General features: G+C 43.8%; 3 protein-coding genes across 6 annotated transcripts; all 3 read right to left on the bottom strand.

The window, feature by feature from the left end:
* Positions 1-34,523: 34,523 nt before the first annotated feature.
* On the bottom strand, positions 34,524-44,768 carry LOC137147226 (cytochrome P450 2H2-like). Its single transcript, XM_067539122.1, has 9 exons — positions 44,566-44,768; positions 42,209-42,371; positions 41,581-41,730; positions 40,444-40,604; positions 39,398-39,574; positions 38,028-38,169; positions 36,904-37,091; positions 35,925-36,066; positions 34,524-35,098 (listed from the first exon to the last, which is right to left on the bottom strand). Exons 1-9 carry the CDS (start codon positions 44,743-44,745, stop codon positions 34,917-34,919), a joined length of 1,485 nt encoding a protein of 494 aa, XP_067395223.1. The 5' UTR covers positions 44,746-44,768; the 3' UTR covers positions 34,524-34,916.
* Positions 44,769-65,940: 21,172 nt separating this feature from the next.
* Positions 65,941-225,847, bottom strand: MARCHF8 (membrane associated ring-CH-type finger 8). 3 transcript variants are annotated; one of them, XM_067539097.1, is made up of 9 exons: positions 225,407-225,847; positions 194,463-194,647; positions 133,004-133,081; positions 110,828-110,878; positions 85,115-85,194; positions 83,978-84,829; positions 81,983-82,163; positions 77,919-78,066; positions 65,941-71,306 (listed from the first exon to the last, which is right to left on the bottom strand). In XM_067539097.1, exons 2-9 carry the CDS (start codon positions 194,562-194,564, stop codon positions 71,002-71,004), a joined length of 1,797 nt encoding a protein of 598 aa, XP_067395198.1. In that variant the 5' UTR covers positions 194,565-194,647; positions 225,407-225,847; the 3' UTR covers positions 65,941-71,001. The 3 variants fall into 3 exon arrangements, with proteins under 3 accessions (XP_067395198.1, XP_067395206.1, XP_067395212.1); XM_067539105.1 differs by lacking the exon at positions 133,004-133,081; XM_067539111.1 differs by lacking the exons at positions 83,978-84,829; positions 133,004-133,081 and having other exon boundaries at positions 65,943-71,306.
* Positions 225,848-247,540: 21,693 nt separating this feature from the next.
* ZFAND4 (zinc finger AN1-type containing 4) lies at positions 247,541-281,882 on the bottom strand. Of its 2 annotated transcripts, none has more exons than XM_067539077.1 (10): positions 281,676-281,882; positions 280,805-281,119; positions 271,567-271,642; positions 271,396-271,463; positions 267,062-267,248; positions 259,399-259,546; positions 257,289-258,470; positions 256,627-256,681; positions 251,049-251,166; positions 247,541-248,451 (listed from the first exon to the last, which is right to left on the bottom strand). In XM_067539077.1, exons 2-10 carry the CDS (start codon positions 280,986-280,988, stop codon positions 248,316-248,318), a joined length of 2,154 nt encoding a protein of 717 aa, XP_067395178.1. In that variant the 5' UTR covers positions 280,989-281,119; positions 281,676-281,882; the 3' UTR covers positions 247,541-248,315. The 2 variants fall into 2 exon arrangements, with proteins under 2 accessions (XP_067395178.1, XP_067395187.1); XM_067539086.1 differs by having other exon boundaries at positions 251,049-251,163.
* Between the last annotated feature and the right edge of the window lie 6,476 nt (positions 281,883-288,358).

Genomic DNA, 288,358 nt, shown 5'->3' with positions numbered 1-288,358 from the left:
GGTGCCTTAGAAATGCACGTTGCATATTAGCTTCATAAATGTCAAACTGAGCCATCTGTTTGCTCTAACCAAGCAGGAAGAGAGCCCAATTCTTACAGAGCCTGAACTAGTGTAATGAGCAGAACTTTAGCTAGTGGGGCCCTGCTTTCTTTTGCACCTTCCTTCTGTGGGTGACCGATGTATGTTTCCTGGGGTACAGCTTGATGTCCTGTGGCAATCCCCAGTGGCCAGACTGCAGTGGCACATTAGGTTTTGTAAAATGCCTTTTAAAAACAATGATGGCTCTCAGGGAGCGCCTTCTGTTTTATATGCAGCTCTGAATAAATCCCTTCACTTTTTCCACTGTTGTGATTAGTCATTTCTGTCACTGCAGCATTTCATGGTGCTAGGAGTGAATGTTAGCAGGACAAGAGAAACCTGCAGATAGGGGAATAGCTGCAAAAAGCTATCTCATGAGCAAATGGTGCCCTGGGAAGCACCTAACTGACTGCAGTCTCGCATGAGGCAAAAGTTCTCATTGTACACTTGGAAACTGCCTGCAGCAGATACAGCTCTCTGTGGCTTTCTCCGCATACTAGCTGCTTCTGATAGGATGGGTTAGTAGACTAAAAATTGCTTGCTGTTTCCTCTTGCTGTGATACGACACTGCTGTGCCAATGAAATAGGAAGTTGAAGTTTAAGGTCAGATGTTAGGCCTCTATTTAGCCAGTCACCATCAAAAATGCATGATGGTGCTGGAGAAGATTAATCTTGTTGGTTAAGAAATGGTGAAGTGGATAGGCTATATGCGGTATAGGATTGTGGGATCAGCTGCTTTCTGTTGTACCTGTGCATTAGCGAACCTGTATGAAGTGAGTCAGGGCAGATGGAGAGGATGTTGAGAATTCTCAGTGGTGGTGCAATTTGCACCACCAATAACACTTCTGCACGGTTAGGAGCACTTTGTGACAGAGCGTGTCTTACAGCTGTTGTGACACATGGTTGCAATACTCTTCTGGGATAGCATAGCTGGGTTTTAATGCACCAGTCATGATCGTATGTAGGTGCCATTGCAACCCATCTTACATCATGTTCCACATGATTTTAAATGGAGCTAGATAATTCTGTAACCCTTCTGCCAGTTGGAGTTGGCAGCAACAAGGGCTGGGTTCAACACCTAGGAGTTCCTTTCACCAATACAACAAACAACTGGCTCGAGCCCCCACCCACTCACTCACCTGGGAAATTATATGCCACCCTCCTGAGTGCCTCCACAAGGCGATACTTCCCCTCTCACAAGCACAGTCCGAGTATAGAAAAAAAAACGGTTAAATAAAAGAAGGGAAGTAACTCAGCATTAATTTGGGGAAACAGCACAAGCAGGATTCATAAACATAAAACACTGAGCAAAACCCCCACCCCAGAGTGTGTTAGTCAGTGTCCTTTGCCTCTCCTGTTTTCCTCCCCCACACTCAATTCTCAGTAGTTGTCCTTGATCACTGATGACCCAATGTCCAAGGGTGCATCTGAGTGAATTCACCTCCCACTGTGACTGGGGAGGAGGGAGGGAAAAGAAGACATCTTGCCAGATCAGCTTGCCGACACCACCGCACTGCTTGCCATTCCACTGGCCACCCTGCTGGCCATACCACCTATCACTCTGTCAGCCACCCTGCTGGTCACTTCTTCCTCTGTGGGCCGCTTCGCCAGTCACTTAACTAGCTGCTCTGCCAGCCATCCCACCGGCTGCCCTGCTGGTCACCCTTTGCCAACCACTCCACTAGCTGCTATGCCGTGCTGCTCTGCAGCACAGTGTAATCTTCTGCTGACAACTGCTTCTCCACTATGGCCTCTGCGGGTTGGTCTCTTGCGGTTCCACCCAGCTCTAATTCTCCTTTTTTCTCCGTTCTTGGTGAATTCAGCTCTTAGTGATTGTCAGTTTTTAGTGTGTGAGCCTCAGAGCTGAAGCTGGAGGAGCACAGTCCTGCAGTAGATGATTTTAGCTCTAGTGAGCACTTAACAAAACAAAAGACTCCTAGTGGAATCTTAATTAGCTCTAACTTTGGACAGTGGGAGGGAGAGGTTAAACCATGACTGAGGCTCTTAGGCAGAGCCCACGCTTCCAGTCAGGAACATCTGTTCCCACCATTTATTAACTTTCATAGGGCTTTGCAATCGGAGCCCCTTGCTTAGCCAGTTCAGTTCAGATGACAGTGACCCTTCAGTTAGAACAGGTTAAGCATAGTTCTGCTGCCCTTTGCTCATACAATAAAAGGAAAAACATTTAGTTACCCCTGCATTTAACACTAAAGTGATTTGTAACCCAACACCAGCCAAAGGGATCATTTGGGCAAAGCAGTCCCATCATGCTGACCATCTAAGAAGGGTGGGTGTTCTCATGCAAATAGTCTGGTGCTGATGCCTGTTCCCCTCCTCCCAGCCAGGCAGGGAAGAGCTCTTTCAGACCTTGCTTTACATTCTGTTTCCTGCTCTTGATAATTTCTGGGCTCAAGCTCTCCATCTGTAGCCTGAGATCTGTAAACTTTAAGAATCTGTTTTGAAAACATGGATTTCTTTCCCCCCCCAGCAATGCTTTACAGAGCACACAATTCATGCATGGAATGGCTGATCATTACATTACAGTGTATGCTAGCAAGCATGTGGTGGTGATGGGGGCGTGTACACGGTAAGTAGTAAACACCATCCAATTATAAAGCAAATTCACTGTTACTTATGTCTCCTCCACCAAAGCAGAAGTTGCATGGTAATTTCTTTTGGGCGTTCTAAGATGTGATTTCCAAATCATCTGGAAGAAGATACTATTACTAATAGAGCTGGGTGACCTGTTTTGGAGAAATCTGAGCCCACTTACACACGATGAGCTGAAGTAACACAAAGTCGTGTCAGCAGATCAGTTCAGAGAAGTGCACTATTGTCTTGGTTCTGGGTTTTTTACATACATGGTTTGATCTCCTATCACTTTAAAGAACTGTATTCCAGACCTTGAGAACTGAATTACAACATGTTGACTTCTGCAGCTGCTGACTGGGGATGTACTTGTGTTCCTTATGGAAAATCAAAGACAAAGGAATGTTGCGTGCATGTGTGCGTGCGTGTGAGATACATATATACATCTGGTCAAGGTAGGTAGATAAACACCATCCAACTGGGAGGCAGCAAATTAAACTAATGATATTAGCAGTGAAAACTCCACAGGACTAGCAGGGGGTTCAGTCTGCGCTCTGGCTCACTTTTGTTGTTTGTACATGGGTAATCATCCCCAGCTCAGTGGGATATGTTAGTCACAACAGTAAGGATCTACAATGTGCAGGAGTGCACAGCTGGCTGGCTGTCTATGGGGGAGATACTGACCACCAATCCCCTTGTCAGGCCCTTCTTTGGCTGAGAAGGGCTAGAATTTAGCTCTCTCTGGGTTGGTCTGTTATGCTACCCTTGGGCCAGTCAGATGGGTGTGGCATTTCACTACCAATACTGTGTGTGATGCTTCTGCACCCATATCATGGCTTCTCCTCACTGTGAGAAAGGCAGGGCTTTGACACTGAAATTTAATCTCCCCACCCTGCCTGGCACACTCAGGTGCTATTTGCACACCAGGCCGACCAACTGCAAGCTGTCTAATGAAAATCCTAGACCGCTAAACAGGCAAAAGTTGCTCATCAATTTGGTTTGTAATGAGTGCAAGGTGAGGGGGCTAAAGCCTTAAAAAATTGGGATCTGTTCATTTATTAGTAAAATCCTCCTGACTTCATTGCTTCACTGGTTCCTCATATACCAAGTAGTCTGGCAACACCAGAGACAGGCCCAAGCAGCAGAATTCCAATGTGGGGGCAGAACTGAGGGAGGTGAATGGGTGGAACAGTGGGAAGAGAACGTGGTGAACTCCTGGGATGCTTAGCTGCCCAGCACTAGCCTAACAGTTCAGATGGTGTAAAGATTGAGTCTGTATGTGGTAAAGATTGTGTATGTATAGAGTTGGTTCCTAGTGTCTCCACGCAGGTATCTATGATGTGGCTGTAGACTGTTGGTGAGGCATAAACCACAAAGGAAATGACTATGCGTTGCTTGGGCAGTTTATTCTTGTTATTACAGTCAGCACTGGAAATTCTAATTCATGGAAATGTACTATAACCCTGCTGCTGCCCCCATCATCACTGTGGCTGACCCAGGGCTGGTGTTAGGGGTAGCAAGCAGGGCAATTGCCCAGGACCCAGTGAAACTAATTTACATCCTATTTACAGAGTCACTGTTGGTAAAAATGCGAGTATTACAGTAATTTAATCTCTAAAAATGGCACTACGTCACACTAAAGTAAAAAAAAAAAAAATTCATATTGCATATTTTTGTAAACTCATTTGCTTACTGAATCACAGCTCCATCGTGTTGGTTTGATTTGTTACACCTGCACTTTGAAAGACCGAATCGCTCGCAATCGATTGGAGAGAGAGAGTGGAGTAAAATAGGTGATTACCGAGGCAAGTCCAGGATTTGATGTTTTAGAAAAAAGTACTTTATTTTCTGTTTAAAATTATAGATCCGTTTTAAGTTAAACAACATTGCTAAGGAGGGAAAAACTAGATCTGGAATGAAATATTCATATTCCAGCAGTGCCCAAAAAACACGTGCTTTTGAGGAAAAGGCCAAATACTTGGGAGCATATCCTACATTCTTCACTCCACAAGAGGCTGAGAGTGGGGAATGTCTGACTTCTGTTGCTCCATTCACTTAGATGTCAGCTTTGAATTTTGAAGAGCAAGCTGAAACTGGGGAAAAATATTCAGGTGAAATCAGAGGACACTGATCTGTGAGGTGAGTCCACAGAGGTCATTCAGCTATTGTCTGATGACCAAGCACTATGTCCAGAAAGAATAACGGACAACCAAAGATGTGAAACTCGTCCAAAGAGGTCCCAAGCAAATATTGGATATTAAATTTCCAAAATATAACGCTGCTGTTCCCGAATGCTTTACAAAGGAGAACTATTACATTAACTTTAAAATGGTGATAGAGTTCTCTGATCATAGCTTCTGTATTCAATGCCGGCAGATAAAGTATTTTGCTTTTGTTGTACTCTTTTTGGAAAACACGATCTTTCTATTTTGAAGGATGGATTCAGTTCGTGAAAGTGCATTCATTCTTGTCTCAAAGAGCATGAACACTCACTGGAACACTTATGCAGCCTGAAGGCATGGCAGAATCTGAAAGTAGGGATCAGTGGCAATAAAACTGCTGACAGTGTCAATATGAGGTTAATTGCAATGGAAAGGAAATATTGGAGAGCTGTTTTAATGAGAATCATTGGCATAATTAATCATTTAGCAGAATGGAATCTGGGTTTTTATGGAACTACAGAAAAACTACATGATCCTAGTAATGGGAAATTTCCTTGGTCAGGATGAACTGTTTGCACAATTTGAATCTGTAATGAATAAACACCTGAGGCGAATTGAGAAAAGAGAAATTGCTTATCATCTCAAAGATATTCAAAATGAATTGATTGCTAAAATGGGAAAGCACGTCCTTCATCCCATTTCTGAAAGAGTTAGTCATGCAAAATATTTCATTGTGATCATGGACAGCACTCCTGACAGCAGCCATACTGATCAACCGTCAGTTACACTCTGCATTGTTAATTGTGAACTATCTGTTGGTGCTTCACTTACAGAACATTTTACTGAATTCCTTGCTGTTGAGGCCTCTACTGGCAAGTTGCTATGTGATACCTTTTTGGTCTGCATCGAGAACTTGAAATTTAGTGTTAATGACTGCAGAGAACAGAGCTCTGACAGTGGAAGCAACATGAATGGCAAAAGACTAGGTATACAAAAAAGAGTGCAAGACATTAACAAAAATGCTCTGTTCGTGCCCTGAAGCAGTCACAACTTGAATGTGGTCATCCTGGATGCTGCTAAATTATCTGTGACACGTGCAGAACTACTAACTGTGGTATGTAACCTATCATTTAAATCCACTTCTGTACCAGATGACTGGAGGATAGATAACATGACACCAATTTTTTAAAAAAGGCTCCAGAGGTGATCCTGGCAATTATAGGCTGGTAAGCCTAACTTCAGTACCAGGCAAACTGGTTGAAACTATAGTAAAGAATATGTTCATCTATGAGTCTGATAATTCTGATTTGTTGGAGAAGAGTCAACATGGTTTTTATAAAGGGAAATCATACCTCACCAATCTACTAGAATTATTTGAGGGGATCAACAAGCATGTGGACAAGGTGATTCAGTGAATATAGTGTACTTAGATTTTCAGAAAGCCTTTGACAAGGTCCCTCACCAAAGGTTTTTAAGCAAAGCCAGTGGTAATGGGAAAAGAGGGAAGGGGTCCTCTCATAGATCAGTAACTGGTTAAAAGGCAAGGAATGAAGGGTAGGAATAAATGGTCCATTCTCAGAATGGAGAGAGGTAAGTAGTGGTGTCCTCCAGGGGTCTGTACTGGGGACCAGTACTGTTCAACATATTCATAAATGATCTGGAAAAAGGGGTAAACAGTGAGATAAGAAAATTTGCAGATGATAAACTACTCAAGATAAGTAAGTCCAACACAGACTGTGAAGAGTTACAAAGGGATCTCACAAAAATGAATGACTGGGCAACAAAATGGCGGATGAAATTCAGTGTTGATAAATGCAAAGTAATGCACATTGGAAAACATAGTCCTAGCTATACCTATAAAAATGATGGGGTCTAAATTAGTTATGACCACTCAAGAAAGAGATCTTAGAATCATATTTCTTTGAAGACATCCACTCAATGTGCAATTGCAGTAAAAAAAAAACAAAAAAAAAAACTAACAATGTTGGGAATCATTAGGAAAAGGATAGATAATAAGGCAGAAAATATCATATTGTCTCTCTATAAATCCATGGTATGTCCACATCTTGAATACTGCATGCAGATCTGGTAGTCCTATCTCAAAAAAGTTATATTGGAATGGGAAAAGGTACAGAAAAGGGCAACAAAAATGACTAGGGATATGGAACAGCTTCTATAGAGAGATTAATAAAACTTGGACTTTTCAACTTGGAAAAGAGATGATTAAGGGGGGTTATGGTAGCATTCTATGGAATCCTGACTGGTATGGAGAAAGTAAATAAGGAAGTATTATTTATTCCTTCTCCTAACACAAACACTAGGGTTCACCCAATGAAATTAATAGGCAGCAGGTTTAAAAGGAAGTATTTCTTCATACAACATACAGTCAACCTGTGGAATTCTTTTTGCCAGCAGATGTTGTGAAGGCCAAGGCTATGACAGTGTTCAAAAAAGGACTAGATCAGTTCATGGAGGATAGGTCCATCAATGGCTATTAACCAGGATGGGCAAGAATGAAAAACCATGCTCTGAAGTGTCCCTAGCCTCTGTTTGCCAGAAGCTGGGAATGGGCGACAGGAAATGTATCACTTGATGATTCGGTTCTGTTCCTTTCCTCTGAAGCACCTGGCATGGGCCACTATTGGAAGATAGGATACTGGGTTAGATGGATCATTGGTCTGACCCAGTATGGCCATTCTTATGTTATCACTTTTGTTCTACTCAGCGTTGGTCCATACTTAAACAGTACATTGCCCAGTTTATAGTCCAACAATTGTCAGACACTCACTGGGTGTCTCTTATTGATAGTGTTAAGGTGCTTCGATATTACCTAAACAAAGTGTGCTGTGCCCTCGAAGCACTCGTAGATCATGCAGTTCAGAAAAGAGATGGCGTGACAGGCTCAGAGGCACAGAGCCTTGCACAAGAGATCTCTTCAGGGCACTTCATAATCTGCATTGTTGTATGGCATGATGTTTGTTTCAAATCAGTTGTGCAAACAAACTTGTTCAGAGCTCCACTGTAGGGATAGAAGCCCTTAAAAATGAAACAAATGCAGCATTAGCATTTTTGCAAGATTTCAGACAAAATGGGTTTGCATCAGCTCACACATCTTCACAGGAAGTCACAGAACAGGTCAGGATTGAAATAACATTTTCTGGACAGAAAAGCTGAAAGAAGAAATTGATGTTTGATTATGAATGTTCAGACAATGTCACCATCACTGCAGAGGAAACCTTAAAGCGAGATTGTTTTGTGTTTTTTTCCCACTAATTGATGCAGCTGTAATTAGCTTGAACAAGAGCTTTCTCCAGCTGGATTTTTTTTCCTACAGTTTTTGTTTGGTTTTCTTTTTAGCACAAGGAAGATGAGAAGGGCTATAGGTTCAAACACATTAAGTGAAAGTTGCAAGCATTTGGCTCAAGAAATGGGTGATATTGATGCTGATGACTTGAATCTCAAGATATGCTCACTGTAAATGTCTTGCCAACTGTGTCTAATTTGCCTCTGGAGCTGTAAAACTACATCTATGCTGAAAAGCTGTTGGATCTGTACCAAACCTGAGCATTGCATTGTGTCTTTTTACTGCACCCATAACCATGGCCTCAGGAGAGAGAAGTTTCTCGCGTTTCAAATTACTGAACTATTTACATTCAACGATGTCACAAGATCATCTGAATGGTCTGGCTGAGATTTCAGTTGAACATGAAATTTATTGCAAGTTGGATTTGTCTAAAGTAACTGAAGACTTTGTCATCTCAAAAGCAAGGAAGAGCCCCTTCTAAGTGATTTGGATGCATTTCATACTCGAAGAAATATGTTCTGATTTGTTTTTTCTTGAATGAGTCCTTTTTATGCTGTATTATTATGATTGGCAGTAGTAGCAGTAATCAGTAGTAATATTATGACCGTTATGATATTGATAAAACAAAAACACTGCAGAAATCCAATGTGTGAGCAGGTAAGGGAGGCAGGGTAGGGGCCCTCTCCTTAGTTTCTGCCATGGGCCCCAGCGAATCTTAACGCTGGCCTTGGGCTGACCAGCCAAAGGGAAGAATGTATTTCACTCACTGAGGGAAGCAATGTGGATGGATCTCCTCCAGCAATTTTCTACTTCCTGAAAGGAGCCATGATTGAAAGTTTAAAGTCACTTAAATATCAATTTTCAGATCTTTCTGTCAAGGCCCAGTAGTCAGGCTCCAGTTTAAGCACAAGCCCACTCCCAACATGGTAACTCAGGCACATTTGGCCCATGGACCTAGTTCTATACTGTACTAGACCAGGGTCTATAGGCAAAACCCGTCCAGGGGGCTGGGAAGGAAGCAAGTGCTGCACTAGATAAGCATGCTGGCTTCTTAGGCTTCCCAACAAAGAAAAACCCGCAGCGGGCCTATGCTAGCCAACTCAGGTGCATGGAGCTTGGGCTGTTGCATTGCTGTGTAGACTTCCAGGTCCTAGAGCTCAGGCTAGTCACAGGTTTTTTTTTTGCTCTGTAGACCAACAAAATAAGAGGATTTTCTCTAGTTAACTTGAAGTATGGGTCATTCATGAGTGGCACAGATTATCTGCTCCTTCCCCTGATTCCATGCACAGGAGAGTTGCAAGGGCTGGTTTAGGGAACAAAGCAGCAAAATCACTGATGTACAAGAAGTGATTTGTTGTATGAGCCTAATAACATGGGGCCTGACTTGCTTCCTTACAAGTGGCCTCTGGTTTCAGTGGGTGCAAATATTTGTAAGCATGTTTTATAAAATGTTTTGCAAGTGCAATCAGATGCTTAGATATCTAAGTGCTACAAAATGCACCTACAAATACTGGAGGTCAAAAGGAGGCCCTTTATAAAATTGGGGCTCTGGAGACCATGTCGCATTTCTCACTGGGGAACCTTTAACTCATGGTGGCAAAGCATCGGGGCTCACAGAGAGGTTAGCCAAGGCACCTTCTCACTGGATCCGCTAACAAGTTCATCCATCTCCATCTGCCTCCCGTGCCTCTTGAATAACTGTTGACATTGTTGGTATAAAACCAATAGAGACAGCTCTATATCATAGACTTCTGACATAGTGGGTGTACTGAGAGATTGATGGGAGTGTGGGTGGAATGATTCTCAGCTGGTGGAATGGCCTCAGGTTGCTATTTCTGCTAGGTCAGGTTAGAACCACCCTGAAGCTGTTCCCAACCAACCCAAGGATCAGGGAACTGAAAAGTGGGTGGAAAGCCACCTATGTCCCCCTTCCCTGAGCACAGCTTGGCTGAACCTGAGGATCTGGCGTGCCGTATCTAGCCTAAAAGCATTCTCTTGTCCCCAAGGAAAGGAGAAGAGCAGAAAACGCCATGAAATCTATTGAGGGAAGCACTTGAATACTGATGGGCGGTACAGACGTTTCATAGATAGTTTTGCTTTCCTCAGCAAGCGTCTAGGAAAAAATAGCCATGTCTGTATATGTTGCTTTTTGTGCTGTCATCTAAACAGAACATGCTAAATCTGAGTTGCAAGTAATTCCCATCCTTCAAATCTCTTCTCTACCTTCCTTTTCTCTTTAAAACTGTAAGTATTCTGTGAGGTGTATGAAGTACATAACTTAGTGATACATCTCCAAAGGCAACCAACTATATGTGTATCCTGCTTTAATGAGTCAGTTTATTTTAAAAGCAATGAGGGTTTTTTTGTTTTGTTTTGTTTTTCAAGGAAGGAGGTCCAAAATTATTTCCTTATTGATCCTGCACTTAACAGCTTTCTTAAATGAAACACTGCAAGATCAATAGCAGTAATTGTAATCTTTGAGGTTATTAATGGATAGACTGCTTCTGTTTGCTTTCATGGTAACCTTTCCTGTTTCTGACACTTTAAAAACACTTGAGTAATTGCTCAACATCACCTCAGACTTTCATCCAGCTGAGCATGCTAATTGTAGTCAGTACCTTCCAAGAAAAAGCTAGGGTACTGTAGGAAGGTGATGTGTCACCTGGAGAAGGAAGCATTCCTTCCCAGAGCTGCTACTGAACCAATGTGTGAAAGATGGTAGAGGGGATTCTGTGCTTCTGGAGATGCTATCTGTCAGATAAGATGCAAAAGCAGGTGTGCTCCTTCAGACCCTAGCGTCCTGCTTCTGGCACCTAGTCGCTCCTCTTTGTCAAGCAGTGGCAGATGTCCAGCAAGAACCCAGACAGCTTTCTAGTGGAGGAGAAATTATTGACATGGAATCATGGTGTGTATTCTAAATGTAACTGGTTTTATTTACACACACACTCATTCACTCTAGTCCTGGAATAGAGGTGATCACAGACAGCATTCATGGCAGTGTCTTTTCTTCAGGAATCTCAGCCCATGCACAAATGCCCAGTTCCCATGGAGTATATCTCCCTCAAGAACTGATGTTTGCAGTGTCATTGTAGCTGTGTTGGTCCCAGGATATTAGAGAGACAAGGTGGGTGAGGTCATATCTTTTATTGGACCAACTTCTGTTGAGCTACACAGAGCTCTTCAGGTGTGGGGAAGGAAATCAATTTCTGAGGACTGGTCTATGCTACAAAGTTAGGCTGGCCTAGCTATGTCACTTGGGTGTGAAAAAGTCAGTCCCCTGAGAGATGTAGTTAAGCTGACCTAAACCCTTGCATAGATGCCGCTATGTCAATTGAAGAGTTCTTCCATCGCCCTAGCTACCATCTCTCAGAGAAGTGGATTTATTACAATAATGGGGGGCATGGATCAGCGTTCACATCAGTCCCCATCAGTAACTGGCCCAAGCAGGGGAAGCTGTGATCCAACCAGCGGACCAAATTCGGTGATGTATCCTGGTCATGTGCCACCTGAGGCACATTGCACATAGGCTAAGAAGACTACAGTGATGGAAGAATTCCTTCTGTCTCTGTAGTAAGTATTTACATTATCGTGCTACAGTGGTACAGCTACAGCATAAGGGATTTGAAGTAGGCAATTAAGGGCAGCAGGCAGTTCGGTGTTACCTCTATAGCTAGATCGTTATAAGGCTGACTTGGGATGTGGGAGACCCAGGTTCAACCTCAAAAGTTTGAAACATTAAAAGTTGACCCAAACTAGAACTGTTCTCTTTTAGGCAGCGTCAATTCTAAGCACTTAAGGTTACCATGGCACTTCTTGTAAAATTAAGGGGGTTAACCCCACTGTGTGTTATATTTTAACCTCTGATCACTACATTCTGCCTATTTCTTCACTTTTGTCTTTAAACTCCGTGTGTGGTGATGTTATATTACACTTAGGCCACTCTGTCCAAAGGCTGGGTGTATGAAAAATAGGGTACCGATCTTACAGTTTTGCCAACCCAAATGCTCAAAAATGAATGAGTCAGGACTCTAAAAGTCATAAGACTAGGAAAAAAAATTGGGGGCTCTCTTTATACACCCTCTGGAATGTGAGTCCTATGGGCACAATCAAGACGTATTTTAAAGGTCTATTTCTTCTGCAACCATGAGGCCTAAAACCTTTTTAAAAAATGATAGTCTCACCTCAATCCCATACCTCCAAGAGCAGGGGCTTTAAGAAAAATACCAAATATCTTGAGATTCACAGTAACATCACAGGCACTGGGATGAAAGGGGTTATTTCTTTCACACTGCAGTGCTAATCCCAGCTGCTGCTTTTGGAGCTACACACTCTGAGGAAATTAATTGATTTAATTTGATTAAATTATGAGATCTTGTTCATCAAGCTGCATGAGTTAAGAAGTACTCGATGTTGGGATGCAATAGCGAGAAGATGCTGAGCTGATGGAAGTCAAGGACATCTTAAGATAAGACTGTCTTCATCTTCCGAGAAGGCCAAATGAGAAAGGAATACCACTTCTTCGAGTGCTTGCTCATGTCAATTCCATTCTAGGTGTGTGCGTGCCTCCGTGCACAGATACCAGAATTTTTTTTCCCTTCAGCAGTACTCGTAGAGCCAGCTCTGGTACCCCCTGGAATCCTGTGCACATGCTGTGATATAGCAGGCGCCGCTGGCCCTATGCTCCCTCAGTTCCTTCTTTCCGTCTGTGAAGGTTGCTGGAACTGCTCTGCTTGCCTCGCAAGTGCTTCTTCAGTACCTTCAGTAGTTGTTAGATTGTTCTTTGTTAGTTAAGTAGTTGTTAATAGTTGCTAGTTAGTTAGGAATAGTCCCTGCTGGGATCCTCGCCCGGGAGCAGGGCATGTCCTGGTCTCTGGGTTTCAAGCCCTGCATCTCCTGCAGCAAGCCCTTTTCTCTTAGTGACCCCATGACAGTTGTCTAAAGTGCCTGGGGAGGAAGCTCACAGGAAGGAGAAGTGTAAGATCTGTAAGGCTTCCAGGTCGGGGACCCAGAAGGAGAGGGAAATCCGCCTAAAAGCCTTGCTGATGGAGGCAGCGCTAAGACTGGCCTCCAAACCAGCATGATCCACCTCGGTGCTGAGTATAGTGTCAGGACAGAGCGCCCAGTTTGCACTGACTCCACCACAGCACCGGATCTCTTCCTCTTCCCCATCAAGAAAGAAACAGAGGAAGCAGCGTGCGGAGAGAGGCCGCTCCCTTGCACCGAAAAAATCCAGGGAAGCGGGGTCGAGTGTGGGACCCATTCTGGACCAGCTGGCTGAGGGTTTGTAGAAGAGGGGATCACCACCCAGAAGTGTGACCCCGATAAGAGAGCCACCCTGGACTCCTGGGAGCGGAAGGGGACCTCTTCAGCTTACGGTGCCATCGATGCCAGAGGCGTTCCACGTGGCAAGGAACTTGATGGCTCTGCCTTCTATTTGGCACCTGGTGCTGTCGAAGGAGAAGACTCTGGTCTCCAGGGGGAAGCCCATGATCGGTCCCATGCAATGGCTGCATCGTGCCCTGGAACAGAGGCACCTGTCCCCAACGGCTAGGTCACCGCGCAGAGAGTCGATGTTGTGGCACCAGCCCCCGAGAAGATGCTCCTGATTCCTGTCTCCTAGGCATTCCTAGGCGGTGGAACATCACCACCAGAGGTAGTCGCCGGCCTCCTTGCAGCACCAGTCACGGTTTCCGGCACCGAGGGCTTTGCGCTCTGGAGTAGGGCACCAATCCCGCTCATCTTTGCGTAGGCATTCTCCAGAGGGGAGTTTGCGTCATTCCCACTCCCTGGCACCGAAGAGTTCACCCATACTAGCACAGCACCGAACCCATTCGCCAGAAAGGGAGCCATCGCGCATCCTCGGAGCATGGAATCTCAGCAGCCTGGTGCTGGTCGGGCGAGCGGCACCACTGGTCATCTTTCTTGCGCTCCCCAACGCCGAGGCAGTGGTCATCAGAGCACCATGGTACTTAGGGGTTGGGGTGCCAGCTGCTGTCCCCCCATGGTTGTTGGGCAGCGAGTCTGTTTCCCCAAGAAAGGACTGGCGCCCTGGACACTGCCACCCTCCGAGGATTCAGGAGCAGGTTTCCTGCTCTGCAGCTCCTGGTTGGCCCCAGGGCCAGTGGCTGGTGCAGTGGCCATATTGGGGACCCTGGGGGCTCCCAGTGGCCCCAGGCCCTCTCTCATACAGGTCCTCTGGTGTACAGTCCGTGCCAGTGGCTCTGGAGGGGGCGCATGATTCTGCTTCAGAGGAGGACTTGGACCTCCAGCAGGGGACGTCAGCAGCTCCCCATCAGTAGGAAGGGATGCCACCATCTTCTGTGCCGGTTCAGTCCTCGTCATCTTCCAGACGAGGTGGTTGCATTGGGGCTGTCTGTGCCCCTGGATGATTTTTGGGCTCTTTTAGAGGGTGGCTTCGAATTTAGGTTTGGAGGAAGAGGAGCTCAAGGAGGCCTCTGACAACCTCTTTGGTGTGTTGGCAGTGGCGGTTCTGACCTGGGTCACCCTGCCTATGAATGAAGGGGGGCTCCAGGTGGTGAAAGCCCTATGGCAGATGCCATCGTCCATGGCCCCAACCTCAAAAAGGGCAGAGACAAAGTACTATGTTCCTGCTAAGGGATTTGAATATCTGTTCACACACCACCACCACCCTCCTGCCCCGGGGTTCCCTGGTGGTGGCAGCCACCCATGAACACGATAGGCAGGGCCAGCCTAGCTAGACTCCCAAAAACAAGGATAACAAAAATATGCACCTTTTTGGGAGGAAAATTTCTTTGACAGCAAGCCTGTGGTTTCTCATTGCTAATCAGCAGGCGCTCCTGGGCAGGTACAACTACAATCTTTGGGACTCCCTCAAGCGTTTTGGGGAGGCCCTGCCCCAGGAGCAGGCACCGGACTTCGCCACCATCCTCGAAGAGGGTAGAACGGTGGCTAGAGCAGCCCTGCAGTCAGCTTCTGATCTGGTGGACTCAGCTGGGAGAGCCATGGCCTCAGTGATTTGCATACATTGGTGCTCGTGGCTGCAGTCTTCCGGGCTGTTGCAGGAGGTGCAGCAGTCCATTCAGGACCTCCCTTTTGGTGGATCTGCCCTTTTCTCAGACTAGACTGACAGCAAGCTGCACAGCTTGAAAGATTCGAGGGCCATGCTGCGTTCCTTGGGTCTTTATATGCCCCAGGCCTTGAGGCGTTAGTTCTGCTCCCAGCAGCAGCAGCAGCAGAGATATCAGACTCCTTGTTTTGCCCTTCTATAGGCGAAGGGACAGAGATAGGGGTCAAGGGGCCTGCCAGGCACTCCAAGGGCCAGCACCAATCCTTTTTGAAGATTGTTCCCGAGAACAGCATTTCAGTCTCCAGACAGGATCCTCCCTCCCATCCATTCCTCAACCACTTGCTCCCTTCCTGTCCGAGTGGGCCAGGATTACATTGGCCATTTGGGTCCTTGGCATAATCTTGTGGGATATGCCCTGCAGTTTTCTTCCCCCCTTCCTCACAAACCTTCCTCCCTGTCCCTCTTCAGGGACCCCCTCTCATGAGCAACTTCTCATACAAGAGGTGGAGAACCTTCTCAGTCTAGGGGCTATAGAGGAGGTCCTGCCAGACATGAAGGAGAAAGGATTTTACTCCCGATACTTCCTTATTCTCAAGGCGAAAAGGAGTCTCAGGCCCATTCTAGACCTGCGTTGTTTCAACAAATATCTCAAGAGACTGAAGTTCCGCATGGTCTCCCTAACCTCCATCATTCCCTTTCTGGATCCAGGAGGCTGGTATGCTGCCCTCTACCTGAAGGATGCATACTTCCACATCGCGATTTTTCCCAGCCACAGGTGTTTTCTCCGCTTCGTTGTGGCCCACTCCCACTACCAATTTACTGCGTTACACTTTGGCCTCTTGTCTGCCCCGAGAGTGTTTACAAAATGTATAGCAGTGGTGGCCGTGCACCTAAGATGGCAGGTGTGCAGATTTACCCGTACTTAGACAACTGGCTGATCAAGGGCAGGTCTCTGTCTCCGGTCCGAAACAGCCTGGACCTTGTAGGTACCACCTGCTGCTGTCTGGGTCTAACTAAGAGAAATCAACATTAATGCCAGTACAGCAGATAGAATTCATTGGAGTGGTTCTGGATTCCACGCAGGCCAGGGCGTTTCTTCCCCAGCCTCGCTTCGAAACCATGTCAGACATTATTGCTCACCTGTGCAAGTGCCCTGTCATGACAGTCAGATCTTGTCTGCAGCTGCTGGGCTATATGGTGGCTTGCACGTATGTAGTAAGGCTTGCACGTCTAGGGCTCAGGTCGCTTCAGTCGTGGCTGGCTTTGGTGTATGCTCCAAGCAGGCACTTCCTGGACAGAGTGGTCATGGTACCCCACACACACACCACATCCTGTCCTCACTGGAATTGTGGCAAGACCCTTGCTCAGTGCTGCGGGGCATGCCATTTGAGGAGCTAGCCCCCTTGGTCACGTTGGTGTCAGATGCCTCGGATTTGGGGTAGGGGGCCCATATCAGCTCCAACCACCGCACGCAGGGAATTTGGTCGCGGGAGGCGCGCGACGTGCACATAAACGTGAGGGAGCTACAAGCGATACGTCTGGCTTGCAGGGTGTTCCTTCCCTTCATTGTGAGCAAGGTAGTGCGGGAGCTGATGGACAACACCGCTGTCATGTACTATATCAACAGGCAAAGGGGCGGGCCCCCATCCTCGGCCCTTTGCAGGGAAGCGGTATGTCTGTGGAACCTGGAAGTGAGCCACGAATTTCACCTTATAGCCTCTCACCTTCAACGCTTTGGGAACGACACAGCAGACTGCCTCAGCACATCCTTTTTACCCTGCCACACTGGTTGCTCCACCTGAGGGTGGCCGCTATGATCATCCAGAGGTGGGGCTCTCCCCAAGTGGACTTGTTTGCATCCAGATGGAACAAGAAGTGCCCGCAGTTCTGTTCTGTCCACGGCCTCAAGGAGGGGTCGCTATCCAACGCCTTTCTCTTACAGTGGAAGGGGGTTCTTATGTACGCATTTCTGCTCATTCCACTGTTGCATAGAGTCCTCCTGAAACTCAAGAGGGGCAGGGCGGATATTATCCTGGTCGTGCCGGCCTGGGCCCCCAGCATTGGTTCAGCATGCTACTGGAACTGTCAGTCGCCTCCCCGCTTGAGTTGCCTCAGTCGAACGATCTCTTCTCCCAGGACCAAGGCCACTTACTGCACCCGGATCTAGCGTCCCTGCCTCTGACGGATGAATGAGCCTGTTCATCACAGGTTCAGCAAATTCTGCTGGGTAGCCTTTCACTCATGCTGCACACCTGGCCAAGTGGAAACAGTTCACCTGCTGGACAATGTCCCATGGAATTCTTCCCGAGCTGTCATTGATCCAGACCATTCTGGAGTACTTATTGCACCTTAGGCTGCAAGGCTTATTTATGGGCTTGTTGAAGGTTCATCTGGCGGCTATCTTGGCCTTTCACCCTCCACTAGATGAGAAATGACTTTTTTCCCATTCCGTGATAGTTCGGTTCCTGAAAGGAATAGAGAGGCTCTACCCTCAAGTTCGAGACCCAGTGCCTCCCTGGGATTTAAACCTAGATCTGTCTCGGCTCACGGGTCCCCCCATTGAGCCTTTGGTTAGCTGTCCATTACTGTTGCTGTCCTGGAAGGTATCTTTTGTTGGTTGCAATTACCTCAGCGAGAAGGTTCTCTGAGATTAGGGCACTTTCCTCAGAGCCGCCATACGCAACCTTCTATAAGGACAAGGTCCAGTTGTGGCCTCATCCCGCTTTCTTACCCAAAGTAGAGTCTCAATTTAATTGTAACCAAGATATATTTCCCAGTGTTCTTTTCCAAGCCGCATGGCTCAGAGGAAGAGCGGAGGTGGCACACGCTTGATGTCAGGCAAGCATTAGCTTTCTACATTGAATGCACTAAGTCGTTCCGGAAAACTACACAATTCTTTGTCGCAGTGGCGGATAGGATGAAAGGCTTACCTGTCTCCACCCAGCACATTTCCTCCTGGATAACTTCCTGCATCAAGTTTTTGTTACGAGCAAACAAGGGTGCCTCTACTGGGTGTTGTCACAGCCTCTCCACCAGATCACGAGCTTCCTTGGTGGCTTTTGTGGTTCAGGTAACTATCCAGGATATTTGTAGAGCTGCCACCTGGTCATCAGTGCACACCTTCACATCCCACTATGCCACTGTCCAGCAGGCACGGGATGACGCTGGCTTCGGCAGAGCAGTGCTGCAGGCAGCTCATCATCTATAACTTCGGGCCCACCTCCAAGGTATTTGCTTGTGAGTCACCTAGAATGGAATTGACATGAGCAAGCACTTGAAGAAGAAAAGACGGTTACTCATCTTGTAACTGTTCTTTGAGATCCGTTCCCACTGTCAGAGTTGACAGCAAGAAGGAACTGAGGGGGCATAGGGCTGTGATGCCTGTTATACTGCGGCATGTGTGCGGGACTCCAGGGGGCACTGGAGCTGATCCTACGGGTACTGCTGAAAGGAAAAAAATTCCAGTAACCATGCATGGAGGCGCAGACACACCTAGAATGGAATGGATATGAGCAACACATCTCAAAGAAAAACAGTTACATGGTGAGTAACAGTCTTATTTAAACTTCCTTTGTTTTGGACATAGATGCTCCAGCTTAGAAAATGTAATTGTGGTTGTGCCCTGATCTTCCCCAGTATTACAATGGAAATTTAGCTATTTGGTAACATTATGGAAACAAATCATCTTAGGAAATGCTTGGTGCTCCAAAGTTTTATTTATCAGCCATGTGGAAGTGGTATTTCAGTCCTGTTTTTAATGCATTTTAGTGCATTAGCAATAACATAACAGTACAGCTACCTGAAATTATAGATGGATGAAGTTTCCTCTTACTTTTCTTTCAAATGACTTTAAAAGGATTCTTTTTAAATGGGGTTATTTTTTCTTCTGTTGCATCATGATATATAAAGAAGCTCCAAGGGGTTTTAAAATAAAATGTTGCTTTTATATCACCTTTGAAACTTAGAGCCGGTTTCAGCACACTCTTTCTTTCTGGCTTTGCTGGATGGTCTCGGAGGAGGTTTTCAGGTTTGTATCGGGAACTCTTCTACCTTAATTGAAGGATGAGAGAGAGAGAGAGTGTGTGTGTGTGATCACTAAGGAAGATGCCTCTTCCCCAATAGTAATTAAAATTAAATAGATATTAACAAAAGCAGTCTAAGGGTACACCACAAATTAAGGTGTAATTGTATTGCGTGAAGGCATACCTGAACTAGTTTTAATCTAGACAGCGTGGGCAGTTAAGACACAGCTGCATGGATCCCAGAATGGGCAAGCAATGCAAGTACGTATCCAGAATCCTTAGCAGTCCACACCCTTACTACCACTGTTACTTGTGCCAACTAGATTAAAGCTAACACGAATGTGCCTACCTGCACTGCAGTCACACCTTAATTTACGGTGCAGATGTACTCTGAAAGGTCCCTCCACTCTCAGTTGCTCACCTTTCACTCTCTTGACTGTTTTGATGTCATAACTTCACTAGTTCTCAGATCATGATAATCTTCCAGGCTAGACAACTCCTGACTTCTTAATGAAGGTTCTTCTTTGAGTGTTTGCTCATGTCGATTCCATGTTAGGTGTGTGCATGGCTCTCCTAGATTTTTTTTGCCTTAGTGGTATCCATAGGTCTGGCTCTGGTGTCCTCTGGAGCTCTGCGCTCATGCAGCAGTATATGAGGCATCCCTGATCTTGCACCCCCTCAGTTCCTTCTTTCTGCCCATGACAGTTGTTAGAACAGCTTTCTCTCTTGCATTTGCAAGTGCCTAGTGGTTCTTTCAATAGATACTTGTCAATAGTTCCTGTAAATAGTTTGTTAGTTACGAAGTTAGAGATAGTAATCCCATCAGGGAGGGGGCATGCCCTGATCCCTGGGCTTCAGACTATGTTCTGTTTGCCATAAGCAACTGTCATGAGGGTCATTAAGCAGGAAGGGCTTAGAGTTCAGGGGAAACACATGTGAGGAATAAGTGCAAGATTTACAAGGGTTTCAGGCCATAGACTAAGAAAGACAGGGACATGCGCCTGAAAGCCCTGTTAATGGAGGTGGCACTCAGACCAGCCTCAGAACCTTCCTGCTTGGACTTGGCACAGAGTACTTCAGTGTTTGGTGTGGTGCACCCCACAGGCACCGAGTCTTTCTCAACTCCGTTCATGGCAAAAGAAGCAGTGTGCCAAGCAGGGCCGTTTGCACGTGCTGAAGAAGGATAAGAAGGCAGGATCAAGCAGAGGACCCACACTGGGCCACCCGCCTGCTCCAGAGCAGCTAGAGCCAGCCTCTCCTCCTAGGGCTGAAAACTCTTTGAGGGAGCCACCCCTGACTCCTGGGAGCACAGTGGAGCCTCTCCACTGAACGATGTTCTCAATGCTGGAAGACTTCAAATGGCTTTTCAAAAGGCCTTTCAAGTGGCCAGGGACTTGATGGCCCTCTCAGTGTCTCCTGCTCCACTGGCCTTGCCTTCAGTATCGGAGCCAGTAAAGGCACCCATCTCCAGGGGTAAACCCACCAGGGGGCTTCTGCAGTTATCAGTTGACCAGTGCCGTTCCCCATCTTGGCACGATCCACAATACCTTGGCCAAGATCTCCAGTGCCATGATGATGGTCTCTGCCGTCTCAACCATGGTCCCCAGCATCGCGCTCCTGGTCTCTGACCCAGAGAAGAGACTCATGGCTGTGTATCGACAGTCTCAATCTCCCCAATACCGGTTATTGCCCTTGCAGCACCAGTCACTGGTAGCATGGCAACAGTCATCGAACCCTGGCACTGATCTTTAGCATTACATGTCCCTCCGACTGACACTTTGTTGCAAGCTGCCCTCTCAGCACCACTCCCCTCCAATGCTGCACTGCTTAGAGGAATCCTATTGCCGGTCACCATCTACCTGGCCCTGCTCCCCATTTCTGCACTGCAGCAGACGGGGGAGCCATTGTCAGTTCCACCACGGTCCCCAATGGAGAAACTGTCCTCCTTGGAGTCGGAGAGAATCCAGTCACCAGCCTCAGAAATACAGAAACTCAGTGGGCCGAGTTTGGTGCAGGCTCGGCAGCGGGTGCCTGGCCTCAAGGACAATGGCCAGGCCAGTGCCCATACTGGAACCCATAGGGGAGCCTGGTGGCACCAGGACCCTACTTGTTCCAGTCTTCCGCAGCTGCATCCAGAAAACAATCCACAGCACCGACCAGCCTGGTGCGGGACCAAGATTCTGGATCCGATACCGGCACCCAGTTGCAGGACCCACAGGTAGAGAGAGCTCCCTTTGAAGAGGAGGAGGCACCACTTTCTCCCCCAGCGTTGCCATCGTTCTCCTCATCCCCGGACAAGGGAGCTGCCTTGGCTCCCCCACTCTGCCAGATGATTTTCAGGCCCACCATGAACTCTTTAAAAGGATGACATCCAGCCTGGGTTTAGAGACTGAGTAGCTCACAGAGTCTACAGGCAGTCTCTTTGACATCCTGGCAGCTGCAGCACTGGCTAAAGTTGTATTGCTGTTGCACAAAGGGGTGCTGAAAGTTGTCAAAGCCCTATGGCAGACTCTATCCTCCCTGCCGCCAATATCCAAAAGGGCCGAGAAGAAATATTATGTTTCGGCCAAGGGATCTGAATACCTGTTCTCCCACCCAGCCCCCGGATCCCTGATGGTGGCTGCAGCGAACAAGCGGGCCAGGCAAGTTTGACACCTAAGAGTGGGATGCTCAGAAGCTGGACTTGTTTGGAAGAAAAATTTATTCCACAACCAGTCTTCAACTCAGCATCTCCAACCAGCAGGCACTGCTGGGGAGATACAATTATAACATTTGGGACTATGTAGCCAAATTCAAGGACTCTCTGCCACAGGACACTTGGCAGAAGTTTGTATCTATGTTGGAGGAGGGCAAGACAATGGTTAGAGTCTCCTTCTGAACCGTGCTGGATGCTGTTGATTCTGTGGCCAGGTCAGTGGCTTCAGCGGTTTCCATGAGGTGGTGTTCCTGGCTGCAGTCCTCGGGATTGCCTCAGGAGGTGCAGTAATCTATACAGGACTTCCCCTATTTTCAGAGCAGACTGATACCAGGCTTCACGGCCTGAAACACTCCAAGGCTGCTTTACGATCCCTTGGCCAGAACTGTCTCCTAGACACCTGCAGTGTATACAGGCCACCACCTAGATATTCAGATCAGCCACAGCAAGGAACCTCTAAGAGAGAGGACAGAGATAAGAGGTTTAAGTGCTGTCATCCTAATTCTTCCTCCTCTGCCACCTAATCAGGCCCTGTGCGCCATCAGGGTGGCCTGCAGCAGGCATTTTGATGGTATGCCTAAGGACAGCATCCCAGTCTAGCCTCAGGTTCAATCCCCCTGTTTATTTTTTAACCGACTGTTCCCCTTCCTTTTTGCATAGGCCCAGGTTACATCTGACCATTGGGTCCTCAACACCATTTCGGCTGGTTACACCCTGCAGGTTTTTTCCGTTCACTAGCCCCCCTCCCATTCCCTCTCTCCATCCCTCTTCAGAGACCCTACACACAAGCAACTTCTCATTCAGAAGGTGGAAAACTTCTGTGGATAGGGGCTATGGACGAAGTTCCTGAAGACATCAGAGGGAAAGGGTTTTATTTCTGATGCTTTCTTATACCTGTCATGCTGGTTAGATTGGGGGGGAGCATTTGTCATATTAGTTAACATCAGTGTGTCTAAATCATAAATATTAACGTAAGATATGCCATGTCAGGTACTGTTAGAAAGGATGTAATGTGCTGAATAAGATGACAATATTTATGTTCCTGTGTTATATCTGTAATGGAAGTTATGGACATATTTGATGTACCTGTGTTTCAAACTATGCTGTATAAGGCACACCCCAGATAGGATGGCGGCAGGACAATAGCCTGCTTAATGGCCCATTAAGACAGTCTCAGATGCACGGGGCCCATGAAGAAACTAAAGGCATACCTGAAGAGTTATCAGGATTGGCCCATGTGACTCTGGATTACATTTTAGTTCCTGTGAGTTTCCACAGGCCGCCTGGCCAGGGACAGAGGGTATATAAGATCAAACCACAGAAACCATTTGCCTTTGTTCCTGTCCAGTTACTGACATATACCTGCCTCTGGATCAATTCACTTGCAACTGAACCGAAGGACTAAGACCCATCCAGGTGTTGGAAGTATACCAGAGGTACTGTACAAGCCTGCAACTCCACAATTCTTCTGGAAACCTGATATATATGGACTTTCAATCATTTGTATGTATTTGATATGCTTTGACCGTTTAACATTTCTCTCATGGTTTCTTTCTTTCTTTTTACAATAAACCTTTAGTTTTAGTTACTAAAGGATTGGCTGGCAGCATGGTATTTTAGGTAAGATCCAAACTTATATTGAACTGGTGCTGTGGCTGACCCCTTGGGGTCAGAGGGAACCTTTTTAGTAAAGAGAATAGAGTTTAAATAACTGGTCTCTTTACTGGCCCTAGTGCTGATTTGGGAGCCAGGAGCTGAAATGCAGTAAAGGGGGCTGTGTGCATTTGTATACTGGCTTCTGTGGGGATTCAGAAGTGCAGTTTGTGGCTGTTTGGGAAGTCTGGCTTCAGTGCCACCCACCAGTGCTGGGAGAATCTGCTCTCCATTTGCAGCCTGCTCTGACCTTGGCATTTTCAGGTGGCTACCCTGGGCACGGACGGGTTACAGTGGCGTAGTCGGCAGGATCCACAAAACCAGAATATTTGGGTTTTGGATCAGAACCTCACGCTATTCCAAATTTGAAAATTTAATATTGAGAGTGTTAAAGGTTAAAGTTAATCAAGATGAGTGAGCAAAGATCATATGAGGCTATGAGCGCAAAACAGCTTAAACAGTTATGTAAAGAGAGAAAATTAGCTCTTAAAAGGGATGTTTCAGAGCAAAAAATGAAAGATCTGCTCAGAGACAACAACCTGGAAACAGGGTCTCCAGCTGACTCTGCCACAGAGGAAGCAGCTGCGGAAAATGGGCAACAAGCCGGGAACGATAGCTAACACCTGCAGCATGAGAGAGGAATGGCAGAACTCCACTTGTGGGAAAAGAGAGAGGCAGCCGAGCTAGAAAGGGAGCAAAAGGCTGATGAGAAGTCAGCTGAAAAAGCTCGTCAAAGACAGAGGGCTGCCAAAGAGGAAGCCCATCAAAGCCAGATGGAGCTATATGCTGCCGAAGAGAGGGCGCATCAAAAACAAATAGAAGCAGCCAAAATCCAGCTCCAGATCCAGGAAAGGAAAAGGGACCTGCCTCAGCCATCTGAGAATTTTTCACTTCTCAACATCAAAGATCTGGAAAGGATCTTTCCGATTTACAGAGATAACAAAGATATTGAAGAGTTTTTGTCTACTTTTGAAAGACTCTGTAGCATTCATCAGGTTCCCGAGGGGAGAAGAATGCCTGTTCTCCTCACCAAATTGACGGGAAAAGCCAGGAAAGTATTTAATGAAATGGAGTTAAATGATGCGTTAGATTATGTAAAGTTTAAAGAAGCGGTATTGCAAAGGTTTAAAATTACTCCCGAGTCTTACAGGTTGAAGTTTAGAAATGTTAAGCTGTCTGATAATGCTACCTATGTTGAAACTGCTCGTAAACTGCTTGGATATATGAAAAAGTGGATTGAGGGGGCAAAGGCTTGTAATAGTTATAGCAGAGTTATTGATTTGTTTGCTAGAGAACAGCTCCTGGAAATAGCTCCCCACTATATCAGAGCAGCTGATCCAGATAAAAACCCCAATACCATTTTGGAAGCCGTACAGATTGCGGATGCTTTCATGGAAAATAGGAACCGGGAGGGGCATAAGGCTCAAGGGAAAAACAACCCCTATTCGTTGCAGGTTAAAAGGGAGGAGGGGTCCAGGAATATGACTAGCCCCAGCTTGGCTAGGTAGGAAGTCCTATATCAACCCAGAGATTAAAAGCGCTCACCCAGGGGGAAAACCTGCCACATGCTTCTAGTTTGGATTCGCAGGTCATATAAGGCCAAATTGTCCAAACCGTGAGGACAGGAATAATCCAAGGCCAGCAACCCCCCGGCCCACAATTAATTCAAATGCTATCATTTTAAGTACAGAGATGGGCCAGATGCAGGGGGATCCTGCCACCTTGTGTCGGGAGACGAACACTGCAGTTGTTAATGCTGCCACTTTGGAAATCCCCAGTGGGGAGAGTGTGGGTTGCCTCACTAACTATGTGAGGGCTGAGACAAGAAGGGGTAATGAGGAATTCATAAAGAGTGCCAGGGTCAATGGGATTGTGTGCACTGGATGGAGGGATTCTGCCTCTGAAATCACCCTGATTAAAAGGGAATTGGTCCGGGAGGAGGATTATTTGCCAGATAGGAGTGTAAATCTGGTAGCGCTTTCTGAGTACAAGGTAAAGGTGCCCTTAGCAAAAATCCACTTGGAGTGGGAGGATTTTAAGGATGACATGGTGGTAGGAGTTCGGGGGCTGCTCCTGGCAGATGTGTTAATAGGGAATGACACTGTAGTTCTTAATGGTAAGGTCAATGTTGTCACTAGATCACAAAGAAAATGTGATTTTGATGTGGATACCCTACCTGATAAGCAGGAGGGAGCTGGGGAACAGATGGGGGATTCTTCTCCGGTGTTGCCAGCTGGGAGTGAATTGGATGTGCCTGAGACGGCTCTGAATTTGAATGAAATTCAGAAGGAATTTGTTAGGGCGTAGCAAGAAGATGTTTCTTTAGAGGGGGCCAGAATGGAGGCCCAGAGCCTAGCTCCAACACAAGTGGGAGCAGGCAGATTTTTCATGCATGAAGGCTTGCTATATAGAAATCCCCCTGCAGGGAAGAAGCAGCCTCATGATGGAAACTGCAAGCAGCTTGTAGTACCTGAGAAATATAGAAAGGAATTATTAAAGTTGGCTCATGATTGTCCCTTTGCAGGGCATCAGGGCATAGACAAGACTTGTGACAGGCTGAAGCAAAACTTTTATTGACCTTACCTGTCTGACACAGTGAGGAATTATTGCAGAAGCTGTGATTTGTGTTAGAAGCGTAAGAGTTTGAAGGGTCCTAGGAAGGTACCTCTACAGCCTTTGCCCATTATTGGGGAGGCATTCTCCAGAGTGTCTGTAGATATTGTGGGGCCACTCCCCAAACCTTCCAGAAATGGGAAGAAGTATATTCTGGTATTGGTGGATTTTGCCAACAGGTATCCTGAGGCTGTTGCTTTATCCAATGTGGAGGCTGAGACAGTGGCTACAACCCTGTTTACTATTTTTAGCAGAGTGGGTTTTCCCAAGGAAATCTTGTCAGACCGTGATGCCAATTTTATGTCAGTTGTATTTAAGCAGTTATGGGGGATGTGTGGGGTAGGTCATCTAAAAGCTGCCCCGAATCATCCAGAAACCAATGGCTTGGTAGAGAGATTTAATGGGACATTGAAGACTATGTTAAAGATGTATGTAGACAGATGCCAGAGTGACTGGGATGTCCTGTTACCTTATCTGCTATATGCATACAGAAGTGTACACCCAGAGTCTACAGGGTTTGCTCCTTTTGAGCTGCTTTATGAGAGGCAGGTCAGGGGACCCCTGGATCTGATTCGTGATTCCTAGGAGGGTAACGTAGAGATGACAACAACCAGTGGGAGAGTATGTGTCTCAGTTTAGAGAGCATTTGCAGGACATGGTGAGGTTGGTTCAGCAGAACCTTGAGAGAAGTCAGGGAGTTCAGAAGGCTTGGTATGACAGGCGCACGGAGGAAAGGGCTTTTGAAATTGGGGCTAGGGTACTTGTGCTGATCCCAGTAAGAAGAAATAAAATGCAGGACATCTGGGACAGACCGTATGAGGTAGTAGAGAGGGTTAATGAGGTTACCTGTAGTGTCAGAAAGCATTATGGAAGAGGAGCTGAACAGCTGGTTCATGCTAACAAGACTGAAAACTTATTATGAAAGGGAGGCAGCTGTCAATATGATGTGTTGTGCTGATGAAGGAATGTTATCTGTTCCTTTGGTTGATTTAGTTGCAGAGAGCAAGGGAGAAACTCCGCTGGAGAGCATTGAGTTTGGGAAAGGTTTGGATCCTGCACAGAAGCAGGGAATGTTAACCCTGTTAAAACATCACAGGCAAGCGTTCTCCAACCGGCCAGGGTTAACTGACAAGATTGTGCATTCCATTCAAACCACAGGGCCCTGCCTGATGCCTACCAGAGCATATCGGGCCAAAGGGGAAATGCAGAAACAGATCCAGGAGGAGGTAGAAAGAATGTTAGAAATGGGGATAATTGCTAAGTCAAGCAGTCCCTGGGCGTCTCCTATTGTAATGGTGCCCAAGAAGGATAAAACCATGAGGTTCTGTGTAGATTACAGAAAGTTAAATGCAATCACACAGCCTGATCCATACCCCATGCCCCGCATAGAGGATCTATTGGACCAGTTGGGGGGTGCAAAATTAATTAGCACACTAGATCTAACTCGGGGATACTGGCAGATCCCCTTAGACGAGGATGCCCAGGAAAAATCTGCTTTCATAGTGGATTCTGGTCTATATGAATTCAAGGTTCTGCCATTTGGGTTGAAAAATTCCAGTGGCACCTTTGAGGCTCATTAACGAGGTTTGAGACGGGTTACAAAACTTTTCCAGAGCCTATATAGATGACTTGGCTATTTTCAGTGCTCCTGGGGAAATCATTTGTACTACATGGGGGTCGTGTTGCAAAGACTCAGAGAGGCCAGCTTAACAGTTAAAGTCTCTAAATGCATGTTAGGAGCTGCAGAGGTGTCATACCTGGGACACAGGGTGGGCAGTGGGATAATACGCCCTGACCCTTTAAAAGTGGAAACCATAAAGGGCTGGCCTGAGCCTAAAACAAAGAAGCAGGTCCAATCCTTTATTGGGCTGGCCAACTATTATCACAGGTTTATAAAGGGGTTTAGTGACATCGTAGCTCCCATAACAGACCTTACCAAAAAGGGAAATACGGACAAGGTAAAGTGGACTGAGGCCTGTGAGCAGGGCTTTCAAAAAATAAAAGAAGCCTTGTTTAGAGAGCCTGTATTAGCTAGCCCTGATTTTGAAAAAACATTCTTCCTGTGCACAGATGCTTCTAATATTGGGTTAGGAGCTGTACTCGTGCAGGATGGGGAGGGGGGTAAGAGGCACCCCATCGCATACTTGAGGAAAAAACTGACACCCGCTGAACAGCATTATGCTATTATAGAAAAAGAATGCTATGCGATCGTCTGGGCCATAAAACAACTTCAACCCTATTTGTACAACAGGAAATTTACTGTGCTCAGTGATCACGCGCCATTGGTATGGTTACACAAAGCCAAAGGGACCAACTCTAGGCTGCTCCGTTGGAGTTTAGCCTTACAGGAATGTGATATGAACATAGTTCACATTAAGGGTAAAGAGAATATGGTTGCTGATGCATTGTCAAGACTGGGGGGCCCTTGAGGAGTATTCAGGAGCTCTGATTACTCCTTTCTACACCAGTCTCGCGTTGGGGGTGTCATGCTGGGTAGATTGGGGGGAGCATTTGTCATATTGAACATCAGTGTGTCTAAATCATAAATATTAACGTAAGATATGCCATGTCAGGTACTGTTAGAAAGGATGTAATGTGCTGAGTAAGATGACAATATTTATGTTCCTGTGTTATATCTGTAATGGAAGTTATGGACATATTTGATGTACCTGTGTTTCAAACTATGCTGTATAAGGCACACCCCAGATAGGATGGCGGCAGGACAATAGCCTGCTTAATGGCCCATTAAGACAGTCTCAGATGCACGGGGCCCATGAAGAAACTAAAGGCATACCTGAAGTTATCAGGATTGGCCCATGTGACTCTGGATTACATTTTAGTTCCTGTGAGTTTCCACAGGCCACCTGGCCAGGGACAGAGGGTATATAAGATCAAACCACAGAAACCATTTGCCTTTGTTCCTGTCCAGTTACTGACATATACCTGCCTCTGGATCAATTCACTTGCAACTGAACCGAGGACTAAGACCCATCCAGGTGTTGGATGTATACCAGAGGAACTGTACAAGCCTGCAACTCCATAATTCTTCTGGAAACCTGATATATATATAGACTTTCAATCATTTGTATGCATTTGATTTGCTTCGACAGTTTAACATTTCTCTCATGGTTTATTTCTTTCTTTTTACAATAAACCTTTAGTTTTAGTTACTAAAGGATTGGCTGGTAGCGTGGTATTTTAGGTAAGATCCAAACTTATGTTGAACTGGTGCTGTGGCTGATCCTTTGGGATCAGTGGGAACCTTTTTTGGTAAAGAGCATAGAGTTTAAATAACTGGTCTCTTTACTGGACCTAGTGCTGATTTGGGAGCCAGGAGCTGATATGCAGTAAAGGGGGCTGTGTGCATTTGTATACTGGCTTCTGTGGGGATTCAGAAGTGCAGTTTGTGGTTGGTTGGGAAGTCTGGCTTCAGTGCCACCCACCAGTGCTGGGAGAATCTGCTCTCCATTTGCAGCCTGCCCTGACCTTGGCATTTTCAGGTGGCTACCCTGGGCATGTATGGGTCACAATGCCAAAGGAGGTCTCAGACCCATCCTGGATCTGTGTTGCTTCAACAGACATATCTCAAGAAGTTGATGTTCCGCATGGTCTCCCTAGCCTCCATCATCCCTTCTCTGGATCCAAGAGACTGGTATGCCGCCCCTGGCTTAAAGGACGCATATTTCAATTTTCCAAGCCACAGGCAATTCCTCCAGTTTGTTGTGGGCCAACAACAATGCCAATTCACGGCGCTGCCCTTCAGCCTCTCTTCCGCCCCAAAGGTTTTCACAAAATTTATGATGGTAGTGGCCACCTACCTGAGGTGTCGAGGGGTGCAAATTTACCCATACTTCAGTGACTCATCAATCTCAGGTCTAGCACAGTCTCAGCCTTGTGAGATCCACCTGTCAAAAGCTGGGCCTGCTCATGTTGGTTCGTTGGTGCTTGAGGCATTTGGAAGAGGATTTTTCAGGTGGAGCCGCCGCAAAAGGGGCATCCTGTGGTATGCGACTAGATTCCTCTGGGAGACTTTATGGTTTTAGTTTGAAACCATAACAAATATCGGAGGAAAAATTGGCTAACATCATAAACATGAGAATAAAAATCAGCAAACAAGCCACTTTTGATTAAAAAACAAAATAAAGAACAAACTAAGCACAAAAGTGATACAGTAGGTTACATTAATGTTGTGCAGCGGTAAGGACAGCTGACTGGTAAGCCAGAGGTTGCCGGTTCATAGCCCATCAGGGCCGAGGGAGCAGTCCTCCCAGATAAGTTTAGCCGCAAGTTGCAGACTGCCCTTGTGTCGATGGCTCCGTCCCTCATAATGTCATCCCAGAGGTTAGAACAGTGGACTGAAAAGCCATAGGTCGCTAGTTTGAATCCTGCATGGGAGCGGTCGCCCAGAAGAGTCTAGATGCATGTTACAGGATGGCCCTGGTTCTGACCATAATAACCTCTTCCCACTGCTGGCAGCAGCAATGGCCCGGCCACATGATGCAGCCCTGAAGGCAATGCAGTGTACTGGGCAGCAGACTGGGAAGTCAGAGATAACTGGGTAGAATCCCTCCAGGGTGGTCTCCTCAGATGACTCTAATCACATTCTGCAGGATGGCCCTGCCTCGCTGACTCCTCCCGAAACAACAGCCTCCCAGTGCGGAGAGCAGCAACAGCCCCACATGTGGCACAGCTGCTAGGATGACACTCAGGTTCGAACCCCAATGCGACTAGAATTATCTGGAGAGACTGCTCTCATGTCCCACTAACTCCCTTGCCTTGCCAGCTCTGCACCAAATAAACTTCTTCCAGTGCTGAGAGGAGTAATGGCCAGGCAGTGGACTGGGAAGCCAGTGGTTGCTGGGTCGAATCCCATTGGAACAAGCAGTGAGCGGTCTCTCCAGACGACTCTAGTTTTTCACAGGATGCCCTTGTCTCGCTGGTTCCACTGCAAATAACCTCCTCCCAGTGCCACGAGCAGTAATAGTTTGGCCATGTGGCACAGTGGTTAGGGCAGTGGACTCAGAAGCCCGAGGTCACAGCATTGAATCCCACCAGTTCCCCCAAGAGCAATCTGCCCAGATGATTCTAGTTGTATGTCACAGTAATCCCTTGCCTCCTGCCGAAACCATCACCTCCCACTGTCGAGAACAGGAATAGCCTGGCAGCGTGGTGCAGCCATTACGTCAGTTTACTGTGAAGCCACAGGTTGTGGTTTTGAATCCTGATGGGGCACTGGGAGAAGTTGCCCCAGGTGACTCTTGTTGCATGTCACAGGATGCTCCTCCTGTGCCAGCTCCTCCCAAATAACCTTCTCCCAGTGCCGAGAGCAGCAGTTAGGTCAGTGGATTGTGAAGCCAAGGGTTGTGGATTCAAATCCTGCCGGGACTGCCAGGAGTGATTTCCCTAGTCAAGTTTATTCACATGTTGCAGGATGGCCCTGCCTCGCCGCCTCCTGCAGAAAACCATCTCCCAGTGCTGAGAGAGGCCCGGCCCGGCCATGTAGCGCAGCGGTTAACGCGATGGCCTGGGAAGCCAGAGGTGCGTTCGAATTGCCCCATAGCAGTGTCCCAGATGATTCTAGTCACAGGGATCCCTTGCCTCGCCGGTTTGGCCCCAAATAACCTTCTCCCAGTGCTGAGAGCAGCAATGGCCTGGCCCTGTGGCGCAATGGTTAGGGTTGTGGACTGTGAAGCCAGAGGCTTGAATCCTGACTGGCTCCCCCTCCGAGAGCAGTCTCCCCAGATGATTCTAGTCGCATATGATGGAACACCCTTGCTTCCTCCCACTGCTGAGAGCAGCAGTGCTGGCCACGTTGCACAGTAGTTAGAGCTGTGGACTAGGAAGCCAGAAGTCTCTGATTTGCATCCCTTGGGACTCCAGAAGTGGTCTCCTGAGATGAATTTTGTTGCATGTCCTGGGATGCCCCTGCCTTGCCGGCTGCACTCCTAATCACCACCTCCCAGTGACAAGAGAATCGTCAGCCCTGCCACGTGGAGCAGTGGTTAGATCAGCAGACTGGGATGGGAAGCCATGGTTGCCAGTCTGAATGCTCCAGGAAGCCCCTGCCTCATCAGCTAGTCCAAAAACAACCGCCTGCTAGTGCTGACAGTGGCAACAGCCACGCCATGCGGTGCAGCAGTTAGGGAAATGGACTGGGGAGTCAGATAAAGCCAGTTGAAATCCCTAGGGCGAACCGGGCGTGATTTCCCTAGTCAACTCTAGTTGCATGTTGTAGGACTGTGCTCCTGAAAAAACTGCCTCCTGTTGCCGAGAGCAGGAAGGCTTCCCACCTCACGTGGTGCAGCAGTTAGAGCAGCGGATGCAGAACCCTGAGGTTGCTGTGTTGAATCCCTCCAGTACCCCAGAAGTCTAAGGCCTGCTCTACACCAGAAAATTAGCTTGCTTTAACTACATCAGTCAGGGATGGGAAAAATCCACACCCTGCAGCCCTAAAACCTCATGTGGACAGCATTAAGTTGACAGAAAAATTCTTCCATCACCATAGCTACCACTTCTCCAGCAGGTGGATTACCTACACCAACCGATGAATCCCTCCTATCAGCATAGGTAGTGGCTACACTGAAGCGCTGCAGGGGCTTCAGCTCTGCTGCTGTAGCATTTTAAGTGTAGACAAGCCCTAAGTATCTTATGTCGATACTATTACCTTTATCAACCAAACATTAACAGTCTAGTGAGCACCTCAGCCAGCAAGTCTCTGGACCTACTGAATTTAAAATGTCTGACTTTAGTAGCGTCTGTTTAATCTCCAAGTGGAATGGAAATTCCAAGAAAGTTTTAGTGTTGGCAGCATAAAAACCCAAGCATATGTCACTCAAATTGAAGTCCCATGTGATTGATCATGCAGCTTTTTAGCCTATGTATTGTAGATAGCTGCAAAAGCAGGTGGTCATCCTGCTCCCTAGCGTGATTTGGTGGTCTGTAACAGACACAAACCTGATCATCTGCTTTCGCTATTGGGACACTAAGCATTCAACATCCTTTTCTTCTGAGTTGTTGGTGACACAGAACAGATAATACCTTTTTTTGACAGAGTGTCACGCTCCCTTCCGCCCTGTTGATCCTTCCTAAATAGGTTCCAGACATTGATTTTCATATTCCAATCATGCAAATCATACCACCAGGTTTCAGGAAAACCAACGTGATCGTATTTATGTTGATAAATGAGCAATTCTAGTTCCACTGGTTTGTTACGCAGGCTTCTAGCACTGGCCTACAGGCAATTCAGGAATTTCTTCTCTTTGTGTCCTTTGATTGCCTGATTCACTTTGTTCTCAAAGCGTCATTGTGTGTTGATTGCTCATATTTTCCTTTTCATTAGGCTATTAGTTTAACCTTCTCCTGACCACTCCAGCCAGACTGTCCCTGAGGAGACTGGATCTTCCTGCTACTGAGGTGTACACCATCCAAGCTATACCACTCTGTCTAACCAATGGTTGAATGGTCCACAAAACGAAAACCCTACACCATTTACCTAACCTGTGATTCACATCCAAACTCTTCTGCCTGCTTTCATTTGTGGCTACCCTCAGGCATGTGTGTTTGTGATCCTGCCGGCATATTGGATATGCTGCAACAGGAGATTTTCCTTGGAATAGCCTGACATTTTCTGGAGAGGACCTTGTAAAACACTGGAAAGGGAGCCTGGTGGGGGGCCTCCACTAGATTATAATTCACAGTGTTTCTATTATGCAAAGAGCACTCAGCGCAATAGTTTATGGATAGCCTCTGAATAATGCTGCAGCTGTTCTCTTCGACTCCAATTCTGCTCTCGCATGCACCCCTGCAGTCCCACTGACTTCAGTGGTGATGCACAGGAGAAAGAGAAGACAGAATTCCGCCCTAGTTGTGCTGGTCATTTGGAAGCCTGTCGTAGAAGAGGAGCTTGGAATGTGTTTCGATAGTGAATGGTCACTATCATGATCCATATCTAGGGGGAGTGACAGGACTCATTAGAACCAGTGTAAAAGCTGTGCAGTGGTTGCACATGAGCAGCTGGACAGCTTCAACAGAACCTCCCTCCTAAGAGTGATAAAGCACCACTTACACTTGCTCATACCACCAGATGGCACTGTGCTAAAGAAGGAAACAGTAAAATACAAAGTAAAGGCCCAGTTCTGCAGCCCTGCCTCTCATCAGCAGTCCTGTTGATTTCAATGGGACCACACATGAGGATTATTTACACTGGTAAGGGTTGATATATCAGGCCCTGATTCTGCTCACAGAAGAGGAATTGGGAAAAGGCCATGGGTGCCAACGGAACATCTAAACTAATCTCGCATGCAATTCTTTTTCAGCCTGGTTCAATGAAAGCGTATTTATTTGTAAGACAAGATGAGTTTTGGAGGGGCAGGGAGGAAGTCTGCAGCATTCACTGTAGCTTGCATATGCCAAGCTAAGCTTCCAAAATGCTACACCAGAAATGAACTACCACACGAATGAACTGAAAACATACTTTTATCAAGAATAGAGTCACATCTGAGCCTATCTGAGAACACTGCAGGGTTATTGTACCTGGCAAGAGGTCATTATATATATATATATATATATATATATATATATATATAATTTTTGGTATTATAATGAATTTTGTTAAATCCCAGTTACTTAAAAAGCCGGCTTATTTATATCTGTCTGTTACAACACGAGTTCATTTCTGTCACTGTATTAATGAGTCCAGGATCACAGACAATCAAATTCATTCCCTGGACATTTAGATGGCTTTTCACGGTCTTTATCGAGGTAAAACACAGAGCTGGTATGGTTTTGGTGCATTTGTCACAAAACTTGGTAGTGGAGTTATATCAATGTCCTTGGGGTCAACAAGAGCTTTCAAGGAAAAATTCTGCAAAATCATTGTCAGTACCAAAAATAGCTCCATCCGAGCCAGACCCTCTCCCACGCAAATCCGTTTCCCTGCAATGAAAGAGGAATATTAAGGAGATGCTGGAGATCTTTCTTTGCAACATATTTTAAATTCTGTTACAATGGAAGTAAACCTCAGGATTAAAGCTAGAGATACAGAGTGATTCAGAGTAAGTGCATGGAGGATAATGGCTATCTTTCAGAGTTCAGGAAGGTACGAAAGTGTGTGTGGGCTTAAGAAACCGTTTTAAAAGCTGAGTTCCATATGATAAGTGGCCTTTTAAAAACACTATGTGAAGATGGGTGGGAAGATGTGGGGTTTGAGGAATAGATAATGCAGGGCCCAAGCCAGCTAATATGTTTCAGGGGGGAATGACATGGTGGTTTTTTCTGAGTGGAAGGGGAAAGTAACGAGTAAGGAAGTGTAGGCATCTTGAGTAGCAGAATGAAGGAGGACCATACAGATGTTTTGTTAACAGAGTGACTGGGAATCTTCATTGACAGAAGTGAAGTTGAAAAGTTAAGCAGCCGCTACTGATCTCTCTCCAGGTGACTATGCAGTTGGCTTTTGCCCTGTTCTATGTTACTCCCTTCAATTTTACTTTTGCATGCACATTCACTTAAAATTAGTCCACAACAGGATGACACACCCGAACAAAGGAAGAGGTGAAGTTGCCAGGCAGAGTGGACAGTAGCATGGGTGCAGTTACTCAAAAAAGAGACTGGAGACCAACAGGTGCTTTGTTGTTGTGAGAGGCTCTTCTTCATGGATGGCCTGAAAAGGCTCTGCCAACTACAGTTTGAGAACTCTTTGCATACTCAAGACAAAGCTAGAAGTGAATGGTCTGGGACTTGAAACAAACATGGCTTCTTTTACCTGTAGAAAAAGGCATGAAGAAGTCACTCTTCTTAAAGACACCATTTTCATCCAAGAAATGTCCTGGGTTAAATTGCTCTGGCTTTGGAAATTCCCTGCTGTCATATAGGACCGATTGAAGGACAGGGTATATAGTGGTGCCCTGAATTAGCAAACACAGATAAAGAGAGTTAAAGTAGATACTGTCCAAAGCAGAGAAGCCTCTAGAATTCACTGGGATGGAGAGTGGGACACATTTTTCTTTTCTTCATTTCCCTGCATCCTCTGGAACCAGAAATATTAAAATTCCATGAGAAAAGGTAACCCCACCAAACTGCAGCCCACCTGGAACAAGGAAATCCTGGAATGTCATGAGAGAGGCTGCTCCCATTAGATTGCCAGCCTGACTTCTACATCGAAGAGATCTGGAAAAGTCTGGCTAAGATCCAGAAGTGTTAGATGCATCACTCAGCTGATATTTGGAAGCATATGCCATTCCCTTGTCTTTATAATGTAGTCATCACACCAATAGTTTTCCCATCACTATATTTACAAAATAATAATAATAATAAAGCTAAAAAGACATATACAATTCATGTTGTGTCTCTATTAGCAACCTAGGACCTGGTCACTGCAAATTGGGCATATTAAGATGTCAGTCAGACTAAAGCTTGGTAGAGAGATGGAACCAAATCAGAAACTGACCTCCCAAAAGAGGCTCTCAAAAAGAGGGAATGTGTCACATACCTGGCTTTGATATCTATTCTATATCTAAAACCTTGAACTAGGCTCTAAACCTTTCTTCTGGAAGGAGAGCTGAGCCTACAGAATGCAGGGTTCTAGTCTTTTCATGCCAATAATAACTGGAACATTGTTGGTAATCGTGAAAAACACCTGCCACGCTCAAACCAGGGAAAGTGTTTCTACTGTGAATAATTCAAAACTGAATAGAGGAAAAGGCAGAAGAACTGGACCTTTCACAGAATCGTTGAGAACTAACCTTGGGGATAACATATTGTCTGAAGTGAGTGTCTCTGGTCACTGCATGTGGGATACCCAGTGGGACAAGGTTAATGAATCTCTGAATCTCGTGTATCACGGCATCTGTGTAAGGCATCTGGCTTCGATCTGCCATGCACGGGCTTTGGCTTCGGCCAATCACACGGTCAATCTCTTCATGAACTTTCTCTGTCATCAAATGAATGAGGTTAACAAAGAAGCTAAAGAACTGGATTTCTGCAGTTTTCTCAACCTTTCTATCACATTGTCAGAAATGCACAGGTCTCAGCAGATGCACGTTAGTATATAACAAACTTGACATTTTTAGGTTGCAGAAGCTACTCTCCATGGTATCTAGGACAGAGTGCAAAGGATGTAGTTATAGAGCAGTGATATTGCTCAGGCTTGATTATTTTATAAAACAGATAACAGTGTGATGTTATCACCAGTGTATATAACTAACTGCTACACAGGAGATTAAGGTCTAAATCTTCTCCCCCCTTCAAAGTAAATCATCCATGTGATCTTGGAGGACACTCGTGTGATGGGAATTAGCAGTGGATATTACATGGGTGTTGATAAATCTCTAGCACTGGCAGAGTTTTGATTTAAGCCCTAACTCAATCCTGACACCTGATTAAATCCAAAGATGAAAGGACTTTGCCTGTATTCGAGGGGAGAGTGCCCACCTGAGAGGCCTGGAATGCAAAGGTACCATATGACCAGTGGCAGCACAGGCTTCCCCCACACAAACACATTCATTTTCCTTTGGCCCAGGAGCCTTAGCTTGGGCTGGGAGCTGAGAGAGGAATCCAGTCACAATGGCCTACTCAGGCTGAGGACTCTGTGCTGAGCCTGCCAAGTAATGCCAGTTGTGATGGTGCTTTCCAAAGGTGGACACCTGTCTCTGTGAATTGCATTAGCACCCCTGTCCCCAAACCTATCTCAGTTTCACATAAACCAGCCACCAGCTTGCACACAGTGGTAACATGGGTCACTTCCAGCCCAAGCCAGATTTGGTCTGGTGACTTAAGGGGAAGGGTTCTGTTTACCATTATTGATCCCTTGACCCATGCAATACCCACATCTCTTCAAAACTTAGCATTGTGTGGGTCTGTGTGGTACCTTCTATTTCTGGGTACTTCAGAAGGATCAGGAGTCCATATTTCAGGGTGGTGCTGGTTGTCCCTGTTCCAGCAATAAATAAGTCTAACGTGCTTCTTATCAAGTTATCCGTATTAAATTCTGACTGGCCATTCTGTTGCTCCTGAGGAGACATATGTGATAGATGTTTGATCATTTACTGTAAGAGTGTAAGATCTATTCATATAGGCCAAAACCCTCTCATCTTCTACCTGCTGTGTGACCAACCTGCCATCTTTATAAAAATCCTTATAAAAATGGGCCACAGCCCTGGTGATTGCAGTAGCACTGCGGGGGTGCTTTGAGCCATTGCTGTGGAAACCTGTTGTTTTTGTAAGAGAGGTGAATTGGAGCATTACAGTACCCAGTTTAGTTTTCATCTGCATTTCTAACTGTTAACATTGAACTTGTTGTTGATTCCCTTTGCTTTCCTATTTTGTTTGCCTGGGCAGCACTAATTGCCTTTAAAACCTTGAACTACAAAGGAAACCAAATGTTTCTAACCATTTTAAACCTTGGAGCCAGATGGGTTGAGGCTGATGCTCCAAAGGAAGAGAGATCCCCATTGAAAATGCAAACGCCTGAGCACCTGCTCACCAAAGGGTGCAGTGGTTGAACTCCTAATAGGCTGTTGCTGCAAAGTATTGCAGGGGATTAGCAGGAAGGGTTTCCAATGAAGTTGATAATAGGTTAGGTCTGTGAGTGTGGGCATAGGCAGCCATTTGAAACTGCTTTCTTTTGCTAATGGCCACTGATGCTAACACATAGCAATAAAAGTGCCTCTGTCTACTCTCTGTGAAACCTTTTCAATGGCTAAACTCCAAACTGAGCCAATCTCCACATTGCCAAGTGCTTTTGATACCTGCTGTGGGTGCTCTGTCCTTTTTAAGATATGTCTACACTGCAACAGAAAACCCATGCCTGGCCCAAGTCAGCTGACTCTGGCTCATGGGGATCAGGCTGAGGGGCTATAAAATTGCAGTGTAGCCATTTGTGGTCGGGCTGGAGCCCAGGCTCTGAGGCCCAGGGAGGAGGACCTAGAGCCTGGGTTACACCTGAGCCCTGCAAGTCCAAGTCAGCTTACCCGGGCCAACTGTGGCTATGCTGTGGCCCTTTATTGACAGTGTACATGAACCCTTAGAGACAATTCTTGTTTGTCTTACTCATGGGTATAGTCCCACTGACATCACAGCACTAATCACACAGATGAAGTGAACAGTGCTTGGCTATTAGAATGTAAATTCCAGGGGCAGAGACCACGTCTTCCTTTGGCTCTAGTGCAGAGTGATCAATAGCCATGAGGTGTAGAACCTACGCCATGGTAAAGGGGAAGGGCCACTGCTCTCACCTACCTGTTGCATTTTGATGAGGAAAGCATCGATGAAGTCTCGAGGGCAGTTGGGATCGAGAGACTCTTTGTGCATCTTCACTGTCTCTAGAATAAATCTTCTGAACTCATCAGAATTTTTAATTATCATTTGGTGAGGCCCGGGTATATAATCCATGAGAGTAGGGAAAAAATTGTACAGCTGTAATGATCGAAAGAAAAAAATACGTCTTGGTTTGTCAAGACACAACAAATAATCATAGTGTTTACTCAATTGACTCAGTTACAGCAGCACAACACACTATTTCTGTGGCACCTTCCTATTCAAATGTATTCTAAAGAACTTTGCAAGCTTCACTCACTCATTCTACTCAATGCACACATTTTCACACATACTGCAGTGAGATTCAGATTTATTCGCTAAAATAATCTCCATTATTTCCAACTAAAACAATCCCAAATACACACATAGGGTTATTGATTATCATACTCAAGTGCCAAAATTTAACTCAAACTACAAATTTTCTTCAGATGTATAAAACATCATAGACAAAGTCTTCCTAAAGTTTGAATCAAGAGGCCAAATTCTCTGCTGCTGTAACTCCAATGATTTCGACTGAGTTATGCCAGCAGACTGTTTACTGAGGATTTCAGCAGTGGATGTGGTGGTGGGTGGCTGTGTGCTGGAAATGAAAAGGAGTTTGCTTTGCAAGTGAGGAATGTGACCACATTTAGATATCCCATCCTGATTATACAAAGGCATGTGAATTGCAGTGGTTTGGATGTTAATATTTTAATTGGCAATTTCCTTGATTTTTACAGTTTTTTTGAAAGGGGTCCTTGAACAAACATAATTCTGAGCAAATGAATTGTTCTATGTGAGAATTTAAATAATGCTGAGAAACAAGTTTGAGGCTGGATTTGGTAATAGCTACAGCCTAATGAGGAGAATAGGAACATTATGGGAATTTGAAATAACAATTGATTATGGAAAATTAACAGTAGAAGAAAGAAATCTCTCTCTCTTCCCCCATTACAAAGGCAAAGAGTGGAAGAAACACCTGAACTCACCTGTCCCAGGAAAGAGCGGAAGAGCTCATTATTTTCCTCTACGAGATTAATTAAAGTCAGAAATTTCTTATCATCATAGTCAAACCGGTCCCCAAAGATGATAGAACAGATAATGTTGGAGACAGCTTGGTTGAGGCAGAGGGTGGGGTCAAAGGGTTGCTCTGGAACAAACCAAAGAGTCCAATTTTTAATTCTGTTTTTCACCTTCAGCATCACATTCAGGGGTCTCTAATATTCATTAATGAGGATGAGTTATGGTGTCATAGTTACAAAGTGAGCTGTGTTTTAAACCCCTTTCAGTCCCTCATGAAAGCCCCCATCAGTTGACAGGCCTGAGTTCCTGCCCCTCACTGAATGGAAGGAACCACACAGTCCAACCACACTTGGACTGGATCTGTGAGTGGTAGACTCACAACTTCCCAACCATGTTAGAATGACAGGCTGGTCTGTGCTGTGCCCCTGTAAACCTTTTCCCACTGCGGACTTGTGATCAATAGATGATCAAAGTGACTTAGGTATTTATTTGCCCAATGGTACACAGAGCAAAAACTAAAAACAATACAGCCTCTACATACATTTTCTGTTACCCATACAATCCTTCATGTGCATTTTATGTTTATGCTACTTGAGACAGGGTCTGTCTCAAGCTATTAGTTAGCACAAAGCATAGGCAAAGGAGCCCCAGTCTTGGAACATAATAATAATCGTTATTATTATCACTTAGAAAGCACTGTAAGTTTATACAGTGATTTCAAATGTTCTTCAGGAAGCCAGCACCAAACAATGTAGATGCCAAACTTGTATCAGACGTCTAGCACAGAAGAAAATCAGAATAAGCAAACTGTAGGCATAGGTGTCTTATGAGACCAACACACTGAAGATAAACTAATCCACTCTAACACAGCTCACTGGTCACAGATCAGAGGGTAGAAAACACAGGGAATAACAGTCAGGAAAGGCCATCTCTGGAACTTTTCTCACATACTTTTCCTTTACATTAACACAGTTTTTTATATGTGCAGCTAATTGCCCTACTTATAAGATGTTTGAACCAAAGTTGATATCCCAAAATAAAGGAAAACAAGAGTCTTAAGTGACTTCTCAATTTTCGATATACATGAAGCAAATCCCATGTACCTTGTTTGTTTCTGAGCCTTTCCACCAGAAAACGGGTTTCCTCCTGAATCCGTTCCTCAATGCTCTTCTTTCCCATCCCAAAATTTCTCAGGGTGCTGAGGGCAAATCGGCGAAGCTGCTTCCACTGCTCCCCATTACTGAAAATAATACCTGGGAAGGGGAGGAGAACAGGAATAAAAGGCAGGAGGGCCAGACTCAATTTGCTACATTTCTAACCTAACAAAACATTGGTCATTGAAAGGTTCAATATGAACTCAAACATTATTGTATTTGTGTTCTACTGGAGGCACTACATTATACTGAAATGAGTATTTAACTCAAAATCCTACATATTATCCTCATTGCTGTTTATAGTATTTATGAACAAGAAAAATAATTCCAGTGGTTACCATGCCCCATGGTTGCATTTTGTTCTGTGACACAATGTAAATTGTCACTGTAACTACAGCAAACACATATACACATACTGGTACGATGTAAAAATAAGAAATATACTCGGACATAAAGAGGGCCTAAAGTTAGTATCTTTCAAATAACAGGACTAAATGAAACACCAGCTGTCTTCTCAGTCATGTTCTTCACATACAGAGAACATCAGCACCACATGCTGAAGTTATTGGAAATGTACCTGCTCCTTTGGCAATCTTGTCAGCCAGTGCCAGTTTTCCTCTTCCACTGAACTCATCCCCTTGATCAACCAGAGCTTCCTTCACAGCCTCATGTCCAGACAGCACCACAACCTGCTCTGAGCCTAAATATACTGTGAAAACTGGGCCATACTTTGCACTGAGCTGTAAAAGATTAACATAAAGAACCAATACGTTTTTACTAAATCCACTTAAGAATATGAGTGGATCTAATTACAAACTAATGAAAGAGCTCTCATGCCACTAAGGGTTACACCCAAAAAAGGATATAGATACCTACATCCAAAATGTAGATCCTCAAAAACCCCACCTAACGCTCTAGGCACCTAAATTATCGCATTGCCTAAGTTTCCACTGTTGAATATCTGTCGCTGGGCACATGTATGGCCACCTCAGTCCTTTTGGCCAGTGCTGGATTCTCAAACTAGGCGTTCCCCTCCTTAGCTTGTCTGCAGGGTTTGATCCAGTACCTAAAGCACACCTAACAGATAAAATCCCATATGATATATGCCAGAAAAGGAGGAGCAGGTGCCCTCATGCCAGTAACTTTTAGCTTAGTGGTTAGGGTACCCATCTGGGAGGCGGGAGAGCCGTGTTTAATTCCCCCACCCTACCTGATGAGAACAAGGGATCTGAATTTGGGTTTCCTCTCTTTGGAGAGTGCCTTAACATCACACTCTGGGGTATTCTGGAGCAGGGCTCTCTAGGTCTCTTCTGTTGAAGCTGTTCCACTGCGTGTAAATAACTGAATAGTCATTGGAATAGAAACTTGGGTCTCCCACATCCTGGATGAGCGGCCTAACCACTAGGATACAGAGTCAGTCTCACTTTCTCTCTAATGTCTGAGGCCTTGTTTTTTGGCTAGGCTTAGGCCTTGTTCTTGGGCTAAGCAGTAGCAGCCATATTAGGTGAGACCGCAGCCATAAGCTAAGTAGCATGTAGTCACATCTTCACATTCCTGAAATTACATCAAGACAATGTCATATCGGACTACTGAGAAGATGTTTAAAGAAAACTATGTTTGAAAGCATTCTCTCTGGAAAGGAATCACTTATCAACAGTTGTGGTTGTAAAATCTACACTTCTTATTGTTTTGTCTTTATGGTACCCACTTCTCTATTGTTTATCTGAATTATTTCTGGCTGGTTCTTTGATTTTTACTGTCTGTTCCATAAGTAAGTGTGCACTATTTAAATCAATAAAGGTGATGGGATGTGATTGGTTAAAAACTGTTTTGTAAAGGGCTGGGATTGGTGTTTTGTAGTACTTTAGTTTAAAATGATTGGTTAAGGTATAGCTAAGCAGGACTTAAGTTTCACTATATAAGCTGAAACTTAAGTTCTTTGGGAACCTAAGCCCAGGACACAGCCAAAGGTCAGAGCTGTCAGACCTCAACAACCTGCCAACCATGCTATGCAGAAGCTGGAGTCCCCAGATGAGCTAATCCTGATTGGCCACCAGAAAAAGTTTGTCTGCCTTATTGGGAGTGGTGAGCATTGTATGCTTAGCATGTGTATTCGGTTTAGGTAAAATAGAGAATAAGGATATTATTGTGTAAGGCTCCTTCACTGGTAAAGGATCCTGCAAACCTGAAGAGAATTACGCTCGGAGCCCTATGAATTGGGAAAGGGTGGGTACTTTAATTAACCAGGTTACACCCAGAGCCCTATGGCGTGGGAATGGGTAACCCTGAGCCCTAGAATGTGAATTGGGTAAGGGTAGGTGCCTTTCACCTAGAGCCCTATGGACTGGGAAAGGGTGGGAGTGTCTTAACCAGGTTATACCTTGAGCCCTATGGACTAGGGTAAAGGTAGGGTGCCCTAGTGTGTGGGTAACATCTCTCTGGGCCAATGACTATGTCAACTTGGCAGAACCCAGCAGCAGTTAAAGCCTTACCCTTGTCCTGTGAAGAAAGCAAGCATCATTAGATCAGTTTTACAAGTGGGAAACATACAAATAACTTAAGTGATTTCTCCAGGCACATAGATGGAACCAATTGCAGAGCTAGGACTAGACCACAATGCTCCTGACTACCATTTCCCTTCTTAACCCACTAGACCACATGCCTCTCTCCACAGGAGAACTTGTATACACTACAGCAAAACTGAGAGAGCATATTCTGGTTTACGTGTGAATAAGACATTATCATCAAAATAACACATTGCCAGGAACAGGTGGTATCTAGCATTCAAGATTATAGATTTCTGTGGATAAAACGTTCCGCCTTAAATATGAGTTGAGCCACTGTGCAAACCCCAGGAATTTGAGTTCTTCTTCATCAGGCTCTGCTTAATGCCCACCTGAGCCAAAGCAACGGATAAGGAGAAAGCACCCTTACCTCATGTATCGATTGGGGTAAGTTCCTTATATTCAGCTGCAGCATGTTCCCTATGATGGGAAAAGCAACAGGGCCAGGTGGCAGCTTCCTGTTTCCAGACATCTGTCTCCATGCTGACAGGAAAAGAAGGCAAGAGATACAAACCACCAGGAAAACAGTTGTTGCTCCCAAAGGTTCCATTGCAGAGTGTAGCAATTGTTCTGGGTTCTAGCAGGGGATCACTTTGTATTTCAGAGCCCTCCCTTTATATAGTGTATGGTACAAAATTGCAACTGCAAATGCAAACAATTAGCCAACAGCAGCTCTCAGTTCATCTGGGTTAAGAAAATAAACTATGATCTAAAAAGGTTACTGCCCTCTGGGATGCCACACTAGGAATGTACTCCTTTGAACCTTTGCTTGCATATATCTTATGTTTGCCACTTACCTACTCAATGAGAGAGCATAAAAATTAATCATTAAGTGAATGCCTCTCAGGCTGTGCAAACTTCCATGAAATCACCTTCCTCTGTTTGCACCCATCCCTGAGAGGCTTGGTGCCAGACAGAACACTACCTACATACAATGTTGATTACCTTTCATGCTGCCATGCAGACTTTAGATTAAGGCTGGCTGAACAATATACAGCTGAGATAAACTGGGCTGCTTTGCACACCTCATCTTGCCCGTCAGCCCCACTTTGAGCCGGACGCCATCTTGGCCTTTCCCCTTATTCTTCCCCCAGGACAACCTGAGGCACAAATGTGAGGAATCTAAAGTGCCATTGCTGAGACAGGCACTAAGTACCAGGCCCAAGCCGCCTGCAGCTGCCAGAGGGAGGAGCACGAGCTGCCATCACCAGGGTCCTTTTCCTTGAGGAGGCCAGGAGCAGCCCCACAGTGCCCTTGGCAGCCTAGGAGCAGCCATCGGCCCTGCAGCAGCAGTCAACGAAAGGTGAGTCATCCAGAGTGCTGGACCTGAGAACCCCCTGGCAGGCAATTCACCCCGGCTGTGTGGACATAAGGGGTGGGTTCCCACTATCACTGTCCTTTCTGGGCCTCCTTTAATTTGCTATGTAATTTCTAATGGGTGAAATTCACCACTCCTTAGGGTGACCAGATAGCAAGTGTCAAAAATCAGGATGGGGTGAGGAGGTAATAGACGTCTATATAAGAAAAAGCTCTGAATATCAGGACTGTCCCTATAAAACCAGGACATCCGGTCACCCTACCCCTCCTTCTTTCTGGCTGAGTGTTCAGATTGTGCCCGTCATGGTTATGTTGAGTGCAGAAGAGGGTGGAGTGACTCCATTGGGACACAGAACTTCTCCCAGGAACTCAAGGGGCTGGTTTTGGCCTCTAAAGGCCTACATGCTCTGCTCCCTGGTTACCTAAGAGTCCTGCCTCCCTTTTCTGACCGTTCACCTGTGGCTTACATCAATGGAGCCCCTCAGCCTGAAGTGCCCTTCATATAACCAGGATTGCAGTGCTGATTAGGGCCTTCTTTGCACAGTTTTTTCTGTCCTAAACAAAGGGGCTTCCCTTGGGACACAATTCCACCATCTGTAGAACTCGCCTTTCAGAATTGTTGCTTGAGATTCAGCCAAAAGTTCCAAGTTTTACTATGTTATATTTCTTCTGTGGCTCCTCAAGAGCTGCTCTCTCTCCTTGGGAGTTAAATCCTTCAATTAATTGTAAATGGCTTTCACAGCCCAGTTAGCTGAGCTGTGCTTATTTAGTGTTTTTAATCTCTCTTTGTCCATCTGTCCCACCAAGCCCCTTCCTCACTAGTTTTCTCTTCTCTCTTTTTTTTAATTTTTGAAATATGGGAAATATATCAAGATACCAGATTCAATCAAATACACAACACAAAGAAAGAGGATTACGCTAAATGGAGGGGAAGCATCATACCTACATTAATCTTAGACCTCTAAAAGGTCAGTTCAAATTGCATTGAATTTTCCAGATATTCCCTTTCTGCAGAATACCAGTCATTCGTTAACTGCGAAGTCCACCACATCACTGAGCCAGGCATCAATATTTGGTAGGAATCGACTTGTCCATTTTTGCAGGATTAATTTTTTTAGCGCCCAAAGCTGCACATTGGAATCACGCCACTTTGTTACCAGGCAAGCTCAAGATATGAGGAATATATCCAAGAATGAAACTTAAAGGAGACGGTTTAGCATCCAATATCAAATTGGTCCTTTGACCCACCTCAGACCAGAAGTGCTTGATACAGAGCACTCCCAAAAAATATGAGCTAACAGCAAGGGAGTTACATTTCCAACAGTGGTCAGCATTTGTGTGGCCCATTATCCTGAGCCTATATGGGGACCAGAATATATTTTTTAAAGTATCTTTTGGTGAATAAACTCTAGTCTCAGGTGTATAGTTGCTTTTTTAACATTAGATACAACTGTGTTCCATTGGGTTTGATTTTCATGTATCCAAATCTGTTCCGAGCAACTCTCAAATCATTGGCAGAGTTTTTTGGGCCAGCAAATCATAAAAGGATACCACTGGCCGAGTAAATTCAGGATGTTTCCTCCAAAATAACAAAAATTCTGGAGGTTCTGGATCTCCCAATGCATCCAATCCAAACACATTTCTAAGTAAATGCTTTAACTGGAGATATTTCCATGTGCCTGAGCAGGGCATGCCATAGTGTAGCTGAAGATCTACACATGGTTTAACTTTATCATTATCAATTAGCTGCTATCAAGCTGTCTTACAGTGGCTCAAGAGTGTGAGTACCAACCTCAAAGAAGACTGTTAAGAACCAGAGCACAAACTCCAAATTGACTGTGAGATTTTTCTTACATCAGCTGCAATGCTACAATGCTTGTAGCCAATCTTATAATAAACTATCTAAAGATTTATTAACTAGGAAAAGGAAATGAGTTATTTACAAGGTTAAAGCAGGAAACACGAGTTACAGTCTTAAGTTTGAAAAGGTGTTAGAAGCTTGTATAATAAGGAAGCTCTATAAGTCCGTTAGGGCTAAGCACTGGGGATCTTTTGCTTGTGGTTAGTAATCCTTGCCCCTCAAAGTCCAAGCAGCATAAAGATACAGTTTCACCTTATCAGGGATTTGTCTTCTGATGTTCCACAATGGTTTATCTGATGTTGATGGATTTTCTTTGTTGGGCAGAAGATAACGCTTCCTGCTGAAGACTAGTATTTCACACCTTTTAATGCTTCTCTCCGGCTACGGAGCAAACACTTAAATACAACATGGGATACAGAGATTATAAATGAGATTAATGCATGCACCAATTTACAAGCATTTCATAAAGTCAAAACACTAAACCTTTTTATAATTCTAATACCCATTTTAATAATACTAACACATGCATGAGCTGGACTAATTCCCGTCATGTCTTTGTCAGTATCCAAATGAGGTGTGGGGACCCTGGCATAAATTGGCATCTGTTTTGCCAGCGTCACACCTCTGTGCATCCAATCCCTCCAAAAAGGTTTTGCCACAAATTTTAAGGACAAGATTGCTCCATAGGATCACCTCTACCTAGAAATGATTGGGGGGGTGGAGCATAAGACTTGAGGGAACTAGGCTTGTTTAGTCTGCAAAAGAGAAGAATGAGGGGGGATTTGATAGCAGCCTTTAACTACCTGAAAGGGGGTTCCAGGGCAGATGGAGCTAGGCTGTTCTCAATGGTAGTAGATGACAGAACAAGGAGCAATGGTCTCAAGTTGCAGTGGAGGAGGTCCCTTTGTTACCAGATTTGCCTATCACCATGCTCATTTTTTAGGGTTACTTTCCTGGAAGGGGTGTGTGTGATTCTATTAATGTACTGCTTGTATTACTTGTGTGCTCATATGGCTACAAGTACCCTCCCAATGGAACTATCCTGCAGGACCTAAGGTTTTCAGGGCTGGGTTCCTCCAGCCCAGATTCAAATAAACTCCCCCCCCCAGATATACACACACACATTCCAGATTAACAGAGTGCGTCTATCAGCACTCTCAGCTGACCCCTTATATATCCCTGGACTCCGTAGGCTAGGCAGAGCAGCGCTTCTCAGCTGCCTCCTTATATGCCCCCTTGCACCACACCAAAATGGAGCACACTTCTGAGCACACTGGATCCAAACAGCACTTTCAGCTGCCACTCTTATTTGCCCCTGGACTTTGCAGGCTAGGCAGAGCAGCACTTCTCAGCTGCCCCTCCCCACTTTACAATTGTTCTAGTAGTAACCCCCTTGATGAGCAAACTCCACAGGATTTTTGGACACTCCAGGGCTCTTTGGCTTAGGTAAAAGAAGCGTTGCTACAGAGCAAGACAGGGAAGCCAAGAACACAAAGGAGTAAATGAGGTTTGGAGAGAGAGACTGGTAACCAGCGTGGTTATAAGAGTTATTTTAGTGCCAGGTATATAAAACTTATGATACTAATAGTAATAACCATACAAGGAGAGAAAAACAACCAAACTGTTACACTATTACACAATTACAGTTGGGTTATTGGAGAAAGCTAGCCCAGGTTTGATTACAAAAGTAGAAAATTATACCTGGACTAAAAGAGAGAGAGAGATTAAATTAGGTTTAATGAGAAGAAGTAGGCTTAACCAGAGAGAGAGAGAGAGTTGGGGGAAGAGGCAGGGGTGGGGGGTCTCACCACTCGGTGCAGCTCAAAGGTTCCCAGGAGACAGGCTGTTCAGTTTAGGGTCCAGAGCGCCTGAGACAGGCAGAGCCCCCAACATGCTCAGTCAGGAAACGGTGACGTCCCAATAGAGCTGATGCAACATTTGGATCTAGGCACCAGAACTGAGGTTTGAACTTGGGTAGGGATTTTTGTAGGGAAGAAACAATGGTTCAAGGGAGAACACTAGGTTTGTTTATGGGTAAACAATGACTCAAGGGAGTATACCAGAGTGGTTGTGTTTATGCTGAACAGTAGGAGCTGATCATTCCTGGCTATGGGCAGTGTTCCTTCGAGGGAGCTCACAATGCAATTAGACAGATTCAGTGGTCTGATAACTGCGGAGCTGGATGTGTGCAGGTGTGGGTTCATTTACATCAGGAGCAGAGATCTCCCATCATGCAGTGCGTCCCTGCTTTGCCAATCCCAGAGTTCAGTGCAGTTCCTGCTTTGGAGCTTGGTTCTCCATTCGTTATGCTAATTCTTGTTCCATCTTTGATGTAGAAGCTCCTTTTTACATCTTTGATGTAGATGAGGCTAGGGGAGTTGCCTTAATCCTATTAACCTTGTTTGGAGGGTTTTAGGTGTGTCTCCCACTGCCTTTTCATTGCTTTTGGTTTCTGGTTCAATTCAGGTGAGCCAGAGAGAGTAGGGGTTTTGTGCCCCGGTTCCCCAAAAACACAGCACTGACAGGTAACACCTTCCAACCCTAATCTTCTATGATTCTGTGATTCTAAGAACGGATGGAAGCAGAGCTTTCTAGCCAACTTTAACCAAGCCTGCCTCACAGCAGTTATTGTGGGAGCTTAGTATCCATCAAATTTATAATAATTTTATCTTACAGTGCCTGAACGAGGGAGAGGGTATACCACTTCTTGTTCATTCTGAACCCAAGGTGGGGGCTGTGTGATCATATTTAGTCACGAATATGCGTGGCCTAACAAAAAGGAGATATGATAATTTTCCAATCTGGGAAAACTAAATCCTCCCAGAGATAGGATTTGTTTGTTCAGAGCCAACCTAGGTCTCTTACCTGCATTCCAAAGGAATGTTGTGAAAATATTACTGAATTTCTTAAAATAAGTTTGAGGAATAGATATAGGGAGATCGCTCAGGACATACAAAATTCTGTAATGGACATTCATTTTACCCTCCAAATGAGGGTTAACGCATGCCATCTCCCCAAATCATTACCCAGTTGGGCACTAATTGGTTGTATGTTTATTTTGGGGATGTCCCGAATATTTTTGGCAATCAGTATTCTGAAATATTTCATCTAAGAGAATTGCCATTGAAAGTCCCAATTTGAGAAAAGGCCTTTGTGGGCATGTTTGTTGATGCCTAAGATTTACGATTGACCCCCAATTAATTTTATAGAATCATAGAATATTAGAGTTGGAAGGGACCTCAGAGGTCATCTAGTCCAACCCCCTGCTCAAAGCAGGACTAACCTCAGCTATATCATCCCAGCCAGGGCTTTGTCAAGCCTCAGCTTAAAAACCTCTAAAGATGGAGATTCCACCACCTCCCTAGGTAATCCATTCCAGTGCTTCACCACCCTCCTAGTGAAAAACGTTTTCCTAATGTCCAACCTAGACCTTCCCAACTGCAACTTGAGACCGTTGCTCCTTGTTCTGTCATCTGCCACCACCGAGAACAGCCTAGCCTAGCCCCATCCTCCCTGGAACCCCCTTTCAGGTAGTTAAAGGCTGCTATCAAATCCCCCCTCATTCTTATCTTTTGCAAACTAAACAAGCCCAGTTCCCTTAGCCTCTCCTCATAAGTCCTGTGCTCCAGCCCCCTAATCATTTGTGTTGCCCTCCGCTGTACTCTCTCCAACTTGTCTACATCCTTTTTGTAGTGGGGGACCCAAAACTGGACATAATACTCTAAATGCGGCCTCACCAATGCCGAATAGAGGGGAATAATCACTACCCGTGACCTGCTGGCAATGCTCCTCCTAATGCAGCCCAATATGCTATTAGCCTTCTTGACAACCAGGGCACACTGCTGGCTCATATCCAGCTTTTTATCCACTGTTACCCCCAGGTCCTTTTCTGCAGAACTGCTGCCTAACTCGTCGGTCCCCAGTCTATAGCTGTGCATGGGATTCTTCCTTCCTAAGTGGAGGACTCTGCACTTTTCTTTGTTGAACCTCATTAGATTTCTTTTGGCCCAATCCTCCAGTTTGTTTAGGTCCTTCTGTATCCTATCCCTACCTTCCAGGGTATCTGCCACTCCCCCCAGCTTAGTGTCATCCGCAAACTTGCTGAGGGTGCAATCTACCCCATCCTCCAGATCGTTAATGAAGATGTTGAACAAAACCGGCCCCAGGACCGACCACTGGGGCACACTGCTTGTGACCGGTTGCCAGCTAGACATGGAGCCATTGATCACTACTCGTTGAGCCCTATGCTCTAGCCAGTTCTCTATCCATTTTATAGTCCATTCATCCAACCCATACTTCTTTAACTTACTGATAAGAATACTGTGAGAGACAGTATCAAAAGCTTTGCTAAAGTCAAGGTATATCACATCCACCGTCTTCCCTACATCCACAGTGCCAGTCACCTCATCATAGAAAGCAATCAGGTTGGTCAGGCATGACTTTCCCTTGGTGAATCTGTGTTGACTGTTCCTGATCACCTTCCTCTCTTCCAAATGCCTTAAAATGGATTTCTTAAGGACCTGCTCCATGATTTTTCCAGGGATTGAGGTGAGGCTGACCGGTCTGTAGTTCCCTGGATCCTCTTTCCTCCCTTTTTTGAAGATGGGCACTATATTTGCTTTTTTCCAGTCCTCAGGGACCTCCCCCTGTTGCCACGAGCTTTCAAAGATAATAGCCAATGGCTCTGAAATCACCTCAGCCAACTCCCTCAGCACCCTCGGGTGCATTGCATCCGGCCCCAGGGACCTGTGTATGTCCAGTCCTTCTAAATAGTCTTGGACCTGTTCCTTCAGCACTGCGGAATGTTCGCCTCCTTCCCATTCTGTGCCACCCAGTACAGTAGTCTGGGAGCTGATCTTGTCTGTGAAGACAGAGGCAAAAAAGGCATTGAGTACCTCAGCTTTCTCCATATCCTCTGCCACTAGGTTGCCTCCCTCATTCTCTAAGGGGCCCACACTTTCCCTAATGTTCCTCTTGTTGGCAACATACCTGTAGAAACCCTTCTTGTTCTCCTTCATGTCCCTTGCTAGCTGCAACTCCAATTGTGCTTTGGCCTTCCTGATTTCATTCCTGCATGTTCGAGCAGTGTTTTTATAATCCTCCTTAGTCATCTGACCAAGCTTCCACTTCTTGTAAGCTTCTTTTTTGTGTTTAAGTTCGCCAAAGACTTCTTTGTTAAGCCAAACTGGACGCCTACCATATTTGCTATTCTTCCTGCACATCGGGATGATTTGCTCCTGTGCCCTCAATAAGGTTTCTTTAAAATACAAGCAGCTCTCTTGGGTTCCTTTCCCCCTCATATTAGCCTCCCAGGGAATCCTGCCCATCAGTTCCCTGAGAGAGTCAAAGTCCTCTTTTCTGAAGTCCATGGTCCGTATCCTGCTGTTCTCCTTTCTTCCTTTTGTCAGGATCCTGAACTTGACCATCTCATGGTCACTGCTGCCTAGGTTGCCACCCACTTCTACTTCCCCTACCAAATCTTCCCTGTTTGTGAGCAGCAGGTCAAGAGAAGCACGGCCCCTAGTTGGCTGCTCCAGCACTTGCACCAGGAAATTGTCTGCGACACTATCCAAAAACTTCCTGGATTGTTTGTGCTCTGCTGTATTGCTCTTCCAGCAGATGTCAGGGTGATTGAAGTCCCCCATGAGAATCAGGTCCTGTGAACTGGAAACTTTCCCTAGTTGAGTAAAGAAAGCCTCATCTACCTCATCCTCCTGGTCTGGTGGTCTATAACAGACACCCACCACGACATCACCCTTATTGTTCTTGCTTCTAAGCTTAACTCAGAGACACTCAACTGACTTATCTTCAGTTTCATACTGGAACTCAGAGCAATCATAGTGCTCTCTTACATACGGTGCAACTCCTCCACCCCTTCACCCCTGCCTGTCCTTCCTGAACAGTTTATACCCATCCATGACAGTGCTCCAGTCATGTGAGTTACTCCACCAAGTCTCAGTTATTCCAATCATGTCGTAGTTTCTTGACTGTGCCAGGACTTCCAGTTCCTCCTGCTTGTTTCCCAGGCTTCTTGCATTTGTGTACAGGCACTTGAGATAAGTAGCCGATTGGCCTACTTTCACAGTATGAATCGGGAGGCCCCCCTGCTGCACCCTCCTCCTTCTGCTTACTTGTGGTGTCCCTCTTCCCCACTTACCTTCGGGCTTAGGTCTCCGTCCCCCGTCGAACCTAGTTTAAAGCCCTCCTCACTAGGTTAGCCAGCCTGTCTGCGAAGATACTCTTCCCTGTCTTCGTTAGGTGAATCCCGTCTCTTCCTAGTAATCCTTCTTCCTGGAACAACATTCCATGATCAAAGAATCAAAGCCCTCTCTTTGACACCACCTGCGTAACCACGCATTTACTTCCGCAATGCGACGGTCCCTACCTGGGCCTTTTCCCTGAACAGGGAGGATGGATGAGAACACCACTTGCACTTCAAACTCCTTTATCTCTTTTCCCAGAGCCACATAGTCTGCAGTGATCTGCTCAAGATCATTCTTGGCAGTGTCATTGGTGCCCACGTGGAGAAGTAGGAAGGGGTAGCGGTCTGAGGACTTGATAAGTTTTGGCAGTCTCTCCGTCACATCCCTAATCCTAGCTCCAGGCAAGCAGCACACTTCTCTAGTTTCCCAGTCCGGACGGCAGATGGATGACTCCGTCCCCCTTAGGAGGGAGTCCCCGACCACCATCACCCTTCTCTTCCTCTTGGGAATGGTGGTCATGGAAACCCCGTCCCTAGGACAATGCATTCCTTGCCTTCTGATCAAACGGGTCCCCTTCTGATCCATTCCCTCCGAAGGGTCCTCCAAATCATTCTCTGCTGTAGTACTTGTGCAGAGAGGATGAAAACGATTCATGAAACAGAATTCTCTTACTGATTTGGGGAATTAACTTCAGTTCTTCAAGTGCTTGCTCATTTCCATAGGTGTATGCACACCTCCGTGCACGGTTACCAGAACTTTTGTCCCTTTAGCAGTACCTGTAGGGCCTGTTCTGGCACCCCCTGGAGACTCATACACATGCTGCAGTACATGAGGTGCTGGCGGCCCCCATGCCTTCACTTAGTTCCTTCTTTCCGGTTGCTGGAACTGTTTCAACTTGCATTGTAAGTGCTCAATCCATTTTGTTCTCCCTTAATCATTTGTTGTTTGTCTTAATTAGGTAGATTAGACCTTAAGTATTGTTAATAAGGGTAGTTAGTCACTTAGGATAATCCCGGTTGTCAGGAGTGGGGTATGCTCCAGTCATTGGGCTTCAAACCGTGTGCCTCCTGTGGGAAGGCCTTTCTGCTGAGTGACCCCCCATGATAGTTGCCTAATGTGCCTGGGGGAAGCTCATTGTAAGGACAAATGCAAGATTTGTAAGGCTTTCAGACTTGGACTCAAAAGGACAGAGAAATCTGTTTGAAAGCCTTGCTGATGGAGGCAGCACTCAGACCAGCCTCCGAACCAACCCACTCTACTTCGATACTGAGCGTGGCATTGGTGCAGAGCGCACCGTCGGCACTGGTCCTGGCCTGACACCGGACTTCTTCAATGCTGTCAAAGAAGCAGCAGCATAAGTAGCGTACAGAGCAGAGACAGCCCCCTGCACTGTCCAAGAAAGGGGGGTTGAGTACGAGGCCGCATCGAAGCCAGGCAGCGGAGACTCGCTCACCACTGCTGGAGCCTATGTCTCCAATCAGAGAGCCACGCCCAGCTCTGGGGAGGCATTTCAGATGGCAAGGACCTTGTTGGCCTTGCCCATGCTGTCCCCGCCCCGGCCTCCGCCCAGAGAGAAAGGGCCAGTGTCACAGGGGAAGGCCATGTTGATCAATGACCCCCTGGTTGGCTCAGGTGATCCCTGGAGTGGGGAGGAATATTCCCCAACTGCCCGGTTGCTCTGGGTAGAGAGGTTGACTCGGCGCCACTCCCCCAGAAGTTGCTCCAGGTCGTGGTTGCCGGAGCACCCCACATCGGTGAGACATGGCGCGAGGTTGCCCTCCCAGCACCGGTCACGATCCCCAGCCCTGGGCAAGGTTTGTCCCAGGGGGTGGCACCTGTCAGGGTCACCTGCAGGAGGCCACTCCCCAGAGGGAAGTCAGCACCGCTCCCACTACTCCGCACCGAGGAGTTCACCCACACTGGTACAGCGCAGAACCTGGTGGCTGGAGGCAGACCTGGCACTAAGGGGGAAGCGGCACCGTAAGTCATCGGTGCCCAGGTGCTGCTCTGGGCGTCCTAGTTCCCTGTCAGAGTATGGTTCCCCGTTTCGGCACCGGTCGCGGCACTGGTACTGGGTCTCTTCATCATCGTGATCAATGACGCTGAGGGACCGTTCTCCAGAGCGCCGGAGCATCCACAGATCGGGTCATCGCTCCCCTGCCACTCAGCACTGTACAGTGGGAGTCTCCGAGGCAGCCCCACAGTGGTTGTCGGACAGTGAGTTAGTATGCTCTTGAGAGGATGGCCATCACGCGAGTTGGGGCCGCCAGCTTAAGATACTGGAGCACCCTTTGGCTCAGGCAGCTCTGGGATGGCCTCAAGGGCAGTGGCCACCCCAATGGCCATATTGGGGACCTGGGGGTTTCCGGTCGGGCCAGGTCCGCAGTCCTTCAGGTCATCTGGGGTGCAGTCTGCACCACAGGTGTCGGAGAAGGGCCATCGTTTGGCCTCTGATGATGGGAAGGGACGCCACCACCCACTGTGCCCTTCCAGTCCTCCTCCACTTCCCCACATGAGGCTGTCACTCAGGGTCACATGGAGCCCCTGGATGATTTCAGGGCACATCAGGAGCTTCTAAAGAGGGTGGCTTCCAACTTGGGGTTGGAGGCAAAGGAGCTGAAGAAGGCGTTGGACAGCCTCCTAATGTCCTGGCAGTGCTGCCCCAGCCCGGGTTGCCGTCCCCATGCATGAAGGGGTGTTGAAAATAGTGAAGGCCCTGTGGCAGACCCTGTCATCAGTGGCCCCAACCTCTAATGGGGCTGAGAAAAAATATTATGTCCTGGCCAAAGGTTTCAAGTACCTTTTCACCCACCCCTCTCCCGGTACCCTGGTGGTGGATGTGGCCAACCAGTGGGACTGGCAAGGACAGCCCGTCTCCACACCAAGAAACAAAGACAACAAACAATTGGACCTGTTCAGGAGAAAAGTTTATTTGACGGTAAGCCTGCAGTTTCGAATTGCTGATCAGCAGTCTCTCCTGGGCTGGTACAACTTCAATCTTTAGGACTCATTAAAGCATTTTGTGGATGCTCTGCCCCAGGACTAGGTGCTGGACTTTAGCACCATCCTGGAGGAGAGTGTCACGGTGGCCAGGGCAGCACTGCAGGCGTCTTCGGACAGATGCAATACAGATGCACTACAGACTCGGCGGGCAGAGCCATGGCCTCTGCCATCTGCATGAACAGATGCTCATGGCTGCAATCCTCAGGCCTGTCCCAGGAGGGTCAACAGTCCATCCAGGACCTCCCCTTTGATGGGTCGGCCTTGTTCCTGGACTAGACAGATGTGAAGTTGTATGGTCTGAAAGACTCGAGGGCCACGCTCCGCTCCTTGGTCTTTATATGCCCCAGACCTCTAGCCACCAGTTCCATCCCCAGGGCCAGCAACAGCAGAGGTACCAGCCACAGCGGTACATGCCCTATAGACAGAGCGACAGAAATAGGGGGTCTAGGAGACATCGACCAACACCAGCATCCTCCTCAGCCCTCCAGCAAGGGTCGTCTAGGCAATCTGAGATCAGAGATCATCTTGAAGGTGCAGTGTCCCAACCTGTTCCCTGGATCCCTCCCATCCCTTCTTGAATCGCCTAGCTCCCTTTCTTTGTCCGAATGGGCCAAGGTCACTTTGGGTGCTTGGCAGTTTTGGCTGGCTATGCCCTCCAGTTTGTTTCTACCCCTCCCCAACAACCATCCCTCTTCAGGGACCCCTCTCATGAGCAACTCCTCATGCAGGAGGTAGAGGCCTTTCTCAGCCTCGGGGCCACAAAAAGGGTTCCACCGGACATGAGAGGAAAAGGGTTTTACTCGAGGTACTTTCTCATCCCCAAAGCAAAAGGGGACCTGCGTCATCTCAACAAATATCTCAAGAGGCTGAAATTTCGCATGGTCTCCCTAGCCTTCATCATCCCCTCCCTGGATCCAGGAGACTGGTATACCGCCCATAATGGATGCATACATCCACATTTCTATCTTCCCCAGCCACAGGCGTTTCCTCCGTTTCATGGTAGCTGGCTCCCACTACCATTTTGCAGTGTTGCCCTTTGGCCTTTCCTCGTTCCCGAGGGTGTTGACAAATATATGGCAGTGGTGGCAGTACACCTGAGGTGCAAAGGGGTCCAAATATTCCCCTATCTGGACGACTGTCTAATCAGGGGTAGGTCCAGGGCCCAGATCCAGAACAGTGTAGATCTGACATGCGCCACCTGCTGCCAGCTGGGCCTGCTAATAAATGAACAGAAGTCTACATTAACCTCAGTGCAGCAGATAGAGTTCATCGGGGCGGTCCTGAACGCTTCCGAAGCCAGAGCTTTCCTCCCCCAGCCATCATTGCTCACCTGTATCTCTGCCCGATGACAATAGCCAGGCACTGTCTTCAGCTGTTAGGCCACATGGCAGCCTGCACTTACGTGGGGAGGCTGGCTCGGCTAAGACTCAGACCATTTCATTCGTGGCTGTCCTCGGTTTATGCCCCAAGCAGGCATTCTCTGAACTGGGTGGCCACACAGATCTTGGCCACGCTAGACTGGTGGTGGAGCCCCCAGGCAGCGTTGAGGGGTGTGCCATTCGAAGAGCTTGTCCCCTCGGTCACCCTGATATCGGATGCCTCAGACTTAGGGTGGGGAGCCCATATCCGTGCCAACCTTGGCACACAGGGGGTCTGGTCAAGGGAGGAGAGGTGCATGCATATCAGTGTGAAAGAGTTATGGGCTATTCAACTAGCATGTGGAGTGTTCCTCCACTTTATTGCAGGCAAGGTGGTGCAGGTACTGGCAGACAGTACAGTGGCCATGTATCACATCAGCAGGCAGTGGGGAGCCCATTCCTCAGCTCTCTGCAGGGAAGCCATTTGTCTTTGGGACCTGGTGGTGAGGCACAATTTTCCCTTAATAGCCTCTCACCTCCCAGGAGTGAGGAACAATGAGGTGGGCCACCTCAGCAGGTCATTCTTACCCCGCCATGACTGGTCGCTGCATCCAGGTGTGGTCTCTATGATTTTCCAACAGTGGAGCTCTCCCCAGGTGGACCTGGTTGCGTCAGCATGGAACAAGAAATGCCCTCAGTTCTGCTCCCTCCACGGTCAGGGGGCTGGGTCACTCTCCGATGCCTGCCTTCTGCAGTGGTCGGGGAGCTTCATGTATACGTTTCCATCCATCCCTCTTCTGAATGAAGTCCTGCTGAAAATCAAGAGGGACAGGGCGGATGTTATCTTAATTACACTGGCCTGGCCGCGCCATCACTTGTTCAGCATGCTGCTGGACCTGTCTATCGCCCCCCGCCCCCGCCCCCCCCCGGCGTGCGAGCTTCCAAGATGGCATGAGCTCCTGTCCCAGGATCATGGTTGCTTACTGCACCCAGACCTGGACTCCCTACACCTCACGGGGTGGAGGCTCTGTGACTGAGCACAGATGAGCGAGCCTGTTCAGTGCAAGTTCAGCAAATCCTGCTGAGTAGCAGGAAACCTTCCACGCAGGTTGTATATCGGGCCAAATGGAAACTGTTTACATGTTGGGCAGAGTCCCAGGGGATTTCACTGGGATTGTTGCCGATACAGGCGATCCTGGAGTACCTGTTGCAATTAAAGTTCCAGGGCTAGCCGTGGCTTCCCTGAAGGTCCACCTAGCAGCTATATCAGCGTTCCACCAGCCTTTGGAGGGGAGATCAGTTTTCTCTCCCCCATGACAATTAGGGGTGGCGAGGCTTTATCCACAGTATGTGATCCGGTGCCTCCCTGGGATCCCAACCTGGTCCTCACACGGCTCACGGGCCCCCCCCTTCGAGCCCATGGCTACATGCCCTTTACTGCTGTTGTCTAGGAAGTTGGTGGCCATTACCTCAGCAAGGCACTGACCTCAGACCCTTCTTATACTATGTTCTATAAAGATAAGGTTCAGTTGCGGCCACACCCGGCCATCCTGCCTAAGGCGGTTTCCCGATTTCATTATAACCAAGACATTTTTCTCCCTGTGTTTTTTCCCAAACTGCATAGTTCGGAGGAGGAGAGAAGGTGGCACATGCTAGATGTTAGGTGGGTGCTAGCATTCTACATCGAGCACACGAGATTATTCCGGTGATCTACACAACTCTTTGTCGTGGTGACTGATTGGATGAAGGGCATACCTGTTTCCACCCAGCGCATCTCATCATGGATAACTTCCTGCATCAAGTTCTGCTTTGAGCAAATGAAGTTGCTGCTTCCGGGGAAAATTACAGCCCCCTCAGAGCTCAAGCTTCATCTACAGCCTTCCTAGTGAGAGTGCCTGTGGAAGACATCTGCAGGGCTGCCACCTGGTCATCTGTACACACCTTCACATCCCACTATGCCATCGTCCAGCAGGCACGGGATGACGCGGCCTTTGGCAGAGCGGTGCTGAAGGCAGCTCATCCGTAACTCCAGCCCACCTTCAAGGTATTGCTTGTGAGTCACCTACGATGGAATGGACACGAGCAAGCACTCGAAGAAGAAAAGACGGTTAGTTAACTTGTAACTTGTTCTTTGAGATGTGTTGTTCATGTCCATTCCATGACCCATCCCGTCCCCGCTGCCGGAGTTGGCGGCAAGAAGGCTGTAGGGCCGGCAGTGCCTCATATACTGCAGCATGTGTACTGGCTCCAGGGGACACTGAAGCTGGCCTTATGGGTACTGCTAAAGGAAAAAAGTTCTAGTAACCATGCACGAAGGTGTTCATACACCTACGATGGAATGGACATGAGCAACACATCTCGAAGAACAACAGTTACAAACTAAGTAACCGTCTTTTCTAATTTACCTGGAAAAGAACATCCCCACACAAGGCAGCTATCAGTCTTATAAATGGGGTGTTCACTATGCAAAGCTCTCCACAAAAGAGAGACGACAGAAAAAATTGTAACTGAACTCACCCATTGTTTTATTCATCGATTTGTGAATTCCAAGGTAAGAAGAGACCACTAATGTCCTCCTGCATAACACAGGCCGTAAGGACTTGCCTGAATTAATTCCTGTTTGAACGTCTTACAGAAGTCTAAGGCCTGGTCTACACTGCCAGTGAAATTCAGCAGCAGTGTATGGGAGTTACACAAGCTACGCAGAGTAACTTGCATAACTCCCGTAACTTCTGTTTAGTGTGCCCTCCCCACTATGCTGCACCGACAGCAAATGCATACCCGTCGACACAGCCCTACACTTTTTGGGGAGGTGGTTTTATTAAATCGCTCAGTTGAACTGGAACAATGGATCTGATGGTGGCGAATTTGCCACTGGCAGTGTAGCCATAGCTTAAGCATATTACGTCAATGCTGTTAACTTTATTGACCAAACTTTTAATTTCATCTCATGAAGTTACTTTGACAGGATCAATTCTATATAAACCCATGTTAATACGCTTTAATTATATTACTCTCCTTTTATTCTTTAATAATTGAGTCCTGTATCAGCTGCTTGTAGCCTTTTTATTTATTTAAAGTGAATTTAGAAATTTTATATTAAACTACCATGGATTCAGTTCCTGTTGCTACAGTTTCAAGCTCAACAGAGTGCACATCGCCTCTAGTGCTTTTCTCAAAGACTCTAGGAATACACAAAGTCCAAGATTAGTGACCACAGACATAGAATCATCGAGTTGGAAGGGACCTCAGGAGGTCATCTAGTCCAAACCCCTGCTCAAAGCAGGACTAACCTCAGCTAAATAATCCTAGCCAGGGTATTCATGTGAACAGTCTTATTTGCACTACAAGTTTTATTAATGCTGTAAGTAAAGTTACAATTACTCATGAATATAGAAATCCTACAAAAACACATGCAATGTCTAAGACTGTAGTCATATCGTCAAAGATATTCTAGGGTCTGATGGATCTCTCAATCACTGATAGAGGGAGGTTTCCTACTGGGGTTTCCCGTAGGGTCTTCCACTGGGGTCGCAACTTGGGTCTTCTCACTTTCACACAACCAGGGGGACCTCTTTTTACATGGTAATTCTGAGCACACCAAACACGTTATACACATGCATGAGGGTTTCAACCTTCTTTTCCTTATCTGTACTTCCACACCCCATAAATATTGGATGCCTCATTTTTCATAGGTTTTCTTAGTTTCTCTTATTCTCATTATCATCAAAGCACAACATGTACGCTGCGGTCAGGACAGGATGCTCCATTATGTTAAAATAAGTCTGTGATCTTGGACTATCCCTTGAAGTCTATTGCAATCTAGTTTTTTGTAACATTACCTATTGTCACATTCTTTGCAGTAATCTTATGACTTGCTGGCAAAGGATTATTCCCAAGTAACCCACTCATGTCAGGTGTTCTTAAGCCTGTGGCCTAGTACTTACATCTATTTAGCACACATTGATTATATATGAAATAAAATATGCATTGACTCTGACAGCACATAACACAATGATAAATCGATGATAAAATGAACTAATTGGCTACATGCTCCACTATCTTGCCCAGGATCAATGTCATGCTAAGAGGTCTATAATTACCCATGTCAGCCCGTTTACCCTTTTTAATAATTGGCATAACATTAGCTTTCTTCAAGTCTTCTGGAACTTCCTCAGTGCTCCAAGAGTTATTGAAAATCAACATTAACAGTCCAGCAAGCTCCTCAACTTATTGTCCTGAACTCTGATGGCAAGAGATTTCTCCTTGTGTCTCTTGGCTTTCCTAATTAATTTCCTACAATTCCTAACTGCTGATTTTTATTCATTACTATCAACTGCCCCTTTCTTCCATATATATATATATATATATATATACACACACACACACACACACACACACATTTATTTTCCAGCTGCCTTCACATCCCCTCTGAACCAGGTTGGATTTTTAACTAGTATGCCCTTCTTCCTGGATTGTGTTTTTTTGGGCATCTAGGAAGGTATTCTTAAATGATTTCCAATTCTCATTCACATTTTTCTGATACAATTCTTCTTCCCAGCTGATTTGTCTCATCATTGGCAACTTTGTGAAATTCGACCTATTAAAGCACGAAGTATATATGTGTAACCCTTCTGCCAGACCAAGTCGGCAGCAGCAAGGGCCGGGTTCTATATCTAGGGGTCCCTGTAAATGATGCAACACCAAACTGGCTTGAGCCCCCACCCAGTCACCTGGGAAATTACACACTATCCCCTGGGCGCCCTCCAAAGGGCAATACTTCCCCTCTCGCAAGCAGAGAGTCTGAGTGTAGAAAGAAACCTTTTAATAGCAAAACAGAGATAACACCGCACTGGTTTGGGAAACAGTGCAAACAGAGTTCATGAACTCAATGAGTCCAAACCCACCCCAGAGTACAGGGCATGTCCTTCGCCTCTCCCTTCCTTCTTGCCCCTGTACTGACCGTCGTAGTTGCAATATCCACCTCTCAGGTGTGACTCCGCCCCGTAGGCCGCACCGGTCCAACACAGGCTTGTCCAGGCCCCCTCTGCTGCTGTCTCCTATCGCCTGTGGGCCTCACTGAGTCCCCCACCGCTGGCACCGACTGTGCCAGCCCCTCCACCGACCGCCCTGGGCTGGCACCGACTGTGCCGGCCTCTCCGCCAACCGCTGGCCACCCTGGGCTGGCACCGACTGTGCCGGCCCCCTTGTTGACTGGGCTGGCACCGACTGTGCTAGCCTCCCACCAGAGTTGCCTATTGCCCACTCAGCTCTGTTAGTGGTCAGACAAAGTTCAGCTCTTAGTGATTTCAGCTCCTAGTGATTTCAGCTCATAGGGTAAACCTTCTGCTGTCATACAGGAAATGTCCCTGCTTTCAAGAGACAAAAGACTCCAAGGTGAGTCATTAAGTCTACCTTTTAACAATGGGAGGTGAGAGTCACTCCCTGCCAGGGGGGCCACCCTTTCACTTAGCCCCTGCAATCCCAATAGGAGATTTCTCCACCTCCACCTTTTCCAGGCTGAAACATTGGCCTGCCACCCTTGGGGAGCCCTGTCTAGTTTAGGGTGAAGTGTTCTATCATAACAGACTAAACACAGTTTTGCTGACATCTGTTCATACAATTGAAGGACAACATTTCGTTACCCGAGCAGTTGACACAAAAGTGGTTTGTAACCCAAACCCAGCCCTGCTAACCATTTTCCATTATGCTCCGCACCTAGGTAAATTATGCTAAGTACTTAATTGTACTCATGCAGATACAAAGCCCATGCAAATAATGTGCCCCTCTTTACTCAGACACTCAGACCTTGCTTACATCTGTAACCCTTCTGCCAGGCAGAGCCAGCAGCAGCAAAGGGCGGGTTCTATATCTAGGGCTTCCTATCAATGATACAACACCAAACCACCTCAAGCCCCCACCCAGTCACCTGGGAAATCACACTATCTCCTGGGTGCCCCCAAAAGAGAATACTTCCTCTCTCACAAGCACAGAGTCTGAGTATAGAAAGTAAACCTTTTAATAACAGGAAGGAAGTAATACAGCACCAGTTTTGGAACCAGTGCAAACAGAAATCATGAACTCAATGAGCTGCCCCAACCACAGAGTATGGGGGCGTGTCCTTCACCTCTCCCTTCTTGCTTTTCCCTGTATTGACCATCATAGTTGCAGTGTCCACCTCTCGGTTACCATTTCTGCCAGTCCCCTTCTGCAGGCTCCTGCCAGACGTGGGCTTGACCAGGCCCTCTCCGCTGTTGCCTCCTGCCACCTCTGGGCCTTGCCGAGTCCTTGCTATTGGCTCCTCTTTGCGGGTTGTCAATCAAGGTTTCCCAGTTCCTCTAGTGATTTCAGTTCTCAGTGAATTTCAGCTTTCACTTCATGGGAAAACCTTCTGCTGACACAGTAGCAACATCTCTGCTTTTTAACAAGACAAAAGACTCCAAGAGGAATCCTTCATTCTACATTTTAACAGTGGGAGGAGATAGCCAATCCATGCCTGAGGGTAGCCCTTTGCCAGGTCTAGTGCAATCTCAACAGAAGACTTCTCACCCCCTCCCTGATGCCCTTACAATGCTGAAACATCCGTCCACCACCCTTGTTGGGCTCTGTTTAGATGAGAGTAAATTTTTCATCAGAACAGGCTAAACACAGTTCTGCTGCCATTTGTTCATACAATTGAAGGACAACATTTCATTAGCCTGTAGTTAACACAGAAGTGATTTGTAACACAATACCAGACATACTGACCATTTCCCATCATGCTCAGCACCTCGTGTGCTTATGCAATATGCTGAGAACTTAATTGTACTCAGGCAGATACAAAGTCCATGCAAATAAAGTGCCCCCCTTTCAGCTGCTGAGCAGGGAGGTGCCAGTCGGACCTTGTTTACATATATATTACTGGTCTGTAGTTTATTGTGTTTGCAGATTATCAATGTGATCAAGTCATGATCACTCTGTAGTTCTGTGATCAGTTCCTCTTTATCTCTTAATTAGAGTCTAATAAAGAATTCCCCCGTGTTGGCTGCAACATTATTTGAGTTAGGAAATTGCCATCTATAATGTTTAGAAATTCCAAGAAAGCTTTAGTATTGGCCTCATGAGACCTCCAGAATACATCACTCAAATAGAAGTCCCCCGTGATCATGCAGTTTTTTATCCTATGTATTGTAGATAGATGCATAAACCTGTGGTCATCCTGCTCCCTAGCGTGATTTGGTGGGCTGTAGCAGACACAGACTAGTACCCCATCTTGTGCTTTCTCTGTTAGAACATTGATCCATAAGCATTCAAGATAATTTTCTTCTCACTCGGAATCATGTTATGCTTTTTTTTTTTTTTTTTTTTTTTTTTTTTTGACAGAGTGGCACTCCCCCTCCCCTTTTGCCCACTCAATCCTTCCTAAATAGATTCTAGCCATTGATTTTAATATTCTAATCATGCAAATCATCCCACCAGGTTTCAGGAATACCAACTCGATTGAATTTATGCTCATAAATGAGCAATTCCAATTCCTGTGGTTGACACATAGTCTCCTAGCACTGGCTGACAGGCAATTCAGGATTTTTTTCTTTTGGTATCCTTTGGTTTTTTGATTAATTTTGTTCTCAACTCTTGATTTTGTGCTGAGCGCTCAGATCTTCTCTCCTCATTTGCTAGGAGTTTAACTCCCTCCTGACCACTCCAGCCAGCCTGTCTCCAAGGACATTGGATGGCCTCTACGTTGTAGATGGGGGACCAAACTATACAGCCCTCTTTCCCCACAGAAGGTGGATGAATGTGCCACAAAATCAAAACTCTCCAACCCACACCACTTACCTAGCCAGAGATTCACATCCAAAATCTTCTGCCTTCTTTCACTTGTGGGACAGGAAGGACCTTGGAGAAGACTGCTTGAAAATTCTTGTTCAGCACACTCCTAAGGGCTTAATAACAACAGGGCTTAATGCTTATCTGCTGCATAACCTCACAACCTTAGCCTTTGTTTGCAAGAGACTGATGGCAGTTGCTTAAAAAAGTGTCCTGAAGAAAAAGAATCCACGTGGAAAAACTCCAGGCTCAAACTTGCAAGGTTCAGAATATCTCACAGTGCCCTCTCAGGAAGCTCAATAGATTGTGAAGGTGATACAAGCCCATGATCATCTAGTCTGACCTTTTTTTAGGTCAGGGGTTGAACTCAAGCATATCTTCTGAATGTGATGGAGAATCTATCCAGTTGTTCCAATGGTACTTCCTTGTTAACAAATTGAATTTTTCTGATATCAGCCTCATGCCCTTGGATCTTCTATATTTTGGTCTGCTAAATTAAAGAGAAGCCACTGAGATCAGATTTCTTTCCCCATGTGAAAGTACCTGTAGTCCACGATCAAGTCACCTCTGGATAGCTCAATGTTTCTGAGGCCTGGGCCTCTAGTTTCTTTGCAATAAAGTAATTTTCTGCCAATTACTTTTTGTAGAAATGCTTTATTGCTGCAGGAAATAACCCTGCATATCACAGCACAAATAACCAATTACAGTTTAAGAAACTAATAATAATAATTCTGCAAGTGGTAATACTGAGAAAAAGCTGAACATACAGAAAAGGATACAAAACTATACATTTAAGTAAAACTATATATTTAAGTTACTAGAAATTTACTAAGTAACTAAAAAAATTCTGCAGAACTGTGAAGTGTCTTGTATAAACTATACAACACATGCCAGTGTAAAGTTGATTAACAGTATACAATTACCTATGTACAAACGTTTTATCTAAATACGAGATCAGCTGCAATTTTTAACAATTATCTTCTATACAAAGACAAGTGCTTTCTAGTTTTCAGTTCTTCATTGGACTATACAGATGTTGCAATATTTTAAACTAAATAGTAACCATAATAACAAATCACAAAATAAAAGTTCTCATTTAAAAAATTTATTTTGCATATCTCGGATATTGCTGTGAAAAGCCAGCCAGCAATATCTTTGCTTTTGTATTTGCCCCTTAATGTATCAGCATACTAGAGATGGGTCTGAATAAGAACCACAGGTCCAAACACACCTGTAGGGAGGAGGGAAGAATTCCCATGCATGGCTGTCCTTCATGGCTAGGCCCTTTCTCTACAAAAGCCCAAACCAGGAAACTGGATCTCAACAGCCCTTGACTTTAGGCGCATCTGGATCACCAGACTGTGACCCAACCCAATGTAGTCATGTAAGGGAGTAAAACTCTACCCCCATGCACAGCCATTTTAGTATTTCCCACATCACAGCAAGGATGTGAGACAGGGCTGCACACCCAGCACTCATCACTCCAACAGCAGGGTGCAGAGTGGGTGGAAACAATGCTCTAGTCAAAGGGGATGAGCTGGTGAGGGGGCAGGCAGGGAAACATAAGGAGGGAGTTGTGGTTCCTTCACAAGTCCATCCCAGGGTTCCTACAAGGGCATTACACAGCCTACTGTCCATCACAGGCTCAGGCAAACTCTTTGGGAATTGCCCCGCCTCAGAACTCTCTCCAGGGGTGTTTGGTTGCAGGCTTGGATCCAAAGTTGACAGCTCAAGCCCAGCTCTACTCAGTAGAGGGCAGCATTTTGTGATGGTGGCTAGTTTGTTTCCTTTCAATCTCTCCCCCACATAAAGGATTATTTTAGGCAACTCCTGAGACTTCATGGGGGTTTAGTACATGAAAACATGTTAAAGATGATCAGCCTTCTCTAATACACGTTTATAATTCTAACCTAATGTGTGTTTGTGATCCTGCCAGCATATTGGATATGATGCAACAGGAAATTTTCCTTGGAATAGTCTGACATTTTCTGGACAGGACCTTGTAAGACATTGGAAAGGGAGCCTGGTGGGGGCTTCCACTAGATTATAATTCAGTGTTTCTATTATTCAGCAAGCACTCAGCCCAATAGTCTATGGATAGCCTCTGGATAATGCTTCAGTAGTTAAACGAAGCAGCTGTTCTCTTTGACTCCAATTCTGCTCTCACATGCACCCCCTGCAGCTCCACTGACTTAATTCTGCCCTCGTTTTTGCAGGACTAGAACCAGTGTAAACGCCATGCAGTGGTTGGACATGAGCAGCTGGACGGCTGCAACAGATCAACAGAACCTCCCTCCTAAGGGTGATGATAAAGCATCATTTAGACTTGCTCATACCACCAGATGGCACTGTGCTAAAGAAGGAAAAGGACATTTCAGAGGCTACTGTATCATTCTCAGGGGAAAGAATCAACATGAGAAACATCATCAGAATGAGTGAAAAATAGCAAGATTCAAAGTAAAGGCCAAATTCTGCAGCCCTTTCTCTCATCACGAGTTCTGTTGATTTCAATGGGATTATTTACACTGGTAAGAGTTGATATATCGCCCCGATTCTGCTCACAGAAGAAGAATTGGGGAAAGGCCATGGATGCCAACGGAACAGCTAAATTAACCTTGCATGCAATTCTTTTTCAGTCTGTTTCAATGAGAGCGTATTTATTTATAAGACAAGATACATTTGGGGCAGAGAGGAGGGAAGAGGGAAGGGAGAAAAAAAGTCTTTAACATTCTCAGTGTATTGTACAGTAGCTGGCACATGCTAAGCTAAGCTTCCAAAATGCCAAACTATAGTAATGTTTCCTCAAAGGGTCACTGGTCAGATGAGACTCCACATGGCCCAACCCTGGCGATGACTCTACATGTTAATGTTTAATCCTTGCATCCTTGCATGCATGAAAATTGAATAAGAATTTGATGAAGACATGTAAGTCCTATTATTTAACCCACCTGAGTATATTTGCTCAACCTGTTCACCAAACATAAAAACCACCACATGATATAGGTTCTAGTGAACAGAGCATGGTCATTAACAGGATGTTGAGAGTAAGAGGGTTCAGAAAGGGACCCAAATAATTGCACTTTAGAATGCGGCAATAGAATAGGCAATAGACTCTGCATGCATGGGGAGATGAGGACTGCTGCCAAGATGATGGAAGGGAGGGTTCTCGTCTGCCTATACCGTCTGAGCATGGAACGTCATGACACCCACCACAGCAACAAAAGTCTATGCCAATGCAACTTGATATATTGTCCAGAGGCCTATGATATTTTAAAGCATCCCAAGAACAGGGTACCATATTATTAACAAAGGCCAAGGCCTGTAAGCTTGAAAAACACACACACACACACACACACACACACTCTCTCTCTCTCTCTCTCTCTCTCCTCACTCACTGGTTTTAGAAACCACTGGTCCATGGCCTCTTAGCATCCTCCCTCCTTTGCCCTATAAAGAAATCCACAGATTTTTATCAAAAAGCTCGAGAGAGAAATTTATTAACATCACATTTTGAGAAAATCTCACTGATCTGCTGTTCGTCCCCTCCAGTGTCCAACTATTTTCATTGGGCCAAACCTTTGCTCAGTGGGAGTTTGCGTGAGAAAGGATTGAATAAACCCTGGATAAAGACCTTCGGATCTAGTCCAATATTTCAACAGGTAAATAGATTTCCTAATGAACTAAGGATCCCAGAGCAACTCCCATTAAACTCAATAAAAAGATTGCCATTGACTTTATTGGGAGTTGGATTGGACTTAAATGGAGCAAGTCAGTTTTTAAAAACTAGAAACCTTGTGCAATACCTTTTAACATGGCCTTTTTCATTTCAATGATGCTGACACTATGATCTGGTTTAATAAGGTGTGGGATCTAGACAACCTTCATCTTGAGTTGACTCTAGTTGAAAGAATGATTCCCTAAGAAAGCTCATGTATGGACAACTCGACCTAGCACTCCTCCCCCTGGCTCCATACCTGTTCCTCTTCCCATCAAGCAGTTAATACAATGAGCCATTCACAGGTTTAAAACAAACAAATCAAAATCACACTGACCAAGAAATATATCAAAATTTGGGCATAAAACAGGAAGGTGGTTTCAACCTCAGGTAAGGAGAGACTGGAGCCCCTATGCAATATTTACTCCTTATAAGTTGTTTTCAACACCTCTTTGTGTTGTGTGTGAATAGCCCAAGAATTTGACAGCATTAAAGAAGGCAAACCAATTTCAGTTGTATTGACTATTTTTTTCTTAAAAGATCACATTTTACCAATACAAGGTGTCAAAACCCCTTTGCCAGCAGCTGGAATGATGGTTACATCAGGGGGATATGTGCAGGTCTGTCAACTATGTAATTGGATTTAAAAAACAAAAACAAAACAAAAAACAGCAACCCCCAAAACAGACCACTGAAACCATTACACATTAAAACAAACATTTTACATCCACTACTCTCCATGTACTAGTCACAAGTGCAATATTCTTTGAAAAATTTGCTCCTCAAAAGAAAAACCCCAAGAGGCAGAGTTTTTAGTGTTATGCTTAGTAAGATACTGTGGGTATGCGTTGGAAACCACGTTAGATTTTTGTAAGGCAAGAGGTTTAGGACCTAATAGGATGGAAGCAGATCCAGAGTGAGTATTAAAAAGGGATATTTTGAAATGAGACATTCTTTCAAGTTTCATTCTCATTGGACACATATATTACAAAATAAAGACTTTAAAAAGTGCTATATGCTTTGTGAGTCCTTTATCACAATATGTAAAGCATAATCTTAGAGCTGCTGCCCACGAGAAATGTTAGTGGCAGTGTTAGCAGTAGATTAGATTCTAGGTCTCTCGTTCCTCTCTTTCAGCTGTTCCTTGATGTCTGAAGCAATCCTCTCATCAAGGCTTAAATTATCCCACATGCATTCTGGGATAGTTTAGAGCTAGCTGTCTTTTAAAAAGAAGCAGACTCCATAAAGCAGATGATGGGTCACACTGGACTTGCCGTACTCTGACGCTTTGCCTCATCCAGTGAAGCCTCCTGTGTCTCTTTGTACAGGCCAGTCTGATACACAAAACATTGAGAGGTATGCAACCATGATAACATACTGACAGATATGTCAGAGGGATTAAAAAAAATGTAAAAAAAAAAAATTAATCCCCAGCGCTAGGCTGTTAGCTGATTTTAAAAAGGTAGAGCAGTTTGCAGTAAACAATGATGATTTAAATCTTCAGGAACATACAGACCCTTCCTCCCCTCTGCCCCAAAGATTAGACATGAAGGATTTCTGCACCACAGTCTTCAGGATCTGTGTAATGTGAAGAGTTTGTATCCGAATGGTGGACTGCAAGCATTTCTTTATTTTCAAGATTTGGCTCCAGTAGTGCAGATTTTTCAAAGATACCCTTCTTGCTAGTTTCCGGACAGTTTTGTACATATATTACTCGGTTATAAGCCTTAAGTCTCTTCCACAGCTGTACATATACTTTGCATTGTACATACATGAAGAGAAGTCCTCCAGTGAAGCCAATAGCCACAACTACCAACTTAGTCCAAAATGGCCACTCTAGAATGCCTGAAGGAAAAGAAAGGGCCATGTTAATATTAGTGAGGCTGCACAGCATCCTTGAAAGCAGAGACACAGAAAAGGTCATAATCGGAATCTCAAATCCAAACCCCTTTGGATTTTGGCAGGGGATTTGGGTTAAAATCCTTGGCAACATTGTAAAAGAGCAAACTGATGTGATGACGGATGGGTTCCTTTATTATTATTTGTAAGATGCCATAGAGGTACATGGCACTTTACAGAACATGTAAGACCAGTCCATGACTTATAGTCTAATTCTCAAAGTTGACTGGGAGCACTGACCCCTAGAGGGTATAAGTAGCAGCTCGCAAACAGTTCAATCTCCTTTATACCTCTTCCTGCCCAGTCAGTGATCACACTACACATGGATTCACAGGCTTTGAACCTGGACGGGATCATCTAGTCAGACCTCGGCTCTAGCACAGGTTAGACAGCTTCACCTAGTGGTCCACACATCCAGCCCAATAACTAGAGCATATCCCTTTTGGAAAGAAACCTCCAATCTTGATCTAAAGGCTGCAAATGGTGGAGAAGTTACCCCCTCCCTTGGGAAGCTTGCCCTCACTGTTAAAAATATACAGCATTATTTTTCATTTGAATTTGTCCCAATTAAATGGACTCTCTTAAGGGCCATTCATGCGTCTCTGGACCCTGTCCAGTTGGCGAGCCCGGACGGTCGGAGGGGTTGAGTCCCCTCCTCGAGGAACCTGAGGGTGAGGAGGAGAGGATAATCGGTGTGGGTGAGATGGCGAGAGCCGCGTCGAAGGGTATCTCCTCCCTAGATCTGAGTCCTCTTCCACCCTCCCGTTAGGGCTCGGCTTTAAGCTGGCAGGGACCCCTCACTGAGGAAAGCCTCTGAGTGGCAAGTCCAACCGCAACCTCATCGTGGTGAGAGTCGGTAACTGGTGGAGAACCAGGCTGATCGCAGAGGGCAAACCCCCCTCCCGGGGGGGTGGAGGGGGGGATGAGGTGGGCAGCCCCAATATCTCTGCCCCCCTGGTAAGGGTAAGACTCCCCCAGGCACAGGTTAGTCCCCCCTGGTAACGGATAGCTTCCCCCTGGTAAGGGTAAGTCTCCCCCTGTGAAGGGTTACATCTTTTAATTATGGAGAATAATGAATTTGAATTTTATACCGGATTGGTGCTGGACCGGATTAACAACGCCCCTGCTACTGGCTTTGATGCCCTGACCAGTAGCGTTAAATATGTTAGGGGAATAATTCATAGAGCTGGTCCGTTGCTCTCTCCTCACTCTATAGAAAGAGTAAAAGAAGGAGGGACCGGTTGTATGAATGCACAAGATCTCCAAGATGGAGAGAGAGAAAATGTTCCGGAGGAACAAGACTATTTTAGTGAGAATCAGGTTTTAGATTTGACATTTTTACTGATGATTTTTACTAATATAGTGACTTAGAGATAGACAATCTTAAATCTAGCTTTTATGATAAATATTTAAACTCATTTAATGATCCGTATTTTATTGATTCCAGTAATTTTAATATTTTACAAATGTACAAATTGATTTTACAGAAATTGGTAATATTTTAGCAGATGATTTAAATACAGATCTTAATAGGATAGCTAGGTTGAAGGATAGTAGCTCGCATAAAGAGGGAATATTTTATTTAGAGTATCCTGTTGATTGTTTTAATTGTCCTATATGTCCTCAAATTTTATCTACTTTCGGGAAATGGGCAAAACATATTAATGTTGTACATAAGAGTACGGCCATTAGAGTGGTGTGCAAGAAATGTGGCAAGCACTCTCATTACCACAACATCGCTTGTCATTACCCAGGTGCACACCCAAGGAGGTGGACAACTCAGACAGAAAATACACCTGCACAGTCTGTGGGTCTGCATTCCATACAAGATCAGGGCTGAGTCAACACACCAGAAAAAGACATCCCATGGTAAGAAATGAACAAAGAAAAGAAGCTAGAGTGGTGGGAAAAGCTATTTGCTCTCGAGTTTGGACTGAGCATGAAATTGAAATGTTATTCCAGCTTGAAGCTAAATATGCTGGAATGAGAAATATCAATAAATGTGTAGAAAGAGAATTAAAGACCAAAACTAATAAGCAGATATCAGATAAGAGGAGAGACTTGGCCAAAAAGAAGGTAAAGAGTAAAAGTGATTTGGAAGTTTTAGGGGGTGAGGGTGGGATAGGGAATATTCTAGAAGATCTACCCACCACGGGAAAAGATAAAGCCAGGTTTTAATTGATAGGGTTTTAAGTCTTGTGGGGGTAGAAATGGTATGCAGATTTTATAGAAAAACAGCTAACTCAATCCGCGACGGCGGCTGTCGGTTGGGGAATGTTAGAAGAGTTATGTAAATTGTTGATGATTCCTCGAGAAAACGAATGTAATTTGGAAGCTAGTATTGGAGCTAATAATAAACAGGTGAAAAGAGGTAAAGGATATAGAAAAGGGGATAGGCCACCAACAATTTTTAAAAAGAAATATGCATCAAAAAAGGCCAAACTTAGGTTTTACCAAACATTATTCAAGAAAGATAAGAAAAGATTGGCAAGAATTATAATGGGAGAACCTGATAAAGCCAAATGCAATATTCCATTACAAGAAATTGAATTATATTATAAGGATATATTAGATAAAATCGGACATGGAAACACTAGAGGGTGGCCATCAGTAAAATAAAAAGCGGATAATGAGGTCCTAAATAGTCCAATATCGACAGATGAATTTAGGGAAGTGCTAAGAGAAATTAGGAAAACTAGTGCCCCTGACCCAGATAAAGTCAAAGTTAGTGACCTATGGGATCTTTTTAATATAGACACCCACATTTTAACGAGGATTTTTAACATATGGTTTTTAAATAAGCAAGTCCCTGAATGTTTTAAAGAAAACTGAACTATTTTAATTCCAAAGGTACAGGATCCCCAGGAGTTAAAGAAAATATCTTCCTGGAGGCCCCTGACTATAGGCTCTGTATGGGTGAGATTATACACTAAAATTTTAGCTAAGAGATTATCTATGGCAGTTAAAATATGCCACAGGCAAAAAGATTTTATATCTGCCCCTGGGTGCGAAGAGAATATCTCTATATTAGAAAAATTAATTAAAGGAGCAAAAAGAAATGGTGATGAAATTGCTGAAGTGTTTGTAGATCTTGCCAAAACTTTTGATTCAGTGGGGCACGGCCATATTTTAAAGGGTTTAAAAAGATTTGGTATCTGTGAGAATTTTATAGAGATAATTAGGGATTTGTTTACAGATTGTTTTACCAAAATTTGTGTGGGTGAGAATAGTGCGAATTCTATTTTAATTAGAAGCGGGGTGAAACAGGGAGACCCTTTATCTCCAATTTTATTTAACATAGCTATGGATCCCCTTTTAAATAGATTAGAGAATGATGGTAGTGGATTTTTAGTTCAAGGAAGGAAAATTACGTCACTAGCTTTTGCTGATGACATTGCAATTTTAAGTAGCTCATATGAGGGAATGATTAATAATTTAAAAATTTGAGATCACTTTTGTCAGAATACTAGTCTAAAGGTTAATGTTAAAAAGATGAAGGGCTTCCATGTATTACCAGGTAATGGTATATATGTGGTTAATCCTAAAGGAAAATGGGGACTAGGAAACGATTTTATTGATTACATTCAACCTGGAGAAACAGAAAGATATTTAGGAGCTAGAATAGATCCATGGGTAGGTGTTGCTAATGTATGCCCTAAGGAAAAGTTAATAGAATGGTGTGTTAATTTATGTAAAGCTCGTCTAAAACCAGCCCAAAAATTGATAATTTTAAAAACATATGTTTTAACAAGACTATTTTATGATTTGCTTTTAATTGAGCCACCATTTTATGTTTTAAATGAATTGGATATTTTAGTTAGAAAAGTTCTTAAAAATATTTTACATCTCCCTCAATGTGTAACGGATGGATTATTTTATGCTAGAATTAGGGATGGGGGTTTAGCAATGACAAAATTTAGTGTTCAAATACCAAATATGCTGATCCGAAAATGGAGAAGACATATTGTCTGCAGCGATGATTGGATTGATTTGTCCTTTTTATACACTGGAGAAAATTTGATTGATAAAATTTTAACATACAGTGCTAGTACTGCTAACCCCAAGACATGGAGAGAAGAAGAGTTTTTTAGATGGAGTGGATTGAGTTGTCAGGGAATAGGGATTAAATATTTTATGAATGATTTTATTAGTAATTTGTTTTTAAAATACCATGTTTGGCCAAGTCCTCCTCTTTGATTACTGCGTTACAAATGAGATTGAATGTATTTCCCACCAGGGAGACTCTAGCAAGAGGAAGGAATAAGGAAGATGCTATGTGTAGATGGTGCAGAAAGGTTAAAGAAACCATTCCGCACATTTCGGGGCAATGTATCAAGACCAAAGACGTGAGAATTAATAGACATAACAGAATTGTTAAAGCGTTAATTGGCAAAGTGAGTAAAGTTGGATGCAAGGTATGGGTCAAGCCTTACCTTCGAAACAAAGAGGGTAGGCTTAGAAAACCGGATATTATCATTGAGAAAGAAGGTATTATTATTGTCGTGGATGTAACTGTGTGATGGGAAGACAACACCGACAGTATGGAATCAGCCCATATAGAGAAAGCAGAGTACTATTCTGAGTTGGAGGAGGAGGTGAAAAAGATCACAGGAGGTAAGATCATCCACTTTCTTGGGTTTGTAGTTGGGGCAAGCAGAAGTGGAGTGAGGGTAATGATGAGATTTTAAAAATTTCTGATATAGATAGATGTAAAAATTTTAAAGAGAGTATTTGTAGGCCTGCCATGTATGCCACGGCCAATATGCTGGCTCTTTTTAGCGATAAGCAGTGATTCCGGACAATAATTTCGTGTATCCTGCTAATTTTATATATATTTAATTCTCCATATCCTAAATTTTAATTATGGGCTTTAGTCATCAATACTACTGCTCCATTGGCAATCATTTTTCTGTCCTTTTATTAGATATATATATTGGTTTTAATTTAATAAATATTTATAGGTTAGATTTTAGAGATTATTTTTAAGTTACTGACTACTGGATTAGACTGCGGAGTGGCTGCACAGTAACCAGGAAAGGACAGGTATTTACACCTGGATCTTGTTATACCTTTTTCTGTTAGACTTAGAGACGGTTAGTATTACATCCATTCTCCAGTGTAGGTACTATACATATCAAACCTCTCTATTATTGGCTGGTCAGGGGCATTGCAGGATAGATCATGCTAATCCACCCATTTTCAAGTTCCATAGAGAATCAACAATAATGTAACAAATCCGTGGCCTGCTAGGACACATTTGTCACTGGGCTGCACACACATGACCATTCGGAATTGCACAGCAGCGGCAGGGAAAGAACTCAGATTCTCTTGCTCCAAAAGGACAGAACCCCTGCCACTTCGTTACAGATGAAATCCCATGAATGTTTAGCAGTATAGGACCTATGCCACATAGATAAGCAGTTCTGATTATGTCCAGCAGAGGCAGTGGTGCATGCATGCATACACACGCACTAGCCATCTTATTGTAGTACTCGTCAGATTGCTCATTTCATCTGAATTGTGAAACGGAGTAACAGTACCAAGTACTAAATATTCATGCTATTCCCATTTATGCTCATCTAAAATATTTGTCTAAAATAACCTGGAGGCTATAAACATTTGAAAGCATATGCTTTTCATAATCATATTGATCCCTCACATTAAAAGGTCAACAATTTTCACTACACATATAAAGGATGTTGTCAGATGGAAGAGAGATCAGAAGCTTACATTAAAGCAGCCTCTTCACTGAGCAACAATCAAATACTATCAAACTACAACTGAAAATGAAAGGTGACAGTAAGTCATCAAAATGTATATTTTAAAGAGTGGCTGTACTCTGAAAAGAGACTGTGTAAAAATGACTGTGGGTTTCTGGATTTATGGACGCTCAATTATTTCCACAGCAAATGTGCCTTGCTTACAAGTAAAAACATGGGGGGTTTTGTTTTGTTTTTTAACTGTTAGCCCTTCAAACACAACTTGGAATCTAAGAGTCAGGCTTGGTTCCTTGTGGTTCATGCATCACCATCAGTAATGAAATTTCAGCAGGCCAAATTCTGTCCTTAGTGACATCTGTGTCAACTCATCATGTAACTGACTGGACTTCAATAAACAATCCTCTTACTGATGAACAAGGAGATTCTTTTAGCTCATTAGCATGGCTAATGGGAATAAAAAGCAGCAAACACTTAGGTGTTGTCTACACAGAGAAGTTGTAGTTAAAAACATTTAGTAAAAGCAGTGCAACTGTGTGTGTGTACACTCTTATATTGGTTTAAAATTAGTTAGACTGGATTAACCCACACCTGCACATTTTACTAGTATAGAATAAACCAATAAGCCAGTTTAAATTGATTTAAGAATGTCCACACACAAAGGTGCACTAGTTTAACTAACTTGGTTTAGAATCACACCTTTAGTTAAAATGGTGCAACTTCGAGCTGTATTTGAATTACTGAAGCCCGAGATCTGACTGTTTAAAAATAACATCTTGCTCTACAGAGCTGCCGCCTCTTTGCATTCAGAATCACTGAAATAAGAAATAAAGTAACATACCAGTAGTCTGTCCCTGTTTAATCTCTTCAGCAGTCCTGTCTATAAGGACATATAGAGACCACACAACGCAGGTGATGGCAATGATATGGAATGTTACAGAGCACATGATCTTCCTCCTCTCACTGGCCGTCATCTGCAACTTCTCCCACTAGCAAGAAATCCAGAAGGCAGAGTAAGAGGTTAGAGGTTTGTTGTCGCAAGAGCAGAGGATGAAAGGAACACTGGTGAACACACTTGACAGGCAGAGGCTGTTTTCTCACAGCACGCAGAAGCATTTCTTTTTAAAAGTCATTATGTGATGCTGTTGCCTCAACCCATTAGTCCATATACCAGGGCAAAAGTTCAAGCAGTAGAGACCGGCACTTGAGGTTCTCCCTTGCGACATCTGGCCCCACTCTTACTCCTATGACTTTAGTGGGAGCAGGAGCAGGTCTCTAACGATAAATCTCTGCTGAGCCTCAAGATGCACTGCTGCTGCTCACACCTTATTTACTTGTACACACTCCAGTGGTGCAGCAGGGCTCAGGCTGATCTGAACCCATTTTGTGCAGCTTAAGCAAAACTGCCTGTTAAGAGTGCCCACCACTGTATGGCTGAATGAGAGGTGGTGGGCACCAGCAGGTATGCCTGGCAAAATGGTACAGTTGCTAAGAAAGGTTTGGAACCACTAATGTAAACTCTGCTATAGAAATGAATGGGTGAGTCATTGGTCAGCGTGTGTTACACATCTGTCTCTGTACCCAACCCACAGAGGATATGAGTTTGATACAGCCCCCAGGTGTATAGCCTGACTTTAGTGCAAATTGGGGAAACTGATGCTTTTAGGTCAAGAGGTCTTCAGTTTGATCCCTGGCATGTGTGATACACTATTGGATCACACAATGGAAATTGCCACCTTTGTTTTTTATTCAATGTTTCAAATGCATTAATGTGGAACCACATTTCCCCTCTGAATAACCAGTAGAGACAATGAGATGAAGTAGCATCTGAAATCCCCAGATCTATGCCTGTGATCTGCGGTCTGTGATTCTGTTATAGCCCCATTACAAAGCTCAACATTTTGGCCATTACAAAGTAGGATGGATGTAGAAAAATTAGACAATGTTATAGACATTTACCAACACAAAGAAGGCTTTTGATGCATTTGAGAATGGGTCAAACATTTCAGTCTCATATTCTCAATGGACAACCCTCCACACACCTTCTCTATGTACACTGTGGGCCACAGTCTCTTCTCACTTACAGCTATGCAAGCCCACTGGGATGCATGTGACAATGCATGGATGAATTTGGCCTACAGAGCTTTTTTTTTAAAAAGGAAAACTAATGCAATATGAATTTAATAAGGAAAACCCATAAGCCTGACACATCTAAGAAGTGGAAGCAATAACCCATCTTCCACAGAACACACAGGAATGTTATGTTCTCCTGGTTTCTTTAGAATGGGACTGGTTGAAAGTTTTCCACTGAAACTGTTTTAAGAAGGAAAATTAGGTTATTGACTAAATGAAAATTTTCACAAAAAATGTTTGCTTTTTGAAGACAGTTTTGATTTTTTGTCAAAAACCTCAAACATCTGAAAGCCAAAATATTTCAGCAAACACTGGAAATATTTAAATTTGTAAATGTTGCCACGGAGTCTCACAGGAGTCGTAGTTTGGTTGCCTTACGTTCCCCTTTCTTTCTATAGGCTGAGTTCCCCTGACGGACCTCATCTTCCATTATCCATTGTGGTCAGGGACTCCCATGTTGTCATACCTCTCCTCTCCAAGGGGGGGTTGGGTGGACATGGTGCATCATGGAAGATGTAGTCCAACCAGAAAGCTCAGCCTACATATGAGAAAAAGAAGCTTGAGGCTCCCCAACCACAACTCTCATGAGGCACGGTGGCAGCATTTCCAAATCAAAATATTTTGGTTTTCGACCAAAATATTTCAGTTTTTGAAATTGTCAAAAAAATCAATTTTTTTGTGGAAACTTAGATGAAAATGATTTTTTATTTAATTTTCATAAAAATTTTCCATAGGAAAAGAATCCCATTTTTGACCAGCTCCACTTTGCAAGCTGGGTTATTGTTTCCCAGCTCTTTTAGAAATCTCAGATTCTCTCCTTTCTGGGTTAATAGGTCAAACACTTTACATACCTGATTCATGACTGTTTTAAACTCCATTGTGACTTGAAGTTAAACCTGGAATAATCAGTTTGGTTCTAATGCTACTGGCAAACACCAAGCCTATTATTTGGCCTTCTCTTGGTCACAGTCCTCAACTACAGGCTATTGTCTCATAGTTGACAGGGTACCACACAGGAGGAGTTGAGTGCATCTTGCCTGCAGTTTGAATCTCAGGAATACCGAGCTTCTATTTTTGAGAGCTAATTCTATTTTGTTTGTTTGTCCTCTCCTCCCTCCCCCGGTTTATGGTTCAGTCTCTATTATTTTTAGCGCCTGGTTTCTTCACAATAGATTAAGATTTCAGAAATGACAAGTGGATTTTGGATGCCCTCCATTTCTCGGTTCCCAGTGTGGTATACCTTAAAGGGACCAGATTTTTAGAAAATGTTGAGCATCCACTCAAGATCTTCCAAATTGGGCATAAAAAAAATCAAGATGCCCCAAACCACTAGCCAATTCATTAATTCAGGCTGTTGTGGTTTTTATCCATGCCTTTTTTTTGGGGGGGTCTTCTCTTTGGGGTCCTACATCAGGGATGGCCAAAGTGCAGCCTGCAGGCTCAATGGTGCAGGCCCATGATGTTCTACAGTGCAGCTCACCGCTATCTTCCCCTATAATAAGATGTGGCTGGTGGAAATGACAGGTCCCAAAATGCAGTTCTCTATCTTGATCTAAGAGGCTTCTGTTCAGAAAAACATCACGTCCTGAGCTATGTATTTTGCAGACTACACTTTCTGTATTAAAGCTGAAGGTGGCTGAAATCTGCTCCATTTTCTGCAGATTAGTAGTGGCTTTGGCATCCCGGCCAGCTCCCATTACAGCACTTGGATGGTTACAGTTTGGATTCCTAATCCTAGTGATTTAGGAGCATCTGCTTGATTTTAATCTTTTTTTACTTATTCTTGTCCCCAATTGCGGTTACTTTTATTAACCTCTAACACTGGCAGACACAGCATGATTTGCCAGTGCTAATAATATTAGTGGTTCTTGTACAGAAATCCTGATGATGAGCATCAGCTGCCTTTGAAAGACAGAGGTATTTGGGATAAGAAAATAGATACCAGACACAACAACAGACAGATCCTTGTGTTATACTTAAGTAGCTTGAAGGTAAATCAGTGGGTCTATGGATGGTAGAAGGAGTTAAATAACAGCTATTGGTTCTAACAAGTTGAAGTAGTAAAAGTCACCGTGTATGTTGAGTGCAAAAAAAGAAATAAAACAATGTGAATTTTATTACACTCTAAATGAGATTTTGGCTTTAAAAATCATTTGCTGCATTATTTTTTTTTTACGTAACCAAAGACTTCAATGGAATCATTTTACAAATAAATATGAAAAACACAGTCTAAAATTCTCACATTTTCAGGAATATTCATAAACCATAAATCAGTACAGCAGATCCTTCTGTGCTTTAAAGTGGGTCTCAGCTCTGAAAGGTGACTGTAGAAATGATAGGTCCTAACAAAACAGATCAGCTCCTGGTGTATTTTCAGAATTATAGCTGCTGACTTTGCTGACTACAATAAATGTTTACTCCCTTTTTACACCTTTCAGCCCTGTGGTGCCAACACAGCCTGTGGAGAGGAAAATGGATTCTTTTCCAGCTTAGGCAGCATCAACAGTATTGCCAATTAAGTTCTGACTGCAGATTCGTTATTATTGATGATGCATGAAACCAGAAAGAATCCAGCTTGACTCTCAGATCCCAGGTTGCATTTACAGTTAGAAAACACAGATTTCTTTACAAAATTGAGCAGACTGGATATGGAATCACTGAGGGATGGTAAGCATGGGAGTTCCCGTCTCATGTTTAAAAAGAGTCCCTGTTCAGAGCAGCGCTGCACTTTTATAGAGTAAACTATTTCTTTGGAACAGTTCTTGGACCTACCTTTCTTAAAGGCTTTAATTTGGTCTCCATGATGAACTCATACTTGCAGAGTTCACAGCATCGGGTGTCTGAGCTCTTAATCCACTGCTGCAGGCAGGCTTGGTGCACAAAATGAAGACTTCCTGTGCAGTGGCAAGGAGTGATCAAGGGACTTTCGTCGTCACCTTCACAATGACATATCCTGAATTAAAAGCAAAGCAGCTCTTTAGGAGGCAGCAGCGGAGAAGGGGAAAGCCAAAATGATGTAGAAGAGGCATTTAATATTTGTGATCACGCATGGTCAACCAATGCAGATCCCAAAAGACACATATTTCCCAAAATTTATCAATAAGCAAAAGCAACAAATAAAATAAAATATGATACACAATAACTGAGCACAAACACTGCTAACTACACAACTTCTCTCTAGCTCACCAGGCAGACATACAAGTTCTGAAAGAGATTTGGTAATGAAAAGAGAAAGAACAGGAACAAGAAATTACAACACATCATCTTGTCTACCAGAACAATAGTACTTTACTGAGAGTGGCATTTAAGCAGTATGGACGATACTTCCCAGGACAGAACATGTTCACAGAGGTGTAAACCTAATTTAAAATCTACAGTTAAAAAAACCCCAAATAATAACCACCACACACAAGAACATGAAGGGCTAACCTAGGAGACCTGAATCTTGTATTCTGGGAGGGATTATTTCTAGTAAAAGTTACTAAGAGATGGACTCAGGCTGCAAAGCTCTGGTCTGACTCTTTTCAAAGTTGAGAATGTTTGGATCTTGTAAGGTTGGTAAGGTTTCTCATATCCCTGGCTGTCACTAAGTAGCTCCCATCCCAATAGGTTGCCACTCCAAGGTACTGCAGTTCAAATTCTATTTCAAGCTCCAGTTAACAGAGAAACTTGGATCTGCATATTGCCAGGCCAGCAGACTGATCATTAGTTTCCTATACGGTTCTTTTAAAAAGTTTGCGAAGGATAACAGTGAAGGGGTCAATGAAGACAGGTCGAGTATCTTCTGGGGCATCCCATCTATCTACTGCTGCAATCCCATGTGGAGTTCCTGTGACCCAGCTGCTAGCTTGCACCCTGTCTGCTAGGTGAGGAAGCGGGTGGTGAAGGTGAGTGGGCTGGCAAGTATCACTGGGGCGCAGGGATGGGAACCAGCAGCGAGGTGGATTGTGCTGACCAAGGGGGCTGGGTGAGTAGCACTGGGGAGGCAGGTGGTAACATGGAAGGATTCAGGAAGCAGTGGGCCTTTTCAGGTTGTAGGGGAGGAAGGAGAGGGACGAAGGGTTGGAGACGAGGGTGGATAGGAGAAAGTCAGCATGAGGCAGAGCCACCAACTCCGCACCCTGAGGAGGGGGAGGAGGTCGGTAGCTGCCGGGGGGGGGGGGGGGGGCGCGGGGGGCTCTCTCTCTCTCTTCTGAGTCTGGTTAAGCTTCTGTGGCCGCACAGTCCATCCAGACCATCCCTCTCTTGTTCGACCCCACATGATAGACATGCGCCAGGGCCACATTCTGGCCCATCACTAACACCAAGCCCTTGAGTCACCTGCGGTCCCCAGAGCTCTTTATGACTAAATATGTGGAAATGAACAGAAAAGCTTTAAAAAAAATCATACATAAATTGATCAAATCTGGGAAGTGATGCTTAAATGGCCCTTTCTCCAATGACTATCAGCAAAGCACATTGCTCTTTAAGCTAAGATAGTTCAGCTTGGCCTTTAATATGTGTAGCTGATTCTCTCAGATATTCCTGGGTTTGGAACCAATAAAACCCCCCCAGAACGCGGAGCTGTGAAACGAATTGCTTTGGGTTGCAAAGAATTTATTGATTCAAAGGGAAGCTTCCACTTAGACTAATAAAACATCAGAAAAGCAGCAGGCCTCAAACTGCACATATTAAAGCAAGGTGAGAGAGCACAAAGGCGGAGAAAACAGAGCAGGTCCCCGCTGAGCGGGAGACGGGTCGGAGGAAGGCGGTTCTTTGTAAACCAACCTGCAGGCATCCCCTGACGTTGACACAGGAGAGAGGGGGGGCAGTTTTTCTGAGAGGGGAGAAGGGCAGTCTAGGTCACTGTCTTTCTCAACTGAACAAAGTGGCGCTCGCAGCTCTTTTGCTTTCAACCTCACGGAGGCACTATCCTCAAATACATCGTCGTCCCCCATGTCATCAGAGCAGAAGTCTGTGCTTTCTACCAGCACGCTGGAGGATTTTGCAGTTGGGAAGCAGCTCGAATAGCTCTCTAGTTCCTGGAACTTATGCAGGCTGCTGGCACTCGAGCTGTGGGAGAAGGAGAAGAGGTAGCGCAGCAGCTTTTTGCTTCTTGATGATGTCTCATTGTCCACTTTATCCTCCAGGAGAGGGATATGCACTGTGTTGTGGTTCTCAGCTGCTCCCAAAGTGCTCGAGTAGTTGGTGGAAAGAGACGGCACGTAGGAGTGTTTAGAATTGCTAAAAGAAAAGGGCCTGAGATTGAGCGATTTCTTCTCTTTCTGATTAAATTTGTTAATCCTTAAACACTGCTCCTGTGTCGGGGTCAGTTTGCCTTCAGAGCACGTTCGCTCCCCATAGTTCAAGCCCTCCATGGTGCTCTGTGCCTTCTGGTTCATGTCATTGAGGGACTTGGAGAATTTCAGAGCTCGGGTGGCTTTTGCATTTTTAGCAGACTCGAGCGCATGGACCCAATCCTGCCCATGGGAGTTTCTCTTTGATGCCTGTAACGTGTCTTGACAGATTACTGTCACAGTGACCCCTTGTATCAGAGAATTCTGGCAGTGAGGATTTTTCAAGACAACAGCAGACTGCACTGGACTGTGATGACAACATTCAGAAAACACTGCACTGGAACTGCATGCAGAACAGTGGAATAAAAGCACAGAAAGTAAAAACAATTATAAAAGAGAACACATATAATCAAAGTGAAGAAATGAGAATCATGGCTAGTGTGGGGATGGTAAACACAGCAAGCAAACAGTAAGTGGATCCAATGGAGTAGCGCTAGACAGTATTCAAGTCAAACAAATGGGACATTAAATCAGAACCCCAGGTCGCTTACTTCCTAGTGTACATGATCTTTTCATAAATCGGTCCCTGTATAGGCCCCACTGTTGTGCTACAAACAACAAACGTTACCTGCAGATGTCCTGATTGGATGGTGTAACTGAAGTCCGAGAGAAGCTATGAGGAGCAGAAACGGAGGTTGGACTGCCAGCCTGCAATAAGAAATCACAGGTCAGCTTTCAAAAGAGCTTGTTTTATGTAGCACCAGCCTTCAGTGTTAAACACAGTATATGAGGACAGGTCCTGCATCAGATCCAAAGCACTCGGGTTAGTTGTAGATGTGTGAGGCTTGTGGAGACAAGTGCTGAATGTCAAAGAACTGGGTTTGAATAATGAGCATACACCATCACAATCCTTGGAAGAGTTATTAATATAGCAGGAGCACACCTCTGAACTCCAAAAAGCAGCCTTCTCCAGGGTGGAACCTGGCAGCTTTTAAACTCGGCAAAGAACAAGAGTTCAGGAAATGAAGCATGCCACATTCATTCAAAGGAAGAATTAGACAGGGAGAGTGTATTTACCTAATTAGAATTTAGCTAGCACACAGGGGATAACACTCCTTCTCTCACCAAAAATACCACAGGACTTTTAATGATGACAAGAGGCCGGGGCCTTGGCTTTGCAAAAGTCAGACCATCAAGAGTCCAGTATCCCAAACACCATTCTGGGGCATATGTTCAGTAGTGGCTCCCAGGAAAGGGTGCCCCTTGCTGAATCAGACCACTCCCATACGTGGTCTTTATATGTTGCGGTTTTATATTCTGGATTTACACTGACAAAGTCTCCCATCTGTGTAGAGGCAAGGCTGGTAGCGTTTAGCCTGTGGAGATCTGACAAGGTCATAGCCTGAAATGAAACAGCTGAAGAATCCAGAGTTCTGCTCAACCAAATAAAAAATAAATATCATGCATTTGGGCTGAAATTAAGAAAGGGAAAATTCAGGTTGAATATCAGGAAAAGCAACAGTTTAGACTGTAGAAAAATCATAGAATTATAGAAGATTAGGGTTGGAAGGGACCTCAAGCAGTCATCAGTCCAACCCCAACTAAATCATCCCAGCCAGGTTTTGTCAAGACACCTTAAAAACCTCTAAGGATGGAGATTCCACCACCTCCCTAGGTAACCCATTCCAGTGCTTCACCACCCTCCGAGTGAAAAAGTTTTTCCTAATATCCAACTAGACTTGCTCCCCTGCAACTTGAGACCATTGTTCTGTCATCTACTACCACTGAGAACAGCCTAACTCCATCCTCCCTGGACCCCCCTCTTCATGTAGTTGAAGATTGCAATCAAATGCCCCCTAACTCTTCTTTTCTGCAGACTAAATAAGACCACTTCCCTCAGCCTCTCCTCATAAGTCGTGTGCTCCAGCCCCCTAATCAATTTAGTTGCCCTCCACTAGACTCTCTCCAATTTGTCCACATCCTTTCTGTAGTGGGGGTCCCAAAACTGAATACAGTACTCTAAATGAGCTTCACCAGTGCTGAATAGAGGGAAATAATCACTTCCCTCGATCTGCTGGCAATGCTCCCACTAATGCAGCCCAATATGCTGTTAGCCTTCTTGGCAACAAGGGCACATAATCCAGCTTCTTGTCCACTGTAACCCCCAGGTCCTTTTCTGCAGAACTCCTGCCTAGCCAGTCTGTTCCCACTCTGTAGCAGTGCATGGGATTCTTCCACCCTAAGTGCAGGACTCTGCATTTATCCTTGTTGAACCTCATTAGATTTCTTTTGGTCCAATCCTCCAATTTGTCTAGGTCACTCTGTATCCTATCCCTGTCCTCCCATGTATCTGCCACTCCCCCCAGCATCATCTGCGAACTTGCTGAGGGTGCAATCCACTCCATCCACCAGATCATTAATGATGAACAAATCTGGGGAAGTGGTAGAAGTTCCAGCATTTTGCACATTTAATACTGGAATGGACAACCCTCTAACAGACATACAAAATGGAGCAATCCTGCCCTGCCTGGTAGTAGGACTAACATGACCCAATATTAAAAGTCTTTTCATCTCTATAGTGTACAATTTACTTTTATTGGTGAGTGTGAAATGTTTCAACCATTCTGAAGTTTTCTGTGAATCTTCAGATGAAGGAAGCAGATATGTGTAACTTCTGTGTAGATGGGTAACCTATAGGCAGGCTCTCCTAAATTCTAAGGCTGAAGAATTTGCTGTATTTCACCCCTTGCTTCAGAGTTGTGCTGTAGAATCCCAGCTTTTAATTACAAATAAAATTATGTTTCTAGCCCTTTTGGTTGCAAAGCGAAGCTTGAAAACCTGAACAGAGAATAGTCAGTGCAACGTCATCTGCCTGAGTCTGCAGATAGCCTGAAACAATAGCTTTGAAAGGAGCTAAATGCTCATTCATCTCAATGGGGTGCTAACTAAAGATGGTAATTTAAAATGACAACACTAATACTTTCATTGTTGAACCTTTAGCAGAAACATTCAGCTAATATGCTTGACCACAATCTCAGACTGCCTCACACTTCTACATTCCTTCAATTACCAGAAACCGCAACTGCCTCTTATCCAGCTGCCAAAACCTCGAGATTCCTAATGAAAGCTTTTGCAATGCGGTTCTGCACTGTCAGTCCAAAAACCTTTGGTCTATAAAAACTGAAAATATGGGACAGAGTCAAATACATCAAGTTTACTATCAAAATACATAGCACAGGGGCCACTGTACAGAGTGTATTTATTCAATTCCATATTTCATTCATTAAAAGCCTCTATGGAATATTTAAATGAAACTGCCACAAGATTTAGGAATTTTGCTGTAGAATTTAGGTTCATCTTGCCACAGAGTATGCATAACCTTGCTTATAGACAGATTGGTATCCTACCAAAGAGGGTAATCTATAGGTAAAAATATACCTATAAAATAATAGTAACAGAAAACTTCAGGCCAAAAGCTGTTTGAATTATATTGAGGTTGTGAAAACCAACAAACTGCAACATCAATGATTGGTTATATTAGCTCTGCCCTGAGGACCACAGCTCATATATTTTATACCATGCGAATCAACTTGCTGGCAAGACAATGATTCCCAACCTGCTATGTTAAGGTGAGTTCCAGACTGTGGCAAATATTTTTTGATCTATTTGCTTTCCTGCCATAGCATCAACTTCAAAACAGGTTTTTCTCTGACGTTAAATGTTCCTGTCTCCTCAAATGAATTTTTTTGGTGGTAATTGTGGTGGTTTTTAAAAAAAAAAAACAACAACAACATGTCAGTGTGGGAGCTAACATTTGGATCTGCAGTAATTATGCAAATGCGCATTAATGAGATTGTTTAAAATGATGTAGTATTTAAGGACATATTTAGCAATCTTTTAAAAACAAAATTTTAAAAGCTTTTAAAAACCCAATGGAACAGAACGTTACACTCTGCCTTGGAAACACAAATGCAGATGTTGCTGGAATCACAGTAGTTGACTCAAGAGATAAACACGCATCAGGCTACTGAAAGAACAAAAGATAGTTCATATTGCCAGAGATTTCCTATGGATACAGGGCCGAATCCTGGCTCTGCTTCATATGGCAGGAAGGAGCATGCGAACGTCCTACAATGTCCGTGTTGGCTCAGGACAGGCCTGGCCCACACCAAGGACGTCTGGGCCTGGTACAGAAGGGATGAAGAGGCTCTATGCCCGCTCCATGGGCTGTTTGGGGATAGGGAAAGCATTTAATCCTTAGACAGCTCTCCATGGGGCCCAGATGTTATTCTCATGGGAAGATATGGTGCAGAAAAGGGACGAGGGTGGGACCTCCCCAAAACTAAACAAAAACAAGAGAGGTGCCTGGAGGATGTCTTTGCAGTGAGTTGTGTTCTTCCCCTCTACCCCCTCCAACCAGGCTTGGAGAGGAAAGGTTTGTTTCTTCACCCCAATAGGCCCTGAACTCCTCTCCATTGAGAGCCACCAACTGGGAGAGATCACCACAATGGGCCACGTGGTCCATTCATTGCCTCGGATGTCAATCAGTCCAGCAGGACCCACAGCCTGCACAGTATTGGGGAGGCACTGGGCATGCTCACTGCATTCCTGACATCACTGCCCAGCACTCAGATGGGGCAGTCAGAGTCTGGTGCTTGCGAAAGTGAAGGGCTGGGGTGGGCAGTGGCGGGCCTTATATGACTGTCCCTGAAGAGTAAGAGGCACCATGGTTTGATTAGCCACTTGTAGGCAGAACCCAACCAGGCAGCTCCATCTGACTCCAGTCCATGAGGGCACTAGGACCATTACTTAGCCCATAATTTGCAAACCACGATTGTAACTAAGGGTCTAGCATGCTTCTGGAAAGGATTCTAGACAGTGTCAGGATGACTTTATAACAGTGACCCCTTTAGTCCCCATGGCAATTTTTGTCTGAATAGGGGATCTCCTTTCCCTACACTGTAGAACAGTACTAATGTACAATGTTTGGTTGTTACTCCCTTCCCCAGAGGAGACCGCATGTCAGTGTGCTGGACGCATACAAGGCCCAATCCTGCAAGCACTTAATGGCAGAACTCCCAGTGAAAGCAAGATCAAGCTCAAAGTTTGTGCAATGCTTTGGGAGGAAATATTATTGATGAGTTATAAACCGCTGAAGAGAGGCTGATACTAGAAACGCTGGTCTTATTCCAAGTTCAACTGCGTGAGTGGAAAACCTAAATCTATCAGAGCGAGGCTCTAAGAGGTTGTGAAAGTCAAGAATGGATATAAATTTAAAGTTAAAACTCTCTTTGCATTATCTTGGTTAAAAGAAAAATGAATACTTCCACAATGGGACATTATGCTGCATAGAGGGTAAATTTGATCCTGAATAAGACAGGGATCCTGCACAAAACGCCACATGACCAAAAATTAAAGACTGTATTGTAATTCACATGCAACCTTAACTTTGGCATTTACTGATTTCTGAGTACTTCTCTTTGCAAGCTTACTATCTAAAGCTTTGCTGCATTCCTTAAATCGACTTCCCAGATGATATTCCATCTGCATGGGAGAAATTGCATTAATTTTTCTTATGCACAAAACTTCAACTGCAACGGAAGGCAGAGAAACTATCCATTGATTGACCTTCAACTTCCATACACATGCATGCATTGGACCAAAAGAATGTTGGGATATTTTACATTCAGAAAGAAAACTGCTTTGGTATAATAAAAAACAGAGGACATGCATGAAGTACTTTTTTTTCCCACTCAGTCAAATCTAAGCAGATTGTCACTGATATAAGAAAAGTACCTCTGTTTCTCAGGAAACATGTCCCCGTAAAATTTCAATCTCTAAAATGCCAGATCTGTTCAAGAAAGCTTGAAAAAAATTGTAATGGCAAAAGCGTAGTTTTCCCCCATTCTCTTCCTACTGAAAAACAGCAGAACTGTTTTTGCTTAAACTTCCCACTAAACACAAACCTAACCAAACCAAAAATAAATTTAACCTCAGAAAGTGACCAGACCTGAACATTTTCAAAAATTTGAAAGATAGAAGTTTGAGGACGTTTATAAGCAACTGAAAGAGACCCTTTGGAAGAGAAACACTTAGAAACCTTAACTACTATGTAGCTGCCGCAATGTACTTTGCCTTTGATACACGGTATAGCATGTCTCTAAGTACTATTAGTTAAAATATGTACAATAGTTGGTAATGTTTTTCAAGGCATTCTTGACTGTATTAGGTTTTTTGTTATGCTATCACCACAGCCCATATCTGACATATAAAAGACCTTGCTCATTAACTCCAGTTTTACATGGTTTAACTGCCTGGACTTCAGTGCACTTGCTCCTGATGAACACCAGTTTCTACAAGAGGTGAATTACGTCCAGAGCGCATAGACTGAACAGTGGGAATCACATCATCAGCAAACTGCGCCATATTGCCATAACTGTTTCCCACAGTAACTCCAAAGAAAGGTCAGCACTTGGTTGATAGCATATAATCAACATTTCAATCTGATGCACTTCAGCAGAGTTAGAGTGTAATCTCCAGAGTTGTTACTCAGGTAATCACAGTGAGCTGAAGGTGATAATCCCTTGAAGGCCAGTTAGCTCTGGGACCACCATTAGAAAGAAACCTGTGATACTGTCATTCTAATTCTTTTTTCTCCTACGAACAGCCCAAAACCTATTACTGAAGGAACTCAGCCCTTTTTTTTTTCCCCCCACAGTAATGTCTGTCCACAACTAAGCGCAGTCAAATCGGCCTGCTCCCGTCCCCCTCCGGACCAAAACAAAGCCATCTCCTTTGTGGTGCGTGATGTAGATCTGGCTATAGATGGGGAATATTCCTAATCATCTGCTCATCTGAGCATGTGCCTGTGCATACGGTTACTGTCGTCCCACTTTAGGCTGTGCTTTGGTAACAGTAATTATACCGAGCTTTAAAAAATAGGTCTTGTCATAGTCATACAAAATGATCAAGTTACTCATTGAAAACAAAGTTAAAAACAAACCCAACCCCAGGGTAATTCATCCATTGATTAAAAAAGTGGTAGGAAGTAGGTGGAGTTTTCCCCCCACACCTGCCAATGCTGCCCTATGTAGTTGCAACAGTGGGCAAAAATCTTAGTCCTGTTTATGATTTGTATTAGTAACCCTTGAGGCCCACTGGGACTACAGCCCTAATGTGCTAGGTGCTGTACACATCTATGGTGAGATACCTTCCCTGCTCCAATCTAAACAGGAACAAGACAGATAAAGTGTTAGGGAGAGGAAGAATCATTACATCCCTGATTTACGGATGAAGAACTGAGGCAAGGAGAGATTAAGCAACACAGCAAGTCATGAAGAAAGTCTCTGGTAGGGCCAAGAATCAAACCCAACTCCCCTGAGTTACAGTTCAGTGCCTTATTCACAAAACCAACTTTCCTCTCTGATTCTGTGTCGTGATCCGGCCACTTTGTGCTGCGCTGCCAGTGTCAAATAGACAAATAAAGAAAATGAAATTCCACAGCAAGTCTGCCCATTTCTCAGAATCACTCTAGTATCAGCAGGACCCTCCCATAGCTCAGATTTGTCAGAGAAGCGCCTGCACACTTCCCCTCCCACCAGTAGCATCAAAGTGGCATGGCTGGGGCTCTCTGACATCTGGCTAATCCCAGCTGCTGTATCAGTCCCTTGGGGATGCTAATGCAATTTAGAGCAGCCTGCATCTGCCCACATCTGGCTCAGGATTGGGGTGGCACAAAGGATGCCACTTTTGCATCCTTTTCCTCAGCTGAGCGGAGTGTTCTTGTGACATTTTTCAGGGGTATCCATGGTTGTGAGGCACCTCGCTACCACCGGCCCTTACTGTGAGGAAGGCTTGTCTTTGCCTGCTGCATGTCAGCTCCCAAGCTCCTCCAGCCACGACCAACACAAGCACTTGCCTCTCACCCTATGCAGGATCCACTGTCCCTCTGCAGGTTAGCGATTGGCACGCTCCAACGCTCGAGCCCACCCGAGTGTTCCCCTGGAGCATCCAGCCCTTGGGCCACTAGACACTCACACAAGTCGCAGATTTGCTGCTCCTAATGGAACAGTACCTTTCCCCACAGGTTACCAGCACCTTGAGTCACAGCTCCACTTAGCATACAGCATGTTGATATGTTTATAGTGAAATCAAATATACATTTATTTAACAACGCACAGAGATTTGAGAAGTAGCAAGCATTGGAAACAAATGTTTATCCATAAAATAAAATCCTAACACGTATTCCAGAGCCTAGACTTCTTGATACTTTCCTGTCTAATAAAGCATAGCTCACCCAAAGTCTTTGCCGTGTTTTACAGCAAGGTTGGCTGTGACCCACCTTTTGTAAGACAAAACATGCAGACAGGTGATCACCTCAATGAAAGATCCAGTTACATCCCCAAAATCCAATGTCTTTACTCAGGGACAGGATACCCTCTGCCATTTCTGTTTTTCACTGCAGCTCTCCTCTCTCTTCTGGTTTCATGATCTCTTGATTAATATCAGGCTCAGTTATGTAGGCCTTCCTGTGATACAAACAATGCACAACACACACCTGACCAGCCAGGGAGAGATAACAGTCTCCTACCCCCTGCATGAACAGATTCTGTCCAAGGCTTGTCACTGCCTGGCCCTGCTTTTAACTTCAAGGCTTTAAGAACAAAATTTCCATTACAGATGTATAACTTCTTAAATATTACCCATGAGTACATTTTGCAATGACTGTGATGACCAGTAAGCTAGTGGCTCTCAGTAGAGACAATACATGTACTCCTTTGGTGGGTTATTACACATTGAGATTGATTAGATGATCTCCTGAGGTCCCTTCCAACCCTAATCTTCTATGATTCTATGATTCACCTGACCTAGGGGATCCCTGTAGAATCCATGGATCCTCTTTGTCATTTGGCATCAATAAGTCCCTAGGTCATGCCCCCTTCCCCCCCCCCCCCCAATCACAGCCAAAAATTTAGACTTTTATCTTAAAAAAACAAAATAATCACTCTGAACCATGATACTTCTAAACCCTGCCTTCCTGATTGTAAGGGACATGACGTAGGTGGTCTGGCGTCCACAAAGCAAGGATGCCAGTGAGGTGATAAGTCAGCAAGCAAGGATCAGATTAATTGCTAGAGCCAGGATCAATAGGCAAGAGTCAGGGTCAGAGTCAGGCCAGGGTTGGAGCTGTAGATCAGAGGTAGTTATCAGGCTGGAACCTGGAAGCAAGAGTCAGGGTCAGAGACAGGCTCGGGTCGGAGATTGGATATCAGAAAGCGAACTGTGGTCTGGAGCTGCAGCAAGTCAGAAATCTGAGTAGTTATCCAGACAACTTCCTGGCGCACCCTACAGGGTTAAATAGTAAGCATGAGCCAATGGAAGGCTACAGGGTGCTGTCGCTTTGGTGCCTTTGGGCAGTACAGCATGCAGTACCTAATTCCCACAGTGCTCACTGGATGTAGCTCTGCAGAACCTTCTGGGGGAACGTCAGCTGCCCCAGGCTCTACAGACCTGGGTACTAATCCCACAGATCCTTACACTGACTCTGCAATCCTTCATGGGTAAAATTCCTATTTAAGCCAAAATAAGTACTACAGGATTTGGCCCCCAGCATAATACACCACCAGTGATGAGTGCAGTAGAAATACAAAGGTAAGACAGATCCTAAAAGAAATATTTAGGCTCATCATCATCAGGCTTCAAACTTCATAACAGTCAACATATTTCTAAATGTCAATGAGCAATTCTAACTTTCTGTCCTAAGAATTATCTTGAAACATGCGGCAACTCATGAGTAAGGAAGGTAGAAGAGGTTTGTATTAAATCCCAGAGATACATTTATCAGCTATTTGGAGTCACTGCAGAATAACGATAAATTGCTTGGCTCAGTCCAGTGCTGTCAACGCCTCGCCTTCATGAGCATGAAATGTGTTCTCACAGCTTATTTGAATATGGCAAAATACACAGATAAACTGGCTGAAGACTATGGTATGGTTCAAGTCCCACACACTGGTCTCCGTCTTTTCACGGTATATCTGTACAGCATGATGGGGTTCCGATCCTCAGTGGTGCCCCTTCATGCTACTGCAATTAACAAGTAACAAGAACGGGTAATGCCCAGTGTTGTATATCCAGAGTCCTCCCCTCCCACTGGTGATCTCCAAATAAACGGGGCACAGGAGTGCAACTTGAGAGGTTGTTTTCAAGGGCTCATATACCAGTGTTGGATAGTACGTAGCAGGACTGAACACTAAACATTTAGGGTCCAGTCCTGTAAACTCTTACTATCAAGAATAGATCCTTTTAACTATGATAAGAAGCACTATATCAGTGGGTACTGACTGAAGAGTCTGTATCTGGAATGCATGTATTGCAGAGATGGAGAACGGTTCAGAACTAAAACTGGAGCCCATAGCTAAATGGCTGGAATAAGTTAGTCCCACTGCCACAGAAATATTAGTATCCCCTGAGTTTGCTCTGAAGGAATTGCAGTAGTAGCATTTTAGGATTGGACTACACTTAAAATTTATGTCATTCAGGGTTGTGAAAAACCACCCCCTGGGAGAGATGTAGCTTTGCCAACCTAACTCCTGGCATAGACGCAGCTAAGTTGACAGAAATATGTTTCTTCTGACCTAGCTACCGTGGTTCAGTGAGGTGGTGTTCCTACACTGAAGGAAAGATGTATTCCATCAGTGTAGGATGCATGTGCACTACAGGGTTATGTTTGCATAGCTAAGGCACTGTAGCTATGCCAGTTTAGTCTCTGTAGTGTAGATATGACCTTAGACCAGTGTTTCTCAATTGGTGTTCCGCGGAACCCTGGGGTTCTGCGGGAACACTGTTAGGGCTCTGTGAGAAAGTGACATCATGCCGCCAAGAGCAGCTGTTCTCCGCGCCGCCGAAAAGGGGAAGATGTCCCGGATTTTTCGGCGGAGCGTATCGAGTATGAGTGTAATTTCCCCGTGGAGCCTAACAGGTTCTGCGGGGAAATTTAATTGAGAAACGCTGCCTTAGACTATCATTCCCTCTTGTTTTGGGGAAGCAGGGCCAGGATTCAGACATCTAATAAGAAGAAAACACTACATTAAAATAGGGAAAAGACAGGAAAAGAAACCTTCAGGAAAGTGAGCTTTGCACTGTACTCTGGGCAGTGATTCTGAAGTAACAGACTTTTCTGGAGTCACTGGGAGACTATTTTCCACATTTGCTCCTTTCCATATCTACACATCGAAGACTACGCACTCTCCTTGAAAGTGGAAATCAAACTAGAGTCAGCTTCTACTCAGGCTTCCCAAGGGGAAACCCTATTGAAGGATTCTGGAGGAAGCTTACTGGGGTAATATCAGATTATAAAGCACTAAAAAGTGGCCATTTATCTTCCCAAAATCTTCCAGGGTATAAGTAACTCCAATTAGAGTAAATGAGAGCTACTCATACCCTACAGGGGGGAAATTGGACCCTCGGTCTTGAAAATGGCCCTCAAAATACACGTCTGGGACTGAGGGAGTATGAAAGGAGAGAGAACCCTACTCTTCCCCTCCTGCTTCCGCCACATGTCACTTCAGAAGATGCTCTTATTAGCTGCATAAACAATGACGTGAACATGGAGAATCCAGTGCCTGAATGCAGAGTACCAGAGACTGAGGGATTACTAGACACATGTCAGATGATTATCATGTGGTGCCTACCATTGCTTTACATGCCTTGGGGTGTTATTTAAAAAAAAAAAAAAAAAGAAGAACATACCAACATATTTCAACCTTCACATTATAGACTTTTTCCTGCCTCCTTTTAGCTGCTACTTTCCCAGTAGCTCTAAAAATACAGGTTTGTTTAAAAATGCAACCACACACATTCACACACACCTTTTTCCAGGGCTCAGGGACCTGAAAAGAATACCTTTGAGTAGTTGTTTTCAGTAAGACTTGGTCATCTGACGGGATACAAGAGACACTTAGGGTCTGAAAAATCTGGACTGCATTTCTATGGACTAGCATTCATTGAATCCACCAAAGCTTCAGGCAACACTGAATGTATGTATTCATATGCTTTTCTAAAATTGGTTCCAAGCTGATGAACAGCCTAAATGGATTTTAAATTTCATAGCGAGCTTAGGCTACCACTTTGCATTTGCACTGGCTGCCATTCAGTACTAGAATAATTTAATACTTCACAGTGTGCCTTTGCTCAAAAGATAAAGCTGTACAGACCTTCAGAAAAGACAAAGTATTGACATTTTTTGTAAGCATGAAGTTTTGATTTCTGTGCTTCATTTCAAAGATTACCCCTCAAAGGACTATGAAAACAAGACTAAAAGGGAGCCCCCCTCCAGAGCAATCAGACAACAGACACAGCACATAGATGACCTGAAGACATTTCCATATATTACATCAGCCATTTCAGGCTCCATCAGGCACTTTAAAGTGAAACACTACAGTTCATTTGACGGTAACTGTTTACAGACTAACTTCATTAATGACCTAATTTAATCGTCTCATTAGTAGAATTCCTTTGTTTTAGGTCACAAACCCTGATTCACCAGGACAGTAAAAACCTTCCTTGAGCTACTGTGCATGACTGACTCTATTTCAGGGTAATAGATATCTGTGTTTAGAAGCAGAGGCTTCCATGAAGTTTAATTACTTTCCTATGCAGCTTGTCTGAAAGGCAGTTATTAATCAAAGGTGGTTTCTAAACAAAGACCTACAACACTAGTTTAATGTAAAATCCTGGAATGATTAGAATCTGGCCTGCTTATTCCGTGTAATTCATGAATAACTCCATTCGAGTTAGTGGAGTTACCTCGCATTAACAGGCGTGAGATTGGAATTCGGGCAACTCTTTAATGATTTCTAGTACAAATATTCACATCATATTGTGTAGGTAGCCAAACTAGCTCATTGTTCCCGAAAATGCTGCTAATATTTAATTCAAAACATAAAAGGAAAGACTCAAACTGAAATTCACCTTAAAGATCAGACCGGATTTCAGCAGAATGCTTTCAGTACTGTGCAGAGAAAGCAGAAAGGGGCTGGGACAAAAGCCACTCCTCCACCCCCGCCCTGGTGGGTGACAGGTTACACAAACCCCAACATCTTCACATGAGGCTCCACCCACGCTTCGTCCCCTGCTCTCCTTCAGCTGCTCCCTGGCCCAGTGCTCTAGGGTTGCCAACCCTCCAAGATTGTCATGGAGTCTCCAGGAATTATAGATGAATTCTTAATGAAAGATTATTCCATGTGATGAAACCTCCAGGAATACGTCCAGCCAAAATTGGCAACCCTAGCAAGCTGCTCTTTTCCCCTCACTGGGCCTGCCAGTTACAGTAGCTGCTTCCCTCCCTCTCCCAGGCTCACCATGTGGCTACAAAACTGCCCTTCCTTTCTCAGCCTTGCCTCTTCTCTCAGCCGTACAAAGACTGACTCCTCTTGGCTCCGGCTCTCCTGGGCAGGGCTCTATCTGTGGATGCCCATCTGGTTCCTCTACCTGGCCTACTCTGTGTAGCTACCTTACTGTTCACACATTCAGTGGAACCATCTGTCTCCCTGTCTTTGATCCCCTCAGAAAATTGCTTCCTTTCCCTGGCCACTCCCTCAACTAGCTAGATGCTCATGTGGAACCCTGACCCCCTGAAAACAACCCAATCCTTTCCACCGCATTGTAGGAGGGCTGGGGGTAGGTGAAGGGAATACAGTAATAAGGCAGCAAGTTTATTAACTATATCATCCCTGAAATGGTGAATGGTTTTGAATCAAGACTGAAGGATAATACCAAGCATAAGTAAGCAGGCAGCCAGATTTGGGTGTCAAGCGAACAGTTAGAACTGTGAATCACTGCAGGAAGTATGTATTGTTTCTGTTCACATGCCCTTCAATTTCTGTTGACTCAATGGGAAACTGATCAAATACAATGTTCGCCATTTCAGTTACATGGCTGGTCTTAATGCAGTGCAGTGTCTACAAGCTCAGAGGGCTATAGAAGGGGCAATAAAGGCACCAGAGCATTTCAATATTTAAATAAATAGATATAATCTGCAATGTTTGTTGCATTATTATAATATTTTAAAACTTTATTTTAAAGAATCAAACATCTGGACAGAATTTTCATACACATTAAGCTTTCTCCAAGAGTTCCGAGTCTTACATTTTTTCCAGATTGACACAGAAAGTGCTTATGACATCCTCCAATCCCCAACATAACAGAGACACCAAATATGACACCAAATTTTTCATCATTTAGGACAAGATTGTGGCTTTACTACATTCTCCACTGTGGGGTTGGTGGTCTGAGGAGGGGAGAAGCCATGCCCAGAGGGACGTGCTGGAGGCAGCAACTGTGCTTCTGGGGACACCAGGATAATGGAGGCCTGAGAGGCCACTGCTTTTTTTCTTTCAAGAGGATTTGCCGCAAGTGATCCAACTCTTGCCATCTGATCTCGACTACCGATACCAGAACAAGTGCACAGATCATGCATGGATGATACAAGGCAGACACACAAAGATCGATTACTCTAGGTTTAATGCAAAGAAGATGTCCAGCTAAGGACACTTATATGTTCCATATATGATCTTGTACTGATGTCAGTATGGGCAGCTTCTGTTGATGGATGGTAGAGCCATGTCTCTTCTGTCAGTTGCCTCTATTGCCTTCAAGAAGTCTAGTTCCTCTCTCCACGTCAGACTACACTAACCCTTGCATATCAGACATGTGAGAAGCAACATCTAGCCCTTCTGAAAACAGGCGGAAGGTTTTACCTATTTCAATAACACCAAAAGTAAGCTAGAGTTAAAATGAGAGAGACACTCATTAACGGCCTGATCCTGCATGAATGATGTCAATGCACCACTGAATTTAATAGCAGTAGGATAAGGCCTTTCCTGCACACTATTATGGAACCGTTTCAATGTACATTAATAGATTTAAAGGCCAGAAGGGCCCATTGTGATCTTCTAGTCTGATATCTGGTATAACACAAGTCACAGAATTTTCCTGAATTAATTCTTGTTTGAACTAGAGCACATATTTTAGAAAAACTTACAATTTTGATTTAAAAATTGCCAGTGATGAAGAATCTACCACAACCCTTGGTAAATTTCAGTGGTTAATTACCCCCACTGCTAAAACTCAGCTCTTGAAAGTAGTCATGATCATACCCATTTTACAGATGGGGAAACCGAGGCACAGAGAGGTCACACCATTTACCCATGATATCACGGCAAATCAGCAGCTGAGCTAGGACTAAAATGCAGATGTCTTCACTCCCAGTTCACTCCCCGCTCTAACCACTAGACCATCCCGGGTCCTTGCAAATATAGAATCATAGGAGATTAGGGTTGGAAGGGACCTCAGGAGGTATCTAGTCCAATACCCTACTCAAAGTAGGACCAACCCCAACTATATCATGCCAGCCAGGGCTTTGTCAAGCTGGGCCTTAAAAACCTCTAAGGATGGAGATTCCACCACCTACCTAGGTAACCCATTCCAGTGCTTCACTACCCTCCTAGTGAAAAAGCTTTTCCTAATATCCAACTAGACCTCCCCCACCGCAACTTGAGACCATTGTTCCTAGTTCTGTCATCTGCCACCACAGAACAGCCTAGCTCCATCCTCCTTGGAACTCCTTCAGCTGGTTAAAAGCTGCTATCAAATCCCCTCTCATTATTCTCTTCTGCACACTAAATAAGCCTAGTTCCCACATCCTCACCTCATAAGTCATATGTTCCAGGCCCCTAAGCATTTTCGTTGCCCTCCGCTGGACTCTCTCCAATTTGTCCACAACCTTCCTGTAGTGGGGGCCCAAAACTAGACACAATACTCCAGTTGTGGCCTCACCAGTGCCGAATAGAGGGGAATAATCACTTTTTTTGATCTGCTGGCAATGCTCCTACTAATGCAGTCCAATATGCTGTTAGCCTTCTTGGCAACCAGGGCACACTGCTGACTCATATCCAGCTTCTTGTCCACTGTAACCCCCAGGTCCTTTTCTGAAGAACTGCTGCCTAGCCCGTCGGTCCCCAGTCTGTAGCAGTGCCTGGGATTCTTCTGTCCCAAATGTAGGACTCTGTACTTGTCCTTGTTGACCCTCATCAGATTTCTTTTGGACCAATCCTCCAATTTGTCTAGGTCATAGTTTCTCAACCTGTGGTACGCGTACCCCTGGGGGTACACGAGACACAGGCAGGGGGTACCCAGGGAAAAACAGAGTGAAGGGGAGGCGGGGGGGCAGCTGATGACTTCTGGGGAAGCCAGATGGCAGCCCCCTGCTTCCCGCTGGGTCCCAGCTCCCAGCTGGGAGGCTGGTGGCAGCCACCTGTGTCTTGCGAGCTGGGACAGCCTCCAGATCTCTGAGTCCCAGCAGGTGCAGGAGCCCCCCATCACTCCCTGCTCAAAGCCCAGAAAAATTGTTAATTTCACTGCTCTAGCTGAACAGTGAAACTGACAGCTATGACAGCCCCAGATTTTACCAGTTACCCCCTTTTCCTCTCTATCTCTCGCCCTTCTTCCCTGTCTCTCTCTCTCCCCTTCCTCCTCAAAATTATAGCAAAAATTTGGCATGGCACTTTATATTCCCCAGCACTGGCATGCCGCTCAATTTTGCCTCCTAGCTTTGGCCAACATCACCTCTAGCCCAGGTACATACTTGAGTTGTGCACCCCTGTGCACCCCTGGTGTAAAGGTGGTAATCCTACCCACACTAGATCTGACATCGGTCATATCATGGCCTTATATATTCAGCCCTTCTTCCAACATATGGCTCACATTAGTCTGTAAATATAAAATCCCATAGAACATTGAGTGTTGGGGTACACTGAAGGTTGAGAAACAACTGGTCTAGGTCACTCTATCTTATTCCTATTCCTACTCTCCAGCGTATCTACAACTCCCTCCAGTTTAGTGTCATCTGAAAACTTGCTGAGGGTGCAATCCACCCTATCATCCAGATCATTAATGAATATGTTGAACAACACTGGCCCTAGGACCAACCCCTGGGGCAATCTGCTTGATACTGGCTGCCAAATAGACATCGAGCTGTTGATCATTACCCGTTGAGCCCGATGATCTAATCGGCTTTCTATCCACCTTATAGTCCATACATCCAACCCATACTTCAACTTGCTGGCAAGAATATGTAGGAGACCATATCAAAAGCTTTGCTAAAGTCAAGTTATATCACGTCCACCGCTTTCCCCACATCCACAGAGCCAATCATCTCATCACAGAAGGAAATTAGGTTGGTCAGGCATGACTTGCCCTTGGTGACTCCATGCTGATTGTTCCTGATCACCTTCCTCTCCTCCAAATGCTTCAAAATGGATTCCTCAAGGAGCTGCTCTATGATTTTTTTGGGGACTGAGGTGAGGCTACTGGTCTGTAGTTCCCTGGATCCTCCTTCTTCCCTTTTTTAAAGATAGGTACTATATATGCCTTTTTTTAGTCTCATGCAATCTTTTTCCAATACGATACAACATCCACTGATTTCATGTTAGTAAGGCAGCAATTCTGTAACCGAGTTACTCTCACACAACCTGCAGTCAATCCTACAAAATTCACACACAAGTAAATTTACTCAGTAGGATAAGAGTTTTTAAAGAATCGTACTGTGCATTGTTTGTGGCTCCAAAGGAGCAGTTATCACTTTCCATCTTATCCCTGCATAATATTTAGGCTTGATAAATTTGATTTTTTTAAAATAATTTTTTACAAATACAGTTTATTTCTAATTATTATTTTCTATTTTTATTATCTAAATGTTCACAGTTGCAGAGAATTATGGAGGGATGTCAGATATTGGGAGGGATCAGACAATTATTTAGTGACACTAGTTATTGAGATTCAAAAAATTAAAGCTTTAAAACTGTTAAAACAAATCATCAACATCACCTGTCAAAGTACACAAAATAAAAATCCTTAAATCAAACTCTAAGAAGTTCTCAAGCAGCATTTGTCTTGCTTTATCTACCTACACATTTCAATTATTATTAATGGAAATATTTTTACACTGGTCTGTGGTTTATGGTGAAATTGATGTTTACTAACATTTACTGAGAAAAATCTAATCCTTCCAAGCCTAAAAACATTCTTTATCTTTAGTGTTTTCATTTAAATACACAAGAACACCACATCACATACATCTGGGTGTAACAGCCAAGGCATGGACTAGAATAGAACTGCTTAGAAGCACCGCAGAATCAGGTTCTGATCTGTTACACCATGGGTGACTGGTACTGTACAGAGGGACTTTAGGATTAATTATAACAGTTTAGAAATCCACAGTCAATGAGGACAAGGTCTTAATCAGCTGTATGTTACTTGACTACTCCACTGCACACGAAAGAACATATGTACACATTATTAAGAGTTTATGACTAATAAGCAGTTTCCACTAGCCATAAATTAAATGTCACATGCATAAAATGACTTATAAGCATATGGAGAGCCTGATTTACCACTCTGTTACGTCAATAATTCTACCCACATAGTTACACTGCTTTAAAACTGGTAAATCTGGCCCTAAATGTACAGTACTCTTATACAGCACTTTTCATCCATAGATCTCAAAGTGCTCTAAGCACCAGGCAACACTGGTTCCCAAGTACATGCCTAAGGTCTAAGACAGTGCCTTTTGCAAGGCTAGACATTAAACTTACAAGTAGGCCTATTAAACTAAGACTGTTAAGATGGAAAGCAACTTCTCTCGTTCACCCTCAGAACTGCCAAATAAGTTTTTTTCTGACTGAAGTAAACTTCTATACTCCTCACAGCTTTACAAAAGAAAAAATATTGTTGTTATAGCAACCATTTCTCATGAAAGTTGTAATCTTCCCCCTTCTGAATCGTCCACTTGCTAATGAGTTGTACTCATAATACAGCTGTCTGTGAAAGCTACATCAGGGTTTAAGATGCTACTGATCCTATAGCCTTTAGGGACTGATATGGCATTGCTAAGGCAAGTGAAAGTCCATGGGAGTTTGAGTACTTAGGAAGTGCAGGTTTGGACCCTGAAAATATCAAAAGATACAGAAAGCTTTGTTCAACTGTTAAGATTTCTAAGGGCAAATAATATCCAGTTCAAAACCACAAAAGCCATACAACTATATCTATCGCCTTCTCATACATTCACACCCACACACAATTCCTGAAACAACACACAGTCACCAAGGAGACACCCAGAACCTTTACTCTGCTTGGAATTCCAAGAAAACCAGATCCATGCACTGAGCACTGATGTATAAGTCAAAGAAAAACAAGTTTGTTTTCATTTCCATTAAGTATGTGTCTAGTGCAGTCATTAACCACTAAATGGATTAAGGTTTATCAGTTAAATAATATAATAAACAATGAAACAAACTGAATACCTGAAACGGCAAGTTTGTGGAAATGGTAAGTGCTGTGGTATGAGCTAATTAGTTAGCAATCCTGATAGTATACAAGCACCCATGATTCTATGATTGGAAGAAAGAAAAAAAAAAAACAGCTCCTGTGAACAGAAAAAGGGCTCAAAGCAAAACCTTGACTCCAAACAACCCCTGAACTGTGGAGAATTTTCGATCCAGATCTCAACTTTGCAGCTGGCTTCTCTCTTTATCATGAGCCAAACAAAATCATCAAATCAGATAACTGCTAAGCTTTGTGGATGTTTACATCTGGAATTCAATTTTGCAATGAGGGCTGAGCGTTGCATGCAAAAGCACAACTGGCAGCTTTTCCAAGTTACACCATGTCTGTCTGTCCCTCTATCTGGGGTGTGTGTGATTCCCAGCCCTGGGAGACATATGCGCGCTCTCTCGAATCAAGCTAGAGTACTAAAATAGAGAGCATACATGGCAGAATGAGTAGCGGAACAGGCTAGCCCCCCCCAAGAACGTACACATTTGAGACCCCTACAGCTTGCGCCACGATGGTTACGCTATGCTTTTAGTGCATTAGCTCAAACAGAGCTAGTGTGGGTATGCATCCTCGAACTGGGAATCACACTCCCCACTCAAAGCGCAGACATATCCTTAAGTTTTGGCAGATGTTTGTGCACCACTGTACTGATTCAGCTTCCACCGTATTCCATGGCAAAGCTCACTTCTCTATTTTGCAACAGGAGCAGTTTTGAGACTTAAGTATCAAGCGCTTGTACAATGAATCAATCACTCTGAATTCGGCAATACATAAAGATCCTGAAAATCAGCCTCTTGCTCACAAACACATCTAGGGAGAACTTTGTCCCAGTGTGAGGCCTTTTATACTGCTATAGCACTATTATATTGTTTTAGCCCTTAATACAGGGCTTAAATTGTGCAGAGGGTGTTATGTAGGCCTTCTGCAATGGGATGAATTCTACCTGCAAGTGGCCATGTAGCAGGCATCAAATTGCTTCTGCAAATGTATTTTAGTGAGCAAACTAAATTCAAGTGCCTGTGGTTTTAATCTTTATTACTGAAATATGGATGAATTTGGCTACTATGTACTAAGCAACTGTATTACTGCTGTATACTTTGTTAATTAAATATACCAGCATTTTATCAAGAATATGCACAAGGGTTGGTCAAAAGACTATTGCGCAGTCTGATATCTTTCAAAATAGGAGACTCCAAAATCTAAATGGAATTCTGGGATACATTTCAAGATTATTTAAATCTGGAGAGCTACCTGAAACAGGGGCGATATAAAAATATGTTTGTATATATGTGTATGTATTAGGGTGGCCAGATGTCCAGTTTACCTGACAGTGTCCGGTCTGTTCTGAATTGACCAGACATCCAAAGTCCAGTTACTGTGGGTGGGGGAGGCCGGGCTGCCTCCTCCCTGAGTCGGGAGGCTGGAGCTGCCAACCCTGGCTCCACAGGCGAGTCCCTCCCGACCTGGGCAGAGGGAAAGAGTAGCAAACAGGGGGTGGAGCCTGGGGGAAGAGGCGGGGTAGGCGTGAGGCCATAGGGGAAGAGGTGGGGCAGGGGAGGTTCCAGCACGCCTGCTGGAGAGTCTGGTTTTTAAAATATTACAAAGTTGGCATTCCTAGTACGGTCACACAGTGTCCCTTCTGGCTCTACAGCTGGGTTCTATTTACATACACGTCCACCAATCATTTTGGGCTTACTAAAATGCAATTGTTTTGCCTTAGAAAAACCTCAGACTTGTTTACATGACACAACATTCCATATTTCTTTACCAGTTTGTTTTTTCCTTGCCTTGATATTGTCTGCTGCAATTAGTTGGTTAATTTTTACTTGTGTTTGGTTAAATAGTTCAGCAATGTCATGCACATTGTAAATGGTGTACTGTTTTTTCAGTAGCCAAGACCTTAATGCCAAGAAGTAGAGGTTCAGAGACAGTTTCCACTGCCTGCTGGTCACAGAAGTTAATGTTTTACTAAATACACACAAGAGGCACAGGAGTTCAGGTCTTCCAATGAAATTCTGCAAATATTAAGAGATTAAATCTTAACATTAACTCACTAACTGATGGAACAGGCCAAATTAAAAAAGGGGGAAATGATCAAGATTGTTAAACAGCACTCTTATGTGGACCACACTAATGGAAAAAGGAATTCATACTATTGAAATCTTTTTTGCAATTTTTAAGACTAGAAGGTCTTGGACCTTGGGTACCCCATGGAATTAATAATTTGACTGTGCCAATTATGATTGCTATTCCCAGCTGGACAGGGTATTCTAAAAAATTAGTATATGTTAAAAATAGGGGTACAATAGAGAATGGGACCTATAAACAACATTATCCAGTGTGAAGATGACAACACAGGGAGGAGATGAAATAAACACAGCCTGCTGTAAACCAATCAAGCACAGATGGTTCTGTGAGTGCGTGGCCCAAATTAGCCTGACCACGAGTGAGGGAGGTTGGGATAGACTGGTCATTAAAGAGCGAGTGAAGGAGATGGTACAGCTTGGGTACACAATATTTGCTCTGGGATACCACAACTTTTCAGTGGGGACACCACCACCACCATGCTAGGGGAGCCTGGATGGATTTTGTCTGAACCTCACCTCTCAGACTCAGACTGGCACCCATGCCCTATGGCCAAGTGTGAAGATGAAAGAGAATGTGATAGAAGCTGTGACAGACAACGCTGACTGGGCGTCACTGGTGACCAATCTCTTTGCATCTATACCTCCCTTGTTCATTATCACCACTAATTTGGTACAAAGAATGTAGAGATGAGGTAAAGAGGAAGTCAAATCGTGATCAGTGTGTGGACTGTGCATGCAGCACAGGGATTGGGTCCTGCAAAGTAACCAAGCCAATCCAAAAGGGTGTGATGCAATGTCCAGTAAAGGCAATGAGATGTGTAATGTATATAAAGGGAGAAGGTTTCTGTGTAACTTACGAGCTGTGAGGCGCCCTGCATTCACCCCCCTGCATCTGAGTCTGACTAACTCAGTATAGCATTGCATGCTGTATGTATTTGTACAGACACATTTTTTGTTAGTACCAGCCATAATTTGGGGTCAGTAATACTGCATTCTAACTGGGGCAATGTTATTCAAAGCTATTTAGTTTAGTGTCAAATTACCAATATTGAATCGTGACAGCAATATCTGATAACCCACTGAATGGACAGTAGCCGCGTTATCTGGAAAACAGCATCTACAAAAAAACAACTGGGTCTTGTCAGCTACTGGTTTATCACAGAGCAATGCAATCCTAAAAAGCACCACACCCATCTTGATATGCCAGGAGTGTTGTTGACATCATGACTTCAGTGTGTGACCACAATAATTCAGGCCAATTCAATGGAACAGAGAAGCTAACCACTCTTGACTCCTGCCCAGCAAAACTTACCAGACGGTGACAACCAGCAGTAAGGGCAACCTACAACACGGATGGACAGTACTGTATAGTAACTAATTATACAAAAAATTATATATGAAGGCCGTATTTGTATGTCGCTATTCCAAATTTCTGTTTTACTCCTCACGTCACATAAAACTGGAATATATCGTAATAGTGCCTATCCCAGTTTTTCAAAATGAATTTAAAACTACACTCCTCAGCTAAAGTTCAGAACCTAAAATTCTCAGTCCCACATGTGGAGACTGAATTGCATAGTGGCGTCTGCAGCACCACATGCACTGTCCCCCCCGTGGATAAAGAGGCAGCCTAGGGAGGGTTGACCAGCAGCACGAGCCGCATGTACCTGTCTCCTTATAAGGAAATGAAGTGACCCCACCTGCTGGTGCGTGGTCAGCAACTGCCCAGGATAATTGTAATCACCTGGTTGGCTGGTTCATACCTGCCTGGGAAATCAGGAGCACCTGGTTGGCTAAACTCCAAGCCATGACCTTAGAAGGTCATGCAGCAAATAGCAACCAATGGGACTTAGCCTCTGCTGACCGTGGGAAATTATAAAAGTTCAAACCCAGGTAGCAGAGGGCAGAGAGGAATTGAATCCACCCGGCATCCTGCATATCTCCTGGTCGTGTCGGCTCGGCGGGCTGACGCATCTTTCCTAGCCCGCTTCACTGTGAACTGATCACTCACAGTGGCTCTCTCCCATCTGCAGTATCTAAAGCAAACGGCAACTGAATTTGGCCAGCATAGTATACCTGTATATAAAGTTTGTGAGTATGGATTAACTGTTTTCTGTTGTGTTTGTCTTGTAACTTCTTTGGGGAACTCCAAAACTGGGCACCCTAGTGTCACATGCTGGCAGCCATGCGTTGATCCAGGAGAGATCACAAAACGCTAAAGTCTTGGGTGGCACATTTTGTCCTTTCGTGCACGGAGTTCTCCTGCCCTTTGCTATCACTGTTTGCTGTGCAATTGCTTGCTGTGAAACTGTTTATTATAGAAACAGAACTGTTTATTATAAGGATAGAATTGTTTATTATAAAATAAAGGGTTTATTGGTTAAGCAAACCCCTAGAATCATCACTGTCTCGCTTAACCCCCCGTATCCCAAACCGAACATATCAGAGAGTTTTTCTCTCCATTTCCACACCACAATATGGGACTAAGAACAACTGGAAAAAGGAAACTGTTCACAGGTCGTAAGAGGGAACATGTAAGACCATTGGACACATGAAGCATGAATCAATGGATGGGTACAGCAAAATGGCCAAGAAACGCTGTTTAGACCACTAAATCATTTTCAGTCCATGCATTATGTTTTTCCAAGATGATGGGTAAATATTCTCCCCCTAAAAAAAAAAAAAAGACAAAAAGCAGGAGAACGTTGTAGAGAGAGCCTGGAGCACTGGGCCTAGTATAAGATATGAGGCGTGAACCAGAAGCTGGGAATTAAAGTTAGGCCAAGTATTAAAGTAGATGTTTGTAGGTTTATGAATTCGGTACAGTTGTTGCTAGCATATCAGGTATTAGATATTTACGTAACTATATTTCAAAGGCTAGTACATCTACACCCCAATCTAGTACAAGATAAGATAGTTTGATAGAATAATTACTATAGTGCTGTTTTATTCAAGATATCAGGAACAAAGGGAGGTAAAAAACAGAAGTCATCAAATACATATGGTGGTGTGTAAGTTGTATATTCCAGTTGCTTTCCTCAGCCTATAAATATCAGGATACTTCACCGTACCCTTTGTCCAGCACAGGGGGTAACAGAAAGTCTTGCCGCTGACTGAGTTGAGTCCAACGAGCATACAGAGAGTGGAACTGTAGACATTGATCCCGGGAGCTAGTACTGTGCTTCACTGGCAGTAAACTTGGCTGAGTGCCTTCACCATTGAACCTTGCCTGTGGTCTTCCTTTATGAGTAAAATCGAGGTCTGCTAAACTAGTGGTTCTCAACCTTTCTAGACTACTGTACACCTTTTAGGAGTCTGATTTGCCTTGCGTGCCCCCAAGGTTCAACTCACTTAAAAACTACTTGCTTGCAAAATCAGTCATACAAATACAAAAGTGTCACAGCACACTCTTACTGTGAAATTGCTTCCTTTCTCATTTTTTGCCATATGATTATAGAATAAATCAACTGGAATATAAATACTGTACTTGCATTTCAGTGTATAGTATATAGAGCAGTCTAAACAAGTCATTGTCAGTATGAAATTTGTGTTTGTACTGACTTTGCTAGTGCTTTCTATGTAGCCTGTTGCAAATATCTAGATGAGTTGATGTACCCGCTGGAAGACCTCTGCGTACCCCCAGGGGTACATGTACCCCTGGTTGAGAACCACTGTGCTAAACAGACATGCTGCACCATCTGCCAATAACATTGAAGCTCCAAGGACAGAAGCACTGAGCAGCCAAAACAGCGCTATCGAGGCAACAACATTCCAGCCTCCAGCATTTAAGAATACTGGGTAATACTATCGAGGTCTGCTAAACCAGCTGTCTGTGCAGAGCTGGGACAGTACATACACATGCAAACCAACTGACAAGACCCTGAAACAGGAGAATATGGGGGCATATGTCATTCACCTAACCCTCATGAGGGTTGCACAGCCTGCAGCCTCTGTGGGGCTACTACTTCCTCTGGGTGGGAGTGAATGAGCAGAACGTTGACTCCAACCCCAATGGCCCCTACCCCCTGCTTCTCTTTCTCTTTCTGTCTATTGATTCACTGCACCAGAGGAACAAAGGAAGCAGCCGTTACACAGAAGAAGGGGTCCTAGCCTAAGAAGTGCAGCCAGTAAGATAGTTGAGAGCATGTGGTGAGAAAAACATTGCTTTGAATTTAACGTCGTTTGTCAAGTTAGGAACTATTTGCATTTTATCTCTATTTTTCTTGTAACCATTTCTAACTTTTATATCTCATTATTTGTACGCACTTAAAATCCACCTCCTTGTAGTTAATAAACTTGTTTTATCTAATGTTTGAGTGTTTGGGACACTCCATTTGGGATAATAAGGTTTATGCATATTTCTATTAATAAAATGGCAGCCTTTATAGGAGATTGCATTGTCTGGGCGTGAGCCGGGCAGTACAAGATGTATATTTCTGGGGAAAATCTGGGACTGGGAGTGTGCTGGGGTCACCTTGTATTATAATTCAAGCTGGTAAAAGCTTTGGTGTGACTGGCAGGCCACAAGCGCACACAGACATAGTTGGGTGTGACTCCAGTGCTAGATGCTGTTTGTGAGCAGTCCAGGAGTGGAAGCAACAACAGCAAAGCAGTGTAAACGGCACCCCAGGTTAGAGGACAGGGCTGACACAGCTACTCACTAGGCTACATTGTACCTGGGTATGTCACAGGAACAGATTATCCACAATTCTAATTTTTAGACAAGTGATTTCATCCATTATAATTAGCCATCATTATAAATGCACTTTCTATCGATCACTTCAGAAAGTGTATCTTACTTGTTTGAAAAAACAAAAGCACAATATTCAAATTTACCAAAGACTGTAACCCATTGCATACAGTACCTTTGAGATGTTACTGGAACGGCTCACGGAATGCCCCAAAGCCTTCTCATTCTGAAAGAGAACAGAAAAGCATCATTGTAGTGACAGGGAGCTGTTGGAGGGAGATGTTAAACCAGGTATTAATAGTGAAATAAACAGTGAAAATATCAGAACAAATATTTATAGGGTTTTGATCCTATTGAAGTCAATTTGAGTTTTTTCACCAACTCCTATGGGAGTATGATTGGGCCCTTTCATCTCCATAACGGCTACATAGAACTTGACTAGACAAGACTTGCATGAACTGGGGAATATTAAGATAATGCCCTCATGTTCTGCATCAATATTGCAAAGTCATTTTTCTGTACTGTAATTATTTTGGAAAGGAATCCCCACCTAACCCCTCTTTATCCACTGAAAAATTATAACCAATGTAGGAGAAATCCTACAGTCCTTACTCGGAAAAGGCTCCTAGTTATGTCGCAAAACAGTGCTGAATAAATCACATCCATGTCATTTCATGCTATAAAATACCATAGCCTGCCTTTTCTCCAGGGACACTGAGCATGATCACACTGCAAATACCATGTATGCAGAGTTGTTGTAGCCATGTTGGTCCCAGGATATTAGAGAGACAAGGTGGATGTGATAATATCTTTTACTGGACCAACTTCCGTTGGTGAGAGAGACAAGCTTTTGAGCTTACATGGAGATAGAAACACCATGACAACTGGAGTTTGCAGAAGATCTGCCGATTCCGTTCAGTCATGTAACTGAAATTAATCAGGTGCTGTATTGGTTTCCACAAGTATCCATACAGTTGTATCCCATAGGGAATAATTATGCAAACCCTTTACCTCCTCACCTGCCAATCTGACCTTTAGGTATTTATATAGTGCTCATCACCATAGTATCTGAGCACTTCTGGGTTCCACCCACTCTTGCCACTTTATAAATGTAATGTGATTTAGTCATGAGTGTGATCTGGCATGGCCATTCCAATGCTGAGGAACTGTGAGAGTGGCTTATCTGGCAAGGAAGTTGCTTGCTTGTTTTGGATGGATTACAACAGGGAAATTTTTCTTTTAGAAAAATACCAGAGATAAGACTAAGCCACAAAGTTTGGATGCACATCGGGATCCAACTTCCTCAAGGTCTGGGGGGTGGTCAGGTCCGGTGTTTTGTTTTGGGACTATCACTCAAATATATGGCATATTTATCACGCACTTCCCTAATCACCAGTACTGTGCGAGAGTCGCCAAAAGCGTGCCCTTCCTTTTGGCACCCTAGGGACCAAACTGTTTCACTTTCACTATGTGACTTTTCACTCCCAAAGAGGCATGTTTATATCCCACAAAAGGGACTCTGACAGGAAACACTACATCCGATGGCATTGGTGCTGGCCAATCAGGCTGCTGGGAGACTGAATACTATACCCAAGAAAAATGGTAAAACAAAATACATAAATCACATCAATTTCAGCTAGTCAGATCAGCTTAGACATGAAATCTACATGCATGTCATGGTGGGTGCCGGCTGTGATCGGCTACAGACAGTTAAGGTGACATTTAATAAACTAATTCCATGTCAAGCCAGTGTATGGCAGGTCAGTTCCTAGGCAGAAGCAGACTTCAGCCCTGCAATAACTTCACACTTTGATACCATATGCACCAAGAGTCTTGTTCCTTGAGCACATGCCTAGTGCTGGTCAAAAGCTCTGTGCTGGGACATGGGAAGGAGGAGCAGGCACCAAGACTCCATCAGCAAGGGCTGACCTTCTTTTAAATACCAGCACCTGCTGTCTCTTCCCTCCTTCCATCTAACTGGGGACAATGTGCAAGGGAGACAGCAACTGACTCCTCTCCCACGCGCTCCTTAGTCAGTGAGATATGACTGCATGGCAGGGGAGCAGCTGAGGAAAGAAGTAAGCAGGAAGAGGAGTCAGCTTCTTGGTTACCGTTGCACTTGTTTATACAGAACACAATATTCAGTTCCCCAAGATTTACGTGTTACTCCATGTTGCAGTTAGCTCCTCCTTCCAGGTGTTCTATTTCTCTTTGCATGGCAATAAAACATTCTTTCAACGAAGTGGCAATCAGTGAGCCACTGAGATCTTTTACAACACAACTGATGGTCAAATTTAAAATCAGAAGGGGCCAAACTCAGCCCTGGAGTAACTGGGCCTAAATTGTCATTGACTTCAATGGGAGCTGTCTGAGCTGATTGAATCTGTCTTTAGAGGTGGGGAAATAATTGATTAAATGCAAATTAGTATTCCTGGAAACTCTGAAAGAGGAACAAGCATTTGAGAAGTTAACCTTGGATTGTGCTGCCGCAAGAAAGTGCTGCATTATGTGGCTGGGTATCAAATCTCATTGCCACATCAAAAGGAAATGTGACTATAGCAACAGAGATTAAGTTCTCTGACACTAGAGATGGCGGAGGAAGGAGGCTGCAAGGCTGAGGGGCATGCTTACAAGCGCTGCTGAAAAGTGAATGGCACAGGCCTGTGAGCATGGGGAGAGCTATGTAATCTGTGAGTTACACTCATTTACCATCTAGTGATGGGTTGGGAGGTGAAGTAAAGAAAGATCATGTGGGTTAGGGAGAGAGGAAGAGGAAAGAGAGAGATTGGAAGGGAAGAATCTGCCTGGGGCACCACACATAATTCTGTACAATCGACAACCTAAAACCTAGGGCTGGGATTTCAAATCCCTTAGAGACAAGGTGAAATGATCAAAGCTTCTTGATGTTAACCTTGTGCTTCCCAATCCTCCCCCAGACTCTACTCTTTACCTTCAGTGGATTCCAAGTTAGGAATCATTACTGAACACACATGCATCTCTGTGTTGAAAAGAGAAACAAGGTGTGTCGGGTAGTATCTTTTATTGGACCAGCTTCTGTTGGTGAGAGAGACAAGCTTTCTAGACCATAAAGAGCTCTTCTTCAGATGTGTTGAAAAGGAGAGGTTGAAATGTAATAAGAATGAATGGGATGAAGCATAAGGACCGTATGTGCACAATGTGATAAATGATGCAGAGAAAAACCTGCTCTAACCCACGCCACAGAAACAAGTCTTGCAACTGAATTCCTGGGATTGTGACTATCTGCTAGAAGTTCTGAGCAGCTGAGACACGGCTGCTCGCATTATCATTGCTGATGTATTGTTAAAGAACATGCCTCTAATGGGCTTCAACCAATCAGACCATGCATTGGGCTTCAACCAATCAGTACAATTGGTATTGTTATTTAGAAAGGATAATCCCGTAATTTAAAAAATCCATAAAACTCTCTTGGGTGAATAATTCCTTATGAGATACTGAATGGAAACATTTATCTTCTTCATCAAACACTACACCCCTTCCCCCGGAAAAAAAAATCATTTATGGTATTCCTAGTGCACTCCTCTCCATGGTACACAGTCATAGACTCATAGAAGATGAGCTCCTGAGATCCCTTCTAACCCTCATCTAGTCTCACCCCCTGCTCAAAGCAGAACCAACCCCAAAGCATCCCAGCCAGGGCTTTGTCAAGCCAGGCCTTAAAGACCTCTAAGGATGGAGATTCCACCACCTCCCTAGGTAACTTGTTCCAGTGCTTTACCACCCTCCCCAGTGAAAAAGCTTTTCCTAATATCCAACCTAGACCTCTCCCACTGCAACTTGAGGCCACTGCTGCTTGTTCTGACATCTGCTACCACTGAAAACAACCAAGCACCATCCTCCCTAAAGCCCCCCTTCAGGTAGTTGAAGGCCGCTACCAAATTCCCCCCTCACTCTTCTCTTCTGCAGACTAAACAAGCCAAGTTTCCTCAGCCTCTCCTCATAAAACATGTGCTCCAGCCCCCTAATCATTTTTGTTGCCCTCCACTGGACTCTCTCCAATTTGTCCACAACCTTCCTGGACACAATACTCCAGATGTGGCCTCACCAGTGCTGAATAGAGGGGAATAATCACTTCCCTCAATCTGCTGGCAATGCTCCCACTAATGCAGCCCAATATGCTGTTAGCCTTCTTGGCAACAAGGGCACACTGTTGACTTATATCCAGCTTCTTGTCCACTGTAACCCCCAAGTCCTTTTCTGCAGAACTGCTGCCTACCTCATCGGTCCCCAGTCTGTAACAGTGCATGGGATTCTTCTGTCCAAGGTGCAGGGCTCTGCACTTGTCTTTGTTGAACCTCATCAGATTTCTTTTGGCCCAATCCTCCAATTTGTCTAATCACTCTATCCTATCCCTACCCTCTAGCATATCTACCATTCCCCCCAGCTGAGTGTCATCTGCAAACTTGCTAAGGGTGCAATTCACTCCATCCTCCAGATCACTAATGAAGATGTTGAATAAAACTCGCCATAGGACAGACCCATGGGGCACTCCGCTTATTACACAACTGCCAATTAGACATTGAGCCGTTGATCACTACCCACTGAGCTTGACGATTTAGTCAGCTTTCTATCCACCTTATAATCCATTCATCCAACCCATACTTCTTTAACTTACTGGCAGTCACCATACATGCACACACTCCTCAAATTTTAGCTCTTTAGCACACACATATTTTATCTGAGCAAAGCAGGTAGGAATATAACTGTGATGCTAGCCTGTCTTGTTGAGATAAGCATGCTGAATCAGAGGGAATTTTTGATGCAACTACTGCACGTTTCACAGTTTACGTACACATTGAGATCTTTAAAGAACATAAAGAACATAGTGTTAGAGCTAAAGAACATAGTTTCACCAAGAACAACTTGCATTTCATGATGTGGAGTTTAGCTGAATCATGAACGTCCATGTAATGGCTCTGTGAGAAGAAACTATAGCATTCTCTCCTGAGTTTATCAAAAATGCTGAAAAGATTTTGATAATTAAACAGCAACAGAAACACCTCTAACTAAGAGATTTGATAACACTAGCTGTGCTGGTTGGTATTCTTTTCCAAATAAAATAATAAAAATCTAATCATTAAGGAAAAGCTCAGAGTAGCCATTAAAGAGCCAGTATTTACCACACAATGGTATACAAAAGGACTGCTGCGTTTCTCCATCGTTAAAATAGGAAATAGCTGTGTTATCACAGAAATAGCTGTTGGTGAGTGCTGACTTTAAGTGGCAACCACTGTAGCTGAGAGAGGAATAGAAATGTTAAGCAGATAAAAATTAGTTACAAGGAAAACAATATAAAAAAGGACCGCTCTGCTCCTAGTAAATATGTCCTTTGACTGTACATTAATCTTTGAATCTTTTGGATTGTTCACAAGTTAAAACAGTCACCAGTGAGAAGACTCAGATGATATCAAGCAGGGCCCCCACATTAGGGGAGGAGAGGGGGAAGGTAAACTTTACCGGGGCCCAGAGGCCCAGGGGGTCCCAACCCAGGCTGCAACCCTCATTACAATGAGGAAAAAATTGAGGCTAAATTGTAGATCATGCCTGAGGATATTTATAGAAACTTATTTCCTTGTATCTATTGCCTACATCTTGTGAAATTTGCAAATCTTGGAGATTTGTAACACGGGAGGGGGCCCATGTTACAAGTTTGTACTGGAGCTGAAAAAATTATGCTTGGGCCTGATATCAAGTTAACATTATCATCATGCAGGGAAAAAAAAAAAAAAAAAAGGTGTTCAAGTGACTCTTCTGGAGCCCTTGCCTCATGCAGCAAGACATGTTCAGTCTGATGATTATATCTTTAAAGGAGCTCTCGCTTCCTACTGGAAGAGCACTAAGTCAAGACAATGTTTACTGTACAATTAGCACCAGCGAAGGAGTATGCAGTTTTTCTCTGGCCCAGGTCAGCCCTTCCATGTGGGATAACCAAATCCTGCCTTTTGAAACTCATCCCGCTATATTAAAGCCACTGGGAAGGTCCACTTTAAAAATCCAGATTGTTTAAAAATAGCAAATGCAGCAGGACTTAGTGCAGCCTCTCTCCAGCCAAAGCTTCTGAGATCTCCACTGGAGACTGGCTCTGGAGCAATGGTTCTCAACCTTTCCAGAGTACTTTTCAGGAGTCTGAAGCTTGAGCCCAGCTGCCTGGAGCTGAAGCATGTAACTTCACTTTGCAGGGCTCCCTGTGACAAGAGGAGCCAGGCAATTGCCCTGCTTGCTACCCCCTAATGCTGGCCCTGCACTTGTGACCCCCTAAACCCATCTGTGATCCATCCATGCCTAGGGTAGCCACCTGAAAATGCCAAGGTCAGGGCAGGCTGCAAAAAGAGAGCAGATTCTCCCAACACTGGTGGGTGACATTGAAGTCAGACTTCCCAGCCAGCCACAAACAGTGCTTCTGATTCCCCACTCTGGTTATCAAAAAGCTAAAACAAAATATACACGGCCCCCTTTACTGCATTTCAGTCTCTAGCTCCCAATCAGTCACTAGATCTAGTAAAGAGGTAAGTTATTTAAAACTCTATGCTCTTTACAAAAAAGGTTTCTCCTGACCCCAAAGGGTTAGCCACAGTACCAGATCAATATAAGTTTGGATCTTACCCAAAATACTATGCTGCCAGCCAATCCTTTAGTAACTAAAACTAAAGTTTTTATTATAAAACAAAAGAAGCAAACTATAAGAGAAATGTTAACAGATTAAAGCAATCAGATACATACAAATGATTTGAAAGTCCATATATACCATATATATACCAGTAGAATTGTGGAGTTTACAGGCTCGTATAGTCCCTCTGATGCACATCCAGTGCCTGGATGTGTCTCAGTACTTTGATTTTCAGCTTCAGTTGCAGATGAGTTGATCCAGAGGTAGGTAGAGACTGAAGACTAAAGACAAAATGGATGTGGTGCAGCTGCCTTTTATGTCCCTTTTCCATGCTGTTTGTGGAAATTTACAGAAATAAGATGGAGTCCAAGGTCACATGAGTAAGTCCTGGTGACTCATCAGGTGTAGCCTGGGCTTCTCTCCCCAGACCCATCAAACCTATGAGTTTCCTTAATGGGCCATTAAGCAGCTTATTGCTGCTGCTATCCGGTCTGGGGAGTCGCCCAAAAACACAGCCCAAGTTGAAAAAAAGATTCATCAAACATATCCATAACTTCCAATACAAATATGACACACACACAAACAATATCATCATACTTAGCAAATTAGAGCCTTTCTAATGGTACCTGACATGGCCTAGCTCATGAATTATTGTACTTTTGAAATATTGATATTAAATCACATTATAAATAGTCCCCCAATCCAGCCAGCATCACGCCATCCCAGAACCCTCCTGCAGTTCATGATCCCCAGCTTGGGAAACATGGATTTAAATGAGTTGATGTACCCCCTGGAAGACCTCTGAGTACCCCCAGGGGTACACATACCGCTCGTTCAGAACCACGGATCTGGAGGTCTGAGACATAGGAATTAACGTGTACACAAAGAGTACAGCCACATACCCCAGCTATGCTACCTTCTCCAAACCCTGCATCCATTCACTTCCCACTGCTTCAATCACAGACCTGAATTCCTCCTGTTGCTTTCCCTCCAGCTCTCCCCCTCTTGCTCCCACCTCCCCTTCATTGCCCTGACTTGCTTCCCTGACTTAGAGCCCTGCTTCCTTCCTGTTCCCAATCACTGCAGCCTTGCCGCCCATCTCCACCTCACAGGCTGCTGTCCTCTTCCTTCCTAACACCTCCCTGTCCTGCCTCCCTTTGTGGGCTACCCTTGGCCTGTCTCAATCCATGCATCACAGACCTGGTGCCTTTCTTCCCATTTGCCTGACTCATCAGCCCACATTCAAGGTAAGTGTATCACTGTATTTTTCCGTTTCTCTACTGTAACGAATCCATGGTCAACACACACACACACACACACACACACACACACACACACACACACACACACACACACACACACACACACACACACACACACACACACACACACACACACACACACACACACACACACACACACACACACACACACACACACACACACACACACACACACAAAACCAGAACCCAAACCCCAGCCTTGACTGCTTGAGCCAAAGGAACGCCTTCCATTGATGGCAATAGTAGGCCAGTCACTAGGGCAGCGGTTCTCAAACTGGGGGGCGTGCCCCCCAAGATAGGTCATGGGGGGCCAAAAATGTTTTTTTGCAGCAAACAATACACATAGTAATTGTATTTATACGGGTTGCACTAGCAACTAAGGCCTATGGACGGCGCTGTGTACTGCATTTGGCAGATTTATCGTGTTCACTGCATGGGGAGGGGGAGGGTGAATGGGGACAGGATGTTACAGGGAGGGATGATGGGGTGGGGCTGGGACTCTCGCACGATCAGGGATCCAGGGGAGAGCCCTGGCAGCTCAGGGGCTTGGTGTTGGCAGTGGTGCCAGCTGAGCAGACAGCAGAGCGAGCCAGGAGGCATCAGCTAAAGTGCATCCAGGTGAAAGGTCTGGAGAGTCGGGCAGGCATGGGGAGCGTTCCTGGTCCTGGGGCAAGGCCAGGAGAATGGCTGGGGGCAGATGGGCTCGGGGGAGGGGGGCAGGGTGTGGAGGCGCTTTATTTTATTACCTCTTCCTGTGGACTGGTAGGCCCCACACATCCAGGGTGAAGACTGGGAAGCCAGGCGGAGGCACCTCCTCACTCCAGGCAGCACAGCCAAGGCCCAGTCCACCCCTGCCCCCGTCTTGCCAGACAAAGGCCATCCCAGCCGCTGGAGCGTGGCCCGGGTAGGGCAGACACACCCCCTCCACCCTCCATGTGTGTCTTGCTGCGCTGGTCCAACAGCCCCCTCCCCAGCATTCGTCAACACAGCGAGCTCCCCGCTGCGGGAGAGCTCCATGGCGGAGAAGCAGCAGCCGCGGCCACGCACCCTGGGGAGCCCCACATCCTCCCCCACTTGCCAGGGATGTGCAGCTGCCGTTATTAATATATATGTAGGCCCTGTTTTTTTCTGAAAGAGGAGGGAGGCATTTAGGGGAAGGGGGGGACGCAATTGTTACACAGAAGTCCCTGCGGGGGATATGGGGGGAGTTCCATTTAAAAAGTTTGATAATCGCTGCACTAGGGGGCAACTCTTGCTCTCTCTCACACACAAAACCAATGTGCCGTACTGTCCTCTTTCCACATTCAACCGTTTCCTTCACATAGCATCAGCCGCTGAGCAGACTAAAGCAACAGGACAAGGTGGGTGAGGGAATATCTTTTGTTGGATCAACTTCTGTTGGCGAAAGAGACAAGCTTTGCAGCTCACAGACAGACTCTTTTTCAGGTCTAGGTGTTCCTTCAGAGCCATTGATGGGGAACAAGGACTTAAAAAAAAAAATCAAACACAAAAAGCTCCTGGTTCATCTCAGCAAACCTCTGATGGGTACAGAGATGAAGCACAACAAGACAATCATACAGAGAAAAGTAATCCATAGTTATGGAGAAGCAAACATCACCATTCCAAAATAAATAAATAAATAAAAATCAAGAGCCGTTTTATGGCAATACCAGTGCAACAGGCATGGATCGGAAAGAAATTGAAATCCATTGAAACCACAGGAGCGACACTCGTGTGAAATTAGTGAGTGAAAGGAGAATGGGATTCAGAAAGCACAAGCACCAAGATTCTGTCTGCTCCCCATGTCCATGGGCAAGGATGAGAAGGTAAAGATTTCCTGCACCATCTCACTTGCTTTTTCTGTCACCACAAGAGGGGCCTAAGAACGCAACCATTTGTCTTTGCCCTTGAGTGACCCTCCAGGTTAAAGTCACTGAAACTCTGCAGATTTGGGTGCTAGGATAGAAAGGAGATAGTCAAAATTGTGTCAGATTCATTAATTAACCCATATTCATCGCTGCTCCATGCTGCAGGACTTTTCCTACAGGAGCAGGTCCAAAGCATAGCAAAAGCACAAAGAATTAGGAGGAATCACATTCACTTGCTCACAGTGACTTTCCTTTAGGTATTACATCTATGTATTTTTAAATAACTGTTGGGTTTTTTTTGATCAACCTATCTCCTCCTCTCACTCCGATCTTAAACTGCATGGGGATGGAACTGTGGGCCAGATGCACCTACACGAGTGCCGGGGTGCAATTTAAGGGAACTCACCTGGGAGGAGGGCAGGCGAAAGTCCTGCCACTGTCACCCCCAGGGTTTCCACTTGGAGAGAACAACTTTAAGATCTAGCTGGATCCGTGGCAGCCCTCCCATCCGAGGCTGCCCAGAATTGCCACTGAATCAGTACATCTGCTGGACAGTTTACTCCTCGCCCTCTCTGGGCAACTCCCGCCTAGATTTGGCCTGTCAACAGCTAGCTCTTGGCCTGCCTGGATGAATCTAATGTGGTGTCTTTCTTCATGTGTTGGACAGTGGTGAGAATACTGTCAGTTCTCAATAGACAAACAACAATAATATGCAGCCTATGTTAGTGCCATACTCCTGAACTTGTGGCATCACAGTTACTTCCATAAAATGATTGGGATAAAAATGGAGTAGACTCCACAGTGCAGGATCAAGAAGAAAAAAACAACAGGGCCTCTGTGGGAGAAGTGCTCTGACTAATAATTAATTAATAACAGATATAGGGGAATAACTCAAGATTATACTCAAAGGTCACTGCTTCATTTCAATGTTCTCTTTACAGCAGTACCCCAGTGTCAGAGTTACACTTTAAAAGATTCCCACAAGGCAATTATTTGTTAAAGCAATCACTTCCCTATATTGTCTTACTAATCTCTAGACCCAAAAGATAACTTGTTCTGGAACAGCCTTGACACAGAGATGCCTACCTGGGGTTTTACATCCAAAATAATAATATCATTTTAATATAGTTATGTGCATTTGGGTTCCTTTTTATAGTGGCAACTTAAGCATGCATTGACATTTCAGCTGACATTGTTCCAGTCAAGCAGTGATCTGCACAGACCATGTTTGGAGCGAGTCCTCTATCCTAATGTTTTCTTCCCTTTAAAAAAAAAAAAAAAAGATTTTGCAAAAGCGTACAAATAAACAAAGAATATATCCCATTTATGCAGCACTTTTCACCCTTAGATCTCAATGAGTTTTACAAAGCAGGATACGCTAGTAACATCAACCCCATTTTGTAATTGAAGAAACCGAGGCACTGGGTAGGTAAGTGACCATCCCAAGGTCAGGCAGTTTGTATGAGTCAGGAGCAATACATATTAAAGTCCTGTGATCAATCCATTAGATCCCACAAATGTATCTTACTTACAAAGACACACTGTTACAAGTTTTGGGACTGTGATTATTTTTCATATCACATATTTCCCAGCATTTATTTAAATCTCACATTACAATTTTATAGCTGAACAGCAAAAAAACAAGACAACACATGCACATGCATTAATTATCTGATTTAACTGGTCTTGGGGGAAAAGAAGTGTGCACTATTTTCATTGTTTTGTCAAAGCCAATGAATTCTCCAATTAAGAGAAAGGTTTCCCAGCACTGCCTAAACAGGGATATTGTGACTTGATAGAACTCAACATTTTATTACTTCAGGAGAAAGTAGCACTTCTCATCGGATCTACTGGGCATAGTCTTGCTTTTGGTGGTCACAGCATCATCAGAGAGCTCTGATGGGACTAAAGAGCAGAGTAGCTGGGTCACGCACCAAGCTGGTTAATATATTATCACCAACAGTTGCCATACCGGAGGGTGGGAGGATGTCCTACTTTGTACCTGATTTTTTTTTAAAAGTAGCCTAGGGTGATTGCGGACATCAAAGACCTCAGGCTGTAACAACCTCCACACAGTTCCAGCAGGGGGAGAGCCCAGGAATAACATACAGGAATGGATGTAGGCCTAGACATCCTTTGAGAAGGGATTCCCAGATTGCTGGGAGTGGGCTGTCCTTCTCTGCCCCAAATTGCTAACTGGGGATGCTATGTTTGTGACAGGATGGGATATGTCCGTATCAAACTGTGAACCCATTTTGTTTTGTGACCTCCATTTTTGTACCCCGTCTTCCATTTATGTTCGGTGTTGAAAAGCCAACCTGACCTGGACAAAGTCAGTCCATTCCAGACTGTTCCCTGCTAGAGAGGGGTGTGGGACACCTCAGAGAGGACTATCAGTAAGCTATCAGGAGCTATCAAGGGTCATCATCTTTGAATGAGTCTCAAGGACTGGCCTCCTCAGGGGACACTATTTTTTTCCCCCATGTGAGACATGCATGGATGGGGTTGGAATTTCCCAGCTGGAGCACAAGGCAACCAGGGTCAGAAACCGGATTTAAGGAGAGGATTTCTCTGAGAAGGGGGTCATCCACTGCCACATACCAGATGATGGAGCTGGAGAGGGATGAGACAGGAGGGACTCTACCTAGTCTAAAATGCTGACCAGATCTTGGACTCACAGAATGGGTGAGATCAGACGGGGGGACCGGAATCTCAAGACTGTTTGTTCTTTTACAAAACTCTGTAACTGGTAGTGCTTCCTTGAGAGTAAAAGTGTCTGTAGTTAACAAATCCCTTTACTAAGCCTGTATTCCTAGCTTGCCTGCATCCCTGAAGGGGTTAATCAAGATGCTCAGAGCATCTGTGGGAATGTGGAGGGAACACACATAAGTCACTGGGGGCTTGTGAGACACTGGTTTTGGGGTGGCAGATGGCCAAGCTGCAGAGCCGCACATCCCAAAGGAGGGTGGCACCTGTGAATGTGCCTTAGAGACCCAGAGCTAGGAACAGTGCCCCGGCTCTGTCCAGACCTGACTAAGTTCACTCACACCCAACTGGTGTCAGACCAAGTGGAGACGAGGCCAACTTGTGACAGTGTTAACTACAACTGGCTCCTGTTCTCCACTGCTTTGATCTGCACCCCCTCACCTTCCAAAAATATGGTTTCCACTGCTCTGCTTTACTGCCAGATGGTGTGCAGGAATTTCAGATGAATTTGGGTAACCTGTATGCCACAGCTCCCTCTAAAGAAATGGCGAGCCTCTGCCCACTGTCCCCCTTCCCAGCCCAGAACTAGGCATAAGCTTCCCCTATGCTGCACTGATGCTGCCTGTTCTAGGGATAAATAAAAAGTCAGTTTCCAACACGGCTTCAACAATACTGCAAACGGTTTCCAGGATTGTCAATCTGTTACTTTTCACCATCAATAGATGAATTTTGAATGTTACCATGTGCACATGTATGTGGCTAATTCATACAAAGGAACTAAACTGCAAAGACCTTATGTGTCTGAGAAGTTCTAAAGATGCTCTTATCTCTCTTCTGCCAGACAGCCTGCCTAAACTGGGCATACTTCTTTATGATGCCACACAGACAATGAATCCTCCCCTCAGGGAACAAATCGTATGAACTACAAAGGAGATGATCCAAAAATATATCCTTTTATTACAACAGAATCAATATGCATTAAGCTTACCTGGGTGTTTGGAACGGCACTGCCACTCAACTCCACGTATTTAACAGAGGCAAGAGACACACAGTGCAGCACACGTCAGTAATTATAAGAATGGAAAGACTGACATATTCTATCTTTTGGAACGTAATTACATTTAATGCAACCATTGTAATTCTCATGGCGCACTACACATGTCAACATGCCAAAGCAAGCCACTAAGCAACGCAATCAACTATTTTAAACTTTCACAGATTTGAAAACCCTCTAGGAAATGAGCTATTTAAATTCCTCAAGCTGCCAACAGATTTAGGCAGTTTGTAGCCAGGCCAAACTTTCAAAAACGTGGCCTCTCTCTGCGTGCGCCTAACGTGGCACATGTAGTCTCTGGCAGGTGGACTATTTTGCACACTACCATCTGTGCCTGTAAAGGATGGAACATGTGGGCATAATTTGTGTGTATATGTTAAACATTAGTGGGATATGTGCATGCAGATGACACTATTACATTGCACTACTATCAAACTTTATTCAGACCACCAAGTTACTATTAAACTGCTCAGCTGTGGAATAACCTCACAAGGGAAGCAGTGGAAGCCCATGTGGTTGGGACATTTTCAAACAGACTGGGCAAATGACAAGAAAAACAACAGAGAACGGTGCTTGGCAGGGGGATGGACTGGATGCTCTAACTAATCTTTTCTATCATAGGTCAAGGATTCTCATTTTTTTTCACATCTTAATAGACAATGTCTAATAGACTACCTTCTCTCCCACTTATGATTGCATGTGGTGGCAGATTAAAGCACCCTTGCCCAGGAACCCTGGCCAATTTGGATGCCCCCAAAGGAGCGCTAGAACCAATGTAGAAATCGGGGGGCCACCAGCACTGGAAATGTGGCCCGCCTCTTCCTCCTCATCTTCCCTTCGAGGCCCTACCCCCTGGCTAGGCCAGAAGGCGGAGCTGGGCCGTGATAAGAGCTGCCCAGGGAGCCTGAATAGCAGCAGGGAGCCCCGGACCCTCCACCTGCCCTGGACAGGGGGCCCGGGTGCCCAAAAGCATCCCCTGGCCCATGTCCCTGTCCCCTGGGCTGCACCAGCCCGGGCAGGTGGAGGGTCCAGGGTCTCCCACAGAAGCCCGGACTTCCTGGGTGACTCTTACTACTGCCTGGCTCCGGCTTCCTGCCTGGCCAGGGCCCCGCGATGAGGGAAGAGGCTGGCGCCATGAACAGGAGCTGTGATTCACGGCAGGGGAGCTGATTACCTTATCACCTTCCTCATCACGAAGCGCAGCCCTTGCTGCTCCGCACCTGCCTGAGGCTACTACGCCCATGTTTAAAAGTGGGGCAGCCATGGCCCCCTTACCTCTCCATCCCAGTTCCAGCACCCCTGGGCCCCCAGAGGGTGTGTGTGGTGGGGAAATGTTCCTTGTGTCCAGAGCCCCAATAAATCTTAATCCACCTCTGACTGAACAGCTCACATGCTCATGTCATCCCAGCTGCAGCTAATATTGCGTACATGCAGAACTGACATTCTGGAAGTATTTAAGGTATTTTTAGTGGTGTTTAATGTGATAAAGCAAACGGAAACAAGAAGGGTCAGCACCATGTGACCAGTCAGTTCTGCAAAGACCACCAGCAAGCACTCAGCAGACCATCAGTGATCCACAGGCCACAGTTTGAGAACATCTACTCTACATATTATGGGACAGTTCATTGCTGACCTGCAGCGTTACTACACCAGGGCGAAGTCTTTGCAAAGGGCTCCTGTTCTGATCTGGCAGCCTTCTATGCCTACTTTGTACTGGTGTCAATTACTATACGAGGGGTAGGCAAGGATAATTGGGACCCACAGATTCTGTCCTGCGCACAGAGAAAGGCTGGATTGAGGCCTCTGTGAAAATCTGGCTTGTAATGTTCAGAAGTGTTTTTTTCAAGCACATGTTTAGCATGTTTCTTGCTCAACAGTTTGAAAAGCCAGGGAATTAACAAAGGGGACTAATGTTTAAAAATATCAAAAGATCCACACTGAATAAAAAGAAAATATAACAAACACAGGAAAACACTGTTCCTGAAGGAAAGGAAACTAACTTAAGTGAAAATGTAAATCCTCTGTTTTAAAGGGAAATGCAATTAAACTGTAACAAGAACCTACTGAGAAATAAAACTGTTAATAGCAAGAAAACAGGAGCAGTGAAGTGAGTAATCTTAATAGAATCACTCTGACTTCTAGGCTAATTAATTATACAGGAAATTCAGGTGTCAAATGAATATTTACGCAAACAAATTAACTTTCTAAAAAACACAAGATCCTGCAGTTTCACTCTGTTTTAAAAAGAGAAATAAACTAAAGTAACTGTCTCGGTAGTTTGTACAGTGCTGATTGTCCTGCCTGCTTGCACAAGAGCGCTCAGCTAGCAACGAGAGCAGCATTATTGCAACCATGGTGTCACGTTCCCCTGTGGTTGGGGAGAAAGTGGAACTACTGCAACTGGTGTTATGGCATGGTAGATTAGAAGACTGACTGCTGATGCAGGGCTTGCAGTGAACAAGTGGTTTATGCTATGCAGGAGGTTGGGCTAGATTATCATATTGTCACTTATGGCTATTAGGCGTTATTCATCTTTTAAATGTGATTTTCTTTCCCTAGGCACCTTGGGCCTGATTCTGCTCTCATTTATATCAGTGTAAAATCAGGAGTTTATGTATTGCTGTAAAACTGGTGTGGGCTAGATACGAATAGAAGTCCGCAATGGCAAGAGAAAGGGAAATGGAAAGGATGAGGTGTTGTCCGCCCAGCAGACTGTTATAGACAGTAACACAGCTATGTCCAAAATTGTGACCTACACCTGCCATTGCTTCTCTCCTAACAAAGCATATACCGGTGATTTATTTCTCAAACCCCACTGCTGCTCTTGCTTGAACAAATCTGACTTACGAACTGTTAGGTCTGTCCACTAATTGTTCTGTGTAAAACAGTCATTCGTCATGCATCATTTCCCACTGATTATTTATTAATGTATGTATTAATTTGATCATCTGCTGTGAGGGTAAAATGGCAAACTACATGTTAAATCCTTAGTGGTAACATGGATGTCATAAGAGTCTTCCCCCTCTCTCAGTGTACAAAGATTTTGATATGAGCTTTATACCCACACTTAGGGTGTGATCCTTGGAAGGGACAGGAGAACTTTTAATTCCTGAGATCTGCAACAGGAAGTGCTGGTACAGAAGACTCTCAGGATCATACCTTTGAATTTTACCCCAGCTATTCTGCAAAGAATTTTAGGATCTGATTTGTATGAAAGATTGGCTGAGAAGTGTTACACTGTATAATGGGGAGCAGAGGCCCTGGCATTCTGGAGGGACTTTTGGAGACTATTACTCATATGAGGTGTAATCACGGTGAGTTATGATGCTCCTACCTCTTTGGCTCAAACAGTGATGATAAATATATCCTACTGCCTGGCAATTTGTGTATTATTTATACCTCAGCTAGCAAGAGGAATAAATGAAAGGAAAGAAGGACAGAATCAGAATGCTAGAAATCTTCCATTTTTTTACCTCTCGATTATTGCTCACTAACCACCGGATTCAGTTTCCACTGAAAGATTCCCATTGACTTCAGTGGGAGCTGGAGCTGCACTGGGGAAGGAACTCAGCATCTAGCTTTGATTTAGTTAGTAATATCCTATTTCAATAGAAAGGGTGTCTGCTTATTGAAGTTTGTCACTAGCATGAATGTACATCATGTTCCCACCTTCCCGACTGTATCTTATCTTTCCTTATGGGGAGATGCTATAGTGGCATTTACAAGGATCTTGCTAGTGTAAGCCCTCAAGAGACTGTGACTAGTGTAAATTTTGATATGCTTCCTATTCCCAGGAAAGAAACAGATAGTATGTACCTTCCCTGTGGTGCCTATGTGAATATATATCCACACAACGTCTGCATGACTCCACCTCCCGGACACCAACATTTGTTTTTGTAGCGTTGTTTTCCCAGGAAGGCCATTGTAATTTAAACTGCATTGCAAACAAGACACTAAGAACAAAAAATTCTCAGAGTGTAGTAATATAGAACAAAGTAAAACATTCCTAGTAAGGCACAGTAAGTAAAACACTGGGTCCCCCATCAGCCTCAAGAAAGGAGTGCCTTTTTTTTTTTTTTTTTTTTTTTTACAAAGTTTGGTCTGTGCTTGGCAGTAACCCTTCATTAAAAGTGGAGAAGGTGATCAGGGTTTCAGTGATGTCCTCTGCTCAAAATGAAGCGGCAGTCAATAGAGCAAACAAAATGCTAGTGTGGATAATGGATCGGAGTGGAAACTAATACCGAAAACCAGTGGGACAGCCTCAATAGGGATGCTGTGTTCAGCTCTGGTCACTCAGTGTGAAATCCTGGCCCCAATGAGAGTTTTGCTATTGATGTCATGGGGGACAGGATTTCACCCTCTCTCTTTAAAACAAGATATAGCAAAAATAGAGGTGAGTTCAGAGACAGATGAGGAGAAAGATTAGCAGCAAGGATAGACTTTTATATGGACAGAAGTTGAAGATACACAGTGCCTGGTTTAGAGAGGAGATACGAAAGAAGTATGTAGCTATGAACATGTCAAGGTGTTCATGTTTTCGGTGCGCTGCACCTCTATGGGTACATTTACACTGCAACAGAAAACACATGGCACCGAGTGGCCGAGCTCAGGTCAGCTGACCCAGATTCGCAAGGCTCGGCTCCAGGGCTATAAAACAGCAGTGTAAACAGTTGGGTTTAGGCTAGCTCTGACACCCTCCCCCTGAAACTTTACATTGCAATTGAATAGCCCTGCAGCCAGAGCCCTATAGTCAGCTGACCCATGTCCTGGGTCTTTTATTGCCCTGTAGACATACCCACAGTGTTATGGAGTCTCCCTGCCTGTCTGCAAGGGGTAGGTAATTCAAGTCGGCTGTTACAAAGTGAGCAATGCATACTGTCCCTTATTGAGACTGTATAGGGGGGGTTTGCAAAGCACTCAGCGTCAGTCTAACGGCTCCCACTGAAGTCAATGAGAGTTTTCGTAAGCATTTTTGAAAAGCCCATCCTCTAAGGAAAATGAATAAATAGAGAATGCATGCATAACCTAACACAGCAATCAGCTACACTGAGAAATATATGCTTTGTTCTTGCCTGTGGAAGCCATAACATGGATAGTGTAAATGCTCACAAGGGAACATTTTAAAGGAACTCACATACTGAATGGACAGTAATGTTATATTGACACAAAGGCTCATGGAAGCCAGTGGAATTGCATTCACGCAAACTACAGGAACTATCTGCAAATGGATGGTAAATAACAGAGTGAAGCTCTCAGAATAGAGCCACTGGTATGATCACAAAGCACAGCACTGAAAACATCTATACCCACCACCACCCACTGTGCAGGAGGATCAGCAGCAATACACCTGCCCATTTTGGGTCACAAGCCTGACTCACCAAACCTGTGGCATCACGTATTAGATGTACAGTGAAAGCTGTCAGTCGAGAGGCCTAACAAACTGTTTGCTGATGAGGGGTAGTCTTCCAGTATAGGTGGAGCAGAAGTGTACGCTGATCATTCGCAGATCCTTTGAGCCAGACAGTTTCAAAAGACAGGTATCTGCCTAATAAGGATGGTAGAGGTTTCTGTATATTTGAATGAGCTAAATGCCATTTACTGCTTGATGAGATGAAGCGGAGAATTACAAATTTATCATGACAATCCTGGGAATTACTATAGTTTTGGACTCAAAACAAAATTCAGAGCAATTTGTTTGTTGGAATTGCTGCTTATCCATCTAACTGAAGACATTTGATCTCATTACCCTTTTAAGCTCCCATGCTCCAGTTACAGTAAATCCTGTTCACTGTCTTCCTGAGGTTTTTATTTGAGACACATGTAAATTACCTTGCAAATGCAAATAAAAACTTGCAAAATTAAGCAATTAACTTAGCTGGCTTCCTGTCTAGCTCATTTATTTATATTAAAATACAAACAACTTGCAGCTGTCAGAGTGCTTACTGACCTCTAGGGGAATAGACTTCATTCTTGCAAATAAGCTGACACAGCATTTTCTAAAAAGTATTTCCTGGAGGGAATGGGTTATAAATAAATCCTGCATTCACAGTTAAGCGCCTATCCCTCATTCCTTACAGCTTTTAGCTAGAGCAGTTGTTTGTCATATAAAATCAAACCAAAGTCTTCTTCAAAATCCAAATATTGTATATTAGTTTATATGATCTGCTATTGTCAATTGGGTTTTAAACTGATTCCAAAAGTCAAGAAAACCAGCCAGTTTTGTATAATTCAGTCTAGATCTTCACTACACTGATACACTGCACCAGACACTATTATTTTGTTTCTGAATTAGATGATTAAGATTGTAAAAACAGAAATAAAAATCTATAAATATGGGGGAGCTGGTACTGACCCATATATGTAGGTTGCTTAACAGTTTCCATTACAAAAGATTCTTGTTGGAACTTCTCAGAAGCCACATCTCCATGACTTGCCACAGCCTCTTGAAAAGTGACAGGGGGAAAACCCTTGGGACAGAGAAGTACCTTTTTCTTTGTCCCATGAAATTTCACTCAGGTTTTGATGAGCTATAAACTTTTGAAAATCTCCATTTCCTTTATGTTACTCACAGCAGCACAGAGTGCTATCCTGGGGAGAAAGACAGCCAGCGCAAAGGCCTCAACCTGGAGTGGGACTTGGAATCTGCACAAAGGGGGCAGTTAGAAAAAGCTGTTAGAGAAGGAGGAGGGCAGGAGAAGAATCTAGATGCTGAGCTAGCGGATGAACCAGAGCTGGGGTAGGAGAGGAGGTGATAAAATAAATGAACTGGAGAATAAAAGTAGGGGACTGGGAAGTGAGAAGGAGAAAAGAAGGAAAATAGGAAAGGTTTCAGATCAGAAGAAGCAGAAAAAAATAGACCTGGGAATGTGAGCAGACCCTGTTAGAGAAGAGAAGTAGAAGGAAATCAAATGTGTGGGCAAACTGGAGGGCATCAAGGAAAAAAACAGGAAGGAAATGTAACTGGTGAAAATGGCAATTCACCAAAATGCTGTGTTAGATGAAAACAGAACCTGAAAATAGTAAACGAGAAGCCCACCCACAAAGGATCAAAAGCACATGAACAGAGAGAATCACTGTGTGAACATCTATTCAAGGAATACAGTTCTAAGGTGCCAAGTGAGGGCCCACTAGGTAAAGATAAACTTGTGGATAAACTTGGTGAAAAGATGTACAGCCACAGGAACATCTAATCTAAGGCCTGGACTACCCTACAAAGTTATGTTGATGTAAACCACCCTGTTCCTACACTTAAATTTGTCTCCCACCGAAATAAGTGCCCCATTATGCCGACGTAGTAACACTAGCTTCCTCAGCAGCACTGAGCCAAGGTCGATATACAGAGGTCGACACAGCACGAGTGTAGACACTGTGTTACCTATGTTGACCCTAACAGTCCTCCAACAGCTGTCCCACAATGCCCAACGCTGACCGGTCTGGTCACAACTGTGAACTCTACTGCCCAGGAATCAGAGAGACTGGAAGGGCTTGGCTGGACCCCTTCACATTTTTTAAATGCCTTTTCCTAGTTATCCACCTCTATCTCCTCTCCATTGTTGTGCACAACCATGCTGGTTACATGCTGCAGATGCACTCCAGCCTGTAGATACTAAATCTCCTGGGCCTGTGGGGAGAAGAGGCTGTGAAGGCACAGCTTCGAACCAGCCACAGAAATGTCGACCTCTATTAGAGCATTGCTCAGGGGATGCAGGAGAAGGGGTATAACAGGGACTGGCAGCAGTGCCACGTGAAAGCCAAGGAACTGTGGCAGGTATGCCAGAAGGCCAGTGAGGCCTACAATTGATCTGCTGCTGAGCCGCAAACCTGCTGCTTTTACAAAGAGCTGAAAAAACTTGGCAGAGACTCCATTCCACCCTACCCCCGGCACACTGTGGCTACCTCCAAGGAGTCTAAGGCACACATCCCTGCCATGAACAATGAGGAGGAGGAGGAGGAGGAGGACAAGGAAGAGGAAAGAAGAGGAGGAGTATGTGGGGGACAGGCAAGCGGGGATCCCAGCTGTGCCGTGAGCCAGGACCTGTTTTTGACTCCACTACAGTCCCACTAGTCGAGCCTGGGTGAGCCCAAATCAGGAGAAGGAACTTCGGGTAAGTGTGTAATTAAATTTCCCGTTACAGTTATGGTGCCACCAACAGCAGGACACAGCTATCGGCTTTTCATTAGTTTACTCATACTATCAGAGGCAGTGGTACAACAAAGACTGGTGGAGTTGCTATCTGCTTTTCAGTCCCCTCTAGAGTTAGGCAGAGGGGACTGTGTGGAGCAGTTTGTTTATGTACACAGACGTGTGTATAACTCTCATGGAGATACACTGAAATCCCCTTCAGGAGGTTTCTAGGGACGACAGCCTTATTTCTTCCTCCGTGGCAGGACACTTTCCTACACCAGTTGGTTATAACTTCGGTAGGTACCATGGCTGGCAGCTTATGGGCCCAGGCAACTTTGGGAGGCCAGCAGCAGTTGTGCTGTCTTTGCCTCTGTTACCCTCAAGAGTGAGATACCAGATAAAATCACCACTAGCTGCGGAGAATGGTGCCAGTCTTCAGTGCCATTGCCCTTTATTCAGTTTCATGCAACTGAACAATTCCCTCCTCATTCCCTGGTGGCCCATACTCACCAGGGCTTCAGCTGCGAGTGGCATCAGGCACAAGCAGTCCAAAGCAGAAGGGCCAATAAGCATGTCTTGTTTAACAGTATAGGGGAGCAAGAGAAGGGGGGGCGGGGAATCCTGAATCTTAAGTTTCACTTTCCCTTCCGATTAGACTGGCAATGGTACCTGTGTGTGTGTTTTATCTGGAGCTGCAGTTGTTGTGGCATTCAGGGGTTCCCCCTCCACACCCAAGGTATGACTGACCTATATAAGAAGCAGAAAAAAAGGGGACATAGAAAGACAGTCAAAAAAGCTAACAGAATGTTAGGAACCACTAGTAAAGGGACAGATAAGACAGAAAATATCATCATGACACTATATATAAATCCACAGTACACCACACCTTGAATACTGCCTGCAGTTCTGGTCACACCCATCTCAAAAAAGATATATTAGAATTGGAAAAGGTACAGAGAAGGGCAACAAAAATGATTAAGGTATGGAACAGCTTCCATATGAGGAGAGATCAAAAAGAGATGTTTGACTGAGGGAGGGATTGTTAAAGTTGTACATAACAGAATTCATTTTAAACTTTTTTCGGTTAAAAATCCTCTAGGAAATTGGATTTTTTTTAAACCACGCCCTATGTTAAAAAAAATGTTATTTAGGTTGCAAAGTCAAGTGCTTAAAAAAGTTAGGAACTGCTAAATTTCAGGATCAGCACAGTCTGTCTTGCCCTGCTCCAGTACTGGGGGAGGGGAGGGAAGCCTGGGACAAGTGGGACCTACCTAAACTTGCAAGGAACAGCTAAGGTTTAGGTAAGATAATATGCATATAGGCCTTTTGTTTTTTTAACCTTTCCTCTGTATTTCTTATGTTCAATGGATAAATAATACTTTGTTTTGAAGACATTGATCACAAGCTCCCTAAGGGAAGTTTATAGCAGGGCCCAAAATCCAAATGAAGCTGTTGATGATTTATAGTTGGTGAACAGGATTTGTGACACAGAGATCCCTTGGCAAAGGATCCCCTCTTCTTTGCAAACAATTCACACCTCAGACCTGACAAACTTGCTACTCCAAAAATGTCTTACAGGATGTTTATTTGCAAAGAGCAACAAGTATGGTATCTACAGAAAGCTTGTAACTTGACAAGACTCAGTCACTGCGAGATGTATGTACAGGTAATATCTTTAGAATGATGTAATGTATTTTATACTGAAAGCATGCTTTGTGGACTTGGAGTAAAAATTAGTCACTTGGGTAACAAGTCTCAGTGATGACCCATTCAAGCAAGACGGACTTGTAATCTCTCCCTAGTCACCAGGCGAGGTAATGCAAGGTTCTACTGTCTACCCCTGCCAAATCCCAGAACAGTCAATGGAAAACCGTCAAAGACAAATGCAAATGATCAAAACCATTTGGAGACGAAAAGGAACATTGCAGCAGGCACGAAGTTCCCCTGGTTATGAATAAAGACAAAATAGAGGTGCAATCCTGTCACTTGAAAGGGGTGTGCACAGACAGACCGAATGAGACAGACACTCACCCCGGAACTGTAAGAAGTCATTTACACAGTTTAAGTCTGGATTTTGAATGCCCCCAAATGGGGAGGTGTTTGGATTTAGGGTTTTGGTTCAGGCATGTGTTTGCTTGGAAACACTGGGTTTGAGGAATCAAGTGAAACCTCCCACTTGAGTTCTTGGCTTAGCCAAAGGTGAGGGAGGGTGAAGATTCAGCCTTTTTACATTGAAAAACTGGCTGGCAGAAATTCTCCCAGTTGCTCTGATGACAACTCTGGGGAAAAAAATGTAAAGGGTCTTTCATGTTTCAGCTAAAAGTAAGGTAATACAAAAGCCGGGTAAGTTATAGAAGTGACTATTCAAAGGGATAAGTAGCAAAATACTCTCACAAACCAGTTTGGTTTTTTTAAATCCACTTTTCCTGTGAAATCTTTCAATAATATCTATTGCTAGCAACCTGGGGAGCAGAATGGGAACAACAGAGCAGAAAAAACTTTCAAACTTGTAATATTAAAGGTGAGTACCTAGGCAACTTGTGCTTAAGTCTGCCATGGAAAACAAGGCTATAACTAGTATAACACATGGTTGAAAGCTTATAGAACAATGAATGACAATGAGAATAATGCTAATTTCTTCTCTTTCTATACCACCTTTCCTCCTGAAGGATTCCGAAGCTTTATTCCACTCTGTGAGGGGTAACACAGCAGCTCTTAAGCAGTGAATAAGCATCATGCAGCAGTTTAAAACAAGAAGTGAATGACACTTATATATATATATATATAATTTAAACTACAGGGGGAATTTATGAGAATATTTTGCACTTACATAGCTTCTTGCATCTAAAGAGCTCACAAAAGTTCCCTATAAATATTTAACTATTTAAACCTCGCATCAGCCCTCTGAGGTAGGCAAGTATCATTATCCCTCTTTGGCAGTTGAGGAAACAGATGTCAGGAGAGCATGCGATTTGCTCAAGAAACACATAAGGTGAAATTCACCCTTACTGTTTACAAGTTCACTACTTGTCTTGCACTTATGCATAAGCTATGTCTACACTATGAGAACGACAGCAGCACAGGTATGGCACTGTAGCTATGCCGCTGTAGTGCCATACTTCAATATAAGGAATTCTTCCATTGACCTAGCCACGTCTACACCAGAGGTTAGGTCAGCTGAGCCATGGAGTTCAGGTCTGTGAATTTCTTCACGTGCCCGAGGGATGTAGATAGGTTAGGCTACATTAAGTGTAGATGAGACCATAGTGCTTTTGACTGTTGAATAGCTGCTAAGTTTCTCCCCAGGGGTATACTGTAATACTTTGGACTGAAAATGTGACTTCAGTGGTGCATATGGCTTTGACAGGACCTTATTCAGGGGTGAATATTACCCACAGTGAAGCTGTGCCAAAGCTGGGGATACAGCCCAGGACTCTCCTTTTAGTTTTTCTCAATAGGCAGAATGTCAATCCCCAGATTGGAATTTGGTCAGGACACTGGGTTTAACACTAATATAATGCGCAATTTCAGAGTTTGGGAATTATCTGAAGAGGAGGACAAAGGAATCTCAGTAGCTATTTATGGTAGGCCACTGCCTGGTAAAGACTACATCTTAAGAAGAGCTTTTCCAAGGCAAGCAGAACAGCCTCAGACATCTTCCCTATCTTTCTCCTTATCTCAGATCGCCTGTTTATCTCCACTGTCAGTAAATTTGACCTTGAGTTCTTCTTTGGCTCCCATCTCTGCAAATTTGCCTATTACCCTCTCCACAAATCTACCCAGTCACACTACTGCCTTAGACTATACCTCTGCTGCAATTCTTCATCCATGCATTCATCTCCGCTCAACTTCAACACTTTACTTTCTCAAGTTCCTGCTCTCCAGTCTTGGGCACGTACAGAAACCTTGCTGCCTCCTTTCCCACATGTATAAATATGACAGTTGTATGATAAGTGGAACTGGAAACCAGGATTACATTTCAGGAGGGACATATTTCGGTGTGAGACTAGGGCCTTAGAGGTGTACGCATAAAAGCTTGTCCTGAGAGTGGTATAGTGAAAAAACAGCAGAGCCTGAGTATATAACACTAGCTTCAGAGTATGTTTAATAAAGTTCTGCTTCTTACAACTCAACAATAAGAGATACTGCAAGCAAGCAAGCAAGCAAACAAAAGAGTGACCACATCTTCAAACAACTTCACTGTCTCTTCTCTCCCTCCAACTTATGTGAAGCTTGCTCTTCACCCATTCATATCATCTCACCTGTGGGTAAAAAAAAGCCTTCTCTCTCATTTCCTCTTGCCATATAACTCAGCTTTACTCCATCTCTACATCTCATCATTTTCAAAAAGGACTTGAAAACATCTTTCCTTTCTCTGGCTTTTGCCTCAATTTCTTTCCCTCACTGTTAGCTTTTTAACATAACTCTGAAAAGCAATTTGAAAATACAGTTTAATATAATATGTGAAAAAAGTTAGATGAAAAATTGTTGTAAACACAAGAATGTCTGGAAGGATAAACCAGGACATATTCTTTTCCTCAGTTAGCAAAGAGAAGTGGCAGCAATACAGCCATCTTCAAATGATGTAAGCCTAGATACAAAGAGCCACAGCAGAAAGGAACACAATTTTTAAATCCAAGAGGATTTTCTTTACCTGCTACCTATAGCCCTACAAGGTGAAGTGCTATGCCCTGGACCCAGTGGGTACCTCTACATAGCAAAGAAAAACCCATGGCTGGCCTGTGCCAGCCAATTCACGCTCGTGGGGTGGGGCTGCAGGGCTGTTTCATTGCTGTGTGGACTTCTGGGTTCAGGCTGTAGCTCGAGCTCTGGGACCCTCCCTCCTCACAGAGTCCTATCGCTGGGGCTCTAGCCAGAGCCCAAAAGTCTACAGAACAGTGAAACAGCCCTGAAACTGCAACACAATGAATTAACTAACTCTTGCTAGTGAGTTTATCTATACTGGGGGGGACAGAGGGGAGAACCAGTGGAATACGCTTTTTAGAGAGAATTGAGAAATTAGAAAGAAAAATGTGCCATCTTTTGAATCTGACTTGGATGATGATGTAAATAATCCTCTGCCATTTCCTAGTAGCAGAAGTTAATCTAAACTTTGATTTGACAGAGACATTTGATGTTATAATTCGCTTGACTTCTGTCTTGTTTTCTAGTGATTATACACATCTTAATGCTACTGGGCATGTGTTATGGAGCGTGTAGCAACAATACAAATACCATAGAAAAGGAGCATGGACTAAATAAGTTTGGGGACCACTGACATAGATTATTAGCCAGTGTATTATGCAAGTCTGAAGGATACAACTTCATTAGTGGCCAATTTAGGAGATTCTAATTATATTTAGGTTTAAATATTATAAATAATTTTTGCTGGATTTTAAAGCTCATGTGGAGTAGTGCCACGTGCCTCCGTGCTTGTTGTAAAAATGAACACTAGTGATTATTAATTGTGTACCTGTAGTGTCCACAGCTCCAAATCACAATCAAGGCCCCATTGTGCTAGGGGTAAGAGACAGCCCTGATCTCCGAGAGCTTACAGCCTAACTCCAGACAAGAGTGGGTGAAACAAACAAGGAAAGGGATCCATGCTAGTTTAGTAAATATTTTTAGGAGCAGGCAGGAAAAAATAGTTTTCCTTTTGTGTCCAATGTATTTAAAATTTATAAAATCAAACCGAACTATGCTTTGGCTTCAGTTACTGTAGGGAATCTGCACTGATTTGGGTTCAACCTCTGTCTGCAGGAACTGACCACTTCAAGAACAGCAGTCTCTGCAGCTCTGAAATCAGACAGACACACCTCGCCCCTAGGGATAGTGTAACTGGAGGTGTAAGAGAAACTCTGTAAGAAAGGGGGATCGGTCTTGAAAACGACTACTGAATTAAAAGATGGGTTAGTTGATTTGACCTGTAGCATAGACAGGTGCTGTAGTGTGAAAGACTAGTCTTGTGGTTAAGGCACAGAACTGGGAGTCAGGTGTTTTGAGTTCTGTTCCCAAATCTGCCTGTGATCTTGAGCAAATCACTTAACCTCTCTGTGCCTCAGTTTCACCATTTAAAAAGCAGGGATAATACTGCTTCCCTACCTTGCAAAAAAGCGCTGAGAGACTAAATTTGTTCTTGTTTATGAAGCATGGAGGACAACCTGAAAATAGGGGTTTTCTAAAAGAGCAAAAGTTATTTTAATTGCACTCTCCTGCTATGTTACTGCTGTTCAGAGCCCATGTCTCCTTTTTAAATTCTTGCTTTCCAGTATTGCAGATGCTCTTAGCTTCATTTCAAATGTATCTGTGTTCACCTTGTTTTTCCTCTCAGTGAAAAGTATGTTACATCTACCTTGGAGTCAGACATGTGAGAAGGCTTCCATTTGTGCTTTAACAAATGGAAAACAGCTGCTACATGGCATATAGAAAGTGAAAACTCTTTTTAATAAATGCCAAAGGAGCAAAAGGTTAAGCATGATAACGTGTGCAATGAGCACACCTAGCAAAGCAATACAGCCTGCAACTCTGGTGAGGAGAAAAAAGGTTTTGAAAACTGTGGTAATAAGACCTTTTAAACACAAGCATGAGACAGTTTGGGACAGGAAATCTAGGTTTACCAATCACCTTGAGATGGGAGTGCCAGCATAATCCATCCATGGATCTCTGTAAATATTTGTTACACTCCTTCTGGAATGTTGATTCTTAAACCTCTGAAAACCCAAACCCAGTCTACACTTACCTCTGAGATTCGGCAGCAGTTGATGGGAGTTATGCAAGCTTTGCAAAAAACTTCCATAACTCTCGTCAACTTCTCTGCTGCTTTTCTGCGCGCCGTCTTCACTACACTGCACCGACAGAAACTGCGTTCTCGTCGACGCAGCGCTACACCAGTTGTGAAGGTGGTCTTAGTATGTCGATTTCTGGATCGACTGAGTGGATCTTCACTGACCGCTCAGTCGATCCAGAGAAATCGATCTGACGGCGGTGACTTTGCCGCTGTCAGTGTAGCCGTAGCCCCAGGAATACAAACTTCGGTACATACAAGCCCTGCCCTGTCCCCTTATCTCTGACCCTTGGAGCTGACAAGGGATATTCTGTATGTTTCAGTTAGGGCTGCCCTACAATAAGTGACATGAAAAATGACTAAGTAAAGTTCTGTGTTGTATCCCACAGAATTGTGTTCTCCCATTTGTCTGCACGCACTCAGTCTGCTCTTCATAGTGCTAGAGACAGCTGTACTGACTGGTGCACGGATGACTCGTGGCAGGCTGCCACAGCTCATACTGCAATATGAAGAAGGGTGCATCTGCACCCAAATGGACCATGGACACCATGTTTCTATGCTGAGTTATGTCTGTTGGGCAAACAGAGGAGCACAATAGCCTATTCTTGCTACGGGGCATTTAATTCATTGGATGCTAATTGGATTTAATTCATGTTGTGTGACAGATGTAGGACCCAATGATCATGAGAGGTGTGTTATGGGGGGTGTTGATCACCGTAGCTATGGAGATATCTCTACAGGTTTTGCATCTGTTGTTCTGGCAGGGTCTGATGCCACTTTGAGTTGGTGTGTCCTGCTCTGTGGGGAGCCTGCTTCTGAGTATGAGCTTGGAGGCTTGTTTGAAGACCAGAAGAGGGGGCTCAAGAAAGATTGCCTGGAGTTGAATCTCCACTGCTACGATGATCAACACTCCCCATCACACACCTTTCGAGATCCACGGATCCTACAGTTGCCTGTCACAACATGTGATGTACCTCATCCAATGAATTAAATGCCCCAGTAACAACTATGTGGGTGAAACAAGACAATCGCTATACTCTTGAATGAGCTCACACAGGAAAATAATAACAGACAAAGGCCTTGCCTACACTAGCACTTATACTGGCAAAGCTTTTGTCGCTCAGGGGTGTGAAAAATAACACCCTCCTAAGCAACATAAGTTTTGCCGGCATAAGCGCTTGTGTGGACAGCGCTAGGTCAACGGGAGAGCGTCTCCCACAGACATAACTACCGCCGCTTGTTTAGGTAGTTTTATTATGTTGGCTAGAGAGCTCTCTCCCGTCGACATTACGTGGCTACACAAGTACTCTTACAGCGGCACAGCTGTACTGATACAGCTGTGCCACTGTAAGTTTTAATTGTAGACTAACCCAAAAACACTGTATCACTTGTGAGTGAACACTTTTCACAATCACTCTATATCTGACCTCTCAGTCTTCATCCTCAAAGGAAACCTGCACAATACCTTCAAAATATGAGCCTGGGATCTTAAATTCATACCTTTACTAGACATTAAAAATCATGGACTGAACAGAGCCACTGGATTTATGGTTTATTACAATAATCTGTAACCCATTCCTCCTCCCCACCCCCCCACCCCCGTTTTTTGTTTTCCTTTCCTCTTAGGACTGGAGAGGTGTTAATGGGCCACTTCATCTTGAACGGTCCCTGGAAATGTGTGTTAACTACTTATGCTAAACAGTCTGTTGCACTTTGTACTCAGATTGCCACAGCTACCTACATTTCCCAGGCCTAAAAAAGAGCTGTGTGTAAACTCAAAAGCTCATCTCTCTCACCAACAGAAGTTGATCCAATAAAAGATATTACTTCAGCCACCTTGTTTCTCTAATATCCTGGGACCAACACTGCCTACAACATATGGGGATTTGTAGTAGGCTAGTGACATGTGACAGTGCACTGCAGAGCACAGCAAAGTGCAGGCAGAAGCCCTTGGGGAAGAGGCATATGTTTACCTCTGGCAACTCTTGGTCTGTGCAGAGTAGGTGAAGTACAGGCCAGGCATAGCCAGCTGGGGTTCACTAAGCCCACCCTAAATGTGCTTTTTCAGTGAGGACATGGTCTGACAGTTTCTCTGACTGCACCCATGTGCTAGGTCCCCACCGTGCTCAGTTTTATATGGAGAGATAAGAGTGCTACTGGACCGATAGCTGTGTGTGTGTGTGAGGGGGCACAGCTTAAAGAGGGCAGAGTTGAAGTTGCAAGGCGAGGGTGGTGTGGACCTTAACTCTGTATTTCCTGGTTTTCCAAGTGTAGGTGCACGCAGTGTTCTAGAAGAGTGCAAGGAGCTGCTGGTCAACCTGAACTCTGCATCAGCCAAGTTCTGGGGCAGTGAATTACCTCTTTTTTTTTTTTTTTTTTTTTTTTAAAAGGGGAAATGGAGCTAGTGCAGGGGACAGGATTGTGGGGCATAAGAAGGATTCCTGGGAACACCTCGCTTCCAGTCACATACCAGCTGTGCCCTCCTGTTGACCCCTCTGTGGCCCCGGTAGAGCTGGAGGGACCATGGGAGAAGGGAAAATGGTAAACAATCAGCTGCTGCCTGCAAGGAGCACATCTACCATCTAGAGGCAGCAAAAGGCAGGAGCCCCAATCTTCCTGCTTCACTTCAGGGGCTAACGCAGGGGGAAGGGGCTCTGCACAAACTTTTACAGCATAAGAGGACTGCAGAAGTGTGAAGTAGCGGCCAGTTCGGCCCAGTGGGATGCTCTCTGATGAATCAGAACATTGCATGTCACAATAGCTCTGAGAGGTGGGAACTGACCCATTCATCTCATCTTCACTCTCTCAAAGTCTGCCCCAGATAATTTTGACCATGCATGGGGATTTTAGAGCAATCTCAATATTAAAACTCGTTCCTTATTGGGGGTGCTGTATCTGATGAATCCCTTGACCAAATGACCCCAATTTGCATCACTAACTCTATCCCGGCCCTAATATGGCAAAACAATATTACAGTGGGGTGGTAACACCACTCCAGCTCAGACGGCACCAGGATTTCCATTTTAATGAGTGAAAAGACCTACCAAAAAAACCAAAAAAACCAACCTCTTTTGGGTTAGAATACAGTCAAATCTCAGAGCCATGAAAACCTCGGGAATGGAGATTGTTCGTAACTCTGAACAAAACATTATGGTTGTTCTTTCAAAAGCTTACAACTGAACATTGTCTTAATACATCTTTGAAACCTTACTATGCAGAAGAAAAATGCTGCTTTTAATCTGAATTTAAATGAAACAAGCACAGAAACAGTTTCCTTACCTTGTCAAAAAATTTTTTTTAAACTTTCCCCTTTCTTTTTAGTAGTTTATATTTAACACAGTACTGTATTATATTTGTTCTTTTTTTTTTTTTTTTATGGTCTCTGCTGCTATCTGATTGCGTACTTCTGGTTCCAAATGAGCTGTGTGTTTGACTGGTCAGTTTGTAATTTGTGGACAGGTTGTTTTTTCTACAGCAGTTTGTAAAGGGGGGAGGAGTTTGAGACTATCATTTGAGTTTCATTTTAAGTGTTTTAAAAAGGGCCATGTTATTAAAGTTTTTCCAGCGTCTAACACTTCCTTTGGGTCCCCTTTCACAGAAACAATTGCACTTTGAGGGGTGATCGGTGAGGATGTACTTGGGAGATGAACTGCGCTTTGTGGCATTTTGTTGATGCCCTGGTACTTTCTGCCTGCCTGTTTGCCATCTCATGCTACAGAAAAGAAAAGGAAGAAATTAAAGTCTACACTGCACTTTTACACTTAGAATTTTTGCCAATATAGCTATTTCAGTTAGGGACATAACTTTTTGCTGATATACCTATGCTTGGAAAAGCCACAGTACAGATGCAGTTTATACAGTTAAAAAAAAGGGGGGGCTTTGTGCCAGTATAGCTTAAACTAGTTCCCCAAGCAAAGTAATTTATACCAGCTCATGGATTCTTTTGGCAGTATAAAGTTCATCTGCACTGGGAGGGCTTGGTGGAATAGTTATACCACTGTAGCTACACCAGCAAAACTTTTAAGAATAGACAAGGGCTACATTCCTCTTGACCTTATGGCTGTAATGAAAATCTTCCAAATGTGATCTGATGCAGTGACCTCTGCCAGAGTCTGCAGACAGCCTGAAACAATATCTTAAAGAGGTGTGAATTTATATCACGGATATGTTAATTTTGAAGCCTAGTAATAGCAATTAGTCACCACGGTTAACTTCTTCATGGCTGCTCAAGCATATAAGAAAGAGTGTAGTCATACAACAAAGAGCTGTACTATCTAGGCATCAAAATTGGGTATAGTATTTGGGACAGTGCCACCGCTTCCCACCCCCCCACCTCTTACATTAACCTAAGAAACGGAAGGCCAGCCAACCAGAATATGATATTCCCCAGTGTTTTTATAGAGAACTGTGAAATGGTGCAGGGCCACAATTACAGAAAAGGGCAACAGTGAAAGTTCTATTCAGGTAATATAAAGATCTTGCTGATGCCCCTTTGAAGCAAAGGCAACGTCATGATTTTTAGCAGAATTATCCCTCTAATCTACCTGGCCAGACCCGGATTTGAAAGAAGACCAGGTGTCTCCGTTAGCCCAATGTGCCACATCTGGTTCTTTGAACTAATCTGACCTACTCAGACACATGAACAGTTCTCTGGAGACCACAGTCATTACGTTTCGAGGTTCTAATGCTAATCAGTGACTAGCAATCTAAATTTAAAATATATATATATATACACACACACACACACACACACACACACACACACAATCTCCCAATGACTCATAAATCAACACATTATTTTCTATTAGAGAGAAACTGACAAAATCTAATAATCAACAGAAACCAAATCAAATGACAGAAACTGTTCAAAGAAAGTTCCAAGTCAATACAAAGAGTAAGACATGACAGGACAGTTTATAGTAACTACAAAAAGAAAGTCTTGGTACTGAGAACAAATATCAAAGTCAACATAACAGATCTCACAGCCAGGCAGCTTTCAAGATTGTTTTCCTGTTAAAAAGGGCTAAACTGGGATTCTACTGTAGTTTAGGGCGTTTTGCTTCCTTATTTATTACTTATTTGTTTTATTAACAGAAAAACCCATCATGACAGCCTGGAAGTGCTGGAGGAAGACCGAAAAGCAGCTTCTTCCTCTCCTCTCCCACACCTTCTAGCTTTCCTGGTGCCTTTTCACTTTCTGAACTGCTGATTCGGGATCCATTTCAAAGCTCCCGATTCTGCTTTCAAGTGAAAGATTCAAACATCTCCACAGTGAGGCAAATGCTGTTCAAGACTGGCGCAAGGCATTTTGCGTAGGAAGATGAGAGTGAAAGTGCTTGCACCATCACAGAGGTGCTGCTGGGTGCAGGGGCCAGGAGAAGATTTCAACAGCACCTACGGCCCTACCATTCCCAGCTGCAAATTTGCTCCCCTGCCACTCTCCAGGGGCTTCCCAACTGGTCGGATACTTCTGATTTTGCTTTCTGTCAGAGTAGCTGAATCAGAACCCATGCTGTTCAAATATTCTGATAGGTAAAGCAGTCCACTATTGCCCATCCCAGTTGTATAGAAGACATGCCGCCCCCCTCCAAATCATGAGATAGGCTTAAAAGTCATGAGGTTTGGGGTGCTTGTTAACAGCAAGTTTTTGAGCTTAAAGGTCACTTTTCAAGCCTCTCTCCACAACCATGAAGGCTAGAAATTTACTTTAAAAAGAGATGAAGTTCTCATGGAATCGTTTCACTGCAAGAGCTGAGGCTTTAAAAACAACCAAATATCAGGAGATTCACAATAGAAATCACAAGAATTGGCAGCATTAAGGGCTCCTGAAGGAATCTGGGAACTGACAGTTGGGTGGTGAGGGATCTACAGGCTTTGCTTGCAACCACTGCAGGAAGGGTGCCTGCATGACAGAGAGCCTGGCAAGCCCAGAAACAGAATGCATACCACTATTTAGGGAACTAAACCTGGAGCACCCTCAAATCCCAGTGACTTCAGTGGAAGCTGAACATGCTCAACATCTCACAGATTTGGGCCCTAAGAAAGGAATAATGAACTTGACCATGAAGTGCTGCAAGACCCCTCTTTTTCAGCTCTCTGCAAACAATTCCATTCTGGTTTCCTAGCAGACTGACAAAGTTGCAAGTGTTTGGCTTCCCTTCACTGTCTCATCCTAAGCCTTCTAAGTTGCCTTTATGCCATGGTGCTGGGCACCAAGTAAATGCTTGCCACAACCACAGCTGTTAGTGAGCTCTATGTTATGATAATAAAAAAGACAGGAAAGTCCCTAATCATGATCAGTGCTCTCATCCACTCTTAAAGCACTGATGAGAGGTATCACTTACAAAGGGAAATTACAGATTCTGAGACACTGTAGATGAGAAATATTTCATGGCAAACCTGAACATACGAAGGAAGTGCAGCTTTAACAACAAGTGGCTAGAAATCCAAGCGACCAGGCCAGGCTAGAATACGCTCAGCCAAGCAAAGTACAAGGACTCCAGGAGAATATTCAATGCTATTAATAAGGTCAAACACTTATTAAGCAGAGACATGAAAGGGGAGGAGGCAGAGAGAGAGAGAGAGATGTTGAAAATATTGAACAGGAGGGGATATAAATAGGGCAGTATAAAAACAATTACCTCAGTTCTTTAAGACGTGATCATTAACATACTGATGGCTCTTTTTGCAGGAACAGAGGGTTGTCATGTTCTAGCCAAATTCAACTCAGTTACATTCTGCCTCCCTACATTCTGTAGTTTTGGCTGGATATTTCTTACTTCCTACCCTAAGCTCTTGTGTAATCTTGCTGTGCTCTGTTAAACAGGGGCTGGATTTCACTCCATGTGACCATATATAAAATCTACACGGTTGTTTGGATATGCTTCAGGACAAAAGCTGCTATATAAAACAAATAATTATTTATACATTTTTAAAAAGACATGGCTTCATAGCCATAGTCAATTACCATGAACATACATAATGAACTGAGGAATTTCTTAGTATACAAGATAGCATAAGTAACACTGTCTTGAACGATTTATTTGGTCTTCCAAAGTTACTGCCAGCTACTCTTGTTGCAACTCATGAAAGTATATTAATATTTGGATAGGGAAGTGCTGCCACATGGCAATACATCTGAGCAATTTTTATGAAGTTACAACAATTGTGCTAATCAGAAGTCACTAATTACAGACAGGGCACACTAATGGATTTAAACTGCACCCACTTATGCCAGTATTGAATCTGGCTCTCAATATTTACTAAGCCAAATCTTTAAGGACCAAAATAGCCATGTGCTATTATTTAATGAAATCTTGAACACAAACAAAACAAACAACCCTGCAGATGAACCATCTATCTAAATTTCAAATACATCTATCATTGAAACTGGTATTTAGACACCACTTCCTCTGTGACCTGAGCAAAACACTTAATATCTCACTGCACCTCAGTTCTCCATCTGTAAAATGGAGATAATGATTCCATCTCCTTCCCATCTTTTGTCTGTCTTCTCTATTTAGATTGTAAGCTCTTTGGGGCAGGGACGGTCTCCTACTACATGTACACATAGCAAAATGGGACCCCAATATTGGCTGAGGCCTCCGGGTGATACTGTAATACAAAATTGATTAATAATGGCAATAGGCCATCCCACAACATAAACGTACTGGAAAAATCTGAGTTGTATATGAATAGGAACATCATTTATTGATAGATGTTGACATTAATTAGAACATTCTTTATGAAAAGGTAACACAGGACTACAGTGATGTTTGCCTGTTTGCTCAATATTGGTACCTAAGAGCTGTTCCTGACAAAGTGAGGGCTGGCTACATGGATTCTAGATAGATACTACGAAAATCATGATTACATTTTTACTGGTTGCTTAAAAGCAATGCTAACAAGAAAGACAGCTCTGAAGATTACAGGGAGATATATAGCATGGTGACAAAAAGTGGGCGGAGGAAGAATGAATTACTTGCCAAGAGCGCTTCGAGGATATGGCCTTATAAGAAATAGTTTATCTAAGATATGATAACAGATGCAAGATAACAGATCCCAAATCAATTTTTTTGAAGCTATTAAAGCAAAAGCAATGTTGCTGGAAAGCCGGCCAAAAGCCCCTGCCCTCTTAAAGTAGGTAGCAAAAATACTTCTCATCATTCCTCACATTACTGAGCATCAGCTTGATAAGACTAATTGCTTGCCTTTTACCTAGAACAAACCAAGGAAACTGAACAAAGCCATCATGGAAGAAGGGTCATAAAAATGGAGCTTACGAGGGAAATAACCTCTATTCAAAAAACTTCTTTAAGTAAAGCCCTTGTGATAAAATCCAGCAAGACTATAATGTCAATAGAAACTGGAATCTGGGCAGGCAGGGTTTGTGCAAAGAATTGAATTTAGCAAGGAAAAGTAAAAAGGGACAACTAAAGACCAAAAAGGCAGAGTGTACAATATTCCTGGATAAAACTATGAAGTGATGAGAATCCATTTAATCAGGAATTTCTCCTGGCGAGATCTCAGATCTAGAAAGAAATGTAAAACACACAGCAATGTAAGGTAGCTCTCTGTGGCCATGAGCATGAGAACTGCATTAGTAAGAAGAAAAAAAGTTTTGTAATAAGTCAGGGTAATTTATCTAAAGACCTGAACCTTTGCCTCCTCTAATTCCATTGTAAAAGTGCATGAGGCACAAAATATGATTTTACCATTACAAAAATAGAGAAGGATAATAAACATCACTCCCTACTCCACCCTTCAATGTATTTAAAGCCCAGCTATCATCCCACAAAGACTAAGTTTCTTAGGAAATAGAATTGGAAGGGATCTTCTGGGTCATCAAGGCCAGTTCCCTGTTACTGCAAGCAACCCCATTCATAAACTTGTCAAGTACCATCTTAAAAACTAGTTAGACTGTTTGCCCACCACTACTCCTATTAGAAGTCTGCTCCGAAACCTCACCCATCTGATGGTTAGAAACCCTCTTCTAATTTCTAGCCTAAATTTATGCATTTGTTCTTGCCCCAACATTGTCCTTTACCTTAAACAGCTCATCTCCCTCCCTGGTGTTTACCCCCCTAATGTATTTAGAGAGAGCAATCAGTTCTCCTCCCCCGCCTTAATTTTGCTAGGCTAGTGATTAGAAAAATAGCATTTTACTGGCAAACTGAGCACATTTCCTCTAGAAATCACTGACACACAGTAAACATTGAAGTCCTCTCATGCTATTTTCACAAAGTCACTTTTCAGAGCAGAGCTACACTTTAAGCTGCAGCCCCGTAACAGGCTGCACTGTGGCAGTGTAATCAAGGTGACGAAGGCATGAATCACTGTAGCAAAGTCTACACCTGGGAGAGAAAGATACACCCATCTCACCAAGCATAGGTAGAAAAAGTGCTCCAACCAGGTCAGGAACACAAATGCCAAACAGGAAACTTTAGTACCAAGCACTGTGCACTCTGCGTCAATCAGAGGGGCTGACACAGCCATTATTATTTCTTCCATTCGCTTCTATCAACCTGCCATGTTTCCTCAATCTTGTTATTAACCTGCAAGTAGGCATTAGATCAGTGAGCCAGGTGTGAAACTAAGTCTCCTTACAACTGTGCAGGGAATTAACTCTGCAAATTGCCAAGTGTAACATCCTGTAGAAAAGAAGGTATGAGCAAACTCAGGGACTTATTTAATATTTTTATAATAGTAGGGCCCTGAGCCCCCATGGGGTTAGGCACTGTTAAAATACATACAAAGTTACCAAAAAGGCTGACACTTATGTTTAATGGATGTGCCAGAATCTGAACTTTCCTTTAAAAAGAACCAAAAAAAGTCTAAACTTCATTAATGGAAAAGCTCTCTATATCCTCAAGGGGAGAAGAGTCAAAGCCTCCAGGAAGTCCACTAGGGCCCTTCATATTACCAGTACCAAACCTTAAGAAAAAGAGCTAGATAGTAATATTAGCCTAACACACAATTTCAATTTCACCACACTACAAAGCTCAGTGTGTACAAAGAACAGAAACAGAAAAAAAAAAAAAAAAAAACCAAACAAACCCATTGCAAAATACAACTTTGTTACTATTATGACTGTAAATAGGACAAAGTTTTAACAATGTGGTTTCTGTATAGTTGAGTGTTTTAAAGCTATAATGTAAAGAAATCTGTGCGTATTTCATCAACTGTGTTTCTTTCTTGTCTGCTATGACTGTAATTTTAAAGACAATAATAATTATTAAATTACTAAATACTGCAGTGCTGGAAAGTCTGTGTTCAGATTGTGTGCTGCACTGTGATTTTCAGTTCTTCTATGTGTGTATTGTTGTATTATTTTCACAGCTGGAAAATAGCCCTAGCTTCTTTTGGCCTTTCCACAATGAGACCCAATAACAGATCTGGAGAAGTTTACACAGCTACAGGTTGACATTTCTAATCGAAACCTGAGTGAGGTCCCTTGCACCCTCCCTTAAGTGAGATGAAGAGTTATCCTTGTTGGGGATATAACAGGGCCAAAGCAGCTAGTCACTTCTCAGGACAAGGAAGCTTCTCTCACAACAGATCCCACACAGAGTGCGGGCCTCAAAAAGCCATTCCCTGCTCTCTCCTTTCAGTGAGACCCCTCAATGCAGCTCCCGCATCCATCCACCCACTCCGGTCATGGCTATGTGACCAACTCCAACGTTTACTGATCTTGCTAGAAGTCACCTTTAGATGGAGAATTTTAAGCCTTTACCCTCATGCCTGCCACACACCCCTCCTTATTAATCATACATCAACCACTGCTGCCTGGTCCCACTCTTCCCCAGTCCACCCAGTCACTGCTGCATAACACCAACTTACCAGTCACTGGCAACTGAATCATCCCCTATCAGAACTCACTCCTAGATTCAGAACTAACAGCCCCTAGCTATATGACACCCCAACTATCACCCCACTCTGTCTCTGCAATATGAGCCCTTTTCACCCCCAATTCTTCTGACCAGACTCCCTGCCCAGAACAACACCTCAGGCCACATTGAGCAAAGTTCCATTAACAGAAACTACACCCTCCAGCCAACGTCTATTTTTTTCAAAGATTTTAGGAGCCTATACCTGAAAATCTCTCATTTACACTTTGCTATAGTCAGACAAATGTCACCGTTATACCAGACAGATCCATTTTGCTATGCTCATTTCAGCATTGCATTGTTCTTAGTTCCTGCTTTTCATATGGAGCTGCAGGTAGTTAACGTTTATTTTGTATTCCTGTCCAATCTCAATAGGAATCTTTATACTCAGCTCTAAAGTGGTAATGTGATAGATAAATCAGGTTATCACACTTAAATCATGGCAGCTTTTGGGAAATTCACCTTAGTTTGAACTCAACATGAAGAGTATCATTTCCCAATACTATTTTGACTGACTTTGTTAAAGGTGAGCTGTACAGAGGGGGAAGAAAATTGGATTTGCGCCCTTTTTTTCCTGCTTGTTTCCGGCTTTTAAAAATATCATGTAACAAGTCTCATCTTTCCTGGTTTTGATAAAAAACTCATTGGAGGGCTCAGCATGCAATCTGCATTTTTCTCAGCTCTTCGGCTTAACTGAAAAGGTGAATGTGGGGAATCTTTAACAAAGATATCTTCCTTCCCAATTGTTTCTCAGGCATTTGCTTTTTTATTTGTTATTTTGGTTAACACCTGTTTTATTTCAAAGAGTTTTGAACAGCTTGACTATAAATTATTTCCCCTCTCCATTTACCAGATTTTACCATCTCTGATGTCACAGTCCTACCAGGTATCTAGTGCCTTTTGTACACTAAGAATTTTGAGAATTCTTTCACCATTGGCTGAGCTTCTGCATGGTAGCACAGACTGTCCACAGGTGTTTTTAACATTCTGTCATCTAGATGTACTCTGAAGAAGGCTAAAAGAAACAGTGGTAAAAATTCCAGGGACCTTGCTACACTAGCGCTACCACCATTGCTGCACAGATGATATGGTAACAGTGGGAGAATTCCCTAAAATTCTCAGTGTAGATAAATCTCATTTGATTATAAAGACTACTGGGAAAAAACTGGACAGACAAGACCTGAATTTCTATTGTAAAAAAGCAAACAAAACACACTTGGTTTTTGGAAAACAACCTTTCAGACTTTCCTTTATACATCATAGTATAGTACATACAATCAGAAAAGTGCAGAAACCCTAATTTACTCCTCCACACCCCACTCTGGAAGTCATATTAATTCCAGTGACTCCAGTTGCATCAGGTGTTGAAATTTTAAATAAAAGCATTTCAGATTTTATTTATAGCAGTCCAAGGCCATCTCTTCAGTTGGATCCCTGAAGTCAATAGAATTGTATCAGAGATGAATTTTGCCAAACAATGCTAGATAAATCATTTTCAAGCATCATAATTTGTTACAGAATGCATATTCCAACATATATTTTATAAGAATGTGGGAACCTCACTTAGCTACTTATTTATGACAGATAGTGACACATCTCTGAAATACAGGACAGATCAGATCGTATGATTATTTCATTTGATCTATAAGAACTTGTAAAGCATGCAGTATAGCAAACAATAGCTGGAAGTGAACAAGTGATTGTTAATTTCAAATTATTTTAGGGATCTCAAACATTCCTGATGATAAAAAATCCTGTCATAATCATATGTCATACAAACTCTAAACCTACTATGATCATAACACGCAAAATCTGAATTGGAAAAAAAAGAAGTGGCATTGAAATTCCATATTCTATGTATACATACAAATTATGTTTATGTGATTGATTCATCTTGGAAAGGAGCACACTGGAATACAAGGTACATTTAAGCTTCAGCAAAAACACGTGATTATTAATCGTCTCCTTGGGATTTCACATAAATCTGACAATTTTGGCTTCTACCAGTAATGCTTATTTACTAACCCCTGGATTGGATTTAAAGCTTAAAAAAAAAGTGTCTGTGCATCAGAACACACCATTTTCTCTTAACTGTCTAACAGACTTAATCTTTGTTATTTCACGTTGGGTTTTCCAGGAGCTCACTGTAGGGTTTCTCCCCCTCCTCCCACCTTTTAAAACCATCAGTGAAGTTAACAGCTACGGACAGCATCCATACTTAACAAAGCAGACGACAATGTTCGGCCGTTCTTGCCAAATGAAATCACATGGCAGTGTGTCTCATTCACACACAGAGCAATGCAAATAATGTTCAGAAATAGAACAAAGACCCTTTGTTATTGTTCCATGGGGTTTTGTAAATCTCCTTCTCTATCTTATGCTGAACTACTCACTCAGCATTAGAACATGGATCTATTAGAAAATGAACATGACTTAAGATAGATTCTGCCAGGATTCTCGAGATGCATCACTGGAGCTTGGGGTTTTTCATACTCCCTCAATTCAGTTATATTTTAGCAGGATCTTCTCCATGTTAAAAAACAACAACTCACATTTTTTAATATTGATAAAAGTGCTAATATAGTTTCAATGTATTTTAGCATTAACATATCAAAGTTAGAAGGCAGCATGTTCTCTCTTTAAGGATTACTGCCTTAAGAAGGCGAGAATGCTAACACAAACTGGGAAGGAAGTATTTAAAAAAAATCCAGCTTCATTATTCAAATTGAACAAAGTATCAGACAGAAAGGGATTGCTGGAGCAGCTCACTAATGAGGAGTCTCAATAGTAGGCCGTCTGGATAGACTGCCTTACCTTACACACATATTTGTTCTGCAAAGCTTAATACCATCTCTATAGTGTACTATAAGCCAAGATACTCTGCTGACAAGGCATTCTCCTACCTGAAGCTTCATTTTCCACCACGAATGCATATGTGTATCCTTAGTGTGGCTTCCCCTTCTTGCATGACTCCTGTTATCCAGACTAAAGAGATGGAAGCTGTGCAAGCACAGCTGCTGACTGCCCTACATTTGCCTGCAGATGAAGAGAAAGAGTTGGTACTGTACTTGCCTGGGCTTGTTTAAGCCACCTAAGTATAACACTAGTGTAGCTCAAACTGGACTAACTACTTCCTCCAGCTGATTCCAATGAAAGATGCCTGTGATTAATAATGCATGAGAATTCCCATGAACATGCTTCATTCCTTCCAGCAGCTGATCTCCACCTCCCCCCACCTAAAAACAGCAATTTGTAATGTAAAAATCGTTAGCATTTCTTGCGAGGTGAATCATATAAAATTTCCCAGAGTCCACGGAACAGAGAGGATGCCCTTCCAGCTTGAGTAACACATAGGAAAGAAAATCACCAAAGAGCAAGGTTGTTTGTTTGTAAATGACTTTTTCAGATGTACAGATCTACAGACATACAGCCAGAGGAGATGTGTTTAGCACTCAGCTGCATCCAGATTATACAATCCTAGTAAATTTATACAGTGATTCTGCAGTTTATTTTTTTATCTACTTGGAGTGGTGGGGCTAGGGAAACCACACAAAGAACTCAACACTGATTTGGATGGAGGTAGATAACATGGGATATAGCATGCAAACGATCATGCAAACCACAGAAAAATACAGCAGAAGAGGAGTGCAGAAATGTACTCTGGCTGGCAAATAACTGACCATTTAGAAACTGGGAACAGATTGTTTAGAGGAATTTGGGGGAGGGGGAAGAATCTCCCTGTCCCTTCCCCCACACTGACAAATAACCAAATTCACATGCTGCTTCTCTGGGCACAGAGTTCAGATGTCTTGGCATAACATTGAGAGCTACTACAGTGCCACTTCTTGTAAGGCTTTAAGGACCTCATTTCAGAAGAGCAGAAGCACAACTGAATGTGCAAATTTAAAGTTAATCTTCATGAACTTTATTTGCAGGCACGATTAGCGTGGTGGCACAGGTAACAACACCTACTGTTATTTGCAATATTTCACATCTAATGCTTACAATGACTTTGCTCTGACTTGTTATCAGTTATACCACAAACCATTTGGTCTCTAATTGGTCCATCTGTTAACTGTTCAAATTCCCATAATTTAGCTTAATTAAGCAGGTCTGTACATAATAGTCCATGTTCTCACTTGGCAAGCAGTTTCTTAAAAAGGAAAGGTGGCATTATTATTATTATTTATTATTTATATTGTGATAGCACCTAGGTGCCCTGATCATGGGTAAGGGCTCCACTATGCTAGGTACTGTACAAACCAAAACAGAAAGGGGTCTCTGCCCCAAAGAGCTACCAATCTTGGTATAAAATGAAGAGAGACAGACAGACAAGGGAGCACAAGGAAACAATGAGAAAATATCGGTCAGCACAATAAGCAGCAGTCACAGAACACATGCTGCCTTGCCACTGCCAATTTTTGAAGGCATCACAGCACAGGACTTTTTTTAATGGATCATGGAAGTCTCAGAATTTTTGAATGACTTTATCTAGCAATTTGCAGGCCCTTTCATGCTTCCACTGAAATGTATCATATATCTCCAGTGCATCTGCACCTGCCACATGTAGCAGTGTGGGAGGATTTCACCCTCTCCAGTTTCTCTTAACTACCACTTGCTTCCAGGAAGATTGCTGCAGCAACTCAAACCCACCCCCAGTTCTCTCCCAGGTCCACTTCTAAACTGAGCAGTTCAGGCGATGTCACTCCATTTTTGCCAAATACTTAGTTTACATGCAAATGGACTTTAGTCACCTGACTGGTCATTCTGCTTTAAGAAAAATGTCAAGTATCACAACACTCACAATAAAAACTGTGAAAGCTGAAATACGGGTGTCATGCATAAATCATTTGCAAACACAACTGTGGTAACTGCATGCAAGTTAGATGTGTGGCTACATGACCATTTTTGCATAAAGCCCTAGAATTATTCATTTTAAAATATCTGGCCCTCCCTGTCCTTTCCTCCATCCCTCCCTTGCTATTCCTACTTTACTAACAGGAACACAAAGGCTTGGTCTATGGCTACAGTATAGAGCTTACTGCAGTGCAGCTGCACTGTGCCAATGGGAGAGAGCTTGCTCATCTACTTAATTAATCTACTCCCAATGAGTGGTGGCAGCTATGCTGGTGGGAGAAGCTCTCCCACCAACATAGCGCTGTCCACGCCGGTGCTTAGGTTGGTGAACCTTATGTCGTTCAAGGAGGTGGCTTATTCACACTCCTGAGTGACATAAGTTACACTGACACAAATGGTAGTGCAGACATAGCCTTAGACTAGAGGTAAAGGAGCTGGGACCAGCAAGATCTGTCCAATCTAAGTCAAAGAGAGTGCCCATTCTTTCCCAAGAAGAATCCATTCTTTCCCAAAAGTATGCCTCTTTCTTCTACATTATGTATAGTGAGATAGGTGTTAGTACAGTATAAACATATGTAAAATTGCTCAAGAAGGAAGCCAACAGAAATACACATTGTTAGCTGGGAGGGGGAAAATAAAACAGTTTGGAGTGCTCAGATATTACCATATCAGAGGCCATTTAAGTAGGGTACTACTTCCCAAAATGCATTTAGGCTATTTTCAATATCAATTGCAATAGTCAATTGCAATATCTGAAATATGGCATTTAGTATTTTCTAACAAACAAGGCGAGTGATATTAATTTCTGTACATCTGAATTCATGCAATGCTCTCAGTCAATGCAGAGCTGCTCTGAAAAGCAACTCTAACAATGGCATCACAGAGTAGCATCTTACTGCGTCTTAATGGCCCTAGATCAAACATGCTCAGTTTACAAGTAAAATGTTTTTTCTGAATGTCAGCCCTGCAAACGCCATCCTGAGACCCAAAAGACATGCTCTATTTTCTGACGCGTGCATCACCACTAGTAATACACATTCTATATAACACAATTCTGTCCTCAGTTATTCCTGTGCAACTGCACCGTCTTCAGTTTGGTCCTGCAACTGGAATTTTACTAACTCCGTTGATAATGCATGAACAAGAATCAAATCCAGCTCCCTCTTCCAGAACTGTTTTGGTTCTGCGGAGCTAACAGGAGTGACAAGAACGATAAAAACTTGTTTGTTATACGAATGCGCAGCTGTGAATTAATATACAGGAGGGACAGATCTGTTGATTAAGGTGCCATTTTTATACAGTTTCTTTAAATATCTTCATTGGGAAATCTGTTATCCTGCTTCAAATACATCAGTGTTTCAGGTCAATGGCTATTGGGGTCTATTTTTCCTTCTATATGTATGTACACTTTTATGATTATTAAGAGTTGTGCACAAGCATCAAGTGGGGAACATACATCCAGTTTAAATGAACCCTGCAGCAAGAGAAACAAAGGGCTCTATTACTAGTCCTTGCATAAATTAAACTCCCACTGCTATCACTGGGTCTCTTGCCTGCATTAGGTCTATTATGTGCTACAACATGAATGTAACTTTTCCATGAGAGACAAACCAGAACGCATGTTGATGCAAGCACATGAGTGATAAAATATTGTTTGCAATATATTTCTTCTTCATTGGGCATTTTGATAAAAAACACGACTGATAAGAGTTTTACAGTATATCTGGCCCCACAGAAAGGAACCTTCATGAAGAATTCATGAGTAATGCAATATCTTTTTAAAAGATAAGAAGTGCCATTCCTTTCTGAAGGGTTCCTTTAAATTAACTCAGTGTCTCCAAATCTCACAATTTGATTGTAAGCCTTGCAATATTTTTGGCATTTTCCTTAAAGCCCCAATACTGGAAATCATATAATTACATAAGAATCTCAACTTTCTTTAAAAAAACAAAAACAAAAAAAGTAAGTTTATAGCTCTCATGGTTGCAGAGGAAAAAAACTTGGAAACATGAACTCTAAGGTGTCTAAAAGCAGATGGTAAATGAAAAGAACCCCAAAGGTTTCACTTTTAAAAGATCTCATGATTTTAAGTCAATCTCATGATTTGGGGGACACAATTAGTGTTTTTTGAATGCCTGGGGCTGGCAAGACTGTTAACTCCTTTGGCCTGGAAATAAAATGTATTTATTTTCTTAAATCAAAGGAGGACATAACTAGTCCTCAAACTGTCACTTCACTGATCTCATGGTTTTATATTTACTTTTAAAATTAACAGAGGCTCTATAGCATCATCACATGCCTGAAGAACAGTGTTGCCATCATAAGGGGAAAGATACAGCAGAAATGTCAGCTTGGCAAAATGACTGTACATAGCAAAATTGTCTTTCATTCATGTGCAGTTATTAGGTGAGACTTCAAGTAATGTGTGCACCATTATGCTAGGGGCCAGGCTGAATCATTTTTGTTAAATACCTATGCCACTGGCCAGCCAGTTAATTTTACAGTCAAATCTTGTACAGCCCATATCTCATTTTTAAATAACTGCAGTCTCCTGGGGAAATTCTTTGCTAGGCCATCTGCTCATTTCGCATAAATCATGCTTCAGACCTGATGAAAAATTCTGTGCTGCCAATCATAACTCTCTGATGTCTATTCTAAAGATGAGAACCAAACGCAAAATCTGCAATGTGAGGAGGTTAATTACCACCTGACTGGTAAAACATTTTTAAATAAGGGTAGTAAAATGGGTCACTTCCCTGCACCTTAGCTAATGGACTCAAGAAATGTAACAATTTATGCTCTTCATTTGTCATAGGTCAGGAAATCGTAAATATAACAGTCACAGTTAAGGAGCAACATGATTAACTTGCCTTTCATCATGGAGCACACTAGATCTAATTTGCCTGGAGGTGCTATGATCTGACCTCTAATACTGTCAGTCATTTCAAAAGAAATTCTAGGTGTTTCATTATTAGTTATTGATGAAATGAAGACAGTAAATAGAGAGCAATGAAAATGGTAAGGAAGCTGGAGGGAAGGACTTGTGAGGAGAGCCTGAAAAAGCATAACTCAGCTAAGTGGGACAGGATATGAGTTACAGCTGGGTGACATTTTTTGGACAAATAGTTTATTCATTGAAAAATGCAGTTTGGGAGCAACCAAAACTATTTGCAAATAGGGATCAAATTTAGCAAATACTTTTGTCTAGGGAAAAAAAGAATTTAAAGGTTGAAAAGTTTTGACATTTTCATTTTGAAATGATGTTTTGTTTTTTAAAAAGAAAAACCATGCCCAAAACCAAAATGAAAAAAAGAAAAAAGTTAATTTTGGGCAATCTCCCTTCCCCTCCCTTTTTTTCCCAGTTCAGCCACCAAACAGGGGGGTGAGGATCAGTTATTTGCTCAGCTCTAGTAACAGCCTACAAATATTTGAAAGTTTTAAACTCAAAGGAGGGAAAGGAATTGTTTTGGATAGGACAAAAGGGTATAACAGGATGAAACCAAGAGAAGGTAACATGATGTACCAGGAAGAATTTCTTGACAGTGAAATATTCTAGGCTGTGAAGCAATCTCCCAGAGAAAGTGATGGAAGCCACGTTGCGTTTTAAAAACAGACTGGAAAAAGGTACTAAAAAGGTATTGTAAAGTGGGAATTTGGAGAACTATGGCAAGCAGGGACGGGACTGAGGGAGCTATGAAATTGCTTTCTTCAACCTCTAACATCTATGATTAAAAGCAAAGTTCAGAATTAGGAAACTGAGGTTATACTGGGGATATAGATGAGGAGTTATTTAAAATCTCAATTCCTATGCTGGATGTGGGCTGTTTGTTATAGCTTTTGGACACACTTAGGGTATATCTTCACAGAGAGCGGCAAATTCGCTGCCGTCAGATCGATTCTTCGGGATCGACTGAGCGGAAGTGGAGACCCACTCAATCAATCCAGAAGTTGATTTAATAAATCTGCCCCTGGAAAAAGAGTAACGCTGCATTAGCAAGAGCGCATTTCCCATCGGTGCAGAGAAGTGAAGACGCCACGGTAAGTAGAAGTTAGGAAGTCAACGGAAGATTCGCAAGCTACTCTACATATTACCCGAATAAGTGTGGACCAAACCTTAGATTCTGCAGACTGTGACAGGGTAGATAAACTCCACATGCGAACTGATGGGGTTAAGGAGCAACTCTGGGCCCTGACAATCCCACCCAGCTACACCTGCCAAGCATACTGCAACTGGAGGTGGAGCGTAAAAGGCAGCCGAGCCGTACAGCTCAGAAGGTGCCTGACAGCTGACAGGGCAGGGAGAGGGAACTAGCCCTCTCCGGGGAAGGGCGCTGCAGAAAATGCGTTCCAGATAGAAAGAACCTGCCTGCTGAGCCCAGGGGGACTGAAGGTTCAATTATTTTCTTTTCTTTTACTACTTTGAGACAAACTGTAAGACTTTGGCAAGAGAGTGGATGGTAGGAAGTGGCCCATGGAGGCAGCCTCAAGGCACTCCAGGGTGTTGGACCTCCAGGGTGCTGGACTTCACCCCAGTGAAGTGGGTGGACCCGGGCTCCCCTACCAACCCCGCCTTGTTAAGAAGGGCACAAAACCCCTCATTTCTAGACTTACCCTTTCATTTCTGCCCTCAGGGAAACGACCTTTGGAAACCCCTGGCTGGGACTGGACATCCACAGGGGTCAACAGATGGACCCCCTATCTTCCTTGGAACCCCGTCACATAGGGGAGAGATAAGACTGATTGACCAGTGTCGGGTCAACCCCCAACAAAAGACAGACAGTCATGTAGTGTAACAGTGGCCCAGGAGAAAGATTAGAGCCATGGCAAGCAGAGGCTGCCTAACCACTAACCACTAGGTGCCACCACCAATGAACACTACCCATCACACGGACAATGAGCTTTTATTTTTAAAAATGAGGTTTCTAATGCCTGTAACCAGAATGGGCATCTCTGAGTGAGCTGTGAACTGCATCAAGTCATCAAAATCTTAAAGGAACACACTTTGATTTGTATTAGTCAATTTTCTGAGAAAGGATCTTTTCAAATAGTATGTCTTGGATTTTCTATCAGCTTCCCAGTTTATATTTGGAAGAGTTTTCAGGCAGGCTTGATGGCCAATGACTGGCCCACGCCTCATTATTATTGTGTGGAATCTCTGTCATTGGAGATTTTTAAGAGCAGGTTAGATACATCCCTATTAGGGATGGTTTAGATGATACTTAGTCCAGCCATGATGGCAGGGAAGTGGACTAGGAGACCTCACGAGGTCCCTTCCAGGCCTACAAGTCTATGATTCTATGATTATTATTTATATTGCATTGCCTCCTAATGGCCCCCAATCACCTGTCAGAGCCCTACTGTACTAAGCACTGTATACACAGAACAAAGAGACCACTCTCGCTCTGAAGAACTTACAATGTAAGAGGAGAGGCAACAAGTGGATACAACTGAGGAACAGGGGGAACGCAAGAAGACAGTTAGATGACTAGCATCATCACCCTTCTTTGTGTGCATGCATCAATTTGCTGCCTGCTGCTGCTATTATTGATTAAAAATAAAACCACAGCTCTTAAATTCCTCAAAGGGCATGAACCATCATCTCAAACACTGACTATATCCAAAATGATACCAATGCACAAAATAAACAAGTAGAGAAAAAGATAAATGTGTTTTCTCTAATCTTTTTCAGCTATAATGATCGTAGGACATTGCTTCTAAACAATAGGAGGTAAAACAATTGCAGATAGAAGTGTGATTTCAACTCTGAAGACTACTGATGGCAATTTAATGGACAACCAGATTTTCAAATAACTTAGGTGTGCAAAGTGGGTGCTTAATTTGTTTAACATAAGAATGATCATACTGGGTCAGCCTAATGGTCCATCTAGTCCCAATCCTAATTTCTGACAGTGGCCAATGCCAGATGCTTCTGCAGGAAATAAAAGAAAAGGGCAATTACTGAGCGATCTATTCCGTTTTCCAGTCCCAGCATCTGGCAGTCAGAGGCTTACGGACACCAAAAGTATGGGGATGGAACTTGTGTCTCTGACCATCTTGGCTAATAGCCATTGATAGACCTATCCTCCATGAACTTATCTAATTCTTTTTTGAACGCAGTTATATTTTGGCCTTCACAACATCTCCTGACAATAAGCTTCACAGATTGACTGTGTGTTTTGTGAAGACGTACTTCTTTATGTTTGTTTTAAACCTGCTGCCTATTAATTTCATAAGGTGACCCCTGGTTCTTGTGTTATGAGAAAGGGTAAATAACACTTATTCACTTTCTCCATATCAGTCATGATTTTATAGAACGTTATCATATCCCCTTAGTCATCTCTTTTCCAAGCTGAAAAGTACCAGTCTTTTTAATCTCTGTTCCAAATCCCAATCACTTTTACTGCCCTTCTCTGTACCTTTTTCAATTGAAACATATCTTTTCTGAAATGGGGCGACCACACCTGCCCACAGTATGCAAGGTGAGGGTGTACCATAGTGGCATTATGATATTTACTGTCTTATTATCTACTCCTTTTATAGTGATTCCTAATATTCTGTTGGGTTTTTCTACTACCACTGCACACTGAGTAGATGTTTTCAGAGCACTATCCACAAGGTCTCCAAGATCTCTTTCTCGAATGGTAATAGTTAATTTAGATACCATATTTTATTTTTGTGAGATCCCTTTGTGACTCTTTACAGTCTGCTTTGGTTTTAACTATCTTGGGTAATTTTGTATGTATACAAACTTTACCACTTCTCTGTTTACTCCTTTTTCCAGATTGTTTACGAATATGTTGAACAGCACTGGTCCCAGTTCAGATCCCACTATTTACCTCTTTCCGTTCTGAAAACTGATAATTTATTCCTACCCTTTGTTTCTTTTCTTTTGACCAGTTACTGACCCATGAGAGGACCTTCTCTCTTATCCCATGCTGCCTACTTTGCTTAAGTAGCTGTGTTGGTCCCATGATCTTAGAGAGACAAGGTGGGTGAGACAATATCTTTTATTGGAACAACTTCTGTTGGTGAGAGAGACAAGGTTTCAAGGTTTCACAGAGCTCTTCTTCGGGTCTGGGAAACTTACTCAGAGTGTCCCACTAAGGTGGCACAGGTTGTTTAGCATAAGTAGATAACACATTTCAAGGGACTGTTCAAAGTGAAGTGGCCCGTTAACACTCTTCCAGTCATAGAGAAGAAAGGGGGGAAGGCAGTTGGGGGCGCTATTAATGGGTTATAGATTGTTATAATAAGCCATAAATCCAGTGTCTTTATTTAGTCCATGATTTTTAGTGTTGAATTTAGTTTTAGTTATGAATTTAAGCTCTGAGTTGTTTTTTGAAAATGTTGTGTGGATGTCCTTTGCTTAAGAGCATTTGGCGAGGGACCTTATCAAAAGGCTTTCTGAAAGTCTGTGTACACTCTATCCATTGGATCACCTTTGTACACGTTTGTTGACCTGCTCAAAGAATTCTAATAGGTTAGTGAGGCATGATTTCCCTTTGCAAAAGCCCTGTTGACTCTTTCCCAGTAAATTCTGTTCATCTCTATGTATCTGATAATTCTGTTCTTTACTTTAATTTCAACCAATTTGCCTGGTTCTGAAGTTAGGCTTACCAACTTGTAATTACCAGGATCGCCTCTAGAGCCTTTTTTAAAAAAACGATCAGTGTTAAATTAACTATATTCTAGTCACCAGGTAGAAAGGCTGATTTAAGCGAGAGATTACATACTACAGTTAGTAGTTCTGTAATTTCATATTTGAGTTCCTTCAGAATTACTGGGTGCATACCACTGGTCCTGCTGATTTATTACTATTTAATGTATCAATCTGATCCAAAACCACCTCTATTCCTCAGATCTGTCACTGAAAAAGAACAGCTCAGGTATGGGACTCTCCCGCACATCTTCTGCACTGGAGACCAATGCGAAGAATTAATTTAGTTTCTCCGCAATGGCCTTGTCTTCTTGGGTGTTCCTTTAATATCCTGATCATCCACATCACTAATTCAATTACTGAATACAGCATTTAAACTAGGTACAGTAACTGCATATCCAATATGGCATAATAATCCTGGGGCAGATAGAGCTTCCTGCGTCATTACTTCTTATGTCCACTGTTTTAGATCCTTGTTCTGCATTATGGGTGCAGAAGAAGGTAGCTGAGTTCTGAAGATTCCACTTAAATACCACACTACAGACTGTACATGCAGGAACTAGCTGGACCACTCCCTCATGAATGTGGGTAAAAAGCAGGAAAAAGTAAAAGGAACTAAGCTACAAAGAGGAACTGCAAGTGGTTCTTCAGAATTGAAAAAAAAACCATAAAAAATTATCAAACCCAAAATTAGCAACAGCAAGTGCACGCAGTCTTAAGACATGAACAAATGCATTTTAAGAAGAATGTACTAACTGGAGACTGGATAATCCAAACTTCACAGATATCTCTATTTTTGTAATGGACTAAGTCAAAACTGTGGTGAAGTTTGAATCTGAATTTTGAGGCTGAGGCCCACATCAACTACAGACATTATGGGCCTGATCCAAAGCTAATGAAGTCAGCAGAAAGACTCCTATTACTTAGATTAGACCCTATGTGCTCTCGCTCACCTCAAAAATCAAAAGGCACATCTACATTAGAAGGGCTATATCTGTGCAGTTGCACCAATGCAGCTATGCCACTGTGGAGCAGCTGGTGAAGCTGCTGTATGCTGACAGGAGAGCACTCTCGCGTTGGCATAATTACTTCACCTCCATGAGAGGCAGAAGCTATGTCGGCAGGAGAGCATCTCTTGCCGACACAGCGCCACTGTAGACAGTGCTTAGGTTGCTGTAACTTGTGTCGCTCAGGGGGGTGTCCTTTTCACACCCCACAGCACCGGAAGTTAGATTGACTTAAGCAGTAGTGTAGACCTGCCTAAGAGACCTACAGCAATTAACAATCATAGTGACATGTCCCACAATGCCCATCCTGACCGCTCTGGTCAGCAGTCTGAACTCTGCTGCCCTGAAGGTACACAGGTATGCACTCTTCCCCCATTTAAAGACCATGAATTTTTGAAATTCCTCTTCCTATTTGCGCCGTGTGCACAATTCACACAGTACCTTCCCAGCTGACCATGCCAGCTTTTTGCAGCAGATGCAGTCCCGTGTGGAGTACACCAGAGCTATTGGATCTGTTTGGTCTATGGGGAGAGGAGGCTGTGCAGGCACAGCTTTGCTCCAGCCGTAGGAACTTTGATACCTACGGGCTGATTGCTAGTGGCATGCAGGAAAGGGGACATGAAAGGGACACGCAGCAGTGCTGTGCTAAGTTCAAAGAGCTGTGGCAGGTGTACCAGAAAGCAAGGGAGCCCAACCATTGCTCTGGTGGAGTGCCAAAGACATACCACTTCTACAAGGAGCTGAACGCCATCCTTGGCGGTGACTCCACCTCCACTAATACTTGAATACTTCAGGGGGACTGTAGGCAGCGGCCAGCAGATTCAACCCTGAGGACGAAGTTGGGGACAAGGAAGTGAAGCTGGATAATGATGTGGAGCACATGACAGAGTTGTCTGGTGGCACAGCGAGTCAGGACCTCTTTTCCACTCTGAAGGGGTCTAGCCAGTCCCAAAACTTCAGCTCTGGCATGCATGATGAAGAAGAGGGGAGCTCCAGTAAGTGCATACCATCCCCAAACTCCCCCACCACATTCCTCGTGTATTCCCGGTCCCTCACACTGTCTTGTGCCCTCCATGATTAGAGACTAGTATCACAATGAAAGCTGGAGTTACACACAGCTGTGAGACCTGTAACCAAGAGACTGTCCTCATTCGCATGTCCTGTTTGACCAACATTTTGTGTTTTGTCTGTTATTAAACTTGAGTCTTTGTAATAAAATGAGTCTTTATTTGTGTCATACACACGTTACTTAGTACTAACATTCAAACACAGTGGCTATAGGTAGGTATATGTGCTCAGTACAATTAATGCTCAGGAAGCAAGCATTACAGGGGTCACTCAAGGTGACAAGTAAACATTGCCTGACCCAATGCATCACATAAAGGCACGTTACTGGGAATCATTGTCAAAATATTCCTTGAAAGCCTCCCTGATTCAAATAGCCACCCGCTTCCCCCTCTAACTGCACTGGTATCTGACTGCTCAAAATCAGCAGCCAGCCAATCAACCTCAGTACTCCACCCCTGGGGAAACTTTTCTCCCTTTGCTTTGCAAATATTATGCGGAGCACAGCAGGCTGCAATGACCATCAGAATATTTTCCTCTTGAGGTCTAATTGGCTAAAACAGCAACATCAGAAACCTTTTAATCTGCCAATGCCACATTCAATGGTCATTTTGTACCTGCTGAGCTTGCTATTGAAGCGCTCCTTGCTGCTGTCTAGGTTCCCAGTGTAAGGCTTCATGAGCTATGGGAGCAAGGCATAGGCAGGGTCTCCCAGGATCACTACTGGTATTTCCACATCCCTCATTGGAATCTTCTGGTCTGGAAAGAAAGTCCCAGTGTGCAGTTTTCTATGCAGTCTGGTGTTCCGAAAGATGCATGCATCACGCATCTTCCCTGACCACTCTGCTCTGATGACAGTGAAATGGCCCCAATGATCCACCAGCACCTGCAAGGCCATGGAGAAGTAGCCCTTTCAGTTGATTTACTCCATCACAAGATGGTCTGGGGCCACAATTGGGATATGCGTTCCATCTATCGTGCTGCTGCAGTTAGGGAATCCCATTGCCTAAAATCCATCAATTATTTCCTGCACCTTACTGAGAGTCACAGTCCTTCATAGCAGATGATTAATGGTCCTGCACACTTGCTTCATGGCAACCGCCATGGTGGACTTTCCAACTCCAAACTGATTCGGGACTGATTAGCAGCAGTCTGGAGTTGCCAGCTTCACCACAGTGAGGACAGCTCTCATTCTGGTGTCCTTGCGCCACCGTGCTGGGGCAAGCTCCACACACAGTTCCAGGAAGGTGGATTTGGGCATCCGAAAGTTCTGCAGCCACTGTTTGGCAACCCATACATGCATCTCAATGTGATCCCACCACTCAGTGCCTGTTTTAAGCTCAGTACTAATGGTCCACTGTGTGCAGCTGTTCTGTGAATGTCAGCAGCAATCTTGAATTATTTCTTGCCATGGCAGACAGCAGGGCAGGCACTCCCGATTCTCTCTCTGTTTCACAGCTTATGAAATACTGCAGGACCAGCCGCGCTGTGTTCATAATGCTCATCACCAGACTGGTCAGCAGTTCAGGATCCATTCTTTCAGGCAGAGATGGCAGGTGCACAGTTTACAAGGGCTACTGAAAAATGGACAGAAAAAATGCATCATGTGATGGTGAGCACGCCCCATGATGCACCATGTTTCGTTTCCAGAGCTTCCAGCGGCAGAGGGTGGCAGAGGTGGTGAGTTGCACAATGAGATAGCTAGCCACAATGCAATGCTCTCACTGTCGATGCAAGAGCAATGACTGTGGACACTCTCCACTGAAACAAGGAGAATTGTGTGGACCTGAACAACCGATGTAATTAAAGAGGCTTATGATCCTCAACATAATTTGAGTTGACTTAACTCTGTGGTGTAGACATGGCCCTAGTTATTTACCAAAGAATTGCTATGCCCTTCTGCAGCAATTCTCAAGGCAGCCTATATGTCCTACAATGTATTTGTTACTCTGCTCTCTTGCTTGCTGATTCACTGATTATGGACACCTCTGACCAGGAGACCTTGGTACCCTCTGTTTAGGATTTTAGAACCCTGATGGTCACTTACGGCCCACAAAATTGCAGGGATTCGATTGTTATGGAGTGTACAGAGCTGCAAACTGCCATGGTAATAGTCCACCACTCCCTTGCCTTTACTCCCTAACAACTAGCCATTTGTGGCTTTCTTAGTGCCAGGATCTCAGAGAAAGGATGTAGAGTCCCTGCTACAAAGTCCAAAATGAAGCAAGCTTTCTCCACAGGCAGGGAGTTTACTCTTTATTTCTCTGCTAACAGCTTTCCAGCTGCCTTTGTAACTAAATCATGTTATTGCAGCATGGGCAGTATCTCCTGTACTAGGCAAGGGGAATACCACAGGAATATTATAGTTATCAAAAGGAAACATGGAAAAAATGTTAAGGGTGACCACTAAGCAAGCAGCCAGCTTGTGTAGATACAGAACCCAGTTTAGGCCAGCTCAGAAAAAGTTATAGTTCCATCACCTTACTTGTTTTTCGCTCATCTTCCTCCTTTTACTGGGAAGCAAAGAGTGATATATATATATATATATATATATATATATATATATTTTTAAGTGAATGCACGTCAGCTAGATTCACTGCAGGCAGCAAGGCAGAAATGGAAGGGACTTAATCTGCTTTTACTAAATTCCAATCTGTTACCCCTGTGTAAAGCCATCCACAGCAACAGGGTTGCATGAGTGTCACTGACAGCCTGTAGAACCCTCGTTTCTGGTGACAGTGTACAAGGAGAGAACCTAGCATGACATTCAGAGCCCAGGCTAAGATTGCTGGGATGGCAGGTTTAAAAAAAAAAAAAAAAGCCAACACATCTTTGGCCTAGTAAACACAGCACATTTCATAGAGAATCATAAATAGAGAGAATAAACATGGAGCCCTACAGTTCTATTTTTGCAGAATCACTTTTCAGAGAGGAAAAGCACTTAAGTGGCTCGTTTTCTATCTGCATCTACAGTTTACTAGTTTAAAAGGTCAAAAGAACATTTTAGGTAACTGCATGGTCTTCTCAGTACAGTAATTTTAAACAACTAGAAAACATCAGTTCCTAAAAGATAGGCTGAAGCTGCAAAATTCAGATTCTGAAAATCCCCAAATTCAATGTTTTAGTTTGCACCATTTGCAAAATTGAGACCCAGGTATCAAATGTCCCAGAAACAATGTGTGTTTGGATCTAGAGGTTTGGGTTGGGATGTGTTCCAGTTTAAACACATTCAGCCTGATACACTAATGCTCCTAACTGCACAAGTTTGCTTCCCCCTGTCCACCTCAACCATATTTTCCAAGCTGAAACAAAAGGGCTACACACTGCCATGATGCCAAAGGACAGGCAAAGCTTGGATGCTGGATATTCTGAAGGGTATAAAAAATTCATACAACCATTCAGATGCAAGATTAAATCACAGAGCTGGGTTAACCTGCATGCACTGTTGGATACTACGCTACTCTTTTGCCTCTTACAAACCTATAATGGAATGGTTTACTAAGCACTGTGGTTAAACATCTTTAGGCAGAAGTATAAAAGTGAGACAAGGCAGCTTTCGTCTACCCGGTAACCGGTGATGCATGACTGATGTAGACCTGCTGGGCCAATCGGAAAAATCCTTGTGGTTGTAAATAGGTCAGAAGTAGTGCACCCTGTAACAGAGATGGAGGAGGGGAGCGGGTTGTTTTTCTCTGTATTAGAAGATAAGAGAGCAACCACAGGCTGAGAAGAGAGACCTGACAAGGAGGCTCTGATGCTTACTAGGGTAAATCACTATTTGTTCAGTAAATTGTGGCCTTGAGAATCCAGGTCAGTTTCTCTCCTACCAACAGCTTTGGGCCTTGCATCACTGTGACTTTCTCACATTAGTCAAAGAGACCCAGACATAGATCCTGTCAGTGCCAGTTGAAGATGCTGGTGGTCTCCAGGAGTTGAGAGCTTTGCTTTCAGCACTGCTCTAAGCCCTTGTGGTCTGGGGAGCTCTGGGCCCAAACTTTGACCCCCATCATGAGGCAATGTGACACATTGCCAGTTCCTCCACTGTATTATCTCATCCTCTCTGTTTCTGAGCATGTCCTGGGTTTGCCACCACCAGGACTTTATCAAATGGGTTTGCTATATTACTATTCAATATTCATATTGCAGTGGGTCTCACTCAGGTCCTGGCAAAACTGTGCTAGACACTGTACAAACATAACAAGTGACAATTACGTTCATATGGTGATTTTAGGACAGAAAATCTCAACACAGTACGACATAACCTAATGTTTTTGTGTCCCAGCATGATGATGTTGCACCATGTTGCAGAGTGATCACACTGACAGTCCCTAATCAAAAGAACTTAAGCGAGTCTCTGTGGCTGCCATAAATCTAGTGAGAATCTGAATTATTTCAAACAAATTAAATGATTTTGTATTCACAGGAAACAAGCAAGAAGATTTGCAGATCAAGAAGGAAGAGTATGGACTGTATAAAATACAATGAGAACCAAACAAGTTCACACTGTGAGAATCCACACATTCTTAAAGCCAGCCTTTCCCAAGCAGACCCATTAGTTTCTTCATTCATGTTTCTGATGTCAGGTAGCAGCATGCTTAGTCATTCAACTCTTACCCTGTAAGATTACACTCCAGCCCACTGTTCAAATATTGTTCATTGTACAATGAAATGCAGTTTTTTTTATTGTGTGGGTTCATCTACTTGCAAATTCTCAGTTTAGTAATTAACAGTGGGCTCCCCCATTTATTAGTGTGATTTAGCAAGGCTCTGCTTCATGGCAGTTTTAAAGCAGCCTGGTATTTCATTAGCCTTAGAGAGGTTTTGACATTCAGTAATGGAAGAGTCATTTGGTGTTTGTTTATTTTCCCAGGTGTCAGGACATCCTTTAGGTTCTAGGCTTCAGTGAAACTCTCTTTCTGGATCGACTTAGCTGTGCTGTATAGGTCAGATCTGCCTACTGTGAATTACGGCTTCACAGGAGTCTTCGAACTGAATCTCTACAGAGCTCTCTCAGATTTGATCAGAAGTGTGAAGGGGCAAAGATCCAACGGAATGACTATGACACCCACCCATGAATCACTACTGCAATTGGTTTTGTAGAAAATAAGTCTTGTCAAAGAAACCTGATTACATTCTTTGATGAGATTATAAGTTTGATTGATAAAGGTAACCAGATGTAATGCACTTAGATTTTGTAAAGTGTTTGATTTAGTACTGCACAGCATTCTGATTTTAAAAACGGCACCATACAATATCAACTGAGTATACATTAAGTGGATTATGAACAGGCTAATTGACAGATCTCAGAAAGTAGCTATGAGTAGGGAATAGTCAGTGAATAGGGCTGTTTCTAGCAGGGCTCCACAGGGAACTGTATGAAGCCTGATGCTATTCAACATTTTCATCAGTGATTTGGAAGTAAATATGAAATCACTACTGATAAAATTTGTAGATGACACAAAGATTGGCAAAGTGGTAAAATAATTATGAGAACTGTGCAGTCATGCAGAGTAAGCTGGATCACTTGATAACCTGGGACCATTCAAACTAAATATGTTTTAATACAGCCAAAATACAATGTTATTCGTCTAGGGACAAGGAATGCAGGCTATATCTACAGAATGTGGGGAACTGTATCCTGGAAAGCAAGGACTCTGAAAAGTATTTAGGGGTCACTGGGGACAAGCAACTGAACATGAGCTGCCAGTGTGATGCTGTGGCAAAAAGAGCTACCATTACCCTTAAATGTATAGAGACAGGAATAGTGAGTAGGAGCAGGGAACTGATCTTACCTTTGTATAGGGCATGGGCGAGACCAATACTGGAATACTGCAGTGGAGAATGAGGGAGCTCTCTGTGCTGTTTTTTATTAATCATATATACCTCAGTTTACCTAGTTGATATTATTCTGTACATCTGCATGGAGTTACCTCAGAAGAGGGCAGTTGGGGGCAACAAACAGGAAACAAAACAATGATGGATATAAAGTACCTCCTGCATGAATACCGAGGATCCTTAAGGGAACAGTGGGGGAGCCATTAATTTGAACATGCCAACCTACCTGGCTCCAGCCTGATTAGCAGGTTTATTTTTCCTAGGCCTGAGCCTAAGATCAAGAGGAAACTAAACCATTAAAAAATCCTGCCTAAAGAGGAAGGGAGTGGGGAGTCAGCAGCCTCTGCTGGCAGTGAGTCTCTACTACCAAGGGAAGTGGTGGAGTCTCCATCTCTTAAGATCCTCAGATCAAGACTGGATGCCCTTTTGGATGGTATGTTTTAGTCAGACTTGAGGTACATGGCTCAATACAGACTTAACTGGGTGAAATGTAATGGCCTGTGATACACAGGTCAGACTACATGATCTAATGGTCTATTATGGCCTTAAATGCTATGAATTTATGAACTTGGAGGAGCCACTAAGACAGAACTCCCCTCTTGCCCTAGAGCTTGACTGAGACTCACCGATGGGATGGTGTATGGAACACTTGCATGCTGCTGCTTGTGTGCAGCAAGACTTCAGTTTCCAGAGCTGTCAATCCATTACTATTCTTGAGGGCTAAGACCACATGAATTTTAAAAAATGTACAATGCAAATAATGCACGTACTCAGAATGGCCCTAATTTGCAGAAGTGTCCACTAATACTGGATGTCTCACTTTTTAAGTGCCTAATTTGAGTCAGCTGTGACTTGACTGTCAAAGGTGATGAACATCCAGAATTCTCATACAAACATCAAGTCCTAGCTGTCTCAAGCTGCACACTCAAAAACTGAGGCATTCAATCTTAAGAGACACTTGAAAATCTCAGCCAACAGATATTTTAATAATCTGATGCTTGTCAGCAGCCAAGGGGGGGGAGCTATGTTGCAGCATTTAATGTGCAATGCACTAATTTAACTGCTGTTACATGAACAGCTTAGAGAACTTAAGATGCAAAACTAGTGAATGTTTCACTTGGTTGCATACAATCCGGACCAGCAATCGTTACCCAAATAATGTACTTTCAGGCAGCTGAGTTACAGTAAACATGTCTAAAAAGGGCTGAGAAAGGATCTTTCTGATGATTGGGGTCAGCCAAATGATTTCACAGTTGTTTTGCATAACACTGAAGTCAAAACTAACTGTGAACATCTGTATAAACCACTTGCTGAGGGCAACACACTGGACTATGCAATTTAAACCAAAGTAACCAACTTCTATGGCAACTACTGTTTGGAAACAGTAGAGGTAGAGGGGAGGGAATATGGAATTTTGCCTACAAATGATTGCTCTAGGGTTTTCATCCACTGATGCATTGTAATGGGTTTCCTGCTCTGCAAACTTCCATTCAGGTAGAGGTGCCAAAACCTAAGATTTTCATGATGTTCCTTGTCCCAGGTTGCAGGGCAGAAATTCATCAGCTGATATTCAAGACATTTGTTGTGTTGCTGAAACCCCCAAATAAAGTGCTTTGTTAGAATTCAGCCTGCCACCACTCCCCAGCAATGGGATTTTAAAAACAGCAAAAAAAAATAAGGCTGAAGAGAGATTCTAACTAATTTTAAGTGCCTAGATTGGTGCGATGGCATAACTCACCATGGACAGAAGCTGGGGATGTAGAAAATGTATTAACTGTAGATTGAATTATGTATCAAGTAGCTAAATAGCTCAGATATCATGGTGATAGGCACCACAAAAATACCTATACATAATTAACAATATAGTGGGACAGGGTCAGACTAGATGGCTACCAGAGAGTGCTACTATTTGAGATCCGGAAGTGCCTGCCCACTGCTAAAGGCCCCTTCCCCAGCCTAAGGGGAGGAGCCACTGGATCCGGAACTCAATTGATTTCGGGGGACAACTAATGAGAAAACAGAAAAAGGCGTGAAGGTCAAAGGGTCAAACAGAGGGAACCGGAAGGGAACACTGAGCAGAGAACCCCAGACAGCGCCCACTGCTCCCGGAAGGCGTCTAGGGAGCCAGGGGACGTGGCCCAGAGGAACTCTGCCTGGATGCATGAACGGACGGAGAAATGGAAATAGGCCCCACAGTCGCAGAACACCCCCTCGGACAACCTCCTCTCCTTGCTGTTATAGATGACTACCTTGGTCAGCGCTAGGAGGATGTTGATGAGGAGGTCCCGCGACTTTGTGGGGCTCCAGATGGGGTATGCATAGAGGAATAGGTGTGGGGAAAAGTGTAGCCAGAATCTCTGCAGGAGGTTCTGGAGGAGCTGGAGTAGGGGTTGCAGCATGGCTCACTTGAAGTAGACGTGTGCCAGGGTCTCCCTCACACCACAGAAGGGGCAGGTGTTGGGACGAGGGGTGAACCGCGCCAAGTATATGCCTGTGCTCACGGCTCTGTGAAGGAGCCGCCAACGGATGTCCCCGGCGGGCCGCAGGGTCAGGGTGGAATAGAGACTGGCCCACCGGGGGTCCTCCCCCTTCACAGGTGGTATCAGGTCCCACCATTTGGTGTCTGGGCAGGACACGAGGGCGAGGAAATGAAGGGTGTGGAGCACGAGCGTGTACAGATGGTCCCTGGGCACGGTTTGGAAACAGACCGGCTCCAAGTCTAGCAGCTGGCTCAGTGCATGGGGAAAGGGCAGCTGGGGCCCAATGAAAAGTTCTGGAGGGCTAGGATGGGGGGGGGGGGGAGAGTGCCCTCTTGCAGGACCCGCTCGAGGTAAACCTGGGAGCCGTGGGAGGCATAGCTACACTGCAAATTTCTTGGGCATTCTCCAGTGTCACACATGAAGTAGTCATCAACCTAGAATAATCTATGGTGCCAGCTGAACGGGATGCAGGGCACGCTGTAAGAAGGCAAAAACTACTTAGCTGTGATGAAGCACAAAGCTTTAGGCATTCACTCTGGCTCCTCAAAAAGGGGAGATGCATGCCTTCAAAAAGAGTATCTTCTTTCAGCAGAAATTCTCTCTACCCATCTAAAAGATGCCAAGTCATCAGCTGAACATGAGCTCGCAGTGCAACGCTATGGTCAAAAGGGCTAATGTGATCCTTGAGATTCACCTGTTTATACATCCAAGTAGGATTAGAGAGGTTAGATTACCTCTGCATTTGGCACTGGTGCAACCACTGCTGGAATACTGTGTCCAGTTCTGGTGTCCACAGTTCAAGAAGGATGCTGATAATTTAGAGACAGTTCAGAGAAGAGCCACAAGAATGAGTAAAGGACTGGAAAACATGTCTTACAGAGATAGACTCAAATAGCTCAATCGATCTAGTTCATCAAAGAGAAGATTAAAGAGTGACTTTATCACAATTTGTAAGTACCTATATGAGGAATAGAAATTTGATAATAGAGGGCTCTTCAATTTAGCAGAGAAAGCAATGACAAGAACCACTGTCTGGAAGTGGAAACTAGACACATTCAGACTGGAAAAACAAGGTTACTTACCAGTAACTGGATGTTCTTCGAGATGCGTTGCTCATGTCCATTCCACTATAGGTGAGTGCACGCCACCGTGCACGGTTCCCAGAACTTTTTCCCCTTAGCAGACCCCGTAGGGCCGGCTCTGGTGCCCCCTGGAGTCCCGCGCACATGCCACAGTATATGAGGCACTGCTGGCCCTATGCCCCCTCAGTCCCTTCTTTCTGCCCCAGCAGCGGGGACCGGGGGTGGGTTGTGGAACGGACATGAGCAACACATCTCAAAAAACATCAGTTACAGGTAAGTAACCTTTTCTTCTTCTTCGAGTGATTACTCATGTCCATTCCACTATAGGTGACTAACAAGCAATACCTTGGAGGTGAGTAGGAATTACTGGTGAGCTGCCCTCAGCACGGCTCTGTCGAATCCCGCGTCCTCTCTCACCTGCTGGACGACGGCGTAGTGTGAAGTGAAGGTGTGCACCGATGGCCAGGTGGCAGCTTTGCAGATGTCCTGCAGGGGCACTCTCTCTAGGAAGGCTGTAGACAAGGCTTGAGCTCTAGTTGAGTGCGCTGTGATGGTTCCCGGAAGCGGCACCCTCGCCTGCTTGTAGCAGAACTTGATGCATGATGTAATCCACGCGGAGATGCGCTGGGTGGAGATAAGTGAGCCTTTCATTCGGTCTGCCACTGCAACGAAGAGCTGCATTGATTTCCAGAACGGCTTTGTACGCTTGATGTAGAAGGCCAGGGCTCGTCTCACGTCCAGTGAATGCCATCTCCTCTCCTCCTCCAAACCATGTGGTTTGGGAAAAAACATGGTGAGAAAAATATCTTGGTTACAATGAAATTGGGAAACCACCTTGGGAAGGAAGGCTGGGTGTGGCCTCAACTGCACCTTATCCTTATAGAATACTGTATAAGGGGGTTCCGAGGTCAAGGCCCTAATTTCAGAGACCCTCCTAGCTGAGGTAATGGCCACCAGGAAGGCTACCTTCCATGAAAGCATGAGCAGAGGGCATGAAGCCATGGGTTCAAAGGGGGGGCTCTGTGAGTCTCGAGATGACCAGGTTGAGATCCCAGGGAGGCACCGGGTCGTGGACCTGCCAATACAGCCTCTCCTCCCACTTGAGGAATCTGACCAACATGGGATGGAGAACAGGGATCTCCCCTCTAGTGGCTGATGGAAGGCTGAAATGGCCACCAAGTGAACCTTCAACGAGGCCAGCACCAGACCCTGGAGCTTTAGCTGGAGCAGGTACTCCAGGATTGCCTGCAGAGGCAAGAGGCTAGGCGGAATGCCCCGGGACTCCACCCAAGAGGTAAACCATTTCCACTTAGCCCGATACACGACCTGTGTAGAAGGTTTCAGGACTTGTTGGACCTGCACCGAGCAGGCTCTCTCTCCCTCCATCAGCCACAGAGCCTCCAGGCCATGAGCTGCAAGGAGTCTAGGTCCGGGTGCAACAGGCAACCGTGGTCCTGGGAGAGAAGATCGTGCCGCCTCGGGAGCTCCATGGGCAGGGCGATCGAAAGGTCGAGTAGCATGCTTAACCAGTGCTGTCTCAGCCAGGCTGGAGCAATGAGTATGATGTCCACCCTGTCCCTGTTTATTTTCAGTAGGACCGTGGACAGGAGTGGAATGGGTGCAACACGTACATGAGGGTCCCCGTCCAGTCGAGGAATGCGTCGGAAATTGACCCAGTCTCAAGACCTCGGAGCAAGCAGAACCTTGGGCACTTCGCATTCCAGGCTGATGCAAATAGGTCCAGTTGGGGAACACCCCACTTTTGGAAGATCGTAGTCACTACCTCCGGGTGCAGTGACCAATAGTGGCAGGGTAGAAATGACCTACTGAGATGATCCGCCTCGTCGTTCTTCACTCCCAGGAGGTGAGGGGCAGTCAAGTGGAAGTCGTGCCTCCCGGCAAAGTCCCACAGACGGGTAGCTTCCTCGCAGAGAGCCAAGGAGCGCGCCCCTCCCTGCCTGTTTATATAAAACATAGCTGCGGTGTTGTCCGTCAGCACCTGCACCACTCTGCCTGTCAGGAATTGGAGGAACACCCTGCACGCTAGGCGAATAGCCCTCAGCTCCTTCATGTTGATGTGCAGGCACCTGTCCTCCCCCAACCAGAGCCCCTGAGGTGCTCAGCAGGTCATTTCTCCCCATCCCACATCTGAGGCATCAGAAATTAGGGTGACCAACGGGACCAGTTTCCTGAACGGAACGCCCTTCAACACTGCCCTGGGAGACCTCCACTAGTCTAGGGAGGCTAGGATGGGCGGGGGAACTGTGACCAACCAATTCAGTGGGTGTCTGCTCGGCACATACACCGAGGCCAACCACTCCTGAAACGGCCTGAGCCTCAGGCGAGCTAGTCTCACTACGTACGTGCAGGCTGCCATGTGGCCTAACAGCTGTAGGCAGTGCCTGGCTGTTGTCATGGGGCATCAGTGCAGCTGGGAGATGATAGAGACCATCGACTCAAAACATGGCTGAGGCAGGAAGGCTCTAGCCTGGGAAGCATCCAGGGTGGCCCTAATGAATTCTATTCATTGCACTGGGGTTAGTGTGGACTTCTGCTCGTTTATGAGCAGTCCCAGCCTGCTGCACGTGGAGCAAATGAGAGTCACGCTCTCCTGTACTTGGGACCTGGACCTGCCACTGATCAGCCAATCGTCCAGGTAAGGGAAGATTTGCACACCCTTTCGCCTCACGTGGGCCACCAATACTGCCATGCATTTGGTGAACACCCTCGGAGCCAAAGATAGGCCAAAGGGCAGGGCTCTAATTTGGTAGTGGGAGCAAGCCACCGTGAAGTGGAGGAAGCGCCTGTGGCTGGGGAGGATGGACACGTGAAAGTATGCGTCCTTGTGGTCAAAGGTGGCATACCAGTCTCCTGGATCCAGGGAAGGTATCAGGGTGGCTAGGAAAACCATGTGAAACCTGAGTCGTCTGACATATTTGTTTAGACGACGCAGGTCTAATATGGGTCTCAGACCCCCCTTCGCCTTGGGGATGAGGAAGTACCTCGAATAGAACCCTTTCCCCCCTCTGCCTTGAGGAACCATAACCACCGCTCCTATGTTGAGGAGGGTGTCGACCTCCTGCAAGAGGAGTTGCTTGGGAGAGGGGTCCCTGAAGAGGGACAGAAGAGGGGAATGTTGGGGGGGGGGGGAAGAGGTAAATTGTATGGCATAGCCCCCAGAGACTATCCCGCGGACCCAACGGTCCAAAATGATCTTTGCCCATTCGGGATAGAAGGGTCTTAACTTGTTTAGGAAGGGGCAGGGCGGATCCAGGAGAGCAGCAGGGGCACCACCCTCGGGCGCACTATCAAAATTGCCTCCTACGATTGCCCGACCCCCTGGGGGGCCCCTGCTGGGGGGCTGATTCCATCTTCTAAACCCCCTATTTCTGTAGGGTTGAAAGGGACTTGGTTGCTGCTGTGCCTGGGGCCGTGACTGCCGCTTGGAAGCCTGGGGCGTGTACAGACCCAGGAAGCGAAGCATGGCCCTGGAGTCCTTCAGACCGTGCAGCTTCACATCGGTCTGATCAGAGAAGAGGGCTGACCCATCAAAAGGGAGGTCCTGGATTGATTGCTGCACCTCCTGGGACAGGCCTGAGGACTGCAGCCACGAGCACCTCCTCACGGAAATGGCGGAGGCTATGGCCCTACCTGCCCAGTCAGCAGCATCACTGGACATTTGGAGCGCTGCCCTAGTCACCGTGATTCCTTCATCCAGGATGGTGGTGAAGTCTGCGGCCTGGTCCTGAGGCAGAGCCTCAGCAAACCGCCTGAAGGAGTCCCACAAATTAAAATTATATCTCCCCAGGAGGACCTGATGGTTGGCAATCCTGAACTGCAGGGCTGCCGTGGAATACATTTTTCTCCCAAACAAATCCAACTTTTTATTGCCTTTGTTCTTGGGAGTGGAAGCAGGCTTACCTTGCCTGTCCCACTGGTTGGCTGCATCTACCACCAGGGTTCCCGGGGCCAGGTGAGTGGAGCTTGAAGCAGGAAAATCCTGCAACCTATGTTATATAGAAAGTCAGACTAGATGATCACAATAATCCCTTTTGGCCTTAATATAGAAGAATCTCCCCATTTGAGATGGAGGAAACACACACAAATCCAGGCTGGGAGACCTCTTACAGCAAACAAAAATCTGTAGTGCTGACACTGGATGTAAGTCTACCTTGTCTTTATCAAAGACTAAAAATAAAGAGAAGCAGGAGAGGGATGCTACTTTTCTGGCTGACATGATCGTCACTAGTAAAATAACTTTCAAGGAAAAATGCAAAGGAATAACTTTCAAGGAAAAAAAAACAACAACAAAAAAAACCTCGCCCACAAAGCCTCCAATTATATTACAGATCTGTACCATGGTAAATCAAATCCTTAATCCTTGTATTGCTGCCTGCTCTAAGGAAGTGATCAGCCAGATAATGGGAAACACAAAGCTATAACCACCTGAAGAAAGGCCAACCACTGAGTTATGAAGAACTTCCATAACAAAATTAACTAAGGAGCAATGGTCCATGCTGCCTTACAATCAATGTTAAATACTTTGGATCTGCATGCATTCACCATATCAAAACCTTCCCTTGGTATTTTTCACCAACTCTGGCTCAGGAGCGAGTTCAATTCGTCAAGCAACATGTACAGCAGTAGTCATTGTGACATTCCCCAGGATGCAACCTACATTGCTGAACTGCTGTGTCTGCTTAGCTCTCCAGCCTGGAATGCCTTTTACATTGATTTGCTAGTGAACAGCAACCGCTCCTGGCTCTGCTTACTCACAGTCACCAGCATGTAAAGGCACTCCCAACTGAATACTTGAATGTTTTCCCAGCCATCCATGAACAGATAGAGGGTGACACCCACATATCCCTCAGGCCCAGCCTTGCCCCCCAGAAATGTGCATCTTGTACTGTTCAGTAGCCCACTGGACATACAAGCTCATAAATAATCCGTCATTCCAACAAGGGTAATGAATATGCACCAACCCTGTTGACCTGAGTAGTGATTTCCCAAACATTTCAAACAAACACACACACTGGTTTAGATAAAACAAGTTTTTTAACTACAGAAAGATAGATAGATTTTAAGTGATTATAAATATTAAGGGATAAAAGTCAGAATTGGTTACAAAAGAAATAAAGAGAGAAAACCGCAAGCTAATACTTAAATTTTACTAAGGTTTGAAGCAAACATCATTCTGATCACACCAGATGCTGCAGGCAATTCTCAGTTCACAGGTTGGATTTCCTTTCAGCCTGGGACCAGTCCCCTTAGTTCAGTGTTCTTCAGGTATTCATTGATGTTATGAGCAGAGAGCTATAAGACAGAGAGGAGAGAAGGCTAGAGACTTTTCCCCCCCTTCCTATACCCGAAACCTTGTGTGCTGGAAAAGTCCTTGCTAGGTCATGTGACTAGGCAGTTCCATTATGTATATGAGTTCCAAAGTGTTTTTCTGATCAAAAGTAAAATTCCTATTTATAACTTCCCTGCTGGTGAATCTCCAATTAAGCAGGTAATGGCTCTTTAGCACTTTGCAGGCATGCCAGTTTACATCTGCCTTTGAGGAACTGTCATATGGCTGTTACTCAGAATTACAACATATTTCAGTTGCAATCATACAGCAAAATCTCATAAATTTCACATGCCGTGTTGTTACACACATTTCAACAGGATAATAATATTCAGCGGATTATGGATTTTCATAGGATACCACAAAAGGCCTGCTTTATACAAAATAGAACATGACCATATAAAGTGGTCAACATGGGGTACAAGAAATCTGAAAGGCATGAGAATGCCAAAGACTGGTCCCTCCTGATTTACTCCAAATCTCGATGAATGAAAATGATTAGCTCAAGTTGACAATCCTGCTAACAGATACTATTCTATTGGTATTTCCTAAGCACTAACAGCATGTCCAAATATGTTTACAAGCTAAAAGACAAACATAGAATCACAGATGTATAGGACTGGATGGGACCTTGATAGGTCATCAGACAAGGTAGCACCAGGAGACTCAGAGAACAACTTGTAATGTGGTTTGTTTGCACAGATGGGAGACGGGTGGTGTTACGTTGCTGCAGGATACAGAGTTTGCAGCCTTATGGAAGAAACAGATTTCTCAAGAGGGAATTAAATTGAGGAAAGTCTGACACTGGAACTCCAGTTTCAATTAGATCCTCTACGTACTCTGTAAAATACATTTACAACAACAACGTTGTTCCAAGTGAAGGGACAGCATGGACAAAGGCATGAAAGATGAGAGTAGGACTAAAAAGTAAAGCTTATGTTGGAAAGCAGGATACCTACAGCCTCACCTTGCTATTCTCCATCTAAAAAGGTCCTTTGCAGGGAGACCCTTGTTGTCGAAAAGAATCAAGAACAGCCGACTACAGGGACTAGTAGGAGTCTGAGTCATTCATTTCAGTGTGCAACTGCTGAGAGCAGGGCATGTGAAAAGGTTTATAACCAAGCTGTCTGATTTTGTGACTACATAACCATTGTTGTGAGTGCTTTTTCAAACAGGACTAGTCCAAGAGCCCTCATCTAGGTTATGTTGATGTGCCTCCAATATCGAAAGGGCTCTATCTCCTACTTACCTCCCCAGCCAAGTGTGTATTGTCATCACAAGATGGTTCCTGCAGTGGACCTCTCCAGCTAAGATTGCCTCTCTTTCTTATTAGCTGCGTGATGGCTGTGCAGACTTGGGAGTGACACCTCATCTTCTAGTTAGCTCACATGGAAGATGACCGTAGCTTGCAAGCTCATGAATGACAGACTTACAAGTGCATCTGCACTGCAATGCAGTGCTCCAAGAGCTTCCTCCACATCATCTGTATCAGCAGTTTGCTGTCTGGAAACAATCATGCTATGCACAGCTGTTAACACTGTCCATCTGAGGGTCTCAACCACTTCACATCTATTAATGTTAACAACTGCTCTGATGCAGTTAGGGAAATTGAGGCACAGAAGGATTAAATGATGACTTGCTCTAAGTCTCACTATGAGTGTATAACAAAAGCTAGGAAAAGAAACAGTCTTAACTCTAAGGCTATATTTCCACTACAGCTTATATTGGCATAACTTATGTCACCCCGGGTGTGAATAAACCACCCCCCTGAGCGACAGAAGTTACACCAACATAAGCATTCACATGTACAGCGCTATGCCGATGGGAGAGCTTCTCCCGCCGACACAGCTTCTGCCATTCACGGAGGTGGTTTTATTATGCTGACGGGAGAGCTCTCTGCCGTCGATATAGAGCATCTTCACCAGACGCACTGCAGCGGCGCAGCTGCATCCGTACAGCTGCGCTGCTGCACGTGTAGACATGCCCTTAGTCTTGTCCTCGAAATCACTAGACAGCATTCTCTCCAAATGTTAAAATGGCAGAATGTTAACTAAATGAAAACAGAAATGTGCTACAGCTTTGATCTAAAGAGCCCAGCATGCTGGCCATTAAAAAACCCTTACCGTTTTCCAACAATGCTTTTGAACATGAGAATTAAAAAAAGAGTGAGAGAAAGGAAAAAAAAAAAGAGAGGCCTTACTGCTTGTGCACAAAAAATTGTATACCATTTAGGATTTCATCTCTTACCAGAAGAGTATAAATACTGCTTTTAGGATTCTATTGTAAAACAATGAAAAAATCTTCCACATGAGACTCACAGCAGTCAGTTTTCCAAGATGCCCGATGATCTATGGCCCAAATCTGGTAGTAGAAAGCCCTTTTAAAATTCAGATTATCCTTTGGGGCAATTAGGACCATTAAAAATTTGTGCTCTTAGATTCATCCTTATTATCAATTAATGCAGGATGTACCAAGGGTTAAAATGTGCACCCCCCCAATCATTATTTGCTGCCTTCTGTGCTCAGCTTTTGCAGGGATCTTAGCGAATAGTTTTAAAAAACTATGTAAATGATGAAACAGGATGGAACAAAGTCAGGAGAATAAAGACAGTATTTCAACCCTACCTTCGGTGTTCTCAGTTAATAATACAGTCTCTACTGAAAAATACACACAGACACAAAGTGTTAAAATATCTATGTATATATAGTTAGAGTTGCACATAACAGATTTTTTTTTTATTTTTACAGTCTTTAATTACATGAGATGCTATTTTTCCACCCCCAGAACCCCTGCCTCATTCAGTGAATAGAATTAATGCTTAGGGGGCAGAATTAAGGTTAAATTGACAACTGTAAATCCAGCATTTTCTAATTTTGGAGTGCTTAACTTTGCAACCTAAATAACATTTTTATGTAGTTTTTGTGTATATATGAATACACATATCACCAAACATACATACACACACACACACAAAAATGTGCATTTAACAAATGGTTAAACCAGAACTGCCGACATTTAATCAGCTACAATTTTCATCGTGCTGTACATAACCACCTCTCATAGGTCCATAAAGATTTAGATGCATTTCAGAACACACAAAATATAAACGGGCAATTACAAAAGTAAAGTCCAAATCCTCTGCTGGTGAAAGTGAGTCTACTGCAATAAATGTAGCTGTGCCAATTTACACCAAGAGTTTGGCCATATATAAATTAGATCCTTCTTTGAAGAGATACCGTATACCATCTTTCCCTTTTGAAATGTCAGATTTCAGCTCCTGACTCATAGAAAATGAAACCTTGAACTGCAGACATTGACAGCACATAACAGACCTTTGTACTCTTTGCTCCACAAGGAAAAAGCGCTTTGACTTGTAGCAGTCATATGTAAGCAGTTATTTTAATAGCACAGTGGCACTGCCTGCTACTAAAGAGATAAACACGCTTTGTAGCAGATGTGGGACTTTCACTTCTGGGACTCGTGATAGGTAATTAGATCCCAAAGGTAGACTTTGTTTCTAGGTGTGAGGATGCCATGCTTATGTGGCTATGTGCATAACAGCTTTGGACATTGTAGAACTGTGCAAATAATGGAGCAAGGTATTTTTAAGAGAGTCTTCCATCTTCCTTGTAACTGGTGTTACTGGGTGTACTGGTGTAAATCCCAACCAGAGTTAAATAAGGTCAGGAAGAAATTTTAAGACCACCCACAACATTTCAGAGGTTTGTGAGCTCTCGAAAGGACACCATCGACTTGAAATCTAGTCACTTTTCAAAAATGAGTTTCAAGTCCTACACCTGCCACTGAGCCTTGCTACCAGATTTCGTAGTTTACTGTGCTCTTAAAATGATTTTTTCTTCCTTTTACCGTGTGAAATACACAAACAACAAAAGAAACTGATTAACTAATCATAGAAAGTGAATCAGACTATGGCAGCACTTTGTGGAAACGCACAAAGCAAACAAACCAGGGCAGAAAAAATTCCCCTCTAGTCTTTCACTTACAAGAATCTTAAGGGTGTCTTATAATAACAGTAGGTAAACATGAAGCAATATTTTTTTAAGTTGATGGCTTCTTTTTAATGAACATTTAACCTACTGGCTGATAAAACCATTGCAAAACTTGTCTATCTAGGGCCTGGATCCTGCAAAAACTCACACCTGGGTGAACCCCAGTAACTTCAGTGGGGCTCTTGTGGGTATAGAGGTGTGTTTATTGGCAGCTCATTGCAAGGTTTGGACCTAAAAGACCTTAAAAATTGGCAATGGCACTTCATAAAATATAAGCCAAAATGATTTGTATGATTTAATGGATCCATATTGTAACACACCTGTGTGTGCGTGCACACTTGTACATGGCTCAATAGACTGAAGTGTTGCTGTCATTAAATTGTATCAGTTTCCATTATAGAATGGTATTTTTCCAAAGTATGTAACTCAGCTAAGTGTATTTCAATTTGTTCAAGTAAAGTGCATTGCTCATTAACACTAAACACAAGATTATGCATTAATAAGCAAGGGAGGCAGCTTACAGAGCCAACTTAATGCAACAGCTACAGGTCAGAGACCCTAGCCCAGCTAAGTAATTAACTACAGTTTCTGGGACTTGAGGCACTAGAGCAAAGGATCCAGAAAAAACAAGCAGATGAAATAAAAAAGACCATGTACAAAGGAGTCTGATCACATGAAAACATAAATAGCTGACACTCTGAAGTCTTTTCCATACATTGTAACAGTTGCTAAATCAATTGTCATTAGGTTTTGTAATTATTACTGATAAAAACGGACTCTTTCTTCTCTTCTCCTTCAAATCCTCTTAAAAACCCACTTCCTTCAGCTTGCCTTCCATAATTCATCTCCACTGTAGAACCATCTGCTCACTTCCTCCCTCCCAGTACACAATTCAAGATAAACACAAAGCAGAATAAAATTACATTATATGAATTTTTTTGTAGATAATGCTTGTGCAAGAGCAGTTTCCCCAGCTCCCTGTTTTCTGTGATCTCCTCTCTTCCTTAGTCTGCTGTCATTTTTGTTGAGTTTCTGGCAAGCAGTATGAGCTATGATTAAAATCCAGGATTGGGACTCTGGAGCCCTGGTTTCTAATCCAGCTCTAATTCAGAAGATTGTGTTAAATTAGGAAGGTCACTTAACCATTCTGTGCTTTAAATTTCCCCATCCTCAGAATGGGAGTAACACTTACCTAACCTCCCAGGGAGGGTAAGAGCCTCAAATCAGTTGGGCTCTAATTCTGCAATCAGATCCATGCAAATGGACCCTTAACTACAATGGGGTTCTGCACCAACACAAGCATCCGCCTCTGCAGAGCTGACTGCAGAATCAGCAGATATGTCTACACAGGGATTAAAGATCCGTGGCTGGTCTGGGTCAACTGACTTGGGCTTGCAGGGCTTGGAGGGCTAAAAATAGCTGTGTAGATGCTCAGGCTTGTGCTGGAACCCAAGCTATGGGACCCTGCACCCGTGCAGGGTCCCAGAGCTCAGGTTCCAGCCCACAGCCATTTTTCAGCTCAGAACCTGAGCCCCATGAGCCTGAGTCAACTGACCCGAGCCAGCCGCAAGGTTCTTTATCCCTGTGTAGACATATCCAGGGTGTTTGTGAAGCCTTGGATCTGTTGAGATCTGTTCATAGAAACTTAGCACTTACTTATAAGTACCACTGTCTAATTCAGATGGTAAGGCAGGGACTTGAGCTGCAAAGCATCATGTCCATCATGGGTTTGATAAGAATAACAATCAGAGTCATAATAAAAAAAGCAAATAAAGAGCTGTAATCAGGAAACACTGAGTCAAATAAAAAGAGGTATCAGCTCAGTGCCTTAGAGAAACTTGTGGCCCTGTGAATGCATGTTGGAGGGAAGGAGACGCTTTCATGCTAGTCACTTCTTCTTTGCTAGTCAGTCCTCTACACTGCTATTTTACTTGCTATTCAAACTAAACATAATCTGAATGGGAGTAAGTCGGGCACATAAAAATGTGTCAGTAAAAGTCCAGTTTAAATATGAAAATCAAATGTGAATGTGAAATATGAATATCAAATATGAAAATACCAAGCTCTTGCAAATTCCACAGATACAGATTAATTTTATCGATTACCATATTATGACTGCAGGAGTATGATGCAGAAAGCTGTTACAACCATCTCAATCCCACAGCAGTTTCTAAAACTGTGTTTCCTAGACCACGTATGATAATGCAGAGATTTCAGAAAATTAAACATTTTTCTATCTGATAACCGTGCGTGTACGTGTCCAGGTGCCACCAACACAGATGGATAGGTTGTCTTTGTTGACTATCACACAGGATAAGAGTACAAAACCCATGATAAGCCAAAGGGGTTAAAAGGCAATACTGGGCCCAGGTAGCCCCACCTCTTCGGGCCTGCCAAGCATGCTTTGATTGGAAGAGCAGGTTATAAGGAACTCAGAAGCCCAGGCAGAGGGGATTGGACAGGATTCAGAAGAGAAGCCTTATCCAGGAAGCCAGACAGAAGGTGGATCCTGAAAGGTCACCACCAAGCAGGTAAGGCCCACAGGCAATGCCTTCTTCAACCACTACTCCCTTTGAGAAGAGACGATTACTCACCTTGCACATGAACTGTGGATCTTCGAGATGTGTCCCCCTGCGGGTGCTCCACTTCAACTTACTTCAGACTCTGAAGTCCTTGTTCGGAGATTTTCCATTAGCACTGTCTGTTTGGCTTGTGCATCCATGCTATACAACCTCATGCTGCACTCCGAAGGCATAGGATTGCACAGGTGAACCACTCTCAGTTCCTTCTCTACCCGAACAACCAACAAGAACAGTCTGAAGCAGAGGGGAAGGAAGGCGGGTAGTGGAGCACCCACAGGGACACACATCTCAAAGAACCACAATTACAACACAAGGTGAGAAATCTTTTCTTCTTCGAGTCGTGTCCCTAAGGGTGCTCCACTTCAGGTGACTCCTGAGCAGTATCCTCACAGGGAGGAGGGAGCTTTGGAAACAAGTCTAAGACTGAAGGCTGTACAGCAGAACCAAGTGCCTCATCAGATTGGATGGCGTGGACCTATGTATTGAGGCCCAGGTAGCAGCTATGCAAATCTGAGACACTGGAATGTTTTTGAGTAACACTGTGGAAGTTGCTTGTGATCTGGTAGAGCATGCTATAATCCTTTGGGGGAGGTATGGCACCAGCTGCACCACAGCAAGCAGTAACACACTCAGAGATCCATCTCAACAGCCTCTGTGACTCCTGGAATCGTAGAACTGGAAGGGACCTCAACAGGTCATCTAGTCCAATCGCCTGTACTCAAGGCAGGATTACATAGTAACTACACCATTCCTGACTGGTGTTGTCTGACCTGTTCTCAAAAACCTCCGATGATGGAGATGCTTAACTAGCCTGACAGTTAGCAAATTTTACCTAATCTCCAAGCTAAACCTCTCTTGCTTAAATTTAAGCCCACTGTGCTTCTTGGCTTATCCACAAAAGTTAACAAGAATAATTTTTCGCCCTTCTGCTTGTAACCTTTTATGTACTTGGAAACTGTTATCATGTCCCCCCTCAGTCTCAGTCCTCTTCTCCAGATTAAACAACCCCAATTTTCCTCTTTGCTCAGAGATCATGTTTTCTTGACCTTTAATCATTTTTAGTTTTCCTCCTCTAAACTTTCTCTAATTTGTCCACATCTTTCCTGAAATGTGGCACCCAGAACTGGATCCAATACTCCAGTTGAGACCTTATCAGCAAGGTGTAGAGTGGAAGAATTACTTCTCGTATCTTGCTTACAACACTCCTGTTGATGCATCCCAGAATGATGTTTGCTTTTTTTTTTTGGCAACAGTAGAACACTGCTGACTCTTACTTAGCTTGTGATCCACTATAAACCACAAATCCCTTTCCACAGTACTCCTTCCTAGGCAGTTATTTCCCATTTTGTATGTGTGCAATTGACTGTTCCTTCCTAAGTGGAGTACTCTGCATTTGTCCTTAGTGAATTTCATCCTGTTTACTTCATTTTTCCAGTTTGTCCAGATCATTTTGAATTTTAATCCTAACCTCCAAAGCATTTGTAACTCCCTTCCAGCTTGGTATCATCCATAAGCTTTATAAAGTGTACTGTCTATGCCACTATCTAAATAATTGATAAAGATATTGAACAGAACCAAATTCAGGACCAATCCCTGCAGGACCCCACTTGACATGACATGCCCTTCCAGCTTGACTATGAACCACTGATAACTACTCTCTGGGAATGGTTTTCCAACCAGTTATGCACTCACCTATTAGTAGTTCCATCTATGTTGTATTTCCCCAGTTTGTTTATGAGGTCATGAGAGACAGTATCAAAGACTTCCTAAAAATCAAGATACACCACATCTACCACTTCCCCCAAGCCACAATCCATAAAGTTTGTTACACTGTCAAAGAATTCTGGTCTGACATCATTTGTTCTTGACAAATCTATGTTGACTATTACTTATCAACTTATTATCTTCTAGGTGTATGCTAATTGATTGCTTGATTATTTGCTCCATTATCTTTCCAGGTTCTGAAGTTAAACTGACAGGTCTGTAATTTCCTGGATTGTCCTTATGCCATTTTTAATAGATTGGCACTACATTTAGCCTCTTCCAGTCCTCTGGAATTGCTCTGTCTTCCATGACTTTCTGAAGAGATCATGGACCCCTTTGAGTTATTTCCAATGGAAACAAAGTCTAGGTGATTTCCAAAATTGCTAGGTCCTATCCAATTAAAAGGCAAATACCCATCATACATCTAACATATGAAGGGAAATCTCCTGCTGAGTTTTATGTGGTTTAGAAAAAAAAATACTGGTAAATGAATAGACATGTTAGGATGGAAATCTGACTGCACTTTAGCTAAGAACTTTGGGTGTGGTTATAGGGAGATTTTGTCCTTGAAAAACATTATAAATAGGGGATCTGCCAGCAAGAGTCCAACCTTGCAGGCTGACATGACAACTACTAGAAATACAGACAAAAGTTACACTTTTGGAAGATTTGGGACTCTCCCAAGCAATGGATACACTTAGAGAGGCCATCGATGATTGGGAGAGCCTCCTGACAAGAGAGGAAGCGTTTAAAACCTAGTGAGCCAAGCATGCCCAGCCAGGCCAAATAAGCTCCCCAGAAAAAATGGGGGAGAGGAAAAAACTGAAGACTTTCACAGCTCTCTCACTAATTCTATACTATCTAACTATCACTAATTAGAACACTAAACAACAAGTACAAAACACACTGAGGCATGCACAAGGCGGAAACACTAGCCCTCTGTCTCAGGCTGAGGCAATAGAGAAGAAACTGCGGGCAGTTTGCCTGCTCAGCTCTACATACCCTTACAGCGTGGGTATGTACAGAGGTTGTACAGAGTGCATACACAGCCTGAATGGACACTAATGGAGAGCCTCTGATCAAGGGCTCAAGAAGTGCATGCACACCTGAAGTAACTTGAAGTGGAGCACCACAGGGACACTACTCGAAGAACCACCAGCAGGTCCTGCTCCTTTGGACTCTTTTTGTTAAATGATTGACTGTTTGGACTATAGAAGCCGAGCCCCAAACTGAAGAGCCATATAGGTAGGAAGTAAGTAACCCAGGGCAGCAGACTTAGACTCACTGCACAGTTGGTAGTTGATCTGCAACGGGCCAGTGGCTGAGTCCTAGTGGAGATGGCAGGGCCTGGCGTCCCCTACCATAGTGCCTTAAGGTCAGAGACCCAGATGCGGGTGCAGAGCAGACGATTTCTGGCTTAGGGTCAGGAACAGGTACCTCTATCACTCTGACACAGAGGCAAGGTCTCAGAAGTTGGGTGTGCTAATCACTAGGCCAGCTGGCCCTCCAAGCACCCTATTACAGTGTCCAATCATTGCTCTTCAGATGAGCCCAATTTCCACAATCCCTGCCCTCTCACTTTCTCTCCAGTTAATATATTCCAAAGTAGAACTGATATTTAAAATGCATTATATGCTGCAGTGTGGCCGAATTGACAGAGCACTGGACTGGGATTCCGAAGACTAGGGTTTTATTCCCAGTTCTACCACTGGCCTGCTGAGTGACCTTGGACAAGTTAACTTCCCCTCTGTGCCTCAGATTCCCCATCTGTAAAATGGGGATACTCAGACTTGCCTCCTTCTAAAGCGCTTTGCATTCTATTGATAAAAAGCACTATATAAGAGTTATGTGTTGTTACTGTATCATCGTTGTCATGGGATGGTTCTGAATTTCTAAGTCTTAGGCTTTGTCATAATGGGTACTTCTAATGTTTTAGCAGCAGGTAAGCCAGCCCGCTTCCCAGCAGGATCCCACAGGATACTCAGATATGACTGATTCTTATGACCTGTATCCTGGATGTAAAAGAGGAATTAAAAAAAAAAGAAAAAGAAAAAGAAAAAAAAAGGGGGTAGGGCAACAAATAAACCAACAAAAACACCCCATGGAAGCCCCAGAATTAGTAGGTCTAAACATAGAAACACTGTAAACACCATATAAAAACTAGTGATGAGGGAATCTCAAAAGGTTCACAAGCTGGATGCTGAATCTGTATCTGAATCAATGGAGAACCTAACAATGGCATGTGAGACAACAAAGAACAAACAAAAATCAAAACCCCTCACCAAAGAAATCCAACAGGCTTTTTCTAAGCTGGACCCATGATGCATGTGCAGTCAATCATTAAAACAGAACCAATACCATGTGATTGGTTGTGACCAATCTATTCAGCTCAAAATTTGAGAAGCAAATGCAAAAAAAATGGTCATCGTATTTTTGCACCTTAAAAAGATTTAGAGTATGTTAAAAAAAACCAAACAAACAAAATGCTCCCTGGATTGCTCCCAGATTTCAACCACTTGAACACACATTTTGACATAAAATAACTCTCATGACAAAAAATTAATCCAGTTCAACAGTCTTAAAAAAAGTCCTCTACTGATTTTGATTCAAAAACTAAAATCTGACTTCCTAGAAGGACATGGCAGAAAGGTAAGTCAGACTGTATAATTGGATATAAACAAACAGGCCATGGAATAGGGTTTCTCAAATTGTGAGGGGCAAAAGACTGCTAAACAGGAAGAAATGTATGCAGTGTAGTTGTAGTCATATTTAGCAAGATCTACACAGTATGCTTAAAATTCAAACAATAATCATACCTTTCATTTAGAGGAACTAGGCCACAGCATGTTATATAGATTATATATCACTCATCATCTTCTGCCCCCCAGCTGTTGAGCAATATTTCTAGGGTTCCCATGTGGCACCCCTCCCCCCCCCCTTAGAGAAGGCTGCTGATTGAAATGTACATGGAGGTGTTTGAAGTTTTATGACAGACATGTCCGTGCAGCATACAACTGCCAGCAGTGTTATTTATCAGTTCAGGACAGGCGGTTATCTTCTCAGAACTAAGGGGGACTGGGATTTAGGTAGGTGCAATGTAATTACTGAAGTTGAAAGGACAAAGCACAAAGGAGGTTTTGTGGTAAGTGCCATAGACTCTTTAAAGACCTCAATTGCTCAGGTGTTTAGTTTTACATCCCATCTGAAAGATGAGCTCCTAGCAGCTCAATATCCCCTATCACAGCCTTGGCGCACAAACTTAGAACAGACAGAGAAGAAAGAGTACTATCCACCCAGTTACCAACACCATTTCCAGCAAGGTTTCCTTGGAGGTCTCCCACACAATTGCCAACCAGACGCAACCCTGCTTCGCTCATGAGATCTGAAGAGCTCACATTTCAGGATGTTATGGTTATGATTACTTGCAGATGCTCAATTTAAGTTATAAATGCATCTAAAGCCCCCTCAAAACACTACTAAGTATAATGTAATCAGCGGAAATAGGCAAACTGTGAAGGAAAAGCTTCACTGACAGATTTTCCCCTTCCCTTGTCTGATACTGCTTCCAAGGTAATCATTTTGTCAATAGTTAATAATAGTTAGCTATCATTTTCCTTTCCAGAACTAAAAGTAATAAAATTGTCTTTGAAAATAAGAGGACCTTGGTTGGAATTTTCAGAATGAACAAACATCCTTAAACAATAAAATGGGTATTACCTGGGGAACATCATCTATAATAGCAGCATTTTGACATACTGGTGCAAATAGGGATACAACAGTCCATTTCAGCTAGTGAGAGGGGGGAAAAAACAAGAGCAACATCTCAACCACACCTCAGCAGCAATTTCTAAATTTGAATCCAAGCCTACACAGCTGAATAATTCTGGATATGTTAAAACAGCTACTTGCCATTACAGATTTCATACAGGTTTTATAGCACCTTATGAACAATGTAGTGATCATTCCTCAACCCAGGTCAGTAGGATTCTATTCCAAGTGAAGGATCAGTAGAAAGCTAATGATGTTTATTAATAGCCCTTAAAGCTAATAGTTCATCTGAGTTAAACATAAGAGTAATAATCCCTTTATAACCTTCTCTGTTTTTACAGTAAAAACAGCTGAAGTTTATCAGAAAAAACTATTGTGCAACAGGAGTTTTCAATTAAATTAAATCTTGAAAATCACATTAACATGCACCATAATCTACTCAACTTCCCAGTAGTGTGTTTTATATACACATTTCTGACTTCTAAGGGTTAAAAGCAGAAATGTTGGACAAAAGACTTTTACCACCCTTTCAACAAATTCAGTAGACGTGAGTTTTACCATTAACTTCCATAGTTGCAGGCCTTGTATCTACATTCGCAGAAGAACTACAGTCTAGCCAGTTCCTATTCTGTAAAGATCCAAAAGGATCTTGCTCTGCTTTCCACCAGCCATGGAGTTCTAATCCCAAAGCATTATTCTAGGAAACTCACTCTGTGACAAGGGAAGCTAATTTTTTATCTCTAAAGTTAAACAAAGGGGAGCTGAAGTAACAAAGCCACATCTTGACCTTGAGCACCAAAGGTAAGATACAGGAAGGTATGAAATTTCCAACTTGAAATGTTACCCTCAGCATTTATATGGATAATTAAGGATGTCCACAATTACATTAGCTAGGAGAACACAATCAGGGCACAAGCCAAACACCAACTGCCAGGGGTTTGGAAGAAGCATCCATTAAAGGCATACTAGTGCATAATTGCAGGCTTTGAGTAACGAAGTCTCTTTCCTCTGAAGTGACTCACAAAATCCATATTTTAAATAAACGGATTTTCTCCAGTCTAACTTTAGTATCACACTCTCTTTTTCAACAAAGGGTCCTGAGGCACAGTAATTCACCCATAAGTCAAAGAGGAAAATGTAATCAACCCTTCTGACTAAATATCATCAAGAAAATATATAGAAGGCGCTTTCTCAATATTGAAGTAGCAGTGCCTGCTGCCAGAGAGAAAAACAGGTTTAGAAAGAGACTTGGGACTCTCACTCCTGGGACCACAAGAGGATAAACAGATCCCACAAGCACAAGCCAGGAATGATCACAGCTAATTCATATGACCCCCGCTGGAGGGTCATCAATTCGTACTTAGTGCTTGTCTTCTAGGGCTTAACACAGACTCTTTATGTTCCAGGTTAGAGCATGTGATGTTACTACATGGAATGGCCTGGCTCCATACAGAAGAGGGCTAAAATGGAGTGAAAGGGTATTCTGTAACGAAGGAGACCACAGAACACCCACTTACAGCTTGAACTGGAAGAAACGCCATGTGTTACGGGTAGCAAATGTTAGACTCAAGTGCACCTCATAGGGGAGGGTGTTCCACAATCACATAAGACTAGCTTCCAGCCTGGACTTGCAGACAGAAAGCAGACTCACTCCAGCCAACCTTGATTGAGAGTTGCCCCCAAATACTTGATGAGATATGAACCATAAGGGTTAAAATCTGTTTTTTAAAAGATGTTATTAAGCATGTAGGGCAAAATTCAGAGGCAACATAAACTACGGAGTAAATTACCCACACTGATTTACCAGGGGTTACCTAGATGTAATTTATACAGCAGGGGGGCAAGGGAGTTGTAGCAAGAGAGCATAAGAACAGAACATATAATGTAAGCTACGTTGGCTTTCTTTGTCCCACCCCTTCAGGTTCTTATACCCTCTTGCTGACTGCTTTTCCTGCTAAAATGCTGTCCTTCTAGACCCTTGCCCTGTAAATTATGCCCACATAGCCAATTTGTAATTTACATCTCATCAGAATTTGCCCTTTCCTGAACATTTAATCCTAACCTCTGAAATTTTCCTGTCCTCCTGGGTTTGTTTCATTATTGAATGTTCTTTTGATCTGAATGATCTTTTGATTTTGTTTTGTGGGAGTACAAGTTTAAAAACACCTAGGAATGCTTTGAAATTAGCAGATTATGCAAAATGCAAACATAGAGTACATTTTGGACTATAATATGGATGTGTAATAAAATCTTTGTCTTGGATGGAGGCACAGTATGGACTAAATAGGATTGTTGTGTATGGCACAATGACACAATATGCTAAAAAAGATTATTAAGTGGTTCAGTCATTAGAATCCAGTCAGTCTCCTGCTTGTTATGGTTTTATGTTTCACTCGACATAAAGAACAAGAGATGCTTTCAGTCTTTTTTCCTCACACCACAACAAGAAAACTATAAAGAACAAAAGTAAAGTCTCCAGGAGAGAGCCTACAAGGTATGTCTCTCCACTGTGACAGTCCATTCTGTGTGGACTACACTGGCTGCCAATCAATGCCAAAAGCACAGTCCATGAAGATTTAAAGGTGAAATACACAGGAGTCAGAACACTCACTTAATTGCGTAACTATCATACTATTTAGCATGAAAATGGACAAAAAATGAACAGCAGCAGAAGCTATCACACTAAAAGCTCACTAATAATAGCATCACACTCTGCACACAACACATCCAGCTGTCTTTAATTCCTATGCTGAATAGATGGCTGAAATTTGTATTTTGCTAAAGTTAGACCACAGCGATCCCCAGTCTTGTGAAGCTGATTGTTTAAATGACAGAACAAAGAGGCCAGGAATTCATTATGCAGTCAATACAATACTAACGGGAGTTTTGGTGCAGAAAGTATGCAGACTCAGGCCCCAGGCAGTAACTTGATAAAGCACTTGTTAGCATCATTAGTCAGAAAGGGTTGGGATAATTTCCTATGAGAATTGGGTTCTGACATTACCTGTTCCTCTCTCTCTTTTTCTTTGGTCTTACTCCTGGAGACTCTGGAAGAGGTGACATCCCGAGCTGGAATGACAGATATCTGATGCAGTGGCATGTTCATCACACGGTCCTGTTTGATCCTCTAATTTAAAGGACGGGGTCTTTGATGCAGGTTTTACTTGGTGCCATTGCCGGGCCTTGTACCTAAAGAAAGAATAAAAAGTGTTAATGCCGTTTGAAATTCAATTATTCTGATGTAGTTTTTTAACCATCAAAGTTAAGCAACAAATGAGACTAAGACATCAGATCTGCTCTCTGGATAATAGAACAGAAGTAAACTTTAGTCCACTGGCTGGATCACGATTTGAGACTCAGATGCAGACACATAGGAGAGAGATTCCAATCCACACCCAGGATAGAGAGGAAGCTGGGGCTATGGAGCTTTTCATGGGCAATCTTAATTCTGGCATTTCCTAACTTTTGAGTGCTTGACTTGGCTACCTTAATAATGCTGCCCAGTCTCCTTGCCCAACCAGTCCCAGTTCCCCCTCCTGGCTCCTCATCCAATCTGTCTTTCCCCCACCTCCGATCCAGTTTCCAATCCCCGTCTCCTCCCTCAGGCACCTTATCCAAACTAAATCATGTTTAGGATTCTAGAAACACGTATTGCCAAATTAGCAAAGTTGATCTGAAATCAATGATATTTAAAGGAAGGGATTAAAGAGGAATTAACACAACAGGGGCTGCGTTAAATAAGACTACGTGAATCAAGATATATTATGGAAACTAAAGGAAAATACAATTTTTGGTTTGGTTATTTTACTCTGTGACAGCTGAAAATGTGAGGATAGAGTTCCAATATATTATAGAGCTCATTCACATGGAAGGGGTATAACCCATCACTCAGTGTCTTTGCTTAACACATGTTGTATGAATATATTATGAAATAATGTTTAATTGAACATGTTAAAGAGGCTTCTAATTCTGCATAGGACTTTGGACCAGATTCTGTTCCCATTAAAGTTAGCTGGGGTTTTGCCACTGACTAGAATGGGAGCAGGATCAGCCTTTAACCCTCACAAGGTCCATGAAAGTAGTAAATTACTTCTACACACTGTTATAGCTCTTTTCAGCTGTAAATCCCAAGGCATTACATAAAAGGGGCTGATGTTTCAATATCTTCATTTTACAAATGGAAAAACTGAGGTACAGAAAACAAAACGACAACCAAAGTCATACACCAAGCCAGTGGCAAAGCCAGGAACAGAATCCAAGTCTCTTGTGGCCTATCTGCTAGATCATTCTACCTGCCCACATCTGAGGCCAGGCTGACTTCAATGGAGATAGCAGGTGTCCATCAGTGTGAGGATCTGGCCCATCGCGTATACACAAGAATGCACAATATAAGGTGTATCTCAGACCACTGAAGGTAATACATGCGTAGCATTTAGATGTCACAAACATGGAAAAAACAGAAGTATGCTCTATTTTTATTTCTCTCATATGAATGAAGAGCAAATTTTTCAGACAGGTATTTCCTTTGTCGGAGAGGCTGTGGGAAGAAGGTGAATGCATGTGAGACTTAGCAGCAGTAGTTAATCCAAATCAAAGCACAAGTAAAACGTGACGAATGCCCGTGTGTCCGACACACACCTGTATAGTCTCATTTTCCAAAAGGTGCCAGATGATAAATGCCAGACAGCATATAACCAAACAAGGAGTGAGACAAGAGCATCAAACTGCGATACACAAACTAAGAATGGAAAGTATTTTTCCAAGTGCACAAAAGGAAATGAAGCATAAGAATTGATCTACGTGGGTAACTTACTCCATGCTTTATGTTGCCTCTGTATTTTGCTTAAAAACATCTTTAAAAAAAACCACACACACATGTAGCTACCTGCCATGGTAAAAGGCAGGCTGTGTCCATGCTTGTCATTGTGGTATGTAGCTACACTCGGCAGTGAAAGGTTCCGGCAGCGGTGAGGCAGGGGGGAAAGGTCCTGGCAGCGGGACACTACACTGCTAAAAATAGCAGTGTTGACCTGGGAGGCACTGCTTGGGCGTGTAGAGAGCCCTTGTAGGGTATATATCCTGGGGGTTCAAGCATGTAAGGCACTCTATTCTATCTGACTAAACCATGCCTCACTATCTACACTGCTATTTACACCATGCAAGCTGAGTAGTGTCTTTACTCTACATGCAGCCCTATCTTTAGGGATAGATACAGCACTGATGCCCCTCTAGTCCTCAGCATTAGTAGCATAGGGCAAGTTACCATACATTGCAGTATCTACAGTCCATTTATTGCAGCATTGTGCTCTTCTATGAAAATGGGACAGTGAATGTGACCTGAAACAAGTCAAATTTCATTAAAAAAAAAAAGAAGCATAAATTGTAATAAATAAATTAGACTTTTTAAAACCCTGTTTGAATAAGTGTTGTAACAAAAGTAAGGAAAGCTATAATATGATTTATTTTATTTTAGGTGACTGTGTCCCTCTAATGATTCAGTGACATCACCATGGGCTGTGATCTTGCCAAATTTTATGTGCTAAGCAGGATGAACCCTGTCAATACTTCAATTGGAGACCTCCAGGGAACCCCGAGCCTGCTGAGGCCTGAGGCGAAGGATTCAGCAACTGGCATTCCTCCCTCCAAGTCAGAAGTGAATCTGTCAACATAGTGTTAGGTCGCACTGCGCTACTGAAGGTGTCCATGTAAAGTCCTGAGCACATGTGAGCATTAGGATTCCACCAACACTTTCCAGAAGAACAGAGGTGTTCACCCAATGACCTGGCCAAATTTCTGCTTGGGTTGCTACTTTGCTTATCTACTTTGTAGTTTCAAACGAATATGGTATTTGCCTACTTTCTATAGGCTACGAATGCAACTTACACTGGCATTCCAAGCCTTACTAGTTGGTTCCAGTACCAGTTTGCATCTTTTATTTATTTTGAGTGTGTCAGAACTCCTCCCCCACTAAATAATAATCCTTTTCTGGAGATAACAGACGTGCATTCTCAAAAACAGGATCTTGCATCTGCGTTTTATTTTCTTTTATTGTAGCTTAAACCAGTATTTCATTAGCAGCACAGTTAAAGGCATATTATCAAAGCTCATGGGCTCATCATCCAGTTGTGAACATGAAAAATAAATCTATTTTCTATTCCAGAAATTTAAAATTCAGAGTAAAAAAACAACACCCCGCCTCTCCCCCCAAACTGCTCTCCATAGCCCACCCTTCCTATGTTGGTGTTTTTATTTACTGTAAATGGCGAAGAGCCAAGTGATCCAGATTCTGTTCTCAGATTCGGTGGTTTAAATCTGGAGTAGTGCCACTGAAGTTTGTAGAGTTAATCTGGATTTACACCTCTGTAATAGAGCATATAACTTTCATAGTGTACTAGTTCAGTAGAAACTTTGCAGCTTATTGATACCAGTTTTTCTCATTTCCCCTTTCCCCCCCTCCCACTTACTACTAACCTAAAATAAGCAGTTTCCTTTCAAGAGTGCTAATGTTTTTCTTCAAACAACTTTAAGGGGCAATTAGGAGCAATGAAGTCAGTTCTGCCACTATTACATGGGTACGGACTACAAGCTATAAAGATAAATACATACAAAAGATATAGAGACACTAGAGAACTCCCCAGAGATGCCTGCCAACCTAAATGATTCTATTCAAAGTCTAGTCAAAGGAGTATGATTGTGACAAACAAAACAGTTCGTTAGTGCAAACAGATAAGCAATACTTGTTTTCTACAGCACTGACAAACTATGGGCCCATATCTTTGAGTGCTCAGTTCCACCTGATTTCAAACGCACAGAATCAGGCTCTGTGTTTGCTAAAACAATGATCCTCATCAAATCAGTTGTCCAGAGTAATTAAGAACGAGTTTGTTAACATTGTTTTCCTTTGAAACAAATGCCAATTCTCCATGTTCTAATAACAAAGAAATAAAGGAGCCATTATGGTCCTGTAGGTTTACAAATTATTTATTTTATAAAGTCACTAATTGCAACTGCCCTATATAATGAACAGCAGTGATCATTGTTCCTGTGGTGCCCACAACGTACTAGGCACTGTAGACAGACACACACACACACACACACTCTCTCTCTCTCTCTCTCTCTCTCTCTCTCTCTCTCTCTCTCTCTCTCTCTCTACCTCAGTGAGAATCAATTCACTGAAGATAACTGTACTCTGCTGCGATAATACACATTTTCAGATGTCCTTTGGTATTTATTTACAGAACAGCTTTTTTAGAATACTAAAGATGTTCTCTCAAAAATAACCTGGTACAGTCTTTAACTCACAAGCAAAAGGAAATTCAGAGGTAAGGTTGAAATTCCATTCTCAGTAGATCTTGCTGTATCAGGAATTTCTAATAGGCACTCAGAGTCGGTCTTAAACAGAATAATGATCCAACACTCACACAACACTCACACATACTTTGTTTTTTATGCCAGTCAGCAGCTCTCTACCTGCTCCACATGATTTCAGAATCAATCTTCAAAGGGCACCGCTTGCTACTTCACCTGGACACCCACTACTCTGGATCTCCGCTTTTAATCAGATTTATTTGATCAGTGCCATGAGATGCTCCTGAATAAAACCATCTGATACACAAATCATGCAAAATCTGTTCTAAGTCTTTACAGCCTTGTTCTGAACAGGGTGTGATGTCACTGTAGCCATATATCACTCTGAGCTGCAATCCTGGCAGCTCTTGAGCTAAGCAGGATTGGGCCTTATCAGTATTTGACATGCTCTGCCACAGAACACGCAGCTTCTCCAGGAAGTGCCATTCTTCCCTCAGAATCAGCACTGAACCAATGTCCCAGTGTGAAGCGAGGGGATGAAACTTAAAACCCAAGGTCCTGACTACTTGCAATCAGTTATGATCTTATGATGCTTTTAATAGGAGATATATTAACAATTGCACCTTAACCAAATTCTAACTCAAGTAATTACTCTTCACTTCACTGCACCCCACCCCCACATATGGAGATTGTTTTCTCCTTCATGGCATGTCTTGATCTGTTCTGCAGGGTGCTCTACAGTACACTGTTTAATGGCTGGCCTGTTCCACCACACAGGTGGCTGTAGTTCAGTGATGGTGATGTGATTCTCTGTGTATCCCTTCCTTGTTTAACTAAGGAGAGGACTGGGAAAGAGTAATTGTAATAAAGCTTGATTAGCATGCATGGAGATTCTCAAATGAAACGCAGTAGAGAACGGCAGACTATCACTTTCGTATTTATATATACACAACACTTGATCAGCTATGCTTTGGCAAAGCAAGCTGCAGAATAGCTACTAAAACCTCAGCTCTGAACTTCCTGCCTTTTGTAGGTTTAAACAAAATCTCCCCAAGTTATTTTCAACACAGTTTCACAAGGGCATTTTTAGATGTTATTTTAAAATAAACACTTCACAGTTAATCCAGTGAATGTTCATCAATCAAATACATAGATCATGCAAGAGCTCAGCAGGGCGGATTATAGCAGCCTATGGAAAACCGAATTTCCAGAGGCAAATTCTGCCATGAAATCAAGCAGTTGCATGCAGGAGCTGGGAGCATGCTTGGCCCATAGGGTGACCATATGCCCTGATTTTATAGGGACAGTCTCGATATTCAGGGCTTTGTCTTATATAGGTGCCTATTACACCCCAACCCCTGTCTCAATTTTTCACACTTGCTGTCTGGTCATCCTAGCCCATACACTTTAGAGAAGCAGTCTTTTAAACCAGTTGATCATAGCGGTCTTCACCCAAATAATGCCTTTGCAAATAACTAGTGTCACTGCAGCATTCACTCTATTCCCTATTCCGATTACGGGGGATTTTGTGACTCCAGTGGCAATGTTATCTACCTACAAAGGCACAAGAGGAAAGATTTTAATAGTGACCACTGTAGACCAGTGTTTCTCAATTTCTTTCCACCCACGGAACCCTTGCCCGCCCATGCCATGCCGTCTGCCGAAAAGTCAAGGAAATCTTCCTCTTTTCGGTGGCGTGGTGTTTGCTTGATTCGGCGGTGCGCTTTAAGGGCTGTTTTCGGCAGCCCCATCAGCTGCTCGGCGGCGCGCGAGCAGCTATTTGGCGGCACCACCAGCTGCTCGGCGGCGCGCAAGCAGCTATTTGGCGGCGCCACCAGCTGCTCGGCGGCGCACGAGCAGCTATTTGGCGGCGCCATCAGCTGCTCAGCAGTGTGCGAGCAGCTGAATGCGGCACCAGATTTTTTTAACATTCGGCGGCGCGGTACAGCTTCTTCGCGGAACCCTTCTGCTCAGCCCACGGAACCCATTTGAGAACCACTGCTGTAGACTATCCTTTTTTGTTACTACCTGTTAACTTATTGTTTAAGGGAGAGGGGAGGACTCTCCCTGTGAATGGAGGATGTGACTGATAAATAAGAGGGGAGCAAGGAGAGCTGGGGGTGGGCAGCTAGCTACAGGCTGGGATGGAACACCTTGCTAGTTCGAACTACTATTCCTATAGCAGTTCCTAAGAGGTTGGTGCCCCCAGGTGCCAGTGTCCTGTCCCCGTTCCTCACCCAACTCAAGCGGCTGGTGTACATGTTCCTGCCTTTCCCCTGGGCCAGGTGTCTCCACCAGGACCCATGGTGGATGGAAAGAGGGACTGGGGAGTCCTACCTGTTTTCCAGCAGCTGGTTTGATTTCATGCGCCGCAGAGCCCACTCCAGCCCCTTGTATATGCGTGCGGCTGGGAACATAGCCGGGATGGCTCTCGCCTCCATGAGAGCAGTGGAGGAGGAAAACATAGATCCATCTCCCCAATCAATATTTCCATTAGTGGGGCACCTCCTTCCCCCCAGTTCCACTGCCACGGATTCTTGAAGTCTACTGTCAATTGTAATAAATGTATTGCCAAAGAAGGAGTCACAACAAATAATGCAAAGCTTTAAAGTTGGGGGTCAGGGTAGCAGTAATCCCAGTAACCCAACCCTCCTCTCCCTAAATTCTATTTTCCCCATGAGACATCTGCTACCGAAGGCTCATACCTTTGCTCCCGCACATTCAGACTGCTCAGCCCTGATGGCAGAGACAGAGTGAAACTGATGAGAATGGTGCAGACAGTTCAACTTGCCCTCAGTTTCATCCAGACTCAATTTGCTCTTGCAGCTCTCAGAATTCTTTCCAATTTTTCAACATCATTTTGAAGTGTTGATACCAGAGCTGGACACTGTATTCCAGCAGTGGTCTCATTATTGCTACATACAGAGGTAATCTCTAATTGATATTCCTTTGCTTATAGTACATCCAAGGATCATATTAGTCCTCCCCGCCACAGCAATGCATTGGGACCTCATGTTCACATGGTTATCTCTCATGACCCTCCAAAGTCCCTTTCAGAGTCACTGCTATCCAGGATACAGTCCCCTCTCCTGTATGTATGGCCTACGTTCTTTGCTCCTAGATGTATGACCTCGCATTTGGTTGTATTAAAACATGTATTATGGCACCCAGTTTATCAAACAACCCAGATTGATCTGGATCAGTGACCTGTCCTTGTCATTATTTACCACTCCACCAATCTTTGGATAATTTGCAAACTTTATTAAGAAGGATTTTATATTTTCTTCCAGATTGTTGGTAAAGATATTGAATAATACCAGGCTGAGAACTGATCCCTGGAGGAGCTCACTAACAGCTCCAGTTACAGCTGGAGACAAACCAGCCAGTTTATCCATTTAATGTGTTAATATTGATTCTATATAGTGCTAATTGTTTAATCAGATTGTTGTGCAATGCTAACACTTGCAGAAGTCTATTATGCCAACACAGTTACTTTTATGAAGCAGACTTCTAACCTGGTCAAAGAATGATATAAAGTTTGTTTGACAAGGCCTAGTTTCCATGAAGCTATGTTGATTGCCATCTATTTGATTTAACAAGAAATACTGGGGTATTTTTTAGCCTTGGTTCACAATTAATCCATAAAAGATCAATAGGATTGCCTAGTGCCAGTCATTGCCACACAGGTAAGAATGGGAATTAGGGGCTCAAGCATCAAGGCCGGGGGGGTGGGGGGGGGGCTCGTACTTTGTTCTCCAGCAGGACCTTCTGGCTGACACTGACTGGGGGTAAGTGGGAGGATGAGAGTGTGCAGGAAGTGACATGAAACATAATTCCAAGTCATAATCAAGCAAAGACCCAGGACAGGAAAGGTTAATCAAAAGCACCCTGGTTATGGCTGAATAAAACCAAAAGCAAATAAATGCTGGGCTGCAAAGGAGAAAGAGGAACAGAGTCAACAGACACGGTGAGCGTGAAGTCACTCAGTCATGTTGGAGGGTTGAGCAGAGAGGCAGTACACATGCAAAGAGAAATTATGATTTATGAAATTGTGAATCTAAGTGAATAATATTTCTTTTTTCAGGAGCAGAAACAAAGGTCGGGAAAGAGAACTTTTAGAAACCTCACTACAGTGAAAAGGACCTCAGAACACCTAAACAGAAAGTGCTCACTTCCCTTCCAAATTATCGCCCCAGGAAGGGACCCTGCAACTTTAATACAAGTTCCTTTAAATCAAATGATGACAACAGTGACGTTTAAAGTGGGAAAATCCCTTGCTAGCAATGCTTATGGACTAGTAAAGGACATCCGCATTGAAATATATTTGCATGCCTGCTTCTAACTTGATATAGGAGGCCAAATGAAATAGCACAGTAACATCCACATATAATTTTAACTTATTTCCTCTCCTCCACCATAACCTGTGAAGAGTTAAAGGAAAACCTATGTAATCCAGAGGCAAACAGCTCTGTAGGTTTGTTGTGCACTGATCTTACAAAACTAATTAAGAATTTTAAAACAAATTCATCCATTTACATGGAAAACTGAAAGTTTGTGTTTTTTAAACACAGTATAAATATTTACAACAGAAGATACTGACAAGACAAAATCTCATTACTGTTTAAATGCCAACTCAGCTCACATTCTATATTGTACACAGCTCACAATGATGTATTTTTAGGCAAATACTCTACTACATCACTTATTTTCATTACAACAGATGATAATGTTTGTTAAAGCCACTTGCAAACAACAGAGCCTATGCAACATACTTCACAATTGTTCAAATGCTAACAGGCTTAAATATTTCCCCAGAGCACAGGAAAGGAGAATGTACCATTGATTGAACAACTTTATAGCCTACTTTTGAGCAGCATGAAATTCTAATTTATTTGTCTCCTCATCTCCATGACACAGGAAATTTCCAAAATTGCATGTATGAGGTAAATCATGCAAAAGACTTTAAGTTGAAATAGGTTGTGTGTTTAAATCTCAGGCAGCTTTCTAAATGTTTACATTACTATCTCAATTTTTGTAAATCTAAAGAAATTCTAGATTTTGTCATCACAGTGATAATGCTTTAAATTCATGTGACAAACTAGCTACAAAATACATTAATTGAATTGACATAATAGGACAGATGTACACGTCTGAGACAAGTCTGTTCAAATATACAGCAAAGAAGACAGGGTATCAGGACTCCAGGGTTCTATTCCTGGCTCTCCCACAAACATACTGTGTGACTCTGGGTAAGTCACTCTTTTGTGCTTCAATTTTCCCATTTGTAAACTGGCCTGATTCTTATCTACCTTTGCAAAGAAATTTGAGATCCTTGTACAGAAGGACTTGCATGGGTTTCCATTTATAAATCAGCATTTACCAGAAGTTAACACACCACAATCCCAGAAGTCACAGTTACTTCCTAGTTTAAGTACAGGGGAATACCACAGTGTCAGATATCACTGGTAACTGTTGGTGAAGGTCATTTTAATGGTGACTGCTGTACACACTGTTCCTTTATTCTCTAGTGTTGTAGTTCTCAACTTTTACCATCCCAAAACACCACCAAAGACCTCCCATCTGTCTAGCTGGGATCTAATTGGAACCACCACTCCCCCATGCACTAAGCAACATGAATCACAAGAATCTCTGCTCTAGTGAATGGAATCAGAAATGCTCAACTGTTCTTCATAGGTCCTATACAACTACTAAGACATGCTTGTTGATGTGTTTTTAAACACCACTTAGCACTCAGTACAGACAGACAGACAGTCAGTCTGGTTTAAAATGTGAGCTGATTGTGGTTCTGTAGACATAGGGCAAGTCACTTGATCTCTCCATGCCTCAGTCCCTAACCTATTTTATCTTTTTTAGATTGTAATCCCTTCAGGGCAGGGATTGACTCTTACTATGTACATACAGATCCTAGCATAATGGGGCCCTAATCTTGTTTGAGGCCTCCAGGTATGCTACAGTCATACAAATAATGAGTAATACCTATAGATATATTAAGTACTTCCTTAATACCATCCATGGCTGTGTAAGTAATTGCTATAGCTGCCACAGGGAGCAGATGTGACTACCGAAAAGAGAGGGGATGTCTCTTGTGAATCCCACTGGTAAGATGTGGTCCATGCTATGAGGAGTTTAAAAACCCCTGTGTCGTGCTATTATTATTCAAGGAAAAGCTCTATAAAGTCTTCATCCAGAGTCCAGTTTCCCAGGGTACCATGAAAAAAATTTATTTCCCTAGAGCTCCCTATGAGCCCCAACTAACTGCAGCCTGATTTGAAACCTATGTAGTAAGAATGAAAGAGAAACAAAACCTGTATGATATCTTCCTCTCTCAAATATCCCTGCTGCATTTTTTAATATCAGGCACCCAACTTCACAGAGAACTGTGACAAACAGCCAATGTTTTCCTCAGGCCAGCCCCACAAATAAACGCCAATACCACCACGTACCGACAGTGACCACATACTGACACCTCCGTCCAAAACACATTTCCTTTCATTAATCAGTTATTCCTCCAAGAGAGTGAAAACATTCATGTCATTTTCATTCTTTCCTTACTCTCTACAACTGTGCTTCTATGCTACAAGAAAATAAGGAACTGACATGACTGAGCCTCACAGACAAAGCATTCCTTACTCAAGTCTACAATGAGGCTATTCATCTCCACTGTACCTAAAATAGCCAGCGCCTGCAACAATGAAATTAATATGTGGCTATGTATACATCTTAGTTAATGCTTTCATACATCTACAAGAAAGGCTGGTTTTCACTTAAATTCTTCTCATCCCTCATCCTTTTTAGTTTAATTCTTAGCGTAGCTCCAGCATACTTCACAGTGAGGCACATGGCTGATCCCTGCTGGACTTTAGCCACTTAGTTTCAAAATACAGTACAACTCAGCAAACTCAGAGCTCATAGAAACCCATCTAGCAGCCTAAGCCTTTGTACAGAGATAATAGATAGGCTTCCTTAAACTTCAGCCATAAAACTAACAAAACCAACCACATATAACAATACAAATATCTAATAAATCAGGGATTTGGAGAAATACCATAGAACTGTGTAAGTGCCTAGATATGTACATGTACACCGAGCCACAAACGTGCTTACTTACTTTGAGTTATCTAGGTTTTGGTGATATAAGAGTGTGAATGATCTCAATTTCCCTATTGCTTAGGTGCCTTACAGCTTTTAGCAAGTCAGACCCTGAAGTAAAGGCCTTTGTGAAGTTATCATCAGCTGGTACCCTGGATAACTTCCCAGCTTGGCAACTTCTTGAAGACTCCACACAGTAGGGCATTAGAGAGAAATATTTTGTTAGACAGACAAAGTTCAGAAAGAAGCTTGTGACAGAAAATAAGCTCCACTGAAGTGGATTTTTGGTTGCTACAGTGCATCACAGGGCAGTTAAGGAAGATTAATTGGGAAATTTTACAGACAGCAAAGCCTGGAAAGGATCCAGGATCGTGATAATGCCACTGACACAGAATGGGATAACACATTTTGAAAAGCTATTACCTTTAAAGATAGCCTCTCCACCTCCTCACTTAATAGATGCAGTTTGCTTTGAATTAGTCTGGATAACAGCCAGTGAAGTGAGCCAAGTGTGCTAAATAAGTCCCAAGATAGGAAGCATATTGGGTCAAGAGATCACAATATTATGAAACTCTGAAATATTCGTGAGGGTAAGACCAATACACATTGACTTTAAGAAATCATTTGACTTTAAAGGCAAGAGAAATGTTCTAAAACATTTTTAACCAAAATTCTGTCAACTATAGGGAAAATGTCCAGTAGAAAATTGCAAAGAATTTAATCTATTCATATCTGCTAGAACTTTTAGAATGATAGCATTCAAGACTGCAGCAGAAAAATACACTCCCTGGGACCTATACCTGAAGTGCCCAGGAAACGCACTTTTGTAGGGAAGTGAACAATACCACATATACTCATTCTTACAGCAGAATAACCTGTTAAACATTAGTACAGATATGAAGTGCTGGGCTCAGTATAAATTCCTACCTGGACTAGGACATAACCAATGTGGAGATAAAGTTTTAAAAAAAATAACCTTTATTTTAAATGGGCAAATATTGATTCAAAATTAATCATCAACAACTTGATAGTCTGATGTTACAGAACCAACATAAAAGTTCCCAGATAAATGACTTCTAATTACTTTTGCTGTGCACAGTTAAAACAACTGGCATGTTTCACTCCAGAGATGCATGCAGATGTGTGGTGGAGACCCCTGGTAATAGATTGCATAGCACTGTTAAGTTTGTAAAGGACTTTGGGATGAAAAGTGCTATAAGCAGTTTATTTTCTCTGCTCCTGCAATTAAAAGTGACCAAAAATTGAGCTTTTGGGTTTTTTTCTGTATGTAAAATCATTTTCTCCCAACATAATGGCTGGTCAGTTCCTGGATCTCCAGGGAAAAGTCATGGTGCTACAGGCAGTGGCGTTTATGCTTTAGTGGATGGCACTCTTCCCTTTATGTCATGATTGAACCTGTGTCCACCATGGTGCCCAGGAGTACTGTGCTACTAGATGTGCTGACATAAAACTGCTATCTTGCAAGACGTTATTGTATTTTATAAGCACACATGCTGTTCAGTGATTGGCACGGTGTCCCTCTTGAGGTGAAGGGGTGGTGATGGTGAAAGCTTCTAGGCTGAGAAGCATAGTATTCTATTAGACAGAAAATGATAGGAAACAATTCAGTGTAATGCACATCTCCTACATTTCCAGCAAGGTCTTGTGGCATCTCCACACTTCAACAGCTTCCTACGTGTCACAGTCAGGATAATAACTATGACCTTACATTTATATATATCACCCTTCATAAAAACAAGTTTTGGGCCCTATCCTACAAGATGCTAAACATCTCCAATGGCAAGGTTCCCGTCTCTCGGACACAGAAAGGTAGCGACTTCTGGAGTAAAACATGACAGCTGTTTAAGAACAGCACCAAGCAACACTACACAACAGCTTAAGGCAGGAAGTGAAAAAAATACTATAGCCATATAAGCAGCAGGGAATTTTTTTTAAAGGAATGCAGAATTTAACTTACTCAGTTGGAAATTGTGTCCAGGACACTAAGGTTGACAACCTGATTCTTGCAACAATGACAAAATGTCATGGAATTTTATTGAGCACAAGTGATCAGGGATGTGGTTTTACATCTCACCCAAAAGCAGAGCACCACTTAGCACCATGTCAGGGCACTCACTCAGCCCTAACTCTGGAGTGTGTCATCAACACCACTTCTTACAGCACCTTGTTTTCTCCCTGGAGGTTTCCCTTCCAAGTATCAATCCAGCTGACCTTACTTAGCTTATGAAATGCAACCAGTTCAAAGTGGGAGGTGGCATGGCTACAGGCTATGAATTAATGCTTATAAATTGAGATCAATGGTGGAAATACAACCTGGATTATTTTTAGTATTTTGCTAGTTGAGCAAAAGGAGCCGATACTTATAAATTATCCATCACAGTTCCTCATACCGTACTGTAGGCATCCAGGTTCAAATACAACCACTAGGATCCTGCTCTTCAAAGTGGCAGCCAACATCACACACATCTATCAGTCATTTGAGGGGAGCCGAGAAGAGAAAAGAGCAAGCAGCCATTGTTCAGTGAACAGGAGCCTTCGCAAGGCTCCTGAGTTTATCTCATCACATCTCTCTCAAAACGTAGAAAGAGCAACGAGAGGAGATAAAAAGTGTCTGTCTGGAATTGGAAAATACCTTATAAAGTACAGAGTTGCAGGAACAATCCCACTACATACGCCAGCAATGAAGATGGTTACAAGTCTTGAAAGTAATCAGCATCCTTGACAGCTGAAATAGGATATTTTCTAGGAGGCAACCTGAAAGGGCTGGTGATAGCAAACCACACCATTTTGTAAGTCTCTCTTTATTGCCCTCTGCCAGGTAAAGTGACAGATGATAGTGTATAAATGTGACTTCATTTGCTCACTATTTGGTAACCTCAACCTGCAGTATCTACAAAGATGGTTGAGGGTGTTCCGCACCTCTTATAATAGGGCCTATGCCCTTTTTATTCAAGTTACCTTCTCTGGGGTGACGTATCTTTTGTATTCACAAATGCAACTCCTCTCTGGTCATCTCCTTGCTAGTAAGATTTATTTGCAGGCCTTCCAAACCCACAGTATTGTTCATCTTATTAAATTCACTATGGAGCCAATTCTTTTCTCAAGTGGCACTTGTGTGCTTTAGTTGGATTATGGTAAATATACAGTCAAACACCATAAGCCAACCAGGAGACTGATGGGGGCGGGGGTCAAAACCTATATCATGCCTTTCTGGACACAAAGGGTCAAATGCACAACCTTAACTTTGTCATTTTCCCCACGTGAGTGCTTCACCACGCAACCCTAATCTTAATATAGCTTTTAAGGAATTTCCTAAATTTTTAAAAAAGAGTTTCCAATTCTTCCCATGATTTCTAACCTTTTTTTTTCCCCCCCAAATCTAAAGTTCATACATGCAAATCCACAATTGTGAATAATTTAGCCGGAAAACACTAAAATGCAGTTTCCCCGTATACCTTAGGATGTCCACAGGAGAGAGAACATCTCCAGTAGAAGCCTTGGGAGCTGCAGGGCTTCTAAGGTGCATTAGTGCAGGGCTCTCTCCTCACTCACCTGACAACCAGAATGGGCCATCACACCTTACAAAGGCTGTAGGGACAGAGATTTTATTAACTGAAGTTTGCTTCTTTCTATTCACAAATTGTCTAAGGAGAGAGCACATTTTTCTCTAATACATTCTTTATTTGGAATAATTTCTGTGACCAATAATTTTCTTGGTCTGTAGGTTTGCTAACGATCACTTTGTTGCAGAAAGTCACAGAAAAAAAACACAGGAGAACCAAATTTGTTTTGAAAATTTCCAAAAATAGTGCAGATCTTATTCACTGCATTATTTGCCAGGTCCTATCCTCAGGAATTTAGGAGAAATACCTCTGACCGTTTGATCTTGCAATGGCAATAAGCCATCCTGGACAGAACGTTGGAAGAAACAGAGCCTGAAGAAGAGCTCTGTGTATCTTGAAAGGTTGTCTCTTTCACCAACAGAAGTTGGTCCAATAAAAGATATTACCTCACCCACCTTGTCTCTTTAGTATGTTGGAAGCACAGCCAGATATAGAAGGACTGCATAGGGGAAGACAGGTGAAGAAGAAAGGTTCTTGTTCTGCAGAAGACTTTCTGAGAGACCTTGGGGAAGTCACTTAGGCCCAGAGCCACAAAATGGACTTGGGCGCTGTCCCTGAGCATCGCAAAGCCTAACTTTTAGGTGCCTAGAAAAATCACAGGAACAACACTGGGATCCACAAAGCCTGAGTTAGGCACCAAGGCTCCTATACAATGAATGGGGAGAGACAGGCACCATGGAATGTGATCCACAAAAGCCATCCCCGTGGAGAGGTGGAGAGCCCCGTCAGATAGCCAATGAGAGATGCCAACAAGCCGGGTGCGAGGTCAGCTCTGCCCCACTCTTGGAGATAGGTACCTAAGTCCGGGATAGAGGGAGGTGCCTATCTCTGCTAGTGATCCACAAGCTGGGGAATGATAGGCACTCCTCCCCTAAATTGTGTGTGGGGCCCAATCCGGCAGGCATGCTCAGGGGCCACTTAATGCCACAAAACAGACCCAGGGAAGGACGCCCTCCCCTATAACGTTAGCCCAATGGTTAGGGTACTCACCCAGGATACAGGAGTCCCTCTTCTGCCCGATAAGGAGAAGAGACATGAATAGGGATTGCCACCTTTCACTGGGCAATAGAGTGATTTTAACTCTTTCTCTGGCCCACTTTAATTAAATAATTAATATTGAGTAGAACCACTTCAACAGGAGAGACTGAGGGAGCCTCACATCAGAATATCCCATAGCCCAGCAGTTAGAGCACTCGTCTGAAAGGTGACAGATCCCTTCCTCACATGGGCACTGGGTGTGTAAGGCACTGGAAGGCTTAGCTTCCCCTGACAGCCAGGTGTGGCTCCACCCCCTCCTGCTACATCCCGCTCAAGTGGGCCTGGCAGCAGCTTGGAGGCAGCAGTCGCCAACTACCTCTGTGGCAGCGGTCAGTTGGGAGCTGGGGTGCAGGTGGCTGGCATTTCGGCAGTGGGGGCGGGCCAGCCACCAGCCAGCAGGTGGGTGGCATAGGCTGGTGTGTGGTGCAGGCCAGCACTATGGTGCTGTGCCTCTGGGGCCAGCAGGGCTGTGTCGGTGCTGTGGGGCGGGGTCAGCCAGGCCGTGTCGGCAATGCAGGACCTGGCCCAGGGCCCGGTCGAGTCAGTGCTGTGGGGGCCGGCCCGGGCTGAGTCAATAGTGCAGGGACCAGGCCAAGTTGGCGTTGCAGGGGCTGGGGCTCAGGCATGTGGATGGGGTGGACGGGCCAGCCCTGGGCCGTGTGGGCGCTCGTGCTGGCCGGGACAGTGGTACTCTGGCGGCAGTGTGGGGGGAGGATGGGCTGGTTCTTGGGTGGGGCGACGCTGGGGCATGGGTCGACCAGACTGGGGTCAGGGTGGGTTGGGGCTGTGCTGGGGCATGGCCTCCAGGTGTGCTCAGGCTGCCCGGCACTAGTGCTGGGGTGCTCCAGCACTGACTGGGCCCACCCGGGCAGCCTGGTGCTCAGGCCACCTGGGACGGGGCTCTGATGGAAGAGGGGGTGGAAGGGGCGGGGCTTCGGGCGGAATGGGTGAGGCCAGAGGCTAGCCTTCCTGAACAGGTGGTTCATGAACTGTCCATGCATCAGGCAGATGGGGGGGACTTGGCAGGGGTCTCCCACATCTTGGGGGACTACTAACACCCTTGGGCTAAATATTTTGTGCAGTTAAGCAGTCTTTAAGCATGGTGTTTGAACCAGGCCCCACACGCAGCTCTGTCTATCTTCCCTCAGTTTATGGATCAACACAGGGTTTAGGTGGAAGATAGGTGCTTGGGCACCTAAGAGAGAGGCAGTAGTGGGCATACCCACAGACAAGAAACACAGGCCCCTAGGGAACTTTTAATGCAAAAATGTAGCGTTGGACAAGTGTAGGTGTCCACAGGTTAGGAAGCAGCTGAGAGTTTTGTGGATCACAGTGGCACATAAAAATAGGATTTAGGCACCTGAATACGTTTGTAGATCCCACCCTTAGTCTGTGTTCCTCAGTTCCCCATCTATAAAATGGGGACTATAGCACTTTCCAACTCGAATGGGTATCGTGAGGATAAATATATTAAAGGCTGTGAGATGCTCACAATTGTGAGTCGTCACAGAATCACTTAAAATTTGTGAGTCATCAAGAGAAGGTAGCTGAATCCACACAAACAGAGCACAACCAGCAAAAGGTAGGGAGAAACGAGGAGAGACCTGAGGTAGGCCTGATAGATGCTGACAGAGAGGGACATGGAAATCTGTGGAGTTACACCAGGAATTAAATTGATCCAGCCTATGAACTTCTTAGAACACAGTACATCTTTTCATTAATTTCTCTGATCCTAAATTTAATGAAAAACAGCAGCTCTAATTCCACTGTTCTGTTCTATTATTTTATTTTATTTGGAAGAAGGTTGTTTTTAACAGACTGTCATAACTACATGAGTCTCTGTCAGTAAGGTTATCACCCACAGTTACCTCTCGCCATGTAATGAATAACACAAACTAGTGCTACGTCATTATCATCCTTAGGTCATTTGTAACAAAATAAACTCATACAAAGAGTTGCTAAACGACAATTATAAAAAGCTCTGAGGCATGAAAAGAAACAAGATCTTTCACTGAAATATAGTGTTAACACACTGCATAAGAACACTAATGCAGTTAGAAAGTTGAAAGTTTATACCACATTTATTGGCTTCAGTATTCTGCTGGGAGCGACAGATATTTTCACCCTCTGTGTTCTGACCACAGAAGCTGCTTTTTGAATAGTTTTTAGGACTGAGCTGACCTAATAAAGAGACTAATGTAAATTTTACCTACTTTATTCTTTTTCCTTCTAGTTAATTAACAACTTTTTAAAACAGCCCACTGCACTAACCCAATTACCACTTTTTGTCCATCTACTGTGCCTTCTATCAAAGGATCTCAGAGTAAGTTACAGTAAAAAATCAAGGGTCACTACACCCCTTTAAAGGCAGGTATTGTCTGGGTTATGGGTAAAGAGAGGTTAAGTGACTTTGTCCAGTTAGTCTGTGACATATATTGGAATAAAACTCAGATCGCCTATCTTCCAGTCCAGTGTTTTAGTCACAAAAGAATCATGATTCCTCTCCATTCAGAGCTAAGCAGCAAGCTGATTGTATTTAGCTCTGCACATGTGTATATATTACTTGGAACAAGAAAACACTATTCCACTACAGATCGCTACGTATTTATAATGTCCTAGAGATATTCAAAGTATTTCCCTGCTCAGGTTTGGTAAATGCTGTTCATCTTCACATAGAACCTGCCCTCATTCATTAGCTGCATCCTCACCATGCAAGCCCTGAGGAAAGCAATCACATTTAACAGAGAACACCCTGGATACAAAGCTGCAGGGGAAGCTAGTTATATATACTTGAAAGATAGGTTTTCAAACAAAGTCATATAACAAGTCGAACAGCTGGTGGGTTTCCAAGAGGCATTGGCACCGCAAGGAAAAAAGACTGGCTACTTAACACATCCATTTTTCATAGTCTGTTTCCACCCCAGCTAAATTATTACCTGATGCCACCTTTCTGTACTGTTTTTATTAAAGACTTTTGCTTTCCTTTACTAAAAAAAGCATGGCCAACTCTCTTTCTACGAGTCCAGCATTTACTCTCCAAGTAGCCAAAAGTACGTTTCAAAGACAGATGGAAAACTGGAGACAGATGGAAGCAAGCTGGTGAACAAGGTCAACTGTTACGCCATGGTAAATGGGAGGGGAGACGTGGTTCCAACATATTTGTAAATGGGAGAAGAGGAGCAAGCAAAAGAATCTCCTATTACAGTGAGGTCCATGCTATGAAAACGTTTCAGAACCCCTGTACTGAAATGTACCTGCTTATTCCACCCATCTTTTTTCAGATAAGATTGTTAGAATACAGTAATACATTTAGATCTTTCTATTCACCTTACACTTGTGACTGCTGATTTTGTGGTTACAAGGGATTATAACAGGGGACAGATTGGCCTCACTCTGATTCACCCTCGATAACACGCTGAGCTTTTACAACTAGAAATAGAGAGATCAAAGAGATTATTCCTCTGTCCTGGATGACCCAAGGAGCCAGTGACAGTGAAAGCAGATATAAATAGCCCTCTTAGGAACCCCCTCAGCTTGCTACAGGTCTGGTTTCTGTTTGAAGGAGGCTCTTTCACTGACTTTCTTCTTACGTGGTAATGACAAATTTAAGTAAAACAAGGGTTCTCGCTTGTAAATATAACTGTGTAAGAGGAAAAGGATCTCTGTCATCACTGGCAGTATTGCCATATACTGAAATGAATCCCCCCCCATCTCCCATTAAACAGTTAATGAATAGGAAGTGTAAGCTGACACACTCAGAGTCTGATTTGCTCTTGGGTTTTGCTTACTCCTGCTGATATGATTCAAACTAACTCAACAGCTGAAATTCCACCCTGAAAGTCAACTTGACATCAGGGCCGAAGCCTATTGGTGCGTTGACACCAATAGCAGAGGTCCTGCAGACCAAATTCTGCTCTCAGTGACTTCAGTGCAACCCTCATTGTCTTCCATGAGTTTGCCCAAGTACTGCTGATTGAAACTTAGGGTCTGTCTACACTACAGTTGCTACAGTAGCACAGCTACAGCGGTGAACAGAGACACTTCCTACATCGAGGCTTTTCTATCAGTGTAGTTTGAGATGCAGTAGCTAGGTCAACAAAAGACTTCTTCTGTCAATCTAGCTGCATCTACACCAGGAGTAAGGTCAACCTAACCACGGCACTGAGGGCATGAAATTTTCACAACCCTGCATGGTGTAGCTAAGTTGATCTAATTTTTAAGTGTAGACCAGGCCTTAGCAAACAGCCCTGCTGATGAGAATGGAATTCAGCTCCCTCTCCCACAGTTGTGTTAGCTAATCAAGACTAATGACTACAAGAGTCTGTCATATTGACAACTTATTTTGGTCACCAGAGTCAGCAGATCTGACCCAGAACATACAGAGGAAGCAGGTACCATTGAGTAAGAAAGTACCATTTGTACACAGTCACTTTTCAGAACAGAACTGCAGTACCGTACTTCAAAAAGGAACTGCAATGCTTTTAAAAATAAAATGGGGGGCCTATAGTCATTCTCTTTTATTTAAGGTATGCTCTATGGATACTTGACATATGGATGAGCCCCCTTTTTAGCATTTTTATAAATCTAAATAAATAATAAGAATGACTTGATACTTTGGGGGCTTGTTTTAAAAATGTATGCTGAGGCAGCCAGATGCTATGACAAAAGTTGCTACAGTATATAAACCACACACACAAACATTGGGGTAAATAGAGGGGAAGAATCCATTTGAGGGGGAAGAGTTATGTTACTTGGCTTTCATTTGAAAAGCCCAGGTGTTCAGGGAACCTGTCAGTCCTGTACAGGGCTGGTCAAGGGGGTTTCAAGGAGACAGATATGGAGCTATACTTCCCTGTTTTTCAGCAAGCTGGAGGCAGTGCAGAGACTTGACCAGTGCAGAGACTTCGGTTGCCAGACTGAAAACTTAGAGAAAGATTGAATTGGAATGAAGTTCAATTCCTTCCCCCCACCTCCCTTTGTCTCTTGACCCTTCTGTTCTCCCACATAACTGTCTTCTCTCCATCCGTCCTTACTCCAGGACTTTTTTTTTTAAATCACAACTGAAACCCCATCATTAGTGTGTTGTCATGCTGCCATAGGTCAGCAAACTGAGTCAATTCACTTTGCAGAAGACAGCATTTCCTTTACAGTAATTGTCATTGCAGTAACATTTTGCATGACATTGCATTTCAACAGGATCAGTGATCTACTATTTAAGCTACTAGCCAGACAGATTTTTTTTTTTAAATAAGGGTTGCCAAAGCTTTCTGTTGCTCTTACTAACTCAGAATACTAATACTACTGTGCATTTTTGTAATGTATTCCATCTGAGGACCTCAAAGCACCTTACAAACATTAAATTTAACTTTGCAACATCCTGTTCCTATCTCTATTACACAGATGAGGAAATTGAGACACAAAATGGTAAAGTAACTTACCCGGGATCTGTGGCAGAGCCAGGAACAGAACTGAAGTCTCCTGATTCTAGTCTAGTCTAGATTGTCTTTCATCCCACGATCAAAGCAAGGTCCCGATCTAATGAGGTGTTGAGTAATCTTAACTCTAATTTTAGGCCTTGTCTACACTACATAGTTTCGTCGACAGAAGTCAGCTTTCGTCGACAAAACAGTGAAGGTGTAATCACTGAAATGCTCCTCCTGCCAATATAACTCCCCTGCTATGCTGACAAAATAAAACCATCTCAACGAGTGGCATAGAGCTTTTTGCGACAGAGCGATGCAGTGTCAGCGTAGACACCGTGCTTGCTTATGTTGCCCTAATTAGCCTCCAAGAGGCATCCCACAATGTCCATCATGATTGCTCTGGTCAGGGTACACAGGTATGTACCCTTCCACCATTTAAAGGTCCAGGGATTTTTTTAAATCCTCTTCCTGTTTGCTCGGTGTACACAGTTCACACAGCATCTTCCCAGCTAACCAGAAGCACCAGAAGCTCTCCCATGTGGAGCACACTGCAGCTCTTGGATCTGCTTGGTCTATGGTGAGAAGAGGCTGTGCAGTTGCAGCTTCGCACCATCTGTAGGAATTTCGATACCTACGGGCTGATTGCTAGTGGCATGCACAAGAAGAGGCATGAGAGGGACACTCAGCAGTGCAGTGCTAAAATCAAGGAGCTGAGGCAGGCATACCAGAAGGCAAGGAAGGCCAACTGTCGCTCTGGTGCAGCACCGAAGACATGCCACTTCTACAAGGAGCTGCATGCCATCCTTGGTGGTGACTCCACCTCCATTGCCAAGAGCCCTGTGGATACTTCGGGTGGAGTGGAGGCAGTGGCCAGCAGACTCAACCCAGATGAGGAAGTGGTGGACAAGAAAGTGGAGCTGGAGGATAACGTGGAGCACATGGCAGGGTCGTCCACTGGTGCGGCGAGTCAGGACCTCTTTTCCACTCCGGCTCTGGCACACAAGATGCAGGATAGGGGAGCTCTGGTAAGTGATCATTTTGCTTTGATACTGCATGATGAGAAGAGATTGAGTTCTCATGTACTTTATTATATGGTACAGGAAGGATAAGGGACAGAAATTAAAAACAGAGCTTGTCCATCCATGCAGTGGAGCCACAGCAGAAAAGTTTGTTAATGTACACAGGGATGTCCTTGAAATCCTCCATAGAGATTCTCTAGGAAACTTTCCTGTAGGTATTCTGCAATCCTCTGCCGAAGACTCCTTGGCAGAGCTGCCCTGTTTTTCCCCCTACTGTAGGAAACTGCCACGTCACCCAGCAGTTATTTCTGCAGAGACCAGAGTGGCACACAGGTGAACAGCATACAGAGCCGGCCTGAATCCACACGCATGCAGGAGATGCACCCTTACATCCTGGGTTACCCTTAGGAGTGAGACATCGGGTTCTATTGCCCTAGTCTGCAAAAAAGGGTACCAATATTCAGAATAGGCTCCCTAGCTGCTTACAGTAACCCCCTTTGCAAACCACCATTTGTCTCTTCTTGCCATTTCCCTTTGCCCAGCCCCTTCTCCTCATGAACTCACCATATTTGGGACTCGTGCTGACCTGTGAGCTGGCCAAGGGACAGTGAGAAATAGGTGTGTGTAACTTTTGTGATTCACAGCTGTGAGCACACTCACAATACTTTCTCTGTTCATTGTTTTACTTGGCCTTCTGCAGATGTGCCCTTGAAGACCCACTCCTCCACACTGGCAGAGTGTCTCTGACAGATCAGGCACAAACCCATGAGGAATAAGGAAGATATGTTTCGCAAAGTGCTGCAATCAACAGATGCAGCACATGATGGAACAAGAGCATGGAAGGAGACAATCAATGAGAGACTCAGACTGGATAACCAGGAAAGGACACAGGGGCAGGAGCGGATAATAAAGCTCTTGGAGTGCCAGACAGAGATGTTGAAGTCCCTCATTAACCCTCAATCTGAGCACATCCACTCCAGACAGCGTCTCCAGTCACTACAGAACTCTGGTCCATGCCCTCCTCAAACTCCCTCAATGCATTCCTCACGTGTTCCCTGTCCCTCATAGTACCCTCTGCACTCCACAGGTAGGGACGGGTTTCCCAGCAAAAACTGTAGTCACACAGCTGTGAGAGTCCTAATCACGAGACTGTTCTTTGTCGTGCTTGTTTGTGTTTGATCCTGTTATTAAACTTGAGTCTTTGAAACTGAATGAGTCGTTATTTGTGAAGTACATACATACATCGCTCAGTGCTTACATTGAAACACAGTGGCTATAGGTAGGAATAATTGCTCCTTGCAACTAATGCTCAAGAAGCAAGCACTACAGGGGTCATTCAAGATGGCAAGTAAACACGGCCTGGCCAAATACATAACTAAAGAGACATAATTGAGAACCATTAACAAAATGCTCTTTCAAAGCCTCCCTGATTCAAATAGCCTCCTGCTGCAGCCCATTAATTGCCCTTGTATCTAGCTGCTCAAATTCAGCAGCCAGTCAATCAGCCTCAGGGATCCAACCCTGGGGAAACTCTTCCCCCTTCATTTCACAAATATTATGGAGAGTGCAGCAGGTCGCAATGACCATGGGAATATTTTCCTCATTGAGGTCTATCCGGCCAAAAAGACAGCGCCAGTACTTTTTTAATCAGCCAAAGGCACATGCAACAGTCATTCAGCACCTGCAGAATCTGTTGTTGAAGCGCTGCTTGCTGATGTCTAGGTTTCTGGTGTAAGGCTTCATAAGCAATGGGAGCAAGGGGTTGACGGGGTCTCCAAGGATCACTATGGGCATTTCCACATCCCCCATTGGAATCTTCTAGTCTGGAAAGAAAATCGCAGCATACAGCTTTCTATATGGTCCAGTGTTCCTAAAGATAAGTGTATCATACATCTTCCCTGACCACCCCACATTGATATCAGTAAAACGGCCCCGATGATCCACCAGCAACTGCAAGATCATGGATAAGTAGCCCTTTCAGTTGATGTACTCTGCCTCAAGATGGTCGGGGACCAAAATTGGGATATGCGTTCCATATATCACCCCGCTGCAGTTAGGGAATCCCATTGCCTCAAATCCATCAATTATTTCCTGCACCTTACTGAGAGTCACAGTCCTTCATAGCAGGAGGTGATTAATGGTCCTGCACACTTGCTTCATGGTAACCCCCACAATGGACTTTTTAACACCACTTGCTTTTCCACAATGAGGGCAGCTCTCATTCTGCTGTCCTTGCACGGAAGTGCTGGGGCAAGCTTCACATACAGTTCCAGGGAGCTGAATTTGTGCATCTGAAAGTTCTGCAATCACTGCTCAGCAGCCCATACATGCATCATGATGTAATCTCACCACACAGTGCTTGTTTCCCAAGCTTAGTACTGACGGTCCACTGTGGCAAGCTGCTGAGTGAATGCCAGCAGCAATCTTGAATGATTAGTTTCCATGGCAGACAGCAGGGCAGGCATCACTGATTCACCCTCTGTCTTATAGCTCCTGAAATACTGCAAAGCAGCCATGTTGTGTTCATAACGCTCTTCACCACAAAGGTCAGCAGCTCAGGATCCATACTGTCAGGCAGAGATGATGGGCACACAGTTTATAGGGGCTGTTGAAAATGGTGCAAAAGGAAGTCGAAAGCCCATGGAATAATGGGACAGAAAGAACTGCATTATAGGACAGTGAGCATGTCTCCAGGATGCACCACAATCCGTTCCCATAGCTCACAGCAGCAGAGGGTGACAGAGGGTGGTGAGTTGCACAGTGGGATAGCTGCCCATGATGCAACTCTCTCTCTGTAGATGCAAGACCAATGACTGTGGATGTGCTCAGCTGACAAAAGGAGTGATGTGTGGACGTGCTCAACTGATGTTATTAAAGCAACCTATGATCGTCGATATAACTTAAGGCACTTTAACTGTAGTGTAGATATGACCTAAGTCAATATAATTTGTCACAACAAATCCCCAAATGAGTTCTATACATATTTTCATATGTAATATTAGAATTTTTCTATAGGAATTACCATATTGGATCAGACCAGTGGTTCATCTACAATATCTTGTCTCTGACAACAGCTAGCACTAACTGTGTCAGAGGAAGAAGTCCTGCACTTGACAATTACGGGATAACCTGCTCACAAGGAAAGTTTCCTCACCACTAGTTAGAAATTGGTGCATACCCCAAACATGAGGGTCTATATTACTTCCAAAACTTTTTTTATATTTACCACTAGCTATTGTTAAACTGAATTGCTTAAAGCAGGGGACTTGTTTACTTGGCTCATTCCTAAATTTGAGAAAAATCTCATCCCACACAGAAGAGGGACAGTTCCAGAGGGGTAGCCGTGTTAGTCTGTATACAGCAAAAACAAGAAGAGATCTGTGGCACTTAAAGACTAACAAATTTAATATTTGCAGACATAAGCTTTCGAGAGATTTCAGCTCTCTTCTTCAGATGCAGTAATACAGAAAATAGGTAACACAGAGGCATCTTATATATATCCAGGTGCATTGAGAACAATGTGGGAGGTGGAGTCCAGTACTTAAGACCTAATGACGACCATTGAGTAGGAGGTGAGAATGGGTGAGCAAAGTAATTTACCTTCCGTAGTGAGATAGCCACTCCAAGTCTCTGTTTAAACCCAGTTTGAATGTGTCAAGTTTGCAGATCATTTCTAACTCAGCAGTTTCTCTTTGAAGTCTGTTTTTGGAGTTTTTTTGGAGAAGTACAGCAACTTTCAAGTCAGAGACAGAATGCCCCGGGGAATTAAAGTGTTCTCCCACTGGTTTATGGATGTTGTTATTTTTTATGTCTGATTTGTGTCCATTTATCCTTGTGCGTAGTGATGGTCCAGTTTGGCCAATGTACATGGCAGAAGGGCATTGCTGGCACATGATGGCATATATAACATTAGTGGATATGCAGGTAAATGAGCCCCTTATGGTGTGATTGACGTGGTTAGGACCAGTGATGATGTCATTAGAGACGATGTGTGGGTATAGCTGACAATGGGATTTGTTGCAGGGATAGGTTCCTGGGTAGGATTTTTCTAGGGTGTATGGTTGCTGGTGAGTATTTGCTTCAGGCTGGGGGGCTGTCTGTAAGAAGAGGGACAGTCATGGACCTATATCTAAATGCAAATTACTTGTAACAATCCTGTTTGACCAGTCTAATCTTGTAGTTAGGTGTCACGGAAAGAATAATAGATTTTATGTGGTTCAGACCTTAGTATAAACAGAGCCATTAAGGAAAACAGGAGAACCATTAAAGAGGTGAGAGGAAGTAGCACATGTGAAACCAAGACAAGGGTAATTAGTTTGGTTTAGTTTAGTCTGGTCATGAAACATTCTTCAATACACAAATCCACAAGGCAAGGGGCAGATTAGAGGGAGATGGATCTCATGAACACCTTACGTGGAATTATCTACAAATTCTGTGGAACTAACCAAAGGAAGTATAGAAAGGAGGTGAGCTATTTTTCTTGGCACTGAGTTTCAGAAGAGGATGAGCAGTGAAAATTACTCAGAGACCAGAGAGACTATATTTAAGAAGACCGGGCAGGTTTCTATGAGGATATTTCATAGGATTCTGAATGCCTTATTCTATATTTCCTTTTTTGTTACTTAAGAAGGCTCTACATCATAAAACCTTTTTGCAGGAATAGAAGCTGCACTTACAGATCATGCTGAAGACTCAAAGACACAAATGGCACCTAATTCCCAATGAAAGTCAATGGAGGTTAGGTGCCTAAACCTTTGGGAAAAAAATTTACCCCCAATCTGCTTTTATTTTTTTTCTATTTTCTCCATTGTACTGTTATATATATTAGCCTGATAAAAACTAAAATAGGGTAAGCAGGAACAATGGATAGTACAAGAGCAGTTAACCGTTTATAATATGCAAAGAGCATATGCTGTGTTCAAGTATGGCCCCATGCACTTACAGATTCATGGGATGAATACAGCCTTTTAAAACATAGTGCTCTCCAAAGTGTTATTCGGTAAAGTTTGTATTTAATTACTCCAGTTGGGGTCCAAAGCAACTTGCTCCAGCCTCCCTACGTTGTCCTGTATCAGTGTCTAACTGCTATTGCTTGGCAGCTTCTCCCTTCCTGTGGAGGCTAGCCATTGTCTTTTCCAGCGTAGCAGTGCCCTGAAGGTGACATATCCACACCAGGAAAACTCTGTCTGTGAGATGCAGAATGAGGCAGTCGTATGCCTTGCTGCATGAACCACCTGCTCAGCCAGCAGAAAGGAAAATATCTTTCCATGTGCCTCCCGATAACAGTAAGGCCTTCAGCTCCATTTCCAGATACCTTCCAGTCTCAGTAACTACCAGCTCCCAGAAGCTCTGAACCAGAGGACACCTCTACCAATATGGAGGTGCAAACTTTCACCTCTACAGCCCTTCCACTTTGCAGGTAGGCTAGAAACAGTGTTTTACAGAACAAGGGGTCCTGGCGCATGACTATAATACAAATAATAAGTAATAACAACAACAAAAGATCTTTACAACTGAATAGCTAACTCCAGTTTCCTGTTCTTTCCTGGGTCCCCATCATCACAGAACCAATGATTAAAGGGCACAATGCATATTCTGTTAATTCTCCATTCACTCTTAGGATATTGGCTAAAATTGTCCATCGTCTTAAGGACTGACCAGTTCTTAAGTGTTTTAATAAGGTTTCTAGGAAGTGCAGAAGGCAGTTTTTCCTTAGCAAGTGCGATTAGTTCAGGACTGCTGTCTAGCATCTTACCTCGCTCTCTCCCATTCCTCTGTCAGCTGCCTCACCCCGCTGTCAGCCACCTTTGCAGGCCATGAAACAGCAATAAGGGAAGCATCCTAGCAGAGGAGAGCCCATGTTATGTTGCCCAGAGTAGTTCTATTATCAGATAGGGCCAGCAGTGGCAGGATCCTCATCTGTGAATGTTGGAGCAGTTACTCACTCAAATGGTTAAATCCATAATGGCAAAGCCCCTGGTATTTCCTGGCAAATCTGTGTAGGGCACACCTACAAATTTAGGATGTAGTAATCTGTTAGTGCCACTGGCTTTAATCCCCATCAAGACACTTCACTCTTTCTAGACTTGGCAGTAGTTTTAGAACATGAAGATTTTCTAGCCTTTGAGTTCTGGTTGCCCTTTTCTGTCACAGTTTCAACAAATTTGACTTTGTATAGTTGTGCAATGAGTCCTCAGAGCTTGAATTTTAGCTTCAGGCACTGGTATCCTGAACCGGAAAAATATTTTCTTGTCAATATTCTTACTGTAGCCAAGGCCACAGACATCATCGGCCTTGCACTGCTCTGGACCTTTTGCAGTTGTACAAGCTACCCTTCCACAGGTTATCTACTCACACAGTGCTGATGCCTGGCTCGAGGACGCAGGGTTGCTGTCATAGCCTAACCTGAATTCAAGTTCACTCCTCTCTCCTTCAAGCCCTTCCTTCCACCATCTCATACTCTATCTCCTCTCTCAAGCTCCCTGTGGCTTATCTCCTATGTGATTATGCACTTGTCTTGTTATATAAACTTACTATCCTTGGTAGTTTAGAATTAAGAAAACCTGTTATACAATGTCTAAACTGTAAATGATCCTATAGTTAAGTTTTAAAGGACTCAATTTTAAATCAGTAAATGTCAATTATCCTTCAACTTTTTCCCTACTGTTGAAATCAGCTCCAAAAAGAAAAGATTAAATGTTGCACTTGAGGATAACTGATGAATTTTTCTTGTTGTCCTTTCTATCTGGCAACTAACTCCTAATGAAAAATGATCATGATTGTATTTCTCAACTGTTATGAATCTCAGTTTCTACAGTCAGTTTACAATTAATATAAATTATCCAATATTTATGTTCTTTATTTCCTGCTAATGCAAATATTCGAGGTGTGGTTCTCTGAAAAGGAACTGTATAAAAATGACACCTTCCTACCCAACTAATTGCTCCTATTTTGGTCATATTTATTCCTTCAAAGATAACATTCAACTTGAGAAGGTGAGTTTGCAGGTAAGGCAGTTGAGGGGGAAGAGGGTGGGGAGATCCTTGTACTTGTAAACTTAGCACATCTGATATAGAGACACAGAGAGAATAAACATGAAACGAACATTTTTCCAAGCAGAACCTTTACACTCATGGAAACAAAATACTAGGAATTATAGACATCTGTATTAGCCACCGAAACTCAGAAAAATAAAAATCAAGTCCTTATGTCCTGGCACCTGATTCTGCACTGACTTAGGCCCTATGTGACTGTCATACAGGGCATAATCAACACAAAATTTGGCACCATACTCTCCAATTATACTTACATGTGAATAATTTCACTATTTCCTTAGCAACACTATAGCCAACATGCCAAGATCTGAAAGTTAATAGCAAGCAAGCTGTCCCATAGATTCGGGCTGTAAATAAAACACAAGCTACAACTAGTGTCATATTCAGCTCAACAGCAGAAATGATGAGCATCTTATATGGGCCCATGCTGGATTATAATCAAAATATTAATAACTTTGCAGCCAAAACAATCAAGAATCAAATGGGCTTCATTTGTAAACTGTATTTCCCTGGCTGGGTCTGAGTTATGAGATGGAAATGCATTCTTGGCTAGGCTGCTGACAGCAGGGGGGGATGGGGCTGTCTCCTTCCTCCTTCCTGCTGCCTGTTGCTTGCAGTTCTCTCCTCGGTAACAGTATCCCCACACACACCAGATTCAGTTTATAATATGCACATTACCTGAGGAAGGATGGCCCCCGTCATATCAGGGAGACTGGGATGGATAGACACCCCTTTAAACTGACTGTTACTATGGGTGGGAAGCACCCGGCCTGAGCAGTCAGATGACTGTTATGGGAAATGGATATAAATCATCTAAATCAAGGAAGGGCCAGTGGCCACTTGAAAATCCCTAGCTCTTTGGGGAGAGGTTCCTCAGTCCTTCCCCCTCCCCAACCCTGCGGGTGGGAGAAATACCCAGTCCCTTCCCTGGCTTTTTAGGGAGGCTGGAGATGGGATCCCCTGGCCCTTTCCTGACCCTTTAGGGAATGGGTGGATCCCCTGACACCTTAGAGGAGTTGGGGGTGGGATCCCCTGGCCCTTTAAGGATATAGGGGGTGGGCTCCCGCACCATGCCACCTCTGTGGGTGAGACCCACGTGCTGCACTGCCCCTGCCTGTCCCCCCTGGGGTGGGATCCAGTCATTTGCTCCCCTGAGCCACTGGGGATCCCCAGCCCCCGTCGGCCGGCTGCGGGTTGGGGACCCAGCCCGTCCCCATGGAGGTGATGGCCCCCGTCCCCCCCTGCCCTGTGGCGCGGGGGTACCATCCCCTCTCCGGCTGGGGCGCGGGGGGGACCGCGGCCCCAGGGCCCCCCCTGGCTGGGGCAAGGCGGCGGCCGGGCCCGCAGTTACCTCGCTGCCCCGCACAGCGACCAGGCCGGCTCCTCCAGCTGCTGCCACCCATGGCCAGGGCGGGCGATGGGCTGCTCCTGCGGCGGCTGCGCGGCTCCAGCCGGGCCGGGGGGACCCCGGGCTCTCGGCTCCTGCCCGGCTCCTGTTTACACGGGAAAGCCCAGCTGCCTGTCTCCGCACCGCCCCGCCTCCTCCGCCGCCGCCATGGCCGGGGGGCGGGGACGGGGCCTGCGGGGCACTGCTGGGAGTCGGCACTGCCGGGCGACCCCAAGGCCTCGGGGCTGCAGGGCCGGGGCTGGGGTCGCGGCGCCCTCAGGCCCCTGGCTCCGGGGGAGGAGGTTGAGGGGGCGCGGCGCCCTCAGGCCCATGACACCCGGGGGGGAGGGGGCGCGGCGCCCTCAGGTCCCTGGCACCCGCGGGGGTTGGGGGCAGCCCCTGTTCCCTCTTGCCCCATGTCAAGTCTGGGTGCCCCCAGGATGCTGCATGCCAGTGGGAGGGCGCTCACCTTCTCCTAGGCCCCCCCGTAGCCCTGGGAGGGGATGTGGAAGCTCCAAGGTTGCTCACCTGGGTGTGGTGGCCTGAAGCATGCCCACGCGGAAGAAACGCTGTGCCCTGGGCTCCCCCCTCACCCCTGCATGCCAGTGAAGGGCTGCAGGGAGATGCCGCATCATGGGGCTCTGGGGGAAGACCTGGTACCTTGAGGCCACCGTGCACCCAATGGACAGAGACCAGGCCCACTTATGCCAGCATGAGGCACAACCTACACCCAGGCCACTATGGCTATGGAGAGGGAGGATATTGTACCATGAGGCCATCATGCCCTTGGTGAGTGAGGACGTTGGCATGTCACACCCTGGAGCAGTAAGTGACTGGCAGAGGACAGTGTTGCAGTCATCAGTCCGTAAAGCTGCATCCCCACCTAATCTGAGTTTCCAAGGCCTTCCTTTCACCAGAACCATCCGGAATTGCTTCACAAATAAAAAGTGAGACTTGCAGTTTACCTGGGAAGAAGGTTTATTCCCCTTTGACAGATAAGGGAGCTGATGCACAGAGAAGGATAGAGAGTTATCCACCATGGCAGAGTCAGCTGCAAAACCAGTAAGAGAATGCAGGTATACCACTCCTGCTTCTGTATCCATGTAGCCTCACAATCCATCTTCCTTCAACCCTTCCCTACCCTCAAAATGCTGTTAATTTTATTTCAAGCTGTGGGACACACCTATATAAACCACATCACCCACTCCCATAGCTATTCTAATGCAAGCATGAAGAAGAATTACACATAACCCTTTTGCAACATTTGAAAGATGTATAATCATGTTGGATAGTGGTGTAATTTTTTTTTTTTACTGGTGTAACCCCCAGCAACACAGCTGTTCCACTGTAAGGTTTCTCCTGTAGCCACACTCTGCTGATGGGAGATCTCCCATTGACATACTTAAACTACCCCCAAGCAGCTGTGGTAGCTATGTTGTCAGGAGAGCATCCCCCATCCTAGCGCTGTCCACACCTGCATTTTTGTGTAGGCAAAACTTAGGTTGGTTAGGGGTGTCTTTTTTCACACCCCTGACAAAGTTTTATCAACTAACATGCTAATGTAGACATACACTAAATTGTTCCCTTCCTATACAGAAATAGTTATATTGGTATAAAGCACCCCATTAAAAGCTGGGTTTACAAGTTTAACTATACTAATAGTTACATTGATACAATTTTCTAGTGTAGACAAAGCCTAAGAAAGTCAGGCATCCAACTCCCCAGATGGAAACATAGTCAAGAATATAGTCAATATTCTTGTGTCATCATTTTCTCTTTTGTGATAGAGTAGCTATTTAAATCATATAGCTGTAGGCTTGAATTTTGTAGATGCATAAAATTAATCCAAGAGGCTTTAGAGAAAATGAGTGATAAGCAGATATAGCCAAAGGAAGAAAGAGACAGAAAGAGGGGTCACATAAGAGGAAGAAAAGGTGGAAATACTCAAGAAAATATCTCATGAAAGATCCTTGGTGCAATAAAATTGCACCATGTTATTTCTGGCTGCTGCAAGATCCGTAATAATTTCTTGCTTTCATTCCGTAACTGGTACATATTTGTCCCAGAGGGCCAGAGCTGTTCATACAGGTTTTCTGAGAGATGTTGGAGTACGTGAATCTTTGTAAAATAAGAATAAAGTAAGAATAAAGGGAAATGAGCATGATGTAAAATATAAGAGATTTCATCCCTCTGCCAAGCAATGAGAAATTTTATAGCAAGATTTGAGCATAAGTGAAAAAGAACCTGAAAAAAACTGAACTCGCTCACAACTTTTAAAGCAGACTCAGCAAAGCAAAAAGAGTGGGACCATTGATGTGATGTGTGATTTATTCTCTGAGCATGGTCCAAATATCTGTAATCTGTATCCTGAGTCTGCTTTTTTGATGTCAATAAATTACAGGAGTACAAAGCAGTTACACCCACCCATTATAGGATGGAAGGAAATGGTACTAAAATGAGTGACAACTTTAGTGAGGGACACCCCAGAGGTACACCCACCAAATGGTGTGGAATGTGGCTACCCCTTTATGCTAGCAACACTTTTTTATAGATTTTTATAAAAGAAACTGAAGACTATCTTCTCCAACTAAACTTCAAGTGCAGGGCCAGCTGGAAATCCAGTTAGAATGTGGCCAAGACAACAGAATTAATGTTCCTAACTGTTGTGAAAAGCACCATTGTATCTTTAGTGACTACAAGGGGTCAAAAGCTTGATTTTGAAAAATGACACTACCAACCTCACAGGACCTCTTGCTTCCAAGCTGGGGCATTGTTCTTGTACTGATGCAGAAGGAAAAATGCCACCTGCTGGATTAATCTGCATTATTTCCTGTAGCATCCTGTGTTTCTATGGAGAGGTCTTGGACCCCTCATTCAGTTATGAACTAGGCCCAGCCCTGCTTGGCGTGTAGTCAAAAGTATTTTCCACTATTAGATATAGCATATAGATTATTATAAACATGTACTATTTGGAGCAGTGTGATATAAGTAGGGCTTCTGTTTTTCAAGGTTTATTTATTTCATTTAGGGAATATTTTTAGCAATTATTTAGTTTATAGAGATGTCAAATCAGTTTTTTTCCAGGGGCTCTCTCTTCATATATGCTGTAATGTAGACTATATAATTACTCGCTACAGTAGGGATTACAATGAGATTACTCATTATGGCACTATATAATATATACAACAACACTGCATAATAGTGTATGAGTAATCTCTGTAATTTTCCTTAGTGCGTTTTAACATAGTGCTGTATGCACTATGTTAAAGAGCATTAGGGAATCTTTAGTGCAAGCCAGCAGGGTCAATGTGGACCAATTAATGTGCAACACATTTGTGCCCTTTAGAAATCACATCTCTATAGGCCACAATCCTGCTCCATGTAGACAAGCCCTTAGATATAAGCAACATTTTCCAATGGTTAGTGGATAAACACCAATTTCTTTTCTCTCTCTCTCTCTCTCTCTTTTTTTTTTTTTTTTTTTAAATCTAGATGCTTTATCAGTTAAAATGGAAAATCAGAAACCCTAAAGGTATAATGGATAGTTGCTGGATTGAGAGGAGACCTAGGTTCTATTCCCTTCATGACCAATAACTTGCCATGTGACTTTGGGTAAGCTTCTGTGCCTCTGTTTCCCCTCCTATCCTTTGTCTGGTTTCTAGATTGTAAGTAATTTGGGGCAGGAACTGTTTCTCATAATAAGTATATACTGTGCACTTAGCACAATAAGCCTGGTAAGTGGTTGTCACAGCACCTCCCATTGTCAGAATTTTGCATTGCAGGGGTCCTTGCTGTAGCCCATCTGTCTTTGTGCATGATTCAATCCTCCCAGCAAGAAGCATCCATTTCAGATCCCTTTTGTTGTAATAACAGCTCGTTGTAATGTCCAAAGCATCACAATAAATCAGCTCTTCCTCTGGATTCATGTGTTCATTTCCCCCTTCTCAGCTACCCTGGAGTCTTCTCCCCCTCTCTTTTATTGAGTTGGAGTCTTCTTGAGGTGTGTCTTTTCCTGCAGACTCTGGTTCAGGCCCCCTCACAGAAATCGTTCTGCTCAGTGTGGTTCCTCCCCTCAGACTGAGCTCTCTCCCTTTTATGAGGCCCAGATGTCCATTAAATTATCACCTGACCCTCTTTTCTCCTGCTCCCTCTGGCTGTGAAGTCACTAATGAATTATGGCACAGGTGCAATAAGTGTGACTAACTAGCTTTTAACCCTTTCTAGCCTGGGCTGGGGTTTTACCCCTTGCAGGCCCAGTCTCAGCAGAAGCCTCTAGGAGCTGTTGGAATATAAATAACAGTTTCCACACCCCCATAAGCAAATTTCTAAACAAATTTAATGCATATTGGAAACCAGACTAAAATATACAATTAACCAACATTTAGGCCTAAAATGAAGGAAGCTGCAGTAAGTCATTGATATGCCTGCCCATGCCAATGGAAGGGTCTGTTATCCTGCTTACTTAGGTGCTTTTGAAAATGTTACCCCTCATCTTCATTTTCCCTCCAAAAGCTCTCAGTGGGCTGGCCCCTGCCTACCTCAGACACCTGCTCATCTTCTGCAACCAAAAGCACCTGTGGTAGCTGCGGTCTCCAGGATCATTAGAACTCTCACCAATGGAGGTGACATTAATGGGAGTTGGAACCAGAGTTCTCTGCAGCAGGTCCACAGCTGTGGGACATCCTTCCACAAAAGCTGAGAATGACAGCTTGGGCTGACTTCAGGACGAAAGGCAAGCCCCATGGCTTTGTTAGTGCTTTCCCATTAATTTGGGGACTACTTTTAAAAAAAAATTTCTTCTTCCCAGAATGGGAGAAGCAAAGAGAATCTAGACAACTGTCCCCTGTTCTTGGAAAGGGAAAACAGATGAATGAATTTAAATTTAGGGGGTAAGCCATTCCCGTGGACATATTTAATATTACAAGGTGCTCAGATAGATAAATATATTGACACTAACTTGAACCATTGTTGGCAATCTCAGTAGGGAATATATGGAGACATGACCGACTTCACTCTGCTAAGTTGTACTTCCAGCTCAAGGTTGAGGAAGATGCTTATATACCAGGGTGATGAGAGTCTAGGAAATAGCTGTGATGGCTAGATTGAATAGATAAAAACATTGATGAGGGGGTGGGTGCAATTTGCTTGGTGCCCTCCACAAGGTATCTGTGCTGTGGGTAGGTAGAAAGGGCCTTCAGGTCTACCAGTCAGGCATGCTTCAGCAACAGTAAATACTAATTTTTGTTAAATGGCATTGATAGGGATTCCTGTCCCCAGAGTGAGACCCTAATATTCCTCAGAAGCAGCATGGACTCTCAACATAGTTACTAGATGCTTTTCAAAACCCTTCAATCCCCACAAGCCTAGAAGTGAAAGAGCCAAATACCATGTCAGACAAGATCACCATGTTGAAAATGCTCTGTGCCTGCTTTAGTCTTGAGTAAATTATTATATTAGCCAGCCCCTTATATGCAGACAAGTATCACTCATTTGTCCCATATAAAGTACTATGATATTCTGCAGTACTGGACTCAGTCTATATGCTTCCATACTGATACTGCAATGTTTTAGATGGTCGCTTTAGAATTCTGTAGTGTTTTTGGTTAGCAAGGTTATTTTAGCAGCCCTTAATAAATTCAGTTTTTTAATATTATTTGCATTAATATCATCAAACTTTTAATGGGCTGGACCAGTTTCATCCCACCTTAGGTGGGAGGTCGCTATCATAGGACATTGTGTGCCAGAATTGTGATGCAATTTCATGCACCAGAGTGTGAAACATTGGATCATTTGGCTTCAAAGGACAGCTATCATGAGCTCCCTGACAAAATGCAAGGAGTTCTGAATATGCATGAATACACACCATCCCCATCATCTCTGACTAATGATATAAAATGCAGCAAAGGAAAATGTAGGCCATACTGCAGTAAGATCTATTAAGCTGGGGAAGCCTCATCATTGAGGACGTTTCAAACTGGATACAGTCCTCATGAATATTCTGCTGGGAACAATCATTCATTTCTCTCTCTCTCTCTGTAGAGAAAGGACAAGATGAGTGCCTAAGATTTTTTCTTCTCTAATTTCTCTGGGATTCAGCTGAATTTTCCTTCTCCCTTCCACCTGCATTTCCTGTGCTATGTTTTCCCATCTGTTCGCTCTCCCATGTGCACATCATAGCAATAGACAAAGTGACTAAAAGGCTATTCTTGAAGCCCCCTTTGTGTCTTGTTTGTGTGAGCCCATCAGAGAGTAGGATTCATGCCCTCCTGCACTGCTGCTCTTCTTTTTGCTGCTCAACATGGAGATCATTTTGGTCTCTAGGAAAGGAAGGGGGAGAAGGGAACATGCAGGAGAGAAGAAAGGAATCAGTGTGGCGACAAATAGGCAAAGGGCAGGTCCTGCCTGGCCCAGATTCTCATTCATATAAAAATGGCTTGCAGTCCTGATAGGAAAAGAAAAGTGACTTACCGTTACAGTAACTGGAGTTTATTTGAGATGTATTGTCCACATGGATTCCTTTCTTGGAGCACATGCATGCCATGGGCTTGAGAGATTGGAATCTTTCAGCCAGCAGTGGCCACTGAGACCATGAATGCAGACTGAGTATCCTCATGTTCCCATATCAAGAACATAAAGGGTGGAGTGGGCCCAAACACCATTCAATTCTGGTGGTATGAAGTGGGGTTTCAGGGCAGAGCATATAAACCCTGGCAGAAATCAGGGGAGTAGGGGGAGGCATGTGACCGCAGCGCATGCCCATTTCCCCCACACATTGCCTTTTGAAGATAATTGATAAGGTTGGACATGGCTTCCAATCTCTCATAGCAGATAAGACTCCATGACAGCAAAAGCTAATACTGTTCCTAAGACTTCTATCTATGTAGGTGTTAACTAGGACTTTTCTTTGTTGATCATTAACTGAAGGCAAGAAAAAGCTGGAAAATGTAATAAATTGGCCTTCCCTCTGTTGAGGCTATTTTTCTCCGACAAGCCAGTCATTATGGGTAAATTATTACTCCCTCTTCTCAGGTGGACTGCAATGACTGCTAGACCCTTAGTGGTGAACCCCCCTCTTGGAGCTGCAGAGAGACTGAAGCATACAATACTTACTGGTAGTGGCTCTATCCCATCTGGAATCTTATGTAATTCTTGTATGCCAGATGTTGGAGATGTGGAAATAGGTAGCCTGTGGTCGAGAGGCACAAACCAGTTCTGTGGATCTAGAGATGGAATTATGGAGGCAAGGGTTACCATTCTGAACTTGAATTGTCAGATGAAAATGTTGGTCCCCCTCAAATTCAGAACTGGGAGCCAGCCTCTCCCCCTTTTCCTTTGGTATTAGGAAGAAATTGGAGAAGAAACCTATCCCCTTGTACTGAAGTGGAATATCTTTTATTGCCCCAAAAGATAGGAGTGACTTCACTTCTTGATGTAACAGTCTCTTATGAGAGGGGAAGAGAGATAGGAAAGGCCATGGGAAGAGGCATAGTATAGAACTGAATGGAGTATCCAACTGAGACTCTCTCTAGGACTGAGCAGTCTTATCAGATTCCATGACTCCTTATAAAACTGAAGACAATTCTCAAGTGGTGGTGCTGGAAGAAAAGTCTACGTACGGTAGATGGATCTTAGTGCAATGCTTGACCAACGTGTCAAAAGAATGATTTGGATACAGATGCAAAGTGGGATGAAGTGATAGCCAAGGAAGAAAGTCTCCGTTTTGGAAAGTGACACCTTCCTCTAGGGGGCTGCATGGCTCTCCGGTGGAAGAAGGTATGGGGTGATGGTCTTTGTTTGGAATAAGCATGAGGTCTGCCTTGTTTTCTCTTAGGCATGTATAACCCCCTCAACAATGCAGTGTGGCCCACAAATCCTTCAGCAAGTGAACAGCCTTATTGGTTTTCATGCTAAAATGGTCCGGGCCCTCAAAAGGAAGATCCTCCATGATTGTCTGCGCATCTTTCCAGATGTCAGAAGTATGGAACCAGCCAGGCTGCCCTTCTTATAACAAGTGAAGTTGCCATAGATAGAGATGCAGTGTCAGCAGCATCTAGTGTCAGCTGGAGGGAGGTCCCAATAATTAACAGCTCTTCTGCAACTGACCATTTAAACTCTTCTCTTTTTCCGAGGGAGTTTATTGATAAAATCTGAAATTTTATTGTAGTTCAAAGAATCATACCGGAACAATAACACCTAATAATTTGCAATTCAGAATTGTAGGCTGACAGGCAAATAACTTCTACATCCAAACAAACAGCCATTTTGGTCCCTTTTCTCTCAGTCATTCTTAGCTGCTGTCGTCTGCTTTCCTCATTAGCTGCCACAACAACCAGCAAGCCAGGTACTCGCTGTGTGTACAGTTACTCCTCTAGGGTGGATGGCACCTGGAACCATTTATGTTGCTGGTGTCTACACATATGTTTGGCAGGGTCTAAGAGAGCCTCGCTGATGGGAAGTGCTATGCATCCCAGGCATAGACACGGAAAATGACCAAAAGTTTATGTGGAGTCTCTTGCAGTTCCTTCTGTCAGTATCTCAAGGGAACCAGCTATATAGCTGAGCAAGTCTTGAACACTCTTGTAGTCATCTGGATGAGATGGTGTAGAATGGACCCCCACCACATCTGGGGACAAGGATGATATAGCCATAGGTTTGCTAGAGTCTCAGCCTGAGGATGCTTCTCCCCCAAAAAGTCCTCACAGGGCTCAGATTCTGGCACTGCAAGCTGAAACACCCTTGGGTGTTGGTGTGGAGGTGGTTCTCGTCCTAGGACATGGTGTGGAAGTGTGGTGACTTGGCTAGTGAGGACCCCAAGGGTTCCAATAAGGCCATATTGGAATGTTATAGGGAAAAGTAACACGGCATATGCCTGCCCTCATGCTCCCTGTGATCTCTACCCCTGAATGAAGGCTTCAATTCCCGCTCAGACTCATAAAATCCATACTGGGGGGAGTCAGAAGATGGAAACGAGCATTCCAGATCTCAGGGAAGGGCTGCTGAAGCTGGAGTGCTCAGGTACAAGGTGAGCCTACAGGCAACTGGCCCTGGGGAAGCCCTGGGTGCCAGTGAGGCAGGGGATATTGGTACCATGGAAAGGATGTTCGGGCCTGTGGACAGCAGAAGAGATTCCAGCTCTAACACCTGAAGATCCCTTGGTACTGCACACTTCCGTGGTACTGAGTGCTCTAAACGTCAGCTTGGAGAACATCAGGGTTGATTGTGCCAGATGCTTAGTACTGACCCTTGTGGTTCAGAAGTGAGTAGCATCCAGGAGACCAATGCCCAGAGTGGCTGGTCCTGTAATAGCCAGTGCTGGATACTAAGGTAACACCTGATACTCTGTCTCAGTACTGGAGGGAGCTAGCTTTGAATCAGGAGACAGTGCTGGAGTCCTTGTACTGGGTCCCTCAGAGCTCCCATGGTACCCAATTGGGGTTGTGGAATCTCCTTAGAACGTAAGTGATGAGGACCACTTCTTACCAGGAATCCTGTTGCAGCTCTGCCCAACTTTTCCTCTAAGGACTTTGTTTTAAGAGCCTTGCTGAAGTCCAAAACTGGAATGTCCTTCAAACCTTCAAAGATAGAGCCTGGGAGTTAGTGGAACTGGAACCCTCAGGGGCGCTTCTGCCCTGTCCTGGAACATGTCCAGGGGATCTTCCCTGCCGTGGGTTAGAAGCTAACACTGAGCAGTCTCAGAAACAATTTAAATGCACCTCCCTAGTTTTTAAAGTCCTTTTAGAAAAGGACATACACACTGAGCACCTGTTGGGAATATGGGCTTCCCCAAGACAAAACAGGTATCATTCCATAGATATCACCACCTGGCAAGAGAGGCAATAAAGCTGGACAGGTTAGGATGGTACATCCCTAAGTCCCAACACCATGAAGAAGATCCCAGTCAGGGGAAAAACAAAAAAAACAAAACAAAACCAACCCCAAATGAATAACGCAGGTAAAAACTTCCTCAAAACTATTAACTAGCAAAAAACTGCAATGGGTGCCTACCCTAACTAGCTAACTAACACTTAATACGTAGACAGTGCAGCTAACCACCCTATCTATCCGATATTAATACATACACAGTGCAGCTATCTAGTACTAATACATATGAATTCACGACAGTAGATTAAGCAAAAAGGATGCATCAAGAGGTGGACACAAAGGAACTCCATCTGGCCATCATAAGCAATGAGAAGGCACTGCGTGGCGGCTGGGCCTGTTCCATCCATTAGGATCTTGGTCAGAAGCATGAGGGTACTCAGGATGCATGTGAGCGGACACTGGACTCTAATCTTAACAGCATGGTCACGTGTGCACCAAGAGTGGGATACATATGGTCAAGCACTCCAAGAAGAACCACTATTTTTTGTTGTCTGTTGCTCAGATAATGGCTGAGACTGTGGGGGCTGTTTAGGTCCTCAACACTGCAGGATTTCTATCAGTAGACATCAGAGCCCTGGGACATTATTCTACCATGACTAATAGACACATAGCATTTCTGAAGCACTTTCCATGCAGACATACCAAAGCCCTTGCCTCTCATCAGTTCCTGGGGACTGAAGATCACTTGTAAGGTAGGATTTACCCACATTTCACAGGGTAAACTGAAGCCCAGCAAGGGAAAGTGATGTGCTTCCAAAAATCAGTCTGTGACAGAGCATAGTCCAATCATATCTTCATCTAGACTGGAAAACACACTAGATCCACCCTACACTGGCAGGTGATGGATTGGATGATCCATCTTGTGGGCCTGTGCCATCTCTGACTTGTATGACTCTGTGATCCGGAGTATTTAGATTTGGGTAGGGTTAAATTACTCAGCAGCCCTTTCACAGCCCTAAGATGCTTAAACACCACAGGAGAGGAGTCTAGCTCTGTTGTGACTGCCCCCTTGTGGTCACACTCTGAAGTGGACTTAAATGATTTGCAGAGTATACTCCCTGTCTAGCCAGACAGTGTGCATCCCACATGGTATTGCAGCTGAGCCTCAAAGTAGGCATCTTGCGGTCCTCCTGGTGCACCAAGACAGTCTCTCTCCCTGGCTGAGCTGGTAAGAACTGTGCTGACCCTTCTCAGCTGGATGGCCTCTTTGCCCAACTTTGCCATATTTTTCCCTTACAAAACTCCTGCTAACATTAATTTATATCTTGTACAAATGAACAGATGGGCTGTAGAAGTCCTGAGCCTTCCTGTAGCACTTTCCATCTGAGAATCTCTTGGCAGACGTATTCTGTATTGCTTAAAGGCCCCAACTGAGATCAGAGCCCCACTGTACAAACACATTGTGAACTCTTTAGATAGTGACAGTCCCTGACCTGAATAGACAAGATACACACATGGTGGGTTGGGGAAACTGAGTCACAGAGCAGGCTCTTTAAAAGGATATTGTTGAATTAGAGTGGGTTCTGGAAAAGGTGATGAAAATGATGAAAGTCCTCGGAAACTTATTACACAAGGAGAGATTGAAAAGACTGGGAGTGTTACCGTAGAAAAGTGATGAACAACGAAAAAAGTACCTAAAACAATGAATGAACTAGAAAGGGAGAACAGTCTCCCTGTCTCTTAACACAAGAACAAGGCAACATTCAGTGAAACGAAAAGGTGAGAAATGTATTTTCACACCATGTACAACTGAACTATGGAACTCGTTGTCAGAGGAAGTCATTGAAACCAAGTACAGGTCAAGATTCAAAAAAGGATTGGACATTTATATGGATAAGACTATCCAATTATATTTAATAAAATTTTTTTGGGAGGGATATTAAATCCTTCAGGGTTTAGACCAATCTCTAAAGATTAGATATCAAGAGGAGACCTAATGTTGGGGACAGATTATCCCACATCTGCTACTGTGTGGTTATACCTTCCTCCAAAACCATCTGGTGCTCCCCATTGCTGACAGATGGGATACTGGAGGACCTCAGATTTAATCCAGGCTGGCAATTCCTATGTCCCTATGGAGGTAATATGACAACCCTGGCAAGTCTGAGAAGAAAACCTAGCTCTCCTGACTCTCAGTCCTGTGTCTCCATCACAAGACCATTCTTTCCTTTCCAATAATATTTTATTACTCACCTGTGTTTTGCAGTGCAATGATCCCACTATTGGGGTTTAGCAAACAGCCAGTGTAGCCCAAATCAGATCACTGTACTTTAGGCCTTACGATCAGGAATTCCAGTATTGGATCTGGAAGCATAGACTGGGTCTATTTAAAATAAAGCCAAGATACACTCTTTCATCAGACAATTTCAAAAGCAGTTTTAAAAGGAATAAAGACAGCCAGAACATATGTGCATGCTGTTTGTGGAGGGGAATGAGGGAGAATTAATTTCCCCTTTATTCTAAAATCATGGTGTTTTGTTTTAAAAAAGACAGGGGAAAGTAGAAAAAGAGGGTGTTTGAAACCCTGGATTCTTCACCTTAACATCTGGCTTCCAACCCATTAGCCCCCTTAATCAAGTTCCAAGCAGTTCAAATTGTTTTGGTGATCAGGTATTGTTTTAAATTTCTGATTATATGCAGAGCATCTAATTACATCAGGTATTCATTGTGCTTTTATGATTAGAATGTATAATCCAGCATACAATGCTGAGGCCTGGATTAAAGAGAGGATTAGAAAATAGATATGAAAAGGTGGCCATTTCTGCTGAGGAAGTGCAGAAAAGCCAAGACACTTGCCTCAAATCGGGCCATATGTAACAGCAACAGAGCAGGCACTGCTAGAAACAGCAGACAGCTCTGCTGGGGGGGGGCACCTTGCTCTAGTTTTTCCCTCCATCTGCTCTCATCATATTGGTGATATCACTGACATCTAGTGGTCTGTAGTGTCACACAACAATTTAGATGATTTCCCACACGACTTTCCTCAGTGCTTGGCTGCTGTAGCACAATCAGTGCATAATTTGTAATAAAACAGGTACTGAGACTCAAGCAATTAAGTGCCAAGGATTAAGCAAAGTTTTTTTTTAAAAACTTTCATAATTGATGCGACAAGCCCAGAGGTGCTGGGGCAATGAACTGCTAAACCAGAAGGTGCCAGGTCTCAGCCCTGGCAAGGCCCGGCACAAATTAAGCACTGAGTACAATCCACATTATTGGACATGCGATTACATCTTTTCCTGTGCAATGGGTACAGAAAGTACCTTTGATTCACCATACAGAAATGTGAACATATTTTCACTTCTACAGTTCAGCACTGAGCAAACAGTGCTACAATTTATTCTTTAGAGATATTCACTCAAAAAGATGCATGCAATCAACCTTTTGAGTTTTCCTGACTTTCAAATGAACTTTTTTCCCCCAAGATTCAGGTTTACTCAATACCACATAACAGGTGTCTAACATACACTAGAAACTGAAGCAAGGGACTGCGGCTAAGAGAATTTTCCATTGTAAAAATGAAGCGTTATAATTCTGCACCAGAAACAAATAATATCACCAGTAGATCCCAGGAGTTCCTTTCCATTGGGCACTCATTTCCCAAGACACTGCCTAAGTTTGCCTCTTTGTGAAACAAGTTACTGTTCCATCACTTTTTTTTATTTCCGTGACTATCTTTAAATTAGCCCTTGACTCTACTAGAGAACTTATATTCATTGTGTGCCCACCACCCCCACACTTGCACAGGCAACAGTTGGCATAATTCACCCTGAAGCTGAATAGCAGTAAGAACTGAGGTAATCTGAGCTGGGTGCAGGCTCACTTGACTGTTCCCGTGCACGAAGTCAGCTCCCTCAGCCAGGAAAGCCTCCTCCTTTGGTCAGCTGAGTCCCCTCTGTCTCCCCATCATTTTCCTTTCAAACCTCACCATGATTCAAACCTCAGCCCGATTCAGAATGAGCTCAATCGATGTTGTAACCACCGGTGTAAGACAGCCCAGAGACATCTGAACTGCTTCATGCATGGTGGCACAGGCAGGTCTAAACCAAGAGTCACAGCCAGAACAGTCATGCCCTCTGTTGCGAGGGTTGAGAATGCCAGGTAAGGAAAAACAAGGTTACTTACCAGTAACTGTTGTTCTTCGAGATGTGTTGCTCATATCCATTCCAATATAGGTGTGTGCGCGCCCCGTGCACAGATTCCTGAAACTTTTTTCCCTTAGCAAGCCCCGTAGGGTCAGCTCAGGCGCCCCCTGGAGTGCCGCGCTCATGCTGCGGTACATAAGGCCCGCAGGGTCGGCAGTGCCCTCAGTCACTTCTTTCTGCCGATTCCGACAGTGGGGACGGAGGGTGGGTGTGGAATGGATATGAGCAACACATCTCGAAGAACAACAGTTACTGGTAAGTAACCTTGTTTTCTCTCTCTGAGTGATTGCTCATATCCATTCCAATATAGGTGATTAAATAGTCATACCTTGGAGGTGGATAGGAGTCAACGGTGAGCCGCTCTCATCATCACGGCCCTGCCGAAGCCCACGTCCTCTCTCGCCTGCTGCACAATGGCGTAGTGGGACATCAAGGTGTGGACCGACGACCAGGTCGCTGCTCTGCAGGTGTCTTGCAGGGGCACTCGTTCCAGGAAGGCCGCGGAGGAGGCCTGAGCTCTGGTTGAGTGTGCCGTCACAGGTCCCGGAAGCGGCACCTTCGCCTGCTCGTAGCATGTTTTAGCACAGGCGGTGATCCAGGTGGAGATGCGCTGGGTGGAGACAGGTGAGCCTTTCATCCGGTCCGCCACTGCCACGAACAGCTGCGTTGACTTCCGGAACGGCCTGGTCTGCTTGATGTAGAAGGCCAAAGCTCGTCTGACATCCAGCGAATGCCATCTCCGCTCCTCCTCCGAACCGTGTGGTTTAGGAAAGAACACGGGGAGGAAGATATCTTGGTTATAATGAAACTGGGACACCACCTTAGGCAGGAACGCCGGGTGGGGCCTCAGTCAGACCTTATCTTTATAGAAGACCATGTAGGGGGGCTCCGAGGTCAAGGCCCTAATCTCAGAGACCCTCCTAGCCAATGTAATGGCCACCAGGAAGGCTACCGTCCAAGAGAGGACGAGCAGTGGGCATGTAGCCATGGGCACGAAGGGGGGTCCTGTCAACATGGTGAGGACCAGGTTCAAATCCCAGGGAGGTACCGGGTCACGGACCTGCGGGTATAGCCTCTCCACCCCCTTGAGGAACCTGACTGACATGGGGTGGGAGAACAGGGAACGCCCTTCCATTGGCCGGTGGAAGGCCGATACAGCCGCCAAGTGCACCTTCAGGGAAGCCAGTGCTAGACCCTGAAGCTTCAGATGGAGTAGGTACTCCAAAATCACCTGTATAGGGTGAACAGCTCAGTGGGATACCCCGGGACTCCGCCCAACAGGTAAAATGCTTCCACTTGGCCCGGTACACCACCTGAGTGGAAGGTTCTCTGCTGCCCAGCAGAACCTGCTGGACCTGTATGGAGCAGGCTCTCTCTCCCTCCGTCAGCCATAGTCTCCATGCCGTCAGGTGGAGGGAGTCCAGGTCTGGGTGCAGCAGGCGACCCTGGTCCTGGGAGAGCAGGTCGTAGCGTCTCGGGAACAGGAACGGCGTATCGATGGACAGGTCGAGCAGCATGCTGTACCAGTGCTGCCTCGGCCAGGCTGGCGCAATCAGTATTATGTCTGCTCTGTCCCTCTTGATTTTCAAGAGGACCTTGGGTAGGAGCAGGATGGGGGGAAACGCATATGTGAGGGTCCCCGTCCAGTCTAGAAGGAACGCGTCAGAGAGGGAGCCCGGCTCGTGACCTCGGAGCGAGCAGAACCTCGGGCACTTCCTGTTCCAGGATGACGCGAACAAGTCCAGTTGGGGAACCCCCCACTTCCGGAAAATTGAAGTCACCACCTCCGGGTGCAGTGACCAGTCGTGGTGGGGTAAGAACGACCTGCTGAGGCGGTCCGTCTTGTTGTTCCTGACCCCGGGGAGGTGAGAGGCAGAGATGTGGAAGTCGTGCCTCACAGCAAAGTCCCAAAGTTGAGTAGCCTTCTGGAATAGAGCCGAGGAGCGCGCTCCCCCCTGCCTGTTCATATAGAACATGGTTGCCATATTGTCCGTGAGAACCTGAACCATCGTGCCCTTCAGGAACCTGAGGAAGACCTTGCAGGCCAAGCAGACTGCCCTGAGCTCCGACATTGATATGGAGAGCTCTTTCGTCCGATGACCAGAACCCCTGGATGCTCAAGTCTTTGCTGATGTGGGCCCCCCCATCCCATGTCTGAGGCATCCGTTATGAGAGTCACTGAAGGAGCCAAGTCTCTGAAGGGGACACCCCTCAGAATCTCCCCCGGGTTCCTCCACCAGTCCAGGGAGGACAGTACCTGGGTGGGAACCATGACCACCCTGTTTAGTGAATGTCTGGCTGGTACATACACTGAGGCCAACCACCCTTGGAGAGGCCTGAGCTTGAGGTGAGCCAGCCTCACCACATATGTGCATGCCGCCATATGTCCCAACAGCTGAAGGCAGTGCCTGGCTGTCGTCGTGGGGAACCTGTGTAAATCGGCGATTAGGGTGGCCATGGTCTCAAATCGAGGCCGTGGGAGGAAGGCTCTGGCTGGGTGGCATCCAGGGTGGCCCCTATGAACTCTATGCGCTGCACCGGGGTGAGCGTAGACTTCTGCTCGTTGATGAGCAGCTCCAGTCTGGTGCATGTCACGCAGGTGAGTGCTAGGCTGTTCCTCACGTGGGCCCTGGACCTGTCCCGGATCAGCCAGTCGTCCAGGTATGGGAAGATCTGGACCCCCTTGCGGCGAAGATGGGCCGCCACCAACTGCCATATACTTTGTAAAGACCCTGGGGGCTGACGAGAGGCCAAAGGGCTGGGCTGAGAACTGGTAGTGGCAGCCAGCTACCATGAACCTGAGGAACTTTCTGTGACCAGGGAAGATAGTAACATGGAAATATGCATCTTTGAGGTCGAGGGCAGCATACCAGTCCCCTGGATTTAGAGTGGGAATGATGGAGGCTAGGGAAACCATGTGAAACCTGATGCGTCTGATGAACCTGTTCAGACGGCCGAGGTCTAATATGGGCCTCAGGCCCCCCTTGGCCTTGGGGATGAGGAAGTATCGTGAGTAAAATCCCCTTCCCCTTTCCTGTGGAGGAACCTCTTCCACAGCTCCGGGCAGGAGGAGGGAGTTGACCTCCTGTATGAGGAGTTGCTCATGAGAGGGGTCCCTGAAGAGGGAGGGGGTGGGGAGAGGAGTCCGGGGGGAAGGCTGTGAGCTGGCGGGCATAGCCCCTGAGGACTATGCCGAGGACCCAGTGGTTCGTGGTGATGGCTTCCCACTCGGCATAGTACGGCCAGAGCCTGTGGGCAAAGGGCCGGGAGAGATCCAGGGGCAAGGAAGGAGTGCCACCCTCGTGTGCACCATCAAAATCTTTTATTTCCGTTGTTGCCCTTGCTTGGGCCTTGTTGAGGCCCCACCGAGGACCCCGGGCAATCACGACGATTGGGCGCCCAGTAGCGATCCCGACCCCTCCTGGGTTGAGTGGGTCTGAGGGCTGGCCTGGATGGAGGAGGTGGCTGCCGCTGGGCCTGAGGCCGAGATTGGTGTCTCGTGGCCTGCAGGGTGTAGAGCCCTAGGGACCTCAGGGTGGCTCGCGAGTCTTTCAGGGCATGGAGCTTCTCATCTGTTTTATCTGAGAAGAGCCCAGCCCCGTCAAACGGGAGGACCTGTATGGCTTGCTGGACCTCTTGGGATAAGCCTGAGGACTGCAACCAGGAGCAGCGGCGCATGACGATGGCCGAAGCCATCACCCTGCTGGCGGCATCACTGGCTGACTATAATGCCATGTTTGCCACTGCCGCTCCTTCCTGGGTCACAATGGCAAAGTCCGCAGCCTGGTCTGGTGGCAACACCGATTGGAACCTTTGCAGCGAGGACCACAGGTTGAGGTTATACCTCTCCAGGAGCGCCTGGTGGTTAGCGATGCGTAGCTGCAGTGCCGTGGTGGAGTACACCTTGTGGCCAAAGAGGTCCAGCTTTTTGCTGTCTTTATCTTTAGGGGTGTTGCCTTGGCCGCCCTGCCGGTTGTGCTGGTTGACAGCGTCCACAACCAGTATCCCCGGGCAGGGTGAGTGTATAGGAAGTCAAATCCTTCCTTGGGGACATAGTACTTTCTTTCCGCGGCCTTGGAGGCGGGGGCCACAGAAGAGGGGGTCTGCCAGAGGGCCTTTGCATGCTTCATGACCCTCTCGTGCACCGGCAGGGCGACGCATGATGGCCCTGCCAACCCAGATGACCCAAAGAGGGAGTCCTCCTCCTCTGACAGTTCTTTGAGGTCCACGTTCAGATTGCCCGCCACCCGCTTTAGCAGGTCCTGGTGGGCCCGGAAGTCAAAGAGGGGGGCCTTACAGTTCCTGGCCGCCGCCTCATCTGGGGAGGAGGACGACGACTGTGGGAGGGGCCCCATGGAGGGACCCTCCTCGGGGTCTGAACCCTTCTCAGAGGGGTGACCCTGGTCCAGTTGACCCGGAGGCAGGGGTGCTGGCTGGGCCACCGAAGAGTGGATGGACGTGGTGCCCTGGCCCATTGGGTACCCCACGGCCCCCAGTACAGCCACTGACAGGGGCCTTGGGGCCACGCCGGTGCCCGCATTGGTGCCTGCAGCGTGTCTGGCTGGCGTGCCTGGGATCCGGAGCCTCTAGACCAACGTTTGCAGCCCCGGGGTGGTGAGCGGCCCCAAGACGATGATGAGGAGCGCCGGTGCCGATGTCTCTGGTGCCGTCTGGGGGACGAGGTGCTGGAGGAGCTGGATGTGGATCTCCTCCTGCGCCTCGACCTCTTACGGCGACACCTCCCACCTCGGGATTGGGAGCAATGACGCCTATGTCTCCGTGAAGCCGAGCAAGATGACCGGTGCCGAGATGACTGGTGCTGGAGCAGGTGGTGCTGGAGCAGGGGGTGCAGTGGTGGGCACCGTCACCCACGTTGGAGGCGTGGACCGCTCCGGGCTGTGCACTGGGGTTAGGGACCGGTGTGGAGGGAGGCTCCGTACCGAGGTGCCGGAGCTACGACCCCTGTGAGAGGCGGAATTAGAATGACATCGCCTCGCGCATTTGCCTCTTGACCGCCCTCGGTGTCGAGGAGCTCGACAACTCAGAGTCAGAGCTAGGAGGGGAGCCCACACTCTCGACCCTCCTCGACCGTCTGGGCGGAGACCTTGACTCCTGTCTCCTCCATCCACTGGGGCAACCCAGTGCGGGTTTACCCCGAGACGCCAGTCCCGGAACTCTTGGCCGAGGGGGGGACAGAGGCGTGGGCAGGCCGATGAGGGCGCGTGCCGCCGCAAAAGCCTCCGGCGTCGACGGCCCTTGCAGGGCGCTCCCCCACCCCCAGGAGTTGGGGGAGGCTCACTGCGAGGAGATGCCGGTGCCGGAGTAACCTCCACGGCATGTGGCTGGGGCATCTCCTGTGTTGCTACCTGCTGTACCAGTCGCAGAGAGGAGTCCACGCGTGCGGCCTCAGGCCGCTTCTTTTTCTTTGGCACTGCAGACTTCGGTGCCGGTGCCATCAGAGCGCTCCACACCGAGACGCTCGGTGCCGCCGGCGATCGCGATGGCTTGGAGTCCGGGCGGAGCGCGGACTCCATCAGGATAGCCTTCTGTCGGGCGTCCCGCTCTTTTTGGGCGTGCGGCTTGAAGGCCTTGCAGATATTACATTTTTCTCTTCTGTGCTGCTCTCTGAGGCATCAGAGGCAGCGATCGTGAGGATCACTCACAGGGAAGACTTTTGAACACACGGTGCAGGCTTTGAAGCCGGTGGAGCCAGGCATGGCTCTAATGTAGCCCCTAAGGGCACTATCTACTTTAACTTATCTACTATTGACTTGTAAACTATCAACAATCAACTAACAAAGAAATGCACTAGAATGCTAAAGGAGGCTACTTGCGATATGCAAGAGGCAGATGTTCCAGCAACCGTCACAGGCGGAAAGAAGGAACTGAGGGCCCGCAGGGTCAGCAGCGCCCTATGTACCGTGGCATGAGCGCGGCACTCCAGGGGGCGCCTGAGCCAACTCTACGGGGCTTGCTAAGGGAAAAAAGTTCCGGGAATCTGTGCACGGGGCGCGCACACACCTATATTGGAATGGATATGAGCAATCACCCAAAGAAATAAACCTTTTGCTTCTTTACAGTGGATAAAAGAGGCTGGAAAAGTTTCTGTGTCCGTTTTGCATTTACAATTCAAGTCTTGACACCTATGGTGGCAGGAGACAGAGCAATTCCATCCCAAGGGACAGAAAGCTGAGTAACGGAGATAGAGTTTTCAGGCAAACTATTTTTTATCACTGCCACCTTATGAAGATTTCACAGACAGGATCCACTTTCGTTAGAGATCCAGTGTCCCCTCAGCTGGGGTGCCAGAGCTCACGACACGCAACTGACCCCACAACCCCAGAGTCCTTCAGCAAGAGAGCAATGTTGGCATTCTTCATAGTTCTTAGGTAAAAAGCAAGCAAAAATAAAAAGGGGGAGGGGCACAAACCAAGGTCACCTTTAAAATGCCATTGTGAAAATGCTTTATAGTACAATCTAATTACATGATCAAAGAGACTCATATACAAAAGCTAAATATTTGTCTACAACAAACGTGAGCATTGTGCAGCACTGTGTACTATTCTGTGTCGTAAAGTGCAAGTTACTTATATGAAGGTTTACATGGTAAACAATCTGTCATACATTCTAACAGGAGGAATAGGGAAAATTAGTTTTGTAATTAGCTGCTTTATCTGCTAATTGCACTTAAGGCTATGCTGCTGGTTGAAAAGAAGGGTGTATATAGTAGAGTGATCACAATAAAGAGAACTTAAGGCTTATTATACAAGAAGCCTATATCAATAAAGATACAACCATGGAAAAAATTACTAGAAGCTACATGTCTAAGTCAGGAAAATGTTGTACTGTATTTGCTAAACAGTAAGATCATGCAATTAAGACTAGCATGATACACAGGTAAAAGTGACAGTTGCATATGCAATCTTAATGTGGACATTTCCTGATGTGACCGTGTAACTGTACAACTTTATGTTTACCATAACGAAGCTTTTTCCTGGATTGTAAGTATTTTTATTATAATTTTTTCAAGGAGAAAAGACCAAATATAAATTTAAAAGACCAAAAGCACAATCTCTCTTACACTAGTCCCTACTAGAAGCTTTCCATGCCATGTTGATGTGTACTGAAATATTAGAATTTTGAATATTAGGGCAGACCTTGGAGTCTGTATTTCACGGAAAGGGCAGAGAGCAGAGCACTGAGGTGATGTGTTCACAGTGACAAGTGTTACTATGAAAGGGCAGATGGATTTTATACTCCTTGGAACTTTTACCAGACTGTGGCTTTATTCCTAGATAGGAGTGACTAACTGAGGCTTGAGAGCTCAAATACACGTCACTATGGCCATATCTGTGCCTTTGTCCCAGCTGCAGCCTTCTGGACCGCCATAAATGGGATTATAAAAATTTTTTTTTTTTTTTTAATTTAGGTATCCAAAAGGACCTAGAAACTGTAGGTACCCTCAGGAAAAGGTAATGTTGCAGAGGTAGTGAGCTCTTCAACTGTTTCCTTCTTCCTACCAGGAATATTAAAGCTGACTCCAGGCAAAACAATCACCAATGTAATGGCCAGACATGGTTTGGAGTGCAATTTTAAAACACTCATAATAGGGCCCCTCTAGTAGCAGAGTGTCCTGGGGCCAGATCTGAATGTTTTCATACTTAATGAGTAGAGGGAGAAATGGTTTCAGTAGGTGGTGGTCTAATATCACTTCCTGCTGCACCTAGGTGTTCCTGGGAGGTCTCCCATACAAGCACCAAACCGGCCCGGTGCGATGTTGGCATAGGATGGTAAAGGCTGCCAACAATATGGCCTGTGTGCTAAATATCTGCTGATGTTTGGTAACACCCAGATGTGTTTGGTTTGCCTGGCCTGTTTGCTAGAGGGATTTTCGACGCGCTCAGTTCTGGCCTAGTTGTTCCCATTGAAGTGTATGGGAGTTTTACCAGTGATTTCAAGGACAGCAGAGTTAGGGCAATGCTGTAAGCTTCTGAAAACCCTCCCTTCACTGCCAGCACCCTGTAAAATATGAAAAGTTAGTACTGAGCTTATGATAAGAGCATGCAAACCAGAATAAAATTTAATATTTATTAGAATTTCTTCTGGTAACAGCACTCAACATCTTAACAAACCAAGTTGTGAAGTCTTAAAAAATCTAGGATTACAAAAAAAGTTAAAATAAGTTGTTCCTTGTATTTAATGGCAACAAAGAGGAAATTCTCTATTTAAAAAAACTGCCATATAAAGAGTAGTATTTTAAGAAATAGTGTGATTACCATGATATGTTATTTGCAGAATGGATACACGGTATACGAATGCCAATCTGAACGGAACAGAGGTGCAGAAAGTACCACACTTGTTGAAGCTCTAGACAGGTGGTTTGAAGTAAGGGGGAGACTTCCTAGTGAAATAACTTAAGATACCACACTATGGACAAAACACAAGGTAGAGTACAGAGACATTACATGACACCCTCATTACTGCGCCCCCTCAAGTCTGGTTATACAGTAAATATGAAACTTAGTAAAGTGCATCTTTTAAAGACTTGTCTAGTGAAATAGCATTTTCAGATATAAAACACTTAACACAAGACGTGCAAGAACAGTTAAATCATAGTGTAAGTTTTTAAAAACTACTTTTTAAACTTTTGATTCACTAAAGAATAAAGGTGTCAGCTACAGTAGTGTTCACATTATTCTTCAATCAGATGCATCCTCATGTGCTTTTGTTACTTGGCAAATCTTTAGATATGAAGCAGGGCAAAATAAATGCAGTCGAAGCAAATACTGCTTCTCTCAATGTAATACAATTCCGCCATGGCAGCACGGCCACATGCAGCACAACCATGGTTAGATTTTGGGAAGCTTTGGTGCACTAACGACAGGATTGGTCTCCTGCAAGTACCTCCGCCCTGCGCTCTTGTAGTCATAGGTGCAGGTGTGAGTCTCTGCATAGCGATGAGTTGCACAGAAGTTATTTCCACATCTGAAGAAGGAAGAACATGAAACATTAGGACCTGCCTCCCAAGAGCCTGTTTCTCTGTGACACTCACAGGTGCCCTTTGCTTTGTCCTTTCCTTCCTTTTGGGAGTTACTGCTCCTCCCCCCCCATTACTGGGTCACCACTGCAGCTCTCTTTTCCACAGGGAGGCAAGGCAAAGACTGCTTTGGGCATGCGCTGGCAGAAAGGGTGCCCAGAATTGTTCTGGCACTTAACTTCAATTATTCCAGCTATACAGAACCATCCCAGAATGTAAACAGGAGAAATTCAGAGGCATTCAACCATCTTATCAAATGACTTCAGCCAACCCACAGCTTCACTATGTTCTCTGAAGTCAGGACACAGGCTCAGCCCAACAGTGCTGGTTTCTGCTTTGTAACAGCTTCCCTTTCTTTCAGCAAACCCAAATCACTAGACAGGTACTACATTAGCCAAGGGTTGTGGGGAGGGCCAACCAACCATTTACCCCTTAAAATCCAGACACAAACATCACTCCATTACAGGCTAGGATGAACATAAAGGCACGTGACTACAATTCCACTGCACTAAACAAAATTTGCCTTTCCCTTGATAGCAGCAGCAGATACAAGTTAAGAAAAGGGAATGGTTTTGCCTTAGAATTTGACAGCTTGATTGTAACTAAAATTCCTAGTATGACAAAAGGAAAAAGGGCACACAGCAGCCTGCTGCTTGGGGAAGAGGACTAAGGATGGGTCTTCACAGCAGTTAGGGTAATAAGTATTACCCTAACTTGACTCCCATTCACACACATAAATCTCTAGCTTGAGTGAAGTCAGCATGAGGCAGCTAGCCTATCAGGGGTGGGTGGAAGCTCAACTGATGCAGTGGGGAAGCAACAACCTGAGTTACATCTCAGCAGCATCCAGTCAAATCACTCTGTGTAGCTCAAGGATAGTTTTGAAGCTTGGCCCCTCTCACTCAAATTAGTCTAGCTCAAGTGCAGTAATTTAACTCAAGCTAACTGCTGCAATGAAGAACGCTATCATTATATTAGGGAGCTAAAGCTAAAATGCTTTCAGAAGACCTAATACAGGACAACTCAAATGGGGGAGGGGGGGGGAGATATCAAACCGTGGGAAAATTACTCAAGATCTAAATGCCAGTGTTCTTCTTCCTTCGACACCCAGTGAAAATGTATTTGGATTTACTGTCATTTTCTTAAATTCTCTGCATGCTTTAACTGTTTAATATGAAACCTCATTTGAGAGACAGCAATTGAATGCAAGATGAAAAAAGGTAAAATTTTATCTAAAGACAAACATTCATATCTTTACTGATGTGGCTAATTTATCTTATTTATTTGTGTGTCTTCCAATCTTTCTGACTTGGAATGGAACTAAAAAGGAGAAACCCAGTCAAATAATGGCTCATTGATAAATTAGCTTATTTTTATTATTTGGATTACACCAGTATTCTTTTGGCACCTCCTGCATCACATCCTCTGATTTGTACATTATAAGGAACTTGCCTCGGAAACCATCATTAGTTCTACTACTGAATTTTTGACATTTTATTCTGCTAATTCCTCCCCCTCCCCTTGCCTTTTTTTGGGTGTGAAATGCACCATCACCACCTTAAACATATATATTTGCTTGTTTTGGCACATGGGCTAATTGCCTGAGGGTTAATGGTAAAATGTATTTGCTAGGCATTTTAACACATTTTTCTTTTTTCCTTGGTATGTTTAGATCAAACAAAAAAAAACAAGGAGATCCCAACTATCATTTTAAGCTTTAGGGGTTTATCGTTCCCCAACTTTAGATTCATAAAGTCAAACAAAGTTAATTAAAATAGAGGATAAATAGAAGTGTGTTCAGTGGTGACTGCTGCTTTACACATTTAAAAACAGTAAATTGTTGAATACAAAGTAATAAAGAGGTGTGTTAAACTAGTTGTGTTGGCTTACCTCAGGGCCAAATGTGACCCTGGAAGTCAGAGAGACCAGATAGGTGAGGTAATATCTTTTACTGGACCAACTTCTGTTGGTGAGAGAGACAAGCTTTCAAGCAACCCGAAGAAGAGCTCTGCGTAAGCTTGAAAGTTTGTCTCTCTCTCCAAAAAAAGTTGGCCCAATAAAAGATATTTCCTCACCCACCTTTTCTTTCTAATGTACTGGGACTGACACAGCTACAACACTGCATAGAACCTTGAAGTCAATGGCAGAGTTATACAGAAATGCCAAACTGAAGCAGCGTATTCTTCACGAATTTCTCTCACTGGTGATGGATTCTTAGACAAATTCTTCCCACACTCATCTGTATTCTCCCTCCCATTGTGCTCTCTTGGCTATACCTAGTAAGCCAAAATCTCCTGTGAGCCCAGACCTCATGATTGCAAAGGCACAGAGTGGGCACGCCAAGACACGAATATGCATTCTCTATTTTAACCTAATTTCTCACAGTTTAGGAAAAATGCAAGTCATGAACAATTCTTAACTTTTTCTGAACACCTGGTGCCTTGTGGTTTACCAAACTTTAGATTTACTGTACCTTCCAGAATAAACATACCCTTTGTCTGATCACAGCCACACTTTTTAACCGCTTGTTATATACTGAGCCTACCTGCATTCATAGCTGGTTGCCAATCCAGTTTTCTTGCCACAGAGAAAGCAGTGCTTTGTAGTTTTCTTTTTTGTTTGCATTGAACCATTCACAGGTGGGAGATGGGTTGCTTCACCTGCTTTCAAAAGTAAAACATAGTGAACAGATTTTAGAGTTACATTTGCTGTTGAACGCTTGTATTTCAACAGAGGATATTCAACTAGTCCCATAGCCAGAGAACATACTTTGCCTTGACATAGCACCCCTTCAAGTGGGGCTCCCAGTCTGTTTTACAAGCATCAGTTAAGCCTCACAGTATCTTAGGAAAGTGGAGGACATACAAGAGAGGTTAAGCAGTTGGTCTAAATTCATATTAATGAAGAGGAGAACCAAGAAGTGCAGCTCCAAGTGTCTCTCCCTGGCGCACAGTCTTTATTTTGTGACTGAAAGAGTGCCTTGACCACTGTGACTTTCCAGTGGAATCGATGGACCATTAGGATGTACCTAGTATATATCATATGCAGGAGCAGGTAAATCCATGTTTGCCCTTTAAATATCATAATGTAACAGGTGGATCTCTACTTTAAGTTAATATTTTGTAAGCACATTGTGAGTGAACAGGAAAAGCATGCAGCGTAGTTTTGGAGGACATGAAATGACAATATACTAATTTCCCTGTCACCAGAGAGATTTGAACACTTTCACTGGTCATCTTGTCCACACACCCCTACTGTACGATTCTATGGAGGCAGGTGATGGTTAGCAATCAGGAGAGGAAAATACCAACCTATCACAGAGGATTATAAGTGCATTTCTACTTAACCCATCACCATAGTATCTGGATGCTCACAGCACAATGAACTAACTCATCAGTACGTAAGTACTTTACAGACAGCACATCTTAGTTTCCCACAGCCAGTCCTTTTCAGATGTAACTAACTGACACAGTGGACCAAATTCAGCCCTAGCCTAAGCTGTCCTATCTCCCAGTGCAGTCCGTCATTCAGTGGGAACTGTGCCAGCTCACACAAGGCTGAGTTTGTCCCATTGAAGCTATGGCTGCTTGGCATTGAAGACGTCTTTCTAGACCTAAGTAGTCCACACTATCAGTTTCATCCTCTAGAACCATACTCAATTTACTGGGCTCCATTTTGTGGAGCAGGTTCTGTTTCGGACACTTACTGGGGCTTCAGTTAGCCCAGTTTGAGAATGGTGTTGAGAGCAGTACATAATATTAAGGGTTTATACAACAGGGTGGTCTTTTTTTTTTTAATTCCTACTGTGGCCCATACAGATTCATAGATCCTTAGGCCAGAAGGGACCATGGTGATCATCTAGTCTGACCTATATAACACGAGCTAGAGAACTTCCCCCAAAATAATTCCTCAACATAGAGACAGCCTCATGGACACATGCTCTCCTATTTGCGATCACATAATATCCTTGCTGCTCTTACTTCTCCATGTAAGCAATTGCTGTAACATCAGGGAAGGTTTTAGCTCATTGTTAACTGTCTTTAATGTGCTACAGCAGCTGGAAATAAGGGAAGCCAACACCATGTGACTAGTCAGCCCTCCATGGACCATCAGTGATATGCAGAGTGCAGTTTGGGAACTGCTGTTTTACTCTACTGCTTTGTTCTTTCCATGGCAATTGACCTGACTGACAAATTGACTGTAACATCAGCCACTGAAGAATGAAGTCTGCAGTACAACACACCGCAGGAGACCATTAGCAACTACCTTCTTGTGCAATCTCACAAGGTTCTGCACAGTGCAACACCAGCCGTTCTTCTTCTCAGAGGTCTGGAACTGTTTGCAAGACATGATGTTGGTTGGCATAAAGCAGGGGTTTTCAACCTTTTTCTCATTTGGGGACCCCTACAAAATTTTGACTAGAGGTGCAAACCCTTTTGGAAATCTAAGAGAGTTGGAAATCCACTGTTCTATGGTAACAACCACCTTTCATGAACCCCCCGCCCCCCTTAGACATATTATACAGACCCCCAGGGGTCCACGGACTAGAGACTGAAAACCACTGGCATAACCTACACTAAGCTAGATCTTTTGTTGATGTAAATCAGCTCTATTTAAGACAGTGGTGCTAGTTTACACCTCCTGAAAATCTGGTTTACTATGCTTTGCCCCAAATGCTTGAAAAATAAATGCCTGGTAATAAATTTGACACTGCCAGTCTCTGATAAGACTGCTTAGATCTGATCTTCCAAATACATTCAATTGCATTTTCTCTGATTATTCAAATGCTGCCACTTTGAAGCACTCAAAATGCTTCAAAGCAGATGAAGGAGAACACTATGTAAGAGCCTATTAAAATACAACCAGGCAGTTTGCAAACAAGATTGTTTGCAGAGTTAAAAAGACAAACATACCAGAAGTCAAGCGACTTGGCAACCAGTAATAGCTGGAGGTTACAATACAATACACATAGCTCATATGATGGATGTTTCAAGAACAACAGAGGAAGCTAGTGTGCTCACCAAGTTATACGACCCATATGTACAAAGTCTTCCATATACTCCGCACCACTAAAGAAAACCTGATTATTTGTATTTGTGAGGCTCTTCCAGTCAAATACACTGTTCTAGCACACAACAGCAACAAGAGTGGTGCCACAGAAAAGAACAAACAAGCTTTGACAGTGCAAGTGCAATGGCAACAATATTAATATACTGCCATGTAATAAGTCCAGATGGAGGAGAAACCTTAATATCCCACTTACCCTTATTGGCTCTACATGATCACAGGGGAGAAGGGAAGAAAATACTACAAAGTCATACAAAATACTCACCCTGTAACTCACTTTTGGAGTGGAATACATATGCAACAGCTTCCTTGACCCTGGTGAGTACCATTATAACACCACCCCCTTGGGCTGGAGATTGGAGCTAAGAAGACAGCGGGGCATTAATGCAGCGTTGGATTAACCCACAGTGCCACCAGCAGTGGAAGGACGAGTGTGTCCACTGCCTCAACTATTTCTGCCCATAGGTTATCAGCAGTTGTCACTGTGAAAGACACATGATTCCCTTTTGAGGAACAAGATCTTTGAGTTGATTCCTCACAATTATATACAAAGATCTTACTGCTCATCACTTTTTCCAAAGTCATGCTAGGCGGAGGAAAAGACTGTAAAGGACAACTGTGAAGGGTGTGAAGCAAAGGAGGACAAGAGTCAGTCATGCTCAGTTGATTTCTTAACTCAAACAAGCAAGAGTCACTGCTATTTGGGTGAGCTTCCTTGGACTTGCATGTATGGATTGCCTGAGGGCGCCGGAGCTCACCTGCGTAGGGTCTAAAAGTTAGGAAAACTAGAGATATTCTCTTCAACCCCAAGCGGCAGTCTTAACTACCTAGGATGTCTTACCTGCACCAGAAAGCTATGCAAGGCTTGAAGCCAGTAGGGGCCTTCCCAGCCACCTGCTATTGAGAAAGGTTTAAGAGTTTTTAAAAGACAAAAAAACCCTTAAGTTTACTGAGCCAACACAAAAATAACTATTAAAGCTATTTTGAAGGCAAAATGAACACACTGATACTTTTCTTGAGTAAGGAGTTAAATATAGCCAAGAAGCTTATTTCCAGGACTGTGAGAAAGAATGGTATTAATCACTAAAGAGCTTAGTCTGCAACATACTGATTCGTTAAGGAAAAAGGTTCAGAGGCAAAAGATTTGGTGAAGTCTTAGCAGGCCATGTATTGGAGCAATCACTACTCAAAGCAACAGTAGGTAGCAGTATCCTTCTACCTCTGTCCATAACAAATAGCTAGACTTGTTTCAGATTCCAGAACTACTTACATACATTGAACTAGGCCAGGTGTGCACTGTTCTTATTCTATAACAATGGAACTAAGCATACTGTTCAAAGAAACATCTGTTCACACACAACTGAGTTTTATCACACACCAATGACTGTTTAACATTCGGATTATCAAAATATACTGGTATTCAAATTAGAACCAAAAGTAAGAACGTTACTCATGAGAACGTATCCAGAGATAAATACTCCCCTTAAAAAACATCTAATACTGTTGGATACCCAAATACAAGACACTTGCAAGATACAATACTATTCTGAACACTAACATTTTACCACAATACATACAACTGTACATGCGTGTAAGATACTGTACACACATGTAAAAGGTTCTGAATCACACACAACGTGCATTGAAATTAGTCCTGCTCACTTGAAATTCTTTTACAAGCCTTAAGAGTGTATTAACTATAAATGAAGTGTGCATCAACTAAGCTATTAATGTTAAAACTATCTTTAGGCAAACACACATTATATAAAATTATCGGCAGTGTTAAGTAGAAAGTAGACAACCATTTAATACAAAATAAACAAATCTTAAAACAATAGTAAGAGGTTATGTTAAAGCAACAAAAGGTAGGATAAAACAAAGCAACAGGCAAATTTTCTTAAGGCCAGGTCTACACTATAAGTGTACATCGGTTTAACTATGTCACTCAGTGGTGTGAAAAATCCCCTGAGCAAGTTATACCAACCTAACTCCCAATGTAGTCAGCGCTATGCCGAGACCAGGGCTTCTCCTGTCAACATAGCTACCGTCTCTCGTGGAGGTGGATTAACTATGCTGACTGGAGACGCTCTCCCATTGGTGTAGTAGTGTCTTCAATGAAGCACTATAGTTGGTGCCGCAGCAGCGTTTTAAGTGTAGACCTGTCCTAAGAAAAGTGATTATTGGCAAGGAAAACATGGCAGCTAGGCATTAGAAAGCGTACATGAACAAGATAGTAGCAACAGTTAAGATATTGTTTTATTAAATTACAAATATAGATCAACATTTTCAAACTTGGATCCCCAAAGTAAGGCACCTAAATCCATATTTAGGCATTAAACATGTGGCTTGATTGTCAGTAGGTATTGTGCTTTCACAGCTCCCCACTAACACAAGTAGTGCGATGTGTGCTCTAATGATAAACCAAACTTAGGACCTTACTTGTAACCCTCAACCCCAACCCATCCTGCTCCATGGTTCCTATTGGTAGGTCTGTCAGGACCCACTCCAGCACACACAGGAGTAACTTCCACTGATGTGAGCACAATCCCATTGACTTTAATAGGTGAACAATTGTTTGCAGCATCAGCCCCTTTGCAATATAAACTCTTCAGTGCACAGAATGTGTGTATATATGTGGATGGTGCAGAACACTCTTGGGCGCTCAGCAAACAAAAACGATACAGCTAAAAAGATAGATACACCACCACCTAGCTCTTATACAGCACTTTGAGAAATACTGATGAAAAGTGCTTTAAAAAGGGCAGTGTCATTATCCCCATTTTACAGATGGGGAAATGGAACCAGAGAGAGAGAAGTGGCTTGCCCAAGGCCATCGAGCAGGCAGTGACAGAGCCAGGAATACTCTTGGGTCCCAAATTCTACCTAAGGCCAGAATAAGAGCCATGTATGGAAGCACAATTCAAAACATTCAGGTTTAATACCGTTCTATAAAAATATAGTGCAGAGAAGGCGTTTCAAAATTTATGCCAAAATTCTTGCTCTTTGTGTGTTTGATAACTGGAAAGAGACTTAACTGTCAAATTCACATTACTTACCTACTCTTTTCCCTGTAGCTGCAACATTTCCATTCATTCCAAGCCCATGGGCAGACTAAAAACAAGAATATTTTAAGCGGAATTACTGGCAGATGGAAGACAAATAAAAGATTACACAATTTCATATCAGTTTATCTGAAGCTCATGTAGGTATGAAGAGAGCTATGAGAAGTATTTTGTATCTGAAATTAAAGTTAACATGGAACAAATCTTGTTTAAAATGTCTGCTATTTAATAGTCTTTCCATACTTTAGTTTATACAGTATATTAGTAATGTGGTACGGCATATTAAAAATCTGTGGTTAGCCATGTATAGTGTCAGTTACATGGTAGCCTTTAAAATGGCTCTCAATTAATGAATCGCAGGAGGAGCCAGATGATGTTTCTATACAAACAGTATTTTGCCAGCACAGTTACAAGTAGTAAAGGAGTTTACATTCTGAACCAAAAGTACTTTAAAAGTACTGTAAATCTGTAGGAAGATTGCCCATTAACTAAATACACAATCAAGATGCCAAAAGAAATCTAAAAAACAGTCTGCTTTGAACTATTGATGGAGATGAGATTTATAGTCCCCCATCTTGAAAAAAATACACATTTTTGGCAGTCTTTACTAGAGAAGATAGGAAAATTCCAACTGTTCATGAAATATTCATACTTACTAGGAAGTATTCAGCAGCTTCATCTGGGGGAGAGGCTTTCCTAAAGCTTTCTTCCTGAAAACGTTGGAGGTTCGTAGGTAGTACAATACCAGAAGTCCGAAACCTGCCCGTCCCGCAGGAATTCTGTAAACTTTCCCTGCTTGTGCTTCGAGCCAGCGAAGCTAGAAATTCTAAGTTATTTACAGAACCCACAGGTTCTTTGGATGCCTTGTTTGCCACCTCCGTGATGTCCCTAGCCTCCATTTTTGAAATGATATCGGGTCTTTTGCCAGGCGAGTCTACCTTCACGCCACGAAATCTAGTAGTCCTTGGAAAAGAGGAGTCTGCTATATTGCGGATCTCCAAAGATCGAAGCAGGTTTGGGGAGGCAGCAGGTCTCAAGTTACCGACCTCAAAGCATTTTGGTTGTGTCTGTGGTTTCAGAGAACTGTGATGTGCCATTTGTGCTGAATACCGAAGAGGAGACAGGAGTGTGTTCTTCTGAGGACTTAGTTCACGAGTGTTGAGAAGCCCAGCCTCCATTGTTGCAGCGCTCAGGATTTTTGTAATGGGTTTGCTATGCTGCTCTACAGCCTGAGACTCCTCATCCGCATCAGACAATCCAAGCTCTGGGTTTACTTTCCCTATGCCATATAGCTCACTATACTGTTCAGCAGTGTTTGCTTCTGTTAACAAAGCAAAAGCATCTGTTTCAGGTAGAAACTTTTCTTCTGTTGCACACAGTTCTACATTTGTTAGATGAGAATACAAGACAGGATCTTCCTCATTTGTAGATGTCACATTTTCTAAAGCTTTTTCTGAATTTGTAGGCAGCGATGGGACAAGGGGAAGGAAGTTATTTGTAGGTAGTTTTGCATTTTCTAGTTCAACACGAGATATTTTTGGTGGTAGTCGAATGCTATTAACTGACTGAGACTGGGACGTGTTTTCCCAGTTGTCATCTTCCTTAAGAAAGTCATTAGTAATGGATGGCATTGTTCTACCAGCAGTGGCCAAAGTAGCCAAAGCTGAAAGTGCATTCTGGGAAGACTCTGAGGGATATGAATTCCCAGGAGGAGGTAGACAGGACTGTCCAATGTGGGGGAGTACTCTTAAAAACCGGTGACGGGCAGCTGCTGCTGAACCGCTAGATGGTCGAGGAGCCATTGGTGGACGAGGTTTTACTTTGACAGTCTTCTTAGGCTATTTCAATGGAAAAAAAGACCATTATTTGTGTTACAGTACACAGTAGTGTTTGTGTTCAGTTCAGAGAACCCAACTGAAACTGGGTCACCATTGTGCTTGAGGCTGTACATACACATATCAAGAGACTGTCTCTGCAGAGAAGAGTTTACAACCTAAATAGACAAGATAAAGGAAGTACTATCATCCCCGCTTTACAGACCGGGGATTGAGGCACAGAGACTAAAGTGATCTACTTAAATTCTATTGCAGAGGTGGGAACTGAACTCAGAAATCCTGAGTCCCAGTTTAGTGCATCAGTCTCTTATTCATACTTTTTCTAGTTAGAATATTTCTTTAAAGCGGTGTCACTTAATATTTTTAGTGGTGAATTAATTATTTTGCTTATTGATTAAGACAAGGGGGTAAGATAATATCTTTTATTAAACCAACTTCTGTTCATGGAAGGGATAAGTTTTCACACCATATGTAGCTCAAAAACTTGTCCAATCCACCAACAGAAATTGGTCCAATAAAAGATGTTCTCTCACCCACCTTGTGTGTCTCATATCCTGGGACTGACATGGCTACAACACCATTTGCTTATTGACTGTACTTATAAACACCATAGTAGTACTACAAAACAGCAGTGTTAAGTATTAAATAGCCTTATGTTAGTGAAGCAGTGAAGGTAAAACACTCCATGATACAGCACTGAATTCTTTGAATGCTGAGGCAGTGGGTCCAGATTAAACTATTATTTGCGTAATGGGAAGACCACTTGCATGTCAGCCTGCCACTTAACAAAATGAATACCAAAAATATATGCCCTTCATCTTTACATTATCCAAGAGTACAACCAGCATGTATTTAATTAGTTTGCTAGAAAGACCTGCATTGCGAAGGCATGAGTCATTTTATCGTTGGGATATTGAGATCACAACCTCACCTTTTTACTGAGATTCATGTTCTCCATCTTTGCCTTGAGCAGCTTCATTTTATTCATAGTAATCGAGTTCTCAATAATCTGTTGGCCAGAAGGAGATGCCTCTGTTTCTTCATCGTCATCTGCATATAAATTATAAACTGAACCACCACTGAAAAGAAAAAGAAAACAAAGCTTTTGTGTTTTCACACTCTATAATCAAGGGACTTATGGATAAGTTATGAATGTACATTCAAAGCCAATAGTCCATCTGTTGACAAAGCATTATATGAACTGTATGAAAGGATATTTCAAAAGCAGTTTTCTTAGGAGAAAGTAAAAATTCCTTAATGGGATGTTTCACACCATGAAATTGTAATGATGAGATTAGAATACAGGCAAGATTCTGGGAATTTGTTGTATTGTATGCACTTGTTTTGCATCCACTATATATTTTCCCCAAAAAGTCAATCACCAGTTTCCAAAATGTCTCCTGTTGGCATGGCCAAAGCTGTTAACTGTGAGACTCAAACAACAAGCTGACCAGTTTTCCCATTAACCAGACACTGGCATGGAAGAGAAGTTCAAATTTCTATTGAACCCAAGGGGAATTTTCACCATAAATGGAAAAGAAAGGGTCACCCACGTGGATCTGACATTCTATTTCTGCTTTTTAAAATAAAAAAACCCACACACAATAGGATCAGTTAAGGGTTCTAAAGAGTCTCATTTGAAAAAGGGATACATGGTAATACTGCTAGACCTTACAAGACAAAATATATTTAACACAGCATGCCAATCAATGGAACTGATCACTGGATATAATGTAACATCACACCATCTGCTCAACTACACAGAATGGAAGTAGAATAAAGATCGTAATATGTTTTAAATTTTACACCTGATTTTTCTCTCTAGCAAGCATTATTGGATTAATACATGTCAAACATTGGGAGCATTATTGTATTAATACATGTGAAACAATGGGAACATTAAAAAAGATTTTAGGGTTTGATTCATACAAGTGTCTTATCAAATTTAACAGAAGTATTTTCCCTCCAAGAGAGGCATAGAAAGAACTAATACCCAGGAGGAAGTTATCACCGGTCAAACAGGTGTAATTATAAAAAAGCATGCTAAATCTTATATTTGTGCAAACCAGATATGTCTCAATCATATGACACAAATTAAAGTTGTCATCCTCCATTGTTTTCAGAGGCATCTGGTCCACTTAAATGAAGATCCAGTGTTGCTGACTCTCTAGACACGGATCAAGGACAGTTCTTGGAAGAATAGGATGGCAAATCCAAAATTAGAATATGAGTAACAGTCATGTATTTCCTCACTAGAAACTGAATAGCTGTGCACAGAAATAACAAACATTTTGTATCTTTACTAATAAAGATTCTACAGTAAAGAACCCATCCAGACTCAACCTTACAAATAACTAAAAAGTCACTTCTCTCTGCTTGTTTTTCACCTACTACTGTTATAAGCCACACCTATAACAAACAAAAAAATGTTAAATTCTCCCCCACCCCATTTTACTTTGTGCAATTGACAGCATGTCTCTTTCGCTGCTTTTCCTGTATTAAGTTTTCCTGTTTGCATAGGTCTCACACCACCTACTGGGGAGGGGTCACATTTTTTAGAGAGGAAAGTGACTGTAAAACCACAACAATTGTGATGGGAACTTGGACAACGCGAGGGAGTACCTGAAACTACTTGTAACTAACTGTTTGAATGAGTGCATTTCAAGCGGACTGTGTCCTTTTAAGGATCAGTCTTCATGAGTTCAATGCTGTAAAGTTACCTGAAGTAGTATTTGAATATGCCCCAAGTCCCGTGGACCCCAGTGCATCAATTGCTCTGGGAGTGGGAGGGCTCTGCTCCCACTCTCAGGCAAAGTGGGAAAGGCTGATCAAAGGACATGAACATGCCTGAGCCACTCTACCACCAAGATTCCCACGTATGTAACAAACAGAAGAAGGGGTTCCTAAAAGCTCTACCCCACAGTGAAGTGATGAAGAGAAAAGAAGCTGTCCGCCATGTCTTCCCAAGGCACTTGACTTTTCTCCCAAAAGAGGGCAGCTAAGGGGCAACTGGAGGGGCCGTAAAGGTGCCATGGCCAAGCGTGCAGTGTCAGCAATCCCTTGGAATTTGTGGATGATTGTCTTCCAATAAAATCATAGCCCATTATCACTGGTGGATTCGCAGGTGACTAATGAGACCTATCCAGGATCCACCAACATTGTCACAGTTGGGGCGCACATTCCCCAACGATAAGGGAGCATCTGGATTCTTAAATCAGGCTGCGGCACATTCTTTCCTCTTTTCCAATTTTTCCGTTGGATCTCAAAATACTGGCATCGCCCACAATATCTGCTGGCAAAGAGTTCCACAGGTTGACTGTGTTGTGTGAAGAAATACTTCCTTTTGTTCGTTTTAAACCTGCTGCCTATTAATTTCATTTGGTGACCCCTAGTTCTTGTGTTATGAGAAAACAACACTTCCTTATTTAACTTTCTCCACACCAATCATGCTTTTATAGACATTTGTCATATCCCCCCTTAGTCGTCTCTTAATAAGACTGGGACTTATCAGCTTGGAAAAAATTTCTCATCATATGGCAGCTTTTCCATACCCCTAATCATTTTAGTCCTTTTCTGTACCTTTGCCAATTTCAATACATCTTTTTTGGAATGGGGCAACCAGATCTGCACGCAGTATTCAAGATGTGGGCTTACGATGGATTAATAAAGAGGCAATATGTTTTCTGTCTTATTATCTATCCCTTGCCTAATGATTCCCAATGTTCTGTTAGCTTTTTTGACTGCTGCTGCACATTGAGTGGATGTTTTCAGAGAACCATCCACAATGACTCCAAGATTTCTTTCTTGAGTGGTAACAGCTGATTTAGATCCCATCATTTTATATGAATAGTTGGGATTATGTTTTCCAAAGTGCATTACTTTGCATTTATCAACACTGAATTTAATCTGCCATTTTGTCACCCAGCTCTTCGCAATCTGCTTTGGACTTAACTATCGAGTAATTTTGTATCTTCTGCAAAATTTTGCCACCTCATTGTTTACCCCTTTTTCCAGATCATTTTTTAATATGAACAGCACTGGTCCCATTACAGACTCCTTGGGGACACCACTATTTCAGAATGGAGAGAGGTAAAACTGATAATTTATTCCTTCCCTTTGTTTCCTATCTTTTAGCCAATTACTGAACCTGAAGAGGGAGAGGACCTTCCCTCTTATCCCATGACTGATTACTTTGCTTAAGAGCCTTTGGTGAGGGACCTTGTCAAAGGCTTTCTGAAAATCTAAGTACACTACATCTCCTGCAAAGACAACGAGAGTCCTGTAGCACCTTAAAGACTAACCAATTTCTGCAGGCATAAGTTTTCATGGCCTGCAACCCACTTTGCAGATGCATCTGACGAAGTGGGTTGCAGCCCATGAAAGCTTATGCCTGCAGAAATTTGTTAGTCTTTAAGGTGCTACAGGATTCTCGTTGTTTTTGCTATATACAGACAAACACGGCTACCCCTCTGGAACTTTACATCTACTGGATCACCCTTGTCCACATGCTTGTTCACCCCATCAATTAATTTTAATAGATTGGTGAGACATGATTTCCCTTTACAAAAACCATGTTGACTCCTCCTTAACAAATGATGTTCAATATGAGAGAGAGAGAGAGAGAGAGAGAGAGAGAGAGAGAGATTTAAGTTGAATTAATTATAATTAATTAAGAATTAATATTGGGCTGTCTTTAGAAGAAATGTCCTTGGCTATTTTCTCCCAGAAGTGCAGTGGTTAAAACAGAGTAGGAAGAGAAGTAGTTTAGTTTGGTGCATCTAGCACCACTAGACCCTAACCTCGTTAGATTCTCTGGTGCTACTCAAACAATAAAAATAAAAAACAAACTCGCTTTTTAGGAATGATGTACATTTTTACTATTTTGATACACTAATTTGGACTGAGGGTCCAAATGAGGTATCCTAGGAAAATCCAATTCAGCATAATTTATTTCTTTGGAAATAAACATTTTGCTAAACTCTGGCACATGAATATTTCAATCATATGTTAGAATACCATTGTCTTAGTTGACAAATACAGGGAAATTCAGACTTATTTTTAAGAATGAGAATTAGAACATTTGGCAGATACTAGAAAGTATATAACCAGACAAATAGGAAAGGTTAAATTCCTTCTTACAATTTCCTACCCCATGAGGTCCACAGACTTAGCCTGAAAATCTGATTTCCGAAAGGAAATTGACAAGGGACTTAGAAGCTGTCGCAAATTGCTATGCACCAGGCTAGCAAAGGCTGGTTATCTAGAGACCATAGAAGCCAGATTTTGTGAGCTCACCCCGTCCCTCCGGATTCAATGTCCAGTGCTACAGACAGGCTGCAGCAAGCTGACAGATGGTCAGTTGTTGCTAGTTATATCTCATCTTGTTTCCAAGTTGCATGCAATACCACATGTGTTACTTACTGAAGCAGAGTAGTGTGAGTGAAGGATACAGTGAGAGCTTTACCTCATATTCCTGGCCTACTCACCATCCCCTCCATTTACTATATATTTTTATCATCTCTTTGTATATAGTAGTTTGGGAAAGCACACATTCAGCCCTGCCTTTTGTTAAGTTTACATTCCTTATATTTACGCACAAACTAAACAGGTCAGCTGTTCCATCCACCATAGCCACCACTTTGCAGTTAAGCCCTTTGGCAGAAAGAGTAAGACTACAGTAATGAAAACACCTCCACATAGTACTGAATAATTATTACACTAAGTATATCTTTAACTAGAGAATCCAAGGGAGGAGGGCCAATGAGTAAGACTGCCATCATATTTGTTATCGAAATAGAATTCGGAATGCTGATTTAAACAGTGCCAGTCACAGTGCTGGGTACAGACTGGCTTAAGCCTTGTCTACACACACAATTTGTACTGCTATAAAATACACCAGTATACGTAAATAAGTACAGCCTCTCTAGTGCAGAAGCGTACTAAGTGTAAAAGTGCTTGTACTGGTATAGCTAATTTCCTTACACATGTACTAGTTATTTTGGTACAATATCATGCCCCTAATCAACAGATATATTAGGTACAAAAACTGCTATGTGTGCACCAGGCTTATACAGACTGAACACTTTATAATGTTCAATTGTTTTGGGAAGGGAAACAAGAAATGTTAAATTAAGTTCTCAAGTTACACCCAAAACTGAGAATTGGTCTTTAATTACTTTCAAGCCAATTTTTTCCAGATAGTTTTAGTGACAATCATAAAATGATAACAAACGGATGTCTAATGGAAGTGCTGGTAGAACTGTAATTCTACAGTTGAAACAAGTTATTTTGCTGTCGACGTGTTACACCTTTACATCTTCTCATAATATAAGCAAGCCTTGACTAGCAGCTGAACTTTGAGGCAAGAGTCTGGAACATTAGATAATATTCTTATAACAGCATGAGGCTGGATACATGATAACATCATGGCTGCCAGCCTACAGCATACATGTGGCATCAGATATAACTCCCACCCTGGATTCAAAAAACCATAGCTCCAACCTGGTGAGCTAAATACCTGAGGTATGAACACACAAGTTAGGATTTGTTTTTCATCATTATTTTTCAAAGCACCACAATGTTTTAGGCACCTGCTTCTGGAGTCTGTAGGTGCTAGTTAGAAAATGCCATTTTCATTTCCACAACACAAGAGATTCAACTTTTAACTGCTGGCTGAATCTATGGAGCCTGATAATGGACTGGCCCTCTCCCCCGTTCCCTTTCCCCTCAAAAAGGGTAAACTCATTTAGAAACCCTGTTTTTTGCCAACTTGACATGCAATCACAAATGAAAGCAAAACAGACAGCTGAACTTTTAACTCAGCTACTGAAAGATTTTAAAGAACTGAAAATGTTTTACTAACAAATTCCTAAATTCTGTGATACTATTAAGTTTGAACAAAAAATAAGATTTGTCATTATGTATTACACTGGCTTAGCACATATCATCATGTCTAGTTACTGGCTTCTGCAACGATAACAGTCTATTACTGAATGTCAGCTAGTAAAGTTAATCTTCCAGTTATAGTAGTAGAGACTTGTAGCTTTGATACTGATGGTTCCTGAGTTCTATCACAGATGACCACTTGTGGTGGACTTGATGTCTCAACAGTGTTAATCTAAAGACTATCAATGCAGCTGTCAACAGTACTATTTCAATATTGATCATTTCAGCAAAAGTATCCAGCAGTTTGGGAACTGAAGGCCAATCTTGGGTAGGATCCTACCACTTCTAGCTGCCAATCTTACTTCTATATGACTATGATTTCACTGTAGGATAAGGAAGGAAGAAAAGTTTCAGCTCTGAGGGGAGTGAATGTTTATTATAAAGCTATATATGCAACTTCATATAGGGGAAAACAGCACTGAAGTAATGTTTCTTTTGTATCTTTGTTTCCAAGTTTGCTCTCATAAAAGATGGGAATTCTGGATTGCTCTCAGTGGTCAAAGTCAGCTTTGTTTCCACTTTGTATTGAGAAACACAATGAGGGAGAACATTCAGCATTACCACGTCCTCTGCAGTCTTACTGCTTAGTTAGGCCACCCAAATTTAAACACTGTTATATTTTATATATTTAAATACTAATCATAGAATCAGAGAACCATAGGGGTAGAACGGACCATAAGGGTCATCTAATCTAACCCCTCACCAAGATGCAGGATTTGTTGTGTGTAAACCATCCAAGACAGATGGCTATTCAGCCTCTTTTTGAAAACCTTCAGTGACGGAGCTTTAACCAACTTCCTAGGCAGTTTGTTCCATTGTCCTACTCTTCTTACAATTAAGAAGTTTTTCCTGAGATTAAATTTAAATCTGCTATGCTGTAGTTTGAACCCACCGCCTCTTGTTCTGCCCTCTGTGGCAAGAGAGAACAATTTTTATCCATCTTTTTTATGGCAGCTTTTCAAGTATTTGAAGATCACTATCATGTTCCCCCTTAATCTCCTCTTTTCCAAACTAAACAAACTGTTCCTTTAGCCTTTGCTTACGTGGCTTGCATTCCATCCCTTTGATCATCTTGTTGCTTGCCTCTGGATCCTTTCCAGTTTCTCTACATCCTTTCTATACACTGATGACCAAAATTGGACATAGTACTCCAGCTGAGGCTTAACCAATGCCAAGTAGAGCAATACTATCACCTCCTATAACTTGCATGCTATGTCTCTATTAATGCAGCCAAAACTGAATTTACTTTTTTTGCAACAGCATCGCATTGACGACTCATGTTGAAGTTGTGATCCACAACTCCCAGATTCTTCTCAGCAGTGCTGATGCCAAGTCAGTTACCCCTCATTCTGTTTGTGCATTTGGTTTTTCTTCCCTAACTGTAGACCTTACATTTGCCTTCATTGAATTTTGTTTTGTTGTCTATAGCCCAGTTCTCCAATTTATCAAGATCCCTTTGAATTTTAGCTCTGTCCTCCAAAGTATTTGTAACCCCCCACCCAACTTTGTGTCATCTGCAAATTTGATCAGTAATAGTAATGCTTGTGACAGTCTAAGTATTCTTTGGACACAAATCAAGGAATAACAGCTGAAAAATTGTAGTTTCCCCCCTCTGAAACCAGACATGGAAATCAAAACCCATTTTTTACCTTAAAGATTCAGATAATGGTGTTAAAGTGCCATCCCCCCTGTCTACAACACGGAAGAAATTCAACTGATCTCCTTCCCGGTACACCAGGAAGGTAACTTGTTTGTTGGATGGCCCCTTCTCCCACACCTCATCTCGACTGGGGTCCATGTATTCAGCCATTTCCCTAATAGGGTCTTCCACTGGAACTATAAGGAGAAAACAGAATGAAAAACAGTCTATTTCAACTTTGAAGTCTAATCCCTCAAACAGGCTGAGGTAGAACACCTCAACCTGCATGCAGTGTCTAAAGAAATCCTACAGTGATGATCTAAAAATGTCACAGATGGAACAGTCTTCAGGAGGAAAACAGTAATCTGCATAACTTGAAGTGCTCAACCTAAAATGAGTTTTTTTCAGCCAGCTCTCAAACATAAAACACTTGCATAGCTGTAGTTTGAATTCCCTGTGGTTCCAAGTCATTTGTGGGAGTGCATTCAAGAGTCTGAAGCACTCTAGTATCTGGCTCAAGTTCCCAGACCTCTCCCTGCTATGTTTATATCTCCACCCTCTAGGGGATTTCAATGACTGCTGGCAGTTAGCCTAGAGGAACCAATGGAGCCTTCCTGAGCTGACAAGCCTAAAGGCTGACAGTTATGAGCCTCTAGCTATCTGAGCCAGGGTTTCATCACTCAGCTTCACAAACACCTCCATTCATCCAGTCAGAGACACATTAAAATCCATGTCACAGCTACCTTGCCATTACTCAATGCCTCACTCACTGCTCTTTTTAAAAGGAAATTATAGTCACAGGAAGTCCAGTAGCATCTGCTACATCTTTTAGGAAAGCTATGGCATGAATGCTTTGACCACATCAACATGTGTGTTTGGGGACGGCTTAGAGGTAGGGTTATTTTTAAATTTCAGCTGCCAGAAACAGTTGACTGGAATGGTACAGTACAAAGCACAGCCTAAAAATTAAGGCATTTGTTATTATCCCCTATTCACCTCTGGCTCTCCTCCCCTTTCCATTACTACCCCTCTCCCTTTGCTCACACCTCTTATTGAAGCAGAGCCCCATCTCAGCAGCAGCAGCTCCAAGCGGAATTCCACATATGGGAAAGGATGGAATAAGATAAATGAGCAGACTCTGCTTAGTTACTGAAGATCTGGCCCAGGTGGCATCAGACCCTGCGTCTCCCTATCCACCTACAACACCAGAAGAGAGAAGTCCCCCACACACTGGCGGCTCAGGACAGAGAGCACACCTTCTCTCCCAGCACTGGAGTACATGCACAGGAGATGGGGAGCAGGACACAAAAGGGAAAAGCAGACCAAAAGCAGAGGGGCCTTCAGATGTCCAAGGATGGGATAAAAAGGCAGAGGAGAAAAAGTTAGTTGGTGAAGGGTGGAGAATTCTATTAACCAGATTTATAAGTAAAATAAATTAACTAGCACCACTACCTCGTAACCCCAACAGAAAAACCTTAAATATAAACTTCCCCCTAAAATATTTAAATCTCATTTGAAAGCATGAACAGATGACATCCAAAGACCAATGAAATTAGACCCATCTTAGTGTTTGAAATCTTGATTCATTCTTCCCCATTCTAAAACGAGGAAGGAGAGAGGTTAGATTTGATTAATCTAGTTTGAAGTGGAGAAAATAATCCCAACAATGCTCACAGTATTTTAAGTACACTGAGAGTATGTTTTCACTGATGGCAGCAAATTCGCCGCCATCAGCTCAATTTATCTGGATTGATTGAGTGGAAGCGAAGACCCGCTCAATCAATCTAGAAGTCAATTTAGTAAAACTGCCTCCACAAAAAGCATAGCGCTGTGTTGATGGGTATGCATTTCCCATCCGCGCAGGGTAGTAACGGCATGCAGAACAGACTTTAGGAAGTCTATGTAGTTTGCATAACTCCCATCAACCGCCACTGAATTTGCTGGCAAGTATAGACCAGGCCTGAGCTGAATATTTTTCTGGCAAAGAGAGTAGTTCTGGAGGAATCCTAGGAGAAGCTTGTTAAGTGACTGAAGTTTACAACAAACTGCTTCACACTTTATTTTAGAAGGGCTGGAACCATTCTACCATCAGCTTTGCCAGAGTATGATTAGAGCAAGGAGTTCCTTTAGAAAGAAAGGCTAATTAATTCTCCTATGAAAATAACTCAACCTACAAGTACTCAGTGAAAAGACTAGAGCACAGTTTTGTAAAACAAGGCATTTTACAGTTATGTATGATAGATTGTACTTACACTGACAATGCAATTGAGGTTTCTTTATATGAAAGCTCTAAGTGTCAGGCAGATTATTTTAATTGCCTTTGAAAGTTGAACTCATTTAAGCCTGATTAGATGTGAATCCCCCACAGGATGTGTTGAGTTCTCTTCTACAGTATGCTTTACAAGTGAAAATAGCAAAGGGATTTCCTCACTTTCGGCTTTCATGCCTCTGTGGGTTTTATCACATAGGTAAAACTTTCTTATCTCAGGCTAGGCTGCTGCCCCATGGGTAGTAAAATAAGCATCAGGCTGATATCCTTGGCTTGGGTGACCACTACTGCACTTTAAGAGCTGTTGTTCACAAGGCACGGAGATTCTGAAGTCATAAGAGGATGTTTGGTGCGCTAATTCTTATGCTCAAACTACATCGCTCTTCAATCCAAAGCTATTTCAGAATATTGCTGAAGGGGTCCTTTGCAAAAAGCTCTGGGTGTCCATGTATATATGCTTTGTGAGCATGAACTGGTTTACCACCCTGAACCTCAGCCACCATTGCTTTGGTTGAGAGTCACTTAAAAATTGCATTGTCCAACAATGTTAGTTTAAAATTTTAATTTTTAAGTTTGAAAATTAAAAAGCTAACACAAATCAGTTGATCACATGTCTAATTCAGAGTGAGTGTAGAGGTAGTCCTGTGTGTGTATTTTCATCGACATTCAGGGCGCAGTCCATTCATGAAACTATCTGAAGTGGATAGCTCCATTTCGCTGCCATCCTCAAAACCCATTCTCCATTTTCAGTAATTAAACTTTATATCCTCCGTATTGCTTCCTTTTTCACTATACTATTAAAAATTAAGAATGGTTTATGGGTGAACTGATGACCCGTGTTGAGGCATGTGAAATGCATAAGCTGGCAAAGCCATGTATTGCCAAGACTACTGCACTTCTCTTTCCTTCACCACTAAGGATGCACTGCAGAACTTCAGTTTATTAGTTAAGGCTGGATCTTATTAGGATGACTGCTCTAGAGTTTTGCACTAATGTAACTCAGTCTGAAGTGGATAATAAAATAAAGGGCTAACTCATGTGAGGCTGAGGAAGAACAGCCTCTGAAGTAACCAATGAAGATAATAGAAACTGCAGCAAATCTCAGGGCTCCGACTAATTTGGAAGGAAAGAAAAATCAAACCCCTTCACAGGAAAGCTAATGTGATCTAAAAGCACAATAATACATATTGAAGCAAAGGCTCCCATAAACTCTACACACCAAATAGCTCTGGATTCCTGATACTACTCTTCTCTTTCCCTTTTAGTTTGCCCCCCCCTTTTTTTTTTTTAAAGGGATACTGACTTTAAATATAGCTAGTTTTATAAAGTGAGTTAGTAACAAACAGCACCCATGTCCCTGAATTCGACTGACTATACACAAGTTTGTAAAATGAAAAAAGTAAACATATAAAAGTAATTCTCTTCTAATAACCTTGCTATTAGAAACACTAGCAGATACATTTTTAGGCAAGCATGATTTTTAAGATGTGTCCCTTTTGCAGCGCATGATGTATTTTCACATTTCATCAGGACACAAAGAACTTAGACATTCCAGCAGAATGGGTAACAGCCGTGTTAAATGAGATTTTATATTAGAGATTATATATTTATAATATTAGTTGGGAATTTGAGGATTTCAATGGGCATCCAACTCCATAAGTCTCCTTTGGAAATCCAACCGTCATGTGCACATATTATCATCTATTCCAATGTTTCTATTAAATGTATAGATTAATATTTTATTCTACCAGTATATCTATACCGTAGGGCAGCCAAGTCAATAGCTTTATTGCGATATTCATTTTTAAACTTCTAGTTAAACTTCACATTAAGAGTTTCCTTTGCAAGACATGGATTTGTGTTAATGGCTTTTAAAACCACAAAATATGACAAATGCAAGATGAGTGAACAGACCCTGCCATATTCCTCAAAGATCTTTCAATTCCTTTACAGTCAAAGGACATTCAGCCAAAAAGCTTGGCTAAAATACAATAGTATAGAGTTAGGCATTTGTATAAGAGTCATTGTTAGACTGTCTTGAATCTTCGCATGAAGACAGACAAACTTGTACCTACCTCTTCTAGTGTTAATAGGCCCACCTCGCATAGCCAGTACCAGCTTCAAAGTGCAACCTTCTGAAATGCTGCAAATAGTCAACAAAAAAGGTGAAGTTTTGCAGTACTCTCTGTTTCCAATAGTAATAATTATATTTGGAACAGTTTGCTTCAGTTTTATCTTACACTCACTTGTAATCATTCAAGCAATAGTCATCCTCCAGCTCCACATTATTCCAAATTAAGTGCTGCTGAGAGACGGGAATGCCTTTGAAAAGACAACATTAAAAGTCAGTCAATTAGTATAGTATCACCGTAGAATCTTCACCAGAGAGAGTAAAAAATGGTTGAGTTTTCAAGCCACATCACTTGCCAGATATTAGGTACGCATTTAAATACATTGCAAGGCCTACAACTTAGATTAAGATAGCTACCACCCATAGTAAAGGTTTGTCTACACTACAAGTTAAGGTGTGATTGCAACTCAGGTAGGCATACCCATGTTAGCATGGCTAACGCTAGAGCATGTATGGCCTTACTCATAAGGGCTTCCCAAATTCCGCTCCTAAACATTGATTCTGTGGTATTTCAGTCATCCAGTTCCCACCCCCTGAACCTTGTGCACACACTTTGGGTACATCTATACTTATGGCAGCGTGTAGTGTACAGACACTGCATGTCCAGCTAGCAAGGGTATAAATAGCAATGTAGCCAGTGAGGTATTGCGTAGGTGAGTACAGACACGTCAGAACCCTCGGGTATACAGCCTACATGGCTCTCTACACACACCTCCCACATCTGCACTTTTAGCAATGTAATATCCTGCTGCCTCCCTGCCACAGCAAAAGGCTTTGGGAAAAGCTCCAGCAGTTCCCTGATCAGAGCCTTCCCCCACCGCAATGAAAGACTCCAGTGGTGGGGAAAGGCTCTAGTGGGGGGAGACAGTAGGGTCCCTGCCGTCAAAGCCTTTCCCTACTGCCTCCTGCCTGCCAGAGCCTTTCCCCACCGCCTCATGTAGCTGCACACCACAGTATGGACACAGCATGCTCTTCACTGCTGCATGTAGATATGCATATCCTACATGCTGCCACCAGTGTAGACAAGACAATTGCCTTGGCCGCAAGTGGAATAAAGCTTCTGGCTACTGACCAGTTGGAAAGGCAAAAATAATGGCCATGGCTATACTTGGGTGTTTTAGATAAAGACTGCCACCAGTGGCAGAATGAGTTAGACCAGGCTCCACCAGCTTATGGTGTTTTTACTTCTGTGTCTTAAATCTGAACTTTCAGATTCCAGTATACTACCCACAGCTGTGCAAAATTCACACTGCAAACACTCAAAGGTCTCTTTTAAAATACAGAAACACTTTACTAGTGTTATGGCTGGTAAAGTTTGTTATTATACCACACCAACATTTTAGTACAAATCTGACATGACAGCGTATTATGAAAAGGAAACAGGACTGAAGTGCTGAGAAGCAGCAGCGTACATGAGGTCTATGTTATGCACTGGAAATTACAGGAAGTCATGTTTCACTTGCTGGCTAACTTTGTTTTCCCTCTATGGATATGGACAACTCACTTACGGTTTGACATCCATTTAAAGCAAACTGCAGATTAGTTCAGGAGTGACCCTTTACACCTTCCTAAAAAGAGATTAACAGTTTCTACCCAAGAAATCAAGACTGGACTCACAACCAGAGCCAGGTTTGAAAGGAAAAATATTTTTTTAAAAAATCGGCAAGTTATTTAAGGTTGAGAGTTAGATAGTTGAAACCACAAATCATAGTTAGCACCTGTCTATCTGCTGGGCCTTTGAAAATTAAAGGGTCACATGAAAGCAATTCTGTACAACTGACCCACACAAAGTATAGTACCTTTTAAGACTTCATTGAAAACATTCTACAAATATTGTAAGTAGAATGAAACTATCTGGAGACCACAGACTAACTGCCTGCAGGAGAGATGTAAACTCAACCCTTCACGCTGAGGCACAAGGGTCATGGTACTGGATGCAAAAAGCTAGCACTAATACCTCCCAAAACACAACATTGGAGGAGCCTTAGCTTTTGCATCTCCGCTGCTCCTGCACATATTCCTTTCCTAGTGGCTTAGTAAATTGGAAATGTGAAAGTTGTACCCATTTTATTGTTTGCGCTCATGCTGACACCAGTGGGATTCTTCCATAGGACAATTAACACACTGAGAAAGGGTTATTTGGCCTTTCATTCAGACAAGAATGCAGATGTTTATCCAAGTGGCTCTTCAGAGCCAAACACTAAAATTACACTTTAGTATGTACACTTCCCTTCATCCACTGAGACACTGAAGATTTATTTGTGCTGTGACAGAAGAAATATGGAAGAGGATGCTGTTCTCTCTTTATTCTGATATCAGTTATATACAAGATATAATTACTCTTTGGAAGAACAGAGTGATTTAAATCAGGTCGAAGCTCTTTTTGAAAATATGTGATATTGCAACTTTAGACTATAATTTAGTTCATAATGAATTATAAATGTGGTTTTAAAATGCCACTACTGGAAGTCTCTCTTTGAATTTTACAAAACTGCTATAAACAAACCACAAAATACTGAAAGTTAAGACCCTGTTCCTGAAAACACTTTAGCAGGTACTAATTTTAGTCACATGAACAGTCCAACCAACTTCAGTGGGATGACTCATACCCTTAAAGTAAAGCATGGGCATAGTGTTTGCAGCCCCAGGGGCTAAAATTGTATTTAATAAAATATCCTTCTCTTAAATGGCATATTTTTGGTCTAAAAATTATCACCAAACAAAACTTTATATTATGAGGTACCTCACATAATGTTTGTTCTTGTTAATTTTTTAATTTACTTAATCCTAACATTTTAAAGATTTGAAGCAGAGCATAAGTTAGTTTCTATTGACCTTTGAATACCTAGTATGAAGGATAACAGAAAAAATGTAACTGCACATAACAGTGAAGAGCAATTTTGCTTTTTTGGTGATAAAAGCCTCTAATATTTTATAGTTCAAAAGAGCCCTTTCTCAGCAGTTTCCGTAAAACAACAGATAACGAAATACAACACATTACTCATGCTAACTCTAATGTCTGTATGCTCAGTATTATATTTACTTGTATATTCTAATACTCAAAAGTGAGGGTACTAAGTAGTGTAATACAACATGAGTTTTTAAGTTATGTTTGCATGATAATCTAGAGTACAATAAGTCAATTGAAAGATATAGTAAGTGACCTAGGATGATACAACTGGCATCAAATATGTATGATATCCAGTTATGACGCTATAGGTCCTCATACTCACCACCTCCACAGAGTTCTTATTATGGAAGACTGCACAATGTCTGTGATAAACTGCAGTAAGGTACAACTTTCATAACTTCATTTTTTCAAGTGATCTTGCATAGGTATATGTAATTTTAATACTATGTTGTTTTAAGAGCAGCAAGAACATTTATCAACATTAATCAAACTCAATGTAACATCTGCCTAGTATTTTGAAAAATGTAAGCTGCGAAATGTTAATGTTATGATGCATCAGAATGATTCGGAACAGTAATATCAGATTAGGAATAGCCCATTGGGTAAGAGACAAATACTAGTAAATCTGGGTTGAGCAGAGATGGCACACGTGTGTGAGCAGTTATACACTAAGAAGTGACAAAATGACAGTAAGGGTTCCATGTTTGTCTCAATGACTCCAGATACCGATAAAGATAGGTTTTTTTTAACTGCTGTCCCTGCAAACTCACCTAGTAACCTGAAAGTCAAGCTGACTTGACTGATTTTTCTGAATTCTACATCACCCTCTGGAACTTATCACCAAGATAGACAACGAGGGTAGAATCTGGCCCAGAGTTACACCCTTGCACCTTGAGGCTGCTCAGGTGTACCTGAGGACAGATTTTGGCCCACAAATTGGAATTTGGTCAACAATTATGTTTGATGCACATATTTGAGCTCTCAAAAATCATAGCACTGCAGTCAACACACCTAACAAGAGTAACAACTTTTCCTAGAGTGAAGAAAAAAAAAGTGTGTCTTAAGCACAGGGAAACAGATCTGTTGATTAAGGTGCTTAATTTTCTCTCTTTCTTTCTTTCTTTTCTTTTTTTTTTTTTTTTTTTAAAAGTCTTTTTTCTGACAATAACTGCTTACATTTGTTTTTGACTAAGGCTCTGCCTACACTGGGAAATTGGGTATTCTGCAAGTTTTCAGTAGATGATATTATAAACTGTGCCTACAACTAAAACAAGATCCTGTAGTTCATTTGAACTCATACTAGTGTGAGCAATGGTAGACACTTCAAGGTATCAAGAACTCTGGCATTTTAAGCATAAAAAATGCCTAAAGCCTTGTTACACTACAACATTCACTGTTAACTCTGATGCAATTGCACTGCTGATGAATTATGGGTCCCAGCATAGCCAAAGCAAGTTCCTGTGAATATTATTATAGACCATCTACATTGGCCAGACTATGTTTCCTAACCTGAAGTAGAATTCTGTGTAAGCCTGGAAGCTTGTCTCTCTCACCAACAGAAGCTGATCCAATAAAAGATAGTACCTCACCTACCTTGTCTATGTTTCCTGAAACAGTTTCAGATCAGCTGTTGAATAGTGGAGAACACAACTAAGCACAAACAGGGTACAAAAGAGCCAGTTGGTATGTCCACTGCTACTACAGGGCCTAGTGCAAAATTCTGAAGCACAGCTCACATTTTGGAGCAACTGTCACTTATTTTTTTAATAAATTATGAACTAGAGAAAGTTCCCCCTCAGATTATGGGAGGGGTCGCTTTTATCCTTTCCATATTAGATGCTGTTGCCATATTTCACCCAGAAGAAAAGGCATAAGATTAGTATAGTGCCTATTTGAAGTCCGTCAAAGAAACATATGAAGGAGACATGCTCACATGATAGAGCAACAAATGCCTCTTCCTCAGCCAGCTATTTAAGAACTGGTCATATTTAAAGTCTGCAGTATAAGCAAAAGCAAACACAAACACAAGCTGGCAAAAGCCCTCGAGTCTGCAGTAAAATTGTCTTCAATTTGTTAAGAGTTCTAGTTACAGAGTTTTTATTGTCTGAATTTGTCATGATTTCATCGGCCTTCAAGGGGTGATTTCCAATTACTTTGAGAAACTGATAGATCATTTGTTACAAAATGTTCTTCTGCAACAAATGATCTAACTTGAATCCTACAGAATGAGACGTTTTTCATTCTTCTTAAGGTGACAGTACTTTTTTTGGTGGGGGATGCTGAAAAGAAAATAATGTTACTATCTGAAGTAATGGAAGCTCAGACACATTCATCTTTATGCTGTTTCCTATAAGTCCTACATTTAAAATGCAAATAAAGCACTATCCGTTTCTGTAAGATCACGTACAAGAAAAGCCGTATTAGGTGTCCTTTTGCGGGATTGTAGTTTACCTTCTATGAGGAGACAAATCTGCATACAGGCTCAGAACATAAAACTAGCAATGATCATGAAGATCATGCAGAACCCCCTCTTCCTATGAAGCATATGGTCCTGCCACTGGGCAGTTCTAATCAGCACTGAGCAAGTAGGGCTCAGCTGTGTTACTACACAATGCTGCATCAGGTCATCTGGCCAATTTGAGCTCATGGGAGAGGAAGATAGCAAATTCAGGTCTTGCCTCTCTCCAAACATCTACAGCCACTCCAAGTGAAACTTGCTCTGCAAGAGCCATGGGAGCAATCCAGGTCCTCTCCCTGCCTCTATACCCTCAAAAGCAGAGGGTGTAATTTACATTTCTATGCAGTACACTATCATTTTTCCCCTCTTGGAACCAGCCTGTCAGACAGCCCCTGAAGTTCAACCCATTCTGTCTCACTACATCTTTCAGGTTTCCTTAGTGTACTTGCTTTAACATACTAGAAACATCTCCTTGACCCCACAACATGTGGATCTGGGAGCATGTTTGTATTCAATGCTGTAGCTAAACAGTTTGTTCCCCCCCCCTTCCCTTTTTTTTTTTTTTAAATCCATACAACTGTGACTTTCAACCTGTATTTGTAAAAGCCTCTTACAGGTCTGACTATCTCCTGAAAGAAGTCCTTGCAGGATGTAATTGACCTTTTAACATTTACTGTCCCTGACTGAAAGTGTTGAGCTAGCAAAGCAATCTTTGCTTTGCTTCGGAGACCTTGTCTACACTGTGGAAGTTTTCTCAAAAATGCAAGCCAGTTTTAAAACCTCTTAGAGCAAGAGTGTGGACAAGATTCCAGCAGCCAGAACTACTTTCTATAGCTGATATAACCCCAAGTGTAGGCAGGTAACACCACCATTTGTAGTGGTGGAGCTTGCCTCTGCAAGAAACCAGATTAAGCTGCAGAGTTCAATCCACTCCTGATGCTTTTCAATTGAAATCAATCCTGTGACATCACAATAGGTTGCTGTAAAAGTAACTACCAGTTGATTATGACTTCAAGTGGCAAGGAATAAGACTGATACTGTTTAAATGTAATGCACTTGTGATACAGAATATGAAAAGGAAGAAATAGAAGAATTTCTAAACAGAATATTTATAAAAGGTAGAAACAAAAGAGAATCGTGATCTCAAATCCTGGCAGCTAAAAAAAGGCAAAGTTGTTCTGCATTTTGTTTTAAGGAAGACAACTATGGGTTGAGGGGTGACTTTACAAGTCTATAAGGTTCACTTGTGGGGCCATTAGAGACTTGGGTAGGGATCACTTTCAGTCCAACAGCAACAGAAGAGATAACCAATTCATTTCAGTCTCCACAACATGTTTTTAGTAAAAAATATTCATATCTACGATTTCGTTGTATTTCAGCCAAAATCTTACCACTTTATGATCACTTTGCTTGTGTTAGTCTTGATCTACATCTACAGAGTGATTTATTGTCCAGACCATGATCATCAATCAATATGCTGGTTCTCACATACCCTACCTACCATAATATACAATTCCTGCAGGAAGTGAAACTGATGTGGTGGAAGTTACTGCTGATGGTAGTCCTATTCTGAGGCAGACTGACTATGACAGAATTTACATTATTACGCCATTGCTAACAAAGACAAATGAGGCTCTCTTTTTCATTACAGCATCTGCAAGTCTCATTCAATGTAACTATCCTGGGTGAAGGAAGAACCCAGGTAACATTGCCTTGAAGATAATCAAGTGTTTTGCTAGGACAAGTTTGAATCTTTGCATATAAGTTTGCTGTGATTAGCATGGGACAGACTGCACAAGTGGGAATAGATCTGTGGCAGAAAAGGCATGACTGCCACATGAGCTCTGGTTGAGCTTCAAGCAGTTTCACACACGGAGGGTTTAGATGTGTTAGGGTTTAGAGGAGCTCTGGGCTCTTACCTGTTATCAAAGTTTACCTGTGCTCTTCATACCTGGTAAAATCAGCAGAGAGGTGTTGGGGCTGTTCTTGGTGAGATATCCAGCTTTCCTAAAGCAGACATCAACTATTTCCACGTCCCTTAACCTGCCCAAGAAGGTCAGATTATTAAATAGGGAGTAGGAAAGTGGCTTTGGCAATATCTGAAATATTCATATGTACTTGGTTCCCATCTGTCTGTTTTTAGGCCTGGTTATGCAGACAATGCACAATGTCTCTTGATAATACACCAATGGTCAGTTTTCTTTGCTAGTTCTTTTAGTTCTGCTAGCAGCATTTATTATAGTTGACCATTCTGTATTTTTCCTCTCAGATCCTACAGAATAGCATGAGGTAATTACTTGCCTGTAATTTGCTTGCAACACCAATGGCATTTACAGTGTAAAATGGGATTTTTCACCATGGCATTCTATTTACATGTACAAGCTCATCAACTGCAAGTCAGGGAAGAATTGCCTCTCTGACCCCTACACAGTACATTGGTAAGGATCTTGGGGTCTTTTAGCCCCATCCTGGAGCACTAAGCCATACAAGTGATGTTCAGAGATGAGCACTAATGGACTTCTATGTCTTCCACATTTTTGTGGAATTCTAAAGCCTATACAATCAGATCCATTATTCAGGAACATCAAGCAATTTACCACTTTCCCACTCTGAGACCTGCATCACGTAAATCATAAAGTTCTAGTAAGTGGTACTTTTTGTAACTGTAACACCATCTTTTGTGATAATCCAATTCTCATTGTGATGCTACCACAGGTTAGACATGCCTAGCATGATATGCTTATTTGCTAGCTCCAGATTTCTTCTACAGAAAATTCAAGCTCCTCTTCCTCACCACCTTAAAGGATTTCTACAGATTTCCATTTTGCTTAGTCTTCTTTCTACCCACACACCACCAGCTCTGCTCACCTCAATATGCTATTTCCTTCTTCCACTTACAGCTCCAGAACTTTTCCTTACATACTGTCTCCCCTTTTCCTCCTCTTGTTGGGGCAACTCTCCTGCACCTGTGCACTGAACAGCTTGACACCCTTCCCCCAAATCCCTTAACTCATTTCACTTGGCTAGCATTCTGCTGCATACATGCTTACTCCCCACCATGCTTGGCCATAAAGAGAAAAAAAAACATGAAAACCACTCCCGCCCCTCCCGTTATAAACCCAAATCCACATATCCACCACAAGATGTTAAAGAACTCACGAAGTATAATTAAGATCCTGTCTACATGAAGGAAATTTGCACTGTGTAGCTACATCAGTATAGCTATACTGGTAAAAACTCATAATGTAAACATGCTACACTATCACAAAATGGGGCTTACAGCAGCATAGCTGTCTTTGGTACTGGTGCAAATCCCTCTTCGTTGTGCGGTCTACGTTAGTAGTTACACTGGTGCAAAGCCACTGAGTTAGCTGCACCAGTGAAAATTTTTATGGAGGTAGATTTAATTCTTAAATGTAGGCATCCAGGGAGTGAGGCCCTAGTTTAAAGCATCATGCAATATCTCTAATAATTAACAATCGCTCCCCATTCACTGAATAGTTTTGACATACTGGAGAATAAAAACAGCATAAAAAGTGTTTTAACTTCAACACTTGCAGCAAGTTTGACACTAAGATAAAGCAGTGTCCAACTGCAGACCTATACATAGTAACAGTCAGTGAACTATATGCAAGGCAAATCAGCAGATTTAAGCTTCACATTAAAACTCCAATGCTTTAAAACCAAAAGCTTGTAGGTCAGAAATTGTTAAAGGTTTACCCATGATAATCTGTGCCCTTATAATACCTTAGCACAATGTACAAAAACAGAAAAGGAGTAAATTACAAGAAATGTCAGAATTCTCTTTAAACCAGATGTTATTAAGCCATTAGTTACAAACTAATTTATGGATGGCATCACCCAATTAAATTAATTTCCTAGTTTGATCTTCAGCAGTATTATGTTTAAGGGTCATCTGCAAGTTTATTTATCACTTTAAAGGAAAAATCATGTGCTGACTTTAGAAAGAAGAGAGACAGGTACCTTCCAATCTTTGAATTTTGGCTTTCACAGAAATAACTGTTTCAAAGGGTGACACTCGCAGCTCAAAGCACGTTCCTGTAAGCGTTTCAATGAACAGCTCCATAGTTTCATAAAAAGGAAGTTTGTAGTGAAACGGTCCCACGTTATCATCATTGAAGAAAGGAGGTTCCTTCTTGTTGGCCATTACCAAGGATTTACAAACGCCTTGTAGAAAGATTAATTTGAAAACGTCGCAGGCAACTGTGTTCCAGCTCTAGCCAAGGCAGCACTGCAAACTGGTAACGTGTATTGCTGTTCATGTTTCAAATTTTGCACCTAAGGGGAACACAAGGGCGGTTTTAGCAATAGCAAGAATCGCTCGCTGTTTCCTTTTAAACAGAAGGAGCCACTAAATAAAAGGGTGGTTAAAATCTCCGCGGCAGGTGCTAGCCAGGCTGTGAGAGGGAAGTTTGCAAGCGGCGCTGGGCCAGCACCGCCAGCGGGGTTGAAGCTCTAGCTCCAGGGGAGGGACGGGGCAGTGACAGCCTCTCCTAGAGGCGCATCTGACACGTGCGCAGTAAGCGCCCATCCCCGTGGTGCCAGGGCGGTGGTGGTGCCAGGGCGGGGTCCGGCGGGGCTCCTGGCAGCCGAGCGAGATCCCTGCCCTGACGGGTGCCCGGGCAGATGGTCCCCTGGGCCATGCGCCGCCCGGCTCCGGGAGATCCCGCCTACGGGCCAGGCCGGGCCGCGACAGGCGCCTCAGAACAAAGGAGGCGCCGACCACAGCGCCTGCCTGCCGGCCGGCTCCCACAGCGCGTTCCCCAGCCGGCCAGGAGAGCGTCCCGGAGGGCGGGGCGGGGCCCGAGTGGGGGGAGGGGAAGGTCTGGCTCACCTGCCGCAGCCGCCGGGCCCGCGCGCGCGGAGGCCAGCGGGAAACGAGCGCCCGGCCCCGCCCACCCGCCGCTCCTCACGGGAACCCGGGCTCATGGAGGAGCCACCGCTGGGAGAAGGGCCAGACAGGGAGGGGGATCCACCCCCTCCGCCCGGCCCGCCTGCGCCGCCGCTCGCTCCGCTCCCCCTGAGTCGCCCGCCGCGCCTACCTAGCCTTTGTGACATCCCCGCCCCTCCGCACTCCCACTGACTAATGAGGCCGCCGTTTTGGCCCGCGCTGTCCAATCAGCTCGCCGCAGGGGCGGTGCCTCTGGAGCCAGCAGGGGCGGGTGTCCGCCAGGCCTTAGCGCTTCTTCGCTTCTGTTTGTTGTGGTCGTTGGGAGGGGAGGAGGAGGAGAGACCGGGCAGGAGAACCCGGATGTTGTTGCCTCGTCTTCGCTAACAGTAAGCATGTGATGCCGTTCTACCGTGGCGGCAGCGCCTCCTAGAGGCTGATTATAAGAAACCTGGGTGCTCTGGCAAGGGTGCCAGACTGGACCTGGGGCCAGCTCTGGGGAAGAGGGGGGTAAACTCAGCCCCTTCCCTTTTTCCTACCCCCACCCACTGTCCATCACAGCCCAGGCACAACTGAAGGAAGGCCCAGCTCCTGTACCAGGCCCTTTCACTCCTGTACCAGGCAGCCCCTGCTGGGTAGGGAGTAGGGTTAGAACCACCCCAGCTCTAGGGGGGCTGAGCTCAGCCACAGGCAGCAGCAGCACCCACCTCACCCCTTCAACGTGCAAAGAAAAGGAGCACGGCTGCTATTATACCAGCTTTGGTTTGCATTTCATAAACAGGGAGCATGAGTCAAGTCAGGCACCCTTGGGTCAAGCAAGGGCCTCTCATCCCCCCTCACCACCACCACCACAGAATCCACTTTCTCCCATCCTTCAGCATAGCATCACACTGGACTATCATTAACTGCACAACAGCTAGAGCACAAAGTCACCACCCCATCTTGCCCAGCTGCTGCCTTACTAAAGAGGATCATGTCAGCTGGACCTACTGCACACAGGCCTGAAAGGAAAGTTCTCCTCCTTCCCCCTCCCGAATCGGGCCTAGGCCTCTCTTCGGGGACTACCACTAAAAGGAATAATTAATACCTAGTGCAAAGGGTTGGTTTTGTGATGCATAAGCTTTGCTTCATGGGAACTGAACTAAGACCCCCCCCCCCTCAAATTCACTTCACCCATGCTTGAATAAGCACTGGTAACAACTTTCAATCAGTGGTAAATTGAATTTTACTTAGCATGGGACAACTCAGCAGTCTATACCCAAGTGAGTCAGGTACCGTCAGGAGTTCCAGCTTCCTATTGTACACCAGGGAGCTTTTAACTGGGCTAGAGATAAGGATGTGCCAGTTATTGCAATAAACTGTTGACCTCTGCTGTTAAACAGTGCTTTTCGGATTTGAAAAGGCAATGTCATTTTAAGTCATAAGAATGCAAGAACGGTCATAATGGGTCAGACCAATGATCCTGTCTTCCTACAGTGGCCAATGCAAGGTGCGTCAGAGGGAATGAACAGAATAGGTAATCATCACATGAACTACAGTTCTGTTTGAAAATGTTGGTTCATGAGACTAGCACCTAAAGCAAATAAAATCAGACGTAGTTTAGCACCCACTAGTGAAACAGGGAGCATTACAGAAAGGCAGGTATAAAGAGGAAAGGATAATTTTGGGGAAGGATAATCCTACTTCTGTTTGGTGTCTAGATGTCAAGATTTTCATGTGACCAGTGAGCTTGGATACTCAATTTGAGACACTTGACAGATGCTTGATTTTTTAGAAAGTACTAGCCCTCTAAAAAGCTAGAGCTCTTTGAAATGTGCCTCAGAATAAAGTGCCCACACTCACAAGTCACTTCTGAAAAATCAGGGCCCAAATACACAACAAAACAGTGAGGGGTTATTGAGGAAAGAATGGGGTATAAGAGCATTACAGATGGGAAGAGATAGTTAAGAGGGCTCTATTATACACTTACTGTCTAGAAATTGAGAGGCAAGCAAGAGATACATTTAGAGAAGGAAGCCTGGTCTGGGCCCTTGGAAATGGGGTGGCCTCTGCCTCACAACTGGGGGGTTTGTCTTATCTCCATCTCACTCAGAACAGAGGAAGATACTCTTATTTAGACCCCCGAGTTTGTTCGGAGAAGCAGATAAATACTCATGGGGCTCTTATGTAGGAAGAATGAAAAATCCCCAAGTAACAGTCCCTCAAGAGGAATCATGGCTGCCCACACCATCAGGGGAATAAAACTAGCATAAGCAAGAGGAGAATTGGATTCCCAAAGTGTGACAGATGTTGTATATTGATGTTTTACATAGCATATGTTACAAAATGACTGCAACTATACCATGGTACATGTGCTTATGTTTTACAAAATATTCACCCACAAGTCAAACTCTTAGTGAACTATTCAGATAACTGTGGATCTAGCTTATATCTGTCAAAACCAGACATTATGGAACTGGAAATTAATAGCCATAAAATACATTTTATGCAAGGCCAGCTATAACTCTTAGGCCCCATACGGTGCCCTAAGCCTGACACTGCAGAATCAAGTCTCTTTTCAATAAGATAGTAAACTCACTCACAGCACCCAGTAGCACCCAGAAACAAGATTGGTTTCCTGGCAACAAAGTTTCATGAAAAGAAAAAGTCAGGTGGAAGCAAACTGCTTCACTTTTCAGAAGGTGATTAGTTTAGTTTTTAAATTACTCACAAGTCACGATCATTCCAGCTCTTTGGCTTCATGCCTAGTTAACATACGTGGCCTGAATTACACACTATTTCTCACCAGTACAGAACAATAGATATCCTCTAATACCCCCATTTGGAAGACTGTAAACTGAGGATTGAAATATGCCATGGACCCTGGACTCTACCCTTCCCAGAGTTCGTGGACCTGTTTTAGCAGGAGTTAACTGATTACTATAAATGCAAGATTAACATTTGGGGGGGGGGGCGGAGTGTTAATGTAGGCTGAGCACTGGGGCAAACTGGGGCTGGGACAAAAGTCTGTGGCATGGCTAGACTAATATTTGCAATCCTAGTAACTAGAGTTGAAACAGCACCACATATCCAGTCCAGACAAATTCTTAGAGGTGTGATCTCCAGGTGCAAGGCAGATGGGTGAGGGAGTGGGGCAGAAACTGTCAGTGCCCTATGGAGCAAGTGAGACCTTTCATTTCCAGAGTTACCAATCCTTCCCTTGCAATTTTAAAATAAGCTCTTTGGGACAGGGATATTTTGTTTGGTGCTTGTATAATACCTAGCACACTTGGTGTCTGCGCTACTGCAATACATAAACACTTTCTCAGCAATACCAAAAGATTAGGAACAACAGAGAGGAGGAGATGGGGGGAAAAACACCATTGTTTTTCCTGAAATCCCTTTTAAGTCTTTATATGGCAAGGGAAAGGAGTAAAGGTGAAACTCAATCGATTGTCAAGTCTCTCTTCCTGCAGGCGAGATATGGGCATTGCCGTGAACCCTATGAGGACATGTTCCACTGAGATATTCACACTGTACTATCGCATAGGTATCAGGGAAAAAGCACGCTCTCAGTTTTAAAACCTGCTCAATGAGACGCCCACATTCTCCTCTCTACACATTTCAAACTGTCATTCTTATTCCAATTAACCAAGCTGTTGTCAAGGTAACAAGCACAACTCATCAATGATTGCATTGTAGCTTCCCCCTCTGCCCTACCCTGCTGTTGCTGGCTCTTGACCTCTAGACACATTCTGAACGTTACTGAAGTTAAGCAAATTCAGGTGCTGGGAGGGAGAGAAAGCAGCTAACCCGAAGTTAGTGACAGCCGCCACCGAAGTTACAAGCTACAGAAAGGCTGAGCATCTGTCACAAGAATCAGTCTCAGAGGAGTGTTTACTGCGTGACTGCTCAGAGCACTTCTTCCTACACTGACAGCTAAGGCAGAACAAGAAGTATCTTGATTCTGAAATTGATGCAGATCAGAAAGCACATGTCATGGTTTCAAAGTAAGAGAACTCAGCTTCAAAAGCAGGTTTTCACTAATGGGCTGTAGGCAGGATGGGGCACTGACCTAGTTCAGAAATGAAATCTTCCACATTATAGACATACACACACCCCTACCTTGCTCTGCGAGCACACACTAGTGGTTTGGTACATTTTTAAAGCAGAATAAAAATAACAGAATATTGTGCTGCACTATCAGGCATACATAACTTTAGTGGCTTCCTTTCTAGGGTCCCTATCAACTAGTTTAGGTCTAAAAGTGTTAGTTCAGAAAGCAAGGGAATTATTTTACAAACCTAAGGTGATGACAGCTTTTTAACTGCTTCTCTGCAGGCTTGGAAACCCAGTTAGAGCAGTACTGTGTTGGGGCAGGAGAACTGTAAAGTGAACATGACCAGTCATTTCACTATCCATGTAGGTAGTACTAGGTCACCCACTCCTATAGTGAGGGAGTACCACATTAAATATGAATGGATTCCTGGTGAACACCTCCATGAGTTAGGGGAGTATTACAGAGTAAGAATGGAGACCGAGAGAGTAAGGGGCTGATCCACACAGCTCACTGACATCAATGGGCGTCTTTCCATTGAATTCTAGTTTTTGGATTCCACCATTGGTGGCTTGCCCAAGGTCAAACAAGAGGTCTGTGGTGGAGCAAGGATCTGAATGATCCTTCCTTCAAGCTGAGAGCCAAAAAGCAAACGGCATAAATGGTCACAAACATTGGAGAGAATGTCTCTCGTGCTGCAGAAGTGCTCTCCTGTGTTACCAAGTCTAAGAGTGTCTTCAAAATGTGATTCACCTATTTCAAGTCATTCCAGTGAAAATGGAAGATAGTGTTACATTTGAATGCATGTCCCTGATGCATCAAACGTAACTGGATCATTTTACACTTGCCCAACAATACAAATTATGAATATTCCCAGACTAGCGTAGGAAGGCTAGAACACTGACTATTTTTATTCAAGTGACTGTCATCATGCCAACAACTCTAGCACAGTCCAACTTTCTAGTTAGCTGTAGTGCTCCCACGGTTCTATTGTCCTGGGTGTTGGTAGAAACATGACAGCGCCATGATGTTGTACCAACTCAGCATTAAGTGCTGCCCAACTATGAAGCATGAGCAGTACGCAGCAGAATGCCATCCCATCATTTCCCAATGAGCCAAGGTAGGCTGAGCCTGCAGCTGCACAGTGCCACAATAGCTCAGAGATGCAAAATGCCCCATGCGTTATTATTTAGAGCACCCTGCACAACTATGGATCTGTCTAAAGGGCCCAACAACAGATGTCTGCATTCTGAAATTATAATGGGATGTTAGATTGTCATTAAGCCTGAAAGTTTAGCAAGAACACTGCTATTTCATTGCTGATCATTTAAGCATAGAACTCCAGTTGGACTGGATCCTGGGCACAGCTGGACCAGAACACCTTTCCCTCCACCCTGATCTTCAGTGATAGTGGAAAGGACAAGGCAGAGAAGTTATCATACCCCTGGCTCCAGAAGTCAGCTAAACTCTGACATAAGCAAGTTGTGACCATTCAAAGATTTGACCTGGCAGCTATTTCAGATTTAGCATGTTCTTTGAGATCACATGCTGAAGCAGGCTTTGCTCTAGACTAGATCAGATACAAATGGACAAAAATTCTGAAGCCGCCTAGGAACGTCAAGTGTAGGAATGAGTGCAAACTTCACACGAGTTCAGTATCAATTCACACAGGATAACAGGGGAGCTAAGTGGTGATTTGCCCTTTCCAGCTTCAGATCTATTTGAAGCCATGTTCACACTGGATCTCTCTTTCTCTTAACATCCAGCATGAGGTCATCTCAGATCAGCAGCATCTTGCTGGCATGAAGTGGATTTTTACACCCCTGTGGTGTGGCAGACTGTCAGAGTGTAATATAGACTCCATTACTAACTGACTGGCATAGCCACAGGGCTGCCTAGCAGATGGGTGCTGAGTCACTCAGGATTAGGTGGTTACACGTCTGGACTTTTGTTCTTACAAAGCACAGCAGATCCAGATACACTTAGGAGAGGAAGCTCAGGAAGCAGGCACATCCCTGGTTTTCCTCTTTCCTCCCTACTTTTGAAATAAGCCACCACCTCCCTCACACCCTGATTGCACCAGGTTTTGCTTCCCAATGGCATTATCCTTACTGGAAGGTGCTCAACTGTTTTATAGCTATTGCATCAAAAAGCCTTACATTAAAAGAACTCTAAAGTTGCAAAGTCAAGCACTCAAAAGTTAGGAGATAGATAAGTGAATTTACACTGCCTCTTCTCCACATTGGCTCGGCACTAGCAGTGGGTGCAAGGAAACACTCTTCCAGTTCTGAGTTTTGGTGCTCAGCACCCTGGCAACTCCAGCAAGTAGGAGGAGCAATTGCAAGAAAGTCCTGCTCATTCCCTGCAGCCTGGGGATGACGCATGCGCAGTCACCATGGTGATGGTGCATAGGTAGTCCAGTCAGATTCAGGAGATGGGAGGGGGATGGAGCATGCTGAATGCAGATGAAATCTAGTTTGCACATGCTCAGTAGATACTTGTTAGAGACTTATAACCGGGTAAAATTTTGGCAGTTTTGGCACAGGGCCGGTAAAAAGCACATCCCTGACAAAATCCCCTACCAAAATTCGAG

This window comes from Emydura macquarii, unplaced genomic scaffold (genome assembly GCF_026122565.2).
Source record: "Emydura macquarii macquarii isolate MOO-44397 ecotype Brisbane River unplaced genomic scaffold, CSIRO-AGI_Emac_v2 contig_67, whole genome shotgun sequence".
In the NCBI taxonomy this organism is placed as follows: domain Eukaryota; kingdom Metazoa; phylum Chordata; order Testudines; family Chelidae; genus Emydura; species Emydura macquarii.
The sequence above is the reverse complement of the archived record's forward strand: the minus strand, read 5'-3'. Positions and strand labels throughout refer to the sequence as shown.

Coding starts and splice junctions, on each gene's coding strand:
- ZFAND4 (XM_067539077.1), bottom strand. CDS start 280,988: ATGGCCAACAAGAAGGAACCTCCTTTCTTCAATGATGATAACGTGGGA. Junction 271,643..280,804: donor CAAAATTCAAAGATTGGAAG/GTACCTGTCTCT, acceptor GTCTTTTCAAAG/GCATTCCCGTCTCTCAGCAG. Junction 251,167..256,626: donor AGCTACAGGGAAAAGAGTAG/GTAAGTAATGTG, acceptor TACTTTTGAAAG/CAGGTGAAGCAACCCATCTC.
- MARCHF8 (XM_067539097.1), bottom strand. CDS start 194,564: ATGAACATGCCACTGCATCAGATATCTGTCATTCCAGCTCGGGATGTC. Junction 78,067..81,982: donor AATTAAAGCCTTTAAGAAAG/GTAGGTCCAAGA, acceptor ATTTCTTGCTAG/TGGGAGAAGTTGCAGATGAC. Junction 71,307..77,918: donor TAAACAGGGACAGACTACTG/GTATGTTACTTT, acceptor CTTTTCCTTCAG/GCATTCTAGAGTGGCCATTT.
- LOC137147226 (XM_067539122.1), bottom strand. CDS start 44,745: ATGGAACCTTTGGGAGCAACAACTGTTTTCCTGGTGGTTTGTATCTCT. Junction 40,605..41,580: donor AAGGCTCAGAAACAAACAAG/GTACATGGGATT, acceptor GGTTTGTTCCAG/AGCAACCCTTTGACCCCACC. Junction 38,170..39,397: donor TCCTCATCAAAATGCAACAG/GTAGGTGAGAGC, acceptor ATGTCTCCTCAG/GAGCAACAGAATGGCCAGTC.